At 33.1% G+C, this 288,358-nt stretch overlaps 19 protein-coding genes, 5 long non-coding RNA genes, 1 other non-coding gene and 3 pseudogenes across 41 annotated transcripts in view; 15 read left to right on the top strand and 13 right to left on the bottom strand.

Moving 5' to 3' along the window:
- Positions 1-3,571: 3,571 nt before the first annotated feature.
- Positions 3,572-5,450, bottom strand: LOC146930045 (glucan endo-1,3-beta-glucosidase 14-like). The gene is made up of 3 exons (XM_085701709.1): positions 5,309-5,450; positions 4,191-5,218; positions 3,572-3,918 (listed from the first exon to the last, which is right to left on the bottom strand). Exons 1-3 carry the CDS (start codon positions 5,361-5,363, stop codon positions 3,847-3,849), a joined length of 1,155 nt encoding a protein of 384 aa, XP_085557835.1. The 5' UTR covers positions 5,364-5,450; the 3' UTR covers positions 3,572-3,846.
- A 12,079-nt stretch (positions 5,451-17,529) lies between these two features.
- On the top strand, positions 17,530-19,765 carry NF-YB11 (nuclear factor Y, subunit B11). Its single transcript, XM_085701701.1, has 3 exons — positions 17,530-17,840; positions 18,409-18,527; positions 19,228-19,765. Exons 1-3 carry the CDS (start codon positions 17,683-17,685, stop codon positions 19,353-19,355), a joined length of 405 nt encoding a protein of 134 aa, XP_085557827.1. The 5' UTR covers positions 17,530-17,682; the 3' UTR covers positions 19,356-19,765.
- A 1,936-nt stretch (positions 19,766-21,701) lies between these two features.
- Positions 21,702-28,392, bottom strand: LOC146930043 (heterogeneous nuclear ribonucleoprotein Q-like). 3 transcript variants are annotated; one of them, XM_085701699.1, is made up of 9 exons: positions 28,233-28,392; positions 27,112-28,089; positions 26,905-27,021; positions 26,582-26,722; positions 24,149-24,322; positions 23,249-23,456; positions 22,990-23,162; positions 22,284-22,369; positions 21,702-22,111 (listed from the first exon to the last, which is right to left on the bottom strand). In XM_085701699.1, exons 2-9 carry the CDS (start codon positions 27,523-27,525, stop codon positions 21,919-21,921), a joined length of 1,506 nt encoding a protein of 501 aa, XP_085557825.1. In that variant the 5' UTR covers positions 27,526-28,089; positions 28,233-28,392; the 3' UTR covers positions 21,702-21,918. The 3 variants fall into 3 exon arrangements, with proteins under 3 accessions (XP_085557825.1, XP_085557826.1, XP_085557824.1); XM_085701700.1 differs by having other exon boundaries at positions 27,112-27,559; XM_085701698.1 differs by having other exon boundaries at positions 27,112-27,534.
- A 17,520-nt stretch (positions 28,393-45,912) lies between these two features.
- On the top strand, positions 45,913-47,065 carry LOC146930042 (agamous-like MADS-box protein AGL29). 2 transcript variants are annotated; one of them, XM_085708273.1, is made up of 3 exons: positions 45,913-46,436; positions 46,557-46,646; positions 46,835-47,065. In XM_085708273.1, the coding sequence occupies exons 1-3, from the start codon at positions 45,929-45,931 to the stop codon at positions 46,909-46,911; spliced, it is 675 nt and encodes a 224-aa protein (XP_085564399.1). In that variant the 5' UTR covers positions 45,913-45,928; the 3' UTR covers positions 46,912-47,065. The 2 variants fall into 2 exon arrangements, with proteins under 2 accessions (XP_085564399.1, XP_085564398.1); XM_085708272.1 differs by having other exon boundaries at positions 46,799-47,065.
- A 5,144-nt stretch (positions 47,066-52,209) lies between these two features.
- LOC146930041 (uncharacterized) lies at positions 52,210-53,808 on the top strand. Its single transcript, XM_085707459.1, has one exon. It carries the CDS (start codon positions 52,210-52,212, stop codon positions 53,806-53,808), a length of 1,599 nt encoding a protein of 532 aa, XP_085563585.1.
- Positions 53,809-59,110: 5,302 nt separating this feature from the next.
- On the bottom strand, positions 59,111-70,707 carry LOC146930038 (sec23/sec24 transport family protein). Of its 2 annotated transcripts, none has more exons than XM_085701707.1 (14): positions 70,266-70,707; positions 70,104-70,172; positions 68,474-68,527; positions 68,223-68,389; positions 67,919-68,105; positions 67,659-67,804; positions 67,430-67,584; positions 66,494-66,575; positions 66,292-66,407; positions 65,301-65,399; positions 60,926-61,052; positions 60,385-60,662; positions 59,778-59,992; positions 59,111-59,674 (listed from the first exon to the last, which is right to left on the bottom strand). In XM_085701707.1, exons 1-14 carry the CDS (start codon positions 70,594-70,596, stop codon positions 59,463-59,465), a joined length of 2,238 nt encoding a protein of 745 aa, XP_085557833.1. In that variant the 5' UTR covers positions 70,597-70,707; the 3' UTR covers positions 59,111-59,462. The 2 variants fall into 2 exon arrangements, with proteins under 2 accessions (XP_085557833.1, XP_085557834.1); XM_085701708.1 differs by having other exon boundaries at positions 65,301-65,396.
- LOC146930040 (uncharacterized) lies at positions 62,144-63,064 on the bottom strand (annotated as a pseudogene).
- Positions 63,349-64,361, bottom strand: LOC146930039 (uncharacterized; annotated as a pseudogene).
- A 2,802-nt stretch (positions 70,708-73,509) lies between the features above and the next one.
- Positions 73,510-78,603, top strand: LOC146930037 (copper ion binding protein). The gene is made up of 4 exons (XM_085701706.1): positions 73,510-73,608; positions 74,088-74,223; positions 75,427-75,465; positions 78,134-78,603. Exons 2-4 carry the CDS (start codon positions 74,116-74,118, stop codon positions 78,347-78,349), a joined length of 363 nt encoding a protein of 120 aa, XP_085557832.1. The 5' UTR covers positions 73,510-73,608; positions 74,088-74,115; the 3' UTR covers positions 78,350-78,603.
- A 1,979-nt stretch (positions 78,604-80,582) lies between these two features.
- Positions 80,583-80,653, bottom strand: TRNAG-GCC (transfer RNA glycine (anticodon GCC)). Its single transcript has one exon. It is a non-coding gene; the product is annotated as a tRNA-Gly (tRNA).
- A 14,648-nt stretch (positions 80,654-95,301) lies between these two features.
- Positions 95,302-97,198, top strand: LOC146930035 (uncharacterized). The gene is made up of 2 exons (XR_015008308.1): positions 95,302-96,252; positions 96,724-97,198. It is a non-coding gene; the product is annotated as an uncharacterized LOC146930035 (long non-coding RNA).
- Positions 97,199-102,734: 5,536 nt separating this feature from the next.
- LOC146930034 (uncharacterized) lies at positions 102,735-104,110 on the bottom strand. The gene is made up of 3 exons (XM_085708270.1): positions 103,861-104,110; positions 103,650-103,739; positions 102,735-103,354 (listed from the first exon to the last, which is right to left on the bottom strand). Exons 1-3 carry the CDS (start codon positions 104,033-104,035, stop codon positions 103,230-103,232), a joined length of 390 nt encoding a protein of 129 aa, XP_085564396.1. The 5' UTR covers positions 104,036-104,110; the 3' UTR covers positions 102,735-103,229.
- Positions 104,111-126,033: 21,923 nt separating this feature from the next.
- LOC146930033 (uncharacterized) lies at positions 126,034-132,347 on the bottom strand. 5 transcript variants are annotated; one of them, XR_015006263.1, is made up of 8 exons: positions 131,873-132,347; positions 130,276-130,553; positions 130,004-130,160; positions 129,336-129,544; positions 128,691-128,949; positions 128,209-128,301; positions 127,802-127,924; positions 126,034-126,781 (listed from the first exon to the last, which is right to left on the bottom strand). It is a non-coding gene; the product is annotated as an uncharacterized LOC146930033 (long non-coding RNA). The 5 variants fall into 5 exon arrangements; XR_015006261.1 differs by having other exon boundaries at positions 128,897-128,949; XR_015006259.1 differs by having other exon boundaries at positions 128,209-128,949.
- A 495-nt stretch (positions 132,348-132,842) lies between these two features.
- On the bottom strand, positions 132,843-137,708 carry LOC146930032 (rho GTPase-activating protein 1-like). Its single transcript, XM_085701693.1, has 5 exons — positions 135,821-137,708; positions 134,852-134,972; positions 134,402-134,521; positions 133,957-134,187; positions 132,843-133,534 (listed from the first exon to the last, which is right to left on the bottom strand). Exons 1-5 carry the CDS (start codon positions 136,222-136,224, stop codon positions 133,313-133,315), a joined length of 1,098 nt encoding a protein of 365 aa, XP_085557819.1. The 5' UTR covers positions 136,225-137,708; the 3' UTR covers positions 132,843-133,312.
- A 509-nt stretch (positions 137,709-138,217) lies between these two features.
- LOC146930031 (Late embryogenesis abundant (LEA) hydroxyproline-rich glycoprotein family) lies at positions 138,218-143,141 on the bottom strand. 4 transcript variants are annotated; one of them, XM_085701697.1, is made up of 2 exons: positions 142,256-142,956; positions 138,218-138,413 (listed from the first exon to the last, which is right to left on the bottom strand). In XM_085701697.1, exons 1-2 carry the CDS (start codon positions 142,809-142,811, stop codon positions 138,313-138,315), a joined length of 657 nt encoding a protein of 218 aa, XP_085557823.1. In that variant the 5' UTR covers positions 142,812-142,956; the 3' UTR covers positions 138,218-138,312. The 4 variants fall into 4 exon arrangements, with proteins under 4 accessions (XP_085557823.1, XP_085557822.1, XP_085557821.1 ...); XM_085701696.1 differs by lacking the exon at positions 138,218-138,413 and adding an exon at positions 138,789-139,055 and having other exon boundaries at positions 142,256-143,141; XM_085701695.1 differs by lacking the exon at positions 138,218-138,413 and adding an exon at positions 141,118-141,739 and having other exon boundaries at positions 142,256-143,141.
- Positions 143,142-150,962: 7,821 nt separating this feature from the next.
- LOC146930030 (mitochondrial inner membrane protease ATP23-like) lies at positions 150,963-154,507 on the top strand. Its single transcript, XM_085701691.1, has 5 exons — positions 150,963-151,305; positions 151,401-151,522; positions 152,423-152,560; positions 152,661-152,744; positions 153,964-154,507. Exons 1-5 carry the CDS (start codon positions 151,212-151,214, stop codon positions 154,096-154,098), a joined length of 573 nt encoding a protein of 190 aa, XP_085557817.1. The 5' UTR covers positions 150,963-151,211; the 3' UTR covers positions 154,099-154,507.
- A 2,165-nt stretch (positions 154,508-156,672) lies between these two features.
- On the top strand, positions 156,673-161,663 carry LOC146930029 (mitochondrial inner membrane protease ATP23-like). 3 transcript variants are annotated; one of them, XM_085701690.1, is made up of 7 exons: positions 156,673-156,940; positions 157,041-157,100; positions 157,187-157,308; positions 158,792-158,929; positions 159,029-159,112; positions 160,519-160,663; positions 161,148-161,663. In XM_085701690.1, exons 1-6 carry the CDS (start codon positions 156,841-156,843, stop codon positions 160,651-160,653), a joined length of 639 nt encoding a protein of 212 aa, XP_085557816.1. In that variant the 5' UTR covers positions 156,673-156,840; the 3' UTR covers positions 160,654-160,663; positions 161,148-161,663. The 3 variants fall into 3 exon arrangements, 2 of the variants coding, with proteins under 2 accessions (XP_085557816.1, XP_085557815.1); XR_015006258.1 differs by lacking the exon at positions 161,148-161,663 and having other exon boundaries at positions 159,029-160,242; positions 160,295-160,881; XM_085701689.1 differs by lacking the exon at positions 161,148-161,663 and having other exon boundaries at positions 160,519-160,912.
- A 3,590-nt stretch (positions 161,664-165,253) lies between these two features.
- On the top strand, positions 165,254-166,051 carry LOC146930028 (germin-like protein 9-3). Its single transcript, XM_085708269.1, has one exon. The coding sequence runs from the start codon at positions 165,269-165,271 to the stop codon at positions 165,890-165,892; it is 624 nt and encodes a 207-aa protein (XP_085564395.1). The 5' UTR covers positions 165,254-165,268; the 3' UTR covers positions 165,893-166,051.
- A 4,226-nt stretch (positions 166,052-170,277) lies between these two features.
- On the bottom strand, positions 170,278-171,504 carry LOC146930027 (uncharacterized). Its single transcript, XM_085707457.1, has one exon. The coding sequence runs from the start codon at positions 171,502-171,504 to the stop codon at positions 170,278-170,280; it is 1,227 nt and encodes a 408-aa protein (XP_085563583.1).
- Positions 171,505-179,823: 8,319 nt separating this feature from the next.
- Positions 179,824-181,030, top strand: LOC146930026 (germin-like protein 9-3). Its single transcript, XM_085708268.1, has one exon. It carries the CDS (start codon positions 180,186-180,188, stop codon positions 180,807-180,809), a length of 624 nt encoding a protein of 207 aa, XP_085564394.1. The 5' UTR covers positions 179,824-180,185; the 3' UTR covers positions 180,810-181,030.
- Positions 181,031-181,640: 610 nt separating this feature from the next.
- On the top strand, positions 181,641-184,210 carry LOC146930025 (uncharacterized). The gene is made up of 3 exons (XM_085707456.1): positions 181,641-181,727; positions 183,242-183,685; positions 183,734-184,210. Exons 1-3 carry the CDS (start codon positions 181,641-181,643, stop codon positions 184,208-184,210), a joined length of 1,008 nt encoding a protein of 335 aa, XP_085563582.1.
- Positions 184,211-204,379: 20,169 nt separating this feature from the next.
- LOC146930024 (Pollen Ole e 1 allergen and extensin family protein) lies at positions 204,380-205,960 on the top strand. The gene is made up of 2 exons (XM_085701688.1): positions 204,380-204,589; positions 205,372-205,960. Exons 1-2 carry the CDS (start codon positions 204,460-204,462, stop codon positions 205,752-205,754), a joined length of 513 nt encoding a protein of 170 aa, XP_085557814.1. The 5' UTR covers positions 204,380-204,459; the 3' UTR covers positions 205,755-205,960.
- Positions 205,961-219,118: 13,158 nt separating this feature from the next.
- Positions 219,119-222,673, bottom strand: LOC146930023 (uncharacterized). The gene is made up of 4 exons (XM_085707455.1): positions 222,575-222,673; positions 221,790-222,053; positions 220,977-221,308; positions 219,119-220,682 (listed from the first exon to the last, which is right to left on the bottom strand). The coding sequence occupies exons 1-4, from the start codon at positions 222,671-222,673 to the stop codon at positions 219,119-219,121; spliced, it is 2,259 nt and encodes a 752-aa protein (XP_085563581.1).
- A 29,048-nt stretch (positions 222,674-251,721) lies between these two features.
- On the top strand, positions 251,722-252,580 carry LOC146930022 (uncharacterized; annotated as a pseudogene). The gene is made up of 3 exons (XR_015007985.1): positions 251,722-251,800; positions 252,185-252,360; positions 252,399-252,580. The product of XR_015007985.1 is annotated as an uncharacterized LOC146930022 (transcript).
- Positions 252,581-268,666: 16,086 nt separating this feature from the next.
- LOC146930021 (uncharacterized) lies at positions 268,667-271,926 on the top strand. The gene is made up of 6 exons (XR_015006257.1): positions 268,667-269,404; positions 269,870-269,974; positions 270,119-270,190; positions 271,182-271,321; positions 271,445-271,532; positions 271,793-271,926. It is a non-coding gene; the product is annotated as an uncharacterized LOC146930021 (long non-coding RNA).
- LOC146930020 (uncharacterized) lies at positions 270,716-273,498 on the bottom strand. Of its 3 annotated transcripts, none has more exons than XR_015006256.1 (6): positions 273,030-273,498; positions 272,151-272,299; positions 271,844-272,062; positions 271,648-271,741; positions 271,404-271,502; positions 270,716-271,299 (listed from the first exon to the last, which is right to left on the bottom strand). XR_015006256.1 is itself a non-coding variant. In XM_085701687.1 (6 exons), the coding sequence occupies exons 1-6, from the start codon at positions 273,034-273,036 to the stop codon at positions 271,257-271,259; spliced, it is 537 nt and encodes a 178-aa protein (XP_085557813.1). In that variant the 5' UTR covers positions 273,037-273,498; the 3' UTR covers positions 270,716-271,256. The 3 variants fall into 3 exon arrangements, 2 of the variants coding, with proteins under 2 accessions (XP_085557813.1, XP_085557812.1); XM_085701687.1 differs by having other exon boundaries at positions 271,844-271,988; XM_085701686.1 differs by having other exon boundaries at positions 271,844-271,988; positions 272,151-272,288.
- Positions 273,499-285,364: 11,866 nt separating this feature from the next.
- LOC146930019 (uncharacterized) lies at positions 285,365-286,403 on the top strand. Its single transcript, XR_015008307.1, has 3 exons — positions 285,365-285,487; positions 285,888-285,943; positions 286,068-286,403. It is a non-coding gene; the product is annotated as an uncharacterized LOC146930019 (long non-coding RNA).
- A 349-nt stretch (positions 286,404-286,752) lies between these two features.
- LOC146930018 (uncharacterized) overlaps positions 286,753-288,358 on the top strand; it is a 2,201-nt gene continuing 595 nt past the window's right edge. Inside the window, exons 1-2 of the long non-coding RNA XR_015008306.1 lie at positions 286,753-287,181; positions 288,327-288,358. The exon at positions 288,327-288,358 is cut by the window's right edge and continues 90 nt beyond it. This is a non-coding gene — a long non-coding RNA (uncharacterized LOC146930018). The remainder of the gene's footprint in view (positions 287,182-288,326) is intronic.

Raw genomic sequence — 288,358 nt, 5'->3', positions numbered from 1 at the left:
AAGGTTAAATGGTTCTGATTTAACATTGCACATGAATATAACTATGAAGATCTAAAATACAATTGATTTTTTATTTTAGAAAAATGTCATATCAGTTTAAATTTCTAGCATCTGAGATAAGATCTACAAACATGGACAAACCTTGTGGGGTTTGAATTTCTAGCATGAGGTTCTAAGACAGTTATTTTCTTTCACATATTAATCTGATGCAACCATTTGGACTTTTGTATAGCTGAAGACAAGAACAATTTTATTCCAAGGAAGATTCAAATGCATGATTGCAAGTGGGAGATACGTGGAAGATGGAGACCTATTACCATATCATCTATGTAAAAAGTTTTATATGCTCAACTAAATCACGATCGACCATGTATGTAATTTTTGAAATGGTTATGATTAGTGTTGTTAATTCAGACGAAATTCAAACGGATACTTTGATGTGTAGCAAAAATAATATTAATTAAACTAAAGTGATCAAACAAACAAAAACAATAAAACAAGATAAAAGAAAAGAAGAAGAAGAACACGATGATGTTTGTTCATGTAGTTCAGTCTAAATTTGACCTATGTTTGGAGGAGAGAAATCTCTCCAATTCACTATCAAAGAGTTATTAACAAAGAATATAAGGGTTACAAGAAATTAGTCACTTTTTTTTTAATTCTATGTTATGTATAAACTCTTTTTTATTGCCGATATATTCTTTTGTTCCAGACTTGGTATATTCTTTAGTCAATTGAATATGTTGAATTGTTGTTCATATTGAAATGAATCAAAATTAATAAGGAGTTGGTCAATGATGCTCGAACATGTACTTTTTTTGAGCATTTCCATCTTCCTGAAGATTTACTTGCCTCCAATTACCCTTGATTTTTGAGGTACTCCTACAAGTAATACCATAATTTCTTCAACCCATGGAGTGCGCCTCTCCATCCTCTTGAAGAATTCCTTGCTCTACGTTAGAGCATGACACACACAAGGTCTCCATAGTCGTGTCGTTCAAGTGCCACCATCGATTGTTTCCTCATAGTCGTACTAGTGGAAGACTTCACCTAAAATTGAGTTTTATCCACCTCTACTTCCAAATGCACACATCAATTATGTCTTTCACGTTGTAACCTCCACCTATAAGGTTGGTCATAAGTGTTCTTATATACGCCTTTCCAAACTGACATTGAGTATTCTTAACACCGCCTATCCAGACTGATGTTTACTGTTTAACTTCTCTCTAGACAAACACTCCTTCTACATGAACGTCAACTTGCAAATGTAGTTGTTTCCAGGGTGATATACTCGACCTTCTTCATGCTTCTAACATGACACGTCTAGAATACCTGTATGCTCAAAGTCCTCTAAGGCAATCTCAAATTGTGCGGAATCATCGTTGTCCCCTATCTCAAGATGATCCTTCTTGAAGTGACCGGTCTTGTTATACTTGAAGTATTTGTACTTCGATTTTTCATCATCCTTTGAGTTTCCCCGATTTTCCTCTACTCCCACCTCTTTCTCTTGAGAGATTCAATCATTCACTACTATCATCAAACTTCCATTCCTTGGACTTTCTTAACTCCTTGGTTCTCAACGTTATTTGAATTTTCTCTAAGGAAACAATGCTTTCTTCACCATAAAACTTGGTATATATATCCTTGAAGTGTTTAAAAGATATAGGTAATGCACACAGTAAGAGTAGAGTTTTGTCTCGATCCTCAAATTTCACTTCAATGTTCACTAAATCATGAAGGATTTTGTTTAACTTTGTCAATTGTTTCGTGAAAGACTTTGAGTCCACTATCCTAAATGAGCATGTATTGTTTAAGGAATTAACTATGAACGAACGACTTGTTCATATACAATGAATCCTACCTTGACCACATTGTCGTCGCGGTTGTCTCCTTCAATACTTATCTAAAAACTTTATCCATGAGGCACAAGACAATGCCATTCATTTCCTTGTCCACCATCTCGGTCGTGTCTTCTTGTGACATGGATGCTAACTCAGCTTCACCCTTTAGTTCCTCAGCGCACTTTTGTTGAATGAAGGCCACTTGTATCTTCACCTTTCACAACCTAAAATCTTTGTCTCCGCTGAATTTCTTGATATCATACTTGGTACCCATGGTTCTCGCTTAATGATTTGTTTCGATTATCCCATGGTGGAAGTCAATTGTTGTGAATTTGAATAAAACTCACAACAATACTTTGATGTGTATAGCAATATTAATAGCAACCAAATCAAAGTGATCAAACAATCACAAACAATAAAACAAGATGAAGGATAAGAAGAAAAAAAGATGTTTATTTCATTCGGTTCGGCCCAAATTTGACCTACGTCTAGAGGAGAGAGAGATCTCTCTAATTCTATCAAAGAGTTATTTATAAAGAGATACAAGAGTTACAAGAAATTAGCCTTAAACAAGTTCTTAAAGAACAAACCATATTTTTTTATCATTTTTCCCTAATCTCTTCTTGGGCAAATGATTTATGTATCTGAGGTGTTTCGATTGTTTCTCAACCCTAAAGTATACCCCAAAAGTAGTGTGATTAGAATAAACATTTTTTTTTAGGGAAAGAATAAACATTTATAATTATTTGATGATTATTATCGGTCGACAATGGGAAAAAAAAAAAAAAAAAACCTTACACCCGAAATGTATATAAACAAAATTCTTCTAATAATTAATAAATTAACTAATTTTGTGGGGTGGTTAGTTTGATCCTAATCAAAAGTGGCACAAGAGTCTACTTAGTGCACGCATGAATTGGACAGAGTTTGACAGGTTCTGCTTTAATTGATGTATTTGCACAACAATTCCAAAATATATGATTCCAAAATTTTCCAATTAAATCATTTCAAACTGTTCAAGATTGTAACGTAGTAGAAGAAATATAAAGCCAAGAATAAAATGGCGTGGATCCGGGTCCCATAAGCAGTTTAGATGGTAAAATAGTTGAAGGGACATTCGATATGCAATAATGTTCGAACCAGTAATTTGTTAATTTTCAACACCTAATGTAGATGAGTTATTTCGTACTAAACTCTTTAGAAGAAGAAAAATGGTGTCGTAGACCTAGTGGCAGAGGCGGATCCACCATAAAGCATGGTGTGGCTATAGCCACACCAGTTTTTAGAAAATAGAAATTTCTTCTTTAACTATGGAATTTTTGGTCGCTAACGTATGAAAATCGGTCGTTAATACGTTTAGCGACCAAATTAGTGGCAGCTAAATTGGTCGCTAAAGAATAAAATACTATAAATCAGGTGCTAATATGTTCAGCGACTAAATAATGACCAATATTTCAGTCGTTAAAGCATAAATCAGTCGTTATTTTGATCGCTGTTTGTTTAGCCATATTAAAAATGTATTCCTAGATACCTCCTGTCCGATGGCATAAAAGAAGCCTTCCCTTTATACCTGTGATTATACTTTCTTACATAGCATATAATTTCTAATTTTCTAGTTATGGTAGAATAGAATGGATCCAAGACCCTAAAAAAGATTGGATCCATAATTATAATGTTTGAGGGTAGGGTTAATTACCATGTGACCTGAGAGTCTAAGACTTAAAATATATAAATAAATTCTACAACTCCAAGCTCATATATATAGTCATTTTCAGTCCACTATAGATTCAGCATTCACATGATCCATGTGGTATTCTCAGAAATACTTAATAGTAAAACAAAAAAAAAAAAAATCTAATCACCTTGCCCAAAAAATTGCAAGGAAATTACAAAAACAATATTCAGGAACCATTTGAATATTCCCTCACCTTGAATAACTCTCTATTGGAAAATAGAATAATGTATAGGATTTCCTATACTTCCTTTGAGCCCTCCCTTGTACTGCTCATGATTCTAAAAGCTCTAAACCGAAGATCAACCATGTAACCATACATGCAAGAACATTGAAAGACAAAATCTGCATAAGAAGAGAGATTGAAGTATTAGATAATAGATACATTAAATTAAAAACTACTACAAAAATTGGAATACCAATAATCTAATAGCCAAGCATAAATAAAAAATAATAATTCATATACACAGTTAATGAAACTTTTTTACACCTGCATCAAATCACATCTCGGAGATGTTTTAAGAATAACATAACAATGTGACATCATTCGTTTAAAAAATGTGCACACCGTCGCTACATAAAAATTAATCTGAAAAGGTAAATAGAATTTTGCTTACATTAGATTTGGATGGCACAACCATTTGTGGTAGATAACCCTGTAATCCAATGTTATAAACTGGTCTACCATCAGGATAATAAAGTCCATAGTTTCTTTCTGAAGCAGGACCAGGTTTTAAATCTTCATTAAAAAGTGCAAAAACATATACATCAATTGGAACCAATGGATTTCCAGGAGTTCCATGTCTTTCCTCAATTCTTCTAAGCAAATTTCCATTGTACAATTTTGCATTTTGTGGTGTAGCACCAATTTCATCGGCGTCGCCATTTGAAGGCCAACCTGTCTCAGAAACCTTAACTTCAACATTGGTATACCCTATCACTTTGATTGCAGCATAAACAGCATCAATTTGAGCATACAACATGTTATCATAATGTAAATTTGTGTTTGGATCAACCAAACCTTCATTTGGTTGAAATAATGCATAGTTTAAAGATACCTCATTAGGGTTATCTTTATATGCAAAAAAAGGGTAAGCATTAATATGAAAAGATGATTTGATTTCATCAAGAAATTCAACAATTGGTTGAATATATTGAATCAAATCTGACCTAAAAGAACCGGACGAAGGAGGGTAAGAATTATCCAAAATGTTAAAAGAATGAGCTGTTGTAACAGTAATTACTTGGTCTAATCCAAGCTTAACAAGAGAATTATGAACATTTTGCATTGAAGGTAGAAGATTCAAAATTAATTGAGTATCATTGCTATTGAATACTTCATTTCCAACAGTTATGCAATTTATTTTGGTTTGTGAAAGGTAAGGTAGAACATGATGTTGAATCCAATTTTGAGCTTTAGAAGGGTTTGTCATATTTTGTAGATGTTCATTTCCAATTCCTATAACAAATTCAACATTTGATTTGGAGAAAGCAAGTAGAACATTTGGATCAGCATCATAGAGTTTGATTCTTGTCACATTCATTGATCTTATAAGAACTGCAACTCTTGAATGAGATGGTAGATTGGTTGCTATTTGTCCATAGTTTATTCCAAAACTTAGGCCATTGATTTGCATAAATGAATCTGAAATCATATATTTAGAAATATTAGAATAGACAAAAAAAATATCATAATACAAAATGCTTAGTAGAGAGAAGATAAATGTTAAGGAACCTGATATGGTGAGAAGAAAGAAAAGAAGTGATTTGAAGAAGGAAAAGGTTGTCATTATTATTGAATCTGATCTTTGATTATAATAGGAAACAATATCTAGGCACAGAAAGTGAGGTGATGCAAAGTTGGATTAATAATGTGTGAGTGTGGTATCATGGACTTTGATGTATTTATATTAAATATACTTTAATGAGGAGGAAGAGGAGGGGCAGACCAACCATGTTTTCAAGACTAGAGTTTGACAATTTGCTCGATGATTTTGATTACAAATTTGTTGTAGTACTTTTTTATAACATAATAATACAACTCAAAATTTCAGAAAAGAAAAAAAAAAATGCCGACTTCTTATAAAACCATGTTACCCAAACCAAACTAGTTTGGATTTGATTCTGAACACTCTACAGTGATCTATATTGTGTGGGGGATATATTTTCCTATAAATTGTGATGTAGAAAGGGTACACTTAAAGAATTATACTCCATCAGTCCTTATATCTAAGTACCCATTTGACTTTATTTTTGTCCTTAAATGTAAACCTCTTTTCAAATTACTAGATGCATTTATTATTTTTTTTCCTAAACATACCCCTAATTAATATTACTTACTTGTCTTAATATGAAAAGTCAAATGTAATACACATACAAACAAATGACAATTTAGTAATATTAACACACAAAATAGGCACATTAATTGCACTAATAACTTTTCTTAAAAAATATGAAAAATACAAAAGGTGCTTAGATATAGGGACGGAGGGAGTATATTTTATGAATATCATTTTAAGTAAAATTGTCATTGGATTCTTAAATGTGACCAGATGTACGATATAATCTTTAAATATATTAAATTCCTAAAAAAAACATCCTTGGGTTTTTTGTTTTTCTTTTCCAAGTGAATGTGGTCCTCAAATTTGTATTTTGTTAATTAGTTTGGTTTTCAAAAACTACCCACTTTATTTTTCACGTCATTTATCTTTGAAGTCATTTTAACTTTGGCAATTTATATTTCGTAGTTGTTTATCTTTCGTTCTTCTTTAACTTAAAGTCTTGTTACTTTCAATTTCTTTAAATTCAATTGTCTTTTGCATTACAAACCTCTAATTTCATAGCAACATCAATCGTAAATCATTTCCAGTCAATTTTGACCATTAAATTTGAACTTTTTTTTTGAGATAAGGCAAGAGTGAAGATAACATCAAGGAGAACTAATTTGCAAGGTACTATTAGAGACATTTTCCCAAAACAACTCTAAAACTTGTGACTCTAGCTATTAACTTGTTAGAACTCCTGCAATCGCATTAATTAAACATTTATCTGTGTTTTGAATTTTGTTGATTTTCATTATATCAAATATATTCGTAAGCAGATTGGCACACACGGTGGGACAAGTTTAGAGAAACTTGTGTAATTTTAAATTATTTTTGAGAGTTATCATAAGTTTGAATGTCTTAAAAAAATGGAAGAAATCTTTCAATTGAACCTTCTAATAATTTCGGAACTATTAATAGCATGTCTAATTGCAATGCGCTGGAACTTCCAGCACCATGACTAGTATGTAAGCGATAATAGTTGTTGACGATCTAAATGTGACAATGTTGATACTCGTGGCGTTGGTTGTTTCATTACCACCTTTGTCTGACATATTGGATTCTTTCAACATTGACGAGAGCTCTGTTGTCAAAGCGGAAATGCAGCGCGGCGCGGCCAACCCAAAAATTGACGCGGCGCGGGATGCGGGAGCGTAGCGGGCGCTATTTCGGTGACGCGGACACAAATATATTTAATATTAAAATACTATATTGTTAAAAAAAATACTAAAATACCTTAAACATTACTCAAAATTCATGAAGTATTCCTAATTTGAAATAAAGGTCACAAGTCTTAAGCACCACATAAAACATACTTGCAAAAAATACTATAAAATTGAAGGAAACCAACACTTTAAGGCTCTAAAGCTTAAAGTAACAAAAGTGAAAAACAATAACAATTAACAAGTTCATCCTCCCAATTAACAAATTAACAATTAACAACTAACAAATTAACAAATTCTGAAATCAAGAGATGAATAGAGGAGAACAAATATGGGTTCTGCGATCAAATGATGATGAGATGAGAAGGGGAGAGATGGGTTCTGCGATCAAGAGATGATGAGATGAGAAGAGGAGATGGATTTTGTTTGTACGATGAAGTTGTTTTGTTTGCGGCTGTGTATATGGTTCTGATGGAGAAGAGTAATAATTAGGGTTTGAAAATTGCAAAAATGACTCTTAAAATGGTTTTAAGTGAAAAGTACTCCGCGTTGACCTTCTTTGGCCCGCATCGCGCCCGCTTTATACCCGCAATCGCGCCTGCTTCAGCCGCTTTCTCCAAATGCTCCGCGTTGGAGCGCTGCGTCGCGTTTTGCTTTTTATGGCCGCGATCGGCCGCTATTGACAACAGAGGTCGAGAGGCGGTTTCATACCGCTGTAGTTCCTGACCGACAACAATTAGGCTATGACACGGGAGATGGTGTGACACGAACATAACTGTCCTTATTCATGTCCAATAGTCGCCAACCGAATGTTAGGCCTACCCTTGGAATGCCGCCAAGTTTTCTTAACTCGTCAACCAGCATGCCATACGGCCAAAATCCATTTGGCACGAGTTACTTGGTCGCGGAATTTCAAAATGTACGACAAAATTTGGCGTAGATTCCTTTAGGATTGATACAAGATTCATTGGAGTGTGTTTGACGACAAGTGAAAGATAGCAACCATGAAATGGTGAACATGTTCACCCAACATATGGGGGAAGTTATCACATTGTTGAATGTGTTGTCCCAAAACCAACACAATGATGTCAAATTGCACCATGGCGAGAATGTTTATCACATGTCGCCTTTACGAATTGGAATGTGAATATATTGCATAGAAGCATACTGGATTTCCAACCCAATCAAAAAATAAAATGTTGCCTCGAAATATTGTAGTCAACCAAGTTGGCCACAATGTTAACCAAGTTGTAGAACACGCCCTAAATAGGTGTTGCTTCTATGCAAGGTACGCTAACCAGCCATTTTTCACATCCTCGGTTGAAAGGATCCTATAGATCAAATCTTACAAATATCATCCATTAAATTAAATACAAACTGATAGGACAAACCGCAAGTGCACGGTTCTACCGATGTAGTAATAAAAAGAGTATCGTTCCGACAAGGAGTTATGAATTCAATTAACTTTTAATAATGATCAGATTGAAAGTTTATAAGGTAGAAAATTGTATTTTTGTTTAATTAAAAGAAAATAACAATAATAAAATAAAAGAGCATTGGGATTATTGGTTCATCATAACAACGAATCCTTCACAAACAAACCCTTAAACTTATAACTTTACGTTAGTCCTAATTTCTAAAAACAAGTTTCTCTTTAGCGTATCAAAGCTTCTCTCGAAGTCAGTGAGTGTGTTCCTCCAACAACCACACCTATTCTCATGGGTGATTGCCTTTGGAACCCTTGAAGCTCTAAACTTTATATGTCTCAAGGTTTGCTAGACTATTCTCATGTTTCGCAATCCTTGTCTAAATTCACTTGTTCCAATATCAAAGCTCCGCGTTCGCTTTATGAATTGATATTTGAGATGATGAATTAACAATTATCAAACCCTCCGCGTTCGCTTCCACAGTTTGATAATGGTTAATTCATGTTAAAACGGTGAATTTAGATTAGAAATTAGGGTTACATAGAATTAGGGTTACATATGAATCTCAAGACAAGAAGAATCTACTCACTAACGTTCATTGTAGACATAGAGAAGAAGAAGAAGAAAAAGAAAAAGAAGAACATAAAATAAAATAACAATAAAGTAAAGGTGAACTTTTATTCCAAGAACAAAAGATAAATGTTAATGATAGATGGCTACTCTATTTATAGTCTTATTGTCGACTTAAAACCTAAGCAACTATACAGTAGAATGTTTCACAAGAAACCATGGGCTTTTTGGTCAAAACATGTAGCTTATTCTTGAAGCAAAAGCAGCAAAAGTGGCTTTGGAGGGTGGCACGGCCGTGCCAACTATTGGCACTGCCCGTGCCAAGTTTCTGACTTTGGGGGATTATATTTTTGTCTTCAATCTTCGTATTTTTCACCCGAATTAGCTCCTAATCCTCTTTCTTTTGCTCCAAGACTCAATCTATCAAATATTCATTCCTGAAATATAATAATATGTAATTGAAGTAAAATAGCTCAAAAAGGAAATAATATTAAAATAAAATAAACTTAAATCTAATTAAAACGACACTAAATATTATACTAAAACTAACTAATTATTGACTCATCACAAACTTGTAATAACCCTTTCACAAGTAAACCATAGATCAAAGATCACTTTTTATCCAAAAATTCATGATTCTTGCCCTTAAATATGTCATTTTAGCTGGAGAAGAAGAACCTTTAGGCAAGGTGGTGAATCAACATGAAGAATGTTTTGACAATCATCAACACCCACAAGATATTCATCCTCTGAAGTCTTTATGAAATTTCAACTTCCTTAGTGCAAGGCTTAGGAAATAAAGAATTCTGACGGCTTACATATTATCAGGGACGGATGCATGTTGGAGCTATATGGGACTATAGCTCCACATGCTTTTCCCTATTTTTTTAATTTTAATAGATAAAACACATATAGCACACACACACGGTAGTAACTGCAAGTGTGGAACGTGTTTTTTTAGCTATGAAAGTTGTGAAGAGTAACCTATGTAATAAAATGGGTAATCAGTGGCTAAGAGATGTTCTATTAACAATTAACAATGATGTCATTTTATCTCATTTTGAACAAATGGATAGGAGATGATTTTCGTTGTAATGTATTGTATCAAACAATAAGGTAATAATATTTGTCGATTAAAAAAAATAGTTTGTATTACTCCCTCCGTCCCAGATTAACTGAGCCAAAAGCTCATTTCACATGTATTAAGAAAAATGTATAAATGAAGGAGTATTTGTGTATTTTCCACTATCATAAATGTAAAGTGGAATATATTGAATTAGAATAATGAAAGTAGTATTAATTAGAGTTATAAAGGGAAAAAAGTAATTAATATTGTATTGAAAAATGAAATGGCTCAGTTATTTTGGGATACTTTTTTTTGCAAATGGTTCAATTATTATGGGACGGAGGGAGTATTATTTATTTGAAATTTTAGCTCCACATGTACCTAAAGTCTGGATCCGTCCCTGCATATTATGTGACGCCTATGTAAATTGTGAACATGCAAAGTCGAAATTAGATCAGTTAGCGCAGAAGAACGCAACATTAAAGGAGAAGCAGTACACGACCATTTGTAAATAATAATCTCCTCAACTACAGCCAGTGGCGGATCTTGAGTAAATATTTTGGGGGTGCCAAACAACCATGAAATATATGTAAATCAGTTTCAAGAAGTAGGAAAAATAATAATCTGCCATAGTGGTTTAAATTGTTTGAAAGCACCAAGTGGGTGCAGGTTCGAATCCCTGCTAGCATATTTTTTTGAATAGAAAACGTAAATACGAGAGAAAAATGTAAATCGAATAGCGCTAGCATATTTTTTTGAATAGAAAACGTAAATACGAGAGAAAAATGTAAAAAAAGGTGGCGTGAGTGTCGAACTCGCGACCACTGGGGGGACTGTAAGGCTAGCTTACCGCTGCAACAACTGAAAACATGCTGAAATAATATGCCTAATATGGTATATATTGAAAACCCAGGGGATGCCATGGCACCCATGGGTCTCAACTAAGATCCGCCACTGACTACAGCATACAACTTACCATGAGAAATAAGAAACATAGGAAAAACAAACTCTAGCAAAGTGTCAACTTTTACCGATTTTCTTGAAAGAAGAGAAAGCAATGATGATTCAAATGCTTGAGCTTAAGGTTGAATTAAAAAATTTCATGTGTCAGTACTTGAATTCTAGATTTGAGTTTTAACATTGAATACATATTATATTAATATTGCTTTTTGAGTTACACCATTTCAAATAGATATAGAAGGATAAATAAAAGGATGCTACTCGTAAATTAAAATAAGCCTTAAATATGACATTGGTCCTTGCACTTTCTTCAGTTTTTGGTATTGGTCCCTGCAGTTTTTTTTGTTTGGTTTTCGTCCTTACACTTTGTGAAAAAATTGCCATTGATCCCTCAGTTAAGCTGCTGTTAAAAAAAAAGGAAAACTAACGGAGTGCCACGTGGCCCACTAAAATCATGCCACGTGGCACACTAAAAGACAAAAATTTAAATTAAAAAAATCAAATAAACAATTGGTTTTTATTTAGTTTTATTCTTATTTAATTATAAATTAATTTGACAGCTCAAGTTGAGGGAACGTGCAAAGAAGCGGTTTTGCAGTATCACATAAAGGTCAAGTTGTTGTACATATGAGATTTTGCATAAACGCAACTCAGTGATCGATTTGCAGAAATGAAGCTACGTAAAACGCAGCTCAAATCGAACCGGAACGACAACGGAAAAGCAAACAGATGGAGGATAACGAACAAAAACACGGAATTGAAATAGCCCAACAAGGACAACAGAAACTAGAACAGAAACGCCAAATCGAATTCATGATACAGGTCGGAAAAGCTACTGAAAATCAAACAGAAACAATTTGGGTTTTTGGGTTGAATCCCTAAATTCCATTTACTCCCCTCCCCTTTCTAAAAGTTCAATCGCCATTCCTTTTCACTTCTTCGTGTCTTCTTTTTTTTTTTTTGTTATTTTAAATTTCTAATTAAATTAAATAAGAATAAAACTAAATAAAAACCAATTGTTTTATTTGATTTTTTTAATTTTAATTTTTGTCTTTTAGTGTGCCACGTGGCATGATTTTAGTGGGCCACGTGGCACTCCGTTAGTTTTCCTTTTTTTTTAACAGCAGCTTAACTGAGGGATCAATGGCAATTTTTTCACAAAGTGTAAGGACCAAAACCAAACAAAAAAAACTGCAGGGACCAAATACCAAAAACTGAAGAAAGTGCAAGGACCAATGTCATATTTAAGCCTTAAAATAATTTATATTTAACACTAAGAAAAACATATTATACCACGTGATTTTGTATTCGTAAAATAAATTATTTTTTCGTCTATGTATCCCATTTCATGCATCAGCAATATAATATATTTATAAAGAGAAAGTTTTTAATCTCCTAAGAAAATAGAAAGTTTTCAATATTATATGTCTATTTTTATGTTTTGCTTATTTAACTTTTTTAATCTATCACAAATATTGTTCATTCCAATTTTTTATTGGATTTAATTGATATATACAATCAATATAAAAAAGTTTTACACACACATTCAATATTTATTACGTTACTGATGATAAATTTGGCAAGTGCACCAAACTGTAAGAAGTAATAAAGTACTAAGTTATCATCTCCACATGAAATATCATCAATGAAGTCATTTTCAAATCATAAATCCCCTATTCAAACTAAGAAAGCAATAAAAGGGTTTAAAGATTTGCACTTTTGAATTGTGTGCTCAGTGTGAGTAGTAGTAGTTCGCAGAAAAGTAAAGAATTGTTTTAGAGGTTAGAAGGCAATTAGGATTCTTCAAATCCCCTCTGTCTTTCTTGTCGGATTAATGCAACATTAAATACCAATTATGATTAAGTGCTTGATAAAAAATGTGTCGATCATAAAATTGTGATTGATCTATAGATTCACTTATTTGTAATTGTGCTTAACTAGAGTGGTACTGAGTAAATTTTCTAATGACAAATCATAAATCTAACATCATATTTATAAATTCTAATTTGTCAGATTAAGATAAAAATGCAATCCTCAATTATAGTTCTTATTCGCATTAAAACAAGGTAAGTCAGCCTTTACAAAAACCTAGAGATCACAAAGGATGGCCATAGGTGCTTATTTCTATCTAAGATCTGCAATAGATACAATTATGGCTTATTTGTGCCTAGAGGTCCAGAAACATTACAACGATCAGAACAATTGAAAATTAAATAAGTATTTGAATCATAACTGAGTAAAAAAATTGCATTAATTAATTTCAACAAATAAATAAAGGTTCATCTTATAACTCTAATCAGATGGAGATTAGTTGCTCATGGCAACAAAAAACATAAACAAGAAAGGAATACAAAACATAATCTCAAGGGAGATGATTGGGAAAAAGCCTTAGTTGCCCTCGTCTTGATTATTGTCTTAATCCTTTCCTTCACCTTTCACTATCTGGTCTCTGAATGAATAAAGGGTTTGCATTGATCTTCTATATATAGACAAGTTAAGAACCATTTTGTTGGGCTATTTCAACTGATTTTGGCTTGAAAAACAAGTCAGAATGCAGTTTTTCCCAAAACCATGTGCCTATGCGCAAAGGGGCGCCTGTCGGGGTGCATTGGGGGACATAAACAAAATGTCTCCTTGGTACTTCCATGCTCATGGGGCAACAACTTGGCAAGAAAATGTCATTTTTCTTCATTTTATGAGGATCTTTTTCAATGTTGTCATCTTGGGACTTGAGATGTTATTTTCGCACATTGTATTGCCATCAAAAACCTTCTTGAACTTCTTTGATCGTCATTCTCTTGTCTCCATAACTCCATGTGATGTTTTGGTTTGCCGATTGATATGATTTGACTTAAAACACCTATAGAATTGCCGATTTTGGGAATAAAGAGGATTACATGAACTCAAATAAAAACGATACAAAATGTCTCTTAAACCATAAGCAAATCCTATAAAACATCTCTAAAATGATCTCAAACTCTACTAAAACTACTCAAAAAACATAATTTAAATATCATCAAATATCTTGTCATCAACCACTATGTTATGCTATTTACTAAATTATCCATGTAGGAAGACATGATTAAGTGATGTCTGTCAAACCTCTTTAGACTACCGTTGTATATCAATTAACTTCTGTTTGATTAAAATCGGTTTCATGTCCCACATGTTTTATATAATTTTGTTATTAGTAGAATAATCATATAATTAGTACAATAGAAGTCTATTTTTAAATTTAATTTAATTCATCTAGTTCATGTAATTTTTATGATTATACTCTTCATACAATTGCTGCATATTAATCAATTGCATATGTATCATCATAAAATAGTTTTATTTTAACCTAATAAAAAAAGTGATCATATACTATAGTTTCACTTTAGTGGTCATACGATATTTATGAATTGCATGTTATCATACAAATTCAATACAATTTAGTTCATAAAATATTCATTTTTCTAACAATTATGTGATCATATAATTTATTTCATGTGACTTGATCACAAAAATCATTATAAGACGATAAAAATTGTTACAAATTTTTGTTATTGTTAATACTGAATTTAAATATTTTTCTCACTAAATAGTTATAAGTTGTTATAAATTAGTTTCTAAGTACTTATTTAAAAATAGTTCAAGGAGTTTTGAAATATATTTATCTAAAGGGAACATATCAAAATTTTTAAGATATGTCTGAGTGAATAAAATTTAAAATTTAAGGTTAATTGCTAAGCAATATGAGATTGTATATATTATTCAAATCTTGCACTTTGTCATGAACAACAATATATTATATTTTCTCTAAAAAAAATCAAAATAATGTATTATAGTCTTGTTTTAATTAGTATGATAAAGTTATTAGTTTATATATCCACTTCATGCCTAAGGAAATTCAGTTCATGATTGTGATAAACTACACAAATAGAAACTGGTTTCCACTATCTTGCATGATCAAAACTGCAAAATATTATGAATAATATGAAAATAAAACTTCAAAAGAACTTATAGATACCTTGCCTCTCATTTTGGAGAACCAGCACTTATCAAAAAAGTAAAATATGAAAAGGAAACACAATATTAGCCAACATTAGATTGAGAAAATGGCAGCATGAGCGAAAATGTTTGGATCATTTGTTTTTTTTGAAGGATCTTGTATTATTATTATTATTATTATTATTATTATTATTATTATTATTATTATTATTATTATTATTATTATTATTGATATTACAATTTCTTGTCTAGATGTGCCAATCTTAGAATCTTTCTTTATTTCAACATGCAATAAGAATAAAAGGAAAAGACCATTATTATTTTTCATATCAAATATCACAATGAGACTATTATTGCAGATGTGATTTAAAATATTTTTTATTATACACTGTAGTCTTCAATATGAGTAAATTGCATATCAATAAAGAACACTTGAAATGAAGAAAAGAAAATTACTTAATTTTCATTGAGAAAGAAAGTAGAAATAATTACAATGATTTATAGAGATGTGATTAGGTTAGAATCCTAACTAACATCAAATTCATAGGATACATAATAGAGAAAGAGAAAAAAAAACCAAATAAATAACTCGACTATAGCTATCTATCTCTAAAAAAAATATTAGAACATTCTGATATAACATCAAAATGTGTTTACAAACTGTGTAACTTTCTCAAAATATTACTCATCTTCTTTTTTCTCTATTATTGCTTGAGTATGGCATGTTCTCGTGATTTCTACATCATCCTTGTCCCGAATGGAAACTAACAAAAGCAAATTTGGACCCACTCAACAACACAATTTTCACGTACATCACCTAATACTAGCAAATGTCTTCTTTTACCTAGCATCAATTCACGCACTTGTGTTGTATTACATCTAAATTAGTGTCATAACACTTATATCTTATGATAAATTCTATGATGGAACAAATAAGCCTCAGAAATACGCACTCAAACTTTTGTATCAAGATTGATGCTTATCCAATTAATATGGCATCGATATGGAAATTTTTTAAAATTATACAGTCGTCGATACTTTAATAAAAAATTTGCATTGAAATTGGTCTTGTCAATTTTCCTAATTTGAATTGGTCTTGTTCTATGTGGATGTTTTTAATGTTCAATGTCAATTCAAACTGGTTTTATTCAATATTCGTTGCTGATTTTGGCTGATTGTGTTTGTGCTTGTGGTTTTATCAATTTCCTAATCCCAATTTGGTTTTTCCATTCATTTATTTTTTTAGGTTTTAACAATTTCTTGGTGGAAAAAATATAATTTTTCCTGATGGTTATCCAGTTTTCTAATGTTCAATGTCAATTCTTCGTTGTAGTTTTCGAATTTATGGAGTTAATTGGTTATTAAAGCCAGTATTATTTAATTTAAGTTTAATTTTAACTCAATATTTGTTATAGTGTATTGATTGTTTTTATTGGATGTAAGAGGGATGATCTTAGTGATTGATCTCGTCTTAGAGATCAACTACTTGAAACTACTATGTAAATTTTATCACCAAAAGCTTTGTTTTATGAATGACATTTAGATATTGGATATTTTTTATATGGGTTTGAAAGCCTTCATGTGTAGAGGTTGATTGAATGACATGACTTTTGGTAATTTGAAAAGTTGATTTAGATAGACTTATGTAATGTAAGATGATTGAAAAAGATGTTAGAGAGACTTTTCTATGAATTTGTGTATCTCCTTAATTATTAAGTGAATATGTGAATTTGTAGAAAAATTGGTTGGATTAGATGCGAGCTTGTGACATAAGTATGATATCTATCTATTTCTTTTAAGGCTTAACTTTCCTATAGAACATACTGAGTTATACAGTCACTTTATGCAAAACAAGTCACTCTTTAAAAGTTCTCTTTATGTTTGATGAAAATACAAATGATGAGAATGTATTGATCAACGATCTTCAGATGTGTGTCAAAAAAAACTCTTCGGATGTTGGTCCTAACGACGATGAATATCCCAAAGAGGTTGAGTTTAAGAAGGACGCTTTGAAGACTGCTCAAGAAGCAATTTCTATGCAGAGAAAGTTAAGATGTGTTTTTGTCTCGTACTTTTTTTTTGTACTGTTGACAAATATCTATCTCCTATTTTTCATATTTCATACACGAGTCAAATAAAATAGAGTAAAAGTTGGTGAAAAAATAAAGAATTGTTTTTGAAAAAAAATGAGGAGAATTTAAAAAATAAAAAGGTTTTGTTTGTTTAGTGGAATAAAAAGAGAAAACTTAGCTCTAATATAGTTATCTCCTCTTGCGCAATTTGGTTAAGCTGAAAGAGCTCGTGTCATCTCATCTAAACGCTTTTGTGCAGTTGATGTAATATTTTTTTTTTTTTTGAATAAAACGACTATAATTAGTTGATGTAATTGGATGATGAGTAACCAAATTTCATGATTATCTAGGTTTATTCACATTCTTTTTTGTATTTTTTTTTTCAAGAGAGGTGGGAAATTTTCAAGAAGCTAAGTGGTGATATGGCGGGAAACTAAACCCATTAGCGACAATACAAATAAAACCCTAATTCCAATCCCAATTCAAACCCTAATTTCCTCTTATCCCGATTAGAAATCGAAGAAGAGAAAATCGACAATGGCTGAGGCGGAGGAGCTTCCCAAAACTATCGTACGCCGTGTGGTGAAGGAGAAGCTTTCCACTTGCTCCGACGACGGCGACATTGCCGTTCACAAAGACGCTCTTCTTGCATTCTCCGAAAGTGCCAGAATCTTCATCCACTACCTTTCTGCTACGTAAGTGCTTTTACCTTCTCTCTAAACCCTAATTTGCGCATAAATAAATATAAAAAAACCCTAATTTGATAAATTTGATGTCTGAAATCCCCTTTTTCTTTAAGTAGGGTTTAGATTTTGGAGGTAATTGAGGAAATTTTTTAATGGGTTTTGGTGATTGATTCATGGGTGATTCTAAAAATTGAAAATTTGGTCGTAAGGAAGGAGGAAAATTGGGGTTTGTATTTTGGAGAAAATTGGGAGTATTTTGCAATGGTTATTAGGATTGATTCATGGGTGATTTTAAAAATGGGTACTTTGTGAGAAAGGAGATAAAAAGTAGGGTTTATATTTTTGTGGCAATTGGTGAAATTTTGTTTTGGGTTTTTTTAGCTATTGATTCTTGGGTGATTTTAAAAATGGGAACTTTGTTTGTAAGAAAGGAGATAAAAATTAGGGTTTATATTTTGGAGGAAATTGGGGAATTTTGCAATGGGTTTTGACTATTGATTTGTGGGTGATTATAAAAATGGGAACTTTTTTGAGGTAGAAGAAGCTGAAGAGTGATTGGTGTTGTTTGTATTTGCAGGGCTAATGATATATGTAGGGAGTCAAAGAGGCAGATTATCAATGCTGAAGATGTGTTCAAAGCTCTTGAAGAAACAGAGTTTACTGAGTTTGTTGGGCCTCTAAAAGATTCTCTTGAAGGTCACTTTCCCTTACCTTTGATATGACTTTACTGAGTTTTTTTTCAGACTAGCTGTGATTTATTTTTACCTTTTGTTAGTTTAATTTTGTTAGCTGGAGAGTGAAGTGAAGCTTTGGTGTTTTAAGACTTAGCATCACGGCAAATGTTGTCATTTATATATCTGTTATGGTTTTCTTCTTTTCATTGGATAGAAGTTCAAAAAATGGTTTACAAAATTGTAAAATTTATAATTAGGAGTAATCCCCATTTAGTTAAAAAGGGTTGGTTATCATTCTTGGTGAAAATTAGGAGGAAGAGAAATGTCCATGAACTATGACTCTAAAATGTCTTCCATAGTTAAAAGCCTAAAAGTGAGTTATTCTATGCTCTGTTGTGTACATTGTGAACCAACTTTAAGCATGATGGAAGATATGATCTTGCTTGGTGTTCACAGTTCACTGTTATGCTACATAAACAAGTGTGGTCACTGGTCAGCTAGTGAGTAATATTTGGTTGGTGCTACAAAGAGGAATGAAACTATTTGTGGGAGTATGTTTTTTGAATTACACATGAAACTACTTTGTAATAATTTCTTTGAAATTTTTATTCATTTTATGATTTCATTCAGATTAAGAAAAGAGATATGTGTAGTTGTTTGGATTTGACCAATATCTGCCCTAACTTGGCCGACCTTAACACTTTTTTTTTTTGACCTATCAGAGTTTAGGAAGAAGAATGCTGGGAAGAAAGCGGCAGTGCCAAAAGGAAAGGGAGATGAGAAGGGAAAGAAAAGAAAGGCGGAAGGCGAGCCGTCTGACAAAGGCGATGGTGGTGATGATGACCAATGAAATGGGTGAGGGCAATTGCATTAATCATGAGTCACAACTGAGCCAAGACATAAAACTTTAGGTTATTTGGATGTTATACATGATTCCTTGTCACTTGGATGCCTTCGTACTAGTTAACTATGTATTGATGTCACAAATATAGCTTTCAGCCAAGTATTGTATGTAAAACGCTAGCCTCCACTAACCCTGATGGAAGGAAGCTTTTAGGAAAGAATATGAAGGGTTGAACATGAGCAGTTCTTTGTGAATTCGGTTATGAATGTCTGGATTGCATGCCTCAATGCTGCAACAAATTTGAACTACTTGAGTTTATGTAGTAAATGTGGTTAAGATTAGTTCATTGATAGTCCAATTCCCTGCAGTCAAATGATGTTATGATATTTTGTTATATGTAATAAGTTCCTTTATCATGTAGTCTATGTATATTATGTTTGGATGAGGAACTTTTCAGAAAAATTGATAATAAAATCAGTTCTCATTCAAAAAATGTTAGTTTTTCTTTTTCCCATTAAGAGCGAAGTCTCATTTTCATACCTCTAAAAAACAATGAAATCTATATTAGTTTTTGAGAAGGAAAAAAAACTAAATTTTAAGTCACAAATAAATCAGGAGTCAGGACACATTAGTCTTCTATCAAGGACTTACATGCAAGTTTAAGGACGTGATGACTTGACATTGACGTCGTTTAGTATGAGACAGCATGGCATTAAGGCAAAGTAAAAGGACTTTTTTGGCTCCCGCAGATCCATGTTCAACAACAAATTTGCAGTGATCGACACTTTTATGAACATCAATCCTTTTAAAAACATAATGCAATGGACATATTTTGCTGTCACTGTGTCTGTATGCTACTCTTGTTTGATTATGAATTTGTTTTGGTACCGTTGTGTATCATTTATCACAATACAAACAATTTATACATAATGGTTCTGATTTCTTAATTTCATCTTTACTTACATTTCATTCAACTTCGTTTTCAAAATAACCAAATACATCTTGAGTTTATCAATTTTAACTTCCACATCTCGACATTTGAATTTTCATAATTTCCCTCTTTATCTCAATCTTCACTTTCATATCTCTCTCCAACCGACTAGCTAGAGAATTCTGCAAAATCAGCTCTTGGAGCTTATGATTCTATAATTTCATCCTCCTACATGAAGAAGTTACTATAAGGCAATGTTCTTCTGCACCAATAAGCATCCATATTTAGTCTCTATATTACGAGAACAATATCGGTTTGTGACAATTATAAAAACTCAGTTTGGTCCCTCGCAGCCCACTTTTAGTAAAAAAAATAGACGAATTTGAATGAACATCACTGTTAAGAACATCAATCAATACGAAAAATCACTTGAAATGACGAGCACAAATTAAAAAAGGGTTTATTGGAATTATTGTGGCTTTACGACATTTATATGATTTTATCACACACTTACAATTGATGACAACAATATTCAATCTTAAAAGCTCACATCATATTTCAAATATGATAGAAAATTGTGATTGAGTATTATCCATCATGTACGAACGTACCATGTAAATTTGATTTTTTTAACGGACGAGAAGGGACGGGAAGGAACAAAATGGAAGTTGTATTCGGAATCAAAATATTTTGCAGAAACTAAATTGTCCATATATATTTGTTATAGGAAACAATTTATCCATCACGTTCTTGATTGAAACATGTGGTCAAGGTAATGATATGTGTAATGCCATATCAGGATTATCACGATTCAAAAATGCAAAAAAAAAAAAAATAATAATAATTGTTGAAAGCTTGTTGATAGAAGGAATAACGTCCTTTTTTAATTATTACCAAGTCCTTTTTTTTTTTTGTTAGGGATTAAAACTTGTGCTGTTTGGAGTAGAATGAAACAAGTTGGTTGAACTCTAAAAAAAATGATATTATTCTACTCTATTCCAGCCTACACGACCAATCCAAACATCCTAGAAGAGAATGCTCTTAACAATAATAGTTGCTTGAATCCATCTAAACTCTTAAGGATTTAAAATTAAGTAACCATGCTTAACTTAGGATTTGGCAAGCCTAAAGTCGGTTTAATATCTAATCTAAATTCAGATACACTAGGCATCAAAGAATTTTTCTATTGTTGATTTCAACTCTAGAGTCAGTCAACTACTATATTCTCAAAATGCCGATATGTTTATTTTTTCTAGTCATGCAGGGTTGCACACAAGATTAATCTCCAGTAGCTCTTGGACCAATAATATGAAAAATTACCCCAATAAATTCAGTGAATGTACACAACTCATTTTTCTATGGCAGCGAGTAGGCACGATAGACCCAAAAATCTTAAAGGTATAGGTACGAACTACTTGAGGTTTCATAAACAGATACAAAAATGTCTCAATTATATGCAATTCTGCGACTGGGATAAGTCATACATTAAAACACCCCCAAATCATGAATGTAAGCAAGACTGAAACTATGGATCAATAAATATTTAATGAAAAACAATAGAGTATTACATTTCGATAAAATAATCTAGCTCGCAAAGGCATTAATAAAATTGATATTTCCCAATACATTAAATATCATCTAATATGGGCGGTATCTGCGCCCTTGGCCACTATCATTGTTGTGCCTTCCTTTACTTGAACTGCCTGTACTCCTGTTGCCACTACCACTCCCACCACCACCGCCGCCACTCCTGCCACCTCTTTGATGTGAATGTGGGGTGTGCGGGGTGTGTGGGGTGTGTGGGGCGTGTGGCTGCAATCCTGGTTGTTGCCTGCAAAAGAAAACATATTCTCAGGCTCTGGATTCAAGCAACTAGGTAGAGATCTGTTCTTTTTCTTACAAAGCATCATTTCAACAAAATATCTGTCAATATGCTACATGTCATGAAATGACATGCAATATAAGTTCATAAATATAGAGTAACGATTCACAGTTCTACTTACAAGACATATCCGATGCGTCCATCAGCCAGAAGCATCGGCATCATGGCCATTCCACCAGGAGTTTGACCCGGTCCATACATCAAAGGCTGAGTAAAAGATACAACTCCAGTCATCAGAATCTCAGATTAATATTTTTTGAACGTGGGGATAAATCAATGGCATTTATTACATCGATCAACTTCTATGTAAAAATACTCGGGAGCATGATACTGACAAGTCTGATGTACATGACTACTAATGAAATTTGAAATATTTAAATGTACTCCCTCTGATCTTGTTTATAAGAGACATTGAGTATTTTTGGTTCTTCATATAATAAACAAAGTAATATTTTAAGTTTCCTTCAATACCTCTATTTTACTTGTAAGTTCAATTTGCACAAAATTCTCATTTTCCCCATGCAAGTGGAGACATTAATAAATGACAAGGGTATTTTTGGAAAATAAACTAGCATTATTCATCAACTAGTTTAAAGGAATTTCTGTGGTCTGTCTGATTTTGTCATATTTCTCTTACAAAAAGGACCGGCGGGAGTGTCAAATATGTAAAAGAGGTATGCATGCAATAAGGCTATAATGTCACTATTTGCTAGAATGGTAATGTTATGCCAACAGTAACACAATGAAAACAGCGTAAGAGTAGCTTTGTATCTCAACAATTAAAAAATATCTAATGATTCTAATCAAAACAGAAAAGCAAAGATCACCTGAGCAAGACCAGGAGCACCATATCCTGCACCAAGTGCACCATATGGATTCCCAACCAAACCATAACCAACAGGTGGCGGATAACTTGGAAGCAATCCTTGCGTCTGTGTATTTGATACTACGGCCTTCTGATCAGCCTGTGGCTTTGCTAAAGAACACTCTAAATTTTGACCTGAAAACTTATAACAAACCTAATCAATTTTTGCAACAGTTACATAACTTTTGAAAATGTGAATACATAAAAAATTCAAATGTTACCATCTAATTCATATCTTTCGGTGTTTTTTAGTGCTTTCATAGCATTTGATCTCTCTGCAAAATGTACGAAGCCGATTCTGTTCTTTTCCTGACCAGACTTTGGTGGCGGTAGAACCACCTTTGTGATCTTCCCATGGTGTTCAAAAAGCTTCTTCAACTGCTCTTGAGTCACATTCTTGGGAAGGTTTTTCACATATACTGCCTTCACCTGTTCATGCATGTTTAAGAATTCAATATCTTCAATGCGTACAAAGCAATGCATCTAGGATAGAAACGGTTAGAATACTAATTCAAAAGCCAGCAACAGCAATCTAGTATCTAGATTCCATAGTAATCTAGTTCATAGCTGTCAATTAGTTCTATTCTCTATTTAATCCTTGATACTTAAGATGGCTTTTGTCTAAGCAAAACACAATTTCTTCCGGGGCACAAATTTCTCTATCGTACACACACAGCCTATCTGACAACCCAAGCCTTTCCAATTTTTCAGGACTATTGTTATAAATAATGCTTTAATAACTTGAAACCTAGAAAGCAGCACCTTGCATTTTGCAAGTTACAGATCTTGACATTGATGTACATTAAAGGATGATTTCATACCTCCATCATAGTTGCAGATGTCTTATTTTATAAAAATTATTAGGAAAATGCTAACAAGTGCCCTAAGGGCATTGTTTAAGCATCAAAAAGAAGCAACTTTTGCATTGGAAATTGTACGGTTATGACTTTAACAAGTGTTTGACTTGTATTTTCAAGACATAATTTCTTTTTGTGGATTCCTTAAACAATGCCCTTAGGGCACTTGTTAGCAAGACCCAAATTATTATTGTACTAACCATTAACCATAAATATCAATACTATCAACAGAGCTTAAAATAAGGAACACATGTGAATTGAAACCTGGGATGAAGCAGAGGAATCAGAATTTTTAGGGTCAGCCCAGCTCACTGTTGGTGAATTGTCACCAAGCTTAAATGACGGGCTCATCATCTTTTGCCTTGAATATTCAGCACACTGATTATTATGATAGTCGATAAAAGCAAAGCCACGGTTATTGCTAATGTTCTTCATATCCTGAGTCAGGGAATAGAAAAAAGTAGAGTTAAATCAGAAAGTGATAGAGCAGAGCCAATAACACAGAAGAAATCAATAGAAACTAGAGAATAATTGTGAATAATATTAAGTAGATGGAATAAAGAAAAGAGTTAAAGTTCCAGAGCAAAGCTCCTCAGCAAAGTCTCTTGCTGCCGGCCCTAAAAGGCTACTACAAATAATCTAATTGCTTACCTAGAACTCCCTCTACGCACTTACTTATATAGAATACTACCAAGGAGATATTATCAAATAATATCTTTACTAAGATTTATTTAGAGAATATATTCTCTTACTCTCTCTATCCTATCAGAAACTCCAGATCCTGACATTGAGTACTTGGAGGTGTGCATGATGCCAATGCAATTCCATAATGATAGTTCCAAGCGATTTTTTAACGATGATTCAGGCATGACCATGAAATTTTACCATGTACCCATACATTTATACTTCCACCCCTACATTTTACACAAACTTCCTATTATACCCTCCTATATAAACATAACAGCAAGCAGATTAATCATTTTTTTCTTTTAAAGCTTGAAACAAGCTTTCCCGTTTTGCACTCAACCGTTGAGTTTTCCGGTGTGTCTTTTGTTGCTGGAAAATGCAAACAATCGTTACCGGTTAAGTTGTGTTCGGAAACTCTCAAGCATGGTTTCCGATTCACCTTTTCGTTCGGAAAATTCATATCCTTCTTTCGTGTTAATTATGTTTGTTCGAAAACTCATGCTGAGCTTTTCAGATTCGATCTGTTGCTTAGAAATTTCAGATTGGTGGGTTCAGAGATCTCTATTTCGATCTGATACATAGAAATCTCTGACTCGATTTTCCGGTTTCAATTTGTTGTTCATCGAAAAAATTATAATATTTAATTTCGATCTGTTGCTTAAAAAAACTATAATTTGTTTTTTATTTTGGCATCTGTCCTCCATGATGCGACCCAGGGCCGGCCCTAGGCATAAGCCGGGGGTGCGACGGCCTAGGGCCCTTGCCGGTAGGGGGCCCTAATTTTTTTTTACAAAAGGGGGTGTATATAGAAATAATTGGTTTTTGGGGGTTGTGTATAGCAAAGATTACTGAAAGGCCCAAACATATTGAAAAGCTGTACTGAAGCCTGATAATATTTATGGCCCTTTTGTCTCAATTTTCTATATATACCCCTTTATATACAAAGATTTCTATATACACCCTCCCTATAAAAATTTTAGTTTTTATTAATAATGTGCCAAAAAAATTATTATCGAATAAATTTGTGATATTTTTTTGGGCCCTTTATTTCTAATAATGTGCCTCACTAATATTAAATATATTTATCATATTTATTATCCAAGAAATTGGGAATTTTATAACAAAGCAAATTATATTTTAGTTGAAAATAAGCCTACTAGAGAAATTAATCTTAATGTTGTCTTTCAAAGTCCCAAAAAATTAAATCATATCATTGTGTTAAATCATGTGAGACGAATTTAGGATCATGTGGCCCACTCATTTTTTTTTGTTTTTTTGTTCTTTTTTGGTAGTAAAAAGCGGGGAAAAAACAAAAAGAAGACCTGATAAAATCAGAACAATGAGTTAAAAAAAATTATGATGTATTATGTAAGGGGCCCTTTTTCATATTATGCCTAAGGCCTATAAAACTCTAGGAACGGCCCTGATGCGACCAATTACTTTTTAATCAGACTCTCATCTCATCTAATTGCCATTTAAACTCGCCATACGTTTTATAACTTTTTATGTTAGCATCTCAATCTGTTACTGGAATATGTTGCAATTCTAGAAATGTGCTATTTGAGCTTTTCGTACGTAGATGTTCACACACCGAAAACAATATCAAGAGTTTTCCAGTTTTATTCTAGGGAGAAATAAACATGAGTTTTGTTAAAAATAATGCGAAAAGGAACTGTTTTTTGGAGTATTCCGAAAAGAAAAAAAAAGTGATGCAGGGGTGAACTCTGAAGTCTGAACTCACAAAAGATGAAAGTGAGGGTGAAAATTAAGGTTTAAAAAATTAAATGATAAAAGGGTAAAAATTGGAACTTTTTGTAATTTGTAAGTTCCAATTATTCATTATTCGGAAGTAATTATGAGTAATCATGAGATTATTTGTTAAAATTTCCCCAAATTGTAAGGGTGAAGGTAAATATGTAGGGGTATAGGTTAAAATTTCCCCATAACAAATAATCCCTAAAAACTTTCAATTAAAAATGGAAAAGGAATGCACGAAAAGTTAATGCACACCTTGACTAGTTCAACAGCAGTAACTCCAGGTCCAATGTCAGTCACAACCTTCTTCAGGTCTTTTTCGCCCCAGCTTCTAGGAATATTACCAATAAAAAGACGATTCTTTGCTTGAGATGTAGAACATTTTATTTTCCTACCCTGAGACAATTGATCATTGACACAGTCAGGCATTGAACACATCATACTAAATTGTATTAAAAATAACTGTTTGCATTACAAATATAAAATTTCTGTAATATTAGAGTTTCACATAAGCTAAGTAGCTAACAACTTTAAAGGAGAAGGATCTGTGGTACCAGCTAATGAAGATATCATATTACCTTAAACTCGGTATTATTCAGCTCCTCAATGGCTTTAGAAGCCAGTTCTACATTTCTATAAGTAACAAAAGCAAAGCCCTTATTCTCAGAAGCATCTTTTCCTTTCATTATTCGAACCTGTTCTCATCAATCAATTTTCAAGTCAATGAATGACATTGTATATTGTATATAAGTATACACAGAACAAAAACAATGGCACATACATACCTGTACAACTTCCCCAATTCGCTCACAAAATTCTTTCAAATCATCACTTTTGGCATCAAGAGGAATGCCACCAACATAGACTTCAGACTTGTGAGGAGGAAGAGAAAGAAGTTCAGCATGCTTTTTCTTCTCATCATCATCAAGGTTTTGCATGGCATCATCTTCTTCCACTTCTTCGACCTCTTCTTCCTCCTCCTCCTCTTCTTCTTCCTCTTCCTCGTCTGGGTCCTCCTCCTCTTCTTCTTCCACCTCCTCTTCTATTTCTTCCACTTCCTCCTCTTCTTCTACTTCTTCATACTCAACCTCTTCTTCCATTTCTTCCTCAGGATCATTTTCCTCTTCAAGGTCAACCTTCTCATCAGATTCAACTGGCTTTTCAGGCTCAGTCTCAGACTTTGCCTTTCCCCTTGGCATCTTAAGAAACTAATTAAACAAACTTGTGAGGCAACTGTGAAGAAGGCACAGAGGCCAGAAAAAATCTTGGGGTGAAGTTTACACATATCGAAAGGACGAAACAAAAAGAACGGCGGCCAAAAATGGTGTCGTTGCATCGATTGAATCTCAATGGAACTATGCAACGAGATGAGTTGCCGCATTACGATACTAAAGGGTCAAATGATAACAAAACTAGCAGCATTGAAAGGCACAAGTCCAACAAAAAAACAAGCAAAACGATACGAAACGAAACAATGAAGATGGTCAAAGTGAGATTTCAAGTATTCAAGAGGCATTTTAGTGAGCACAAGCTCTTATACATAACATAAAGTCAAATGGGTGGCAATGAAATTGTAGAAATTGTAGAATTGCAGAAGCATGAAATGCAAAAATGAATTTTTTTTTTCTTCATTGAAATGCAAAAGGTGAACAAACAAAGTTACAATACAAGTTTAAGCTAAGAATTAGGTATTAAAGGAATGAAGAAGAAAAGGGATCGTGGGAAATCTCATTCAGAAAAAGTACCAATCTTTGCACCCTTTCCTGCCACATAAATTTACAAATATGCATTGAGATAGTGTTCATTATACACTTCTACTATCTACTAACATAGTTTTTTCATGCAATTACATCAAATTAAGAGCTAAATTCATTCAATTATGCATAATTAGAGAGAGAAAGAGTACCTTTGGATGAAGGATTGAAGCTACGGAATGCAAAATTGAGCGAAAATGAAGCAGAATAACGAAATCAATGGGAACCTTAAATTTGATTTGGTAATTGGATTTGGATAAAAAGAAGCAAATTGAATCTTATGAACCCTAAATTTGTGTATCGCTGATTCTTGCAAAAGGAAATTTTGGATGCAGCTGTAAATTGGAGTTTTCGGGGTACACGATGAAATTACGATATGAGACGACCCCTGTCTTTGTTTTCCATGAAATTGAAAGACGTTAATGAGGGCTGTTTTTTTTTTTTTTTTTTTTACAAATGAGGGCTGTTTTTGTAAATAACAGATTTGGATATATTTTTTTTGGTCAAAAATTGACCCTAAATCACCCCTCTTTGATGGATGAAGGAGAAGAAACTAGAGTTTCTGTGACGGCTCACAAGAGAGAAAGGAAAAAGTGAGAGAATCTCAAGTTAGGCAATTTAGATTTGGATATATTTAAAACAAGAAATTTAATGTGTGCGGCGTTATTTTGTTCGTCGTTTGTTTGCAAATTCACCATATACGTTGTAGCAATGTTGAACATGTTGTTCTATCTGATTTACTCAATTAATTTGAATGAATAAATATCATTTTACTCTTGTAAAAAAAAAAAGACCTCAATGAGTATTCCTAATAAGTACTCCCATTGTGGAGTAAAATAAAAGTTACCTATCGGAAAGAGGTTCTACATTAAGCACTTTTTTTTTTTTGGACTCACATACTTTTTTTATTAGAATATTAAAATGTAATGATGCAGAGATATTGATAGATGATGAATGAGTATCGTTTAAGAAATTTGTATGATATTTTGGGTTGGAGAGATTGCCTGCTTATTAGGTATTACTATTAAAAAATCATAAATGAGTGATGTGGACATGTGAGCTCCATTTAAGTACCAAAAAATGGATGTCTCTATTGCAGATGCCCAAAATATGCTCTCTTTCTTCAGCAACTAACATACCGTACAATTAAAAGAGGAAAGAAAATAGATAAAAGTTGATTTCACCATCTCAAATTGATGATACTCTTGCTCGTTTCAATTTCTTTTTATTACGGACTCATTGAGTCCTTAATATGTACTTTTATTAATTCAAAAATTATAAATAAATTTTGTGTACGTGTGAGACCCATTTACGGACCGTTTTTAGTTTACTATCATGAAAAAAAATACTTACTCTTACATTTTATTATATATTATTCTTTTTTATCACTTATCAGTATTTTTTTAAGCCAGAATAAAATTAAATGAATCAGTTACTCCCTCAGCACAAGGTGTGCATGGAATCATAAACAAGAAAAGTCATAAAAAAAAAAAAAAAAAACATAAAATCAATCCAACCACCCGAAAAAGCTGACAACCAATTGTGGAAGATCCAATTACCAGCAAAGGAAGTGCGCCTCATGCTCAAGAGGGACACCACACTTGTTCATACATGAACAATGCATTACTTGGATTGAGCGAAATACCAACCATTGAATGTGCACAATTGTTAGGATAGTGATTCTGAATTGATTAAATGTGGATCTGGAAATTTGCCATCTTACTTTGAATAAGCATTTCATTCATATTCTGTTTTGATTCATGGCTATTCATAAACTTTGATTTATGACTTTTCATTTTCATGAATCTTGTGAACTTTCATGATTTAACTTAAAGTGTTTGATTGATCACAAACCTTAGGATAGTGATGCATAATGGAAAAAATTTAGGTTTATACCTTGAATCTACTTTTTTTAGGACTTATATTTGAGGACCAACAAAGTTCTAAGTTTGGGACAGTTCATAAGTGCCAAAATTACATTAATTTACATATATATTTTAGGGTACTTAATAACTTATTTTGCAAGAAACTATATTAAAGACCACAATTCAAGTAAATATTATATAGCTAGTCAACATTGAATTGCCATTACTTTTACATCGCTTCCAACACATTTTGCAGAAAATTGAAGTAAATAGTAATAAAAGGTTGGAGCAAAAGATGAAGAAAGATACTTCCAGTAAATCGTCCAGCGAGCACATCCATTCGTCCAATGATTCAAGTGAGGAGCTAATGTTCAGAAATAGGCGAAAATAACCCAACAAAGTAATGGCTTGCTTGGGGAGTAATGGTGGTTTTGCAAAACTCATTGGTGAAGTAATGTTCGCTCTCCCAGAGAACGCCTCATTCACCTGACAAAATTTCACTTTTTGCAAAATCTATAAATAGATAGATTCATCCTAATTTGAGGGTGTTGTATCCTTATTTATTAATTTTGTTAAATCTGCAGCAACTTAACCTAATTTTTTTCGCTCATTTGCAAATTAGGTTTGCAATTATTTAACCTAACAAATTCCATCTAAAAAAATGCAAAAAGTTTTTCATTTCTCTCTCTAATAACCGTGAATATTTTTCAAAGCAAAAATTTACTCCCTCCGTTTCAAAATGAGTGTCGTTTTAGCCAAAAAAAATTGTTTCAAAATGAATGTCACTTTCAGTTTCCAATGCAATAATAATTTTTTCTTTTCAATTTTACCCTTCAATTAATACTATGTTACACTACTTCCAAAGTATTATTTTTTCTTTAATGAAAAACAAATCAATAGTTGATTGGGATAATTTGGTAAAATTGTTATGACATTTGACTACTTTATTTCATTCCTTAATTTGTGTGCAATTGGCTAAAGCGACACTCATTTTGAAACGGAAGGAGTAATAGATATCTTAATCCTTATCCTTATTATTTATTAATTTTATTAGGTCTGCAACAACTTAACCTATTGTTTCTGTAGATTTTTTTTTTGACAAGTTGTTGTGCACTTATTTAATACGTTTACAAACAGAATACCCTAATTTTCATGCAAACTCGGCTACCCTAAATATTTCTCTCTCTAATAACCGTGAATATTTTTCAAAGCAAAAAATTTAATAGATATCTTAATCCTTATCCTTGTTATTTATTAATTTTATTAGGTCTGCAACAACTTAACCTATTGTTTTTGTAGATTTTTTTTGACAAGTTGTGATACACTTATTTAATACGATTATAAACAGAATACCCTAATTTTCATGCAAACTCGGCTACCCTAAATAATTTGTTAGGAACCATGAACTGCATTAATTTTTGATGTTTAACTATAAAAGTAATAAATAAAATTGACACGTGCAACAATATAATTTTGTATTCTTTTTATCTTTTTTCTTTATAATTTTTTTATTATCATTTAATTGTAATATTGTATCTCTAATCCTTATTTATTAATTTTGGACTCTTTCTAGTCTCACCCCATATAATTCTAGTTACACCCAAATTTATTTAAAATTTTACAATAATACCAAAATTGCCCTCTTCATGTAAATTTCTAAAAATCGTTCTTTCATTGTCATTCTGAACCCTCACCCCTTTTTCACCCACAAACCACCATGGATATGCAATCAATACCTACTAAAATCGTCAATTGAATCAACATCTATTTCATTGATACGTACTCGATTTATACAGGTGAGTGAATTTCATAAATTTCTTCAAGTTTCTATTTAGGGTTTGCTCTATGATTTATTCGATGTTGTTAATTTTACCATGGATGTTTATAGTTGTTAATTTCATGTGTCTGTCGATTTGTTTATAGTTGATTTGTTGGAATCGATTTAAGTTTAACGTAGTTTAAGTTTACATATGTCTGGCGTGAATTTAGTTTACGTACATATTCTAAAAAAGCAATAACATACAAATAAACTCAATTTACATGAACTGTGTAAACTCAGTTTACATTAACTACGTAAACTTAGTTTACATAAACTGTGTAAACTCAGTTTACTTTAGTTTACTTAACTTCTGTAAACTCAGTTTACATAGTGTATGTAAACTCAGTTTACTTAACTCATGTAAACTAAGTTTACATAAACTATGTAAACTGAATTTACTTTTACATAAACTATGTCTTCTCCATTACTAATCCTTCACCTTTAGTGAAAATTGCAGGACTAAATTGACTGATTCAAAACTCAGTCTCATTCACTTCTGTAATTTTCTCAAATTATTCTAAAAGTTTGTTAGTTCCAAAGATTTAGTTTTGAATGATTCAATTCAGATACTGGTACGTAAAATGAATTCACGTATTAAAATGATGTGTAGGATACGTGAAATGAATTCACGCTAACCACCAACCAGAAAACACCAATCCCAATTGCAAACAACAACAAAAAATCATAGCATTGTAAAAAATCATAGCATTCTTATTCAAATAGAACATAGAATCAACACAGTCCAACTAAGAAAATGATAAATCACTGAAAATAAAGCAACGGATATGCCAATCGCCGAAAGAGATGAAGAATTGAAAACTTACCAAACCTAATGGAGAAGACACGCGATTGGCGCAATTGGATACTGTGCGATTGGCAGGAAGGAGATGAAGGCGCAATTGGCTTCTTTCTGGGTTTGAGGGATACGTGAACTTAGAATACGCGATTGGCTTTTTCTGGGTTTGAGGGGGATACGTGAACTTAGAACACGTAACTGTGTTTTGTGGGTTTTGAATTGAATTGAAATTTTTATTTTAATTAAAGGGTATATTAGTAATTTTGGGGTGCAACTTGGATTATTTGGGGTGTGGGTAGTATCTGTCTTAATTTTGTTAAGTTTGCAGCAACTTAACCTAATTTTTTCCTGCTCATTTGCAAATTAGGTTTGCTATTATTTAACCTAACAAATTTCATCTAAAAAAATGCAAAAAGTTTTTCATTTCTCTCTAATAACCGTGAATATTTTTCAAAGCAAAAATTTAATAGATATCTTAATCCTTATCCTTATTATTTATTAATTTTATTAGGTCTGCAACAACTTAACCTATTGTTTCTGTAGATTTTTTTTGACAAGTTGTTGGACACTTATTTAATACGTTTACAAACAGAATACCCTAATTTTCATGCAAACTCAACTACCCTAAATAATTTGTTAGGAACCATGAACTGCATTAATTTTTGATGTTTAACTATAAATGTAATAAATGAAATTGACCCGTGCAACAATATAATTTTGTATTCTTTTTATCTTTATTCTTTATAATTTTTTTTATTATCATTTAATTGTAATATTGTATCTCTAATCCTTATTTATTAATTTTGTTAAGTCTGCAGCAACTTAACCTAATTTTTTTCCGCTCATTTGAAAATTAGGTTTGCAATTATTTAACCTAACAAATTCCATCTAAACCTTATTTATTAATTTTGTTAAGTCTGCAGCAACTTAACCTAATTTTTTTCCGCTCATTTGAAAATTAGGTTTGCAATTATTTAACCTAACAAATTCCATCTAAAAAATGCAAAAAGTTTTTCATTTCTCTCTCTAATAACCGTGAATATTTTTCAAAGCAAAAATTTAATAGATATCTTAATCCTTATCCTTATTATTTATTAATTTTATTAGGTCTGCAACAACTTAACCTATTGTTTCTGTAGATTTTTTTTTTGACAAGTTGTTGTACACTTATTTAATACGTTTACAAACAGAATACCCTAATTTTCATGCAAAGTCGGCTAACCTAAATAATTTGTTAGGAACCATGATGTTTTATATATTTTGAGAGAGAGAGAGAGAGAATCGGAAAGGGGAATAATGCTTTTACGAGGTGGAAATATTGGAGGCACTTAGATCAAATAGTTGATGCAATATCTTGGAAAAATTGGAACCTAATGTGAATGCTTGGTCTCGCTAGCTGGTTATATATATATATATATATATATATATATATATATATATATATATATGGGGTTTACTAGGATACACCCACTAGTTTTTATTAAGGTGTGTTTTAGCAAAAATATAACTAAAAAGTTGTTAAATACACTTTAAGGTGAGTGTTGCTAAAACACACATTCTTAAAAAATAAGTGGGTGTATGTTAGCAACTCCTATAGGCATTTGCTAGAATACACCCACTCATTTTTTAGAAGGTGTGTTATAGCAAGTGAATAACTACAAAGTGGTTAAATACACCCTAAGGTGTAGCTTTGCTAAAACACTCTCACATAAAAACTAGTGGGTGTGTTCTAGCAAACCCCTATATATATATATATATATATATATATATATATATATATATATATATATATATATGGGATTTGCTAGAACACACCCACTAGTTTTTATGTGGGAGTGTTTTAGCAAAGCTACACCTTAGGGTGTATTTAACCACTTTTTAGTTATTCACTTGCTAAAATACTCCTTCTAAAAAGTAAGTCGGTGTATCCTAGCAAACCCCTATAGGATTTGCTAGAACACACCCACTTGTTTTTGTTAGAAGGTGTGTTATAGCAACATACACCTTAAGGTGTATTTATTAACTTTTTAGTTATAACTTGCTAAAACACTCCCACATAAAAACCAGTGGGTGTGTTCTAGCAAACCCCTTTTACCCTATATATATATATATATATATATATATATATATATATATATATATATATATATATATATATATATATCCAATTTTGTAATATCGATGTCTATAATTTCTATACATAATACATTTCTGACGTGCAATCTGAAATTGATCTTTTTACTTAGGGTGTGCTAGACATACTCTTCCTTTATAAGGGACCTACGCAAGGGTACGGGTAGATTCTAGTTGGGAGACATCGATTCAGGTTTACAATCACACACTATTATAATGTAATGTCATTGTATCGATTCAGGTTAAATGAGTGAGACATCAGAAATTTGAGGATGGAATGGATCTATCATTATTTATGAGACATCAATCATTGTTGAAGATATAATTGAGATAGAAGGAGAATATAATCGATAAAGGAAAGACATTAGAGGATTAACCAATGAAGCTCAATAATATCAACCTTTTTAATATGTCACTGAAACAAACCAACCATTTATTTATAAAACCCTAACTTTTAACAATAAAATTATGTGAATGGTTCAATTACCAAATCTATGTGGATCAATAATTATAAATATTGTGGTATTACTCAATTCATTTATCAGCCTTGCACCAAGCAAAAGTCTCCTTCAACTTTGCTAAAAGAGTTTTATCCTTGTTGCTTTTCAGCCTCCAGAGTTCCAAGCTAGCCTTTTCCACCCAAAGACTCTGAACCTCGTCAGTCATCGATGCTTATATTGGGATCAAGGCGCAAAGGAGGGTCACAACCTTCAAAAAGGAGAGGAACTCTTCAACAAGGACACTCTTTCTCCCTCACAAGCCTATTTCAGTTAGGTAGCACCAATAAGACGGTAGACAAGAGCCTTCATTTCCTCATCCTCATATGATTTCTCCCCTTCCTTGTGATTTTACTAATTGTGATATCTTTTTCTTATGACAAAAGATGGTGAAGAATTGGATGCCTTTTTTGTTGATTAAGGATTAGGTCTTATTTTGTTCCTTTGACAATACACCAAATGACGTTGTTCATCATTACATGTCTGATCTATTATGTTTATTTTAGGTTTTAAGTTGATCCCTTATGTTTTAAAAGTTTCAAGTTGGTTCAAAACGTTACTCACATTGAAATAAGTTAGTCCATTTTGTAACTTGCCGTTTAAAGATTCGGGTTGACAATATGGATGATGAAATTTAACTTATTTAGAAAATCATTTTAAAACTTTTTTTTAAAATTTTTTTATTTTATTAAACTCAATATCATGTCGCGGAAGGGGCTAACTTATTCCAACGTGAGTAGCGTTCTGTACCAACTTGAAATCTTTAAAATGTAAGGGATCAACTTGAAACTTTTAAAACATAAAAGACTAACTTAAAACCTAAAATAAACATAAGGGGTCAAACATGCAATTAAACCGTTAAATAATTTTTGTTTTGTACCATGCACTTTTGTATTGATTAATATTATTTCGTAATATTCTAAATTATTAATGAAGTTACAGCTCCTAGTTGGATCCATTGAACTATTTTTGTTTCAACTAAAATTTCATCCATGCACAAATTTATGGGGAGTTTTAATTAATTTCACAAATTTACATATGAAATAAATTGATGTGGAGTCTTAGTAACTCATTTGATGCGTATGATTTAGACCAGAATAAAAAATGATATCTTAAATTCAATAAGTTTGTCATCATAAAAATGAGAGATCGTTGAGGAAAATAATAGAATCTCCTTTAGATGTTTTAAAGATAATAAAATTAATTGAGATAATATCATATATGATTCTCATGTCATGTGTTTTATTTTCTAAACAAGTTACCTTGAGTGTTCTTAAGAACGTGGTATTACAAATGTGCTTATTAAAATTATTCAAAGAAACAAGAAATCAGTTCAAAATAACTTCAATTTCTAACTTGAGAATCAAACACAAGTCTCATGTTTAAAAGTTAGAGTTCAAAAGGTCATGCATAACAATGTTTTGTATCTTAGGTTGATGGATGTAGTGGTTAAGAGAATTGGTTTTTCCCTCCAAAAAGATTTAGTGGTGCAGCTTGTTGTCTGATTACCTTTCATTCTCGTTTGTGTGTCTTACCTTGTCATAGTTAAAAACAAAAATGTTACATATTTTCATTCAAAAATAAATGTTACATATTTAAACATAACCCGTGCGTACACAGGTAGAGGTCTAGTATGAATTAAATCTAAAAGTTGATAAAAAAAAAATAAACAAGAAAAATCTAGACACATTAGGTAAAAACTTATTTATATATTTGCTATATATTCTGAATTTAAAGGCAATGGATTATATTAGGTAAAAAGTTGTCCCGTGAGCTTAGCTAAGCTGGTAAGGACAATGCATAATATATTCAAGGTCTGGAGTTCGAACCCCGGACACCACCAAAAAAATATTAGGTAAAAAGTTATTTATATATTTTGTATATATTCTTAATTTAAAGTCAATGGATTATATAATAGTTAATAAAATATAAATGTATATATTCTTAATTTAAAGTCAATGGATTATATAATAGTTAATAAAATATAAATGTGTGATTTTACAAAAATAATAATCTATTTGTATTTTATAATTTTTTTTTACCTTAAAGACAATTTTATTAACGAAAATCTGGTAATATATCGAATGTCAATACTGCAGAAATACAAGACGGACTTTCTTTGATCCACATGCAATATAAATTCTTAAGAGCATATTGATAATTGTTATTGGATCAAAGGGGGAAATTTTATGCTTTCCAGCTCCTTCACTCGTCCCTGAAAATGTGTTGGTCTGAAGGTTGGTATATATGATAGGTATATTTAATCAACCACGTTTTTTGTTTCAAGTTTTTTTTTTTTTGACAAAGTTTCTAGATTTCTGGAAATAAAATAATAGAAGTACACATGTCTATGTTTGTTATAAGTTTACTAAATTTTATTTCAAGGTACAAAATGTTTGTAGGAATAGAAAAATTTCCCTAAAGAAAATGGTGGGAATAGAGTTCCGATCCTATGAAGATGAGAATAAATTAATGTGTAACTACCTTTTTTTTTTTTTTTGACAAAGAGAAGCTTATTGCATTTCATTCATAATAATAGTAGAGATACAAGATGGAATCCTAATATGAATATGGAAACTAGCATGACGCAAAGCCACTCTAGCAAAGCTATGAGCGACTTCGTTGGCTTGTCTCCGAATGAACCTAACATCAGAGGTTACTAAATCAGAAGCTAACAGACGTCTACAATCATTAATAACTGCGCTAAAATTAGAGACGCCACTTTTACTACCATAAAGACTGTCTACCACAGTTTTGGAGTGAAGCTCAAAGTCCACAATACCTAGTTGCAGATCGCGAACCCAGTACATTGCTGATAATAAACCCAAAGCCTCACCCAAATCCACATCAAGGAGCGGAGTCATCCATTCAGTCTTGGCTAAAACAAAGCGACCTTCTTCATCACGAATGCATACACCAATACCGACCCGATTCCGAGCTTGAGAGAAGGACGCATCAACATTACACGTAAACCTGCCGGGACTTGGTTTGATCCACTTCAAAACATTCGGGGTGTCAGGATTCTGAGGGATAGGATATCGGATATTCTGAGCATTCCTCCAGCTAGTAAGAAGAGAACCTGCACGAGCACAAATAGCTTGAGCTGTTTCAATAATGTTGTTCCACACCTTATTGTTTCGATGCTTCCAAATACTCCAAAGGGTCACACTGAAAATTTGCTTTTGCTGCTGATCCAAATGTTGTAGGATAGCAAACACATTAGTTGGAAAGCTGACATTAATATCAAAAACAGCCATCAGAGGGCTCCATAAGCCAATACGTTGCCAACAAAGCATACTTTTACTGCACATAAAGAACAAATGAGTGCTATCCTCTCCAAAATCATCACACACTGCACACCTATCAGTACACTGAACACCTTTAGATTGCAAACGGATTCTCGTGGGCAAGCAATTACGGCAAGCTCGCCAAAGGAAATTCTTAACTTTCGGGGGCAATTTTAAACTCCAGATACAATTCCAGCTACCCGACACACGGTGTTGAACAACTGCCACATCATGATTCAGAATGTCCTTATAAGCACTTCTAATTGAATAAGTACCATCCCTTTCAAACTTCCAAACAGGCACATCGTGAGTAACCGAAGGAAGCAACGGAGTGTTAAAAATATTTCTAGCAGTAACAGTGTCAAAAAAAGTATTAATGAGCTCCATATTCCACTGTTTCATGGGTGTAATCAACAAGTCAGAGACAGTGATGGAAGGCCACTCCAAGTGATGATGAGTTGATGGTAAAATTCGTGCAACATTACTGATCCAAGGGTGATCCCAAACTGGTATGTGTTCACCTGTACCTATACTCCACTGAAAACCATGCCGAATCACATCTTTAGCACTCCAAATACTACGCCAAACATAACTAGGATTATGGCCTATGCTAGCTCCAAAATAGTCACATCGAGGAAAATATTTAGCTTTGAGTAAACGAGTGATTAGAGACTGCGGAGAAGAAACCAACTTCCACGCTTGTTTACCAATCATAGCCATATTAAAAGCCTTAAGGTCCTTAACTCCCATCCCTCCAAACACCTTTGGAACTGAAAGTCGCTCCCAAGATAGCCAGTGCAATCCTCGAGAGTTTGCTGAATTATGACCCCACCAGAAGGAATTTAACATTTTTTCTATCTCATTTATGAGGGATCCCGGAATAAGGAAGATACTCATCACATAGGAAGGAATAGATTGCAAAACAGACTTAATGAGAACCTCCCTTCCAGCCTGCGAGAGACATCTACTACTCCAGGAGTTTATTTTATTCCAGATGCGATCCTTAATAAATTTAAAAGTTGCATGTTTGCTACGGCCAATTATAGAAGGTATTCCAAGATATTTACCTGTACCCAGCACTTGACGAACACCGAGAGTAGTAGCAATGAGATTCTTTAAATCATCTGGAGTATTGCAACTACAAAATAATTCGGACTTCTGGAGATTAATGGCTTGCCCCGAAGCTTCTTCATAAGTAGTCAAATATTTTTCATACAAACAGCCTCTCTTTCACAAGCTCTAAAGAAAAGAAAACAATCGTCTGCAAAGAGAAGATGAGAAATAACTGGTGCATTTGTGCATATCGAAGTACCTCTAATATTATTGCAACGTTCAGCTTCACGAATAAGGGAGGAGAGTCCTTCCGCACAAATGATGAATAAATAAGGTGAGAGGGGATCCCCCTGACGGAGGCCGTGTCCTGGCACAATAGGACCCACTGATGCTCCATTAACCAATACCGAGTAATCAACCGTCTCAACACAAAGCATAATTCAACTAACCCATCGAGATGAAAAACCCATTTGAATCATAATTTCTCGTAGGTAATCCCAATCTAATCTATCATATGCTTTACTAATGTCCAACTTAAGTGCAACATCTCCACTCTTTCCTTTTGCCTTAGCCTTCATAAAGTGAACAATTTCAATAGCCACCATTGCATTGTCTAAGATAGATCGACCTGGGACAAAAGCTGACTGATTAATAGAGATACATTTATCGAGTACCTGTTTGAGCCTGTTAGCAAGCACCTTGGCTACTATTTTATACACAACATTACAGAGAGAAATAGGCCGCCAATCCTTCATTGAAGTCTGAGAATCACCTTTTGGAATAAGAGTAATATTAGTAACTACCTTTTATAATCCTTATTTTTAATGTTCATACGAATATTATAATTTTAACCAAACATTGTTTTTCTAGATACCTTAAAATAAAATTCACATCTTCATATTTCAAAAAAAAAGGTATTCTTAAAAATAAATTTGGTAAACTTGAAACAAACACAACCTAAATTTCCATAAAAAATCAAATTAACAAAAATTGTAAGAATATATCTCATAATGCACGCTACTCCACATGTTCTTTCATGTCACAAAGATGCAATTTTCATGTGTTTATTCTCAAACCTACTGGTATTGAGTTATGACAAATGGTTAACTATCGGATTCTCTAACTAAAGAAGATACCGATCTTCCTTTCGAAGAGCTTCTGGAAGGAAAAACCATGGTTGATTGGATCAGGGGTGGCCCTGAGCATGGGTTGATGGGACGGTAGTCTAGGGCATCATACTTTTAGTGGTACCATATATATATATATATATATATATATATATATATATATATATATATATATATATATATATATATATATATATGTGTGTGTGTGTGTGTGTATTAAAGAGAATTTTATATTATTTAAATTTAAATTATGTAAAATATTTGCCAACAATTGGGGCACTAAAATTAGAATAATGCTATGAAGTATGAAAAATTTAAGAGTCAAATTTTTAGGTCTTATATATTAACACTCTAAACTCATATTATTTTACTCGAGTTTATGTGTATCCTTTCTTTCTAATTCTCAATCTCTAATCTCTCCATCTCAATTTTTTAACACAAAAACACAAGTCATTGACATTCGACAACAACCAAAATCATAAGTGTCGATGTCGTATAGATATAATATAGTCTCTTAAAAGTAGGTACCAAATGATCCATTTATTTATTTAATAGTCATACAATTTTTTTTATATAAATATAATAGTAAAAAATCAAACTATTTATTGGAGGAGGAGGAGGAGGAGGAAGAAGTCTATTAATAGTGGTTAATGAATATAAACATTGAATTGTGATCAATGTGTGCTATTGTGTAAAACATGCTCTCTTTAGTCAATAAATTCTCAAGTGTCAAGTGTAGACTTTGGAGCAGGAATCTTAGTTTAGAGTCAGTTGGTTCACATTTCAAAGATCCATATTCTTGTTCATTCACACAGTGTCAAATGAAAATATTGTGCAATAATCTTTCTGGTTCATTTCTTTTATCCTTGTGTATTTTTTGTTAATTTTTTTTTATAAGGGACCGTCTCATGATTTTCCCAAGGCATCTAAATTTAAAGGACCGACTGTGGATGGGATTAGTCTTCTACTCTTCTTGTTTATGTTTTCCCCTTAAAAAATACGTAGACCCAATCCAACTTGCTAACCCGACCGGTTCTCTGGGGTTACTAGTTTTGCCCAATTCAATATGGTTCACATTAGTTTAATTACATGTATTCTCTCAATGATAGCTCGAACCGGTCATACCATCGGTTCCGAGTCTAACATGGTAGACGAACCAATTCGATTAAGTTTTTAAAACACTAATTGAAAGTGGTACAAACTCTTGTTAGATTTTTGTTTTTTTCTTCAAATGTGATAGTTATTATCTGACAAAGAGAATATGTAGAAATGTATTAGTAAAGGTATAGGTTTATGTAATTGAATCACATGCTTTTTTATCTTACATTTAGGCTGAGTTTTATGCTCAAGACTGAATTAAACTGCACCACGACACCCGTAGATTGAATCCAATTTATTATATTTATTTGAATAAAATTATATGTGGCATATTCACCCAAAAAAAAATATGTGGTGTAAAGCGAATCTAAATTAATTTAAGAGTTTTTAATTGATAAATAAACAAAAGATGCAGATAATTATTTTTAAAAACTATTTATGAGGGTATTTGAATTTTTTTCTTATAAGATGATGGCTAAATTTGACAATTGCACCAAACCATTTTCAAGTAATAAAATAGTAAGTAAAATCATCTTTACATGATTGTTGTTTCGACGAGGCAACTATCTAAACCTTTTAAAAGTGATAAATAAAATAAGTAAAATGTGGGGAATTTTTTAGTTTGATTTGATTGTTCAAAGCAGTTGGATTGATTGCAGAAAAGTAAATATTTGATTCAAAGTTTTAGCTATGATTAGGATTCTTCAAATCTCATTTATCTCTTTGTTGGGATTAATCCAAAAAATTATCAATTATTAAACAAGGGTTCTGATTCAAGTGGTTAGTTTGGTGGGTTCTAGCGTCCCTCCATATGTCATGTTGCTCCTCAATGATCCTAAAGGTCATACGTGCAATAAAAAGTAAAGGGTCGTCACTCCTCTATGATACCGTACATTGTCGGATAGTTATTAAGGCGAAGACTTACACCCCCATAGGTAAATGAAACATAAGTATAATAGATATTTCTGAACTCTCATCTAGAGGTACCAGTTTTACCTATTAATCTTAGAATTTCACCACATACCATTGATTGACCCTAATGGATTGAATAGATAGGCCAAACTCTATCTTACTAGAGGAAAAAAGGATAAAGCTCATATGCAACGATTATGATGTAAGCCAGTTAATACCAATTGCGCCTCTCTTAAGATCATTCACACTTACTAGGTATGTCACACTCCCCAGGGTAATGAAAGCATTAATAGGCGATGCATACAAAAATTAAATAGATCTCAAATCATAACTATATAAAAGGCTTTTCCTTAAAAAAAAAAACTAAATAAAAGATTTGTATTAATAAAATCCAACAAATAGATAGAGGTTAATCTTATAGCCTTAATCAATAGGTGTTTAGTTATTCATGGCAACACAAGACATACAAAAGAAATAAAACATATTTTAAGAACACAAGTTGAGGAGAGAGACTTCTCTTGATGCTCTTAGCACTTTCCTTCTTCTTGAACCGCCAAGTTATTAATGAGAATTTTTGAATGAAAAATCTTGTATTTATTGCCATATTTCCAGCTGGGTTTGGATTGAGAAATGGACATTTCCTCAAACTCACAGATAAAATACATCAAAAATCAATATTTTCCCAGAACAACACGTGTTGTGCGTGGAGTGATGCATGAGGCACGTAGCAGCACACAGAAAGCAGATTGCTCTCTATCCCAATTGCCAGGATTTGTGAGGCACATGTGAGGTGTGTGGCCTCAACCTCTAGTGTTGATTTCACCTTTTTCTTCATTTTTTTTAGTATTTTCTTTCTTCACTTAAGTCTTGGGACATGAGACAAAATTTCACCAACTTGTAATGTCTTCATAGGTTTCTTGAACTTCATTCCAGTTCTTTCAAAACCTCCATGAGGTGTTTTGTTTTGCTAAATTACATGATTTTTTCACTACAAGACTCAAAACACCTAGAAAATTGTTTTGTTTAGGGAAAAAATAAAATGACATGACTTGATTTGAAAACATTACAAAATATCCCTTAAACCTTGATCAACTTCTCTAAAACTATTATTTATTAACTCAATTAACTACTAAAAAGACTGAAAAACATGCTGAAAATAACGTAAGATAACCTGTCATCATAAGACTAAAATCATACCACTAAACTAGCACATATATGTCAGGAAACATCAATTAAAATTACATTCAAAATTGAAAGTGGCACTCTTGTTGACATAATTATTATTTTTACAAGAGTAAATTACACTTTCCCCTAAAAGAAGCTTGAATTACACTCCCCTCCCCTCTTAAGTTAAAATATACACTCCCTCCCCCCCCCCCCCCCCCCCCCCCCCCCCACCCCAATAATTATTTGAGTAAATTACACTCCTCTTCCTTCAAAGATGCTTGAATTACACTCCCTTCCTCTTCTATGTTAAAATATACACTTCCCTCCCCTCTTATTCAAAATATATTTGAAAACATTTCACTCCTCTCCCTTAAGAGAAGCTTGAATTACATTCCCCTCATCTCTTATGTTAAAATCTACACTTTACACCCTCAACAATTTTTTTTAATTTCTAATAATCTAGAAAAAAAATAATCTAACCCACATCGAATAAAATACTATTGTGGGTATATTTTAGTTTAATCAAAATTTAAATACATATTTTTCGCAATTTTTTATTCACAATTTCATTAACATATAGTTTTAAACCCTATTATAAAATATGAAACAACAAAAAATAAAATTAAAATATGTGAAAATTTACTAAAGACAATAAAGTATAGTTATTAAAATTTAATTTTATACTCTAAATTATAAAATTTATAGCAAAATATTTAAATTTAATTATCATTGACATTTAAACAATAAAGTATAGTTATTTAAAATTTAATTTTATACTCTAAATTATAAAATTTATAGCAAAATATTTAAATTTAATTATCATTGACATTTAAATTATGAAGAAACAAATTTATTTTTCTTAAATGGTGGTTGAAAATTAGTATATATCATAAAAATATTTATTTATGTTAAAGTAGATTAATGTGTAGTGCATATTTAATTATTAAGGGATGGAGTTGTAATTCAAGCATCTTATAAGGGATGGGAGTATAAATTTTACGTTTCGATGGAGTGTAAATGTGTAATTCAAGTTTCTCTTAGAGGAGGAGAGTGTAATTTACTTTTTTTTTTTTACAAATGTGACAATTATTATGTGATCAAGTCCAATTTTAATATTTTTATTAATTTAAAAAAATAATGTGTGGTTTCTTAAAAAATAAATAAAGTAATGTGTCGTGTCAAATTAAGATACTTAATTTAGCATTTATGTAAAGTATCCAATCCAATTTAATTTAATAGCATTTAATTGATAAAGAAATAAAAGTAGAGAAAAACCATTTTTATTTACTATAAGGAAAATGATAATAAGTAATTATTTTTAAAAGTATAATATATTCTATTTGTATTTGTGTATTAATTCAATTTTTTAAATAAGAGTTGAAAATTTGTTCTTTTTTTTTTTGCACAAAATTTCAATTTTTTTATTTAATACAACACAAAATTTCAATTTTTATTTAACAAATGTCCTAAGATAAAATTTTTTTTTAAAAAAAACTAGGAAATGGAAAATTTCATTAATAAAAGTGACACTAGCAACTATATTACAACTGTCCTAGGTGGGATTAAAGCTCTATCCCTTGATGTTACATAATCAAGATCTAACTACCAAAACAACCTTTAATATATTATAATTGAAGGAAAAATCTTTGTAAAATATGTATATCGGTTAGACAAATTGAGTCCATTTAAATTCACATAAAAATAATCAAAGATTAAATATATTTTTCATCCCTACAAAATTATCAACTGGAGAGACTATTCTCTCGAGTCAGGTTGATGCGTAATTAGTTACTAAATTACAAACTTTTATATTTTGTCCCCATAAAAAAGTAACACTTTGTTGTCCCTATATTCAAATATGAAAAATTAACATGGAAAATATATTGAAGTTGATTTAATATGATAAAGTGACATGAACTAAAATAATAAATGTCTTAGGTACCAAATTCAATAAAACAATGGGTATGAGCTGTCCACGACTATCAAATTCAACAACCCCCGTATTTTATTTGTATATATAACACATAAATCAAGACTTAAAACATCTCATAACTTTTTATTGTCTTTATTGTCTTACTATTATCTTGAGTAAGAATGGCGCCGAAGAGGCCATCAAGAGGAAAACAAAAAGTAAAGTTGAAAAAAATTGAGAGTAAGAATGATCTCTTTGTTGCATTTACAACGAGAAAGTCTGGAATTTACAACAAGGCCTCTGAGTTAACAACACTTTCAGGGGCCTCTGTTGATATTCTCATGCTTTCTCCAACGGGGAAACCATTTTGTTATGGAGAACCATCTTCTGAATCTATAAGAAAAACTAGTTTGAATGATGAAAATCCTTCAACAGAAGAGGAAATGATGAAACTGGAGATTATACAGCAAAATGAAAAAAATGATGATTTTTTGGATAAAAAGCATGCTGCGGAAGCACAACGTAAAAATTTGAAGATGTTGGAAAGTTCTGGATATTGGTCGATACAAGAGGAAGATGTTAAAAGCTACCAATATGATCAAGTGAAAGAAATTGACAAATCCTTAGTTGTTGTCGCAAATAAATTGATAAATAATCTCTTGAAAAATGAAGGAGAGCTTAACCCTCGTGGTAAGTGTACATCTTCTGACTAACTATGTGTTATATTTGATCTATTAATGACGTCAAATGATTTTATGTCATCCTTTTTGTCTAATTATTTTAAGTGAATCTGGTTATAATTTTTTGTAGTAATTTCTACCATTGAGGAACTGAATGGAGTCAAAACAAATCCTCCTTATGTCATTGAGGACATCAACAAAGATCATGAAGTTGGTGCAAGTAAGAATTCTCATTCCTGTTTTATTTTTTATTTTTTTTGCTTGACATTTACTAGGCATGCAAACATTTACTTTTAATATTTCATGTGACAAATCTAGCATATGTTATGTATTGTCGTTCCTTTCATGGATTCAATCTTTTTTATCCAAAAGGTAAAGGTATGGTGGCTAATCCTTCTCATGATATAGAAACACAAGGAGTCAACCTTATTGGTGCAAGCGGAGGATATGGAAGTGGTGTTGATCATGCTTCTCCAGATATATGATCAGATAAACATGGACTGGTCTCAACTATAGCTTCAACTATTTTATCATTTGGATGGTTCCTGGTTTATATTTACTTGTATTGTGTCTCAACTGTGTTATTGGTTTTTCCTTATTATTTTTGTGTGGTCTTTTTCTTTGTGTGGTTGTATTGTGTTTGAATTACAGTTTATTATGATGTATTTTTTTAAAATTTTGATAATGATTCTATTTGGTTGGAATACTGTTGTACTTTTTAAATATAAATTTTGTTAGTCATTATAAAAATATGATCGACTTACAATTTAATAATAATAATAATAATAATAATAATAATAATAATAATAATAATAATAATAATTATTATTATTATTATTATTATTATTATTATTATTATTATTATAACCGATGGTTGTTGACTCCAGGAGACTGTGTTAAACTCCTACAAGACAACAAATCTTAGTTCAAATCTCATTTGAAGAGATATCCGTATTTAGTGTCAGCTATGCTTAAAGAGTTATTTAAATCATTTTTTTCAATAAAAAGAATTATTTAAATCATGAAAATGATAAATTAAAACAGCTACGCTTAAAGAGTTATTTAAATCATTTTTTTCAAGAAAAATAATTATTTAAATCATGAAAATGATAAATTAAAATCATGAATATTTTCAATAATGGAGAAAACATAAACTTAATTTATTTAGCATATAAAATTGTTTATAATAAATAAATATGTATATAAGGTAATTTAAAACTTTGTTATTAATAATGTTCTAAATAATATTTAGCATATAAAATTGTTTATTAATAAATAAATATGTATATATGGTAATTTAAAACTTTGTTATTAATAACGTTCTAAATAATATTTGTAAACGTTCAAACTTTGTTATTAATAACTTCTTAAATAATTATTCTTGTTTTTTTCTAATGAATTATTATTAATTTTTGTTCTTATCTAATAAATATAATTAGGTCTTATTTTAATCCATTGGCAATGAAACAATTGAAGTTGTTGATCATTGTTGTTTTTAGGATCAAGTAATTTTTTTTTTCTGTTTTGAATCTCATACTTGTATATTGATTGATACTATTTTGAAATATTTAAAGGCTTAATTACGCAAATCGGCCTTGCAAATAGGAGTCATTTGGGTTTTCGTCCCTGTAATTACTAATCCTTTCAAACACATGTAATTACTAATCATTTTTAACTTCGTCACTAAGGTAATTTTCTTGTTGTTGTGATATGTATTTGTTGACGTGTCCATTGTGACTAGGATAGAATGATGCTGAATCATTAAAAACTAAACTAAATGGATGCATATGCCGTTATTTCTTCCAGGCAAAAAAGGGGGAAAATTACCTATCTTCTTCCATTAACAAGAAGATAGTGTCTTCCTCTCCACCATCATTTCTCCACCTCCAACTTTGGCCAAAATGATGGCGACAAGGACAAAGAAACCTCGCTAACACCTTATGAGATCTTATAAGTCCCTCAAACAACAACCAATGTCAAACATAGAACTTCCCCTCTCCCTTTTTTGCAATAAACCGAATCCGTTAGTGACATTATTAGCAAAATTCAAAGTTTCTGTAACCAAACCAACACACTAATTTCCAATGATGCATCATCACAAATGGAGCCAAATCTTGTTTCATGAGATGCACATCAAATTTCTGAATCGGAAGGAAAATTCCATCGCGAAAATTGGTTCAAAATCGTCGAAATTCGGCGGTGGTGGCGATGGTTGTGGGATTGAACTTGACATGATCTACAAAAGTTTAAATCAACTAAAAAATAAAACGAATCTAACGCAGTCTATTTGTAGTTGAAATAGTAATAGTAATTAATACAACAATGGAAACGCAATCTAGTAAAAATAGATATTGTCAAACATGGTGACTTGTTTGGCTTAAAGTGAATAGTAGAGTGGTGGAATGGGAAAACTAGCATGGTAGGGTGGTGGCCATGCAACTAATCTAATAAATCTTTGTTGACAGCTCGAATAAAAACACACATTCTTCAGCTTCCATCCTTTTTGGCTACTAAAATTGCAGAAACAACACAAGAGCTAACATTTTCCTATATTAGTCCTTTCTAAAACAATTCTTCAACCTGGTGCGTGATTTCAGCATGCTCTTGTGGACTCATTCTATAAGCTGGTATGTTAGGAATGACAGCTTCGGGAATAAAGTCAATAGCATGTTGAATGTCTCGCATCGGAGACAATCCTTGACAAACGTCTTCTGGTACAACATCTAGGAATTCACAGAGCATTTGTTCAATTTCTAATGGAAGGATAATATCTGCATTTTCTTCGAACATTATAATAAAGCCAATGGTATGGACTTGATCCACAACTTCTTTGAACTGAGTCTTACTGATTAAAGACACTAATGGATTAGACTCGTTTTTGTTTTTATCTCGTTGGTAATGGTGTTAACTTGATTTTTACTCCATCTTTGACAAAGGAGTAGGTGTTGGCATAACAATCATGATGGGCACGACGATCATATTGCCAGGGTCTTTCAAGGAGAAGAAGACATACATCCATTGGAACGACATCACACCAAACTTGATCTTGATACTTGTCATACCCCAATTTTTGACCTAAGACCCCCTTTTTTTTCTTTTTCTTTTGGCCCGGAATATTATTTTGCCTTTTTAGGAAAAATTTTGGCAGAGGTATTTTAATCCAGAGTTCTCTGATCCAAAATTTATCAATAATGTTTTTCTACTGTTTTTTCTTTAAAATACCTCGTTTTTTTCATTCAAGGACAAATTTCAAAATCACAAAAATAGATAATTTGTTTAATTTTTTTTTATCGTTATTAATTTCCCCCCAAAAAAGAGGAAAATAAAAGAAACATAAAATGAGATTTGCTTTATCAAGATCTAGAGCATACACCAGAACATTCTCTAGAACATTCTCCAGAACATTCTAGTCATACTACAAATGAAATAAAGTGACATCATCAAAGTGACATCATCAAGTGACATCACTATGATGACATCACATGACAACTTGCTCCCAATAACTCAAAAACTTAATCTCTAAGCTTCCATTTTAGCTTGATCCCCAAGTGTCTTAACATCTATAAATAAAGAGAGTTTTGGAGAGAAAAAGGAGGAGGAAGCTTTGAGATAGAGAACAAAAAATAGCAACACACCACTACACATTTTTTAGTCTTAGCATGTTCCTTTTCTTCACCATCAACAACAAAACCACCATTAAAACAAAAAAAAAAAAACACCACTATACCACCCATATTACCCTCCACCACATAATCCTCAACATCAGCATCGTCCTCAAGCTCAACAAGCACCTCGCCCTCCTAGAAACCAATTCCCTCCTATACCTATGTTGTATAAGGATTTGTTACCCTCCCTACTTGCAAGAAATTTGGTGCAACTCAAGGCACCCCCTCAGGTGCAAAATCCTTTACCTCACTGGTACCGTGCCGACCGCACCTGTGATTTCCATCAAGGGGCCCTGGGACACGACATTGAACAGTGTTATTGTCTTAAGGATGAGGTTCAGAAGTTAATCTAGAGCAAGGATTTATCCTTCACAGACTTAGGGCCAAATGTGCAAGTCAACCCGCTACCGGATCATAATATCTAGTGTTTGTGACACATGGGATGACCAGCTGCAATCGGGTCGTCATTGATATTTTTCTTCCGCTACTCAATTGTTCAAGAAATGTGTTTGTTGTTTTATGCTTTTCTCAAAAATAAATAAATCCTTTCGTCCCGCCCAAAGCGAAAGTGAACTTATGTAGGGCTTTTTTTTTTTGTTTTAAGTACTTTCCATCATTAATGAAAAGATCATTTTGATCCCTCACGGGTACGTAGGCAAGGGACACGCGTCCTTCCAAATCAATAAAAATGTAGATAAATTAGGTCTCTATTTTCTTTTATCATTGCAAATTCCATTTTTTAAAGCAAGCAAGTTTATAGCACAAAAGTTAAATAAAATCAAGAGGTTCTCGTAGAGTACTACGAATATTTAGGGTGCTTAATACCTTCCCTAAATATAACCAACCCTTAATCCCTAAAAAATGTGGTATTTGAACCTTTTTCCACTTTCTCTTGAAAAGAATTAAATGTTCAGTCGTGAAACCAAAAGTGGGTCAAACGCCAATCAAATGGCCTTTTGACCGTCCGAAAAATGACGCGACAAAAATGGCGACTCTGCTGGGGACGTAAAAGTAAGAGGGTTGAGCCAAACTTGGCATTATTCAAAATTTGTGTATAAACTTGCTAAAAAAAATTAATTAATGAAAGATGGAAATTACGTGTATGTTTGTTCTCATTTTTTCTTTCTCATTTCTTTTAACGTGAGTGGTGAGATAAGTCCTAACCCGGGCTTGAGAGAAATATAAGATAGGAGTGGTAAACTCATAGTGTCATATCGAGGGTATACTCGTGTCTTGACACATGTGAGATAACCACACTTAGCGGAGGAGCTTGAAGTAATATATGTCGGCGTGTGTTTTCACGTTTAGACTTTATTACTCTTAAGTTTCTGTTGAACGCTAAGGACCTTTAGTAACCCTTAACCCATCTTGGATTTTTTAGGACGTAGTGCGGTGGCTAACCGGGTGTTTTCTCGGAATTAGTCGACACGCGATACTACACTCAAACGAGACTTTCCTACGAACGTTGTTGGACCGGGTGTTTTCTCGGTATCCGATGAAATTCGGAGGGGGTTGGACTTTGGGAACTTGGTAGAACCCTGATTACAAAGTGCAATGAAACCATAGTCCTTACCAAATGGCGTTGTTACCCTTGACTCCATCATTATGGACTTAACCTCACCATGTTTTCACCATTTTTGTTGCATAATCATGCATACATGCATTCATTCATAAAAACTTTTCTCATCAAAAACATCGAAGGACTTAGATAAGTTTTTGTAAACATCAGAGATATTCCACCTTGAAAAGAGGAACACCAAGAAATACAAACTTTAAAAATCTTAACTAAGCTTTTGGCTTTTGTTAAGAACTTCTTCCTTGGTTTTGTTCTTACCTTTTGAAAACAGAACCGATTGCAATATCTTTACAAATTTTCGAATGGAATCATGTTCATCTGCGATGTTTACAATTCACCTTGACTAATCATTCGATAAAAAAAAAAATTGTACATTTTTTGCATAAACATATCGTGCATCATCTTGCATTTCATAATTTCCAACCTCGAGTCTCACTGAATTTTCTTTTCCATAAAAAGGTTAAACCGTCTCAACTGTGGCCCGACGCACTCGCTACCGGTCAACTATTGTATACGGCACTCAAGCAAACTTCAAGAGAAAAATGGAACGTATCGAGCAAGATAATGCGACACTTCGTGATGAGGTGGCAGCCCTGAACACCAAATTGGATGAGTTGGCAGACATGAAGGCGAAGATGGAGGAATTAACCGTTCTGGTAAAGGTGTTGGCAGTTGCACAGACTCCACCACCTCCTCCTCCTCCTGTCAGAGTTCACGCCGAAGCTACTACCTCTGCTACTCCTGAATGGACTTTCTGTGCCGACACTCCAACATATTCTGCTCCGCAACGTTCCACACCATGGTTTCAGCCCATGACTGCGGGCGAGATACTCCGCCCCATTGCCTGTGAAGCACAAATGCCTCCTTTGCAACATACAAATCATGTTCCTCAGCAAGTCCCGATGTTTCCTCCAGCTGTTGCGACCTACTCAGCACCTGCTGTTCATGCTACACCACAAGAAGAAGAGCCCATCTTCCATTCTGGGAGTGTGGGGGCGCCTGACAGAGTCGACGATCTACAAGAAAAATATGAAGAGATGCATCGGGAAATGAGAGCCCTAAAAGGAAAAGAAGCTTACGGGAAATCTGCTTACGACCTCTGTTTGGTACCGGATGTTCGGATACCCCATAAATTCAAGGTACCTGATTTTGAAAAGTATAAGGGAGACTCCTGCCCTAAGGACCACCTGAGGATGTATGTAAGGAAAATGTCTGCTTATAATAAAGATGATAAGGTCCTCATCTACTTTTTTCAAGAAAGCCTGGCTAACCCCGCTTCAAAATGGTACATGAACCTGGACAAAACAAGCATCCAAAGTTTCCAGGATTTATGTGACGCCTTTGTGCAACAATATGACTACAATGTAGATCTGGCTCCAGATCGAGGTGACCTTCAGGCTCTAACTCAAGGGGACAGAGAAGCGTTTAAAGGGTATGCTCATCGATGGAGGAATTTTGCTGCCCAGGTTAGCCCACGGGTGGAAGAAAATGAGATGACCAAGTTGTTCTTGAGAACTCTCAATCCATTCTACTACGAAAAGATGGTAGGGTGTGCATCCAGGAGCTTCACGGAGATGGCCTGCGTGGGTGTAAGTGTAGAGGAAGGTGTCCGAGAAGGACGAATAGTGAAAGACGGTGCATCTATTAGTGGTGCGAAGAAATATGGTAACAATTTTCCAAGGAGGAATGAACAGGAAGTCGGTATGGTGACCAACGAGAGAACCCAGCAACACTATCCGGCATATCAACATGTTGCTGCCATCACACCCACCACCAATGCAAATCAACAACAAAATCATCAACCACAAAGACCACATAATCCTCGACCATATTATCCACCACTATACCAGCCAAATTATCGACCACATAACCCTCAACCATTTTACCAACAACCATATCACCCTCCACCACCTCAACAACAACATCGTCCTCAAGCTCAACAAGAACCTCGCCCTCCTAGAAACCAATTCCCTCCTATACCTATGTTGTATAAGGATTTGTTACCCTCCCTACTTGCAAGAAATTTGGTGCAACTCAAGGCACCCCCTCAGGTGCAAAATCCTTTACCTCACTGGTACCGTGCCGACCGCACCTGTGATTTCCATCAAGGGGCCCCAGGACACGACATTGAACAGTGTTAGTGTCTTAATGATGAGGTTCAGAAGTTAATCCAGAGCAAGGATTTATCCTTCACAGACTTAGGGCCAAATGTGCAAGTCAACCCGCTACCGGATCATAATATCTAGTGTTTGTGACACATGGGATGACCAGCTGCAATCGGGTCGTCATTGATATTTTTCTTCCGCTACTCAATTGTTCAAGAAATGTGTTTGTTGTTTTATGCTTTTCTCAAAAATAAATAAATCCTTTCGTCCCGCCCAAAGCGAAAGTGAACTTATGTAGGGCTTTTTTTTTTGTTTTAAGTACTTTCCATCATTAATGAAAAGATCATTTTAATCCCAACTTTGTTTTTATTTTGTATTGTTTCTGGAAAAATGGTAATAAAAAAAAACCCAAAAAAATCATCTTTAATCGTTCTCAAGTATCTGCATAATCATAATTTACAAAATCAACAATCAAAGCATGCATTAATAAACCCATTGAACACTTTAACCATGTACTCTCTTTCAACTTTGAGTTTCCTTGTATCCGAGACCAAAGAAAAGGAGGATGAGAGTTTCCCAATAAGATATACTGCCTACTGGGGCATCTTGGCCGTCGAAGCTGGAAATATCAAGAAAGATTGTCCAGAGGAGGATTTTCATGTACAAAAACTGGCACGAGATGCTACCATCTGCCTTGCATGGGTATTGTACTTCAGTACACACTTCAACAGGGGCAATCCTCTTCCATCCCTCAGTATACAATATAAAGGCAATACTTCTCGTGGAAATCAAAGTCCCGTCAACGGGAGTTCCAATAAAGGTTAAACTGGATGGAATTTAAAAGTGTTACCGCCGCATGTCGTGGACGGTTATATCAAAACGATAAAGCAAGTATGCGACAAAGAAGGCTTGTCCTCGCGAATGTCAAGAAAATGTCTTTGTGCGCAAAAAATATATATTACCCGATTCCAGGGGCAAATGGATGCCAAATTACAATGAATGGTAACAAGCTTGCATGTCCTGTGAACACTGATGCAGTCAAGAAATACTTTGTTAAAAAAAATAAAAGCTCGATGAGTCATAAAAGCGACTTAGGCAAAAATAAGCGTCTCGATGGATTGAAAACATGAAAGGGCGGTCCATGCAAAAGTTAGAGACATGAACAAAAAACGATTATCCTGATAGGTTGAAACCCGCAAGGGCGATCTATGCAAAAGTTAAGGATCAAGACAAAGTAACTGCATCGGGTCAGACATGACTCACTTGGGGCATACCTGCTATCAAAAAAACCTCCAATTTGAAGCATGGGGCATACTGGCTATCAAAGAACCTCCGATATGAAGCATCTGCAAATCAATGATTCGGAACAGTGGAATTCAAAATTGTCAGGGAGAATAGTGGTTACTGTGTTCAATGTACCTTTCCCTTTATAATTACCATTTTCCAAACTTTTTAAAATCTGTGGAGCCACGCCTTCGGCAGGTTACTATTCCATTACATCTAATCTGAGCTTGTGCCCATTTATTTGAAATTCTCATTTATTCTGCTCGCAAAATTTTCTTCCATTTTTGATGATTATACTTAAAGCATTTGCATATTTATCTTGAAATTTTTTTTTTATGTCTTTTGGAATGCATAAACAACAGGTACATTTTTCTTTGAGCTTATGAGTGGATGAATGATACATCAACGTTCGTCCCAATGACGGTTGAACCTATGCAAGATAAATAGACCAGGGGCATTACATTTCGAGTGGGCCAAATGGAAGAATGCACTTTATGCTAGCTTGATTACCCTCCACCACATAATCCTCAATATCAGCATCGTCCTCAAGCTCAACAAGCACCTCGCCCTCCTAGAAACCAATTCCCTCCTATACATATGTTGTATAAGGATTTGTTACCCTCCCTACTTGCAAGAAATTTGGTGCAACTCAAGGCACCCCCTCAGGTGCAAAATCCTTTACCTCACTGGTACCATGCCGACCGCACCTGTGATTTCCATCAAGGGGCCCTGGGACACGACATTGAACAGTGTTATTGTCTTAATGATGAGGTTCAGAAGTTAATCCAGAGCAAGGATTTATCCTTCACAGACTTAGGGCCAAATGTGCAAGTCAACCCGCTACCGGATCATAATATCTAGTGTTTGTGACACATGGGATGACCAGCTGCAATCGGGTCGTCATTGATATTTTTCTTCCGCTACTCAATTGTTCAAGAAATGTGTTTGTTGTTTTATGCTTTTCTCAAAAATAAATAAATCCTTTCGTCCCGCCCAAAGCGAAAGTGAACTTATGTAGGGCTTTTTTTTTGTTTTAAGTACTTTCCATCATTAATGAAAAGATCATTTTGATCCCTCATGGGTACATAGGAAAGGGACACGCGTCCTTCCAAATCAATAAAAATGTAGATAAATTAGGTCTCTATTTTCTTTTATCATTGCAAATTCCATTTTTTAAAAGCAAGCAAGTTTATAGCACAAAAGTTAAATAAAATCAAGAGGTTCTTGTAGAGTACTACGAATATTTAGGGTGCTTAACACCTTCCCTAAATATAACCAACCCCCGAACCCTTAATCCCTAAAAAATGTGGTATTTGAACCTTTTTCCACTTTCTCTTGAAAAGAATTAAATGTTCAGTCGTGAAACCAAAAGTGGGTCAAATGCCAATCAAATGGCCTTTTGACCGTCCGAAAAATGACGCGACAATACTTCTGACAAATGGAAAAGTTCACAAGGCATCACTTTGTAACCTTCACTTCGGCATCACTTTGTAACCTTCACTTCACTACCTTTGTTGAGCCATTCTAGTTTGTAAGGATGAGGATGACTTTGTGTAGGCATTTTTAACTTCTCTACCATGTAGTTTGACACCACTTTTTCACAACTACCACTATCTATTATAACGTCACAAACTTTTCCAGTAGTGGTGCAACAAGTATGGAAAATGTTTTCCTCAACCAATGCTCTTCTTGGGCTGACATCGTGTGTAGGCTTTGTCTGATCACCAAAGACTCGCCATGATCATCATAAATTGGCTTTAACTCTTATTCTTTTTCAGGTTCAACTCGGTTTGTTCCCTCGTCAACTTCTTCATAAGCTTCTCCTTTGATGATGGTGATGGTTCTTCGTGTTGGACAATTTGAAGCTATATGTCCAAGACATTGACATTTGAAACACTTGGTAGATTTAGTGTTATTTTTTGTGGTGGGTTTATTAGGCATGTGATTTAATATTATTGTCAACGTTATGAGAACCTACATGATTATCTGCATAGGAAAAGATCGATGAGAGATTAAAAATAAATAAGTAGAACTTATTTATTATTCGATGGTGCGCAGAGAATGCATTACCACAAACTATGGAGAAATGTGGTATATTGTAAGTTATAGTGCGTTTAGGTGAAAATACAATACACCATAAGCTAAGGTTCATACAAGTAAATCTATAAATAAAACCTTTGTGCTTAATCAAAGAACATAATTCACTTTAGAAAACCCGAGCCTCTCTATAGGTTCAGAACCTCTCTCTCAAAAGTATATGTTTTATAACATCTAACACCTTCACTGAAGGAATCTATTCGTGTAGACCGAGTAGAGGTGTTAGCATTTGTGCAACGTTTCTGATCATTCTTATTTCAATTCTCTTCAAAGCTTCAAGAAATAAACACATGAATTCCTTCAAAAATGTTTTGATTTGTGATTAATGATTTAACTGAGATTCGTTGTTGAATTATTCCACTAAGAAGATTACATTTTGAAAAACCGCTCATAAATCCTCGTCCCTAAACACGCTACTGATGTGAACAAAAGTTAAATTTTTTTATCATAGATTTAAGTCAACACCAAGACAAAAGATTCATACTCAATAACTTTATTTTCATTTTATTCCTATTGGTTGAAAATCACATGATTTTTTTTTTCAAGTAGCTTAGCGGGTAGAGAAATTCATCTTAAAGGTGAATGAGTAGGATATCTGGGGTTCGAACCTCCGCCCTTGCATATATTATGCATCATCCCTCATCAAATGAGCTAAACTCGCTTGAACGAAAATCACATGATTTATTGATATGCAAGTAGACAAATGCATGCCAATCAAACTATAAAAATTGATAAAAATTCATTCACGCTTCACCATACCGTTTAACAAAAAAAAAAAAAAAAAACTTAATAAATTGATGAGCATGTGCTAAACCATCATTTGTCAAAGCACAACTAAAAAATGGGAAACACCATATGCAGTACGACACACACCTTAAGAGATTATTCTTGTGTGTCATTTATTATCTAAAAGTGTTTAAACAGAAAATATTCATATGAACCAACTTGTTCTGAATTGTCGTTAAAAAAGGAAATAATTCATCACTTCTACCATCCATCAGAACCTTGTAAACAACTTTGAGAGTGTAATCACCACCACGACCATGATTCCAAGACCAAACATCAACCGCCTTATTTTTCAAAAACTATCCAACAAAATAATGCACTGTTTGTTCTGGTAAGCCTCGTTTCTTTCTATTTCAATTATTAAAATCAAATCTTGCTATATTTCAATAATTAAAATAATGAGTAAGACCAATGCCCAGACATTCCTTTACCTATGTGATTTGCGAGATAATTAAAATAATGCATATGTTTGCTCTTCTCTTGTTAATCTTGCAAGAATTGGCGTAAGACCAATGCCCAGACATTCCTTTACCTATGTGATTTGCGATTCTAAGTGAGGTACAAAGAGTGGAGTAGAGATCTTGCGTGCATCTATACTAGTTATTTATTTACAAAACTATAGTAATGAATACTTCCTTTTATTTTGGGAAGGAAGTGGAGAGGATGGCAACCCACAAAGAGGGCAGATGGTTTATTTATAAAACAATAGTTTGGCTTCTATCATTGCAATTAGGGTTCCCATGATCTGCTTCACACAAGCCTTCCAAATAATTAAATATCATTGTACGAGAATGGAAAATCTATGTTTAAAGTTGTTTTGGTCGTAGAACTATGATTAGTTGCTTGAATGTTTTACAATTTTTTGTCTATGTTCGTGCAAGTTATTGGATAAGGGCTAATAATCTAATTGATTAGTGTGACTTGGTTTATTAGTCAAGTCCTTCTAATCGTTTAAATCAACAAACAGAATATGTTATTATGCTATGCAGAAAGAACAATCATGAGTCGAATAAGTTGCATTCAAAGACAAGTGGCTGCTATCAACTCTAAGAGAAGACATGTAAAACCAAATTTGTAGAAGCATGTATGTCCAAACCATCTCTGCACTTTATCATCATAATTTCAACAAAGTAGATTTCCCAATATTATTTTCCCACTAATTGACATAGGATTAACAGCAGTCATCAAAATCTGGAAGTTTATAGACAAATAAAGAGTAATCAGTGTCAACATAGATTAATAGCAGCGATATCTCCATACATACAGAAGAAAGGGTTTAACAAAAAGAAAAATATAAAAAAAAAAAAAAATATCATAATGTACATTGACTAGCACTTCAAAAGGGGGTCACAAATGACTAAAAAAAGTACAACAAAGGGGAGGGGGACAAACCAGCATGACTCGAATGTGCATTCTTTACTAAATTAAATCCTTCCTCTCACAAAATGGAAGCTCCCTTAATGTACGTATTATTTCCTATTTTCCTGTATCTGTAAATTGACATTGCACCCCAAAAGGGATCTCTATTTTATGAATTCTAAAACTTTCACAGTTATATCTTCAAGGAAGGAAACAAAACCCATCACACTTGTAAGACCGCTTCCATCAACGTCCTGCTCTTCAATCAGAAAGTTCTCGAAAATTGAGGCATCATCCTGCCCTCCTTGAATAAAAATGAGTTTAGGAGTGATGCATCTCTCTTTCTTCAATTTGTTGATTGTAGTCCTTAACAAACCTGACAAGGAATTTTGCATATAATTTAGACATATCACGTTATATTTTTGCTGACTAATCCAGTGCAGACTACAGAGGAAGGAAAAAAATTGGAGAAGGCTTACAATCGTGGGGTGGCGGAAAAGGAAGTGTTGGGTCCGCAGTTGAAGAATAAAACACAATCAGAATTGTGAATGCATCCAGGAAAAATATTGGACTGCCACTGGTAAGCAATGCAGCACGACTCAAGGAATGGCGAGGATATGCTTGTTTGTCTGGAGTGGCATATGATGTCAATACTGGATACACAGCACGATGAAGGGAACTCGGTTCCAACGCACTACAACATAAAAAATGAATTACTTGATCAATTCTTGAATACAGAAATACAAAACAACAAACCAATGCTTCTGAAGCTTTGCATTTTATTATTTAGTTACCCGGTTAATTTCAGCTTACTTTTGCACACTTGATTCTTGTAAAAGATATAATCTTCATTCGTCTTAAATTCCGACTAAGGGAAACAAATTTAAAATGTACTACAAACAGGAAAATTATGTTCGAAGGCCACCTTTATTTCTAAATTAAATGTGGACATGTAAACAAAATCCTTTGTGTGTTTCTTAGACATGCATTCATTCAGTTTTATGTTTCGTATATTTCCTTCCACCAGTTTTTATGACATGATCATGCAAACTAAATTGCTCAAATAAATAGGAGAGCATAAATTACCTAAACAGACATTGAAGATAGATGCGATAATCAGGATGAACACCTTCTTCGTGAAAGCGAAGAAGAGGGTTTCGAAGGAGAGCAAAGATTAGGCGCGGTAGGGGCTGCAGTTGAGGACATTGAGAGAAGGCAACATCAATCTGAGATCTTATTGAATTTCCATTGCTATACTGAACAAGTTTATAAGCATCATTGTACTGAGCTACAAGGATCACTAGCCATTCTTGAAGCAAAAGTCTACCCTCTCGAACTCCTTCCTCCAAAGAGGCAAGTATAACCTGCAAAAAACAGTACAAGTAAATACATCAGAAAATTAAGTTGAAAACAACAGAAACCGCATTATTACTTTTTCTTTAAGAAATTACAAGACAAGAAGAGAATGCTGTCATTGTGGCAATTCTATAATAGTAACAATAGCTGACAGATTTAAAAAGTAAGAAAGCACAACACATGTAACACATCAGAATTAAATTCGAACAGTAGAGCGGAAAACTAACATCAATCCAAGGGACATACAATTTAGGTTGATTATATAATTCACCTTGTGCACGAGCAAAGATAGAACAACTTCCGGATCACAGCTGTCGTAAAGTTCGTTGATGTTCTGAGCAACGCCAAACTGCACTGTTCGGATCCTTAGCCGCCGCTGAAGGGAATGATGCTTGGTTCTGTAACAAAAAGCAGCACAACAAACTAAGCCCAAAAAGCCTTTAATCCATCATTAAGTAAACTTTGGATCATTGAAGAAAATGATAAATTTAAACATATAATCAGTAAACATAAGACTCGGAATATGACCAAACACATAACAGCAATGAATAGGAATCGACATTCCAAAAGCATTTTTCACAGACCACAATCAATCTAGAAAGTAAAGATTAACAACACAATTAACAATTAGATTTATAGTTACATATTGTGCTCAAGATAACTGTTACAATTCAATGTATCATAAACAGCTATAATTAAAGATACACTATAGAGCAAACCCAACAAAAAGACCAGCAGGCGGAATGAAAGAAACAAAGTTCATATACTGAATACAGATGCAACTATTCTAAAATTATTCATCAGACAATATGTACCAAATTTCACAATGAAGAGAAAACCAAACTAACATTCCTTAGGAATGTGCCGAAATATTCATAAGAACTAGTTTCAAAATGTTCAAAGGGAAGAGCTTTTGATTCAAAAAATGTTAAGCTCTTGTTTGTTGTGTTCGCTGAATGAGTCATAGTTCACAGTTTAGTGGAGATTAAACAAAACCTGGAAACACAAAACAAGGTTACGTGGCTAGTTGCCAGAATCGAGATCTTGCATCAGATCGAAATGGGATAGCAATTAGCAAGATTGCAACCAAGATCGAAGGATTCTACCCGATTAATTTTGTAGGATCGAAAGGAGAAAGATCGTAAAACATAAAATCGCAACTAAGATCAAAGGATCCTACCAAAACAAAAATAATACTAAAGTATGTGATAGGAACCCGAATTAAAGAGAAACAAAAGGAATAGTATTATTGATTGAAAAGAAAATATTACAGAAGATTATCCCTCTGTAATCCCAGAGCAAAAGCTCCTCAGAGAAGAGACATTTCTCTCTCTGCCCAAAACCAATAAGATTCCTAATTGAATTATTTTTGAATTTTCCTACTGTTGTGGCCAAATGGCCTTATTTATACAAACTAAGGGCATAAACTGCCTGTAACCGCTCCTAATCAATACAAATTACTGCATAAACTGCCTAACTGCTCCTAATCAACACAAATACTGCATATTATACAAAATGCTAACTGCTCCTAAATAACTATATATTAAAATAACTGACTGCATCAGCAGTTACCCTATCAATACCACCGGATACCTAACATTACCGACCGCTAGAAAAACAGCCTTGTCCTCAAGGCCGAGTTAAAGAAACTAACTTGAATTTTTTTGCCCCCAGGATCCCATTGTTGGAACCTTGACAAGCCCCCTTCAAACAACCAAGCCACATACAAAGTTTTATATTTGCAACTCCTTTCTTTCAAATTCAGAGGGAATGGCTCCAGCGGAGGTTGTGGGTAAACCCGACCCTCTTGCTCTCTTTTTCTAACTGTCATGTAGATTTTCTTCTTGCTTTCGTTTCTTCATCTGTCCCTTTTTCGTTCAATGCTCTTCCCCCAATTCTATTATCCTTGCGACTCTTCTTTGGTTGAATGTTCTCCATTTTAGCATTAACAACCTTTTCCGATGAAGGTGAAATTTCATTGACGTACCTTCCTTCTCCATCGTTGATGGTCTTCTCTAATACTGGTTCATCGTGTTTTTCTGTCATCTTCCACAGTTTTGGTTCTGATTCTTGATCATGATTTTGCACCATTTGTTTATCTGTTGAGTGCTCCATCTGTGCTCCAAATTCTCTAATCATGGCCATAGAAAATGACTTCCAGTCAGCATCTGGGTTCTCTTGGCACCAAGAATAAAACCACAACAACGCTTCTTCATCCTCCATACTCGTGAAAGCCCACTGCAACTTATCACATGAGTGAATTTCACTATCTGCAAAGAACATTTCAGCCCTTGTGATCCATCCAGCAGGATCTGTCCCAGTAAATTGTGATAGTTTATACTTCAAAGTCCATATTCCATCCATCTCCGATAAAACTGGTTTCCTTCTCGTATCCGGTAGGTCGGACCAATTGATAGGAACCCGAATTACAGAGAAACAAAAGGAATAGTATTATTGATTGAAAAGAAAATATTATAGAAGATTATCCTTCTGTAATCCCAGAGCAAAAGCTCCTCAGAGAAGAGACATTTCTCTCTTTGCCCAAAACCAATAAGATTCCTAATTGAATTATTTTTGAATTTTCCTACTGTTGTGGCCAAATGGCCTTATTTATACAAACTAAGGGCATAAACTGCCTGTAACCGCTCCTAATCAATACAAATTACTGCATAAACTGCCTAACTGCTCCTAATCAACACAAATACTGCATATTATACAAAATGCTAACTGCTCCTAAATAACTATATATTAAAATAACTGACTGCATCAGCAGTTACCCTATCAATACCACCGGATACCTAACATTACCGACCGCTAGAAAAACAGCCTTGTCCTCAAGGCCGAGTTAAAGAAACTAACTTGAATTTTTTTGCCCCCAGGATCCCATTGTTGGAACCTTGACAAGCCCCCTTCAAACAACCAAGCCACATACAAAGTTTTATATTTGCAACTCCTTTCTTTCAAATTCAGAGGGAATGGCTCCAGCGGAGGTTGTGGGTAAACCCGACCCTCTTGCTCTCTTTTTCTAACTGTCATGTAGATTTTCTTCTTACTTTCGTTTCTTCATCTGTCCCTTTTTCGTTCAATGCTCTTCCCCCAATTCTATTATCCTTGCGACTCTTCTTTGTTTGAATGTTCTCCATTTTAGCATTAACAACCTTTTCCGATGAAGGTGAAATTTCATTGACGTACCTTCCTTCTCCATCGTTGATGGTCTTCTCTAATACTGGTTCATCGTGTTTTTCTGTCATCTTCCACAGTTTTGGTTCTGATTCTTGATCATGATTTTGCACCATTTGTTTATCTGTTGAGTGCTCCATCTGTGCTCCAAATTCTCTAATCATGGCCATAGAAAATGACTTCCAGTCAGCATCTGGGTTCTCTTGGCACCAAGAATAAAACCACAACAACGCTTCTTCATCCTCCATACTCGTGAAAGCCCACTGCAACTTATCACATGAGTGAATTTCATTATCTGCAAAGAACATTTCAGCCCTTGTGATCCATCCAGCAGGATCTGTCCCAGTAAATTGTGATAGTTTATACTTCAAAGTCCATATTCCATCCATCTCCGATAAAACTGGTTTCCTTCTCGTATCCGGTAGGTCGGACCAATTGATAGGAACCCGAATTAAAGAGAAACAAAAGGAATAGTATTATTGATTGAAAAGAAAATATTATAGAAGATTATCCCTCTGTAATCCCAGAGCAAAAGCTCCTCAGAGAAGAGACATTTCTCTCTTTGCCCAAAACCAATAAGATTCCTAATTGAATTATTTTTGAATTTTCCTACTGTTGTGGCCAAATGGCCTTATTTATACAAACTAAGGGCATAAACTGCCTGTAACCGCTCCTAATCAATACAAATTACTGCATAAACTGCCTAACTGCTCCTAATCAACACAAATACTGCATATTATACAAAATGCTAACTGCTCCTAAATAACTATATATTAAAATAACTGACTGCATCAGCAGTTACCCTATCAATACCACCGGATACCTAACAGTATGTATTATATATAAACTACTCAGTTTCAAATCTTAAACAAACATAAAACAACCAAGTCTCAAATCTTACACATAAAAGACTCAGTCTCAACCTTAAACATAAATGACTAAGTCTCAAATCTTACACCTAAAACAACCTAGTCACGAAGCTTAAACATAAACGACTCAAAGCCTGGATCATGAGAATCCTATGGAATTGCACGATTTCACGTCGATTTCACGTTTACATGCGATTTCACAGTGATTTGACTCAACTCAGGATTCTATTCACGATACGAATCGGTAGGGGTGAGTGAAATCGCAAAATCGTGGGTTATCAGGATTCTGACATTAATGAGTAAGACATCCCATCTTCAACTAACAGAAAATAAAATTCCTATTGGACCTTTGAACATGTAATAAGATAATATATAAGTTGAACAAACGAAACCATGGTCAAGGAACAAGCAACAAACTTCAGAAGAGACATAGTTTATGCCCAGTGATAAAGAGAAATAGGTGGTAGTGTAGTAGTTTAGAAAAAGTAATTAATATATTTAAATGAACGAACTTGACCATGAAATAAAATAGCAATATGCCTACCATACATGATATAAGAAACATCCATACAAGAGAGAGTGTGTGTGTGTATATACCTGCTTGTAGAGACCCCTCCTGAATTGGAAAGCTCCTGAGGAGGAACTACAACTGAGTACTGAAATGCAATCTGGAGTGTAGGAACATCTGATTTACTTCTATAAAAAAAAAAAAAAAAAAAAAAACGACAGCAAAACATTATCTGAATAGGAACCATATCTTGTGGTGGAAATTATATTAAATGATAGTAGATAAGATATGATATTGAAGATCAAAATACAATCACTACTTTTAGGTTAAAAAATTCTCTTGCAGTCAATTCACAAGTCAACAAGAGTATTATATTTATTTAACCCAGCAGTCCACCACGATTCCAGGAAAACAAAATATGGATGCCCAATCTTTTGTCACTCTAGGGTTTCGCTCACAGGGGGGAATCTAAAGACAAGCATCTCATGAACAGTTTTGTCACATTTTGATTTATGATGTAAGCATTTGGAAATTCAAGTTCAGTAGTTCAACACAGTAAATATTAACAACATTGATTTATTTGAGCAATTTTTCAACAGGTATACTCTTAAAACTAAGTCACGGACATTGAAAATCACATTATTCATTATCAAGCAAAGGCAGCGTGTGTGTGTGTGTGTGTGTGTGTGTGTGAAAGTAAGATTATTTCAACTGCTTAGATCAGATTGTCTTAGCTTTCGAAAATCATTGCCACTCTAGAATTCAGCAGAAGAAAAACTAAGACCCAAAAGAACAAAGAGAGTTAAAGCTTGGATGCACAAACTATAAAAGGGCCGTGTTTACATCATGTGAAACCACACACTAAACAATCGATAGAAAAACTAATGAATGTGGAGTTTAGCTATTTGGATTGCCTTGCAATAAAAATATAAAGTCTGAATAACACAAAAGTACAAGGCTTAACATGACATTTCCAGCTTCTGAATGCACCCCATATAAACAGTCACAAATTAACAATGTATATGAATTCAAGTCATAATGTTGAAAGCATGATAGTAACTAACAAGTAATGATTAATACCTTGAAAATCCAACGTTGTTCTCAAACACAAAGTCATAAGCATATGTAGCATAAGAATCACAGCATATGACGTGTTGAACATTTTCATACTGTGGATCTGGAAAGAAGTGACCATACTGCAATACACTACTAAGTTATTCTATAGATTATATGAAGATGCAAAAATTGAGAATTACAGATCCATCCCATTCAATGCACTTACCGAATTTCCAGGCTTAAATTCAGTTGAGGTTCTTAATCGCAGGACACAACTAAAAGCATATGGCCTACTCAGCATTCGATACCTGCAAAGAGAAAGACATCACAGTATAGTCACCCGCAATGATATTTGTGAATTTGTTTAAATTACATATCATCGATATTTGCAACATGTTAGAACTGGTATCTAATCTTGAATAATTTAAAGATAAAAACAGAATTTTGAAGTTAGAAAACTTCTGCCACAGCGTTTCAACAGAAGTTCATTTATTTATGACAACACACATTCCATAATACAGCATAGGAAGTTTCAAGAGACAAGGATGAGAAAATGTTAGGTTTTCCCTTCCAAATTTTGAGAGCTTGGAACTCTCCCAATTCCTTAACCAAAAACTGACTAAACTATTTGCCCCTTAACCTCCCTATTTATTACAAACTTACAGATGCAAAACTACAACTTACAAATATATAAATGTAACTTACATTACAATAACTGCACAAAAACTATCCGAAGGGTCCGGTTCAGACCTGTTTAGGTCTATTAGTAAAATATTTCTTAATTAGTAGTCTAAGTGTCTAACACAAGACTTCTGATTTCAAAAACATTTAAGTTTATTTAATTATCAAATGTGAGTCCACATTTAAGGTAAGTGATTGATAAAAAGCGTAAGTGGTCAATTTAATTGGACTTGATTGCTTTAAAATGTGTATATATACGATAATAAGCATTCAATTTCATAAGGATGGTACAAAAATATCCAATGGGATTTAAGAGAAAATGGTATAATACCGCCTCAAGCTGAGATTGTATCGAAGACATGGATACACATCCAATCAGCAAGTATTGGATAAATGTCTCCCATTGATACATATCAAACAATTAAAATGGTTTTGCCGGTAAAACATGTCTACACATGTTAAGTTATCAGATGAGACTTACATGTCCTGAGGCAAAGTTGAATCCTCGGTGCTTGTATAAAAAAATAAGGAGCCCCCACTTTCAATACTCAGAAATTTTAGGGATGCCAAATCAGTGTACTCATTTGTTACGGCAAATATGTCAACACATACACCTGCTTGAACAGCAACAGCAGCCTGTGAAACACATGTCAGTTCTTTAACTTCAAGGAAATGGGAAATAGCAGTATTAATAACAGTAAGTTAAATACCAGATCTTTATAAAATGGTGTCTGCTCCGGGAGTAAAGCACGATCTGCATCCTCCCTTTTGCTGGCATATTGCTCACCATATCGTCTTGTGTCCAATTGTCCAGCTCCATAATCAGGAGGACCAGACAAGAATGCAAAGACTCTAGCTGCAGTATTCAATAGAAATAATGGCTAGTTGAAACTTTGAGGCAAGATTAAACATTAAAGAAGTATGTTAACAAAAATCATATATGGTAAGATTTGTGGATAATCATACAAACCTAATGCAAAAGTGCTCCCATATTCAGATCCAAGATAACTACAGAGAGATTCCATTGCCGCCCCAAAACCGCGCCCACCTAGCAGAACACCATCCATTCCTTGACCTGCTCCCGGAGTTCTCTCCCATGAAGTTGTTGGTCTAAGTGTTTCGAGTGCAGATGCAATACGGTCCTTACAAGTGTCCACCTTCAATAAAAAATTACGGATTCAGATTTGACAATTTTTCCAGATATTGCAATCCCTGTGCTTTAACATCAGAATGTGTGCCCCAAAATCTAAAAAAATTGTACAGCATTAACATACGGGAGCCAGAAACTGTAACAAAGGCATGACATCTTCAAGCTCAGTTGATAAGGTTCCCTCTGGAGGGATGAAAACATTTTTCACAACAGGTATTGGACCTTGAACATCATACAGTCCTAGTTTATGGCTGAATGTAGCAAGCCCAAAAAGTGAACCAGGAGCAAGAGCTGTGAAAAAAAAATAACAAAAAATATGAGCAGTGATATACCTTATGCAGGAAAGAAAAATATATAGTTTGATCAACATAATACCTTCCAAAGCTGCCAGCAATGCACTTTTAGTGAGTTCCAGAAACTCCTCGGAAGCTGCAGTTAAACGTGAGAGTTTTCTTTAAGTTAGTCACCAAACAACAATCACAAAATGATGTCCAGCATATTTAGGAACTGAATGAATCAAGACTACTAAGACGACAAGTAGATGCAAAATTGAAAATACAATGCTTGAAACGAATAAAAGTTGCAGTAAATTTGGGGCAATTTTCTTCACCTTGAAGATTGCATCTTTTATACAGTTTCAATAAGACCAAGAATAGGTGAAGGGGGGATATGGATGGCAAAATAGATCAATATTTTGGCTACTTTTGCTATCACGACCTCTATCTACTTTTGCTATCAATAGTAATTATGGCTTGTACAGTTGACAAGGCATGTCACATAATCTGATAAACATTGCCTAGGCTTTCTTTGTCTTTTATCATTCACATTGAGCCATTAAACGTCATTTGGTTTGAACCCATAATCTGACGTCCAGTACCATATTGTAAAGCATGGAAAAAATAATATTATAAGTTCTGAATCAAACAACAAATGTGTCATTTAATCATTAAGATTCATTTGTTACGCACCACACAAATTCAAATCACCATAAGCAACATTTACATTACTAACTTAAGTGCAAGTGAAATATCACACTGATCTCATACACACAACTAAATCGTCATTAAAATTTACAGGCCCATTAGGACTAGCATCTAGCACATGTGAACTTCTAAGCTCAATTATTTGACTCATACCCTATAAAAAAGACCTTATAAATTATAATGTTAAATATTGAAATCAGTATTTGAGAGCAGTGTTGTCAATCGTGGGTCGCCGAACACAACGGTTTGTCTAGACCCAACCTAGGAATTGTTAGCGCATGGAGGAATCGAACCTGAGACCTTGATAGGAACACGGTTTGAGGTCCGAATCCTACACCACCAAACCAACCCTAGGGGGTTCTACTGCCACTATTTGACAGCACCGATTAAGGTGAGTAAAAACTTGATTTCAAACCAAACAATTAGGCTCAAGTGGTTAATGAGCTCCTCCACCAAATGACAAATCGTTCGGGAGAACCCGATTTTGATTCCTGGGTGGAACAATTCTTGGCGAGACTATACTTACCTCACGACCGAACTCCAGATTACCAGGGACCCTTTTCCCTATGAACCGAAGTGTTGACACAGAAAAATCGAATTCAACTTATATTAATAGTTATTATCATTCGAAAGGCATGATTCATTACAATATCATCTCATTTCATTGTAAGTATCAGTAAACCAACATAACAAGCGGAAAACCTCACTAAACCATCCAATTATCAGATTCAAATACCATCAACCACAATTAGCACCTGAACATGCAATAATATGAACCAACAAAACAAGTGCAAAACTATGGAGCATGGTTGGACACAAGCACCGTGCACGACACATATACTGACACATTGCACTAATAATAATTTGAGAAAATGACGTAATTCAATATAATCACATGCGTCACGTCTTCGATCATAAGTGCCGGTGCTACAGAGATGCAAAACCTCACTAAATCATCCTATTATCATCACAATGATCACATGCATAAGGACTAAAATGATACAAAAACCAATTAATCTTACATGATAAGTCAACCGCAGCAACATAAACAGGACAAGCTTGCAATGCAGCATCACCAGACGACTCTTCTTCTACAAAAAATCAAAATCCAAAACAATCAAATTCAAAAACCCTAACCAAAACCAAAATCAAAACCCCAAAAATCGCAACCCTTAACCCTTTACCCTGCGGCAATTCAAGATCTACAAACGAAGACATCATTTCAGCACAAGATTGCGGACGAGAATACCGCTCAATAGCTTCAGAAGAAAGACCGTTGAGATTCCCGCAGAGAGAACAACCCCACGACCATTGTTCGAGTTCACAGTAGGTGTTGAAGTACGCCCAGCAATTCTCGCACCGGGGTAAAAGCTCGCCGCTGGATCCGTATGCCGGTGATTGGTTGTTTTCGTCGACGGCGGCGAAGGGGGCGACGGTTACTCCCCATAATAGGCCGGAAACTTCGCGTGCGTCGGTGTCCGATGGGAAGCGGGAGACTGTGGCTCTCACCGCCATGGTTTTTGGTCTGATCGGTGGTGAACGTTACACACACTGGAGTTAGTTGTGTGTGTGTAAAGCGAGTTAGACTCAGCTTGTTCCAGGTGCTTGACTCACTCAATTTTGTGTACTTCGGAAATGTGGACTCCGGTTATTTTGTTTTAAGGAAGTTAAAAAGAGAAATTTTAAATTAAAAATGTCACTTTTCATACTTTTAACATGACCCTTTGTTTTATTTTTTTACATATTTTGTATTCGTTTTTTCTTGAGCAAATTTTGTATTCATTTTTTAGTTTAAAAAATATGAATATGAAGACAAAATTCATTCGAGTTAAGGTTAATTTTTTTTAAAGAGACAAAATTGTAAATAATTATTGAAACTCAAGCACATAAATGAAGAGATTGTTTATGATTGAATCTGTTATAGTGTTTGGCCTATCAATTTCAGTATTTTTATACACTATCTTTAAAAAAATAATTAGTTGGTTGGTCCAAATAATTATGTATATTTTTAAAATAGCTAATTGATATCCTCCAAAAAATTAATAATTAATTGATAAGTATTTTATGTGTGTGAATGAAAAGAATGAATTTTAAAAAAAAAAAACTAAAAACATGAGAGGGAGAGCTAAAGAGAGTGTCAACCCTAGTTACGGTTTAGGGTGGTCACGTGGCCGGTCATCGGTGATGAGGAACACTAGGGGGAAAGGATTTCTCTGGTGAGCGAAACATTATGGGGGAAGGGGATTCAAAGTCTGTGGTGAGACAAAGACGTTAGAAAGCAACTCAACTGTCCTCGTGAGCTTAGCTCAGTTGGTATGGACAATGCATAAAATATGCAAGGTCTGGGGTTCAAACCTCAGCCACCACCAAAAAAAAAAAGAAGCAACTCAACTGGTGTTTCGAGGACATGACAAAGTGGATGGACGCAGATACGACAACATGGATAGGTGTCACAGGGTCAAGGTCAAAGATATTGTTTTAGTCAAGAATTCAGAATCGAATGAAACATGTACAGTTCTGACATTTTATTTCACCAACATACCAGAGAATATCATACATGAGGATTTACGTTAAGGTTTTCTAACAATCGGTGTTCTTTTTAATGTGTTCCTTTCGAAAAGGAGGAACGAATTGGGTAAGCGCTTTGGCTTCGTTCGATTTCAGCATGTTCAAGATAAGGCGAAAGTTATGAAAGCACATAATAAGGTTCGGTTTTGAAGTTACATTGTTGGGGCTAATGTAGCCCGGTTTTAGAGGAATGGTGGTTCTGCAAAGGATACAATTGCGTCATGTTTTGGTTAAAAACATGGTGCAGAGAACATTACAAACAATACAAGATCAAACTTTAGAGGCAATGTAGTGACATGACGCTCTTTTGTTGATACAATTGTAGGGGTAGAAGGTTAACGAATTTGGCGGCTCAAAGTTTCTGCAAGATACAATATTCTATATGGCTTTGTTCACACAACGCTCCTCCAACAAATGTCCTTCGGCACTACTGCAACATGGCAGCTACACCAGGATGCACCGTTGCTCATGTCTTACGGAAGATCATTTACATTGCTTACGTGATTGCCTCATTCTAAGGAACTTTGGCTTCGCTTAAGAATGGGAGGACATATGATTTTTTTCTCCCTAGATGCCATGGTTTGGGTCTAACAGATGGCTTATGGTACTCTGACGTTCTTATTGCTTGTAGGTTTATGGCATGCCTGGTGTTGGAGAAATAATAGTATTTTTGAAGATCACATCCTTGGCAGATTCAAGAAGTGTTGACAAAGACTCGGACGTTGCATGACAAGTTCATTACTTTTTGCCAACCTATGGGCTCTAACACATCTATGGATCAAATTTTATTGCATTGGAAACCACCTCCTGACGGTCTCATCAAAATAAATGTGGATGACAACTTTCTTTAACACAGAGTGTCCAAGAGCCGGTGGAGTTGTTTGTGGCCATGATGGTAGCTGGATAACAAGGTTCACTTACTTTGAAAATGGTGGCGATGCACTCTTGGCGGAACTTCGTGGTATTCAACTTGGGATTGCAACTTGTTATGATCTCGAATTTACAAACATCATTTGTGAAAGTGATTGTTTAAAAACGGTAAAACTTATTCGTAATTTGGAAAATGTAAGTTTGCATGTGTATGCCTCTATGTTACTATCTCGGATACCTTGCATCCTGAGACTATAAATTTAGTTCACATTCTATGAGAGCATAATAAATCTAGTTTTTTTTTTTGTTGCTTTGTTACATTGTACACCACAAAAAAAAACTTATTCTTTTGACACTTATTTCATCTCTCCTCTAAACGATCTTTTGTTAGCAACGCGAAAAAGAAAGATAAAATACTAGATATGTCAAATAATTAAAAAGGAACATAATAATATTTTTGTTTTGTAAAAAAAAAAAACTTGTTGTTAAAAGAATTGACAAATTTATTGAAAAAAAGAAATAGACAAATTTAGTTTTTTTTTTTTTTGAAGGATGAATAGACAAATTTAGGGGGGTGTATTGAATTGAGAATTCAAGGGATTTTAAAAGACTTTTTTATAATTAAAAAGTCTAGTGGTATTCAATCAAGACTTTTATAAAATGTAAACAAATCTTGTGGTATTCAATCAAGACAATCATGACTTTTTTTTTAAGGCAACAAAATCCGTTGGTATTCAATTGAGATTTCTCATGACTTATAAATTGTCTATTGGTATTCAAAAGTCTATAGATTTTGAAGGATTCTTGGATGGAATAGATTTTGTGAGACTTTTTAGTTAAAAATATAAATACTACTCCCTTAGTGAAAGCACAGATAGTTTTTTTTTTTTTTGAAGGATGAATAGACAAATTTAGTGAAAGCACAGTTTAGCTATACCCTTTAATTAGTAATCATTTATTCGGAAACGGTGCCGTATTTAAACAACCCCGTGAAGTGAAGGGTTTAGAATAAAAGAACAATTCATCTTCTTCAGCCACACTTCCTTTCTATCGAACCTTCACTCTCACCTCTCCTCTCAACACAATCTGGTAATTTCTCTTTTTCTCTAATGCTGCGATCAGATTTCGAATCAATTCATAACAACTTTCTAAAATTTACACAATGCTTATTTATAGTTTTTATTTCACAATAAACATCCAATTTCACTTTCATTTCATTTTTTTTTTATAGTTTTTTTAATTAATTTAGCCCCTAAAACTTGATGAGATCTAGTTTGTAAAATATGTGTGAATTTTTGGTGGCTGGATTCCTTGTTAAGTATTCAAGTGTTAAAGGGGGATGCACTGTCAGTGTAAAACTAATTTACACTGACATAATAGACTACTTCGCCACTTTATTCAATCAATTTTGAAGTACATTAACAAAAGGGGGAGGATATGGTAAATTAGTAGGCTGTTATTTGATGTCAGTGTAAAACTGGTTTACACTGCCGTACTGTATATGTTCTTTAAAGAGAGACGAAATTTACTGTTTATTATTATTTTATAATTTATTTATTTATTTACAGAAGAGAAGAAAGTAAAAAACTGACAGCAATGGCAACACGGGTGGCAGCAAGATTTGCATCTAGAAGGCTATTTAGCAGTGGCTCTGGGAAAGTTCTTGGTGAGGAGGAAAAAGCTGCGGAAAATGCTTACTTCAAGGTAACCTCAAAACATGCTTTAGTTTATTCTTGCTTCGTTCTGTTTAGTTTTTTATTTTCGTAATTGCTATCGGTTGAAGGTTTTGTCCTGACACCTCTAATCAAAGGCATGTCCAGTGTTCAACATGTGTCGGTGTCTGATTACATTCAATTAACTAATTTTCTCGAATTATTATTAATGTTGTGTCCGGTATCTGTGTCTATGTCAATGATTCACAAGTGTGTGTTATACTTGAGGTGTTTTATTTGTAATTGGGGACATACATACATACCATTGCATGTTCCGGATTCTCTGTCATTCTAATGGTTAAAAAAGTGCATATGGAGTATGAACTGAGCTGTATGTATGATCTCTGGTATGATAATGCAGTCAGAGCGTAATTTTCCAAATCCTTCTAAAACATGTTTAAAATCTTTGTTGAAAATCGATACCATTGCTTGTGCAAATATTGCAAATAACAATATTTTTTAAAAAGGAAATGTCATGGTCAGTTATTTTAGCATATACCACTCTGCATCCTCTGTGCATGTTGAGGAGAAATTAAAATCATACTTCCTTTTTGATGCAGTTTTTTTTTTTTTTTTTTTTGACGAATCTTTTTGATGCAGTTAAATTTTTGATTTATTTCAAATGATTTCATTTTGGATATGGCTAACATACTGGAATAGGGTAAAAAGTGTTGCTGTCTTCATTGCAGTCCGCCCCTAATTTCTTAATTGTGGCCTTTGAGTTGCCTTCATTGTGTTGGGTTTGAAGGGGTGGATTTAGTCCCACATTACTTATAGATATGGCCTGTGTAGTGTTTATAAAGAATGGGCAACCCTCACCTTACAAGCCGGTTTTGTAGGGATGTGTTAGGTCCAACCAAAAATTCTAAGAAATAGCTTTAGCCAAAGTATTTGGGTCATAAGTCTTGCCATGGGTTCTTCTAATTTCTAACAACAGGAAACAATTATTTGTTCACTCTCATGTCTGTTAGTTTGTTAGTTCACGGCCTGCCTAGAAAGTAGATTGCTGCTCAACAAAATAACGTACATGCTTGTATAAATACGAAGGTTAAAAGTATTGATCAATATCTTTTGCTAATTAACTCAATCGTTGTAGAGAAATATTTTAGCTTAATTTTGTAGAGTTTGTCTACATCAGTTAAGGTCTGTGCTTGCTGGTTCCATCTGTGGTGCTTACTTATTTTCTATTTTGCAGAAAGCTGAGCAAGAGAAGTTGGAGAAGCTTGCTCGCAAGGTATGCCCTCAAATTTCATCTCTTATTCTTTTAATCTTTTTCAATTGCACTGCGGTATATGATGAACTTGAAAGTACTTAACCTTTGCGTCGTCATGTATTAACCCAATGTTATCCTACACATAGTTTTCTGATGGAGAAATTTTTATCAGTTTTTGTGGGTGGAAAAATGATGAATCGGGAGCATTATCTGCTTTGTTTGTTCGTATGTTTTTAATCCTAAATAGCGGCGCGTAGCACCAAACCCCAAAAATGCTATAGCGGTATAAAGGATTGTGGGATGATTGTTTTTGTGAAGACTAAAAAACAACGTACACAGTAAGCATAAATTCCAACAAGATACATAAATACTCAAAAGTGGAAAAACAGATAAAATTAAAGGGACAGTCATAATAATTATAATCAAATTTGTCATTTCCCATCAAATAAGTACTAAATGTAATCAAAATGATATAGTATTCAGAATGACAAAATCAAGTCCTAAAAGTAAACAAAATGACAAATCATTAAAATCAAGTTCTAAAAGTAATCAAAATCATGCTTCCGCATGCGGCTGCCTCATCTTCAATTCTAAGTTCCACCACATGCATCAATATTATCTTGTTCATCACTTGGATTCAAACTTCTGTTCTTCCACCTCCAACTCCTCATCTCCATTTGGCACAGCTGTAGTGACTCTAGATTGCTATAGCGAATATCAGGATGACCGCAATTTGCAGCCGTGACAACTGCCACTGCTGAAGGTGGCTCGCAGGGAGATGGTGCCGCGCCAAACCCTACCACTGCCCTCCTATTCCACTCTAGCGCGCTATAGCGGTGCTATTGACTACATTGGTGTGTTCACATGATATAGGAATTACTCATTTACCCATTTAAATCCCAAAAATAAAATACTAAAGGCAGACACTTTATGGCTAACTAGCGCAAACTTGTAACTTGAACTATAATGTAGAAAAAGATAAGTACCACCCGTTTATTAGGAAATTGAAATTGTGCATATAGTAAATTCACATTAATTGTGATCTCTTAGTGTTAGGAATGAAGTTTGTACACAGTTAACGGATGCCCTCAGCTGCAGTCTGATGATATAATAAGCAGATTTACCATTAATCGTTTCATTTTTACATGGAGGACCATTTCCCAAAAGATAGAGTGATAATATGAATGTTTGTTGACTATGAAGCCCACATACTTATACTTAATATGATACAAGATAGATATGGGATGAAGATATGAAGTAACATAGAGCCATGGGTACATTGTTACAAAAAAAATGATGATTGACATCGATATATCCGATTAAGACATACCTTATCCATAAATGATGATTATAATTTACAAAAAAAAAAAAAAAAACTTGTGATCATGCTGAACACGTATTTTTCCCCTGTACATATTAAACTATATTATTTCCCTATAAAGATATCATGCAAATTATGTATTTGCCCGAACCACTAACAAAATCAACATGTATTCGAATTCCTCTCACAATATGATGATGAACTTGGTCATACAAGAAGCTTGAAGACATGCTTTGTATACTAAATTTATCGAATCGTATTCCAAACATATGGGTCAATGATTTCCTTAAAAAAACTAGAGGATACTCTTTTGATATAAATCTTGGTGTATGATATGTATATGTAAATCGGATATGGGTCTAACACTAATACTCTAGCAATTTTGAAGTATCTTGAATTCATATTTTGTTGACTACTTGACTATCCTGAAGCATTTTCATTTTAGATGTTTATATACTGTCTGTATATTCAGAAGCACATGCTTACCACGGTTCAAACACGTTCTGCTATGGTTATGGAACTTGATTATATTATGCCCATGCCGAAATTTGCTTTTGTCATGTGTGGAGATTGCATAACTTCGTGGATAATTTAGATTGTTGTACTTATGAGATCCTTTCTCAATAACCATGTTATTGTAACTAGATGATGCTTGGTTTGCATGAAGTGATCAATGAAATGTATTTAAGTAAGGTGACACAAGGTGAAAAGAGATATTTTTTAGCAATTGGTGCTGATAAAATATAAACTTGAAAAAATGGCAATTGACAAAACATTAAAGTTGTATTATTATTTTTCCCAATCATGATTATCGTCAACTCACATAACATAACCAGTCTCCTTTGACTGTTGGAACTTGCAGTTTCACTTCCCTTTTCTTTGCCACCTTTGGGGTTATATACCTTTTAAGGTTATAATAAAATGAAAGTCGTTTGCATTTTAACTAAAGGACCAAATAATTAGCAATTTTATTTCTCTATATTCTGCCACTTCCTATTTCTACTAAATGAAATACTTATAGGTTTTTTCTATTGAGAGTTACTTGTATGAGACTCCGTTTCTCTAACTTATGTCAATAAACTGTTTTGAGTTCTGATTTATATCCCGATACTTTCTTTTTGTCACATAACTTTTTCATCTATCTTTTTTTCTTTTTCTCTGTTTTCCACCACACCACTTGTCACATTTCACGCTCTCACTCCCATTTCTCTTCTCTTTCTTTTATTTTTTTTTTGGTACAAATTTCTCTTCTCTTTCTATCTCCTGCAACTATCACACTTTTATTTTCCACTGTTATTTCTTGTAGTATGCATTGTCTGTTGATGTCATGCCTTGAACTTAATGTTAAGCATTTATGTTCTAATGTAGGGTCCTCAACCAGAAGCAACACCAGCTGCAGGTTCAGGTGGTTCAGTAACCGATGCCAAACCAAGTGGCTCTGGACATTCTGATACATCAGGTCCCAAAGTTTCAAGTGACAAATACCGGAATTATGGAGTCGTAGCTGGCACTATAACAATTTTTGCGGCCTTAGGTTGGTACCTTAAAGGCACTGCAAAGAAGCCAGAAGTGCAGGAGGATTGAAGATTTCAGTTGTGGTGCTTGTTTTTTTTAATATCGTTTTGGGTTGCAGCAGCTGCACAAAAATAAATAACTACACACCACTCTGCTTTATTCCATCATACTGTTAGCATGGATTATTCCCTTTTTGTTTACAATGTTTTACATGTGACCCCGTATATTCATAATGTCACTTAACATGACGAGCCTCAAAATTATGTTATCATCTGGTATTCATTGGCAATGGTTATATATGATGAGAGAATTTGAGATTGGTATATGTTGCTTGAGCTGGCATTGAGTAAGAACTGTGAAGGATACTCAATTATAAGGAAAATCACATTGAGTGGCATTTCAACAGAAGTTAGGTAAAGTCAATGCAATATTTGTGAAAGTTTTTTTCTACTCAATTATTTGAAAGGTTATTCATAATTTAAAAACTCTGCTCTCTTATGCTTTTTCAATTATTTTTGTTACAACAGCTTGTGGAGAAGTCATTTTAAATAACTAAAATGAGTTGTATATTTATTTTTGGCTATGCTGGTTGTGTTGCTTAAACAAGTTGAAGGAAAATTCATGTATTTTGATATGGGTGGTTGCTGTAAAATAATGCAACTGAAGTGGTTGTATAAAAGTTTCCAGAAGGTATTAAACACATTGGTTTGATACATGTTCCCATTTCTCGTGGGTTGTCTTCTTTCCTTTATTCCGAAATGTGTGTGATGGTAAGCATTTGAACTTAAAAACATAGGGTTTTCAAATCGTCTATTTAATATGGTCATTGAATCTGACTTTTTTGTATACATACAGTGAGGGGTTTAGTTGGAATTGGTATACATGTATGGGTGAGAGTGCTAAAATAAAGATTATATTCACTTATGCAACAAGTTCATCTGCAATTCTTAATTTCTGTTAAAATAATTTTTCACATTTCGTTCCTCAAGAAAACACTGGTATGTCACCTAAATCGTTTCAAAGAGTAGAGCTTCAACTGATGCGGTTGAGAGTGACATCATCTTGATTGGTTTCATCTCAATCAATTTAATCTCCTCCTTCTGATCAAATTGCTGAAGATATTTCATTTTTTCATCTTTTGGGGAGGCTAAATGTCACCTTATTCATTTGCTTGATGATCATCACAGGTAGGAGGAGATTAAATTGATGGTTAAACAATGAGGGTAAGGAAATTAAACTCATGGTTCATAAGTTTCACTAAATGATAAATTATTCAGGACAATTTGAGTTCGATTTTTGAGTAAAACAATTTTTGTTCAAACTTTAGTTAACCAAACTTAAGATTACCAGGATTAGGGATGAGACCAGACCGGCCTACATGAGCCTATATGAGTCAAAGGGTTAATAAAAATCATATGGTTAATGTACATGTAAATGTATCATATAGGCAAAAGCAATCTTAAAGGAAGAGTTTTCACGTGGTCCAACTCGAGAGGATTGTGAGACATGATTTATAAAAATATTCTCAAATAAAAATATTCTCAAATATATAATCCATTTTGAAATTTTGTTCAAGTATAGAAAGATAGAACAAATGTCTCGTAAGCTTAGCTCAGTTGAGGAGTCAGAGTTTGAATACTAAGGAGTTAGAGTTTGAATACTCACATCCCACTTGTTCAAGAGATGAATTTTTAACCATTAAAAAAAAAAGATAGAGCAATAATTTTTCAAATCTTTTTTTCACCAAAATATAGTTTTTAAAAAGTAACAAAAGTTGAAATTGGAGATTGATGGTCCATTAGTTATAGATCAAGTTTTTGAGATTTTATAAAATGATCATAATCAATTTTGTGTTTGTTTACCGTGATAAAATCTTTTTTTTTATAAATATTTAATTTATTTGAATACAAATATATAAGATATTTTTTGGTACAAAATTTGTTCAATTTTAAGTTTATCTTCTCTCATATTCTAAACAATTTCTCATTTTAAACTGTTTTTAAATTCTATTTTTTTTAAATTAACAAAAAAAAAAAATGAATGCAATAATACTCTTATAAGTGATTATTTAAATTTTTTATTTCAAAAACCTTATAACTCATCTCAAGTGTTGAAAACTAAAACCCTGTATCTTGAAGTGATCAGTAAATCAATGTTTTTTTTTGTTGTTAAAATTATGATATCATCCTGAAAAATGTGAAATATCCTAATTTCATCCAATAATAACGCAGAACGCGTAGAGCAAATAACAGAAATTTGAAAGAAAAAACGAGAAAAAGATAAAACGAGAAAAAGACAATATTGCACCAGCCGGGAATCGAACCCGGGTCTGTACCGTGGCAGGGTACTATTCTACCACTAGACCACTGGTGCTTCTTGTTTTTAATCATTACATTATTTATACTGATTCATTCACGAGTTTAATTTCTTCTGTTCCTATATTTCTTTCTACACCATCATCACAATCTTGTTCTTCCATCGTAACCTTCTTCTTTCTCTGAATTACTTTCTCCACCCCCATCAAAATCTTCTTCATCTCCAAGAAAATCTTGTTCCTCTACATCATGCTGAATAAAATGCAAGGTAAGTCTTCCATCTTCTCTATGAGCATGAAGAAAATCTTGTATTGGTATTTGTTTAAGAATAAACCTTCCATTTTCCCTATAAGATTTAAACCTAACACAAGGCTTTCCACTTCTCCCTATACATGAGATTGGTGGAGGGTACTCATTAAACCCTTTTGTTCTTCCACTCTTCCATAACCACTTTCCTTCTAAGCCCAAATTCTTTTCGTTGCGACCTTCTTCTTCTTCGCCTTCGAATTCTTCGACTTCATCTGAAGAACTTTCAAAACCAAGCCTCTCTTTGCAAATATTCAATCTCTTTAAACTCAAAGGTAACTTTGTTTTGTTAGATAATGAATTCTCACTCCCAAGAGATTTATTATTGGGAATAGGGTTTGCATGGTTTATCAATTCTGGGAATGATGATGATGAAGATGATTTTGGTGATGGTAATGGAGATGATTTAGGTGAAACGGTCTCGTTGAAATAAAGTTCTCCAAAAAGCTCAGTGAAAGAAGATGAATGTTGTATGGGTTTGATTTGGTTCTTCCATGATTCAAGAGATTGATCAAGAAGTGTAGTTGGGTTATCTGCATGCAATGGAGGATTTTCAAATATTTTTTGAAGGCTGCATGTTGACATGATCGATGGCTAATATGTTGGCTTCGATGATCGATAGTCCTAGGTTTTGATTTTTTGTTTTGATCTAGGGTTGATGTTTTTTCCTTTTAAGGTTAGAGAGAAAGAAAAACAAAACATATATATTAAAGAGGGTTAGAAAAGATAAACAACAACATGAGTTTTTTGGTTGTTGAATTGGGAGAAAAGTGAGGAAAGGTACACGAAAATAGCATGAGTTGAAGAAAGATTTGGAGGAATATGCCATTATGTAGGAGGCTGTTATTTTTTGGTACCTATCCGATTATATACGACGATGGATAGGCGGTTTGATAAGCCATTTATTGGGTGGCCGTAGCTCAAAAACAAACTAGTGAGGTGGATGAATATATATAACATAACTGTGATATATCTTCTAGAAATTCTTACATAATAATCACAAACACAAATAAAAAGTGGTTAGGCACATACATATGAATCAAAAAATCTAAAAGAAAAAATAATTGAATGATTTGAATAAAAGCATGTTTGTTACGTATTAAAATAAAAGTGACTTTGACATAAAATACTTAAAAGATTATTTTTTGGAAATTTTATGAAAAATCAGAATCTATTTTGCGCTTGTTGTTTACTATAATAAAAATTACATTTTTTTAAATAAATAATTTAGTTTGTTTGGATACAACTATGTAAAAGAGATTTTTTTTTTACAAAATTAGTTCAATCTTTTGAACCATATATATTTCTCCCTCCTCTTAAAAAAAATCTATTTTTTGAGAAGCTACTTTTAACAGTTTTTCATTTGAAGCTGTTTTTAATTTTTTTTTTGATTCTGATTTTTTGAAATATCCGTAACAAACGGATGCATAAAAGTTATTTTTTTTCCTTAAAAAAAACTATAAAAAACGGGTCCTAAATTCTTTCTCATTTATTTTTCTCTATTTATGTGAGTGTGCCCAAACATATTTCATTTATATTTGTGTTCAAGTAAGACTAGCTCAACATCTTTACACCTTGTGTAGATATATACTAGGATTAGGATTCTCTCTCCATTTCTTTTAGGGTCCATTTGGTTCGAGAGTTTTGGAGGGGAGGGGAGGAAATTTTTTTAATTTGACGTGTTTGATTTAATTTTTAGAAGGGGATGAGAGGGAAAAGGAGGGGAGCAAAATCCGTTCAAGACCCACTTTTTGCTTCTCTCCAAATTGGAGTTTTTCGAAGGGGAGGAGAGATTATCTTTTTCAAATTTTATTGCTGAGCCAAAATTATTCTTAGATTAATTTAAAATATCAATATTATGCAACAAAAAAATCAATATTATCCTTGTAACAACATTTATTGTTATTATTATGTTATATTATCCTTGTAACAACTTTTATCATTAGGTTATCCAACACTCTTATTTGTTACCCGTAAAAACCACTCTTCCAATCCTATTGCTACTTTGTTGCCGCCAACCGCTGCTTCAGACATCCTCTAACGTGAACTATGAGTAATCCATTATTCCATCGTCTACTTGTTGTTGTTTTCGATTACATCGTTATTGTTTCATTAATTTATTATCCTTATATAATTAAGTTTAAGGGTAAAACAGTAAATTAATCTTAAAATCCCTCCCCCCCTTGTGAATCAAACACATTTTTAATTAAAATCTATCCCCTCCTCTCCCCTCTCTTCTTTTGAACCAAACATATATTTAATTAAAATATCCCCCTCCTCTCCTCTCCCCTCCCTTTCCCTCCCCTCCATTAAAATCTCTTCCCTCCCCTCCCTTCCGTTGAACCAAACGGACCCTTAAGTGAATTGGAATTACTCTTAAAAAATCTATTAGGTCATGTTTTTTGTAACAACCTGTTTTTCGCTAGATTTATTTTATTTATTATGCGTGTTTATATGTGTTTATATGTGATTATTGTCTCTGTGTGTATTTTATTTGGGATTAGTGGATTTTTGGCCTAGAAGGGTATTTTAGTTATTTTAGACTTATGGGTATTTTGGTCATTTAGTGAACAAGAGTAAATTAGTCATTTTTATTAAGAAGGTTATTATTGGTGTTTTGGTGAGAATAATTATTTTTACTAAGTTACTAGTGAATTGATGTAATTATTTAGAAACTGTAATTATTTGTTATTTTGACGGGTTAAGTGAGTAATAAATTTGGGATTTCTGCTCTCCACCCAGCACATTTTGCTCGCACCCTGCAGCCATGCCAAAAATACCCTTACGCAAGTTAACTAACGCAAGTGTAAAATTATGCGTTACTTAACTAACGCAGCGTGACTTAAGTCGCGTATGTGCAAAAACCTTTTTTTACACTTGCGTGAGTTAACTCACGCACCCCGCGTGAGTTAACTCACGCTGCACAATAAGCTTAGAAACTTTTTTCTATCAACAATATTCATATATGCAGTAAGCCATGCTTAACTCATCAAACTCATTTCTAAGTAACAACACATTAATAATGCTTTTCTCCACCATATACGTGTACTTTCATACATGTAGTTAACTACACTGAAATTGTTTTGTCTCCACATGGTTCATTATTGTTTGAGTTTGAAATAGCAACCACTATAAATTTCGACACCTAAGCTAATTTGCATGTGAGACTATTAAGAAAGTCCTTTCCTTTTTGTTCTTTACATATGTCCTTTATGGCAGACAAGTGAAAACATGCAAATAAATAAGTTAACTAGGGTAATGGTCCAAGAAATTGAACTAGCGTGAGTTAACTCACGCAGTGTGCGTGAGTTAACTTGTGCGGCGTCACTTAACTTGCGCAGCGTGAGTTAACATACGCTGCGTTACTTAACATGCGCAAGGGCAATTTTGGCATGGCTGCAGGGCGCGAGCAAAATGTGCTGGGTGGAGAGCAGAAATCTAAATTTGGAGAAATAGTTGGTAAGAATGTTGAGCCCATTAAGACAATTAGAAACCTAGTCCAATTATGAGGTGTCTATATAAACATAACTCTTGTGAGAAATTAGGTTAAGCCTTCTTTATTTCACAATAACACAAGAGGTAGATAGAGAAGGTAGATCAAAAGGAAAGAAGAGGAGTTAGAGAAAGAGAGCTTGTGGGGTTGAAGCGCTAGGAGCTAAAGTGAAGCCTAAGCTAGGATTTGTGAAGCTAGAGGTAAGGGGGGTGGTTTCCTTTCATCAATTAAGTCATACTCTTCCATTTTCAATTATGGGTTTAAGTGCTTTTGTGTTAATTGTGACTTTTGGTAATTTTTTATGATGAATTTCGTGCTCCTAATTCATGTGAATTTGGGGGTATGATAAACTTCATGAAATTGTTGTGTTATGTGCTTAAACTTCATAGTTGTTGTTGATAAGTTGTCTTGATTATTTTTGATTAATTGAGTATAAATCATGAATTGATGAGTGATTGTTATTGAAACATGTTTGAGTTCACTTCATAAATGTTTATGCATGTTTGTGTATTGATGGGGTTTGAATTGATGTGGTTGTTTATGAAGTTTGAATGAAAAATGAGAAAATTGTGGTTTTTGGTGAAAAATGAACTAGGTTATGAAAAATGAGGTGAATTGATTCCATGTTTGTTGTTTTTTTGATTGCCTTTTGATGTATATAAACTAATGAACAAGTTTTGGGGACAGATTTAGGTCAAAGGGGATAAAAAACGGGAATTTTGGGTGAAAATTGAGGAGTTCCCGAGAGGGAACAACTAAGAACAGGGTTGCTATTCTGGTGTAACTCACTAGGCGAGTTGTAACTCGTTGTGGCGAGTTGCCCAGTACAGAACCCCATGTTTTGGGTGTTCCGGGCACTCGGGGATCGATCCGGAATGTTCTAAACTGATTCTTTTGATGTATTTAACTGTTGTCAAGCTTTCTAAATATTTGGAAACATCAAATGAATTAGATTGAACCTGGTTTTGTGAAACAAATCAAACTTTTTGAAAATTGCTCAAGAACGTATAATTTTCCGAAACTCATTTTTCAAAGGAAAATGGTAGGGTTAGGGTTGTTTACTGTAACCATGATTTATAAAAATGTTTTGAATGATATCCATGAGCTTTAACATGGTTTTGCTTTGAAAAATGGAATTCTTTTGAAAAGTGACAAAATGGGACGAACTTTGTGAAATTTCAGACTTAATTGGAATTGGCCTATGATACGTACATGTATATTCTATTGCACTCATATGTGAATTGTGTATATACTTTGTTGAAGTGATTGAACTTGGTTACTTTGGTTTTGGAGAATTAATTGGAAAATGCTAGTTTTTCATAAACATAGACAAACTTTGTCGGATTAATGTTTTGTAATCGGATAACTTGTGAGTAGCTTTAAATTCATGTTTATAAAGTAGAATAAGGAAGAATCAATGACGATTGCGAGTTTGAGATGATGAATAACATGGTGTGCTTAGTTATCCGTCTTTGTTGTGAAATATGAACTTAAAACGATAATGTTTCCTTAAGGTGAAAGATGTTGTTTTAAAAGATGATTCTTTTAGTGATTTTGATTTGATAATATAATGATGACTCTTGTTTGAATTATGCTTGTTGATTGTGTGGATTGTAAAACTTGATAATGCATATGGTGTTGAATTATGAAGAATGTAATTGGAGGTGTACTTTTACATTGTTTGGTGATTATATAGTTGGTGATAGGCGCATTGTCGAGTCTTACTTGAATTCCATGCATCATGGTCATATTGAGTCATATGAGAAATGTAAAAGGAGGTGTACTTTTACATAGGTGAAGTAAGTAGGAGGAGGAGCACTCTTACATGGGTGTGGGTTCAAAGGGTAAAATTATCTCCGGAATCCAATGGTACCACATGCTTCTAGATGAGTCTAGAATATTGCACACATTTGTTACTTCGTGAGTCGAGTCATAATTGGATACGTGAATCGGTGTTTATGTGTGTAACGCCCGTTTCGATTATTTAATTATTTTAATGAGTTTTAGAATAAATTTATATGATTAGTGTGATTTATAAGATTTATGTGATTTATATGATTTTAGAGAAATTTATGAGACGTTGTGACTTATTTTATTGTTTAATAAAATAAGATTCGAAAATAAAATAAATATTAAGTTGTGGGTTTATTTTGTGTAGAAATATATTTGTTATTTTGTGTAGAAATATATTTGTTATTTTGTGTGGAAATATATATGTTATTTGGTTTATAAATATATTTAGTGGAGAAATATAATTATTAGAATAAGTAGATTTGGGGGCTGAAATAGAAAGAAGAGAGTTATTGGGCCTAATTAGATTTAAGAAGAGAAATTAGTATTATAAATAGAGAAGATATTAGGTTGAAAGACCAACATATGCAAAAAAACAAGGATTTGGAGAAAACAAGGTTTAGAGAGAAGAGAAGAGAAGAGAAGACAAAGAGAAGAGAGAAGGGCTGCCAATCGATAATTCTAAGGTAAGGGTGAGACTAACTTTCAGTAATATTAAGTCTGTAATTCTGATAATTAGATTTAACATGTTGTAGGTTGAGTTTATCAGAATTTGAGAATTAGGGTTTTGAGAGAGATTTGATGATTATATGATGACAACTTGTTGAATTGATGTAGAAATTGTGTACATACCTTAGATAATCCATAAGATGATTATTGGAAGTAGTTTTGAGGTTAGAACCATGAGATTAGGTGAAACTTGGAGAAAATCTGCATTCTGCCCGAATTTTGATATTAAAACTAGTATTGATCGGTGCCGAATTGATCTTAGGTTTAAACACGAAAGTCGTAGGTATGGATGTTAGATTTCTAATGCCGTTGGTCTCAGGTCAAAACGATTTATAGAACTTGAGTTATGGTCAAATTACTGCACGTAGGTCACAGTGAATTTTTATGGACTTTCAGCACAACTTTTCCGAATTTAAAATGAAAACTGGTATTGATCAGTACAAAATTGGTCTTAGGTGTAAACATGAAAGTTTTAGATAATTTTGTTAGCTTTCCAGTGGCTTTGGTTTGATGTGAATATGATTTTTAGTTTTTGAGTTTTGATGAAAATACTCCAAGGAGGTCTTAGCGAAATTGTACGGTGACAACATTCTCTGTTTCATGTTTTTGCGTTTTGTTCATATGTTTCTGTTTTGAATTGATCTTTGTTGTAAACATGAAAGTTGATGATAATTGTGATAGCTTTCCAATAGCCTTGGTTTGACATGAAAATATGTAGTGCATGATTATTTATGTTCTTACAAAGATGCATGATGAATTGTTGATACTTAAATACGATGATATATGATGAGTTAATTGTGTGTTGTCATGTTGCTGTTAATATTATCAATGTGATATTGTTATATGAGTATTAATGTGAATTATATATGATGTTTTAAGATGCTAAGATGTTAAGATGTTAAGACGTTAAGATGATATGAAGTTGTTAAGTCGTCGAGCCGTTATGAAGTCGTCAAGTTGTTAAGATGTCATAGATGGTCATGAAGTTTCTAAGACGTAAGATGTTGAGTCCATGCATACTCATTTAAAGATGAGGGCTCATGCCCTGGAGCTTTTGCTCAACCACGACGATGGAGCTTTTGCTCAACCACGACGATGAGGGCTTATGCCCTAGGAGTATATTTATGCTCAACCACGACGATGAGGGCTTATGCCATAGAATGGTACCACATGCATTTGCATTTGTCAAGATGATTTGAGAAGTTGAAGTTGCATAGTCGAGTCAAAGTTGTTATGATGTTAAGATGTCAAGTTGTCGAGTTGTTAAGATGTTAAGATGTCAAGTTATCGAGTTGTTAAGATGTTAAGATGTCAAGTTGATGAGTTATTAATGAAGTGCTTTATGAATGATTATGATGCTTAAGATGATGAATGGTTATGATGTTTATGATGATTGATTATGAAGTTGCTTATGAAGATTGATTATGAAGTTGTTTATGATAAGATGCTATGTGATTTATGATATGATGCTATGTGATTTATGATAAGATGCTACATGTTTACTAATGATGATATGTGATGATGTTTGTGATATTTATGATGATATATATGATGTTATGATTAAGGTGATATATGATGTTATGATTAAGATGATATATGATGTTTATGATTATTTATTATGATAATATAAGATGAAGTTTATGACTAATGTAGGAAGATTAATGATACTAGTTGATGAAGTTTAAGTTGTTAAATGTGATTGATGAATTATATGCTTAATATTGTTGTTTGGTGAAATCTCACCCCTTTGCTTGAAAATGTTGCTCTTCGTATGAGTAATTTGCAGGTAACCAAGATTAGTTGCGGTCGTGAGTGGACTCCTCACAAGTGTGTGTCTTAGGTGCTCTGATACGTAACGAGATGGGATTATGTCTTTACTTTCTGTTCCTTACGTATTACTTTATGAATCTTTCAAGAATTGATGTTGAACTAAGTTTTATGGGATTTTATATTGAGGCCCTTGTGCCAAAGATTATTTAAGTTGTTGAAATTATTCCGCTGCGAAGTTTAAAATAAATGATATTGGATTTTGAAGGATAAATATTTATTTATTTAGTTTATGTTTTTAGAAAAAGAATGTGACATTCCGTTTAAGTTGAAATACTCTGATTTTTATTATGAAATTTTTATGTTGGGAAAACGGGGTGTTACAATGTGCATTGGTGAATGTTTGGTGATTGTTGTGAATACTTGAAAAAGGTGAAATATGCCTTGTTTGATTGTGCTTGTATACTTAATGGTTTATGATGATGTTGAGTTTATTAATTATGTGAAATTAAATTATGTTATTTACTTTCATCTGATTATGCTTTAATTATGAATTGTGAGCTAACCCCCAGAGGTTGTTTGGTTGACAATCTGCCTTATTCTTATGAATGGGTAGACATCATGCATGAGTAGTTTTGCTTTGCTTGGTGAGTTGATGAAGGTTAGCTTTGGAGATACCTCGTCTTTTGCTTTTGGAGTTTTTAGAGCCGGACTTTGATTAGGGGTGTCGATCTTTTATTTGCATGTTATGACTTGTTGAGACATTTATCACTTAGTATGTTGAGATGAGATTTTATATTTGGTGTTGTATTGAGATTTATATGAAATGGCTACTTGGAGATTTTATTAGTTGTTTGTTGAGATGTAATGATAATATATTCCGCTGTGATGTTGTGAGAAAAATTATTTATGCATTTTCGGAACTTATAGAAGAAGTAACATCTAGATCCTTTGTATAATTGTATTATTTGTGTAATTTAACGCTTTAAGGGTTTAGGGTGTTACATTTTTCTAGATTACCCTCAAAGAATTATGAGTAGTTTATCTAACATATGGTGGTGTTTAATTTTTATGTACCCGATAATGATAAAAAATAATATAATAATTATTTTTTAGATTCGTGTATATCACTTCCATAATGTTAGCTCATTGGATGTGAAAAGATTGCGTATTCAGCTGAGTTTTATATACTTCCTCATCCATAGGATCAATAAGTTTGTTTCATTCACTTTTGTGTGTTAGTTTCTTTTTGATATTATTCACAAGAGTTGTTGAACAAATCAATTTGTTTATGCAATTTTAGCAAAAATCAATTATCAACTCTTTATATAAATAGATGACTCTACTCATTTAAAAAACACACCAAATAGTTCTATTGAGTTATCGATAAGTCTTATTTCTCTCTTCTCTCTCTTCCTACTTGATTCATTTATGAGCCACATCTCCTTTTTCTTTTCTATCTCTTCGAAATTAAGAGTGTGATTACGAACATGTCTCTTTTGAGGTGTAATGTCCCATCAGAATCATGAAAGGTCTTAAAAGCACTGTCCCTTCTTTAATATATGTCTATTTGAAATAAAGAGTATTTTTGAGATCATAATCCCTTTTAAGATATAATGTCACTTCAAAATTAATAATGATAGTATACATCCTTTCTATATTTTCTGCCTATGGAGAAGTTAGAGGGTTAGAATGGTTGTATCACCATATTTGAATAGTTGTAGTACCAAATCAGTATTTTGGAGAAGTTAGACGTTAGAATGGTGGTAACAACATAAATGAGTTGCCGCAATACCATAATAGAGTGGTCACGGTACCATTGTAAAGTGGTTTCAGTATTAAATTTGAGTGCCCATAATAATCATATAGTGATATGAGCTGCTTTATCCTAGAGGCGGCGCGGTTCATAGGATTTCTTGAACAACTTTGGACAATGTTGCAAAACGTCTTAAAGAGAATGAGAAAACGTTGGATAAATACCTCTAAAACGCCTTAAAACATACTATGCCTTTAAAACGCCTCAAAACATACTATGTCTTTTAAAACGTTGGATACATACCATATTATGTCCTGAGCCAATATTGTATCACCATACTAATAACTTTGGACAGTACCGCAAAATGTCGATATTTTTTTCGGTAATATCTTCGGTGGTGTTCTAGGTACTATGTTCAAGGTATTTTCGAATTACAAAACCAACAATAACTTTAGTGACATATTTTTTTTTCTTTTCAAAATAGACTTTGAAATCCAAATACAACAACTTGGAATTCCAAATACCCAACAATTTAAAGACGTTTCCTTCTATCATGTCTACCGAAAAAAATATTGGTTCAGGTTCCATTGTTCCTAAATACAACAAAGACAAAAGCTATAAAACACATCTTTTGATTGAACATGATGAAGTGTTTGTTAATTCAAACTAAAACTGTAAGAAATTCACACACGGAGCTTTGAATCCATTTGAAATTTGTATTCAAAAATATCAGAACCACATTGTGAATAAGAACTATAACTGACACGAGAATGGGAACCAAAAAAGGTCTTATAGTGGAAATCGTCAGCCACCCGACATTGGTTCAAAATTTATTTAACACAACTGTAAGAAACCAAGTCATACGTCCCATACGTATATGATTAGGTCAAGTGCTGCTCCACAACCTAACTTGACCGAAGATAAATTCGTTGATATGATAAGTAAAAAAAAACCTAGTTGGTGGATCAAGTGGATGATGGATTAAGACTAGCGCCTCACACGATATCTACTATGTTTGTGTTATGTTCAAAACATATGTTACTGCTGAAAAAAAGTGGTTAGAATATTCTTACACCACTAAAGTTCTTGGCATTAGAGACATTGAGTTGTAATTCACATTCGAAAAGGAAATTATTCTCTCAAACGGGACGCATGCTCCAAAGGTAAGAAAAACAAAATTAGGAAAGGAAATTAGTAATGTTTCATCAACCATTAAAATAAAGTTAAAAAAATGAATAATCTAAAATGGTACTTCGTCGTAGCCTTTGCCTTTGTTTTAACCCCACTTACGTCAAGAGGATGCTTAAAATTCAATCAACCATGAAATATACTTGGAAGTTGTTGCAAGCCGTGTCTTCATATGGATATACTACTGCAAAATGATTGAATTTAATCATGTTTAGCATTTTCACTCTTCCACGGAACTAGCAGGATTTAAAATGTGTCATACTTTGAATTCTTGCAAACTTTACTGCATTGAAAAGACAGTGCTCCAACTAACTTGTCTACGTCGTAGGGCTCTTGTGCAATTTTACAAGTAGATTGAGTGAGAAGTATTGACATACAATTAAAAGAGTCATGAAATACCTTAAAAAAACTAGAACTTTAGGATTACATTATCAGAAGTATCCTATTGTACTTGAAGGGTACATTGATACAAATAGGAACATCTTATCAGATGATTCCTATGCCACAAGTGGCTACACATTGAGCAACTAGAGGATCTATTTGTTGGAAAACAAAGAAATAAACCATATTGACTAATTCCACTATAGAATCTGAGATGATAGTACTAGAGAAAACTAGTGAAGAAGCAAGTTGATAAGATGCTTGGTAACTGAGTCCTCTTGTGGTAAAAAAACCGTTGCGAGCTATGTTAATCCATTGTGATAATACCGTGACTATTGCAAAATTGAGAATCGTTGCTACAATGGTAAAAGACGACAGTTAAGGCACAAAAAAAGAACAATTAGAGAGATAGATACTCTCTAATGGAGCGGTTAAAGTAGATCATGTACGTACTGATGAAAACTTAGTTGATCCTTTGACACAAGGATTAACTAGAAAGAAAGTCCTAAACACATCCAATAAGATATAACTAGTTCCTATAGATCACGAGTGATGGTAACACGACCTTAATGACTTGATTTATATGACATGCTATGATAAAACTAGAGAAGCATGATTCCTACCACCATAAGAGAATGAGTACTCTTGATAGAATCACCTATACAAATGTGGAACTGAGACCGGTTCCTATGGGGTTATAAGACAGAATACCAGAGCGTTTGTCAAAACTAGGATAAACGTGGTCCATAAAAAACAAGAGCCTTTAGGATACACCTTAGGACAAAGTTGTGTGCAGATTCTATGTTTGTGGTTGAGTTCAAGACTATGAGCCACTCTTGTTAATTAGAATTTTACTCGCTATGCAAAGGTTCAAGTTGTTGGTGACACCTTGTTTAATAGCAATCTTATAGACATGTTTGACGTTATTTCTGAGCCCATTTTTTAAATTCAAGTGGGGGATAGTTGGAACATTGATGTGAAGTTGAATGAAATTAGATGGTTGAAAGATTAAACACTAAGTCATGAGACTTTAAGTTAGAGTTGCTTGAATTGAAAAAATTGAGTGTGGAGGTCCCACAGAAAATTGAACACACATTAGTAGTGTTTATATTGTGGTATTTAATTTTTAAGTATCCGACAATCATAAAAAAAGTAATAGTAATTTTTTTTAGATTTGTGCATGTCACTTTCCATAATTTTAGCTCATATTTGTTGTGACAAGATTGAGAATCCAATTGAGTTTTCTATCTTTACTCCATTCTTATACAATTAATTTGTTTTCTCGAGTTTTGTGGGTTAGTTAATCTTTTATCTTACCCGCAAGAGTTGTTGAACTGATCAAATTACTCCCGTAACTTTAGCTAAATTTAGTTATGAAATCTCTATATAAATAGAGGACTCTACTCAGTTCAAAAACACACCAAAAAGTTCTATTGAGTTATCAAGAACTCTTTCTCTCTTCTCCCTCTTTGTGCTTAATGCATTTCCGAGCCAAGAATTCATTGGTGACAATTTTTTTTCCTTTCAAAATAGACTTTAAAAATCCAAAATATCATCTTGGAAATCCAAAAATCCGACAACCACATAAGTAAATTTGAAAATGAAGTAAAAGTTCTCTTTGGTTGTTGAATAAATTATCTACAATTCTTTAAAGATAATACATACCTCACCTTTTTTTTTTTAAATGAATTAAAACCAAAGCATTGATTTTTTCGTTCAATGTGTTAGATAATATTTAAGCATATTTGTTCAACGTGTTAGATAATAAGTTATTATGCTCATGTTGTTGGGTCTTTTTGTTTTCTAAGTTAGTAGAGTCTTTTTTAGGTTTTATTATATAATATCTTTTAACTTTTCGAAAATTTATGCTATTGATGAAACCCTATCCTCCTTTGTTACTATCTCTTTCTCTAATTCTCTATATTGGTCACAATGAACCCCAGAGATTGGTTCAATCCTCAAACTACTAGTCACTTCTATTATTGAGTTTTCAAAATATTTTTATTGGTAATGTTGTGTGATTGATTTTATTTTTTGTTCGGTGATATCATGATTTATTATTAAGTGATTTTGTGAAGATTTTGAATTTGCGGTCCCTTTGATGATTGGTTGATTTCTCTCATTTTATGAAAATCAGTATGGCTGTGATCTTTCAGTGCAACGGGTCTTTTGTTGTGGTTTTCCTCACAATGTGTTTTGGTTCTATGTTGTAGTCAATTTCCCGACTGATTCTTCTTTTAACTCTATGTTGGTATGTTGGTTAATCTTTTTGTTTGTCTTATTCTCTTTGGTTGTTACTCATTCTTTGATTGTTCTTTTCTGTATCGGTTCGAATCTTAGATTGTTGGATTTGGTTTGGTTTGATTCATCTTTTTCTTTGTTTCTTCTTCAATTTGATTGATTCTTCTATTTGGTTCCCCTCTTCCTATTTGTTTATCCTGTTTGATTGACCCTTTTTCTATTAATTCTTATGTTTGATTGATCCTTTCCATGTTCATTCGTCTATTTGATTTCTTCTTTATCTGTTGGTTATTCAGTTTGGTTGCTTCTCCCCATCGGTTCTTCTGTTTGGTTTGGTTTGATTTAGTTCTTCTGTTCGGATGGTTTATCTCCTTGAATCCATCTTTATGTGATGGTTACACACTTTGATTACTCTTATTTGCTATTAGTTGGTTTGATTTTTTTTCCAGGGTTATTTTTGTTGATGGAACAAGAATTTAGTCGAGGTTCGACTGAATATTCTCAGTTGTGAATCCATTTGTTTTAAACAATTTACAATAAGGAAATAACGTTTTCGTTAAACTGTGGGTTCCGTGTTAGGTACAATTGTTATTGCATTTTTTGAGCTACACTAAGAAATGTATAAATTCAAGATAAAGGTAGAAAGGTAAAGGGATAAAAAAAAATGAAAAATAAGTTTGTTTGATTGATCACATGTGTTAGTTACAATATATGAGCTACTCTCTCCGTCCCATTTTAACTGAGCCGCTTGTTCATTTCACACGTATTAAGAAAAAGTGTATAAGTGAAAAAGAGAGAAAAATAGTTTTGAGTGTCTTATCAAGTATTGGTGCATTCTTTCTTATCATAAATGCAAAATAAAATATATTGAATTTGGAGTGATGAAAGTTGTATTAATTAAAGTTATAATTGGAAAAAAAAAAGTAATTATTGTTCTATTGAAAAGTGAAATGGGTCAATTTTTTTGGAACAATATTTTTTTGCAAATGACTCGGTTATTATGGGACGGAGGGGATAAATATTATGATAAAACTATTTCCTATTATCCAAAAAATGTGGCTTACAATATTAAACATCCGCTTTGCTAATTTCACAAATAGTGCATGAGTTTCCCTTACTGATGGGATTGTAGTGCCCCATGTTTGACGACATGTGTCCTCCTTCACGACATGATCCATTGACACAATCCTTGGTGCATACTTCCACAATGATTATGATGCCTCTTCTCTCATCCATCTTTACATATAATGACACTATAATCATGGAACACGAGTTTCATGTGTCATTATCTAGCCCCACTTTATCTCGACTAAGTATGAGTTCATTACGATCCACATACTTAGTTAATGGGCTCGAGAAAGAATCAATTTCCTACGCTAGGCTACTTCCACATAGCCTAATCTTCCCTCAACTAGGGGTTTCATCACCTAAAGTTTAATCGCCTATGTGCCAAGGTCAGCTATCAAGATAGTTATTTTTTATGTGTAAAGAAATTCACCAATGCATTGTATTATCACGTGACCTTTGAGAAGTGAGATGATGAGATACACGTATTAGAGTTTTGTGTGAACCACGTCATCATTGCACAATAATAAACTAGCCGTTATCACCTTTTATTCAGTTTGTAGTAGGTTAGAAATCATCAATTCCTTATGATTTTTACTTAATCCAATAGTAACCTTGATTTCTTAATTCATTAAGTGATTCATCTTCCTAATCATTAAGCCATAACTCCCTTTAAGTAGCCTCAACCGATAATTTACCCCTTATTATGTTCTCCCCTTCTTGAGTTTCTTTTGATTCAATTCTTAGAAAAATTGCCCAAATCATGAATCGTGTCTTGTGACGATTCCCAAAATCACGAACACAACTATGGTGATTATTGAGAGTTCTTACTCTGAATCACCATCCTCTTCAAGCCCAATTCAATGAACCCTTGTTTGATTACTCTACCACCCTATTTCCTTTCCAAGATCGCTTCTTCTTAAATTATTCTTCCTTTGTGGTAAGTGCCATAATCAGATTCTTGGAAATTTTTCTATGTTGAGTGGAGACCTAACTTATACTGATTTTTTGTAGACTATTTTCCTACAAAACCCCTCGATTCTAGAACCTATCCGATTCCAATGTCATCTTATATTCTTAGGTTGTTTCTGATGAAGAACTTAGGAATGAGAATTGATCAGGCCAACCTACATGGGCATATGGCCGAGCCTACAATAGGTCAAGCCATATTTTTTTTAGATAGTTAAGGCTAAGACTTTTTTAAAAGTCTATTTAGCTAAATAGGCGAGGCCACATGCAATAAAAAAAGCCTCTTATACCTATTAGACCAACCTACTTAAGTAATATGTATTACTAATATTATTAGATTATAATTATTTTATACCCCAATTCTATTTAAATAAGTATTTGTTTTTATTATATTTGTATACGTATTATACTATTTTTTTTTTGTTTATTTTGCAATAAATAGGTAAGATCAATAGAAATGGAGTAAATGGAGTGAAATGGTGAAGAATTAGTTGGAAACAACACATTTGATGAAGACTTGATTGTCAACTTTGTCAAGGATGTATTTATGTTAGTGGAGAGCCTTGTCGATGCAAAGGAATTGGATATTCAAAGATTAACAACCCAAATACGTTGCCAATAACTCAAGAGAAGATGAAAATCACATAAGAGCACAAGACATCAAGCATTTCGGGCGTTCATAGCACCATATTACAACCGTAATGTCCATTATGATGAGATTTGGGAATTTATGCTTTATGGTTTCCAATAGTTTCTTGTCATAATCAACACTTATATATTTGTGGAATCTAAAATGCACAAAATTATGACCTTAGTGGCTGTATATTGAGTTGTAATCTAAGCTTTTATCATCATCCATTACACATGGAAACTCTTGTATCTTATTTTTTCAAATTTCAATAGAATTTAGTTTCCTTACTTATTTTATTTTATTTTTGCCTACTAAGAAATCTTGTGAGTAGACTTCTTTAATCTCGAGATTATGGGACGAAGTTGCAATGATAGACTTTCCATAATCCAAAATCTTTCTCGCTGTTATGTTTTTTAGATTTTTTAATTCCATCTTATTCCTTTTATAATGAGTATGGTTAATTGAAGTTAGCTAATCAAGATTGCAATTGATAATAAAATCAAAAGATCAAACAGTTATATGGTTGTAATAATAATAATAATAATAATAATAATAATAATAATAATAATAATAATAATAATAATAATAATAATAATAATCTATACTATATATAAGAAAATAACATCTTTTGGCCCTTTTGAGTTGACATTTTCTTTTTTCGAAATTACGCTCAATTTTCAATATAATAACACATATAACAAATATATAAGAGTAAATTTAAATATTAAAAAAATACCAAACTGTTCACGAAAACATCATGAAAAATAACTAAGAATTAAGTTCACCCACTAACCGTGTTTTCTATTACAATATAATAATTCTTTAAAAAAAAAAGTGTTCTCTGTATAATAATTCTTTCAACAAAAAAAAATACTTGAGAATTTACAACAATATGATCAAGAATTAAGCTTACCCACTAACATCACGAAACATTCTATCTATATATCTATACTATATATATATAAAGAAAACACCCATTTCAGCTCTTATGGGTTGGTTTTTTCTCTTTCCAAAGATGCCCTCAATTTTGAATACAAATAACACATGTAATAAATATATAAATATAAATTTAAATATTAAAAAAATGTAACAAACACGATATGAATATATATATATATATATATATATATATATATATATATATATATATATATGTGTGTGTGTGTGTGTGTGTGTGTGTGTGTGTGTGTGTGTGTGTGTGATTTTTTTCCTTCATCATTTAAAAAGTGTAACACACTATATGAGCATATTTATACTTACTTTTTCATTATCTCAATTATACGCTTAAACAATTTTTTCAATTATAAAGATCGTAGTTGGTGTCCTTAAAAAAGGAATTTAAATTATAATTTTTTTTTATATTGTTGGTGTCATTGAAATAAATAATCATGATTATTGTTTCAACTAAAAGACAAATTACAAAAGAAATAAAACAAACCTTATAAACTTAGAGTGAGGAAAAAGACTTCACCCTTGAAGTTTATTGTAAATTATGACATAAATTTTGTTAAGTCTCTTCCGAAATGGTTGTTTCTTGTACATGAAAGTTATTTCTTGTGTTTTAAGTGTTCTTGCTATACCCACATCTTGTTTTGTTGTGAAAATTCTCTATGAGAAAAGCACAAAGTTGCATCCTTTGAGTAAGTGTGTAGGTAGGTATTTTAAGGATCACACTCTAACTTTAATGGTAAATTGACCCTTAAAAGTCTTCAGAGTAAAAGTAGTATAAGTTTTTGTGGGGAGAAAAGACTTGAAAAATAAAAGGTGTCCAAGTGCCCAAAACTGGTTGGTCACCAAGACATTAAAATGATCAAAATGCCTAAAATTAGGTTTATTATCAAGAGGGTCGGAAGCAAATATATTTACAAGGGGACATTATTGACTCTGGGGGGCAGGAGTAGGCCTCACTAACTTCCCACGTGAAGGTGGCGTTTCTCTGACAATCAAAAATAGTTTCTGTAATTCCTTCTTAAAATGTCAAATGATCCAATGATCATATAATTCCTATCTCTCTTATATGAAATGAAGAAATGACTTTTCTCGGTTGGTTTAGTGTTAAGGTTAGAACATGTTCCTCATAATATCTCTTACACAAGAGCAAGAAAAGGGATGGATTACACACACACACACACACACACACACACACACACACACACACACACACTTGAGACTTGTTGTTGGGTTGAATAGGTTCATAAGAAATACTTGAAGTTGTGATTAGTGTACACTTGAAATAAAAGCTTGGAGGGGACAAAGTGTTTAATTGTGCTGTCATATGTTAATCTTGTTTATGCTGCCATGTTTATGCCTTTTGCTTGAGGACAAGCTAAGACTCACGTGCGGGGGATTTTGATGAGTCAATAATTAATGATTTTAATATATTATTTGAATCTATTTTATTTAGATTTTATTTGTTTTTATTTCCTTTTTAGAACTATTTTACTTCAATTGCAAGTTATTTAATTTCAGGAACAAATATTCTAAAGATTGAGTCTTGGAGCAAAAGAAAGGAGATTTGGAGTTTATTCAGGCCAAAAATATGAAGATCTTATACAAAAATATCTTGTGCAAAAAGTTTTAAGATCCTTCGCCAAGAATAAAAGCATGGCGCCCCCATATTTCTGACCTAAAGCCCATGGTTTCTTGTGCAACACTTTAGTGATTTATTTCTTAGGACTTAAGTCAATGTTAGGCTATAAATAGAGCAGCCATCAAACTTGTATAATCATCTTTTGTTCTCTGAAATAATAAGTGACAATTGTTTCTTTGAATAAAAGTTTACCTTTATTTTATTTTATTTTATCTACAATGAACATAAGTGAGTAGACTCTTCTTGTCTTGGGATTGTTGGATGAGTCTAATGACCTAATCCTAATCAAACCAAGCCTCGAACCCTAATTTTATGTAAATATATTTTCTAATCTAATTTCACCGTTTTTATAATGAATTAACAAGTATCAAACTCATAATGCGACAGCGGAGGGTTAGTACCTGTTAATTCATCATCACAAATATCAAAGAGAAGCATCAAAAGAAGAAGTTTTGATATTGGAACAAGTGAAATTAGACAAGGATTGCGAAACATGAGAATAGTCTAGCAAACCTTGAGAAAATAAAGTTTCGATCTTCAAGGATTTCAATAGCAATCAACCATGAGAATAGGCGTGATTGCTAGAGAAACACACTCACTGAAAGCGAAAAGAGATGTAATAGGCTAAAGAGAAACTTGTCTTTAGAAAGTAGGTCCAACATAAAGTTCTAGGTTTAGGGTTTGGTTTGTGAAGGATTTGTCACCATGACGAACCAATAATCCCAAGACACCTTTTTATTATTATTGTTATTTTCTTTTTAAATCAAAATCCAAAATTTTTAACTCAAACTCTTTTCTAATCATTGTCTTGTACCAGTATATGATTTTCCTATTGTATGTATTTTTATACACTTCAGTGGTACTTTTACACACAGAACAACTTATGTATGTACACGCTAGTGATGCTTTTCAGATGTATAAGACGAGTAATCCTTTATTTTGTTCAGAATTTTTTTTAGGCTTTTATATGTGTTTAGTCCCTGCAAATAGGGGTCATTTAAAATTTGGTCCTTGAATTCATTAATCCTGGCATTTTGCCACTGCGAAATTTAATCATTTAAGAATTGGTCCTTCAACCTAGTTAATAAGTGCCATGTCACTGACTAGCTGACGTGTCACCAAAATGCCCTTGCGACTTTAAGACAAACAGGAGATTACCAATTTGCCCTCAAGTTCATCTTCCTCACCAAACTCATCTTCTCCACCCTCTTATTCAGAAACAACATGGTTTTTGCAGAGAACCCAGTAAACGAACCCAGTAAACAACATCCTAGAAGCAAAACGAACTCAGGGGTATTTTTGTCTTTTCTCAATGGTCTGAGAAGAGGAGGGGTAAATTAGTGACGTGGCCGTGATTAAGTGGGGAGAGGGACAAAATTTTAAATGATTAAATTTTGCAGTGGCAAAATGCTAGGATTAACGATTTCAGGGACCAAATTTTAAATGACCCCTATTTACAAGGACTAAACCATACAAAAGCCTTTTTTTTTTTAATATTGTAATTTTAATGTATCAAATACTAAGCTTAACGCGCATGCTAAATATTCTAGATAAATTTAATATGGGTGTTGCATTTGGGGTGGGCACAACACACACACACAAATATAGAGATGGAGGGGAATACCTCTTCGATTCATGGTGAATCACGCATGTGAGAAAGGGCTTTGTCGAGATTATCGTTTCAGTACCTGATCCTATGAATATGTTTCAAAACAGGCAACAGTCCATGATGGGAGATAGATAGTGGGAAGAGAGAAACTTTTGTGTGTTGAATAGTGGTGGTGAATTTGGAATAAAACCTAACCCAATTATTTACGGCTTAAGGCATGCGTAGCTGACAAAGTTTTATCCCAACTTTATTAGAACTTTTAACCGGTCCCAAATATTATAAACTACCTCGCCACTCGAAAACTACTACGCATATGATAATACATCCTTCCCAATATATATGTCATTCCAACGCTCTAACAATATAGTCTTTTGTAAACATCATCTCAACAAGTACATTTCCTAAAAAAAAAATTAAAAATTTGATGACTCTCAAGGTCCGTTTAGTTTTCTTTATAAGATAATTTATATTTGATTCGACTCAAATCTCAAAAACTATCGAAATGTACAAGATCAGGCAAAACACAAAATCATGGTATGAGACATCCCATAAAGCTCAAGTCATATAACATATTCATCTATATTTTCATACTTAACAAACATTCACACACACATACTCAATCCACAGAGTACAAACATCACTTGAATTAAATTAAAATAGCAAACACCCTATCCTAGGATGTTATATGTTACGGGTCTTACAATTTATAACTAATATTTTTTATTATTTTGAATTAAGCTCCAAATAACAATTTCATGATTTTAGGAACAATTCAAAGTTGCACATGAATTTACATTAGCATAAGAATGATGTTTTTACGTTCAAAAGAAGAAAAAAAAATGTTTTTTTTTTTTTGTCACAAGGAAGAAAAGGAAAAAGGAAATGGAAAACAAAAATAAAAAATAAAAAAGAAACTACGTTATAATAAAAGATATTCCTACAACATCCTCTAACACTAGGGTAGAGAGACAAGGCAGTTCTCATACACTATCACAAGATCTCTCATGTGGTGATCTCCTAACTTGATAAAAATATCCTCACAATAGTTTCCTTCTATGAGAACGTGGTGAAAAGAGATATCTCAATCCTTTACCGAATAACATCGAATTACCACCAAGAGGTTAACATAATGATAAAACTTCGGTGTTTCCTATGAAAACGATATGACTGGTATAATCACGAATGCAAATAACTTTCTTGAAGCATGATTCCCAACATCAAGTAATTGATGTTAAGAGCGCTTGGAAAAATGTTTGTTTTCTTACTTGAAAAAATCAAATAGTTTAAAAGATTTATAAATAAATAAATACATACATATCACAATTATTATTTTTTAAAATGTAATGGTTTATATGTGATTTGTGAAAATTTAATTTCAAAATTTACAAGCTCACAATTGTTATACTATTTTGATACTTTCTTATTCGGATCGCTCTTTATATTTGTTGTCTTGAAGAAGTGCAAGTCCTTTCCAACAACCGTTAGTTTATTATTATTATTATTATTATTATTATTATTATTATTATTATTATTATTATTATTATTATTATTATTATTATTATTATTATTATCTGCTAGAGTCCAACAACTGGCAGTTTATTGTTATTATTGTTTGTTGTTGTTGTTGTAAGTCCATCATATTTTTTAATGGCTAACAAAAATTTATATTAAAAAAGAACAATTGTACTCAAACCCCAATACAACCAATATCAAAAGACTATAAAAAAACATAATATTAGACTAAAACTCAGACACAATACAATCTTATTGAGAAAAGACCACACAAAAAAAAAAGATAAACCGAAGATATTTGAGACACAATACAAGAAGAAAAAAAAACCTAGAACCATCCAAATGAAAAATATTTGAAGACTATAAAAGACTATAAAAAAACATAATATTAGACTAAAACTCAGACACAATACAATCTTATTGAGAAAAGACCACAAAAAAAAAAAAAGATAAACCGAAGATATTTGAGACACAATACAAGAAGAAAAAAAAACCTAGAACCATCCAAATGAAAAATATTTGAAGCCATGGCCACACTAAATGAGATTCCCGATGAGACCAACACTGTTTTATCTGATCATAAATACGAAAGATTCATATACCATGTTATATATCTGGAGAAACATGATCATCACCACTTCCATACTCTATTGTGCTTGTACCAACAGGGTCGACTTCTTGTGTTTTGTTTGCAGCTATATCATGAGAAGCAATAGCAACCTTACCTTTACCTTTTGGATCAAAATGGTTTAATCCATGAAAGGAAAAAAGACATAACATATGTTAGGTTCATAGCATGAAATATTAAAAATAAACGTTTGTATGCCTATTAATGGGAATTAATATGAAAAACAAGTATAATATTTCTCATAAGTGTAACTTAAAATGGTAAAAGTTGTCTCGAGGGATAATTGATGTGCTGAGGCACGAGTAAACAACAATATCTCTCGTCTAAACATTTAATGTGTGAGTTTCTCTGCTAGAATATTTGTAAAAAAAATGAAAAGCATGACTGAGAATTCTTACTTGAACCAACTTCACGACCTTGCTTGTTGTCCTCAAGGACATAAGGAGGATTTGTTTTGACCCCATTCAGTTCCTCAATAGATGAAATTGCTACAAAAAATTATAACCATGTTCACTTAAATTAATTAGAAAAAAATCCATGACATTAAATCATTTGACATCATTAATTAATCAAATCAAACATATAGTTAGTAAGAAGATGTACACATACCAGCAGGGGAAATCTCTCCTCCATTTTTCAAGATATTATCTACCAATTTATTTACGACACCAACTAAAGATGTGTCAATTTCTTTTAGTTGATCATATTGGTAGCTTTCAATATCTTCCTCAATTTTTTTCAAATCTAATTTTTGTTTTCCTCTTGATGACCTCTTCGGCGACATTCTTACTCAGGATAATAGTAAGAAAATAATGAGAATAAAAAGTTATGAGATGTTTTTTAGAGGAACTTATGAGATGTTTTAAGTCTTGATTTATGTGTTATATATACAAATAAAATATGGGGGTTGTTGATTTTGATAGTGGTTGACAGCTCATACCCTATTGTTTTATTGAGTGTGGCACCTAAGACATTTATTATTTTAATTCATGCCACTTTTTCATATTAAATTCACTTAAATATATTTTTCATGTCACTTTTCCTTATTTGATTATTGGGACGAAAAAATGCAACTTTTTTTTTATGTGGACAACATATAAAAGTTTGCAAATTTTTTTTTTGAAGGAAAAAGTTTGTAATTTAGCCACTCATTATGCTATTCATATTTTACAAAAAATTTCCTTCTATTATAATTTATTAAATGGTATTTCTAATATATCAGCTCAAAGGTTAGATCTTGATTTTAACATCAAGGGATAAAGTTTCAATCTCACATGAGACAGTTGTGATATTGTCAATTGGTGTCACTATTATTAATGAAATTTCGACTTTCCTAATTTTTACTTTTACTTAAAAAAAAAGTTGTAATATTTATTTTCTCTAACAAATTCCTTGTTAGCATCTTCCTTATAATAAATAAAAATGTTAAAAAAAAGTTGTAATATTTATTTTCTCTAACAAATTCCTTGTTAGCATCTTCCTTATAATAAATAATTTTTTTTTCTCTACATTTATTTATTTATCAAGGAAATGTTATTAAATAAAATTGTTTTCTTTATAATAAATTGACTATATTAATTTGACACCATTCATTATATTATCAAAAATAATAAATTTGGATTTTATCACATAATAACTGTCACATTTGCAAAAACAATTATGTCAAAAAGAGTGTCATTTTCAACTTTCAATATAGTTTTAATTGATTTTTTCCGTCGCAGAGGTGCTAGTTAATTAGTAAGATTTTTTTTCTTATAAGGACAAAGTTCAAATCCCCGCTACAAAAGAATAATTAGTCTTATCTTTTATTTATTTATCAATTAAGAGCTCTTAAATTAATTTAGATTCGCTACACATTATTTTATTCAAATAAATATAAAAAATTGAATATAATCCCATACATTTATACTTTTATTGATACATTTCTAAATATTCTCTCGGTCACGTAATAACTATCACATTTGTAAAAAAATAATAATTAATATTCTTAACAAGTGTGTCACTTTCAATTAACTATTAGTGGTATTGTGTGATGGGAGACTTTACCCTCATAGACCGTTTTGGACTTCCTAATTTTAGTTTTTTTAGGTCACCGGCCTTTTTATTTTTGTTTTTTGGCCTTCATTTAGGGATTTGGTTTAGCCCCCACACACACACACTTTTGTGCGTATATTTCCCTTTTTAATAATATTTTATAAGCAGATGCATATGATTGGCGTTTCTTAGGGGTGCAGACCTATTTGGGATACCTAGTTTTCTCTTGATGTGTTTCTTTACTCTTGATTCATCGAAAGAAAAAAGTGCCACTTTCAATTTTCAACATAATAATTAATTTTCCTTAATTATACCTTACAATTAATAATATGTGCATCAGTTCCAATCTATCATTTTCACTTTGAATTATGATAATAAAAATACATTGATGGTTAAAAATATAATTTAGTAGACCTTCAACAATCGATCCAAAGGAACTTGATTCATTTTGAAGAATTATGGACAATGCATCAATCATTCAATTTCATTGATGGTGCCAATTAAGGAGTTTTATTTTCTTTCTTAAGTTAGAAAAAACTTTCCTTTCTTAGCTAAAAGTCGTTGTGTACATCAATGATGATTCTTTGAGTCAAATGTTTGGTATAGAGGACCTCACTCTTGAGGCTTGTACAATAGCAATGACTACCACAGAGTTGACCTTTATCTATATGTAAAAGCTTGCTTTTATCAAGGTCCAAAGCTTTTAATCTCTTTGCATAGAGTCTAGCACAAGTCCAGAGCTTTGATTGATAGTGTAGATTATTGACCTTATCTATAACTATTAATAAAGGCAAAACATCATTTTGGTGTAGCCTATTTTTTTGCCTACTTTACCCTTACAATTTGATTGTTTTTCCTATAACACCCTTCACGGTTAATTAGCAGGTTGGTTAGACGGTTTACAATTAACTTTTACCATCTCATCTAATTTTGGTGAACATATGATTCACAAAGACCAAAATCATGAGAAAAGAGACAGAGAGAGGAATAAAGGAGTTTGGAAATCTTACTCATTCTTCATTTGATTTTGATAAATTCATTCACACAAATATATACGAAGAAATTTTTATTCCAATTTGTAAAGTTATTTTCAAGCCTAATCAACATGAAGTGTATATTGCATCCACGACCAAGCTTTTGTTGGTGTTGACGACTGGTCGCTTCTTTCTTTGCAACCTATCTTTTGTTCTTATCCTTGATACACAAAAACAACAACGACAATACTTCCAAAATATTTTGTGACAAGAGAAATACTTTCAAATCAGTTATTTTATTCTTGGTTTATTTGTATTTAATGTATTCTTTTATACGTAGCAATGAAATGTTGAAATATAGGCACACATAGGACAGTGGCCGCAACAAGTTTTTCCTATCTCTTCTTGCTTTATAATTTTCATTATTGGTTTTCCCTACCAATTTTATCATTCCATTCTTATCATTGACAAGTGAATGAGTGATCATTATTACACTTGGTTTTGAATAGACGGAGAAAAGGTGAAGAAATGGGAAAAGAGTGGGGTATCAAATCCGCATTTTTTCATCGGCCAGTTTAATTTTGTGATAGGGAATTGGGGACATTTCAATGGCGCTCAAGAAGTTAGGGGGTCTAAGTTTTTAACCGGGGAGTGGTGGTGGCCGTGCTTTGTCAACGTAGAGACGATAAATCTTTCCAATTCTTTCTTCTCTCTTTCATGAAAGGTATAAACTGCTATTCTCACAATATGTAAATCTTTTTGTTTAGGTTACATTTTTTACATGTTTATATTTGTTTTATTATGTCGGTGGTAGCAGACAAACCATTCTTGATGAGGTCATGGGTATTGGGATCATATGGGGCAGTGAAGATTTTATTGTGTCGGCCTTCATAATGTAGCGAATGTAATTTTCATTTGGTGAATTGCAATGCTAATTTATGTAAATAAAAGACATGAATATTGAAGTTCTCAAAAGCTTTTACTATTTGCTAAACTAATTTCACATAAAAAAATATCACAAAATTGACCTTTTTCTTTAAAAAAATTTGTGCTTTTGTTTAGATTGCACTAAAGTTGGTTCCAAATAACAAGCATAAGGTGGATTACAAAAATGTAAAAATTGAGAGAGAGAGAGAGAGAGAGAGAGAGAGAGAGAGAGAGAGAGAGAGAGAGAGAGAGAGAGAGAGAGTGTGTGTGTGTGTGTGAAAATGGATAAGATAAAGGGGTCAAAGAAAGCAGGTAGGTCGTCGGTAGCCTATGATTGTGTAAAAATGGATAAGATAAAGGGGTCAAAGAAAGTAATCGTGAATAGAGAGAATGAAAAGAGAGAGTTCCCATAATAGGGAACTCGAGACACGATTATGGAACACATTGTTGGTGCAGCAAAATGTGCCTCATCCATGTTTTGATCAGTTTTACTTTTTTAATTGAGAACTTTTCTTTTAATAGTTCCTTTATTCTTTATGGGTGTTGATTATGTTATGATGTTTGCTTTCTTCATGCATGTGTTGTTTAATCTAAATGTTTCTTCAATTTGCATTGTTCTCGATTCATCGAAAAATATAAGATCCAATTAATGGTTTCTTTATTTAAACCTCATATTGTTTTTCTCAAACTTCGCTTTCTCTTTTATTGTTTTAGTAGCCGTGAGTGTATGACACAAATAGTCATTTTCTCTATGCTTTTTGTGAAGAACCTTAAGAAGATGAAGGAGTTGAATGGCAATGCTTAAGAATGCGAATAACATTTTGCCTACCAAATATCTTATGACACAAAAAGTTGTACAAAACATTAAAAGTTTGTTATGTCTTGAGGACAAGTAACGATGTAAAAAAAAGGTTATCAACAAAGAAGGAGAGGCCTGTGTCGCATGAAGAAGGGAGAGAAGCTCGAATCACGTTATATATAAGGCTACATTATCACTAGATCAAAGTGTATTACGAAACATATAAATTAAAACCTTTTTGACTTTCTCCTTTTCCTGTAGAGCAGTGCATTATTTTGTTTTCCTTAAAGTACAATTATTACATGCATCTCAATTTGTGTGGCGACCTAACCTTTCATTTACTATAGCTCTACAAACATTGAAGGAATATCTCTTCTATCTTATGTGCTTCCAAGTCCAGATCAAATTTCTTGAGATGTTACCTGCCAAGTCATAAATGAGTTGCATACACTCACATTGTGAGTATGGTCATTTTGTTTCCAATTCGCTTTGGTATGTGGAACGGTTTGGACCCATGATACACAAACCTCCATTGCATGGCCACTTAACGCTTCTAATATATGTAAACGTCAACACAATGAAAAAAATCGAATAAACCGGTACGATAGTAATATAAATTATATTTGTGTTTACGTACTTTTTATTAATTTATACAAAGAATCATTGTAAAATATATAGATACTTTAGCGCAGTAGAAAAAGCGGACAGACGGGCACGTGAGTGCCCGTCTAGACGCTAGTATATGTAATGCTAAACTAAAGAGAAAAAGAAGGAAAGGGATGGAAATTAATAAAACAAAACTATGAACAATTGTGACAGCATGAATGTTAGCAAATAGCAATACGTGCATCGAGCAATTAAAACAATCCATTTAATTAGTTGAATTTGGATTCAACCCACTATCAACATGGCTTCCCTCATTTTTGGTAAAAACAAAAACGTATAAGCTAGAGATAGATAGTAACCAAACCAAGTCACTGCAAGCTGAGTTGAAAAATCCTCTCACATACTAATACAATGTTTAACTCTTTTTTCTCTAAATTCTTTTCTTAATCAAATTATCATCCTAACCTCAATCTGTTACACTGTAACAACCATACTAAAATTATCTAAAATATTTACCATGTGCGTTAAAATTACGATAATAAAAAAAAATCGACCAAATGAATATAAACATCATTGCAAGTTCGTACATCTGCTAACTTGATACATATCTGAAAACCATAAGAAACAATCTGTACTAGTACGACACGTGCATGTGATTATAAATCATTCCGCCTTCTGCATTGTCTTCCCTTGCCGCGAACAACTTGCTGATCTGGAAAAAAAATAAAAAATAAAAGGGATTGGGGTGAGACTGAATGTCTCAGTGAGTTCTACCTATCCTAGGTTGCAGTCAATCTCAGGGAACCTATGATTTCTATATGTCTCTACATATACCTGATTCTAGGATTTATTGGTCTATTTTGCATAACTGAGCGATCGGGGGAAAAACTAGGATCCCTATCTGTATACTATCATAATTTCTATCATAAACATATTCATATCATATTCAAAATTAAGTTAGATGTTAGCGTTGAACATGAAATTATTATCTAAGTTCGTTTTACGGAATGGATCTGAGTTGAGTAACCGCGAATACATTCACTCTGATAACCGGCTAAATTCACTATCCGAGGGCTAGAACCAGACTCCTCTTGTCGTCATGTTTTAGCCGTGATTCTCAAACTCCCGTTAGTAGTGGAATTACTCCCCTTTGGAAGTAGAGATTAGATTCCCTGTTAGTAATGGACACCGTAATAAGATAAGAGGACTCTGGTGTTAGCCTCAGATAGGAATTTCACCGGTTATGTCATAGGAATGTATATGGGGTTATTCCACTCGGATCCATTCCGTAAAATGAACTCATATAATAATTTCTTGTTCAACGCTAACAATCTAACTTAATTGTGAATATGATATGAATATGTTTATGATAAAAATTATAATAGTATACAGATAACGATCCTATATTTTCCCCCGATCGCTCAATTATGAAGAATAGCCTAGTAAATCCTGGGATCAGGTATATGTAGAGACATATGGCGATCATAGGTTCCCTGAGATTGCCTACAGCCTAGGATAGGTGGAACTCATTGAGACATCATGTCTCACCCCTGTCCCTTTTATTATTTTTCAGATAACCAGGATGTTCGTGGCAAGGGAAGACAATGCAGGAGGCTGAATAATTTATAATCACATGCATGTGTCGTACTACTACAAATTGTTTCTTATGGTTTTCAGATATGTATCAGATATATGTATTTGACAGATGTATCAAGTTAGCAGATGTACGAACGCAATGATGTTTATATTGATTTATCGAAGAAAAAAATTTATATTGTAATTTTAATGTATCCAATACAAAAATGTAGTGTTACAATTTGGTATCAGAGTAGGTCGATTCAAATCGTGCCTTGGATCATTAGAATTCAATAAAATATAGTGGGACCATTGGGTTCCAGATGTTTATTTTAAATGTCAGATCTAGTTGAGTCTGATCAACTCGATCTAGTATATGACAATTACAACAAATATCTGGGAGCTGAATAGGACCTTGTAGGAATGAAGCGTAAGAAGAAGGAAAGTTAATTTTATAACGAATTTTGGTAATGAAGCATTCAACGTCAAAATGTGACTGGTGATTTGTGAATCAGGAAATGAAGGTATTATGCGGTGTAAGAATCTAGAATGATGAACAATTAGTAGTGGAAAAATGTTTTGTGGAATAAAGTACGTTTCAGATGTATTTTATAGACAAGAAACTGCAGAGAAGTCAAGTTAATGAGAGTTGTACACGAAGGAAATTGAATCAAACCCCCTGCATCATCATGAGTTAGTAAGTTGTTTTCAAACAAAGAAATACGCGTTTAGCAGTCACTGGATCGAGACCCGGTAATGGCCAGAAACAAGATGTAACTTTTGACCGAAATGGAAAATAAAGATTTAATAATGAATTACTGAGATTCAGTGAACTAATGGATGGAAGATGTTAAGTTTCTTCAACATGAGGTGTTAACACATGAATATAATCGGTTGATGTGTTAAGGATTAGTTTGGATTGACAATTATTTGAAGTTTTGTTATATGGAGAATCTCCTCTAGTGAAAGAGTTAAGGACGAAGTAAAGTATTAAAAAGTCAAATATTTTCATTTGATGATTTTTCTCACGCATTTGTTTTGAAAACCATAAGTGTCAGATTTGGGAATTAGAAGTGAAAATGTTATGCTACTGTGGAAAAAGGAAATGGTTTAATATACAAAAGGGAAATGTTAAAGAGAGAAAAACAAACTCAACCTCTCTTCTTCTCCCTTTGTTGGTCAAAATCCCTCCCCCATTTTCATAGTTCAGTTTTCCTTCCATCTTCCCTAATTGACGACTTATTTGTAGTAAATCGCTATAATAGTTCAATTGGATGATTGATAGAAAAATAATTCTCCCTTTTTCCTCTCCCTATTGTCAACTGAACCCTTTTCATCTCCCATAACCCAACCCCGCTTTCTTCCATTTTCACCAAATCATAGCCTTGCATGTATTTTTTTTTCTTTTGCTAAGATATTTTAGTTGAGATAAGGAGAAGCTCACGTAAGAAAGAAGCTAATTCCTTCCTTTTTCATTAACCCTAGACTCTTTTCAACCCCCATATTTTAATTTATCAATTAGTGTTGATTAAATTTGCTGCATGTGTGTGTTCTTACCCAAGGAGTGCTCAGTTGAAAGTATAAGGACTGGGCTTAAGCATGAAATAGAGATTTAGAGAAAAGTTGGTAAAATTGGAGGTTGCTCCAAGAAGGTTTTGTGGAATTCAAGTGAAGGGATTGAGGTAGAAGGATCGATGAAGGAAAAGAGGCTTTAAAAGAGACATAGAGAATTTTAGATTTGGTGTCAAAAGGACTTCACTACATGAGGTGAATTCCCTATTAAGCTTGAATATGAAAATATAGAGTTGAATTTGATTGTGGTGATAACTGGATGAAATAGTTGTCCGAGCACCTTAAATGGACCGTTGTTGTGGCACTTTGGAATGGTTTTGTTGTCGAAATTGAGTGTCATTGTTTGATGGGTTATGGCTGAATTTTATGAAATGTTAGTTGAAATTTGTATAAACCTACTCTCAGTAAAACTGTCATAAATACTTGTGCTGACATCATTTTTGCTTGTTAAACGCTAACATTCTAACTTAATTACGAATATGTTATGAATATGTTTATGATAGAAATTATGATCGTACACATATAGTGATCCTAGTTTTTCCCCCGAGTGCTCAGTTATGCAGAATATACCAGTAAATCCTGGAATCATGTATATGTAGAGACATATGGCGATCATAGGTTCCTTGAGATTACCTATAGCCTAGGATAGGTGGAACTGACTGAGATATCCTGTCTCACGCCAATCCCTTTTTTTTTTCATTAGATCAGCAGGTAGTTCGCGGCAAGGGAAGACAATGCAGGAGGCCGAATGACTTATAATCACATGCACGTGTCGTACTAGTACAAATTGTTTCTTATGGTTTTCAGATATGTATCAAATATATGTATTAGACAGATGTATCATATTAGCAGATGTACGAACTTGCCATGATGTTTATATTCATTTGGTCGAAAATTTGTTTTTATTGTAATTAATGTATCCAGTACTAAGTTTAACGCATATGCTAAATATTCTAGATAAATTTAGTATGGGTGTTACATACACAAACTTTTATGCTCTTTTCTCAACTCCCACCTTTTGAAATCCTCACACACCAACACACATAACTCGCGCAAAACCTTTCAATATTGCTCGCAAAATGAAATTTTGCCTTGAACAAAGTAAAGAAACCTCACACCACATATAAATGTGAAGCTCACGATATACTTTACCATGGATTAGATCCAAAGTCTTGGAGTGGGTGTAAGTGAAGCATACATAAATCATAGTGAGTGAAATCGTACTAGCAACGAATTTGGGAAATAAATTTAGCAGAGCAAAGATCGACGCTTGTGGATTGAGAGTTTTTATAGGAAGTAAAGCATTAAGGTAAGGGATCTTATCTTGAGCATGATTTAGGTCAAAATAATAGGTTATGATGTTGAATTTGATATGCTTCTGTATTTGATTACAATGGATGAGTGAAGAGATTAATTATATTCTCTAATTTTCGTATTTAATATATATAAGAATTGTTTTTAGTAATTTTGTCAAAATATTTGATGTTATGAGTTGATATTTATATGTATGATTGATTTTTATGTATGATGTTATGAATTTTGGTAATTTTGTCAAAATATTTCAATGTATGATTGTTTTTAGTAATTTTGTCAGAATATTTGATATTTATATGTATGATTGATAATCTGTGAAATGGTGAATTTCTTGATTTATATATATGATTGTTTATATGTGAAATTTGGGATTTGATTGATTTAAAGTGATTCTTCTTTGATTTTTCATTTAGATGTCTTATGAAATTTTGCTAACTACGAAGTTTTAGTGATTTTGTGAATAGGTCATGTGGTTTGAGGGTATAAAATGTCAAAAAAATAAAAAAAGAGTGAGTGCATATGGCATGAGGTGCTAAATGGGGAGACTTATTTTTATGTGTCAAATGGGAGGAATCAATGGATTATTAAGTGCCAAATGGAAGGAATAAATGGATTATTAACTGCAAAATGGGACGATACAATGAATTAATAAGTGCCAAATGGGGCGATTAATATCAACTGCCAAATGAGACAATTAAAATTGTTATGCCAATTGGGACGATATCTGGATCATGGTCTACTTGCATTTCATGCACCTGCATTAACATTGAGTCTCGTGTCTTGAGTCTTGTGTTTGTTTTTATAATACATTTTAGAGTGAATAATATCCTAAATAAAAAATAAATGGTTTATCATGATTCTTTGATAGTGGCTGTATATTCTTGTTCGATGTTATAAGTTATCATTGATTTTATTTTGTGGTTGTTGAAGACTAACCCTTGCAACCAACATTTTAGGTACCAAAGAAGAAATGATATGCGCTTGATGTTTTGTTTGTAGAAGTTGGGTTTTTAGCTTGATTGTAATTTTTAATATTTTGAAGGTTGTTTATTTTAAGAATTTTAATGAAACTATTTTATGAATTTTTGTCTAAGTTTCAGTTAGAAACTTATTATTAATGACTACGGTCAAACAAAAAAAAAGTCCTATTTTTCTAAAAAGATATAAATAAATATATTGCCTTGGATTAAAATCCAAAGCATTACAAGATTCGTTCTTGATCCTTAAAAGAGTATTTGGCTGATAGGTTTAAAGTGACAAAAGCATATCTATGAATTAAAGAAGTGTACATGTTTTTGAATAATGTAAAAAGGGAAAAAGATAAAGATATAGAAAAAAAAAGACACAAGTGTGCTAAAAGGTAAAATCTATTAATCCAAGTGAGTTTCATAGTTCATTATTTTAACGTTTCCGATAAGATACCATAGATATGCTCATTTAAAACATATATCTCTAATAAAATTCACATTTCCAAACTTTTCCAAAATTGTCAAACTTTGAAAATGATCAAATCGCAAATATGTTTACATATATAAGTTCACAAGGATGGTCAAAGACACATTAACAAAGTGTGTAATGCGGCAACATGAGACAAAAGGTACCCGTTTTGTACTTTGGGGTGGCCACGACACACACACACACACACACACACACACACAGATATATATATATATATATATATATATATATATATATATATATATATATATATATATATATATATATATATATATAGAGAGAGAGAGAGAGAGAGAGAGAGAGAGAGAGAGATGGAGGGGAGTACCTCTTCGATGCATGGTGAATCACGCATGTGAGAAAGAGCTTTGTCGAGAATATCGTTTCGGTACCTGATCCTATGAGTATGTTTCAAAACAAGCGTCAGTCCATGATGGGAGATAGATAGTGGGAAGAGAGAAATTTTTGTGTGTTGAATAGTGGTAGTGGATTTGGAGTAAAACCAAACCCAATTATTTACGGCTTGAGCCATGCGTAGCTAACAAAGTTTTATCCCGACTTTATTAGAACTTTTAGCCGATCCCAAATATTATAAAGCTATCTCGCCTCTCAAAAAATACTACGCATATGATAATACATCCTTCCCAATATATATGTCATTCCAACGCTCTAACAACATAGTCTTTTGTAAACATCATCTCAACAAGTACATTTCCTAAAAAAAGTAAAAAAAACTGACGACTCTCAAGGTCCATTTAGTTTTCTTTACAATATAATTTATATTTGATTCCATTCAAATCTCAAAAACTATCGAAATGTATAAGATCAGAAAAAACACAAAATCATGGCATGAGACTTGCCATAAAGCTCAAGTGAGATAACATATTCATCTATATTTTCATACTTAACAAACATTCACACACACATACTCAATCCAAAGAGTACAAACATCAGTTGAATTAAATTTAAATAGCAAACACCATCTCCTAGGTTGTTATATGTTATTAGTAACTAATATTTCTTATTATTTTGAATTAAGTTCAAAATACCAATTTCATGATTTTAGGGACAATTCAAAGTTACACATGAATTTACATTAGCATGAGAATGATGTTTTTACGTTCAAGAGAAGACAAAAAAATATTTTCTTTTTGTCACATGAGAGAAAAAGAAAAGAAAATGGAAAGCAAAAATAAAAAATAAAAAAGAAACTAGGTTATAATAAAAGATATTCCTACAACATCCTCTAACACTGGTGTAGAGAGACAGACAGATCTCATGCACTATCACAAGATCTCTCATGTGGTTATCTCCTAACAGGGCCGTCTTAACAAATTTGTTGGCCCTGTTTAAATTTTTAAGGATTCACAAAAAATTTAAATTTTGGGCCCCAAAAACCTAAATAAGACACTAAAAAGAAAATTATTAACAAAAATCACCATATGGGGAAAATTATTAACAAAATCACCATATGGGAGTTGAACCCACAACCACATGCACAACCGAAAGCAAGCGTGCCACTGAAGCTCTGGGTCTTGTTTGAAATTTTATTCGCATTAACTATATATAAATACTAATTAAGTGCCTAACATATAAAAAAAAATATGTTTCGGGCCCCAAAAAAATCGAGGCCCGGTGGCATAGCCCAGCCTCGACGGACTATGGGCCGGCCCTGTCTCCTAACTTGATAAAAACATCCGCACAATAGTATCCTTCTCTGAGAACATGGTGAAAAGAGATATCTCAATCCTTTACCGAATAACACCGAATTATCTCTAAGAGGTTAACATAATGATAAAACATTTGTGTTTCCTACGCAAAAGATATGGCTGGTATAATAACTATTGAAAATAAGTTTCTTGAAGCATGATTCCCAACAAGGAGTAATTCATGTTAAGAGCGCTTGGAAAAATATGTTTGTTTTCTTACTTAAAAAAGCAAATATTTTAAAAGATTTATAAATAAATAAATACATACATATCACAATTATATTTTGTAAAAATGTAAAGGTTTATATTTGATTTGTGAAAATTTAATTTCAAAATTTACAAGCTCATAATTTTTATACTATTTTGATACTTTCTCATTCGGATCACTCTTTATATTTGTTGTCTTGAAGGAGTGCAAGTCCTTTTGTTATAGTCCAACAACCGTCAGTTTATTATTACTAGACCTTGCACTCGTGCTGCCGCACGGGTCATATTGATGGCAAACAAAATATTCAATTATATTGTTAATTCATAATCTATTTGTGCAAATACAATGTTAAAAATAATAATACAACTTTAAAAAAGGGAACAAATCATGCTGGTACATTACGAAAAATATCCTTGTAAACAACATTGTATTTAGGATGATTTGAATGATTCAAAAATTCGCGGCAATCTATAATATGAGAACCATCTCCACCATATACTAACAAATACAGGTGTTTCATTTGTTGAAACTGACATTAAATATATCGTAGTTTGTCCACAAAGATTAGTTTTCAATAGTTGTTCGAAACGAATATCTTAACCATTTTGGATACTCGGCGCTACATAGGGAAACATAGAATTATGATTTGAATAATAAATAACTTGAGATCAGTTATGAATTGACTATGGGTAGACGTCGAAAAATTTCCTTTCCAGGAGAAAAAAGGCAAAGTTTATTTGAATGCATTTTGTGCCTTGTAACTGCAATCTTGGTTTAACAGTCACCACAATTTAAGATATTAGATGCACTGATGGATAAGATAACATGATTTCTTAGATTATCTTGCAGTGAATAATTGCATCAGTTCTTGCTTCTTGAAAAATTAGAATATTAGCTATACGTAACAGATATGAAGTTAAGATTGATGGTAATAATGTCATAAGCAATGAGATTATAATAAGGTATGTTGTTCATAGAAGGTTGCTCGGAATGATAACATAATAGAGATCAGTCAGCAATTTACTATACTAAGATGTCAAATAGCGTCCTGTTCAGCATTAAGTGACAAAGTTTAGCAGAAAATATTATGTGTACTGTAACTACTATGGTTTAACAGTCACCAAACTTTAAAACATAAGCTGAACTGATCGCATGCATTTTGTAGATACAATGAGTTGCAGTGTAAGGTTTTAATCTAATGATTTTTTTCAATCGTATAATAGAGTATGTTGCAGAGAAAATATATTGTCAGTTATCGCTTCACAGAGATTTAGTAAATTAGTTATACTTAACGGATATGAAGTGGTGATACCAGTGTAACTAAATGTGGACCTTTCAATACTCGTGCTCTTTTTCTCTTCAGATTCAAGTAACTATAACTGTGTGCACCTTCATTAGAACCTACAAATTAAAAAAAAAAGTTTAGAACATCAAAAGGTAAGAATAAAAAAAAAAGTTCAGAACAATCAAAAGGTTTATGTCATTAGATAACAAAATTATAAATGTTCAATTCAGTAGTGTTAGAAGTAATGAAAAAATAAACAAACTAACCTAACAGGATAAACTCCATTCTTTCTACTGGACATGCCAACAGACATGGGTAAATGGAGTATATGAATTAAGTAATAGTAGTTTTAGCACGTTCTATTATAATCACAATGAAACAACTTTTTTATAAGCACAATGAAACAATTGTTCCCCATCTGCAAAATGTGTAGACAAAATTTTATCAAATAAACAATAAAAGATTAACAATCACAACATTCTTATGTCTAGTCCATCTCAAGGAAGTTTGAAAATTGAAAAAACCAAAGAAGACACAATCAAAATAGATAGTTAACTGAATCAGATGCTACAGGAAATTTATTTGCAAAAGAATGAACACCGGATATCACACAACCATGATTAGAGAAACAGATTAGAGAGAACATACATACCTTCTATTAGTTTCTTTCCTACGGACAACATAATTCAAAGTTATTTAATTCCTCAATGATTCAGTTACTCTCAATTTCACAGCAAATCATACCATAAAAGATAAAGAATCACAGACAAAACAATAGTTGTAACAAATAAAAGCTAAAAAAAAAAACTTAAATATAGATGATAGCATCAGAAGAGGCATTGGTCTGTTTTCATAACCGCAACCACCACCTGAATTCTTCAACCTGCAGTGGGAAGGGTGAATTTCGTGTTTGTGATTGTGATTTCTGGTGATGCAATTTCACAAAGGTGGGGTCGAAAATTAGGGTTTTCCAACACTTACTTACATACCTGAATCGAAGAAAAGATCTTATAGGAAGAAACGAAAGTACATCAAGGATGAGATCGCTAGAGAGGATCGAGGGGACTGCCGGCGATGGAGTCATTGTCATGGCGGTGATGGTAATGACGTGATGAAAGTTGACCGCGACGATGATTTGTTAACGATGACGACGGTGACGATTGGTTAGTGATGATTGTTTGGTTACTGCACTGATGGTGTGGATAATGAATGATGATAGTGAACAGAGAAGTGAGAGAGAGGGAGATGGAACAATGAAAAAAAAATAGTGTATTGAAGTTGAAAAAAAAAAAGATGACACAGATAAAGTAAAAGAGATGGTTTATTTCGATTTTCATATATAAGCATCAGATTGACTATATCATTAGTTGTCGACATGTTTGAACAATAAACAAATTTTTGAAAAAAGTTACTGTATGAAGGGAAAAAATGGTTGAAAATCACAAACTTTTGGGTTTAGATTGCGAAGGAGAAAAAAGGGTTCAAAACCGTTTGGAAAGAAAGGAAAAAGAATTAATTGGTTTTTAGAAAAGGGAGTTTAATGTTGGATATCATGTAGTGAAGCCAAATGATATCACAAAAACAGTAAGTGGCTTGGTGGTCAAAATGCTTTGAAGTAACCAATATGTCATGGGTTTGAATCTTGGAGAGAATTTTTTTCATAAATATTTTTCAAAACCCTCAAAAAAGGCAGGAGGACACAAAGGTAATTGTGATATATAAATTAGGTTTAGGGTTTTCATATTAGGCATGCATTGTGAACCTTCGTATTACAGTTAAAACTCTATAAATTAATAATGTCAGGACCGGAGAAATTTATCAGGACCGGAGAAATTTATTAATTTAGAGAGTTATTAATTTATCGATAAATTAATAATTATTAATTTAAAGAGTTTTTAAGTAATTATACTGTACATGCCAAACAAAAAGGCAAATTAGTCTATGTCTCTTAGAATTACTACATACCAAACAAAAAGGAAAATTAGTCTATGTCTCTTAGAATTACGTTGCAGCGAACCTTGGGACTCAACGTAAATTAGTAACTACTGTGTTCATATGCATTGGAAATCAATAATGACTTTTAAAGTACAATAAATGTAAACAAGAGGAACAAATATGTTCAATGAATTCTTAATATATATTTTTTCAATTTCTATGAATTATTAATTTATGATTTTCTTGGGACCGAAAATTATAAAGGGATCTTTCGAAAAATTATTATCTTATTATTTTATCGAGTTTTTCAATTTTTTACATTGGCCCAAGTCGGGACCGGACAAATTTATTATTTTAGAGAGTTTATTAATTTACCGAGTATTAAATTAAAGAGTTTCTACTGTATATATTAAGATTATTATTATTATTATTATTATTATTATTATTATTATTATTATTATTATTATTATTATTATTATTATTATTATATGCTAGAGTCCAAATGAAAAATAAAGAAAAATATTTGAAACCATGTCCACACTGAAATGAGATGTCCGATGAGACCAACATAGTTTTATCTGATCATAAATAAGAAAGGTTCATCTACCCTGTTATATATCTGGAGAAGCATGATCATCACCCCTTCCATACTTTATTTTGCTTGTACCAACAAGGTCGACTTCTTGTGTTTTGTTTATAGCTATATCATGAGAAGCAATAGCAACCTTACCATTATCTTTTGGATCAAAATGGTTTAATCCATGAAAGGAAAAAAAATACATAACATATGTTAGGTTCATAGCATGAAATATTAAAATTAACGCTTGTATGCCTATTAATGGGAATTAATTAGAAAAACAAGTACAATTTTTCCCATAAGTGTAACTTAAAATGGTAAAAGTTGTCTCGAGAGATATTTGATGTGCTGAGGCACGAGTTGACAACAATATCTCTCGTCTAAACATTTAATGTGTGATTTTCGCCGCTAGAATATTTCAAAAAAAAAAATGAAAAGCAGGAATGATAATTCTTACTTGAACCAACTTCACGACCTTGCTTGTTATCCTCAAGGACATAAGGAGGATTTGTTTTGACCCCATTCAGTTCCTCAATGGATGAAATTGCTACAATAAATTATAACCAAGCTCACTTAAATTAATTAGAAAAAAATCCATGAAATTAAATCATTTGACATCATTAATTAATCAAATCAAACATATACTTAGTAAGAAGATGTACGCATACCAGCAGGGTTAATCTCTCCTCCATTTTTCAAGATATTATCTACCAATTTATTTACGACGCCAACTAAAGATGTGTCAATTTCTTTTAGTTGATCATATTGGTAGCTTTTAATATCTTCCTCAATTTTTTTCAAATCTAATTTTTATTTTCCTCTTGATGACCTCTTCGGCGCCATTCTTACTCAGGATAATAGTAAGAAAATAAAGAGAATAAAAAGTTATGATGTGTTTTTTTAGAGGAAGTTATGTGATGTTTTAAGTCTTGATTTATGTGTTATATATACAAATAAAATATGGGGTTGTTGATTTTGATAATGGTTGATAGCTCATACCCTATTGTTTTATAGAGTGTGGCACCTAAGACATATATTATTTTAATTCAAGTCATTTTTTCATATTAAATTCACTTAAATATACTTTTCATGTCACTTTTCCTTATTTGATTATTGAGACCAAAAAATGCAACTTTTTTTATGGGGATAAAATATGAAAGTTTGTAATTTAGCCACTCATTATGGTTTTACCCGACTCAATAAAACAGTCAATGCAGTTGATAATTTTGTAGGGATGAAAAAATATAGTTAGCCATTGATTATTTTTAAATGAATTTAAATGGACTCAATTTGTCTAACTAGTATTCATATTTTACATAGATTTTTCCTTCTATTATAATTTATTAAATGGTCGTTCGAATATATCAGCTCAAAGGATAGATCTTGATTTTGTAACATCAAAGGGATAGAGTTTCAATCTCATATGAGACAGTTGTAATATTGTCAATTAGTGTCACTATTATTATTGAAATTTTGTCTTTCCTAATTTTTACTTTTACTTACAAAAAACAGCTGTAATATTTATTTTTTCTAACAAATTCCTTGTTAGCATCTTACTTTTTATAAATAATTTTTTTTTTGCTCTACATTTATTTATTTATCAAGGAAATGTTATTAAATAAAATTGTTTTCTTTACAATAAATTGAGTATATTAATTTGACACCATTCATATATTATCAAAAATAATAAAAATAGTAAATTTGGATTTGATCACATAATAACTGTCACATGCATTTGCAAAAACAATTATGTCAAAAAAGAGTGTCATTTTCAACTTTCAATATAGTTTTAATTGATTTTTTCCGTCGTAGAGGTGCTAGTTTATTAGTAAGATTTTTGTCTTATAAGGACAAAGTTCAAATCCCCGCTTAAAAAAGAATAATTAGTTTTATCTTTTATTTATTTATAAATTAAGAGCTCTTAAATTAATTTAGATTCGTTACACATTAGGGATGACAAAACGGGTTGGACCCGTCGGATCGGTCCGTTTATCCCGCCTATTTTAACGGAGTAGGTTGAGATTTTGAACCCGCCATTCGTAGGGTGCCCGCCCTGCATAACCTGCTAAAAAACGGGACGATGTCGGGTCGGGGCGGGTTGGCCCGGCGGACTTAAGCAAAAAAATTAAAGACTGCTTATTGTTATTGCTTAATATTTACTTTTTTTTTTTGGTGTGGATTTAGACATTGAATCCAAGTTTTGTTTTTGGATTTGAGTATTTTCTTATGGTTTTCTTGTTGGTTTAATTTTTGTTGGTGGAGATTTAAACATAGAAGCCAAGTTTTATTTGAGTTGTTGGATTTGAGACTATTTCATTAAGGTTTTATGATTTTTTTTTTTTTGCTTTAATGGATCATGGATGTTTGAAGTTTAGTTTTATATATTTATTTTTTTGAATGGTCTTTAATTTTATGTTTTTTTTTGTAGTGAATTTTATGTTATTTTTACACGTTTTTGTGAATTTATCAATTATTTTAAAAATAAAAGAAAGTTGACAGGGCACCCCGCCTATCCGCCATAATATGGGGCGGGGTGAGATTTTTTTTTGCCGTAAAACAGCAAAAAAAATTATAGCTTTCTTTAAGTCAAATCCTAATATTTTTTTATTATTTCATTTGCCGTACAAGCCATTGTATTATTACCTAATTAAAGAAATAAAAATCAATAAAAACAAAGAGTAACATAATAGTCTTATGAACTTGGTGTCACCGTCAATCAATTCATATATTATATCCTCCTGCATTTAGCGTAATAAAGTTTTGCGCCAATTGACAAATCAATTTCATTTCAAGCTCATGCAAAATAAATTCTCATTAAAACCGAATGGTTCTCATAATTATGTGATATCTTGCCACCATTATTGCATTTCTTATAGCTTTCTTTCCACATGCTAAGGGAGCTCTTAGTCTCATCAGATCTTATGATGATAGTGTGAGAATTGTTGTATTTTAATTGTTTTAGTGATTTAATAAGATGGAATGTGAATATGTGTATTCATACTTGAATCCTAAAAATTATGCTTGAGTTCATATGTTCTTTATGTTGAATGTATATCTTAACTTCCAGTGACTTTTTGGTCGCCTGCATCCTTGTGGCGTAGACGTGCAGGTTGAGGAAGCTTGATCGGCGTGAGTTCCCGAGGACGGCGTGATACCTATCCTCCTTCTTTGCTTATGCTTTTGGAGTCTTAGTAGTCATGCTCTGAATAAGTGTCGGGGATTTATTTTACTTGTTGGATTTTATGTTTTAAAGAACCATGGAGTTCTTATGAGGATGTATATGAGATTTTGAGAATCATGACTTTATGTTGTTTTATGTTGAGATTCCGCTGCAACTGTTTATGAATTATAATAGTTTTTGATTGTTTTGGATTAATGGTGAAGTAGCATCTTGAACCTTGTGATTATTTGTTGACTTTATTATTAAATATCGTATGTGGTGTTTGAGGGTGTTACACATGTGAATGCGTTCCGGCCCCTTTTTCTCCATTTTTCCATCCTTTTGGTGTTTGCTTTCATATAAGATGTCTTGGGACCTGGAAATATAATTCTTCCCTATGTAAAGTCTTTTGATGCTCTTGAATCTTCATTCTTGATATTCCCAATGTCTTCACAAATCTTCGGATGGTCTTGCTTTGCAGATTTGCATGATTTCAAAAAGCAGGTGCGGGGCGGGTGTAAGCATCCCCCACCCCCCCCCCCCACCCCCCCCCCCCGGTACTAAAAATCCAAATTTCAACCACACCTGCACCCAGTTAAATCGGCTTTTCTCTGTTAAATTCGGGACAGGGGCGGCTGGGTTTGGCGGGGGCGGATTTTGTTGTCATGTATACACCCACAACTTTCAACAATTAATGCTTAAGTTGATACAACCTTTATTAACTATTACATGCCAAAAAAACCGTTTTTATGGTTCATTTAATATCTAATGAATATGATCTATATAGACCAAAACATCAGTTATTGAATGAACATTAAAAATGGTTTTTTTATAGGTCAGATAGATCAATTATTGAACGAACATAAGCCATTAGAGGAGTTTTTTATAAGTAATTTTTTGTTTATAATATAATGACTGGACGAAATGCTTCTGTAAATGTATGAACCACATTAAAAATACTTGAATCAAAACATTTAAGCCATTAGGGAAGGGAACGAGGAGGAAGAAAAATCAACTAGGCGAAATGGGATAAAGTGTGTATGCCTTTAGAAGAGGGAGGTTTAGGTATAAAAAAATTTGAGGGTTTTCAACAATGCCCTCCTAGGTAAATGGGAGTGGAAAATTAAGAATGAGAGATTTGGTCTTTGCCAGGGCCGGTCCTTTAAATTTAGATGCCTTGAGCGAATCATGAGACGGTTCGTTATAAACAAAAAATTAACAAAAAATACACAAGGATAAAAGAAATGAACCGGAAAGATTATTGCACATTTTCATTTGATAGTGTGAAAGAACACGAGTATGGATCTTTGAAATGTGAACCAACTGACTCTAAACTAGGATTCCTGCTCCAAAGTCTACACTCGACACTTGAGAATTTATTAACTAAAGAGAACATGTTTTACACAATAGCACACATTGATCACAATTCAATGTTTATATTCATAAACCACTATAAAGAGACTTCTTCTTCTTCTTCTTCTTCTTCCTCCTCCAAGAAATCGTTTGATTTTTTACTATTATATTTATATAAAAAAAATTGTATGACTATTAAATAAATAAATGGATCATTTGGTACCTACTCTTAAGAGACTATATTATATCTATACGACACCAACACTTATGATTTTGAATGTTGTCGAATGTCAATGACTTGTGTTAAAAAAAATTGAGATGGAGAGATTAGAGATTCAAAATTAGATAAACTCGGGTAAAATAATATGAGTTTAGAGTGTTAATATATAAGACCTAAAAATCACACTCTTATATTTTTCATACTTCATATCATTATTCTAATTTTAGTGCCCCAATTGTTGGCAAATATTTTACATAATTTAAATAATATAAAATTCTCTTTAACACACACACACACACACACACACACATATATGGTGCCCCTGAAAGTATGGTGCCCTGGGCTACCGCCCCATCTCTGGTCATTGCTATAGATATAACACAAGAGATGGGGTGATCAACAAAGGGGGTGGAGGTAGTTCTATTTGGTGGAACGATGTGTAATGTAGATGTAGGCGTTCGAGAGACAAGTATTTATTCAGTAAAAGATGTGTATAAGAATCTGATGACAGGATTAATTGTCTCGTCAAATCCATCATTGGCAAGGGCTTGGCATAAATCTATTCCGTCAAAAGTGGCATGCTTAGCTTGGAGACTATTTCAGAATAGAATTCCTACAAAAGATAACCTCTTTAGGAGAGGCATCATTGGTCATGGTTCCCTTAAGTGCGTGGGATATTGCGGTGTAGAAGAATCAGTTTCTCATCTTTTTTGCGAGTGCCCAGTAATTTTGCAGGTATTTGTTATGTTGTCTGTAAGTGGTTAGGGGTTTCCACGGCATTTCAAAAAGAAAGCTTACTACATTTAGATCAATTTGAAGGTCTGGCCGACAGCGGTAGAGTTTTGTATAACAGAGTCGGTGTGATTTGGTTCGCATGCATTTGGAGCATTTGGAAGTGAAGGAATGAAAAGATGTTCCAAAACAAAGATATTTGCTTGGATAACATGGTTGAGCTTGTGAAAACGAAGAGGCTTGAAGGAAACCTGAAATCACTCACTTATTTTCCCTACGTTAATTTTTTTCAATTTGGGAATAAGAACAAACTAGACGATCCACCCGTGCTGCCGCACGGGTCATATTGACGGCAAATAGAACATTCAAATAAATAGAAAATAATGTGCTTTTGGTGCAAATACAAAGTTAATAGTAAACATACAATAAAAAAAGGAGTTCATGTTGGTACATTGCGGAAAATTTCCTTGTATACAACATTCGAAGTGCTATCCATTCTAACACCATTCTCATCGGTGATTAGAATCTTCAGACCACTCCTTGAGGTGCATTTAATATGATAGTTGTGCTGGTGCATTTTTTTATGCTTGAGAGTGCCATAAAATGAGTAGTTGTGCTGGTGCATTTTTTTACGCTTTCCCTGAACATTCTTGATCTAATTGATGCATTTGAACATTACCATTTTAAATGTGCCTATGTAAAACGAATTCTTCACACCTTTATGATAAGCTTGATGATTATAATCTTGGTAACAGATTTGAACTATACGGTAACACAGTGAAAATATGTTTCTAAATAGCGGTGATTTTACACTTAATAATAACACAGTCGGAAAATTGAGGAACTTAATGTTGATCTGCAAGTGAAGAATAACAACACATTTAACATATGGTTCTAAAAAATGGTGATTTTACAGTGAAGAACAAAACAATAAAAATCTCGTCCTAAATAGCTGTGATTCTGAATAGCGGTGACTATACATCGAACAATGACACACCGTAAAAATGTCGTTCTAAATAGAGGTGATTCTAGATTGAATAATAGCACAGTAAAAAGCAGCTTCGTAATCGCAGTGTTTCTACAATTGATCATAACCTGTACAATTTGTAAAATCATCTATTAGTGAGTATATCATATTATAATTACGGTTGAAATCAACACTGTCACATTTTGAAGTCACTTTAAATCAACAATTATAAAATGATTTTACGCTACATTGTATATAGTTCAAAATAGAGCAGCATATTTTCATAATAAGAAAATGAAGCGAATTCAGAAACTCCATATCCTTCTTGTCAATTTCTCATGCAGTATAACAAAAATGTCCTAGAACTATAAAGCCTATGGAAGAAAGGAGGGAAGTCTCAGAGTCTACAATAATTTGTCAATTCCTTTTGTATCTATGAAAGTCTAATGTTAATCTGATAAATTGTCCTAGAACTATAAAGCCTATGGAAGAAGCAGATCTAAGCATCAATCTGATAGTGAATTGTTCTGATTTTCATAGTGAATGATCTGATATCATAATAGAAGCAGATCTAAGCATCAATTGGATACATAAAAACTCAACTTCATATGGACAAAATAATGTTACAGACCTTGTGTCATGGTTTGCTATTGTTCAATACAATTGGATATAATTGGATATATGAGTAAAAGTTCTTTCTAGTCCTAGATAGTAGCAGAAAGAAATCATTGATTGTTAGTAAACTCAAGTATTTCAGAAAAATCCTAAACAGAAAACATAGCCAGCCCAAAAAACAACAAAACATACACAAAATTGACAAAACATTGTGTTAGACTAACTTTGCGGATGATTCTATATAACCTACATAATTTCAATTTTAAATACCTAAGATTTATAGAAATATAATCAAGTAACAATCACATTCACGAACGTATAATGTCAATGAAGAGAAGGAAAGTAATGTATCAGGACCTTGCCATTCTCCTTTCAGGTTTAACCTCATTTAATCACATAATCAAGGAAAATAGTCAGCAAACAACCCAAACCAGGGGCTTAAATTCTCGCAAATGAAACTCCGTAAAAAAAGAAACTAAGCTCAAATTACCAAACTAAAACACGGTTTCACAAACATAAATAAATGTTCACACCTGCAACAAAGTAAGTTGTGCAGAAAGTGTAGTGGTTTCAGTCTGCAGAGTTTGAACCTTGTGTTCTAGCTCCGAAATGTATCGCATCTTGCTCCTAATGGCACAACAAAATCTTGGTCTCCGCTGTCATAATAATTTAACACATGATTAGCTTCTTAGTAATCAGAGGATTTCAAGAGAAATGATCAATAGAGATTTGGAAGCCTGATAGTGCGTAAAACTTGTAAGAAGTCGTTTTGATAAAAGATGTAAAATGAATAATAAAGTTTAGTATCTATAGGGACAAATCACCTAATTAATTTATAACTAACTTATTGATATTAACATAATTAGCATTCTGTAACATAGCTTACTATCAAAATGTAAAATTAAATAGCCAATTGGTCTCTTTTGTTGAAATTAATTACCCGAAAACCCATACTGGAATATGATTTTGAACAATCCATCTGAGAATTGGAAGCATATTAATGTTAGGATATGTATCACTGTAATTTAAAACACTGCAATAAAAAAAAGTGCAGATCAGACATCAGATCACTAATGAAATTAAGAAAAAAAAGACATATATATTATGATTATAGCAGTCAAGTTGAGTTGTCCTAATCAAAATACCAACATAACAAAACACATCATAAAGCATGTTAGCTTTCCAAACATGACATTGTCCCAATCAAAATACCAACATAACAGAATAAACATAAAAGACATAAAAATTATGAACAAAATGAGTTGTACACTCTTTGCAATTTGCACGCATGGGAAGAGAAAAAAAAAATAGAGAAAGAAAAGTTAACAATAAAGAACAAAAGTAATAAGTGGTTAATGAGATAAGAGTCTAATTGAGGTGGTTAAAGAGAGAAGAGTCCAATGAGTGAGAGAAAATATGTACGATGAAGAAAGGATGAACAGTTTGAGATCATCAATGTCTGTGATCAATTTCGACGTCGTTGATTAGGAGGATGAGCAAGTTGAGATCCAATTGTTATAGGGAAGTCACTTCTGATTGCTTTAGGGTTGAATCCATGTTCAACCATGAATAAAATAGAGAGTTGAGAGTGATGAAAGAATGTGAGGAAGAGCTTTTTCTGATTTTACCTCATCGCTTCCTTTCAAATTAAGCTCCTTTTCATCACACACCAAACTAAAATCTGCCACAATTTCACCAGCAAAATATGAACTTAGTGATGATTCAAGTTCTGCCTCATATAAGTATTTAGTAAACAACTGCCTGCCAGTAATAAGCATGGATATAACTAAAAACAAAAACAATTATCCTGACTGATGAAGATTTTCTTTTATATTTTGAGTAATCTATGCCAAGTGGACCTTTATTGACTATAGGTTTTAGGGCTCAACTTGAAGCAACCTGAATAAGTTTATTTTAGAAACAAAAAAGAATAAATTGCAAAAATGTAGTGCACTGTAAAATGCAGTGAGCCTTGAATTGGCGAAAGTTACAAACATGTATTTTTAGTCATTTTAGGATAAAGGAGGAAAATGCTATAGTGCAACAAATTAAGCAACCATTGTTCACCTTAGGCCTCTCCATCCTATAACATAATCACCAAGCCTTTCTTGATTGCTGCATTCCCTTCTGCATCTTCTACAACAAAAGTGCATGGCAATATCAACTTTATCCACTTCATGCCAGCGTGAGTCTCCAACACGAACCATCACAAATCTAGTTTAGAGCAATGTCGTCGTCAGACATCGATGATTCGGTGCAATAGAAACTCTTGTGCCCTTACAAATTTGGAAAAAAATAGATGTTACGAGTGGAAAATGAAGAAAACGTAAACAGTAGCCACCATTGGTGAAAACATATAAAGAAAACAAAAATGCAACCTACGAATTTAATTGGAGTAGAAAATGAGGTGGAAAATGATGAGACTCAAAATTAAATTCAATTCATAGAAAGGATGTGAAAGAGGTCATCACCATCGCGAAAACCTCACCTTATTTTATTCTATGACTCTAAAAACTTAAACATCAAATAAGAACTTTTTCAGCATAAATTATTGTTAAATTAACAACACATGAAATATTGTTGGAGCCTTACAAATACAGGAACAACAGAATAAATAAAACATAAAGGAAAAAGGATAGAAGTGCAATAAATCAGAGATTATGTAGATTCAGCCTAAAATTATGAAAGGTTGGAGGGCATAACATATCAAATAACAACATATTAAACAGAAAAACCTCTCAAACTCTGTTGTAAGAGCTTTACTGACACTAATATGCTCCAATTGTTATGTTGCAAAAATTGAGGGAGATATGAAGGAATTAGTGAAAGAATGAGCAACATCCTGGAATTAGTCAGAGAATGAGCAACATGAGGAATTACCTCCAATCCAAGCTGCGAATCAAGAATAATGAAACAACGCAACAATTAAAATTTCAATCAAATTTTCATGATATATTAATTTTTTCAAAAACTCAAAAGCAATAAATAATAAAAAATTGATTCATACCATTTTACCAAAGAGAAAACGTATCGGGTTGGAGTTGCGGTCAAGGATTGAAATAGGGTTAACAGACTTGATGAATCTCCTTCATCCATAGCAATTTTTTGAAATTTTGGGCCAGGATATTGACAGATTTGGTCTTCTCTCATCCTGGGGTGGCAATGATCTTCAGAGGAAGGTGGATTGAAGTGGAGGCAAAGGGGGTGAAAGTAATGGCAGGTTGGTTTCAAAATGTACAAACAACATACGGCGCAATCCCATCCCCTCATCGATACACTCTTTCACTTCAGAAAACAACACCAAAACAAACAATCAAAATATGAAATCAACATTTATATCAGATAACTTTCCAATGTCAAAACCAAAGAAAAATTAACAATTGAATTCGAATCGTCGCCAAAATGCAGATCTAAGCATCACCTCAACGTTTGAAAATCGAATCGTCGCCGAAATGCTATATCGAGGCATGGAAGAAATGAAGTGTTTAATATTTATGAAAAAGGCATGACAGTCAAGTCTAATAGTTATATATGTTTTCCCTTTTAATAATTTCAAAGAAATGTGTTTTGCATTGATTTAGAATTTAGACACTTAAATAGAGACTTGCAGTTTAGATATTCTACATGATTATGTTATAAAATGCAGAAAATTTTCAGCATAGTGTAGGTATGTATAAGAATCAAACAAAAATCAAATGAAATCCATGATAAGCTGAGTTGTGGATTGAAAAGTTAAATTTATTCATGAACTTCTGTTAGCTTCCATCAGAAGAAAAAAATGCACCTTTTGCAAAAGCTCCATCAGAAGAAATTTCAGCAAATCAATACTTAAATGTCTAAAATTAATTTTGAATAAATTGATTTCGGCCAAAAAAGAGTTAAATGTAAAGAGTATGTTTGAATATATTCATGTAATAGTGGCTTGAACAAATTCGAGGCTAAAAATCAATTGTAGAAGCAAAACTCAAAATTATAGCTTCATGTTAGAATCAATTCTATTGTTAAAAAAAGTTAGAATATATTCCAGATGCAAAATCGATTCTACTTGTCGAAATCAATATCAATTTTGCTTTCTCCAAATGTAGAACCAAACATATACTTAATATCGTTTTCTTATCCATATCCAGTAATAATGATCATAAAACTGACCTCATATTATTAAACAAATGACACATTTTTCAGCACCCTAAAGTATTATATAAAATTAAAGGAACAAACTTTATAAAACAACATTGTTGGATAAACACATTCCAGAAACCAGACGATACAAAAAATTAAAAAGAAAACTACCTGAAGTTAAAAAACAGTCCAAAGGCAAAAAGTGGCCAGAAGTAAAAAGGAGGGGGCCAATGAAAAGAAGAGAAAAAAAAGAGTGAAATGAACTAAATTATCTTCAAGAAATGAGAGATGCACAATATATACAATTCCAATCAATTATAGTTAGACAAAAGTAGGTTAAACCGAAAGGGACCAATTGGGGTTTCAATGTTCATATCAGTGTTCTTGAATAACAAAGATTAATTGCATAAGAGTGAAGACAGAGCATAAATCAAAAATCAAACAGACATAACAGTGAGAGTGAGAGAGAGAGAGAGAGAGCTAACCGAGTTTGGTAGATCGAAGAAAGAGATCGGAGATCGTGACTCATGAGGGAGGCTTTAGTGGAGAAAGAGAGAAGAAGCAGCCATGAACATGGGTCTCCAACGATGGTGAGGTGCAAGGTGAGTTGGGGTTTGAAATCAATTGCAGAGAGGGTTGGAATTTGGTGTTGAATGAAATGGAAGGGTGAGGAAATGGCCAAAGCTGGTGCTGCCACAGGTGATGGTGGTGATACGATGGAGTTACACTATGGTTCTAGCGGCGGGAGTGAACGATGGCAATTGGGAGAGAAAGGGGGGTAGATGACGAACCGTAGGTAGAGAGAGAGGAGGGTTAGGTCAGTCATGGTTCCCAATGAATGCTTGCTATACCCAGTATTGAAAATAGATGACATTAAACTGTTGGCATTTACAATTTACAATGAGATAGAATGATTTTGAAATTTGAAGCATGATTTAGCGCGCTAGCTTACAGTAAGGTGAATTTGAAATTCAAATATGCCATTAAATGTGGTTAATGCTCAATTTTCCCGCTAGGGTTTTGCAATAGTTGTGTGCATTGTAGTTTAGGATTAGATAATAAGGATTAGGGTTTCTAATTTTATTCCCCCAATTCTCTTTTAATTTCAATAATAATTTGTTATTTAATTTTTTGATAATTGTAATATAATTTATAATTAAAATGACATGAAAATGACGTGTTAAATGATAAGTCATGTAAGCAAAGCCACCAAAGCTACATGCCATTAATGAGCATGCCACATCATTCTGAGGGGGAAGGGGGCCAAAAAATTTGTTGACTTTTTAAATAGGGGATCAAAAAACATGTTTTAGAAAAAGGGGTATAAAAAATTAACAATTTCGAAAATAGAGGGATCAAAATTGCATTTAAGCCATATTTTACTTGCATTCCTAGTGTACCTATTTCCCTTGACAAATAAGTATAATATATATAGATATCTTACCAAGCTCTCTCTTCTAAGTTTCTTAATTAGTGGTTTTCCTTTCTCTTGATATATTCAAAGATATTATTAGGTTCATTACAGTACATTCCTTGGTAACTCAATCTAGCTATAGTAGTACCAAAAATCTATTTGGTTATCAGTACACTCAATAGTCTGAATTTATTTTCTACAGCATAAACCTCATAACATTGCTACTTATACACATATACAACACCTTCAATACTCTGAATTTATTTCTTTACAATGCTAGTGTTGATCATACTTCCAATTCTTAAAATCAGACAAGTCAAACAAACGAAAGAGACAATAAAACTGAACCACCTCAAACTCTTGTCCTTGCAACTTGCAAATTAAAGACAAGTCAAACAAACATATAATGCCATAAATGCCAGAAAAGAATCAATTTACATTCAAGCACAATGATGTTTTTTTTTCTTCATTTCCAGGCTTCTTATCGACTCTGATCTTGAATCGATGCAGCTCAAATTGCTTCATTGCTTAGCATTTCATTTTCTGTTGCAACATCTTGCTGGAAGGAGTTAAAATGACCATGTTCCTCATTCTCATCAAAAGGCTCTATATAAAATTCAGGTGATGATTCTACCTCAGAATCATTCCTTTCCTTCAGTCTCCTTGATACAAGTGTCTTCAAAAAGTTCATCACTTGAACTGCATACATGAATGCAGTCAAAGGGTCTGCCATCTGCAATCAGCTTTACTCATCAGATAGAGAAGTTGGAAGCTTTACTACTCTAATGAAAGAAAGAACAAAAAACAACAATAAAGACTTCAATAGTGTTGAAAACAGCGTCACAAACACGACCATTTTCAAATGAAATATTGCAGAAAATATGTAGCACCGACATGTTGAACACTGACACATTAGTTTACATTTAATTACTTCTATTTTCTCAAAATCGCTACTAGTGTCAACGTGTCAATGTCTTTGCTAGTGCTTTATATACTTCCTAAAAGAAATAGATTTCAATTTGTTTTCCAAATGTAATATAATAAATTAGTGAAGGTCAAAATACAACAAGAGTACAAGACTAGTATAGTATAACAATGTGTGTGTATTCCTCCTCCTAGCAATTCCTAAAGAATAAAAAACTTATTGAAACTAACCCGAGTCATGTTTGGTGCAAAAACCATGGCAATGTTGCGTGCATTCATCTTATTCAGATGTTCTTCTTGTACAACATCAGCCATCAGATTGATAGTCCAGTTCAAAAGTGAAGCTTCAGTATGAGGTAACTGACTCGTCAGTTCGGCACAATCCTCTTCTGTTTGACATGTCATTACCTGCTCTGGAGATAAAGAATCCAGAACACCTCTTGGTAGCTCCCTAAACCAAGCCTTCAAGAATAAACGAAAACCAAATTAAATTATCAAAATTTGCATCAAGTACAGATATTAAAACTAATATTACACAATAGATGTGATAAAATAGATACGCAATAGAAAAGTGCATAGACAAACACGAATAAAATGATAATGCAATAGCACAAGTAGTATTTCACAACATGATGTTACCATGTATCATATCTTCTTCATTGTAATATTGTAATACCTTAATCAATCCTGCCAAACAATGTACATCAATGTCTTCTGGGACCACTCCTTTATTTAATTGATCCCTAAGATATTCCTCTTGTCTATTGTCTGCATTAATTCTGAAAATTCCCTCTGCCTGCATATTGTTTAAGTCAACTGTAAAATATTTAACCAAGCCGAAACATATAAATAGTCATTTGTAAAATGAATTTTTGACCAATTGCATATAGAGTGGTGAATTATGATGCAGGTTTTTGTTGGCTATGTAGCTCTGACACTTCATATTAAAGGCGTGTCTTGTGTTCGACACATCACCGACACATGTAGACATTCAATCACTTCCATTTTCTTAAACTATTATTGGTGTCTACATGTCAATGTGAGTGTTGTGTCGGTGTCTATGTCTTCATAGCTAGTTGCTTGTGACAAGTAAAAGAGAAGTTAATAAAGATTGTAGGGAATGAACCTGTAATCCTCCTTGAGCATACAAGTGTTCTTGCATTAGTAGTAAAATTGTTGGTACAATATTCCCTCTTGTGTCATATGATAATTTCATGGATTCCGTTGAAACTCCAAAAACAGTTGCACTACACATGTGAAAAACAAAAACAAAAGAATTCACCGAAAATCAGACATTCCATTAGTTGACATTAGTAACAACAAATATTGTACAAAGCTCTCAGAGCTTTGGAATTTCAATTTCCAAACTCTAAAAAGAGAAAATCAGCAAGCAATCCATCATGAAAATAGCCTAATGAGGGCCAAATGTTTATCTTGCAAAAATTATGGAACCATGGAGATTAAAATAACTACAAATTATTAGAAACTCCATGAACTTTCCAACCCAACAATTAATCCAATAATTGGTATCCATAGATAAGACCACACACGCGCGCACACAAACAGTCAAATCCTTAAGTACCAATGTGAATCTCTATGAACAAAATAAAATAACTAAAACAGTAATCACTATAGAAGAAAATTTACAAGCTTTATCCATAGAAAGTTACTTTTTTGTTTTTGTCTTAACTCTCCAGTTTCAAGAGGAAATGGTTTATGTAAATCCGAAGTTCAGTATGGAGGTTTCCAACCAAAATTCAAACTCGGTTACTCTAATCAATTCTACTTTCACTGAAACTCGTTAACCATTTGAGCTCAACAACTTGATTCAAAAAGAGTTACTACCTATGACTTATGACACAAAATACGAATGATTGAAAATTAAAAAAAAGATAAATTTGCTCTATAGTGGAGGATGTGTTCGGTGTCCGACAACGACACGACACCGATAAGACATCAACACATGTCATTTTCTCAAATAATTACCGGTGTCAGTGTCGTGTCTGGTGTCAATGCATGTGTCAGTGCTTAACAGTAGATTTGGCAACAAGTAATAGACAAGAACATGATAAGAAGAATGTAGCAACGAACCTACCTAGCACTGGGAGGTGTAGTGGGGACTTGAGGTACAAACTCAAGAGGCAAACCCAAGAAGCCATTAAACCTATCAAATGTGACATGTGCAAGATGGCGCACGTTAGTAGGATGACCAATTTCCATGGCAGGACCAGTGGAGCAAGAAACTATGGATTTCCTGAAAAGGGTCACAAGAATGGCCAAAAGGGATAGCTCTTGCTCTGTTTTTTCCCTCTTTGTTACAATGATCTCCTCTGCCTCACTGTCTGTGACAGTAGAAAAACTATTGTTCACTGCTACTGATAAAGAAGAAAAAGAAGAAGATGAAGAAGAGGGTGGTGAATGTGACGGTTGTTGTTGTTGTTCTTGGTCGGTAGTGTGAATGTGAATGGGATCAGAAGAAGAGTGTAGCACTTGAGCCATGGCTGAAGAAGAAGAAGAAGAAGAAGAAGAAGAAGGGGTTTTCTTGTTCTTGGAATATAAAGAAATGTTTATTGATGGTTTAAGAAAATAAGAAGAAGAAAAAAAAAAGTGATGATTTTGTTGAGGAAATGGTCAATTTTTATTATTGTTTTTGCGGGGAAAGTGGAGTTGGAGGGAAATGGTCAATATTGATTTTTTTGGTGAGCAGAATTGGAGGTTGATGTTGAATGTAAGAAACTGTATTTTAATTGAATGTTACGATTGGTTGAGAGAAATGATCCAAGTAATTTGGTTCAAGTGTTAGTGAATTTCATTGAAGATGAATTGTTTAGAAGAATTGAGTTTGATTTTAAGTTGAAACGTTTTTTGGTTTAATTTTTACTTACATTCCAGTCGAATTTCGGATTACCAAGACTTTTTTTTTTTTTTGAAAAAATTGGAGGGTTAACAAAAATATTGATTTATCACAATCCTAAACAAATTTAGACTTAAATGAAGTTTTTGTCCCCAATTTTGGTCCCTCGTTTAAATTTTTTGACTATCCAGTTTGAAGATGTGACAATAAATTATTCACTATATCTACTTGTATTATTTTAATCGATCTTCTTTCGATTATACATGCTTGATCACAACCCAATTTGACACCTTATTTTTTTAAGACTCTTAGCAATTAGGTTGTTCTTTTAATGTCATGTCATCTACTATATTCTAACCTCATCAAATTAGATGTCAAAATCGTATATTGGTCAAAATTTCTCAACGCAATTAGAAATAAGAAACCAAAATTGCAGTTTTGACAAAGTAAAGCCTAACGTTTAATATTAATTTTCTTTTTCAAAGTCTCTTGAACCATCTCTTTTATTTTATAAATTTGACTCCAAGATGGGATCGTTAAATATTCATTTTCCAGCTTGAGGATGAATATTTTTTGTATCAGTTAGTTTGGAGAGTTGGTTTTTTGTTTTGTGTTAGTTGTTCAAATAGCTTAACTTTTAGGATGACTTTTTGGTAAAGAGAAGTAAGTACATTAACCAAGTTGAATCATATGAATGAATAGCCTTGTGAATAAAAATCTAAATCTACGGTGTACTTTCTGTATTAAGGAAGAAGGTTAATTCCTTTTCATTGAACAAAAAGACTGTGTATTCCAATTAAATAATGGAATCAAGTATTCCAATTAAATCCCAATCATGCTGCATGGTTTTAAGATTTGAATAATTTCTTAGTTCCAGGTAGTTTTGATTGGATTTAATTAGTATTCTGAAAATATCCTTATTATTAAGCTTATTGGTCATGTTATCCTTAAAACTATACAAGAATATCCAAGTTCAGGTTCTACAATATGCTATAACATAAGACAGAACTTAAGCATAACTGACAGAAATGATAACCTTGCAAGCTCTATAGGAATTTTATCACATTTGTTGATAGGCAAGTCCAAAGGAAGGACCATCATAAAGCTTCTTTATGTGTACATCTTGTTTCAACAAAACTTAAGCATTTAGTCTTGTAAGTCAGCCACATATTTAGGGGTTGTGAACTGTCATAAAGTATTCACTATATCTTGAATCAGGCTTAAAAGGGCTTAAGCCTCATATCAAACTACATGAAAGTTGCCCCTTTTTCATGGGGATTTACCCAGAAACAAGATCGGACATTATTCCAATTCGTCTTCATTTTCGTGACACTATTCCTCAAGCAAGGCAGCCGATATGAATAATCGAACCGTGGGGCTAGGAAGTTTGAAAGTTAATGTTGAAACTATTACTCGTGGGGCTAGGAAGTAAGCCCCACAACACAAAGCAGCGAAGAACAAATAGAATTTGCTACAGAAGCCGGCTAATGGAGGTATTCCTACGTATGAGAACATAGTAATGCAGAAGGTTATAGCCGAAATAGGATTCAGTCTGCCTCTCTTCAGAAAGGAGGTCGAGTTGGGCTTCTTTAACCGTAGGGAGTTCTTCTGCTGATGAAGTCAGGGAGCTTGGCCAGTCTCTCTTTATATGAATTGTAATGCTTCTATTTCATACTCAGATTTTAGTCTGTTTGCTCAGCCCATCCTCCTACTACTCGAGGTGAGGTCGTGTATCACATGAGGAGAACTATTCTGATAGTTTCTACCCATGCAGTTTTGAACATAGAACAATAGTGATCGATGGCAAAACAACTAATGGAGGCTAAGGACTTCCCTGACATAAAAGGTTGAAATTGTCAAAGAAAAATGGTTAGATTACTCATTATTCAGTAAACAAACACTACCTTCAGCACATCACATCGCCAGCAGAGGTCTCTAATATTCTAACACGAAACATTTTTAACAAATAATCTCATGATTACTCATAATTAGCTTTCAATCTTCTGCTGCTACTCATAAATCATAGTGATGATCATACATGTAAACATATTATCTAATAAAAAAATATCAGATAAGATCAATCTCCAATCAAGTATCTTAACTCAACCTCAATGCTTGTAAAGTCGTCGACAAAACTTCCCTTACAGCTCTATACTAGGGGATGTTGTAACACCATTCAACCCAAAAGCATTACAAACAGAAAAACACAGTCAAATTTGGTTCATTTACAAACTTTTGAAATAAAGAAGTCATTTAATCAATTACAAAAATAAATAACAATCAACGAGTTAGAATCTAGACTTAAAATGTCACATAATCTCATAGTCGATCCTAAAATATATCAGATTTAAATTGAAGTCAATCAATCAATCACAGCGACATAACATACAAATAACAAAATATAAAATGCTAACGCAATATGTTCTTCACTCTTCAGCTTCTGCTTCAGTTTCATCTTCACCTTCCAACTCATCATCTGCTCGCATAAACGATGTGCAAGCAGCCACATGAGAAACAAATGAAGATGAGTTATTATACTCAGAGATAAAATGAGTGAAATATGAAAATTCAAATGCACAATCTTCAACACAACAAATACGGATCAACATAACATTTAATTACGCATGACAATGCAACTATGCAACACTAATCATCTACGTCAACAATGTGATCCACCTAATTCGTGGTTAATATGGGTAGAGAAGCCATCTGTTATCCCATGAATTAAAGAGTTTGATCAAGGTGACTCGGTATCAAGCCGAAACACCTCAAAGGTATGCTACAAATGTCGCTCCAAGACCACGTTAATCTTCTTCGATTCAATCACAGTACAACCTCCAATGTATATCCTACTTAGAAATACACATGCAAAAAATATTCATCATCATAACTGTCCACTCTATCTAGTATACATTGCACATAACCCTGACTTCTTATATCCCATTAGTAACAATGTAATTACATCAACATAATAATATGTCATTCTTTTTTGTGACAGAAACAGTAATATTTCATCATCATCAACTTAACATTATAATTCTTTTTCAATTTATGCAAAATAATCAAACAAATTATGGAATAGAGAAGTAAGCTCATTAGCTCATAACTATTAATTAACCATTAATTACTTGTATAATCACAATTTTGTATTCTCAACTACTACTCAAATTATTTTTTACTCAACCTACAATTCAAACTTGAGAAGCACAAAACATCATAAACAAGGAAACTTTCAATAATTTTTTGTTTAATTCTCAATTCAGAGCTGAAAATAAAACAAAATCAAAACGTGACGTTGAAGCCACAATGGCCAATGAGAATGCATCTTTCTCACAATAGCTTAAATGGCTTCACTGAGATCTACTCATCTTTGTCAAACAAATATGGAGCCATTGAAGCTATTGTGAGAAAGATCAAGCGCTCGAAGACCTGAACTGTTGCAAAAGGATTCATGGATTCTTACATTAAAATCCTTGTTTGAAAGAGATAGAAAATATAAAAAAAGTGATGTGACCATCAATTTCTGTTAAGTTAGTAGAGGTGGAATCTATTGCTTAAGTAGTCCAAATAGATAGTATTTTTAAAAGAAGTTGGAATATGCTCTTGTAGTTTGTTGAAATGAAAAGAAAATTCGAACTAAGATTCAGAAGAGGCCCCTTCAAAGTTTTTTAGAAAATTGTATGAAACATTTAGGATGACCATATAATAAAAACTCCAAATCCAGATTGGTATTGATCCTGGATCTGGTTTGATTGTTACTCTGTCTAGGAATTGCAATGAGGATTTTTATTTCAAAAATTCGGGGAATTCTCTCAAACTGCATGAATACAACCAAAGACATTACAAACTCAGAAGAGATTGAAGTCTCATTGAGGGGCTTTGACCTATTAAAAGATGGAAAAGAAGCAGTGAAGTTGTTGAATGACAAGTCTAGATTAGTAACAAGTTGAGTAAGATCAAACATTGAGCTGATTGCATACTGGTTGCTTGCTGTATAATGTTTTCTGCCTATTGCCTGCTTCCATACTGATTTTTGCTGTTTTTCAGTTTATGTTAAGCTGTATTTTCTGATATACAGTGTATCAGACCAAATTTTTAATGTAGGTAGACTGTCATTTTCTTAGACGGGTGAGTGTTGGTGTGTGATAATTTGATTGCGTGTGTATGTAATTTACTAATTTTGGCTTGTTTTATGTTGCCTTGAGCACCACACATCATCTGCAGTGGTCGCTAATATTCTACCATGAAACATTTTTAACAATCCTATGCTGCTACCCGTAAATCACAGCAATGATTATAAACATAAAGATATTTTCTAATGAAAAATATCAGATTAGATCGATTACCAAGCTAGTATCTTAACTCGACCTCAAAACTCGTAACGTCGTTGAGTGCCCGTCTAACAACACCTTCTCAATTATTTCTTCCTTACTACTACATACTATGAACTGTTGTTATCACACCATCTACCCCGAAAGCATTTACAACAGTAAAATGAAAAACACAGTCAAATTTGGTTCATTTTCAAACTTTAAAAATAAAGAAGCCACTTAATCAAGTATATAATAAATAAATAACAATTAACAAGTTAGAATCTAAACTTCAATGTCACAAAATGTCGAAGTTGATCCTAAAACATCTCAAATTAAATTACTGAAGTCAATCAAACAGCAACATAACAAGATAACAAAATATATATATTGCGAACGCATCATTCTGGTTGCTCCTCAGCTTCCGCTTCAACTTCATCTTCACCTGCCAACTCATCATCTACTCGCATAAACAATATGCGAGCAGCCACATGAGAAACAAATGAATGTGAGTTATCATACTCATAGCCATAAAATGAGCAGAGTACGATAATTCGAATGCACAATCTTCAACACACAAATACTTATCAACATAACTTTTAATCATGCATGACAATGCAACTATGCAACACTAATCATCTACTTCAACAATGTGATCCAACTAAGTCGTGATTAATACGGGTAGAGAAGTCATCTGTTATCGCATGAATCGAAGAGTTTCCTCAAGGTCACTCAATATCCAGCCGAAACGCCTCAAAGGTACGCTACATTTAGATAAGATCATCCTACAAATGTCAAGGCCGCATCAATCTTCTTCGATTCAATCGCGGTACAACCTCCAATATACATCCTATGTATAAATACACATGTAAAAAATATTCATCATCATGACCGTCGACTCTATCTAGTATACATTGCACATATCCTTGACTAAGAACATCCCATTAGTAACAACTAATTACATTAACATAATAATATTTCATTCTTTTTTGTGATAGAAACAATAATATTTCATCATCATCAACTTGACATTATAATTCTTCTTCAATTTATGCGAAATAATCAAACAAATTATGGAATAGAGAAGTAAGCTCATTAGCTCATAACTATTAATTACTTGTATTAATCACAATTCTTGTATTCTCAGCTACTACTCAAATTATTTTTGACTCAACCTACAATTCAAACTTGAGAAGCACAAAACATTAAAAACAAGGTAACTTTCAATTATTCTATGCTGAAAATAAAACAAAATCAAAACGTGATGTTAGGTGCAATTCCAATTTCCCAAACCTAACAAATCACACCGCTTTTTCCAAAGCTTAATTTGTTAAATAATGAAATGTCACGCAATCTATTCACCGACCTGAGCCAAAGAGTTCAAGTTGTGCAGTATTCTCCTGATCAATAACATCAAGAAAAACAGGATCAACAGTAATATGACTATTAACTCTCACTTTAAACTTATGGTCCCACCACAAAACTCTAGCGGTGCCAGCAATATCAACCGCCGCATCAAGAACCATCTCACGTTTCGCCACGTCAGACATTACTCGGCTCGCGTGTTTCGCGAGCCGAAGAGCTTTAAGCCGGGCCGGAAGTCTCAGTAACTGACATGACCTCGGTGGCTGAGACCCGGCTTGGACAGGAGCTGAACCGAGGAGAGAACCTTCGTAGAAAATTGACATGGTTGTTGAAGAGTAGTTGATTGGGGCTATGTTTGGATTGGTGACATGAACGGTTAGAAGAACTTCTGCGTCTACAACGGGGAGGCTTGGTTTTAAGGAAGTGAAGTTGATGGAGATGAGGTGGAATGTTGGGTCTTTTGGTTTTGCTGAGAGAATTGATGTTGCTGCTAGTGCTGTTGTTGCTCCTATTATTGCTGATGTCCAGCTCCATTGTGATCTCTTTTTCTCTTCCATGAAAAGATTAGTTTTGTTGTTGATATTGCTCTGATGTTTTTTTTTTTTTTTTGTGTTAACCCTCCGGTTCTGAGGAGGTGAGATGTATCTGAAGTGCTAGGAAGCCGTGAGTTTGGTGTTTGGTGTAGAATTGAGTATGAGATTGTGATGGATGTGGATATGAATTATGTGTGATAGTGTTGTTGTTGTTATATGGTTATTATTGTTGTCATTGCACCGACTATGAGAGGCAAAGGGAATGATTGTATTGGAAAAGGAGGAAGAAAAGAATGGACGGAGAAAGGATGAAATTAAGGATAATGCGTTTGAGGTGTTTTTCAAGAATAACACGTGCAGTTCGTGGTCAATGTTCAGTTGATATAGTGGAAACTTTTGGACTTTCTTCCTTCTTTTAATTCCATTTATTTAATTTCTTTTATGAAAAGATTAATTTTTCATCAACCGTTAAGTAGAGCTTATCTCAATTTTAGGGATATTGCATCCAGCCATTAGATTACTTTTTTTTAGGGAAGCCATCAGACTACTTAGCTTGATAAAAAAAAAAATTTTACTTTATTGACAAATCACAACCTTAGAAATAGATATAATTAATGATAGGGAAATGATAGATTAACAACCCAAATAGTTGTCCACACCGTATTTTTATATGGTAAAGTGTGCAAATTGATTTTTTTAATCATTTTAATTTTCTTGGGATCCGTGCAAGCCTGGATTGCTCAATGTGGGAGACATACGGTGTGGGAATGGTTGTAGGCTTTTAGATGTCAATATAACACTACTCTTAATGATATGAGGTGCGATAAGGAATATGACATATCTAATACTACCTCCGTCCCTAATTATAAGACCCTTTTGAGAATTTTTTTTGTCCCTTTTTATAAGACCCCTTTGCTATTTTCAACTACATTAATTATTTCTTTACACACATGCCCCTATTTATTATACATCTTTTTCTTCAATCAGTCATAAATAACATGTTGAAAACATAAACCAACCCTCTCTCTTAAAGGATAAAATTGTAAAAACAATAGTAATTACAAACATATTTAATACAAATATTCACTATCTTAATTCCCGTTATTTTTTCAAAAGGGCCCTATAATTAGGGACGGAGGTAGTAGCAATCTGTCTAAATGTGAAGTGGAAGATACCGTCTTAAAATGATATTTGTAATACCTCTAGAGGTATTGCAATGAGAATTCTGCTCTTTACCCAAACGGTTCTGCTCATTCCCGAAGTAAAAGTCCAAAATGCCCCTACGCAACTTAAGTTGTGCTAGTGTATTATGAGTTTATGTTAAGTTGTGGTGATACACTAGCGCAACTTAACATGAGCTCAGAATACACTATCGCAACTTAACATGTGCTAGTGTATTTTTGTTTAGAATACACTAGCGCAACTTAACTTGAGCTCAGAATACACTAGCGCAACTTAACTTGAGCTCAGAATACACTAGCGCAACTTAAGTTGCGCAGCTCAACTTAACATGCGCTAGTGTATTTCTGTTTTATTGCTCATAATACACTGGCGCAACTTAAGTTGCCTAGGGGCATTTTGGACTTTTACTTTGGGAATGAGCAGAACCGTTTGGGTAAAGAGCATAATTCTTGCAATGATTAAAATTTTATACCTTACCTTTACCCAAAAAAGTGAGATGAACGGGATTTGAGATTGCTTTTTGTGTTTGAGCTTATGTTTGGCCTATTGTATTCGGACCAGAATGTTGTTTGAGCCTAATGTGCAATTGAAAGGAACATGTTAAAAAGAATGTTGTTTGGCCTCTGTTTGGCCTCTTTTTCAATTGAAAGGCTCAAACAGAATGTTAGAAATTAGTAGATTATTTGAGATAGAAACACAATATTAATTGAAATTGAAAGCCTCTGTTTCTTTTTAACATGTATTAGTAGATTAATATGTTGTTTGGCCTATAGGTGTATATTAATTTAATAAATGCAATTGATTTTGGAATAAATTATAGAAAAGTTTCTTGATAGTATGTATGATAGATTAGCAGTGGACACCTGTCTTTGAAAATTCTCCGTATACAATAATTTTAAGAGCTTATTTGATAATAAAAAAAAAAAAAAACGCTAGTTAAATTGAGATTAGACTATTTTGTGACATTTACAATTTTACCCATGATATATGTTTAAGAGTATAAGTGTCTATGCAACGTAAAAAAAAATAACTTCAAAATACATGGTGCATGAATAAATAGTAAATAACAATTTTTATAGTAAATAGAATATCATCATTGTTTGCTCAAAAAAAAAAAAGAAGAATGTCATCATTGTTACATCTAATACCGGGTCGATAATTTCAATACAAATTTAATATGATAATTTATTTAGTGGATCCATAAGTTTAAGACAAACGGAAATATTATCTAATGATATATATATTTTTTGAATAAATTATCTAATGATATATTAGAGTTTAAATGTGATTCAATCATAGCCACCAATATTGTATTCTTATTAAAGTACAATGAGAGTATAAGACACCAATATTGTATTAGTTTTATTGAAAAAGATAGGAAAATTGACAAAGGGTATAATTGATAAATCGTACCCTTAAAATACCAAAAAGACAGTTAAATAGGAACGGAAAATTCACCCTAAAAAGGCACCTAAAAAGAAACAGAGGGAGTATAAGCTATTCACAACTTATACATGTTAACCGTATTAATGTTAATTACCTATCCACTATTATTTTTTAAATTAATCCGCTTTTTTAACATATTAATCATGTTACACCGGTGCATGACCCATTCTGATCTTGCACCGTAGACGGCACCCCATAAGTATATGCTTACTTGGAATAAAATTGCAATCTTGCATGTTTAGATTAAAAAATAAAAATAAATCCAGGCTTCCTCATAATGCTATGAAACTTTGCAAGTCCCTTCTATGTATTTTCATGTCTACAAAAAAAAATATATGGGCGAAAATAGGAATAATCTCAAATTGCAAGGATAGAATATGTGTTTTTTTTTTTTTTTACATGGTCATTTTTCAAACTTCGCGTATATTACAAGGTTAATTTGAACAACTGACCCTTAACTTTAAATTTAAAAAATAATAATTTTGAATATTATATAAATCACATGCAATTGATCTTCGCTCAAGTTCATGAACTAAATATGATTTTGGAGTAATGTATTTCAAGCACAAACTACATTCTTCATGTATTAAATATAATTTGTTTAGTCATGGATTTCAATCACAAACAACAACATCAACCACGTACATGAACCACCAATATATCTTTCAAAGATTATATGTTTTCTTCATTCTTCATGTATTAGAAAAGACTTTCGAGTCATGCATGTCTTATGAGATTAAATATTATATATGTAAGAAATACAAATAGATTCTCAATCTTTACCCTTATTACATTTATGTATTATTTTTCTACTTTCTGTTTAATAACTGAATTATTTTATGGCACGCCTTGTGCTTCAACAATTACGTGGTTCTTGGTAATATAATTCATTTTTGATTCTTCAAAAAAAAATAACTGAATTATTTTTTTTTTAAAATAAGCACATAAGATTTAGTAACATTGTATTATTTTATGAAAAAATTATAAATTAAATCATTTACCAATTCGGAATTAGACGGAGAACTTTAACAAAGTTGATTATTTATTTTTGTTTTTTGAGGTAAAAGTTGATTATTTATTTGTTCTCATATTTTTTTTTATTTATTCTTATGTATATTTTTTTTTCTTGTTTTTCCACAAATGTGTAAGGTAAAAGAAACTTTTTTGAACAAACAAGCACAAAAATATGTTACCCTCAAATTATTTGGCATATAATATAAAAAATAATTAGTTCATATCTAAATATTTATAATATATGTATGTATTATTAAAAATAAATTAAAAAAAAAATCACACCCTTGGGCCTTGGGCGGTCGCCAATCTCGACCATGCTCAAGGCAACCACCAACTATTCTTATGAATATTTTACTTTTTTTATGAATATTTTACTTAAAAAACCAACATAATTTAAAATAAAATAAGACACCAAATTACTCACATTCCTAAGAAAACATAAGTAAATTGAAATTCATCATAGAGTTAATATAGAACATGTATTTTTATGTGGATATCCCCATAGACCCATAGAGATGTCAGGGATGGGATAAGAGAAAATCTCTTCGCGATGGAGATCCAAGATGAAAGATATTGATAGGACACCACACACCCATGAAGAAGAAGTGTCAGCAAAAGTTAGTGTCAGTTATGCTAACAACTAGAAAGTTATTATGTTATTTTTCTGAAGTGGAAATTAGTGTCGGATATGCTAGCAGTTAGGAAGTTGTTATTTTATTTTCTTTTAAGTGTGTTTTATGGTTCAGTTATGTAATGTTATAAGTTTGTAAAATAACTATTTGTTATAGCAAAGAGATTCTTGTCTCTTTGATGAACATTGCTCTCAATTGTCGCTTGTAACTCCTCTTTGCAAGTCAGTAATAAATTGTGTTTTATTTTCTAAATTACTCTCTTTGGATTATTGCTTAAACACAAATTCCTTGTTGGTATTCTCAATAATGCAACTTTGGACATCAAAAGTAACAGTAAACTCATTGTAATAATATTGGCTAATGCTTAGACGATTGTGTTTAAGCCCTTCAACAAGCATAACATCTTTAATAGTAGTTGTTGAGGATTTTCCACAACTCATTTACCCAAAATTTTACCTGGATTGTTGTCACTGAAGGGACAAACCCACGTTCTTTTCTTTTGAAGTTAATGAACATGGATGAGTCTCCAGTCATGTACATTGAACAACCACTATCTACAACATTTTAGGTAAAATTTAGGTCCCCAACATATGTGGGGTACTTGGGATTAGTGAAACAAGTAGATTGTTTAGGCACCCACAAGTCTTTTGGAACCAAAACTTTCATAGTATTGCAATGAGGTGTAGTGTGCTCAACTTCTCCACAATAGAGACACCAAACTTAGTGTCCATGGCCTTTGATATTTTGATTTTTCTTTTGAAACTTCCTTTTGAAAGATCTTTTGGGTGTAAATAAACACTTTTTGACCTTTTAGCAAAAGTCATAGAAACACTTGAGGCTTGATCTATTTTACTTTTTAAGAGAAACAATCTCTTCATGTAACTTAGGACAAGCTTCACATTTACCAATATCCTTAGGTTTAGGAGTCTTGGGTAAATCAACTTTAGGTGACTTGTTAGGAGTAATTGTAATGTGTTCGTTAACTAGAGATGCATGCTCTTTTTTTTGCAATTTTCAAAATCCTTCTTTACTTTTAAAATTTCAGCAACTTGATTTTTCATTGCTTGACGTCCTCAGTACCGTCACAGAGTTTCCAAAGGGTCCCACATTGTCTTAGAGGTATTACAATGTGAGACCGAGTGATACTCGTTTACGCCAAGTGCGGAAGTGAGTATATTCCTCGCTCTGAAATCGTATTGGACCTTTTTCTTATCATCATCGGCCCAGTCGGCCTTATGCTTGTTTTGCATGACACTATTAACATCAACTTACGGTTCAAATTGCCCTGTTGACAACGACATCCCACCATACTAGCTTCTCGCGCATCCTCTAACATTTCAGATTATATAATCTGAAAGGTATAGAAATATGTTAAAAACACCCTCCATTATCCTAATTTTTTTGGACTTCATAATTTGAAGAAGGTGTGGAGGGTGGAAAAAAAAACTCTACAACATAATTGACACCTCTAATCTCTAGTCAAAAACCTGTTGGACATATAATGTAGTTTATCCATTAAAGAGAGTCATTTGACTATGGTATTCAAGTCTCTTACCACTCAAACCAACCATAAAATTAAAGAGAAATGATATTTATACAACCATTTTATAACAACTTTTGTGACAACTTTCTCTTTCATACTCGCATTATATTTTTACTATCTCTATTGCTTTAGTTTTTGTGTCAATATACACAATTTTCTTTGTAAAAATATGGTTGTCCATTAGGTTGTCAAACAAATTGATGTTCAAATAACACAACTCAAAATTAAATGTCATGTTTGTCAAATCTCGGTTGTACTGAAATACAATAATTTTGAGTGTTATTAAAAAAGATAATTAATTTTTAATCAATATCTATATTATACTACTAAAACAGAGAATACATAATATTTTTGTGTAGATTATTTTCAACATACCTAAACTATCTTCAAACAATTTTACTTTTAAACTCATCAATTATGATTTGGTTGTTTTTTGAGAGAATTATGACTTGGTTGTTATAAGCATGTCTATGTTAATTCCTAAATTCAAATAGGAGCTGTTATGGAATGAATCTCGTGACTAAAGGTTTATTATCATCAACTAATATCACGAACAATAATATAAGGAACTAACTTTTGGTCGGACTTTTTCCTGGATAAATTTACCATTAACGATTCAATTATTTTTCAGTTTTAAATTTAAATCTACACGATAAGTTAATAAACTAACAAACCAACTGTCCTTGTGAACTTAGCTCAGTTGGTAAAGACAATGTATAATGCATAATTGCATAATATATATGTAAGGTCCGGAGTTCAAACCCCGGCCACCACAAACAAAAAAAACTAACAAACCAACTACAATTTTTAACCATTATTTTTAACCATTTTTTCTAAACCAATTTTTTCTGAGCAGTATAAATATTAAATGGAAATAAATAAGTTAGACTAAAATTGATATGATACAAATAAAAAATGTGAATTAACATACACGGTAATATGTTTGTATTAAAATTGATATGATACAAATAAAATTGATATGTTTTCAGCGCTGCATTGTCGAGTGGGTTCACTTCCATTTATGTATTTGGGTCTTCTGATTGGTGGAGATGCTAGAGGACTCGAGTTTTGGGAACCAGTGGTTGATCGGATTGTTAACAGACTATCGGGTTGGAAAAGCAAATTTTTATCATTAGGGGGTCGTCTGATTCTTCTGAAGTTTGTCTTCTTTTCTCTTCCGGTTTACTTCCTTTCCTTCTTCAAGGTTCCCGCAAGTATAATTTTTTCTATCAAATCTTTATTTAAAGGAAAATGTTAACTTGTGTCCTCAAGGAACAAGTTAATGATTCAAATATAGAAAAAACTTATTGGAATGTGTGCATTGCATTTAATATTTAACTTTTTAATCATTTAAATGCACAAAATTTTAGAGAAAGTTTCTTCTTTTAGGTTTCTTAACATGTGCCCTAAGGGCACAAGTTAACATTACCCTTATTTAAAAAGATTGTATTATTTTTTCTTTTTTTGGTGTGTGTGTGTGTGTGTGTGTGTGTGGGGGGGGGGGGGGGGGGGGGGGGGGGGGGGAGTTGGGATTCGGTGTGCTTATCAAAGGAGGATGGAGGGTTAGGTGTGCGGAAGTTACGTGAATTTAATATATCATTGTTAGAGAAATGGTGATGGAGGATGTTAGTCGATATGGAAGGGTTAGGGTATCGAGTCTTGAAAGCTCGGTATGGAGAGGAGGAAGGCCGATTGAAGGAAGGGGGAAGGATTGTTCTGTGTGGTGGTGGATGATGTAGGGTATCCGTGGTGGTGTTGGTTTATCCTTTGTCGCTCCAACTGGGAGTAGGAATCACTTTCTTCAGTTCGGCCAGATGGCTGGATTACCAAGTTCCTCTGACACATTCTTTCAGATAATCTGGTTGGCTTGTGTCTGGATTATTTGAAAGGAAAGGAAGAACCGTGTATTTCATCAGATGGTTGTAGCTCCTTAAAATTTAGCATAGAAGGTTAAATTATTATCTTTCCAATGGTTAAAGACAAATATGCTTAGTTTTGGTTTTAGTTATCATGACTGGTGACAACACCCTTTGTCTTGTATGAGTGTCGGGCTATAATCTTCTTGTTTTTCTGTTTCCTTACTTCGGTGCTTGTTATTTATGCATTAGTGACTAGAATTTGTATTCTTTTTTGGTGATTCTCTTTTGCACTTATTGTGCGAGATGAATCACTGGTTGTAATATAAATTTTATCTTGGCTTGTTAAAAAAAATGTTTGTATTACCTCTAGTTCTAATGTATATTAATATATAAAATATTTTTTTTAACCTTGATATATAAAATAATTTTTTTGAAGGATATAAAATAAATTTTTGAAAGGTGATGTATAAAATAAATATTACGTTTTTACAAAAATATCATATGGTGCCTTTCGTGCTAAAAAAATCGGCATCTCTAACAAATTTTCCAAAATTTCATTTTAGTTTTTGTTAAATTCAAATTTATTTAATTAGGCTTAAACAAAATTATTCAACCTTGCTACTACTGGAGTAAAAAATCATGCTTAGAATTTACCTGTAACAGCAATCCCCATTTGTATCTGTTTCAAAACTTCAACTGAACCGAACCCTTACATCTCTGTAGCTGCTGAAGTGTAACCCTGAATCATATGGATGAGTTTGATTCTTCTTCTTCATCCTCCACCAAATCTGAGAAGAAAGCTCTCAACGAATGTGAAAGCATGATTCAGAAGGGTCTCAAAAGTATTGCAATTCGATCAATCAATCATTCCCCTCTCTATTGTTAAGCTTTTCTCTCTAATTTTAAATCTCATTTATTTTATTTGTTTTTATATCAGCTCCAACGGCGAGATTCTTAAGAGAACATTTGGAGAAAGCTGGGTGTCCTGTTCAAGACAATTTCTTCAAAGCTATTAATTGTGATCAAAATCATGCTGGCGGTTATGTTCCCGGTGAAGGGGTACGTTTGGATTGACTTATTTGAGTTTATATACTGACATAAATACTTGTGGATGTGGTACTGTTTGAGAGAATTTATGAAAACAATGTATGACATGTGTATAAACTGTGTTTTAAGTTTATTTTCGTAAGTTCTCTAGGATAGCTTATAAAAGAATTTATAGTGTATACGAAAACAATTTGATTTGAATTTTTTGTTATAGAAATAACTTATATAAACAAGCTTAATTAAGAGGTTATCGTTACAAACGAGGAAGGAAATTGATTGTCTAACGCAGTGTTGTCAAATATTGGGCATGGCAGATATTGGTGGCGGTTTTTGGGCTCAATTTCAGCCGATATGGCCACATTTTCCGCCATAGTCCGATATGACAGTGCCACAAGGTGGTTGGTATGGCGGGGTTTTGATTCTCCACAATGGACCACCATAATCTGATATGATGGCGTACAGCCAATATGGCGGGATTTTGGCTCTCCGCCATGGACCACCATAATCTGATACGATGGCGCCACACAGTCAATATGGCGGGATTTTGGCTCTCCGCCATGGACCACCATCTGCCATCGACGACACTGGTCTAACCAAGGATTTCTGACTTTAGTCTATTTAGGAGAGAGAATAGTGATTAAAATAAGATTGTCTGAATGAGAGAATATTGTGTGTTAAGAGAAAGATAAAGAGAAAGTCACCAAGTTAGAAAATTGAGAAGTAGACAATCACTCCTTTTGGAGAGGAGGGTGTGTTGTTCCTTACGATGGTGTACTTATTAGTGATGAAAATAATCTTAGTTGTTGTTGTCTTGTTTAGTGGTCGAATAGTGTTGTGTCAATGCTTCATATGATTGTTTCCTATAAGGTTTTCAATTTACTAATAGTATTATTCTACGTTTCTTGAACATAGATAGTTGTGTGCGCAAATCAGATAGAAATGCAAGACCAGGTTGACCGGGTGATAGTGCACGAGCTAATTCATGTATTTGATGACTGCCGAGCTGCAAACTTGGATTGGACTGATTGTGCTCACCATGCTTGTAGTGAGGTTTGTTTTTAACAGCACCCTTTTATTCATACAGATTTTGATGTAGTCTTATGCATTAGTTTCCTTCAATCATTTTTTTATTGATGATTATATGAAACAGATAAGAGCTGGTCATCTAAGTGGTGATTGTCATTACAAACGGGAACTTCTACGAGGACATTTGAAAATACGAGGGCAAGAACAAGTATGCTATCTCTTTCCTTTCTTCATTTATACTTAACATTTACTTTGGTGGAATATTTCGTAGATAATGTGCAGCAATTTTACTGAAAGTACTGTAGTTGAGTTAGTTTGCAGCAAAGGCTTTAGTATTGAATTTTTCAAAGTATTTTAGTTGAGATATGCTATGATAATTTGAACATTAAGCACCGGGCAACTTTTTTTCTCCTATACCATTGATAAAAGAAGAATTTTATGAAGATGATGAGAAGATAATTATAGGGTTAGATAGGGTTCCTATCACACACTTTGTATGTGTAATTAGCCCATATATCAATGTCCCTAAAAAACCTCATCTTCAAGCTGCCCACTGTGTTCTGCTCTACTAGAATAGAGTGAGTATTCGCACACTCTATTTAAGAATGACAAATTGAGTCTGAAGCTTAGGCTGATGCAGAATATGCAAATTATTTAGGCTTTATTTGGAAGTGGAATGAATGATAGCCCCTAACTTTACACAGAGTTTTTTATCTATAAAATTAAAACCCTTCTATATGGAGGAACTCAAGATTAGAAGAGTATTCGAGAGGTGGTTTTAGAGGGATTTGGCAAATTATTCAAATCATATTTCTCTTTTATAAGACTCTCAAAAGAAACAAATATAAATCATATACATTCTTCTTTCCCTCTCCCCTTTATTTTCTTTTCATCTCCCAAACAAGGTGAGAAACATCCCTCCCTTTCTCTTTTCCTCTCCTACCCTCAAAGCCATTCTCCCCTTCTGCAAAATCAGAAATCAGACCCAATGCTCAAGGCATGTGTGAGTTATTATGGCTAAAAATCATCTAAGGTGATTGGAAAGTCAAATAAGATATTCTGTTCGTGCCACGGATTCACGGTGTCCTATATTTCTGAGTTTACAGATGTGCGTGTCGTGCCTAGTGTCTGTGCTTTATAAATTTAGAGTTTAGACTTATTTAATCATGTTCTCTTTTGACTACCTTTTGATACTTCCGACCAGTTAGGCGATGATAATGTCCAGACAGGGATAATGATTTTATGTCTCCTTTTGTCCTTCTATAATGGTTATAATTTGCTGACTCTGTCTATTATTCTCAATGAAGTAGAATTCCTATAGATTATTTCCAGATTTCATTGTTTCACATCAAACAATTTTCTGTTTTAAAATTTATGGAGTTTACACTAACTAGTTCAATACTGAGTTAATTTAATCCACCTTGAAGGAATGCATCAAAAGGAGAGTTTTAACATCATTGGCTGCAAATCCGTTTTGTTCTGGTTCAACTGCCAGGGATGCCATGGAAGCTGTATGGGAAACTTGTTATAACGATACAGCACCTTTTGATAGAGCTCCTTAAAAACTGTGGTATGTTACTGGCTTATTGTATAGCAACCATTGTTTCCATTCTTTGGCTTGATACCATTTAAGGTGATCATAAATGTAATTCAAATCGTAGAAAACAAGGATTTATTTATTTTTAGCTGAGATTTTTTTTTTATCTTTTACAAGTTGTAACTTCATATGGATGCTTATTTTCTTGTAATTTTTTTTTGAAGAAGCTAAATTAGCCCACCCAAATTACAAGCTTATTTTCTTGTGATTATTTTTTGGCGTGCCATAAATGGATGTTAAATGAACACTTGTGTTGTTCACTGAATTCAAAATTGCTACGTTGTTTCTGGAGTATTGTATAGCAGCCATTGGTTCCATTATTTGGCTAGCAGCCATTGTTGTTGGTGTAGTTATAGTTATTGCACTGGTTCAAATAGCTTGTCTAGATAGTGTCTTCTACACTTCATTTACTGTCTTAACAATCTTGACACAAATATTTGCATGATAGTATCTGTGAATTTTTTTGATCTAATGACAGACAATTCTCCGCACAGTGAGAGATATGACAAGGTCTCCCACTGTAACATCCAACTTGTTTTTGTAGTGAAATCATGATGGATGCACGTAAGAATTGATGTTACAGTTTTGAAGCATTGATGGAACTTGATTGGAAATTAATTTGAAATAAGAGAAATGAAAGTATACTATCAACCAATCATCACCTTGGAAAAGTTTCTCGTGTGGTTTAGGGTGTATGGATACTTGAAAATCGCATAAAAACATTGGCGACCAAAAATATTTCCACCTTGAAATAGAATCTTAGAGGCTTTCACGTTTTTATGACAAATACAATGATTTGATCGGTCAAATTTGATTATAACAAGAAAAAGCATATATAAGTTGAATTTTAAGAGATGGATATTTTTTTCTTTCTTTTGATGATATTGGGCACCATCTCAATCGTAAGGATAAGTAAGTTTTGAGGAGTTATATCAGTTAGAATTTTTAATCATTTTCAAAAGTTGATTCACCATAGACCATATAAGACGCATCATTGTCAACAAAAGTAGCCCTACGCTCGACTACAATTACAAACATATGTTGGTATCTCTGCCGGTTGGTTCCATTTGTTAACTAACATCAGCGATTCAGTTAAGCGATTGAGTTATGTGCGATTCAGTTAAGCGATTGAGTTATGTGTTTGAGGAAGTGTTTTTTGATGGAACTTGCAAGACTTTGCCACTATGATACCACCTGATATCAACTTTCAGCACCTAATAACTTGAATTTACACCTTCAAGATGCATGGACTTGGAAGCATACCAAGATAGATGCATAGACTTGCTCAAGTTGATACTATTGACTTCTTCAACAAAATAGAAATTTTACCTGTAACATGAATTGACTATGATGCCTTAAAGTACCAACAAAACTCAAACACTTTCTTTGACTTTGTTTTCACAATGTTTTTCTTATTAATGTTCTTCGACATCATTGCAACATGATAGTTTCTCCAAGCTTAACCTGTCACTCTTTACCTATAAATGATGTTTTTCCTGTGTAATTTTGTCTGGGTTGTACCTGAGTTACACCCTCCAATCTCTGTAATTTTGTTTTTATTTGGGTGTTTTAAATTAGATGTTTGTAACAAATCCATCCTTTAAGTTATTTTTGTAACATATCAGTCATTTAAGTTTCAAAACGTGTTCACAGTAGCCCCTTCTGTTAAACAATTAAGTGTGTGAGTTGACATGAAGGGGTTTGAAACTCTGCGTTTTATGGACCTTATGTGTCAAACTTCATCTTCCTCATCGTTTCAAACCTTTTTCCCCCAAATTTCAAAACCCTAAGTGATTGTTCCTAGTTATGCCATAGAGGGTAAGCAACAAAAAACTAAGAATCGATTCATGTGGACATCTAATCATTGACCAAATTCTGAATAAGATATCATGTAACATATGCAACATGTATCCTTTTAAAAAAAAACATATGCAACATATATCATGTTATATATGCACGAACAAACACATATATACAGTTAGAGCACAACAATATATCATGACAATTGAAAAATAAAAATGGAGTTAGCGTCTGTTTGGTATTTCAAAAAATTTACGGTGCTGCCGCACGTTGAAAAAAAAGCTAGTAATTGGAGCTTTAGGAAATTACGGTGAGAAAGGTCTTAAACGTGAGGTAGCGGTGAGCTACCGGGTTACCCAACACCCACTTAGAGTTTTGAAATTTAGGGTAAAATGGTTTGAAAGGACGAGGAAGATGAAGTTTAACACATAAGGTCCATAAAACAGAGTTTTAAACCCCTTCATGCCAATTCACACACTTAACTGCCAACTCGTCAATTTTTTCATGCCTGTTTAACAGAAGGGCTACTATGAACACGTTTTTAAACTTAAAGTACTGATATGTTATAAAAATAACTTAAAGAACGAATACGTTACAAATGTCAAACTTAAAGTACCAAAACCGTAATTTAGCATTTTATTTAATATATTTTTTCTTTTGTCTAAAAAAAAGTTTAATTAATATTCTAAAATAAAGTAAATAGTATAAAATAAATATTCTAAACTAAAAAAAAAAATAAATTCTAAACCTAAAATGTGAGAAAGCATCCTTGAAAATACAGAGAAAGCATCCTCTGTATAAACCGTTGAACACAAAAAAAACCAGCCCATTTGTTTGAAAACTTCAACAACTGAACCAAACCATATTCCAGTGTATCTGTAGCTGGTGAAGTGTAACACTGAATCAGATGGATGTGTTTAATTCTTCTTCTTCTTCTTCTTCATCCGCCAATGGCGAGAATCCTCTCAAGGAGGAATGCGAACGCACGATTAAGAAGACTTTCAATAGTATTTTCATTCTTCATATCCCTTACTATCACATTTTATGTGGTTTTGGTGCTTTCTCTCTAATTCTAAATCTTATTAATTTTATTATTTGCTGTATCAGCTTTCAAGGGTGACAAAGCTATCAATGAATGCGAACGCATGATTCAGAAGGGTCTCAAAAGTATTTCAATTCATTCATTCCCCTTTTTGTCATTAAGGTTTTCTCTCTAATTGTAAATCTCATCTATTTTATTGTTTTCATATCAGCTCCAACGGCGAGATTCTTAAGGGAACATTTGGCCAAAGCTGGGTGTCCTGTCCAAGACAATTTCTTCAAAGCTATTAATTGCGAAGTATCGATTGCCGGAGGTTTCGTTCCTGGTGAAGGGGTACGTTTGGATTGCCTTATTTGAGCTTGTCTACTGACGTAAATACTTGTGAGACTGTTTGAAAGAACTTAGATGTAATTGAATTATTTGAGCTTGTCTAAGGGCAACCCGGTGCACTGAAGCTCCCGCATATGCAGGGTCCGGGAAGGGGTCCCACCATTTGGTGTTTTGTACGTAGCCTACCCTGTTTTTACACAAGAGGCTGTTTCCAGGACTAGAACCCGCGACCTTACGGTCACATGACAACAACTTTACCAGTTGAGCTTGTCTACTGACGTAAATACTTGTGAGACTGTTTGAGAGAACTTATGTAACTACTTATTGCATATCAGTCCACAAACTGTGTTTTATGTTTATTTTCCTATGTTCTCTAGGATACTGTATGAAAATAGTCTATAGCTTATATGAAAACAATTTGATTTGATTTTTTCTTTTGTTATAGAAATAACCTATACAAACAAGCTTTATTAAGCTTATAAGCTATGAAGTGCTCACACGAACATGGCATTGACACGTCGACACCAATTATAATTTGATAAAATGAATTATTTCAACGTAATCACATGTGCCACTGCTAGTGTCATGTTGATGTTGGACACTGAACACACCTTTGATAAGAGGTGTCGGTGTTACAAAGCTTATAAGTGCTTAATTAAGCTGTTTGTCGTCTAAACATGATTATCATTACTAAAGAGAAGGGGAATTGATTGTCTAACTTAAGGTCAAGATTTTGTGACCTAAGTCTATTTAGGAGAGAGAATAGTGATTAAAATAAGTTTGAATTAGAGAAAATTGTGTGTTAAGAGGGATAAAGAGAAAGTCACCAAAGTTAGACAATTGAAAAGTAGCCAATCACTCCTTAGGCTTTGTTTGGGAGTTTGGAAGGGAAGGGGAGGGATTTGGTTGGAGGGATGAGATTAGAGTAAAAAATAGCGAAATCTTTCAAATTTTTTAAGAGTGTGTTTTTCTAGTGAATGATAAAAGAATACTTATGATTAATGTACTTTTAATCTTGCGAGTATTATAACAATATATATTGGATTTGGAAAATTTACTCAAACCCCCCCAAAACCCTCCTCCAATACAGTTTTTTAGTTCCCCTAAATTAGGGGAATTCTGTATTATGAAGAAAATTAAGCCCCTCAAAGCCCTCCCCTCCCAAAGCTCTCCATTCTTTCCACTTATTTCTTCCTTTTTTTTCAAGCCCTCCCTTCCCCTCCCCTCCCCTCCCCTCCAAACTCCCAAACAGAGCCTTAGAGAGGAGGGTGTGTCGTTCCTTACAATGGTGTACTTATTACTAGTGACAAGTTTAAGCTGGCTTAAAAAGCTGATATAACACACACACACACACTTGATGAAAATAATCTCAGTTGTTGCCGTCTTGTTTAGTAGTCGAATAGTGTTGTATTCAATGCTTCATATGATTATTTCCTTTAAGGTTTTCAATTTACTAATAGTATTATTCTACTTTTCTTGGACATAGATAGTTGTGTGTGCAAATAAGATACAATTACAAGACCAGGTTAACCAGGTGATAGTTCATGAGCTAATTCATGCATTTGATGACTGCCGAGCTGCAAACTTGGATTGGACTAATTGTGCTCACCATGCTTGTAGTGAGGTTCCTTTTTCTCGGTGCCCTTTTAATCACAGATTTTGATGTAGTTTTATGCATTACTTTCCTTCAATAATTTTGTTTATTGATTATTATATGAAACAGATAAGAGCTGGTCATCTAAGTGGTGATTGTCATTACAAACGGGAACTTCTACGAGGACATTTGAATCTACGAGGGCAAGAACAAGTACGCCATTTCTTTCCTTTCTTCATTTATACTTAACATTTACTTTCATTGAATATTTCGGAGATAATGTGCAGCAACTTTACTGAAAGTACTATAGTTGAGTTTGTTTGCAACAAAGGTTTTAGTATTGAATTTTTCAGAGTATTTTAGTTGAGATATGCTATTATTATTTGAACATTAAGCACCAGTCAACTTATCATTGATAAAAGAAGAATTTAATGAAGATGAAGAGAAGATAATCATAGGGCTAGATGGATAAAGGTTCCTATCACACAGTTTTTGTGTAATTAGCCCATTTATTAATGTTCCTAGAGAACCTCATCTTCAAGCTGCCTACTGAACTCTGCTCTACTAGAGTAGTAGAGTGAGTATTCGCACACTCTATGTAACAATAACAAATTGAGCCTAGAAGTTTATGCTGATTCAGAATATGCAAATTATTTAGGCTTTATTGGAAGTTAAGAGGGAAAGGAAGGAGAGGATTTTGGGGGAAAGGATGATAGCCCGCAACTTTACTCGGGTTTTTTTCTCTCTATAAAATTAAAACCCTCCTATATGGGGGAACTCAAGACGAGTATTCCATGGATGGTTTTAGAGGAATTTTGCAAATTATCCAAGTCATATTTCTCTTTTATAAGACTCTAAAAAAAACAAGTATAAATCATAAGCATTCTTCTCTCCCTCCCCTGTAATTTTTTTCTTCTCGCAAATAAGGTGAGAAACTCCCCTCCCTTTCCCTTTTCCTCCCCTACCCTCAAAGCCATCCCCCCTTCTCCTCCTAACTCCCAACAAGGCCTTAGCTGTCAAAAGACCCAGTTCCTGGTATTGCACCATTCCAGGCAGTAATCTGGTTACTTGGAAGAGCAAAAAACAAAAAATGGCGGCTCATTCTTCTGCAGAATCAGAAATCAAACCCAATGCTCAAGGCATGTGAGAGTTGTTATTATGTCTAACAATCATCTTAGATGGTTGGAAAGTCAAATAAGATATTTTGTTCATGTCGCAGACTCACGGTTGGACTTTACCGATGTGCGTGTCGTGCCTAGTGTCTGTGCTATATAAATTTAAAGTTTAGACTACATTAATCATGTTCCTTTTACCCTACTTTGTGATACTTCAGACTAGTTTAGGTTCCTTTTACCCTCCTTTTACCCTACTTTGTGATACTTCAGACTAGTTTAGGCGATAATAATGTCGAGACAGGGATAATGATTTTGCGTCTCCTTTTGTCCTTCTATCATGGTTATAATTTTCTGTGCTCTGTCTATGATTCTCAATGAAGTGGAATTCCCATAGATTATTTCCAAATTTCACTGTTTCACATCAAGCAATTTTGTCCGTTTTAAGTTTTTTATGGAGCTTACACTAACTAGATCAATACTGAGTAAATTTAATTCACCTTGAAGGAATGCATCAAAAGGAGAGTTTTGCAATCAGTGTCTTCAAATCCATCTTGTTCTGCTTCAACTGCCAAGGATGCTATGGAAGCTGTATGGGATACTTGTTATAATGATACAAGGCCTTTTGATAGAGCTCCTTAAAGACTGTGTGGTATGTTACTGGCTTATGGTATAGCAACCATTGTTTCCATTCCTTAGGTGAGATTTCTTTATCTTTTACAAGCTGTAACTTCTTCATACAGAAGCCTATTTTCTTGTTATTGTTTTTTGGCTTGCCATAAATGGATGTTAAATGAACACTCGTGTTGTTCACGGAATCCAAAATTGCTCGGTTGTTGCTGGAGTATCATATAGCAGCCATTGGTTCCATTTTTTTTGGCTAGCAGCCATTGTTGTTGGTTTAGTTATAGTTATTACACTGGTTCAAATAGTGTCTTCCTTACTTCATTTACTGTCTTAAAAACCTTGACAAAAAAATATTTGCATAATTGCATCAGAAATTTACTGTATACAGACAAGATCAACTGATAAGTTAACTTACATTTCAATTTTTTTTCCTTGTTTTCCATACTTTAACCTACATTTCATCTACACTCCTAATTCAGACAAGTGATCAATGTATGTGCTATTTTTAGGTAAAAAGATGGCACCCTTTCTATTGGTGAAATAACATTGAAGGTGCCCAAACAGTAACCATATTCAAGCCAACTTTATTCTCTAGGATCGAAAGAGGACAAAACCAATAATATCTCCTTCAAAGATATATGAGAACAGTGTGGTGGAAAACATTATAATTTGCCTGCCAATTGGGTTCTCACCGCAAAGAAACCTACTATAGCAAATTGATTTTGAGACACAATAATTACTTTATTTTGTTTTACGATGCAACATTGATTGGTCACCATCTCAATCGTGAGAACAAGTTTTGAGGAGTCATATAAGTTGTTGCTAGAGTTTTAAATCATTTCCAAACATTGGTTCGGTGTACACAATATTATATAAGACACTTCACGGCCGTGAAGACCGTAGACCATACACGACACTTCACCGTCAGCATGTAGTCCTACATTCAACGACAGTTAAAAACATTATAATTTGCAAATTGGGTTCTTACAGCAAAGAAACGTAATATAGCAAATTGATTTTGAGACAATAATTACTTTATTTTGTCTTGCGATGCAACATTGTTTGGGCACCATCTCAATCGTGAGAACAAGTAAGTTTTGAGGAGTCATATAAGTTGTTGTAAGAGTTTTAAATCGTTTTCAAACATTGGTTCAGTGTAGACCATATAAGACACTTCCTTGTCGGGAAGATTGTAGACCATACACGACACTTCACCGTCGGCAAGTACCCTTACATTCAACGACAGTTTAAAACATACGTTGAATGTGCATGAAATAGCCATGGACCCAAATTTAAGAAAACTAAAGCCACGGCTCTGTCAATATGAGCAAGATATGCCAAAACAATATTTTTTACAGGACACACACTACCAACAAAAGAAAATCCCATCACCTCAATTAAAAAATTATTTGACCTCTTAATCTTGATAAAATATGCTAAGGACCCCTAAAAAAAAATGTGCTAGGTGATACAAATGTATGTCTGCGCCAAATATATGTCATCGGTTCAACACTCATATTTTATTTTCAAAAAAGAAAAAACACTAATATTTTGGTGAAATTTGTAATAATATTATTAAATCATGGAATACAACAAATTGAGATGCCGATTTTAATGAGATCAACATCAATTTTCCTTAACTTTTTTTTTGAGTAAAAGTTTAGTTGAGTTGGACTACGAGGGTTTATTAGAGTCAAGATAGACTTCAAGACTCAACGAATGTAGAGTATTTACGAATCATCAGTTAAAAAGGCCAACACACTATCGGCAGAAGTTGAACTCAACTCCGTGCGGAATATGAGTCAACTTTTTATCAACTTTGTCAACCTTCATTTACACATGTTTTACTTTACTTGAGTAAAATAAAACAACTTCACTATAATAACATATGTATTTTGAAATGTATCCAAAATTGAATTAAAATCGTTGTTGAACTTTTATTTTCTTTTTCTTGGTGAGATTTTTCACTTTTCTTATATATTAAAAGTTTAAATAAAGTCGCCAAGATTTCCCAACGATCGTACTACACTATTTGCTATCAGTATATTCTACGTTGGTTTTAGGTTTCTATGTTGAAAATTTGGATTGTTAGTCAAAATGATAAAGATGAATGAGCTGGTTTTGGCTTTCTGTTTCCTTAATTTTGCATGTTAGCCAAAATGATATAAGGGATGTGCTTTGTAAACGTCTCATCCAGCTGGATCAAACTTTGATTGGGAAAAAGATAACAAATTCTGACTATTGTAACTAATTTTTTTTTGAGGGAGCACATTTTATTAATTATCAATAGTATATATATATATATATATATATATATATATATATATATATATATATATATATATATATATAAAGTAAGGTTTTTTTTATGCCACGTGTCACTTCCACATTCATTCTCAATATTTTTATTATTTTTTCTATTTTTAAAAATCAATATTTTATTTAACATAAACATCTCAACAAACTTTTGATCTTATGCACTCAGTATTTTATTTTTTATTTTTATTGAATTTCTAATATTTTATGTAGCAGAAATATCTCAACAAACTACACATCAATCAATCAATCATCAATAGTATCAATAGTATATATATAAAGTAAGGTTTTTTATGCCACGTGTCACTTCCACATTCATTTTCAATATCTTTATTATTTTTTCTATTTTTAAAAACCAATATTTTATTGGGTTAATTAAGTAAATGGTCCCTGTAAATATTCAGAATTTTATTTTTAGTCCCTATAAAATAAAATCTTTTTAGTCCTTATAACATTTTTCATCAGCATTTTTAGTCCCTATAAAATTTTTCCATTAGCATTTTTAGTCCTTAAAAAGAATTTTCATCAACATTTTTGGTCCCTAAAATGCTTAAGAAAAATGTCACAGGGACTAAAAAGTGTGATTTTATTTTATAGGGACTAAAAACAAAACTGTGAATATTTACAGGGATTAAAAACTTAATTAACCCTATTTTATTTAACATAAATATCTCAACAACATTTTGATCTTATCTTTTTGTCAAAAAAAAAAACATTTTGATCTTATCCACTCAATATTTTCTTTAAATTTTTATTGAATTTCTAACATTTTATGTAGCATAAATATCTCAACAAACTACACATAATACTTTCAACAAAGTTTACATATACGATCTTATTTTATGATTAAAAGACTCCCATTTGTTTATTTGTTTTTAGGAAAAGAAGCTTCAATTAGTTATTACTAATTTTTTAGCACTATATCATTCAATTAGTTTTTATGTTTGAGGAAAAAAAGGTTCGATTAGTTTTTTTTTTTATAAAAAAAAGGTTCGATTAGTTTTTTTTTTAAGGGAAGGGGAAAAAATTGATTTTAGCAGCATATTCTAATGCAAATGTTAACTATAAATAAATAAATTTTCGTTAATCACATATTTACATATTTTGAGCACAAGCAGAAACCCCAAACCTTCTTTTCATCTGACATTTTTCCTTCTTCAGGTTTGCCAAAGACCTATTTTATTATTTCTCATACATATACTTTGATTTTTTTTGAGAGGACATATACTTTGATATATATATATATATATATATATATATATATATATATATATATCAACCACTTTCTTCCCTTTCAATCGATTTTTCTCTCTCATACACATGGGCCACGAAACAAACTCATGACCACATGTTTAAAGGGACCCAAAACTCTTACCACTTGGACTAATTCATTATTGATTTTGTTACACTTTTTATTCTTGCATTGGACATTCATCTCATCATTTATATTTATTTTTATGATATTATTATAATTGTAAATTTAAATAAATTCAATCTAATATACTGACACGTATATTCGTGCACACAAACTTATAAAACTTATTTAATATCTAACCCGGGCAACGCCGGGTCTCTAAACTAGTTTAAACTAGTTTCAATAATATTTGGAACATTTTGTCAATTTTTTTTTTGGGACATGTATAAATTCCGTTCTCACTTTGGGCGTAAGGTCCCGTATGGCAATCTTTTTTAACCCATATGAGGATCTTTGTTAATGCAGTCAAACGGCATGCAAAATAATCCTCCTTTACACATAGTATAAATTTTGAATCAAATATATTAAATTTGGTTGACTAATTTTGCTTGTATTTAAACCAAATATTTGTCAAGAAGTTTAAAGAAGAAATTTTTTTCTTAAAAATTGTACATTAAACCCATTGAAACTTTAAAAAGTAATTTTGTTGCATAAAACTTATAAATGATTTTCATTTTTAAATCTTAACAAGAACCTTTTTTATTATTTTATTATTTTTTATTTTATAACCACGAATAAGTTCAAGAACTAGACAACAAAATGTTTTCCCAAGGCTAATTTCTATTGCTAAATGCCACAATTAAACAGCTGCAAACTAGTACAAACCAATTAGGATGTCTTGTAAAATGTCCATTGGTGGTGTCGTCCATCCAGAAGGCCTGCCTTTAGATCATAGAATAGAAGAACAAAATCCTTTTTCCCCTCACAATTTCTAAGCATATAACCAAACCCTCCCTATATATATATCCTCACACATAACATTCTTCAAATCTCATCCAACAACATCTTCAAAGTTCTTTAACATTATAATTATAATCGTTATAATCATAATAAAAAAACATGTCTTCCTCTACCTTGAAAGTTGTTCTCTCACTCATCATTTCCACCTTTACCCTCGTGACGATCACTAGGGCTGGTGACCCGGACATACTAACCGACTTCATAAGCCCAACAACCGGCCCAGTCGATGCAAACTACTTCACCTTCTCGGGCTTTCGTGTCCTTGTTCAACCACCAAGCCCAAGCCCACAACCTTTCAAAGCAATAAAAGCAAGCATGGCAGAATTTCCATCATTGAATGGACAAAGTGTGTCCTATGCTGCCCTTCAATTCCAACCTAACAGCATCAATCCACCACACACACACCCACGTTCAGCTGAACTACTCTTTGTTGTTCAAGGTTCACTTCAAGTTGGGTTTGTTGACACAACTAGTAAACTCTTCACACAAAATCTTTCAGTTGGTGATATGTTTATATTCCCAAAAGGTCTTGTTCATTTTCAACATAATGCTGATCAAAAGGTTCCTGCTCTTGCTATATCAGCTTTTGGTAGTGCTAATGCTGGAACTATTTCACTCCCTGGTACATTGTTTAATACTTCTATTGATGATAATGTCTTGGCTTTGGCTTTCAAGACTGATGTTACCACCATTCAAAATTTGAAGAAAGGTTTTACTTCCTAGAAAGGTTTGGTGATGGATGAATTTATTTTTTTCTTATGTTAAATTTTTTTCTTCTTTGTTTTATTGTTCAATAAGTGCTTTTATGAATAAGTCTGAAATGGACATTGTTTGATTGTATTAATAATGATATGAAATAAAATCATCAATGGAGTTGGTGCTTTCTTCATCCTAATTGATTATGTTTGCTCATAGCAGCATTATTCTTGAAATACAAGAAAATCTACTTCTCTCTTTGTTTCAAAATAAGTGTCATCTGTACTATTTTTCTTTGTCTCAAAATATGTCTATTTTATAATATCAATACTACATTTATTATTATTTTCCACTAACATAACCCTATTTATTACATTTCAATCATCTACAACTATTCCACTAATTATAATCAAATAAGGGTGTTTTAGTAAATGATATATATTTTATCATTAAAATCAACAATATTAATCATTTCCTTAATACTTATGTAAAACTTAATGGGACACCTAAAATAGGACGGAGCGAGTAACAAATTTAAATTTAACTAGATTGATGACCCGTGCGCCGCACGGGTCTTATGAGCCGAAATATAGTTGTTAATCTCAATATGAAAAGAATACCGAAACACAATAAAAGGACATTTAATAAATAACTCAATCGATAGTAATGTATAGTTAATTAAAATGCAACACCATTACATAAATTATTGCACCTTCTCCTAAATGTGGATTTTTTATACTACACGTCCTAGAATTCTACGGTCTTTGAAAATTTGTGTTTCTGTTCTGAATATTTGATTTCTCTCTCACTGTGGAAAATGTATAAACACTTGGTAATTGAATAAGAAACCTCTGTAGATGTGCAAATGAATGGTTTACATGAAAAGCACTTTCACATTTTGTAATGTATGTCAGTGAAACATATGAATTTACTCATATGAGACGCTGAAAAACAAATTAAAATGATCTTCATATTTTGCTTGTTGATAAATTATTAATAATATTCATATAAACTTATATGACCATGCCATCTTTTGTCCATAAAGACTTTTCATAAATTTGCACCATCCACTACCTAAGAAGAATAACGTGTGTTATTTGTTAACTACAAAGCCTTTCATTAAATATGCACCATATCCAACCTAAGAAGATGAGCACATGAGTTTTTTACATGAAGAAAGAAAGAGAATTACTCACAGTTTGTGATGTCTGTCAGTGGCCCACATGTCTTATATCTTTCCATCCCTTGCTCATTGATTCCTACCTTTACACCAATTTTTTTTCTTGGAGACCTCTTGATCAGATAACGACTCTCCATGTTTTAGATATTAAGCAAAATAAGCACAATGAAAGGACAAAAATACAAAAGATGAAAGGGCCCTTAGTAAAATACAAAAGCGAGCTGAGGATGGTGAGTTGAAGTCACAAACAATTAGAGTCAGCTATATTTTTCTCAATTGTTTATTAACTTGAAATTTTTTCTCATATCATCAAGAATGAAATGCCATTATCTTCTATCTCAAGTTCTCAATATTTACATCATGAAGCTAATATGTTAAAGAAAGCAAAAGGGGCAAGCATAGAAATCACGGTGAATAATTATTCTGAATTTTTTGTGAAGCAAGTAAATAGCAAAACTCCACCAGAAAGTTGTGATGAATATTCAACAACGTGCATTCTCCCTCGGGTTTATTTTAGGTAAAGTAGTCAATTGAATGATACAAATAGGGCTGGAACTAATCTACTTGAAAAAAGATGCTAAAAAACTTGCAATTATTTCATTGAAAACCAATACTTGAGGCTTGGACAAATGTTATTACATCAAACAATAATTAAACTACTGAAGATAGAAGGCAGAGTCCTTGTAACATCAGATAGACTTATCAAACTCAAAACTAAAAATAACAACATATACAAATTCTCAGCTTTTAATGTCATCCAATAAAAAAATCCAATGAGGCCACCAAGGTCTAGTTGTATATAACAGTCACATAAACGATATCGTTCTTCCCAGCCATAGGAGCACCAAGCGTGATTCGCACACCTTCACACAGCCTGGGAGCCTCCACAAACCTCTTCCACTATCCACCAATCTTGCAGTGTTCATAAGGAGCAGTTTCAAAAATTAAAGTACAGTCCCAGCAGTTGCCGCATTCGTTCACCATTTTCACAGAGGTAGATGCTGTATCAAACATTTGCGCAACATTTCCTTCATAATTCAGCATCTGCGCCATTCAATACAGAAATAATTAAGCGCAACACAATGCAAAACTGACAAATAAAAAATAAAGGAATTAAAATCATACCAAAAGCCCTTTGGTCACTTCATATTCAGTCAGCCTTTTCGGAAAATCAATAACCATGTCATTGATATTGTGACGATAGGAGATAAGAGAAGTACTCGGCAGGAGATGATCATTGACATAGGCTGAAAATTACAACGTGAAAAGTATAAGATCAGTTCAATCAGAATTACCTGTGAGGCAGTGATATGACATAAGAGTTTCAATGTTTCTTCCAGCAGCCATGTTGAATGTTAAAGATGAAAAGAAGATGCAAGGTTGTAGTTCCGTCTAAAAATATGCTGGGATTTATAGAATAAAAGTGTGTGTGAAGAGCTACCATTGTATGCATTGGAAACGCACATAAAGAATTAAAAGCTGATGAATTCCAACTTAAGTATACCAAAAGTCTGATAATATGGAACGGTTGTCATATTCACTGAATAGTGCACTTAATGTTGCATGAGAATAGGTAGGGACATAACAATAGCCAGGTTAATAGCAAATTTCGGAATGCACAAACATGGGAATGAGGCAGAATCCCTTACTTGTTTTGAATTTCAAATAGCACATCTGATGGGGGGAAAACTTTATTAGGGTTTACATCTTAGCAATTAATGATAGCTAATTAGAGGGAAAAATATAGGGTTAACAATAGCATCACGTAATAAGCTTTACAAGTAAGGGATTAGCTACTTACTTAAAAAAAACTAATTAGCTACAACTCCCCCAAATTACATCGCTCAATAAATTTGTATCAGATACATATAATATAAAAGTAATGTTTGTCTAACAGGTGTAATATTGCACATGTTTTTTTTGAACAAGCCAAAATGAAATATATTAAAAAACAACGGTTATTCCTCCTGCACAAGGTGTGCAAAGAAAGAAAAACCCTTAAGAGTTACAAAGTCACTGATGTCAGAAAAAAGTCGACATCATCAAAGAAGCAGCAAAATAAAATTATATGTGGACACCCATACAAAGAAGCGTGTGTTTCCACCAATCATAATAACTATAATTAAACGACACATGATGCAATTTCAACCATAAAAATGAGCGAAGCTTCACCTTGTCAATGAGAACATTAGGATCAGAAGCCATATTTTTGAAGATACGGTGATTCCTCTCCTTCCAAAGAACCCAAACACAAGCGAGCCAAAATAATAACTAAAAGTAGTAACTTTTTATTGAAAACAACAATTATTAATTAAAAAGTTACTTCCTCTGTCTCAAAATAATTATCTCTTTATCATTTTTTTCCATTATTATACTCTTATTTATTGAATTTCATTCAACTTAACTACTCCACTAACTAAAATTAACAAGGGTATTTTAGTAAATGACATTAATTTTACCATCGAAATCAACACAATTATTTAGAGACGGAGGAAACATATATTTAATATAAAATGTACAAGTTCCAATACAAACTTATCATTTTAAACTTCTTACCATGTACAAATTTGTACATGATAGAAAAACCCTAAAAATAATTATTGACGTAAAAGTTTAAATGATCTAGGTTATCTTTTGCAAAACAAAATTCATATATCATTAAGAAGCATAAAAATTACTCTCCATTCCTTTTTAAGTGTCGTTTGACTACGGATTTAGCCAGTGGCGGAGCCAAGAAAATTATGGAGCCCGGGCAAAAAATTTATCGTAAATTCACATGTGACATAATATATAAACAGTCATAAATCGAAATAAAAGAGGCGAGTTAAGAACGTTAAAATATGGCTTTACACAGAAAAAATTATAAATTTTCGACAAACGACAAATTAATTATGAATTTTTTTTGATAAGCAGGGAGAGAGACAGACATCAGGAGACAACACCGACATCCCAACTAGATTGGCACCCCGGGAAGCATCCGTCCTATGCCTGTCAAACTCTAAAATTCAATAAAAAAGGGGGAGAAAGTCTGTACAAAGAGAGAGGGGGGACTAGGCCAAAACCCTCAAAAAAGAAAAGCAAACAATGAAAAATAAATAAATGACTAAGGAAATCTATAATTGGGATAGAAAACCAAATAGAACCTTGAATCCCATGACCCATATTCGCCAATTTGTCCGCACAACTGTTACCTTCACGATACCAATACTACGGACATTCCAATATAACAAAATCATTTGGAAGATGGAGGAGGACCACCCTTTGCACGGGTTTGATAGGGCGTGCCAATGACTTGCTTTTTAAGCTTTTGCTTCTGCGACTTTGTAAGAACTTGGGTGAAGCCTTCCTCAGCCATTCGTTGATCATACTCACGGATTCTGGCCCATAAATCAAGACCATTCTGTATGTTCCTGCTAACATGTTGCTGTATGGGTGGGACCTGAAACACTAAATTTACCTCTACGTCATCTGTCACATTGTTTGCTGCGTGTTGGTGTTGTAAGGCATCATGGTCTACATCTGTAGCAGTGGAGTCTTGCTCATTTCCCCGAGCACCTATGTTCTCCCCAGCATCTATCTCCTCCAACACGTGTAAAGAAGTGCTAGGCAGTCGGTCGGTGCGAGTTGTAGTAGCTTCTGTCTGATCCTCAAATGTGAAAGTAACTTCAAACTCTTTATTGACATAATTCTGAGGTGCTGCCATTTGAGTTGTCTCATTCGGTATGGCTTTGTCTGTATCCTTATCCGTCGTTACATCTGCTATATCCCCCTCATTTGTAAATTCCGTGGCTGCCAACTCTTGAGGGACTGTGCTTGTAGCCTGCTGCTGTGTGGGAACCGTAATATCCTTGTCCAACAATACCCTCCCGGGAATAGAAACATCATGTTGTTCGTCCACAGATGCAAATGACTTTGAAGATCCAATTCCCTCCGGATTATCCTTAGACTTCCACGTTTGTTTTGATCTTTGCGAATGAACCGGTTGCTTCCCGTTATCAATGGTTTTCTTTCCAACGTCTATAGGCTGCTCATGCGTTTCCGCTCTTAGAGGGTGTAGGCGACGGCATGAATTAATGTTGTGACCAATACTATGGCAGTGTGCGCAGAAGTCTGGGAGACCCTCATATTCGATAGAAATAGGGAAAGCAAAACCCTTACGTTCAACCATCACCTCGTAAAAGATTTTCTTTGAAAGGTCCAAATCAACGAGTATTCGTGCATAGTGTCCATAAAGTCTGTTCCGTGTGACGTTATCAATCATTAACGGTGTCCCAACCGCGCCCACAATTTCATACAGAGTTCTCTCCATCCAATACTCTTGCGGGAGTTCCCACAGCCGAATCCATACTTGCGTGTGAGTTTGTCTTTGAGTGTGTAGGTTGAAGTCCTTGGTCCATTCGAAAAATCTGAGTAGCCCCGGTTTCAAGTTTACAGTGCCAGCTGCCCAAATCGTACGCATATCTTCTTGCGATGCAAAAAAGAACTCGTAGAAACCTCGGCCAAGGGAAAAACTCAAAAACTCAAAACTCAAAAAATACATCTATAAAAAAATAAAACTCATTATGAATTTTTAAAGTGTCAAAAACTCAAAAAATAAAACTACGGAAATCTCGACCTATAAATCGAATTTTGAGTTCATTATTTGCAAAGACATCTATAAAAATACATAAAAAGGATCTGTAAAGTTTCATAGCATTTCAAAGTTGTTTAAATTTATTTTGATTTTTCAATGAAAACGTGCAAAATTGAAATTTTGTTCCGCGTAAACGTATACTCACAAGTCAAATTTAGTTCCCTAATTTTGTAGGCATGACTAGAACATGATAAGAACATTCACAATGAAATTTTGTAGTTTTTAAACGAGATACAAATTAATTATGAATTGTTTAAGAAATTCATAATTATGAGGGAATAAAAATTCATAATTAATTTATCACTGGTCGAAGAAATTTAATTTTTTTTGTGTAAAGCTATATTTTAACGTGCTAAACATGTATGAAAAATATGGTGAAAAAATTCAACATGTAGGTCACATTTTTAGACTACGCGTATATTATAGGGTGGTCAAAAATAAGAAGAAATTCAAGTTACAATGCTAGAATATATGTTTTGTATTTTACAGGGTCATTTTCAGACATAATGTATATTACAGGGTCAATTTGAACAATTAACCCGTTAAAATAAGAGAGATGAACCCGTAAATAGTGTGCTAAATAAAATTAGGAGGTAAATATCTTTTCCGAGCCTATTTGCGTGTGAGAATTTTCACATTTTGCCCAAATTTTTCTTTTTGTAAGTGTGTTAATGGGCTTTTGGGTTGGGTCTAATGCGCAAAAATTATCGATCGAGCCCGGGCGACCGCCCGAGGTCGCCGGGCGGTGAAACCGCCCCTGAATTTAGCATTCCTATTTAATTGTCGTTTTGGTATTTTAAGGGTACAATTTTTCAATTATATATATCCTTTCTCAATTACTATTATCTTTTTCAATAAAAATAATTATTGCCATGTATTTGGAAAACTAAAGTTTGTTTTTTTCAAAAAAAGTTTGTTTATTTTTTAAACGTTATGTATTTGAAAAACTAAAGTTTGTCTTTTTAAGCAATTTTTTAGACAAAGTTTGTTTTTTTCAACATTCAAATCTATGTCACATAGTGTGAATCTAGTATTGGTTGAAACCATAGTTGAAACCTTAATTTTGATTAAAGGAGTTGAAAGAAAGTTAAAATTTTATTAACTTTTGATTAATGTGAAGTTGGGATAATTTTTATTTTGCTTTACAATTATTAAAAAAATATGTGTAGGATAATTGTTTGTTATGAGAGAGTGAGAAAGTGTTAGTAAAAAAAAATGTTGGAGAAAGAGAGAGTAACTAAAAATTGTTTGCTATGAGAGAAAAATAACACATTAAATTTATTGGAAAGAGAAATTTTGTGCAAAAAAATAGAAATTAATTTATTGGTGGATTAAATGAGGGTATAATAGAAAGGAAAAAAAAGGTACAAAAATCCACTTCCTTGATTCAGTGTTACTATTCTAAAACGACACTTAGAAAAGAACGGAGGGAGTACTTCTTAAACACTTATTAAAAACAGTTAATCTTTACGCATGCTAATTTTTTATTTTTTAAACACGAAAAGATAATATTTTATTCAAAATAGATGAAAATAAGTACAAATGGTACTGCACTACCAAAATAAAACTAAGCACAAGTAGTACTCATCCATCCCAAAAATCCAAGTCTAGAAATCGCATTACAAAATCACCACCGGTTTTGCGTGCAATATAGCGGCAAAGCATGTCATTCATAATACAAACACGGAGGTCCTAAATTTCTACCCAAAAACCAAACCCAAGACATTCTTTTAATCTCTTCTATAACCTTGGACGAACAAGATATTTTTCCGGAAAAAAAGTTCTATCATTCCTAGCTTTCCAAATTTTCCAAAGCACGGTATGCCTAACCAACACAATACCCTTCAACCCTTTACCTCTCGCCCAGAATATCTCCAATAATGTTGATATGTTCCCGAGAAGCACTATCTCCATCCCTAACCATTTAAAAATCTCATACCAAATACCACTTGCAAAGCTACACGTAAATAAACGATCTTCCGATTCTATTCCCTCATCACACCAAACACAACCCACCTCCCTTATTTCACCTATCACCCTTCTTTTAAGAAATTTATTCCGGTGGGTAGACGTTTATAATCAACTGCGAAGAGAAAACAACCACTTTTAAAGGAGCATAACTCTCCCACACTTTTGATAATGATTCGGCTTTTATAGCCTCACAAAAAGAGGGGAAAATACTATTACAAATGTAGGTAAATGGTACTCACCAAGAATTTGCCTTGTGGATCTATCTTGCAACACCACTCCGTGAGAAAATCTAACCGAGTAAGCCAACTCCCAAAACACCTTATAGAGTTCCTCCTCCAAAGCAAAGAATGACCTTCTCCATTTTAACCTCCTACACTACATACCATCATCCCAAATCCCCATTTTGTTCCAACATTTTAAGCCTGTTAATGACATATCCAATAATTTTAAATTTATGACAAATTTTATAGAGATGATTTATACGATATAAATCAATTTCTAATTTCTACCATAAAAAATAGTATATAAATCAATTGTTTACATCAACCACTCGAAACAAAAGAATTTTAAAAGGAAAAAAAAACTAGATGGATCAAAACTATATTAAGCCTATATAATACTTTATCTTTGAAGTGGAACAACGAAAAACTAGAGAGTTTTATTCCTCAAAGAGGCTTAAGGCAAGGGGATCCTATGTCTCCTTATCTTTTTGTCCTTTGCATGGAAAAACTTTCTATGTTAATTCAGAAGAAGGTTCAATCTAATGAATTTCATCCGATCAAAATCTCCAATAATGGTCCAGCTATTTCACATTTATTTTTTGCAGATGATTGTCTTTTGTTTACTCAAGCTAAATCCTCTCAAGCTAGAAGAATGAAAAAGGTCTTAGAGAGTTTTTGTCATGCTTCTGGTTGAAAGTTAATATTCAAAAATCTAGATTCATGTCTTCTGCTAATATCTCTAGAAACAAAGTGAATAAATTTTCTTCTATCGTTCATTTTACTCATCATACGCAATTAGGCAAGTACCTTGGTTTCCCTATGTTAGCTGGTAGGATTAAAAATGCTGACTTTGCTTATATCATGGATCGAGTCAATGGCAGATTGGATGGTTGGAAGCCAAAACTACTTGGCCGAGCAGGGAGGGTGACGTTGGCCCAATCTGTGGTCTCTGCTCTTCCTACCTACTCTATGCAAAATTTATGGATTCTTGAAGTGGTGTGTAACCAAATAGATGCTTCTATCAGATAGAAGGAAGCATAGTCATTGGGTGAACTGGAAGATGATTACACAACCTAAGTCTAGAAGGGGTCTTGGAATTCGGACAACTCGTGCTTCAAATATATCTATTCTGGGCAAACATGTTTGGGATTTGCTCCATAATCCGGATAAGCTTTGGGTCAACCTTCTTTCTTCTAAATATCTTCATGGTATCTCTATTTTAGAGGCAACAGATTATTAGGGTTCTTCTTGTGTTTGGAAGGCTATTACCAAGACAGTTGAAGTTTTGAAATCCGGCTTCAAGACTAGAATTGGAAGAGGAGAGGTTTCTCTTTGCTATGACAAATGGTTGGAGGATGATTATCTTTGTAATCTTGTCCCTTATGTCCACATTAGTGAAACTAATTTGAGACTGAGGGACATTTACCATCTCGGCCGCTGTAATTTCTCTCATCTCACAACTCATATACCTCTTAATATTCAACTCCAAATTCAAAGTATCTTCATCAATGAGTCTTCCCAAGACATCAAGATTTGGACTTATTCCCCATCAGGTATGTACTCAATTAAAAGTGATTATCAGTGGTTGACTTTAAACTCTCTTTCTTTTGCAGGTCAAACACCGTAGGAAACATGGCAATGGATTTGGAAGCTCAACCTCCCAGAGAATCTGAAACATTTTATTTGGTTGGCTATGCATGGTAACCTTCCAACGAATGCATTTCGGACTAGTAAACATTTAACCTATGATTCATCATGCAAGATATGTGGAGTTAATATTGAGTCACTTCTTCACACCTATAGAGATTGCCCTCTCTCATTGGCGATCTGGGATGCCTTGTTGTTCAACAAAGATTCAAATTTCAATTCTCAAGATTTCAATTGGTGGTTCAAACATTATGCCCTTGCTCCTAATGGTAATATCTTCATTATTACATGTTGGGTCTTATGGAAGGCACGAAATCATAAGGTTTTTAATGGAAATGATTGGGTAAATTGGGTTTGTCTTAGCCATATTTATTCTCTTCATTCAGATGTGGTGGTGCACCTTTCTAATGATGCAACTCAGAAGCCCATTAGACAGGTTAAATGGATTCCTCCTTTGGATAATATTATCAAAGTTAATATTGACGGTAGTTCTCTTTCTAATCCAGGGAGATCAGGTTTTGGAGGTCTTATTAGAAACAATAATGGTGATTGGTTGTTGGGTTTTTCTGGATTTTGTGGTATTACTTCTTGCTTGGCGGCCGAATTGTATGCCATTTTTCATGGCCTTCGTATTGCGTATGATGCGGGACATAGGAGCATTATTCTTGAATCATATTCTAGGATGGCTCTTGATTTAATCGTGTCGGATGTCGAATCTCATCATCCTCATGCTCCTTTGATTAGTCAGATTGTCCAACTGCAACATCGAGATTGGATTGTTCATTTTCATCATACCCTTCGTCAAGGTAACAAGTGTGCGGATTAGCTTCCTAAGCATGATGCTTCTTCTTCGGATGCTCTAAAGTCTTGGATTTATTGCCCTCCTCAACTGCATCGTTCCCTTCTGGATGATGCTCTTGGAGTTGCTCACTTGAGATTGTAGTTTGGTTTTGTTTTTATCATTTCCTCTTGATAAAAAAAAATATCATATCATCGCATATAATTATATATAATAGAATATAATATTTAACATTTAGAAATGTTAGTTTCCTTAAAAAAAAAAAGAAATGTTAGTTAAAGAATACATTTAAGAAATGTTATAATTTAAAAAATATTGTATTAAACTTTATATTATTTATATAAACTTTGATTTATATGTACTGATATAGTGTAACATAGTTTTGCATGTAATCACCACAATTACTATATTTTAGATGTGATTGGATCAATATGTGCAACTTTTATATACTTATAACACATTCCAATTAAATTCTTGAGTTAAGACATATTTCCTCTAATGTAAGGTTCTGTCTGATCTCTGGAAAAAATAAAAGCAAAATTTGTTCTTAAGAAAAAAAATTGGAAAAATTAACCACTACCGGAACTACCGCAAAAAAATATTATTTTCAAAACAACAAATGGACAATTTAATCCCATATAGTAACTAAAAAGATACAATTCGGTTCGCAGAACATAAAAGTATTAAGTATATGTGAGGCTTTGTGGGTGATCAAGAAAGAGTGTCACTAGGAAGTGGACCGGTCACTTCATTGATATTTGGGAGGACAACTGACTTTTTTTTTAGAATGACTACAAGATATGGACTCAAAAACCTATCCAATCTGATTTATCCTAAGTCTCTCAACTCAACTAATTCTTCCGAACTCAGGTGGTTTGAAATATGCAACTTATAAATGATTTTTTTTTTTTTACCTTTTGAGGCAATGCAAATATCACAGTTACCTCTTCTTTTTTTGCTCAGATGGATAAGCTAACTTGGTGTCCCCACAATAGGGTATTTTTTCAATAAAAAGTGCTTACCACTCTATCAAGCAATTGAAAAATTCTAATAATCCACAAGTATCTATGCATAATAATCCATCTCCTTTCTGGTCGAAATTGTGGATCATTAATACAGTCCCTAAGCATGTTCACTTGGCTTGGAGGATTCTTAATGATAGTCTCTTGGTTAAAGAGAAACTTATTCAAAAACGTGTGTTGTCCGACCCTCTCTGTCCCCGTGGCAAAGTGGAAGAGGAAAATTTAGATCACATTTTCATGAATCGCTTGCATGTTAAACAAGTTTGGTTGATGTCTCCTCTGGTAATTCGGTTTGAGGGCATTTCGATTTCTTTCATTGATTGGTTGGGAAATACTATCTCTAAATCCCCCTTTGATGTTACAATATATGTCTTATCTCTTTGTTATGGACTTTCGTAACAAATTGTGTTTTGAAGATAGAAATCTTGAAGGGCTGAATATTATCCAAAAAGCTTGGAATATCATTAAAGATTACAAAGGACTTGTGAATACTCATGTTGATCTGGAGCCAACTATCTCTATATCTTCCCCCTCTAGTTGAAGTCCTCCTCCCACATCTTCTTCTAAGTTTGCTTTAGTGTCAATCAATTATGTTTGGATTAAAGAAATTTCTCTTTGTATTGTTTTTGCTGCCACAATCGATTTGGTTCGTGTTTAAATGAAATAGTTTCTGTCAAAAATTATAAAAGGTCTAGTAATATTCTCTTCAGTAAATTGTTTGTTCTTGTTCCTTTTTTTTTTGACGTTAAAGACAATTTCATTAACGATAGTCTGACAATAAATCAAATGCCAAGACTGTAGAAATACAAGGCGGAGTTTCTTCAAACCATATGCAATCTAAATTCTTCAAGGCGGAGTTTTTGTTCCTTTTCTTCAATATTAGGTTTAGTTGCAACTATGAACTAAGTAACATGTATTTTGTTTTTGTCAATTTTCGGTACCAATTTGTGAATAAGTTACGAATCTTTCTTAGAACTATCAAGTATTGTTGATAAGGGTTAAATGTACTTTTGAATATATTATTGAAGTCTTTGGTTGAATGTTAAAGAAGAAAAAGAACAAAAATTTATGGTTTATTAAAGAAGGAAGGGAGGTAATTTTGCACCCCCTCTCATTTAGATGAATTCTTGTTTACAAGTCTGTAGTTTTTATTTTTATTTTTGAGATTCCAACCTTTTAGTGGATAGTGGAGTATGTGTTAGTTAATGGACACCCGACTGAAGAATTCATAATAGAGAGAGGTCTTCGGCAGGGAAATCCTCTTTCTCCGTTCCTGTTTTTCATTGCGGCAAAAAGTTTAAATGTTATGAAGAATTCTTTTGTTAGTGTTGGTTTTTTACAAGCAATTGTGTTAGTACGACCGTTCGCAAATCTTGGTGACTTTATTTATATTTTTAATAATATAATAATATAAGAAAAGGAAAAAATCTCCCCAACAAAAGAAAAGAAAAATTCAACAACAATTTTAACTCAACACTTTTTTTTTTGGGTACATTTCAATATACTTAATTATTATAATTAATATAGTGAAGTTGTTTTTTTATTCAAGTAAAGGAAAATTTGTGTAAATGAAGGTTGACTAAGTTGATAAAAAGTTGACTCATATTTCGCATGAACTTAGGCTCGACTTCTATGACTAGCGTGATGACCTCTTTTAGAAATGATATAAAAATACTCTATGTTCGTTGAGTCTTGAAGTCTATATTGATTTTGGTAAATCCTCGTAGTCCAACTCAGTTAAACTTTTACTCATAAAAAAAGAAGTGAAGTAAAATTGGTGTTGTTCTCATTAAAATATATTATTACGAATTTTACTAAAATATGAGTGTTGAACTTGAACTGTTGATAAAAGATCTCTTGTTATCACGTAATAGCTATATTGTTAATCATGTTAGGAGACAAGCAAATAAGGTTGCTCATATATTAGTTCGAGCTTCCTTATCTCATCCTAACCCCTTTATTTTTAATGATGTACCCTCTGACTTGTACTCCTTGATTATCAATGAAATGACATAAGCTTGTTTTTGTTCAAAAAAAATAAATAATAGCCCCTCTCTCTACACAGTCACCCATATCTGGCGCAGACATAAATTTGTATCCCTTAGCACATTTTATTATTTAAACTAGTTTCAATAAATATTTGGAACATTTCGTAATTTTTTTTTGAGAGCATGTATAAATTCCTTTCTCACTTTGGGCGATTTTTTTTTTTTAACCCATATGAGGATCCTTGTTAATGCAGTCAAACAGCTTGCAAAATAATCCTCTTCAAGATTGTATTCGTTGAGACAAAAAATTATCTTCACGGCATGCAAAATTGTTAACTACTTCTTAATGAAATATAAGCAAAAATAACAGTTGAAAAGTTGATATATGTGAACTAAATTCTTAACCATACATTAATTTATTGACATTTCAACTATCGGTTTTGCTTATATTTCATTACGAAGTGAGTATTTATTAAGAAGTTTAACCACTTAGAACACTTGTTTAACATTTATTTTATTTTATTTTATAATTATGAATAAGTTCAAGAACTAGACAACAAAATGTTTTCCCAAGGCTAATTTCTATTGCTAAATGCCACAATTAAACAGCTGCAAACTAGTACAAACCAATTAGGATGTCTTGTAAAATGTCCATTGGTGGTGTCGTCCATCCATAAGGCCTGCCTTTAGATCATAGAATACAAGAACAAAATCCTTTTTCCCCTCACAATTTCTAAGCATATAACCAAACCCTCCCTATATATATCCTCACACATAACATTCTTCAAATCTCATCCAACAACATCTTCAAAGTTCTTTAACATTATAATTATAATCGTTATAATCATAATAAAAAAACATGTCTTCCTCTACCTTGAAAGTTGTTCTCTCACTCATCATTTCCACTTTTACCCTTGTGACGATAACTAGGGCCGGTGACCCAGACATACTAACCGACTTCATAAGCCCAACAACTGGCCCAGTCGATGCAAACTACTTCACCTTCTCGGGCTTTCGTGTCCTTGTTCAACCACCAAGCCCAAACCCACCACCTTTCAAAGCAATAAAAGCAAGCATGGCAGAATTTCCATCATTGAATGGACAAAGTGTGTCCTATGCTGCTCTTCAGTTCCAACCTAATAGCATCAATCCACCACATACACACCCACGTTCAGCTGAACTACTCTTTGTTGTTCAAGGTTCACTTCAAGTTGGGTTTGTTGACACAACTAGTAAACTCTTCACACAAAATCTTTCAGTTGGTGATATGTTTATATTCCCAAAAGGTCTTGTTCATTTTCAACATAATGCTGATCAAAAGGTTCCTGCTCTTGCTATATCAGCTTTTGGTAGTGCCAATGCTGGAACTATTTCACTCCCTGGTACATTGTTTAATACCTCTATTGATGATAATGTCTTGGCTTTGGCTTTCAAGACTGATGTTACCACCATTCAAAATTTGAAGAAAGGTTTTACTTCCTAGTAAGGTTTGGTGATGGGTGAATTTGTGTTTTTCTTATGTTACATTTTTTCTTCTTTTGTTTTATTGTTCAATAAGTGCTTTTATGAATAAGTGATCTGAAATGGACATTGTTTGATTGTGTTTGTTGTATTAATAATGATGTGAAATAAAATCATCAAAGGAGTTGGTGCTTGATTTATCTTATTTGATTTTGTTTGCTCATAGCTTCATTATTCTTGAAATACAAGAAAATCTACTAACAAATTTAATTAGCTAAGTACAACTAGTACTCATCCATCCCGAAAATCCAAGTCTAGAAATCCCATTACAACAATCACCACCCGTTTTACATACAATATAGCGGCAAAGCATGTCATTCATAATACAAACCTCGGACGGACAAAATGTTTTTTCCAGAAAAAAAGTCTATCATTCCCAGCTTTCCAAATTTGCCAAAGCAATGTATGCCTATCCAACACAACACCCTTCGACCCTTTACCTCTCGCCTTCAATGACCAAAATATCTCCAATGATGTTGATATGTTCCCGGGAAGCACTATCTCCATCCCTAACCATTTAAGAATCTCATACCAAATACCACTTGCAAAAGCAGACATTGTAAATAAACGATATTCCGATTCTATTCCCTCATCACACCAAACAAAATCCGCCTCCCTTATTTCATGTATCACCCTTCTTTGAAGAAATTTATTCTAGTGCGTAGATGTTTATAATCAATTGCGATGAGAAAACAACCACGTTTAAAGGAGCATAACTCTCCCACATTTTTGATAGTAATTCGGCTTTTATAGGTTCACATTCACAAGAAGAGGGGAAAATACTATTACAAAGATGCAAGTAAATGGTACTCAACGAAAACTTGCCTTGTGGATCTATCTTGCAACACCACTCATCGGCTCCATGAGAAAGTCTAACCGAGTAAACCAACTCCCAAAACACCTTATAGAGTTCCTCCTCCAAAGCAAAGAATGACCTTCTCCATTGTAACCTCCAACACCACATACCATCCTACCAAATCCCCATTTTGTTTCGACATTTTACGCATGTTAATGACATATCCAATCATTTTAAATTTATGACAAATTTTATAGTGATGATTTATACAATATATAAATCAATTTTTACATTAACCACTCGAAACAAAAGAATCTGAAAAACTAGAAAAAAAAACTTGGTGGATCAAAAATATATTAAGCCTAAATAACACTATATATCTCTCCTTAAAAAAAACACTATATCATATCAGCGCATATAATTATGTATAATAGAATATAATATAATATTGAACATTTAGAAATGTTAGTTAAAGAATACATTTAAGAAATATTATAATTTAAAGAATATAGTATTAAACTTTATATTATTTTTATAAACTTTAATTTATATGTACTGATCTAGTGTAACATAGTTTTGCATGTAATCACCACAATTACTGTATTTTAAATGTGATTTGATCAATATGCACAACTTTTATATACTTAGTAATCACCACAATTACTGTATTTTAAAATTTGATCAATATGGCCGGGGTTCGAACCTCGACCATCAAAAAAAAAAAAAAATTATAACACATTCCAATTAAACTCTAAAGTTAAGACACATTGAACCCTCTAATGTAAGGTTCAGTCTGATCTCTCAAAAAAATTAAAGCAAAATTTGTTCTTAGACAACTCAATTCAGGAATTGGAATTGGAATAGAGAGAATACGCTCTCTGCTAGGGTTGGCCCAGCATGAGTAGCGTCACTGCTGCCATTGTTCAATTCACATTTCTCTTTTCTTTTTTTGTATTGTTCACTTCACAAACATGTTTCACTTTATCACTTTTTCCATCAAAACCAATTGATCAATTGGTGTTGTTACGTGTTTCACGTTTTGAGCTTGCGTGATTGTTAGAAACAATTCATGTTGACGCCGATCAGCTAGGATTGTTGCGGCTTATCTTTCCTCGCCATGTTTGATTGGCAGACAGAGTTTGCGATTCCAGTCTCCTATATAACATCTGCGCTGACACGGTCTCCCTCATCTATAGTGGTCGTTTCTTCCAGGTCTCTCGCAAATGCAACACATGCTCTTCCTGCACCGGCTGCCACTCCGAAACCGTCATTTGCACAGGACCTCCGAGACCCTTAGGTACAATTTTCTTACCCATTTCCAGAACCATCAATTCGTGGGAAAACAATATCTATCAAGATTACGAATGATGCTTATTTCCGAGGGTTAGAAGCATGTAAAATTAACCTTTAGGGTAGGCTAGTTTTGAACAAGGGCGGCAAACCATATTCTTCCAATGATATGTTTGTGAAGCTACATAAATTATGGAAAATTAGGGCAATGGTGTATGCTTTCACTAGGCCGGGGATTTTATAAATTTTCATTTGCTTCTCATGATGATTTGCGCAAGTCTGAGTAGGACATTATGCCAGTGTATTAGTGGATTTTGGATCTTTCCAAGCACATTTTCTATGAAGTTTTGGTTGAATGGGAGGGTTTCTCTTTCCCAGTAGCAATTGAATATGAGGGGCTGCCAGAGTTTTGCACCCATTGTAAGAGCATTGAACATAATGTAACATCTTGTCGATGGTTACATCTGAGAAAAGTGGACAAAGGTGATCATCCGGTTGACAAGGGTAAGAAACCAGTTAACTTGCGGAGACAGAAGCACATGTGGAAACCACGGGATAATCTAGGAGGTATTGGTTCCTTTAAGGCTTTTGAAGTTGCGGCATCCAACCACCAAAAAGATGCACACACATGGACCCTTCAGGCTGCACCCTCCTCTACATATGCGGCCTCAGACTCCTTCAACTTTGATGTAAAACATGTGATCGAGCACATTCCTCATGGTGCTTTGTCGACTAGTTCGGTGTTGGAACAGGTTCCTCAAGTAGCGCACCTTAACGTGCATTAAGATGTAGTGGAACAGTCAAATTCAGAATCACGGGAGGTGGTGGTGGTTCCCTGGGTTCCCGATGCGACTGTTTCGTTCTCATCGTCAGTTGCTCATGTAGATGTGCATGATTTTTCTGTTGACTTGATTTCCTCCGGTTCTGCTAAGGAGGAGTCACCGATTAAGCAATTTGTAGCACATTATGACGTGCAATCTAGCCTCCCAGTCTCTCCACTTGGAGTTGGTCCACATGTAGAGACGTATTTGTTATCTGATTACGAGAGCTCAGATTATAATGACTCACTGTCTATTGTGACACAGGCCGTGGGTCCAGATGAAGATGGTAACATGGTTTTAGTTGTGCATGAGAACACACACAACAGTCCGAGAATACAACACGACATGGAATTATGGTGTCGTACTCGTGAATATGATGCAAAAGCAGTCGAGATGCCATTCGCACTGGTTTTGTTTAAGAAGCAGAAACTTAAGAAACAACTTCAGGAAAGATAATTGGTTTCTTTAACCCCTTATGCCCGTAAAAAAAAATATTATTTTCAAAACAATAAATGGACAATTTGACCCCTTGTAGCAACTAAAAAGATACAATTCGGTTCGCGCAACATAAAAGTAATTGTGGATGATCAAGAAAGACTGTCAGTATTGAGTGAGTACAAGCCACTTCATTTTGGGGGGATAATTGGTTTTCTTTGTAAAATGACTATAAGATATGGACTCAAAAACCTATCCAATCTAATTTATCACATGTCTCTTAACTAACTCTTCCGAACTCAGGTGGTTGGAATGTGCAACTTATAAAAGAAGTTTTTTTTAACCTTTGGAGGCAATAAAAATATAATAGTTATCTCTTCCTTTTTCTGCTGATGAATAAGTTAACTGGGGTCCCCACAAAAAAAGTATTTTTTTGGGTGAAAAATGCTTATCGCTTTATCAAGCAACGAGAAGATTATGATAATCCACAAGTATCTATGCATAATAATCCATATCGAAATGAAGAGGACAAAAAAATGTTTATTGGCAGTTTGGCACTATTGTTGCAAGAGTAGGGTCTCTCTCTCACTCCCTCACTCTCTATCTACATTCTCATAATTGAGCTATTAATTTTCATGATAATGATTTTAACTTTTTTCATTCTTTCGCGCTTTCAGTAAATTGATGTGGTTATGGAAATTTTAACTAATCCCCATTGTGTGTTGATACAGCTCCATCTTCAAACAAAATCAATTCTTACCAATTCCAACACATAAATGCTTTTGAGCTTTTGCCCTTCAGTTGTCTATTTCAACACGCTGCATTTAATCTTAGGAGTTAAAGCCAATGAAACAGTTGAATAAGAGAGAAAAGAGAAAAAAGAGATATATGATGAAAATTGTGTGTTTGAATAGCACAACGTTATATTTATTCGAGTATACAGGAGTTAAGTAGTTTAGAGACTAAACTATAATATATTTATAGAATGAATATTCTACATAATATTCTATCCTAAGTAATTTAGATAGTAAGCTAAAGGTAAAATTATACAAGAGGTCCTTTAAGTTTTTTTGTACCGATGAGGTCCGTTAAGTTATTTAACCGTAACAATTTGAGGGATTTCAGATCTTGAAAATGTAAGTTATTCGAGGCTTAAAAGTTACAGCTAAATAACTTAATGGACCAAAGTGTTACAAAAAATACTTAAAGGACTAACTTGTTACAATTAAATAACTTAAAAGGACATAAGTGGTAGGAAAAAAACTTAAAAACCAACTTGTTACAATTAATTAACTTAAAGGACCTACATTGTAATTTAGCCCAAGCTAAAATATATTTACAATGTAAATATTATTATTTACTATTTATTTAAATATCAACACTTCGCCTTAAGTTGTAGCATATAAGTCAAATGTGCTAAACTTGCAACATATAACTTATTTTAGGACCTCGCAGAGATTTGTAAAAACATATGCCAACTGACCATTTGAATTGACAAAGCTTGTGACAATGTCCCCTGATTCAATCTTCTCTCTGACGAAGTCACAATCTATTTCAAAATGTTTGGTCCTCGCATGGAACATTGGATTTGAGGCGATATGCAACGCAGTTTGATTATCACATATAAGCGTCATTGGTCGTGCTTCTTCGAATTGAAGTTCCTTGAGTAACTACTTAAACCAAATGAGTTCACATGTTACTAGTGCCATGACCCTTTATTCCGCCTCAATGCTTGATCTTGCAATTACATTTTCTTTCTTACTCTTCCAGGATATCAGGTTTCCTCCAACAAGTACACAATACCCAGAAGTGGATCATCTATCAATGGGTAAACTTGCCCAGTCAACATCTGAGTAATCAACTAGATGAGTATGTCCTTTATCCTCATATATGAGACCTTTTCATGGAGCACCTTTGATGTATTTAAGAATTTGAATTAAAGCATTCATGTGTTCTTGGCAAGGATAATTTAAGAATTGGCTTACCACACTAACTGCAACGGAAATGGTTGGATAAGTGACTGTGAGATAATTCAATTTTTCACCCAATCTCCTATATCTTCTTGAATCTGATAGAGGCTCCCCCTGATTAGGTAGAAGTTTGACATTTGGAGCCAAAGGTGTATCAAGTGGCTTGGCATTCAATAGACATGTTTCTTCAAGAATATCCATAACATATTTCGTTTTTGAACTTACAATATCATCTGTGGATTAGGCTACCTCAATACCCAAAAAGTAACAGAATTTACCAAGGTCCTTAGTCTGAAACTCATTAGAAAGATGTTGTTTTAACTTGAGTATTCCCTGTTGATCACTACCGGTTATGACAATATCATCTAAATAAACAATAAGATAAATGCACCCTTGGGATGAGTGACGATAAAAAAGCAGAATGATCGGCTTGACTACGAATCATATCAAACTGTTGCACACTGTGCTGAATCTGCCAAACCAAACTCGAGGAGATAGTTTAAGACCATAAAGGGATCTATGCAACCGACAAACCATGATAGATGACTCCCCCTGAGCAACAAACCCAAGTGGTTGCTCCATACATACTTCTTCTTTAAGATCACCATGCAAAAAAGCATTTTTAATGTCAAGTTGATGGAGGGGCCAATGACGAATAGCTGCAATAAAAAGAAAGAGTCTAACAGAAGCCATTTTGGTGACAGGTGAGAATGTGTCGCTATAATCTAACTTAAAAATCTGAGTATATCCCTTGGCCACCAATTGACAACCTATTATCGACTTTCCAGGAAGTAAATAATCCAGTTCCCAAGTGTCTGCTTTGGAGAGCACACATCTCCTTAATCATTGCTTGCCTCCAGGGTGAGATAAGATAATATAGAAACAGAAGACAAAGAGGACAAACAAGTATAATGCAAAGGGGAAAGACAATAATAGCACAGGCTAATGTAATGAGGAGATTGATTTCGAGTAGGACATGGTTGGGTCTTACACAACCCCACAAAATCAGCTTTTGAGGTGAGGATTGCACCCACTTATAAACACATGTTCAGACCATATTATATCCGATGTGGGACTATTTAACACGCCGAGGCCTAAAAATCTGGAGCATGGATATAAATGGTGGATGGTCAATCGCCAAAAAAGTCGTCGGAGATGGTAATTGTGGCGACAACAATTGGTTGAAAAGTGAAGAATCTAGATGCCGAAAAGTGTCACGGCAATGTAGGAGGGCCAAACTGAAGTTGAAACATGGTTTGCCAAAAAATTTTCTCAACGGAGGACAGTGGGTCCACTGGGTAAGCACGATGTAGAGGTTGTCTCTCAATAGGCTCTAGGTACAATGTTGAATAAGAGAGAAAATATTGAATAAGAGAGAAAATAGAGACATATGTGTTTGAATAGCACAACAGAAGATTTATTATATAGGAGTTAAGTAACTTAGAGACTAAGCTATGATATATTTACAAAATAAATATTCTATCCTAAATAACTTAGACAATAAGCTAAAATATATTTACAGCGTAACATAATTATTTACTATTTATTTAAATATCAACGCAAACCATGCTCACAATCTTTATCATTTGGTTTCTACTCCAAGGACAATGTTAACTTTACTAATTATTAACTCACAATAATATATACGATATTCGCTCATGATTTGTTACAATAACGATAATTGATTTATTTACAGTTAATATTAACTTTACTTTTTAAAGTGAATTGATGGAGCTTTGTCTTAAGATTATTATCACTATTATTATTTATAATGGTGCCTATATTATCTGGACAATCTCTGTTATCGGTGTTGGGGTATGCCTCTACGCCGAATGCATACGGACATGACCTACAACTCAGGGTTCTTTAATTTTCGTATCTAATTATGTCAGTTCCTGTCCTTGACCAGACCAAATAGTAGTAGTAGTAATTGAAAAGAAAGTGAAAAATCTTTCTGGACTTCAATGTTCTAAACGTTTGCCACCAATTGATATAGATATTTTCCACTACGGATGTTTCCTGGAAAGAAGAAATTTCCCCCACCATAATGATATATGAGATTAATGTAGCAGCAAGAATCCTAATTTCCTTTTTGTCGTGACATTTTTTTATTATCAAAATTTATTTGTATTTATTGATGGGAATTTTTTTATTAATTCAATTGTGACTAATGTGTATACGGCTAAACTTTTACTACTCTCTCCGTCCTATATTAGATGATCTAGTTGAGAATGTGCATCATTGACCTGACATACTTTGACTATGTTTTTTTATTAATATATAAAGATAAAGATGAGGCCTAAATTACACTCTCTTGTTTAGGGGGTATTTACCCTTTTAAGATATCAACCAATCAAAATGCAATATACAAATGTAACATTAAATGTCAAATAAATGAGTCAATTTTTCTATAAAAAAAAATCAATTTTAATAAGGTAACATTTAATTTTTATTTAATTATATTTAGGTATACAATCTTAATTAATTTACACTATAGGGCTTGTAACAATTAAAATTTCACATCAAATTCAACCCATCATATACGTTCATAAATTTTGTTCCATTCCAAAACCTAGACGCACATAACCTGCAATTTCTTCTTCATTCTTCTTCCCATCTTGATTGTTCAATTCTCTCGTTCCAGAATTGCCGCCGTTTCCAATTATCTTGAGAATCGTTGCCGTCCGTTTGATTCCAGACATCATGAGATTGCCGTTGTTTCCAAAAGTTATATCCACGAATTGCTCACGAATTAACACTCACCTTATGAAATTCATGTTTGTATTAGCATTATTTATTATTTATTTATTTCACTCTGTCTTCTCTCCCATAGCGTTAACCGACCTCACACCATGTTCACAATCTCAACAAATGTTCATTTCGGCAACACAAAATTCACCAGGAACAAAAACAACATAACAACACAATATAATGATTTGAATAAAACAAATTCCAAAAGTAAATTTAATAATCAATATTGTACCAAGAATAAAATTAATAAGCAACACATTGAAGATCCATTTATCTTAATTAATTAAACGCAAAATTTGTGTGATAAAATACAATTTTATATAATTTCAAACAACTCAATCAAACTCAAAACCCAAATAAAAATGGAAGCATAATGGGAATTCATGCCAAAATTGAAAGTCACCACTGTCGCATTATAAGTGTGAAACGGTTGCAATCAAGTCACGATAGTAGTGAGAAAGAAATGAAAATGAAAAATCAAGTCACGATACCTGATGTGATTATGGAAACAACACCAATTCTCACAATGTCTGGAATCAAAAGGACTTCAACGATTCTCGCTATAATTGGAAACGGCGGCAATTCTGGAACGAGAGAATTGAACAATCAAGATGGGAAGAAGAATGAAGAAGAAATTGCACGTTATGTGTGTTATAGGTTTTGGAATGGAACAAAATTTATGACCGTATATGGGGTGTGTTTGGTAAAAATAAGCTATAAGCTAGCTGAAAGCTAAAATGCTAGCTTATAGCTGATGTCTTATAATTGATAGCTTAAAGCTGAAAAGTTGGTTTATTAAAATTGAAGTGTTTGGTAAAATTAGCTGTTGAAGTGGCTAATAAGTATAAAATGACATAAAAGGACATGCTTATTTATATATATATATATATATATATAGAGAGAGAGAGAGAGAGAGAGAGAGAGAGAGAGAGAGAGAGAGAGAGAGAGATTTTTTCTAATGTATTTATTTTTTAATATTTTAATTTATGGTTAACTATATTTTGGATCCATATAAATATTCAAACTTTTGGTTTTAGTCTCCAATAAAATTTCACCGACAATTTTGATATCTGTTTTTTTTTTGTACAAAAGAGGGTAAAAGTTCATTGATCTCTACTTTTATAAATCCCAAAAATAAGTGTAAGGTGGAAAAAAATGTAAGCAAGAATATATAAAATTTTACAACGCACCGTAGGCTAGTTATAGTTAAATATAAAACATATATATATATATATATATATATATATATATATATATATATATATATATATATATATAAAGCGTTCCTTAAAAAATAAAATAAAGCATGACATTTTTTTTTCAAAGGAGAAAACGTGGCAGTTGTTTTATTAAAAAATAAACTATGAACTTGGCCGTTATTTTTTAAGCCATGAACATGTTGTTTTATTAAAAAATAATTAAATTAAATTAATAGGGTTAAAATTGGAAGAAAATATAAAAAACTACCGCTATAAACTCAAAAGCTACTTGAGCTTCTCAAAAAACGCTATAAGCTAGTGGAAAAAGCTTTTTACCAAACACATCTTATTATATTAAAACAAGCTTATAAGCTAGTCCAACAAGCTATAAGCCAGCTTATTCGTGTTACCAAACACAGCCATGATGGGTTGAATTTGATGTGAAATTTTAATTGTTACAAGCCCTTTAGTGTAAATTAATTAAGATTGTATACCTAAATATAATTAAATAAAAATTAAAAGTTACCTTATTAAAATTGATTTTTTATAGAAAAATTGACTCATTTATTTGACATTTAATGTTACATTTGTATATTACATTTTGATTGGTTGATATCTTGAAAGGGTAAATACCCCTTAAACAAGAGAGGGTAATGTAGAAAAAACCAAAGATAAATAATATCAAATAAGATGTTGGATTCGTCTTGATGAATATTTTCCACATATTAAATTTTCATAATTTTTTATAATAGATAATTAAAGATATTAAAGATAATAAATATGCATTGATATGTGTGACAGAATCAACTATGTCACTTAATATAAGACGGAGGGAGTACTAATTAATCTAGCATCTCAAGTGCTTCCATCACTCAACCGTTTCCACTCTTTTCGAATTACTCTTTTTGAATTATTGTGGAGGATTGAAAAAAGTGGAGATCCTTTTAGATCTTTAGTTGTTAGGTCAATTTTTTTTTTTTAATAAACTAAATTAGCTCACGTAAATTGGCACCGAAGAGAATCGAACCTGAGACTTTGAGGAGGAGCACACTCTCAGGTCCCAATCCTTATGATCCAATGTTCATTATCCTGCAAGAACTTTATATGGGAACTAGTGACGGACCAAAATTTTTTAATAGTAGGGGCACCATATATAAAATTGTCCTCTGATTTTTTATATTATGCAAATTTTGAATGATTTTCACATAAAAAATATATTTCTCTATATAAATAATTAAACAATCATTTAACTAGTCATCTCCCACTCGATTTTGCATCCAATTCTTAATAATATTCATATTATCAAGAAAGGATTTAAGATATATGATGATAAGTGTGGGTCAAAAGAGAAATAATTTGTGATAAGTGTAGGTCATGTAGTAAAAATGTCAACTATTGATACATTATATTACTAAAAAAAATGTTTCTAAAAATTTTGTGTAGGCACAAGCCCACACACATAACAACATGCATCCGTCCCTGATGTGAACGGAGTTCTTAGAACGCCATTCCTTGAATTCCCTATAACCTTTTGACTACTAGAAACAACGGTTGGAATCGATACCAAAACTAGAGCAGTTGCTTGATCTCACACACGTACAATAAAAGCACACTCTATCGCATGAAGTGACAGAGAAAACCATCCATGGAGCTTCTTCCAAACACCGCAAACGTCGTAGTTTATCCAGACACGATGACCGCCATCACAAAAACAAAAAATAAAGAAAAAGGAGGAGCACTGAAAGCCAAGATATCTTTGTGATCTCGAATATTGTTGTATTCTTAAGGTTAGATTCGAACCAAGGACCTCTGGTAAAATTGGAAGAAATATCTTACCATCTCATTCAAGTATTATTGGGCACCAAATGTTGTGTTTGATAGTGTTAAAGATAAAATAATTATTAATTGTGTAAAAAAGATACAATACACCAAATGGTGGGACCCCTTCCCAGACCCTGCATATGTGGGAGCTTCAGTGCACCGGGTTTCCTTTTTAATTGTGTCAAAAAGATAGTGTTAAATATAAAAAATAATTAATTATTTTTATTTTATTTAATATTATTAGTGTTGTATTTTAATTCAAGTTACTTGCAAAATAAAAGTAATTAAATTAGTTTTTTAGTTTGTTAGCTACTTTGTTGGAATTAGTTAGTTTTGATTGATTACTTCTATTGCAAGTAAGTCACATAAGTATAAACATGTAATCTCCTTGTAAAAAAAAAAAAAAAACATGTAATCTCAGATTTTTACAACTAATGAGAATAGAGTTTACAATCACATTTATCTCTCTTTCTTCTCTCTCAATTTTCTCACAATATTAATTGTTTGTGAGCAAACAATACATGTTGCACTAACAATTATTCATAAATCATTTGTAAATTTAATTTAAAATTTATCAAAAAAAAAAAAGAAGACTAGAATAGTATTTTTTATTTTTTTTTAAATATCGAATAGTATTTTTTTATGTTACTATGTTATAGGTACAAGTTTCTATCATTGTTTAAGTGACCAATCTTTATCGGAAACTTGTGAGACACATGGCCAACCTCATATTAAGAGACCTAAAGTAAAATTTTTAATGTGACCTTTAAAAATATATATTTTTTAACATAATATTTATATAAAGTCAATTTTGTGGAGATCAAAATTTGAATTCATGACCAAGAGTAATGGAGGCATTTTTAATAATCAGTTAAGCTAAGCAAATATCTCTAATTTATCTATCATATAATATACTTATAACCAAATTAATTTTTTAGAAGCTTTTTTTTTCACCCAAAATTTTGGGGTGGCACTTTGGTGACATTAATGTCACCGTGCCATTGCATCTGGGCCACACATTGTCATTGCCATTGCATCTGGGCCACACAACACATCTAATGTCATCCAATGTGTGGCCCAGATTTAATGTCACCGTGACATTAATGTCACACAAGTATTTCCCAAAATTTTGAGACCTAAAGCCCTTGCTTGAGTTGCTTGGCCCTTAAGCCGGCCCTAGTGAGACAAACAAAGGAGATTCTCTCTTTGCAACCAAATTTTATCCATACAAAACACAAGAATCAAATTCGTGGGCATTTATCTACAGGGTCCAAATCTCATACAACTTAGAGCAATCTCTTTTTGATATATGATAAAACTTTCATTTTTATGAAACAACCATGAAAAAAGGATTTAATATTTTTTTTGTTTTATTTATACATATGAGATTGGAGGAGATAATAGAGAAAGTAGTTAAACTAACTTTAAAATTTAAAAACCACGTGTAAAGTGAAATAATTTGTTTCTAAAAGATGATGTCGCGAATGAAAAGGAGATTAGGAACGTTTAATAATTGTGCATTGATGTTCATTCATTAATCTCATTTGTTAGGTTGGGGGAAAAAATTCATACCAACGGTGCCAACCGATGACAAACATTTTCAGCATTGAAGTCCAGAAAGATTTTTAGCTTTCGTTTGAATCATCTGGTCTGGTCATGGACAACATCTGACACTAATTAAATAAGAAAATTAAAGAACCGTAAGTTGTAGGTCATGCCCATATTGTATTGCATTAGGAGTTGGCATTTGCCGCAGTTGGGATAGGGACATACCCAAGAATATTGACAAAGATAGCCCACGTAAGTGCACAAAGGTTTGTGTGGCTCACAAACCTTTGTGAACCAATACAAAGAGTGGTAGGTCATGTCCTTAAGTGCAAGAAAGTCATACCTGTATCGCTATGAGTATTATTGGCCGAGCATAACGGCTGACTGCTTCCGGTTTGCAAAGGGGTGCAAGGCATGTCAGCTACATGAACCAATACAAAGAGTGGTAGGTCATGCCCCTAAGTGCAAGAAGGTCATACCCGTATCGCTATGGGTATTATTGGCCGAGCATAACGGCTGACTGCTTCCGGTTTGCAAATGGGGGCAAGGCATTTCAGCGACATGAACCAATACAAAGAGTGCTATCTGAGCTCCGACCTGAAGGTGAGAAAAACACAAGAAGGGGGGGGGGGGGGTTGAATTGTGTTAGATTTTTCTTCGTTTCTCCTAAACTGAAGCACACTGATCAGAAGCAAAATGAGACAGCTTCTGAAGTGATATTCGGGATCTAAATGTAGCGGATAAAAACAGAGAGAGAAGAAGAAAGACACAAAACAATTATACTGGTTCCTTCCACAATCTGGAAGTAGTCCAGTCCCCCTTGCACTTCCAAGGAGAGTTCACTAAAATGTAATATCTGATTACAATTGCTCAAGCACACCGCAAGAGACTTCCTTTGCTCAAGCACACTTTGCAAGAGTCTTCCTATGCTCAAGAACACAATCAAGAGACTTCTATGCTCAAGCACAACTGCAAGAGACTTCTAATCAAACAAGATTACAAAGAAAAATGTTTGAGGTTGAACACTTGATATACAATCAGAGGTGCTCACAATACAAATCAGATACAGACTCTTAAGACTTTAAAATTTTTAAGATATAAACTTGAGAAACAGAAATTCTAAGTGAACTTTGGATGTAGAATGATTTCAACAGAGTTTTGACGCTTTCAAATTGTTGTAGAGTCTTTGTTCATTCTTCAAGTATTCACTCCTATTTATAGAGGTGTGAAATGAACGTTGTAAGTGCCATCACATCCAAAAAGAGTCGTTGTTGAAGCTTGATCTTTCACCACTGATTCTTTGCCTGATTTAGTGATTATCCTATGAAGAATCAATTTCAAATCCATTCCAGTAGAGAGGGAACATTTTTGTAGGCTTGGTTGTATATTCAGAGCTTATATCTTGTCTTGTAGTGGAGACACAAAACAGAGTAGTGGAGGAGGTGGTTGTACAGTTCGTACATAGTACAATGTCAACACTCTTGTTCCTTTTGCAAGCGAATGCCTTCAAATACTTTTGAAATGACCGTTGCAAAGTTCCACTAGTCTTCTGCCATCTTTAGACGAGTTTTAATCCATGAAACAACTCTTGAATCCTTGAATTCCGCAAATTCAGTTGATCTTCAGCTTCTGGTGAAAATAGCTTCTGATAAGGCAGCTTCTGATGAGGCAGCTTCTGATGACGTGGCACTTCAGGACCTCTAGTCTTCAGAAGCACTAGTCTTCAGGAGCTTCTAGTCTTCAGGAGCACTTTGCCTTCAGGAGCTTCTAAGCTTCAATCTAGTTGATTCCTCTTTGGGCTTTGGCATCAAATTTCTTTAGGTAGAGCTTGTTATTCAGAATGTAACATGTACATCCAAATTGATGAAAGTAAGAGATATTGGGTTTTCTTCCTCCAAAGAGTTCATATGCTGTTTTCTCCAAAATAGGTCTGATATAGATCCTGTTCTGGACATAACATGCTGTATTCACTGCTTCTGCCCAAAAATGTTTTGCTAGATTGTTTTCATGAATCATGGTTCTAGCCATTTCTTGTAAAGTTTTATTTTTTCTCTCTACAACCCCATTTTGTTGTGGAGTTCTAGTAGAAGAGAATTCATGGACAATTCCATGTTTTTCACAAAAAGCTTCAAATGGCTCATTTTCAAATTCTCCACCATGATCACTTCTAACTTTCAAAATTTTCATTTCTTTTTCAGACTGTATTTGAGTGCAGAAGTTACTGAATACATCACAAGCAACATCTTTACTTTTCAGGAATTTTACCCAAGTCCATCTGCTGTAATCATCAACAATGACTAATCCATATTTACTTCCATATAAGGATGCAGTACTGACTGGTCCAAATAAATCAATATGAAGTAGTTCTAAGGGTCTGGAGGTTGAAACATTGTCTTTAGTTTTAAAAGATGATTTCACAATTTTTCCTTTCTGGCATGCACCACAGAGTTCATCTGAATGATAATCTATATCAGGAAGGCCTTTGACAAGTTGTAACTTACTAAGCTTAGAGATTAATCTTCTGTTAGCATGTCCCAACCTTCTGTGCCACATCCATTTCTTATCATTCATTGACAGTAGGCAAATGACCTTCTGGTCAACCAGTTCAGAAAAGTTGATTTTATGGACATTTTCCACTCTCTTTCCCTTGAACACAATGGATTTGTCTTCCTTATTGATTACAGTACAGTTGGCTTTTTCAAATAACACATCATAACCATTGTCACAGAATTGACTGATGCTCAATAGGTTATGTTCAAGCCCATCTACCAACCATACATTATTAATTGAGGTAGAGGAATTACCAATAGTTCCTGTACCAATGATCTTGCCAGATTGGTTGCCTTCAACTTCACATTTCCTCCTTCTTTCATTGTTAGGTTGAGGAACATGGACTTCTCTCCTGTCATGTGTCTTGAGCAACCGCTGTGTATATACCATGATTTCTGCTTTGGCACTGCTCTTAGACATATCTGCATTTTTCACAAGTTTAGATTTAGGTACCCATTGTGTTATGGGTCCTGGAAGGTTAGTACTGGAAGTTTTACTCTTCACTTCTTGTACTTTAGGATGTGATTTAGGTTACTTCTGATTAACCATCACCTTAGGTTTAACACCTTTTGATTTTGGTATTTCAGAAGCAGAAACTGTTATGTTCTTCTGAACACCAGACTTCAGGATTTTAGATTCTGGTTTCATCAGACTCTGAGGGACAGATTCTGATCTTTTCAGAATCCTAATCTTTGAGGTTTTGGGTTCAGAGTTAGTCACAACCTTATACTTAAGATTCTTTGGCTTTGATGCAATCTTAGCCTTAGAGCCAGGAGCTTCAGGTTCTGACTGAACCACAGTTTCACCTTTTACACCTTCAGGTACAAAAACTGTTTTCAGTCCTTCCTTGATGCATTCACAACATGATTTAAGATTGGTTTTATTAGTTTTCATTTCTGAAAAACCAATTCCTCTGCCATTGTTCTTGTAAATGCTATAAATCATAGAAGCAACTCTGCTTCTGTCAATGCCAGACATGATAAAATCTTCAAGCGCAATCTCATGGTTGCTTAAAGGTTTTCCATTACACTTTTCTTGTAGCTTCTGACACAAGAACCTGAGCTTATCTTCATAAGTTTTACAAATGAAGTCAAAGCCTCTAAGTCCTTCTTCAGAAGCCTTCAGATCCAATAGAGTTGATTCTTGTTGTTTCATTAAATCAACATATTTTTCTTTTAAATCCTTCAACTCATTGGTTCTTACTTCAAAATATGTAAGGAGTTTTTTAAGAGACTCAATCAACTCTTCTTTGGGAATTTTAGAATATACCTCATTTTCTTCTTCTGAGCCTGATTCTAATCCAGCTTCTGAGGTTGCTGTAGCTACTAACCCAACAACTTTCTTTGCACATTCATCAGCTTCCTCTTTATCAGATCCAAATTCACTTTCCAAATCATCCCAGGTGGCCATTAAACTCTGTTTAATCTGCTTCTTGAATTTGTTTGGTTTGAAAGTTGACTTCTTTGACTTGTCCTTTGACTTCTCTTTCTGAAGATCAGGGCAATCATCAATGAAATTTCCAGGCTTTTTGCAGTTGAAGCAACCCTTCTGATATTCTTTCTTTGAGCTTCTTGAGTTACTCCTTCTGGTCAGAAACTTTCTATTCTTCTTAGCCAGATACTGCACTCTGTTGGAGAGCATAGCCATCTCAGCAGCATCTTCTTCAGAATCTGGACCAGATGGTTCTTCTTCTTCAGATTCAACTACTTTGAGAGCTTTTGATGACTTGCCTTTGGATGGAAGAGCTATTGATTTACTCTTCTTAGTAGACTCATGTTCATTAAGACTTAACTCATGAACTTTGAGAGAACTAACAAGATCTTCAACACTTAAAGTGTTTAAATCTTTAGCTTCCTCAATGGCAGTCACCTTTGGTCTCCATCTAGCTTGAAAACTTCTAAGTATCATGCTCACATGATCAGAAGCAACATAACTCTTCTTCAGTATTTGTAGTCCAGAGACTAGGGTTTGAAACCTTGAGTACATCTCCTCAATAGTCTCATCATCCTTCATCTTGAACAACTCATACTGATGAACCAGCATAAGAGCCTTTGCTTCTCTGACTTTCTTACTGCCTTCATAATTAGCACAAAGAGAAGCAAACATTGCTTTAGCAATTGACTTGTCACTCACCTTTATATATTCTGCTTTAGGAATAGCAGTGACAAGTGCTCCTCTGATAATATGATGCTTCTTGTAGGTCATATTCTGAGCATGAGTATGTTTCTTTCTATCAACAACAACTCCTTCTTCATCAAGAACCAAGTCATCAACACCTTCTTCAAGTATGTCCCATAGTTCTTCATCTAAAATCATGACATAGCTGTAGAAGTTGGTTTTCCACCAAGAAAATTCTTCAGGGTCTTCATTGAACTTAGGAATCTTTCCTACACTGGATTTCTTGTTGTCACCATAATCATAAGAAACAGCAATATGATCATGACCAGATCCAGAACCAGAAATAGATGATTCACCAGACATGTTTTTCTCAGATCTTGGACTGTTACACTGTTAGGTGTTATCAACAGAACCAAGGCTCTAGATACCAATTGAAGGTGAGAAAAACACAAGAAGGGGGGGTTGAATTGTGTTAGATTTTTTTTCGTTTCTCCTAAACTGAAGCACACTGATCAGAAGCAAAATGAGACAACTTCTGAAGTGATATTCAGGATCTAAATGCAGCGGATAAAAACAGAGAGAGAAGAAGAAAGACACAAAGCAATTATACTGGTTCCTTCCACAATCTGGAAGTAGTCTAGTCCCCCTTGCACTTCCAAGGAGAGTTCACTAAAATGTAATATCTGAATTGCTCAAGCACACAGCAAAAGACTTCCTTTGCTGAAGCACACTTTGCAAGAGTCTTCCTATGCTCAAGAACACAATCAAGAGACTTCTATGCTTAAGCATAACTGCAAGAGACTTCTAATCAAACAAGATTACAAAGAAAAATGTTTGAGGTTGAACACTTGATATACAATCAGAGGTGCTCACAATACAAATCAGATACAAACTCTTAAGACTTTAGAATTTCTAAGATATGAACTTGAGAAACAGAAATTCTAAGTGAACTTTGGATGTAGAATGATTTCAACAGAGTTTTGACGCTTTCAAATTGTTGTAGAGTCTTTGTTCATTCTTCAAGTATTCACTCATATTTATAGAGGTGTGAAATGAACTTTGTAAGTGCCAGCACATCCAAAAAGAGTCGTTGTTGAAGCTTGATCTTTCACCACTGATTTTTTGCCTGATTTAGTGATTGTCCTATGTAGAATCAATTTCAAATCCATTCCAGTAGAGAGGGAACATTTCTGTAGGCTTGGTTGTATATTCAGAGCTGTTATCTTGTCTTGTAGTGGAGACACAAAACAGAGTAGTGGAGGAGGTGGTTGTACAGTTCGTACATAGTACAATGTCAACGCTCTTGTTCCTTTTGCAAGCGAATGCCTTCAAATACTTTTGAAATGACCGTTGCAAAGTTCCACTAGTCTTCTGCCATCTTTAGACGAGTTTTAATCCATGAAACAACTCTTGAATCCTTGAATTCCGCAAATTCAGTTGATCTTCAGCTTCTGGTGAAAATAGCTTCTGATAAGGCAGCTTCTGATGAGGCAGCTTCTGATGATGTGGCACTTCAGGACCTCTAGTCTTCAGGAGCACTAGTCTTCAGGAGCTTCTAGTCTTCAGGAGCACTTTGCCTTCAGGAGCTTCTAAGCTTCAATCTAGTTGATTCCTTTGCTCTTTATTTGCTCATTCAAAACCTTTGTATGATGTAAATTTTTAACTATGGTCCTGTATACTTGAACAAATATTAGCTAGTCCAATTGATAATTTTTTTTAATACCTTGTTATCATCAAAACTCTCTAAGGTTTATTGTTAAAAACATTTTGTTCCAACACGATCGACATCTGATCAAGCCCGGGCCTTTTAGAGTATAGGCAATGGATATGATCGGTAAGATGCATAATCAAGAAGAATCCAACAGAATTAACTTACTCTCGATGAATGCCTGCACGCAATATTGTTAATGGAACTCGATTCCCTGGTTGAAGATCGACTGATGGCGTTAGGAAAGATTGAGAAATCCAAACAAAAAATGGCCAAAGCTTACAAAAAAAAAGAGACAAATTTAAGAAGGTTGTCGAAGGGGATTAGTCAAATTGGAACAAAAGATCCTAAGTATGGAAAATGGTCGCCAAATTGGGATGGACCTTTCGTTATTAGCAAACTATATGATGAATGGGTGTATCGGTTGACGAATATGGAAGGAGAAGATATATTGGGGGTACAAATGGAAGGTATTTAAAGAAATATTATCATGTTGAGCGTGGTTTTGTTATTAACGTCACATCATGTTATTTCTCAAGGATCAACAGATGATACAACACATGACATCATTTGTTTACACCTAAAAATAATTATCATGTTAGCAGAACTTAGCAAATAGACGATTAAACGATCAGGCGAGGTGGCCCCTCAGCCGAGTGAAGAGAGATAATTCTTTCTCAAGGCCACTAACGCAAAATGTGAGTTGACAAAGGCTTAAATCCGAGTCACATTGCATAGTAACACTGAACAATGACGCATTACCCACAATCTTTGCTCTCAACGCCAATAACTTTTTTGAAGAATCAGGGAAGAGACACAATCTAAAGTGGAGTTGCGCATAAAGGGACTTCGTCAACGGATAATAATGAGGAGAAGTTGAAGTCAGGTGTGGGGCTCCACGATCCCACTGCCAAGAGAGTTATCGTGCAAGATTCGCAAAAACTAGCCTTATAGGTGTGACACACTGTATGCAACATTATTTGGCTAATAGAAAATAATGACACTATAAATATTATATTCATACATTGTAATTAACATATCCAATCAATCAAACAAGTTTATTTTAGCAAATTTATCCCATTTTTCAGCTTTTATTTATGCATTTCTTAGTATAACTCAAAACCAAAAAACAATTGCACATAGCGCTCTATTAGAGTAGTTAGGGGACACACAATTGAGGGATATAGTTTCTCAGTTATAGCGCTCTACTAAAACGGTTTACTTTCTTTATATATAGTATAGATAAAGGTTATCATTAACAAAATCAAACCCTTTCCTTCTTTTTTCTAACGAGTATATATAGGTTAGGGTTTCACTTATTGATAATATAGCCATCAAGTAGCTACGAATTAGTTTATGACTTTAATAAATTTTTCAACTTGCATAAATATGCAGTACATGAATTTTTCAACTTGCATAAGTATGGTGTACATGGTGGGCCTGAAATAGCAATTTATTTCAACCAAGTTTAAGGTCCTACAACATTTAGCTTGACTCTTCACTATACACTGTGTTTGGTATAAGTGAAAAAGGAAAGAGAGAAATTGAATAGAGAGAAGTTGAAGAGAGAAGGCACACTTCTCTCGATTGGTTTAGCAGAGAAATAGAAGAGAGTGATAACTTTTGGGTGGGACCCACTAAAATCTCAATCTTACCACTTATGCGAAGAAAGTGGAGGGATACAGTGCAACTTGAGTTATTTTCCAGTTTTGCCCCTGTCATCAACAACAACTGTGTATGCTCTCAAAGGTGTATGCCTTGGCCACTCATGTGTAAGCTTGTCGACATAATGGTTGAATTACAAATGGCTACCGATGTTGTTATTATGTTCAATGAATTTGATGCAGCAGTTTTTGTATCGTTTACTCATGAGTTTGTCTATTGTTTATGATGGGTCTTGGCCTAAATTAGTTTATGAATGCAGCGGTTGAAGTAATAATTACCAAGCTGGGAAAGCAAGAATAGAGGGGGTAGTGAATGGTGGAGTATTTTATTATATTTGATTTTTAATTGAATATTTAAGTGATTAACTAATTAAAATTAAAATATATTAATTAATCTGTTAAAATAAAAATTAAATTTATTATTCCTTAAAAAAATTAATTACATTAATCAATTTGTTACCATACTATAAAAGATAAATAATTCAATTACTAAAAATAATAAATTTATTATAACAACCTAATAAATTTATGTTGATAGAAATGTTATTTAATATAGGGACAATATTGTACTTTTACAAAAAAGCTACACTTCTCTCTTCTCTATTTCTTATCTCTTTCTTTTCTATCAAACAACCCATTAAATCTACTATATTTCTCACCTTTCTCTCTCTTCACAAACTCTCTCTTACCTATTTCTCTCTTCACAATTTCTCTTCTAAACCAAACACACCCTATATGATGAACACCCACCGTGAAACATGATCTATTTCTGGAAAGTTTCATTAAGAGTAATAATGCCTTAAAAAAATTAACATTTAATCAAATCTACTAATTTTGTGTATTTTGTAAAAAGTGTAAAATATTCTATCAAAATTTTCTATGAATCAAGCATAGTTTCGCACTATTTGTGTCTTTCCATTATGTAAAATGATGTTTTATTCCCACAGTTTGAATTTCGAATAGTTATACGATTTGCACTTTGATGTTTCACATGTGAGAAAATCATGAGTCAAACAAATATCACATTGATATATTTTTTTTTTTACCAAAGTAAAGCTAACTATTATCATTAACCAACCAATGTTCAATATAAGAAGGATAAGAATAAAAATACGGTGACTAACCTAAGACCAGGCCGACCTAACTAAAGTATGAGCAACCATGTTTGTTTGTCTCATAACAAACTTCACCTCGAAGTTGGAATGTAAAGATACATGATAAATAATATTATAAACAATAACATAGAATTCTGAATCACCATGGCATAGAGACAATATAGCTTGCACTAGAGCAGCAAAGTCAGACTTGAAAATAACTCGGTCCCATCTGTTCATATTAGCAAATTAGTGAATGGCATCGAGTAAGGCTACTGCCTCCCCCTCCAAAACTGTCATATTTGTCCGCTGTCATTTCGTTTGAGCCCGAATAAAAAATGCCCCTGGAGTCTCTAGCACAACACGCAAATGATGTAAGATGGTTACGGTCATGGAACACAACATCTACATTGCACTTCAACCACGTCTCGCTCGATTTCTCCCAAATTGAACTGTTACCTTGCACTCTATTCATCCCGTGTTGCATAACCTGTGGTGAAGGAGGGGGGAAAACGAAAGGCGTTTTCTGAAAGGCGTTTTCTGGTCCCCTATTCGCCGAGGGGTGCTTGTGGGGGGTGTGCCACGACGAAACAAGGGAATGCGTTTATGAACCTCTTGCCATTGTTGCCATGCATCTAGTGTTGTCCTTCCAATGCTTGTTGAAGTATGATGAGCGTCATTCCAAATGACATCATTACGTGCAGGCCAAATTTGCCAAAGGAGTAAAGGATTTATTATTCAAATCTAACATGCATTCATTCATTAAGATAATTAATGAATATTTTCAATTCAAAAAATTGATTAATTATCTTAGGGAATATTTATCATAAATATTTATCACCGCTAAATATAAAAATAAAAATGAGGGAAAAACTTTTAAAACTTTTTTTTTTTGAAGGAGAAAAAAAAAACTTTTAAAACTTGTATACCAAATCAGAGAGGGAGTAGTATTTGTTTTTTGGGATTCATATCGACATGATACATTCAAATTTTCTACCAATAAAACAATGGTTAATTATGTTTTTGGTCCCTACTAAATTGCGACCTTGTAAGTTTAGTCCTTACTTAATTTTAATAGCATTTTTAATCCCTACAAAAAATTTCTGCACTCAATATTAGTCCTTACTCAATTCAAATTTGTATAATTTATGCTTAAACTCTTAAGTTTTTCAACAATTTTTTACAGGCGTGTTAAGAACATTATTAAAAGGTCATCCGAAAAAAATATCGCAAAAATTTGATTTCTACGTCCATATTTTTGTTACTTATATCTTAAACTTTTGTCGTTTCAAAAAATTCATATTTAATTTATTTCATGTTAAAAAATTATAGATTTTAGTAAATGAACCTTTCATAGTGTTCTAAACTTGTATAAAAAGAATCGTTAAAAAATTTAAGAGTTTAAGGATAATTAAACAAAATTTATTTTAGCAGGGACTAAAATTATAAGTAATTTTTTTTTTGTAGGGACTAAAAATGCTATTAAAATTAAGTAAGGACTAAATTTACAAGGTCGCAATTTTGTAGGGACCAAAAACATAATTAACCCATAAAACAATGGTTTAAATTTTCCAAACATATCAACTATAAATGTCTGCAGAAGTACTATTACACCTATCCAAACAGTTAATGCAGACCCTCATACTATGCATGATAGTAGAAATCTATACTGAGGGTATCTTTATTGCAATCAGCTAATACCAACAACTAATTTATCCATAAGGGTCCCTATATTTAATATACTCACATTCACTCTATTGCTGCCTCTATATTATAAGCTTCACACTTATCACCTTCCTCTTCAATTTCATTGTTTTGTTCATCAGCTTTTTCCTGTTTCATTGCTCATGGCATATGTTCATGTTATCACAGCTCTTCTCTTTGCATTAGTTCTAGTTAGAATTGACCTATCAGCATGTGAAATTGTTCAGGGTAAAGTGTCATGTGTTGACTGCACTCATAGCTACGATTTATCTGGTATGTGCTAACTCACTATGCCATAATTTGCCTTTGAGTTTAATTAAATGTTCATTACTTTGTTTCTATAGTTTTACTCAGCTTAAATAGTAGACATATGTATTATGGATTTGACTATGAGAATAATAAAATACATTAACACGTTTATGATTAGTTATACATGTGAAATCAATAGTTTATTTATTAATAGGGCCGACCGAAAGAGACATCTGGTATAAAACCCTAGCTTTAATCTCCAAACAAAGCTCTAGTATTTTTTAATGTCCCTAATTATGGGAGCAATTTTACCTTTTAAAGAAACATACATGATTTTAGAACATCCAAACAACACAAAAACTATTGTTTTGTTAAGAAATACACATTTGGAAAACACGTAAGCTGTGTTTTTTCCCATATGGGTACATCCGAACTCTTCTGAGTGACAAAGTTCCTCCCGTGATTTTTTGTAAAGGCCTTGTTGATAATACCTTGGAGATTTCACTTATGGAGCTTTTTTTCCCAACCAACATGTGTCTAGAAGTATACTTTTGAAAAGAAACAAAAAAAAAAAAAAAAACGTCTCAAAGTATACTCCGGGACACATGTAATTTTTTAGAAAGAGTGTGGGAAAAAAGAAGCTCGCTTGCCTTAAGGTTCCAAGAATGTTGGGCCGGCCTTATGTATCAAATGGTCAATGTTACTCATTTTACACTTCAAAATAAGTTCTTAACTTTAGAAGAATTAGATCCATATATTATATGCATCTTGTACCATGACTCTCATTGTTCTTCAATGATTTTCAGATATTAAGGTCACAGTGAAATGTGAAGGTGTTAAAAACCTAGCTATGACAACTACAGAAGAAGATGGCTCCTTCAAGGTTAACCTTCCCTCAGACGACACAAAAACTTCCATGAACTGTTTGGCAAAACTTCTTGGTGGACCAATTCAGCTTTATGCCAAAAAGCAAAACCAAGTTTCACAAGTTATTAAAGGGAAAGAAGAAAATAGCTACACAATCTCAACTCCTCTTAGTTTCTTGACATCATGCCCCCAAAACACAAATTGTAAGGCTGCAAAACCTATTGGTTCATCCAAAACTATTGATCTTCCTTTGCCTCCAGAATGGGGTTTGGCACCTAGTAGCTATTATGTACCTTTTGTTCCTATCATTGGAATACCTTAATTAATCATGTGTGTTCAAGTGGTATATAATCACTTGAGTAATAAAAATTATAGGGAACAATAGACTTTTATATAGTCTTGTTTGTTAAGTATAATTATAATATGAATCTTATATGTAGCTGTGGACAAATGCAACATATATGTAATGATGTATCATATTGTGTGCCTATGAACTAATGTTAGTATATATATTCATCTGTTTTCTAAGCTTCAAAGCAGATATATGTTGTATGGGTGAGGAATATACAAGTTAAATTAATTTGAACACATTTATCTTATGGTTGATTTTTTTTTTTAAAGAGTTTTTTTAAGCAAAATTTAGAGCATAAAAACATCACATGACAGTAATGAACCCCAAATATGTTGGCACCCCAAAACCACCACCCACATTTGAAGAAGAGCAATATCAATATTATAATGAAAAACAATAAATCTAAAAAAAAAGATATTTAATTTTTTAAAATAAACCAATTACAAAAATTATGTCAAATAATATAGTTAAAACTTAAGTGTCTAGCATTCCTCCACTCTGATTTGTTAACTTCTATTGCAATGCTATACCGTAACGGGTCCAAAAATTTTAATAAGTAGAGTCAAGGATTTTATAATGAAAATTCACATTAAGAATAAACGTTGTTATTTTTATCAATGTAATAACTACAACATTTCTTATACAAAGTTAATTCCTTTAGTTTTTTAACCAAATGCTCTTAGGATACATATTTGCATTCTCATTAAATTTAGAGTTTGTTGTAGTATTATTAACAGGAAAATGATAACATGTGCCCCAAGGACATATGATAAGAAATTTAAAATAGAAACAATTGTCTCAAAAGTTGTGCATTCAACTTTATTCAACTTTTAAAAGTCAAAATTTTGTTGTTTTCTATGTAAAGTTTCTAATTTTGAATTCCTGTGCCCTAAGGGCACAAGATAACAAGACCCTTATTAATAAACTATGTGGAAACAATAATATCACAGAAGTGTAGTTATATTTGTTATAGTGTTATGAATGAATTATGTGGGGACAATAATACCATATAAATGTAATTATATTGCATAAATATGTAAATGTTGATTAAAAATAGGGAAATGTTAACTTGTGCCCTTAGGGCACAAGTTTAGAAACGAATTTTTTTTTTGGAAATTGTGCATTCAATATATTAAAAGTTTGGAATTTTGTCTTTTCAATGCAAAAGTTACTTTTTAATTCCATTTTTAGTTTCTTAACTTGTGCCCTTAGGGCACAAGTTAACATGACCCTTAAAAATATAATCGACAAGTGGGGGCAGCTGGCCCCACTGCCTCAATGGTGAATATGTCCCTGACCGTAAGATATTGCTAATTTATTGAACTGTTTTGTATTAATGTTTCTCTCAGTGTCCTTTCTCATAAATTCAAACTTTGTGCATGTAAAATTGGGTCTATCTTATAATTTTTTGTGCCATTGGCGAACCAATAAAATGGTACCCGTGTAACTATTTAAATATCATTCTTCTTCAATTAAGGTTCTTTAAAATAAAATTATTTCAATAGGAATCAAAACGATACTATTTAATCTATTTTGTGGCATAATAGTTCACAAATAAAATTTGGAAAATGTTAATTAGTGCTTTAGGAGAAAACATCTTTGAAAAATCTAATACTCCCTCTAATCAGAATAGTTGATCTATTTGTAAACAAAAAATTGATTCAACTGTTAACGCTTCTCTAATGTCTTTTAATTCTTCAAATAAAACTTCACCATCAACATGATAATAATCACAATGATTTAGATAAGTTTCAAGAAATTGAATTGTGATGTGATTTCAAGTCATTATCATTGAATGATACATGTCGACCTTTAATATTGTATATAAAAAAAATCTTCATATGTACTATATATATTGCTCAAATCACTTAGTAAGAGAATCAAGTGTTCAATTTACAATATATACAAAATGACAAAGTCTATAAGACTCCTCACTAGACTCCAGATTCAGTTGTATGCATTTAGATGAACATTCACCTTTTTTTTTCTTCTTACAAAATTGACATTTTTGAACAAACACACATTCTATCTCCATTTCATCCACAATTCTTTTAACACTAACAATTTTGGTGTTCCTAGAAAAATGAGACCCTGGACGATCGTCCACCCTGTCTATGCTCAGGACCAACCCTAATGTATAATAGAGTTTTATCTTGATTAGAGGATGTTACAATTAATGATGGAAAACAAAGATGACGTAAATGATTTGTTAAACAAAATCCAGATACCAGCAAATAGAGAAAAATGGTAAAATTGGTTACACAAACCATGTATGTCCCCCTAACAACTTGATTAGTCTTATAGTGGATTCAAAGACTCTAAGCCGTGAAGATATCTTCGGGTATTTCGGGTCAAAAACCATAGCTAGGCTTGGTTGTGCACTATCATAAATCTTTTGTGATTGCTAATGTATGTATACCTAAATGCCAAGTATTAATGTTTGTGACCTTATCAGAACACCTCCAAAGACCCCGTTAGAGTGGGTTAGAAAAAAGAAGAAAAGAAAAGAGAGAAAAATGGAAAATTCATGAGAGGCACATGGTCATTGATTATATGTGAAAAAGTTCAACGACAATATACAACAGCAAAAACATTAACTATCCTCAGACCATCTTTCAACGGCAAGTATAGTACAGGTACGCATTAACTATCACATTCACCAGAAGAATTTGCATTTCACAATTTAAATTTTAGAGAAATTTATTATATTATTTTCTGCTAATGTGCTTTTATCTTTACAATCAAAAAATTTAATGAGATATTTTATTTCCACATTTAAATTGTTTAGACAAATTTTGTTGTTCTTTTTTCTTTATTGTTTTTTGTTTCAAATTTTTATTTTTCTACAAATTATTTTACACAATATCTTGTTTAAATTTGGATCCGGAAAAAAAAACATTCCAAAACGTTATTTTTTCAGACATCAATTAAATTATTTTTTTATTAATTATTTTATTATATATTATCATATGTTTGTATCTATCAATATTAGTTTAAATGTTATTTTATTTTATTTTATTTATAAGATGACTAAATGCTATTAACCTAAACAAATTTTTTTTGACAAGTTAAAAAAAAAACTCATTTTAGTTCCTGAGAAAAATTATAAGACCTAATTTAGTCTCTAAAAAATATATAATTCACTTTTATTTCCTCAGAAATATAAACAGAGACAACTTAGTCTCCACTTTCTTTACTTTTTTTTTATTGATGAAAGAAAGATAAATAAAGGAAGGAAAATAAGATACTAGCAATTTTTTTTGAAAGTTACTAGAAATTATTTAGTAGTATAGTATAAGAGAAAATTAAATAAAATCAAGATAGGAAAGAAATGTATATTTATAAAATGGAAGAAATATATTTAAACAAAAATTTGATATGATAAATTTGCGGCAGCATGTGGATCCTTTTCTAAGTTGGCATTTCAAGTAGGGCAAATATTGCAAATATTAATTTTCTATGCTTACGTCTGAAAATAAGGAAGAGAAGTTGTGTTTCAAAGATATAGACTATTTGTTTTTGAGACTTGAAGTCAGTGAGGAATCAGATTGAATTCAACGCTTGGTTAAACCAGTTGAATTGTCTACTGCTTGACCATTAGTTTCACTCTTTAGAGGAATAAAAAATGTTAACAAGTGATATCTCATATGGTCTCAAATGGATTTCCCACTAGGAAACCACTTACCACAAATCCCACATACTTTGTTGTTGTTCTTCACCATAGTAGCAGAAAACCGTATAATGCACATAGTTTAAACTCTACGCTTGTCGGCAACTATGGAGAAGAACAACAACAAAGTATGTAGGATTTGTGGTATGTGGGTCTAGGGATGTAAATGGATATCCATGGATGTGGATAGCATGTGAATATCCATGTCCGCTCCGTTGGATAAATATGAAATTTGTACCCTATCTGTATCCGTGTAGCGGGTAATTCGCGGATTTTGAGGTATCCGCAGGTTTATACAGATATCCATGGATAACATTTATAAATAAAAAAAATAAAAAAATTGTTTATTTTTTTAGCTAAAATTTAGAGACAAAGGTCCATCACATGCATTTTATTTTTAGCAAAATATAACATTCATACATTGCAATAACAACAAAGATTTGACTCAACAAAAACATAAATAAAGTCCTTTACATTTAATAAAAATAAAGTTCTTTGATTTAACAAAAGCATAAGTAAAACTCATCATATTCAACAAAAACAAAGCCTCTTCCTTCAACAATCCCGACAACTTTCACTTTCTTTTAAATGAGCGTAATAACTAACAACACTCACAATACCGAGGGTTTTTGCTTAGGAAGTTGAAAGGTATTAATGTTATTTATGTAATTTACTCGATTTAATAGCGGGTATGAATATCTGCAGGTGCGGAAACCATTAAATCCACATCCGTATCCATTAATTAGCGGGTGTAGTTAAAATATCCGTTTATTTTATCCATGGATATCCATTAAGGTATCCGCTCTTTGTCTGTGGCGGATTTTATACGCGGATATCCACGGGTGCAAATTTTTTTGTCATCCCTATGTGGGTCTCTGGTGGTAAAGCCCATATAGGCTACATGAATCTCTCTTGCTCAAAATGTTGATTCCTCCAAAATTTTAAACTAACAATAAAACACTAAATTTATATGCAGCAGACAATAAAAAAAGTTGTGCCATAACAAACAAGTCCAACATGTGGAAAATATACTCCTTAAACTGCTAAGACGGATGACCAAACAGAGGCCAAAGACAAAATAAAAGACTAAAGAAAACCAACAATATCAATTCAACCTTAAACTGCTAAGACGGATGACCAAACAGAGGCCAAAGACAAAATAAAAGACTAAAGAAAACCAACAATATCAATCCAAAAGACGGATGAAAGCAATGGATTTGACTCACTTGCTATAAAAAATGGAATTTCTTACTCATAAAGCTTAACTGGTCTAGCAACATTTAACCTAATTTTAACCTAATCTCTTTTGACGGCAATGAATGATGGCTGTTGGATGGATTAAAACTTAATCTCAGCCCTTGATCTCAAACCTAAGATTTCCCTCCTTAAACTCTTTTACAATCTCTAATGACTTATTTACCCCTAAATTAATTTTTTAATTATCTTGAAATATTGAATTCGAATTTCCCAATATAATTCCTCTTTAATGAATATCAATGTGTAATTAATTGGTATAAATTTTCATAGTCAACTATTATTTGAAATAATCTATTTTTTTTCACACCGAATAGATGACTAAAAAATCAAATTTTTATTCTTGCCTATCAAATATTGCCTTTATAATATTGTCTTTCTAATATTTGAAACAATCGAATTTTTTTCGGGATGAATAGATGATTAAAAATTCTAAATTTTATTCTTGCCTATCTAATATTGCCTTTTATATACACAAAATCTAACATTTTTTTTCACAACCATTGCCTAACTATTATTTCTTTTTGTTATATTCCGTTGAAATAGACCTGAAATATAAACAAGGTTTATTCACTCTACTTGTTCATTCAAAAGCATCGCCATTCAGATAACGGATTATTGCGATGTGATTCTTGAAACTTGATTAAAAAAATTTATGACATAAATCAACACAATTTTTAGTTAGAATCCCTATTTATATTACAACATAATATTTTCATTGTCCTTCAAAAACGAAAGAAAATCTTTGTTCTCAATATTGCAGTACATTATTATACAACCAAAAGTTACAAACTTCGACTAAATGCTCACATCTCTTCTTATAAAAGCTTGATCCCTTTAGCTAACCCCAACCATAATTTTTTCCACACCTTGATTCTTTGTCTCCAAATAGTCAATGGATCATTCTTCAGCTTCTACTACCGCACTCACTCTTAAATTTAGAAACAAAGATTATGTCCCTTCAATAGTTTATCTCAACAGGCTTTTATGCAAATTTGGGCCCTTAATTGAATCAATGACTGAACTCTTAAACAAGACTAACAGTGTCAGAATAGTTTTCCAGAAATGCTGTGATGCAGAAACTGCGTTTACTCATGTCGGAAAATATCGTTTTAGATCTTCACTACAAAGCTTTCGTCTCAAGGTTTTGCCTCATAAACCAAAGAAAGTTATTGGAAAGAGAGGCAGAAAAAGCATGAAATATTCAAGTTATGTACATGATGTTTCTACAATTTGATTCATTGGGTTTAATGTTATTTCAGGTCATACACAGTGGAATTTTAATTCAGTTGCGTTAGTTTATCGTTTATCCATAAATTTTGACCCATTTATGTTATTGTGGCTGTGTATCAACACTTTCATGTGTTGTGTTTCATGGACAATATAGTATTGTAAGAAAACTGTTATGTTGAGTTTCCACAAACAAGAAAAACGAGCATTCCAAATAAAAAACAAGCAAAATGATAATAAGATTGTGAAGTATTCATCAATTCTTTTTTTGATTCAATAATTCCCTACAATCACCCTTCATAACAACATTTGACTTTTTTCATTCAAAAGCATCGTCATTCAGATAACGGATTATTGCGTGGTTAATGTTTTTGATTGCCAATGAATGTTGTTGATTCCAAACCATAATTTGTACCCTAAATTGCGCCATTCGGATAACGGACAACATTAATGCGCTAGCAAGTAAATGTGATTCTTGAAACTTTATTAAAAACATTTATAACATAAATCAGCATAATTTTTAGTTAGAATCCCTATTTATATTACGACATAATATTTTCGTTGTCATTCAAAAACAAAAGGAAATATTTCTTCTCAATATCGCAGCATATTATTATAAAACCAAGGATTATTTCTTCGACTAAATAGGGATTCGAATTTCCCAATATAATTCCTCTTTTAATGACTATCAATATGTAATTCATTGGTGTAAATTTTCATTTACTTTTAAAAGTTGACTATGTATAAAATGAATTATAAAATATTTTCAAAAATAATTCGTTGATTGCCTTTCTAATATTTGAAATAATCGAATTTTTTTTCACAATACTGCATTTCTAATTAAATAACAAACAACAAATTAATGTGCTAGCAAGTATAATGTGATTCTTGAAACTTGATTAAAATTTTTTATAGCATAAATCAACACAATTTTTAGTTAGAATCCCTATTTATATTACAACATAATATTTTCGTTGTCATTCAAAAACGAAAGAAAATATTTCTTCTCAATATCGCAACACATTATTATTTTGGTGTCTATCAATTGTCTCCTATTTTTTCACGTGGACAGTTGTACGTCGCAATCTCAAGGGGTACTTTGAGAGACAGCTTACAGATTTTGATAAATGATCAAGAGAGGGATGATATCGATGTTACGTCAAATGTGGTCTATAGGAAAGATTTCAGTAACGTGTAGTGTTTTGTTTTGTAGGATTGTTTTTAAGACATAATGTTACTATTTATATATTGCCAAAGCTCCAGTTTTTGTTTTGTTTACTACATTATGCCATTAAAATATTATGTTATGTTACAGTACCAAGAACGATGTCATGGAAATATTATGTTATGGTACAGTACCAATGTCTATGCTTCTTAATATTTTGACATTCATCTAAACTATTTTGTTATCTATTACCGTCAAATATTGCATTCGATATGACCCGTGCGTTAGCACGGGTCGTTGGTCTAGTTAATTGTTGAACCATAAGACTTTGAACCGTAGCGCTAATATAATAATATACTAATTTTATTTGCAGAAATATTTTAATATTACTAAACCATAAATGAATTATCATCTTAGTAAATATATAATTGAAATATTTTAATATATTTCTATTTTACACCATTTTTTTATTATACACCATTTTTCTATATCACTAACTTTTATAAAAACAAATAATTTTTTTTGGTCAAGTCAAAACAAATAATTTAAATGTCCACTAAAATGTTCTTTTTATTTAAAGTTTGTACACTAACATTTTTCTGTCTATATTCTTTTTATTAATTATATATTATAGCTTATCTAAACTGATTAATTTATACAATCTCTTTCCTTTCAATTTTTTTAGGCAAAATTACACAATTTATCCCTTAACTTTAATTTAGGGAACACTTTCATCCTTTATCTTTTTTTTATCCCGATTTAGTCTTTTATGTTATAAAATGTCAACATAGTTATCCTTTTTCATGAAAAAATTAATCAACAACTCCAAGAAAATTCTTCAAACTCATAAACAAACCCAAATCTTCATCATACAAACCTAAAAAATCATATTTCATTAAAAAAATGTCATAAAAAAATGATAAGTTATTGTCATTTATAACATAAAGGACTAAATCGGGACCAAAAAAAAGATAAAGGACGAAAGTGTTACCTAAAATTAAGCTAAGGGACAAATTGTGTAATTTGACCAATTTTTTTTAACCAAATCTTCATCATACAAACCTAAAAAATCATATTTCATTGAAAAAATGTCATAAAAAATGATAAGATATTGTCATTTATAACATAAAGGACTAAATCGGGACCAAAAAAAAGATAAAGGACGAAAGTGTTACCTAAAATTAAGCTAAGGGACAAATTGTGTAATTTGACCAATTTTTTTAATATAGTCTCTATCTATCTCTATATCTATCTATCTATCCATCTCTCTCTCTCTCTCTCTCTCTCTCTCTCTAAACTTGAGATAGACTCCCTTTTCATTCCCTTAAAAACCCTATCCGTCTCCTAATTTTCTTGGTTGCAACCACAACATCATTTGGCCTCCAATGGCTAATTCAACTCCACCAATCTTTTCCTCCCATCATAGATATTCATTTCATCCGTTTAGTTTTTAAAAACTACAACGTTGACGTCAAGTTTCTATGCCAAAAGCTCCTTTTCCATTCAGCTTTGACATTATCCATGGAGTTTAGCACCAGATCTGGAACCTTCATTGAGCAAGCTTTATTTTGGACCTATATGTTTCATGCTTTGGGAACCTAACCATGTGACTTTTTCATCTTGTTTCACAATCTATATATTATATTTTTTTTTGTATTTTAAATGTATAATGTGGATCTGTTTCTAGATCCATTATCTTATCTATTTTTTCTGTTTGTATTTTATTTGATTTGGATCTACTTATTGTCGATCTAGTTCATGTTTTGGCTTATTTCCCTCATATTCTACTACTTTCTTCATAGAACTAGATGTGACATTATAGTTGAAGATTTTTTATGTACTTGTATTTTTATGAATTTAGTTTAGATCTGTTTATCTTTTTTCATTAGATCTGTTTGTTCTTTTTATTAGATCTACTTGAATATCATTATGAAGATATGTTTTAAATTGGATCACCTTTTTTTATTTGAATTGTTTGTTTTTTTATGAAGATAATTTTTTTTTGGATTATTTTGGGTTTGTTTTTCCTTTTTGAATTTCTACTTCTATTTTTTATTTTGAAATATACACTGTGAATTTCAAATTGGTCATAATTACTTTTTTAAATTATGCGAATTGGTTTGCTATATATTTCAAAAAATACACAATAGTTTATAATTACTTTTTAAATTTCACAAATTAGTCCTTATTTGTTTTAACAAATTTGTAAGTTAGTCACTATCAATTTCAAATTGGTTTCGATTTATTTATTTTTCAAATTTGCTCCTATTTTTTTTTATTTGAAATTGGTCCTGAACTATTTGGACTTTTATATTTTACCCAAATTTTATAATTAGTATTTTATTATCACTTGTCGCTATATATTTATACGTTTATCTCAAATTTTGGATATGTTTTTTAAGCATGTTTATGTTCTATACCTATTCCTCACACACACATGTGCGCCCACACACACATATACGGAATATTCAATTATATGGAACTTCTATCATATCAATTTAATTTATTTATTTACAAAATGATATTAAGTTTTCTTATTATTCTTATAACCAATCAAAATATATTCTACCATATACCCGATGACTGAATGAGAAAAAAATTAAATTCATATTACATAAAAGTTGTAATGATAATTATCTAATCACTATATCAAAGAATTTCCATGTAGTCAAATATTCCACATATTAAATAAATGTTTTTAAAGTAGGGTTACATATGTTTCTTGACTAGGTCTTCTTTATGAATATCAATATCTTGACTCTAACTAGTGAATATTTAGACAAAATAAATATGATATGAAAAATTAGATTTTCTACTTAATAGAATGAATCGGGTAGACATACATTGGATAATTTTATGTGAGATATATGCATAGTTTAACTATTTTCATGTTTGTGTTCTGTATATGTCAATTTAGGGACGCAATGAAATTGATGATGAGGGTAATGATGAAAGTGATGGTGGTGATAATTAAGATCCTAAGCATGATGATTATACAATCAAACATAACTCTAAAAAAATAAAGTAATTTATCTATCATTTTGTATATTTTCATCTGCATGCTTAAATTTTTCTCACTACACTATCTTTTTAAAATTTTATTAATCTTATTACCTATATGTGTTCAGATTTTAAGTCCATCACGATTCCCTAAAACATTGGTAGCTATGTACATTGACATTTGAGAAGTTAAAGAATGGCTTCAAAGCGATGCAATTAGGATTGGAAAGGTACGTAGTAAATTTTAAAGTGACAATTTCCTGATTCTTGTTTGTCTTATTCTTACAAAAACGGAATCCTCTTTGTTCAACTTTCAAACGCTTTTGGTGTTATAATAATTGACAGCGGAATAGCATATATATGCACGTGTGTGGGGGCGCGCTCACACACACACACCTATATATATATATATATATATATATATATATATATATATATATATATATATATATATATAGAGGATGTTTATTATGAGAATGACTATCTTATATGAGAATGGTGAGAATAATTATCAACCATTTGATTAAAAGTTAATGGCTGAGATTTAAATGGTCAATTAATATACCATGTGCACTCTATTTTCTCTCACGCGGGCCTCTTATTGCTATTGTTATTGTTCTTCTTCTTCCGGATGGCAAACGAAACCCTTTTCACCCAAAGCAAACCCTTCTTCTTCCTTGACCAAATGTTGGGCAAAGTAAATTTAACAAAATCAAAATTCATTCAATCAAATAAACAATACACAAAAACCAACATTTGTTGGCAGTAGCTATTGGAAACAGAGGAACCATCTTGCTCACCGTTAACTACAATTCTTTCAACCTCATACCCACTTCTGCAACCCATATTTTTAATGGGTATTATGTAATTGAATCATCAATTCTAGTTTAGAATGATCACTTTGTCATTAAAGAAATAAAATTTACAGGTCTCGTCTTTTAATTTACCCAGATGGAAAGATGGAAATAAATATAAAATCCAATCACAACTAGTATCAAGTCCACTAATTTGATATTGAAAGGTTAGGTTGGGTTAATTTTAAATTTCAAAGATTAGAATGGTTTGGTCTCCAGATCATAAAAAATGGCGTGATGTTGTTCTTTGGAAAGGAAGAGGAAACGAGTGAAGGTTGGGATAAGGGAAAACAACTACGCGTGAGCTCTTGTATTTAATTTTAAATCTCAGCCATTAACTTTTAATCAAATGGTTGATAATTATTCTCACCATTCTGATATAAGATAGTCATTCTCATAATAAACATCCTCTATATATATATATATATATATATATATATATATATATATATATATATATATATATATATATATATATATATGAGATAGGATCTATTGACACCAGGTGTCAACGGATTCGTTGACACCAAATCTTAAACGTTCATTTCTCTTAATCTAAAGGTCAATAATTATTCATCAAAATCTTAATGTGGGCATTCAGTATTTCATATCTCTTTTTCCTAAAAATTCTCTTGTTTCCTAAACGAGATTTGTCTTCTTCACAATGATACATCTTGTACCAAGCACCACATATTATCTTACAAAAGAATTGGTTCATGGTTGTTGAATTGTTTTATGTTGATCCTTCACATGAATCAAACATTAGTTAGCATGTAATTCTTTTTTACATAAACATTGAATATGAGTTTGACACATCATGTGCCACAATTTAGTAACCTAACTATTTTAATGATAATTTTTTTAGTTCTAGAAACTAAAATTTCAAGAATCATGAAATTTCTACCTCCAACAATGGCAATAATGATAGAAACATCATTGATGATAAATGGAAGAAACGGAAAAAGAAAGAAAAAAGAGGATAGCACAAATACAAAATGAGGTGATTAGACATCGAATTTCGTTACAAGGTTGCAATCCACCATCTCAAAATTGCAATAAGGGGATCACGTATGATTTTTAGTTTGTTGTTCTTGATGAATACAGTAAGATCACGATGTGAATTGCAACAAGGAGATAAGATGCATATGATTTTTTTTTTTTAATATGTATGTTCTTGATAAAATGTACAATGAGTAATTCTTGAGAAAGATGACCATCGGGGAGAAGAGAGGAAAACGGTAGATTTAATTTGGAATATTTCCAAAAAGAAATTAGGAATATTTATGGCGTGGAAATCTCCAAAAGATATGGTAACATGATAATTTTAATTGAACAAATATAAACCTTTAGATCAAACGAAATCAATGGTTAATATTTGGTGTCAACGAATCCGTTGACACCTGGTGTCAACGGATCCTGACTCTCTCTCTCTCTCTCTCTCTCTCTCTCTCTATATATATATATATATATATATATATATATATATATATATATATAATTATGAAACTGTAAAAAGTGAAGAAATGATTCTTATTACTTGAGAATGAAGTGTCTACAATCATATATATACAAGAGGAAACTGTACTATTAATCTCTAACTGCACTATCACTAGTTACTTGTACTACAAGTAATCTATGTTTCACTCTTCTTTGATGAATTAAGCTCATGGTGTAATAGCTCCCCACAAGTTGGAGGTTGGTATATGCTGACCATCCCCAACTTGGATAACAAACTGTTGAAAGGTTGAGGAAGCAGAGATTTTGTGATGAAATCTGCTACTTGTTCCTTTCAAGAAAGTGGCAAAAGCTTCAGGATCCTTTCCTGCACCTTTTCTCTAACAATGTGACAATCTATCTCCAAGTGTTTGGTTCTTTCATGAAACACAGGGTTAGCTGCTATGTGAATGGCACTTAAATTGTCACAATAAATCACTGGAGTTTTACTGCATTGAACTTGTAGATCTTTCATCAAATACAACAACCATTGCATTTCACATGAAGTTGATGCAAGTGCCCTATACTCTGCCTCTGAAGATGATCTAGAAACAATAATTTGTTTCTTAGTTCTCCAAGAAATTAATGATTTTCCTATGAAGAAACATTGTGCTGAGATGTATCTTCTTGTATCTTTGCAGCCTGCCCAGTCTGCATCTGAAAACCCTTAAATGTGAGGATCTGAATCTCTGGGAAAGAAGATACCAGAACCTGGACATCCCTTAAGATATCTGAGAACTCTTATACCAACATTATAGTGAATTTGAGAAGGGTTAGAGAGAAATTGGCTGAGTTGTTGTGTAATGTAGGTTATGTCAGGTCTTGTTGTGTTCAAGTAAAGCAGTCTTCCTACAAGTCTTCTATGTGAAGGTATATCTTTGAAAGGAGGACTTGAATCATGGTGTAATCTGATGGTGGGATCTGATGGTGTGGTAACAGGCTTGGCACCCAGAAGACCTGAATTATCTAACAAGTCAAGACAATATTTTCTCTGACAAAGTGAAATGCCTTTGGAAGAATGAGCAACCTCAAGTCCCAAAAAGTATTTGAGCTGACCTAAATCCTTTATTTTGAACTGATTATGGAGTATTGTTTTAATAGTATTGAACTCAGTGATGGAGTTTCCAGCAATAATTACATCATCAACATATACTAAAATGACAGTATGATCAGTTTTCTTAGTGAACAGAAAATGGTCAGAAGCATCTTGAACATAATGTTGTTGCAAAAGAATGGATGTCAATTTCTCATACCATTTTCTGCTTGCCTGCTTGAGGCCATATAAAGATTTATGGAGTTTAGAAACTTGATTGGGATGAGATTGAGGAACACCTGAAGGGATGATCATGTAAACATCTTCTTGAAGGTCACCATGCAAGAAAGCATTGTTGACATCAAGTTGGTGAAGGTGCCAGTTGTTCATAGAGGCCAGAGAAATTACAACTTTGATAGTGGTGAGTTTAGCAACTGGAGAATATGTGTCAAAATAGTCAAGTCCCTCAATCTGAGTGTACCCTTTTGCCACCAATCTAGCTTTATATCTCTCCACAGATCCATCAGCATGATGCTTGATTTTGTATATCCATCTGCAGCCAATTGGCTTGACCTGATCAGGAAGGTCAACAATTTCCCTTGTACCAGTTTTCTCAAGTGCAATCAATTCATCTTGCATAGCTTGCTTCCAACATTCATTTTTTCTTGCTTCAACATAAGTTTTGGGCTCAACATAATGTAAAATAGACAAAGCAAAGGAAGAATGTGAGTGAGACAAATTATTGTAAGACATGTAATTAGAAATGGGGTAATTATGAGAAGGATGATGAGAAACATTACAAACAAAGTCCTGAAGGTAAGTAGGTGTTTGTTTATTTCTGGAAGAAGTTCTAATGGGAATAATGGATGGTGGAGGAGTAGGAGGAAGAGTAGGAGATGGAGGGGGGGATATCATCAATGAAAGGTGAACTGACAATTGGTGGTTCACTTTCAGATGAAGGAGATGATGGAAAATATGTCCAAGATGAGATGGAAGATGGTTGAGATGGAGTATAAGGCAAAATATGTTCATGGAAAGTGACATTTCGAGATATAAAGATAGTGTGGTCATGAAGGTCAAGTAAAACAAAACCTTTATATCCTGACTTGTATCCCAAGAAAAGAGATTTTCTGGCTTTAGGGTGAAGTTTGGTTCTGTGTGCTTGTAAAGTGGAAGCAAAACAAAGGCAACGAAATACCTTAAAGACATTTGGGTCAGGAATAGAGTTGTAAAGCAATTGATATGGTGATTGATTTTTGAGTAGAGGGGTGGTGACTCTATTAATGAGAAAAACAACATGTAAAACTGCATAAGACCAATAAGATTTGGGTAGTTTGGATTGAAAAAGTAAGGCTCTTCCAAAATTGAGGATATGTTGGTGTTTTCTATCCACTCTCCCATTTTGTTGTGGGGTTTCAACACAATATTTTTGGTGTAATATGCCTTTAGAAGCATAAAATGCAGGAAGAATAAATTCTGGTCTATATCTAACCTGACAACTTTAGGTGTAGTGTGATATTGATTTTCAATCATGGTGATAAAGGTTTGAACATGTGATGATACTTCTGCTTTAGACTTAAGTAAAACAATCCAAACATATCTACTATGATCATCAACAATAGAAATAAAGTATTTATGATTATGAACAGATGGAGTTGAAAGAGGACCCCAAATATCCATATGCAACAATTCAAAATTAGCAGAATCATGAGATAAACTAGAAGAAAAAGGTAATTTCTTGTGTTTTGCATAGTGACAAACATCACAAACTTCTTTATTATCAATATTGATATCAGGATACAAGGAGTGCATTTGGTACAATCTCTAATGAGACAAATGTCCTAGTTTAAAATGCCACAAGGCAGATAAAGGAATAGAAGAACTAGAGTAACATACAAGAAACTTTATTAATGGATTTATTACAATGGGAAAGCTTAGACTGAAAAGCACTAGAAGGAAAACAAGCATCAGTGAACTTCAATCTGTAAAGACCATCGTGAATTTCACCCAAACCAATCATCCTCTTGGAGGTCAAGTCCTGTATAAGACACTGATTATCTTGAAAATTGACAAAACATGATATGAATCACAAAGTTTAGAAACTGAAACGAGGTTAACTTTTAATTGTGGTGAATACAAAACATGAGAAATATAAGGTTGTGGTGAAAAATTTATGGTACCAGCTTGATTGACAATAACAGATTGACCATTTGGAAGGTTAACATTTGTGGGAGAAATAGAGTAAATATCACTAAAATATTGCAGGGAGAAACATATATGCTCATTGGAACCAGAATCAATTAACCAAATAGGAAATTGAACATTCAAAGAGTTGGAGGAAACCATATTTATATCCTGCAGAATTAGGTTGCTGAGAAATGACACGGTTGGAACTAGCTGAGGGAGAAGCTGAAGGAGACAAACTGGAATGTTGAAGCAAGGAAACAAGATGAAGATATTTCTCTTGAGTAATACTGGCATTGGGAACTGATGAAGAAGCCTCAGCAACATTATTCATAGCCTTATCTTCAGGAGCTTTATGAGAAGAAGCATTAACAGAAGACCTGGGCTTCATAAAAGGAGGAAATATTGTTCTAGTAAACGAAAAAACGAAGTAGATTGGACTTAATAATTCAAAATTAGTCAAACAGTTTAGAAAATAGAAGGGATGCATATACAAAGACATAAAACAACTATATAATTGTTCTAGTAAACGAAAAAACGAAGTAGATTGGACTTAATAATTCAAAATTAGTCAAACAGTTTAGAAAATAGAAGAGATGCATATACAAAGACATAAATTTCAAGTCTATTTCATATAAAATAATATGTGGGGTGTGTGAAACAAAACATTTCTCAAACTAACACACCATAAACTTTATCTACAAAACCAAGAGTTCCAAACAGCTCTACAAATATCTCGTGCTGAGCAGCAAAACTAAAAAGCCTAAAAACTTCATTTTCATCAAAAGAAGGAGCCAATCTATAAATAGGCAGGAGTAGAAAACCCAGAATCGCCACTGAATTTTGAGTGTTTTGACTTATTTAAGCTTTCACATCCAGAGCTAGCTTCATTGCTTCTTCTCTTACATGAGGTCTAATATCTGGTGAGATCTTCCTCAGTTCTTTGAGCAGAAGAATGTCGCCATCATCAATAATTACAAGATTGTCTCCCATCCTATGCTCCATTTGAATAATAGGGTTCTGTATAATTTCCAGGAAAACTTTTGTTGGATCTGGTACTGCTTTAAGACGAACAAGGATGTCATCGTCAACCGACTCAAGTTCAACATTTTGCTCACTTGAGGGACTTTATTGACTACCTGCATAAGACGTAACTGAATAATTAGCTAGCATATATTTAAGCTTCCTCGATATTTATTGAAGGATAGATAAATCAAGATGACAATATAAATTTATGTGATGTTATATAAAATGAAAGAGTGAAAAACCTCTCTTAGATCGATATACTGATCTTTCTTTTGCATTACCATAACAATGTAAATAAACCATAGTCATTGGAAAAAAAAGAATTTGTTGTGATTAAGAGCTTCTGTAAAATGTTCAAGAAAGCGAAAATATAATCCAAATTAGTAATGGCATTGTCTGATATTGAAAACTTGGGAAGATTTCAAATTGACTAAGACATACAACATGATCATGATTAAAGTTGTTTTATAAAAAATAGGTAGATCGGCTATTTAAAAATATCAACAACATTACAAGAAGCAGTTGAAATGAAATTATTTCAAAAACTAAATGAAAAAGAACATTTACCCAATTTTGCGGCTTCATCAATCGGTTCTATTAAAGCATCATGTTGTTTCTCTCTTAACTCAAAATCCTCCACACATCCTTCAAGTTGCTTCTCTCTTGACTCGACCTCTTTCCTTCATCCTTCAAACTGTTTCTCTTCTGATTTGGAATCCTCCATTCATCTTACAAAATGCTTGAGCTGCTGCATTTGAGCTTTGTATTCCCCCTTTATGATTCAAATGCCTTTTTTCGGCCTTCAAACTCTTTCACTTGGTCTTCGAATTGCTTGTTTTTTAATTTGTGCTCCTTTACTTTTTAACTTTGATTCAAGAGAGGAGGCATTCAAGGGCCTAGTAAGGGAGCTCGAATAAAAAAAGAATCAATTTGAAGTCCAAGTGAAGGAGTTTGAAGGCCGAGAAAAGGCATTTGAATCAGAAAGGGGGAATACAACGCTCAAATGCATCAGCTCAACCATTTTGTAAGACGAATGGAGGATTCCAAATCAGAAGAGAAACAGTTTGAAGGACGAGGGAAAGCGGTCGAGTCAAGAGAGAAGCAGGTTGAAGGATGCACGAAGGATTTTGAGTTAAGAGAGAAACAACATGATGCTTTAATAGAACCGTTTGATGAAGCAGCATAATTGGGTAAATGTTCTTTTTCATCTAGTTTTTGAAACAATTTCATTTCAATTGTTTCTTGTAAATGGTGTTGATATTTTAAATTACCCAATATACCTATACTTTATAAAAACATCTTTAATCATGTTCATGTTGTAGGTCTTAGTCAATTTTAACTCTTCACTAGTTTTCAATATCATACAATGTTATTACTAATGTGGATTATATTTTCACTTTCTTGAATTTTTTCGGAAGCTCTTAATCACAAAAAATAATTTCGTTTTTGCCATTACTATGGTTTATTTACATTGTTGTGGTAATGCAAAAGAAAGATCCATATATCGATCTAAGAGAGGTTTTTCACTCTTTCATTTTATATAACATCTCACAAATTTATATTGTCATCTTGATTTATCTATCCTTCAATAAATACTGGGGAAGCTTAAATATATGCTAGCTAACTATTCAGCTACATCTTACGTTGGTAATCAATCAAGTCCCTCAAGTGAGCAAAATGATGAACTTGAGTCGGTTGCCAATGACACTCATGTTCGTCTTAAAGCAATATCAAATCCAGCAAAAGTTGTGCTAGATATTATATATAATCCCATTATTAAAATGAAGCATAAGATGGGAGACAATGTTGTAATTATTGATGATGGCGAAATTCTTCTGCTCAAAGAACTGAAAAAATCTCACCAGATATTAGACGTAGTGTAAGAGAAGAAGGAATGAAGCTAGCTCTGGATTTGAAAGCGTACACAAGCCAAAACACTGAAAACTCTACGATGATTCTAGGTTTTATACTCTTTCTGTCTATTTATGGACTGACTCTTTCTTTCATTGAAGATGAAGTTTCTCAGCTTTTTGGTTTTGCTGCTCAGCACAAGATAACTGTAGAGCTCTTTGGAACTCTTGGTTTTGCAGATAAAACTTCAAGTATGTTAGTTTGAGAAATATTTTGTTTTAGACGCCCCGCATACTTTTTATATGAAATAGACCTCAAATTTGTGTCTTTTTATATGTATCTCTTCTATTTTCTATACGGTTTAAATAATTTTGAACAGTTCAGTCCAATCTACTTTGGTTTTTTTTTCGTTTACCAGAACTTATTATATAGCTGTTTTGGTCAGTTTGATGATGTGACATTTTCTAACACTTGCAGATATTATTGAGAATCTTATCAAGAGACAACGATGCGATGAAGCTGTTAGATTCAGTCGTGCATATAACTTGAGTGACAATAATCAAGTAGTTGGTCTCATTGAGGAACATGTGCAGAACCTAAAACTAATTTCTGAGAGCAATTGCAAGGAAACTAACAACATTGAAATGAAGTTTTTTTTTCTTATTCAATATCTATTTTTTGAAACATTCCATCTTCAAAGCCCTTCATGAATCATGATAGTTATAACTACTTTGATCAAGAAGTTGCTAGTCTCATGGTTTTTATGCAAAGCATTAAAGATAACAACCTAGAATTCAAGGATCTAATGAACAAGATTCAGGATCATATTCTTGAGATTGAGGATCGTATTTTTGAGCTAAGGATCTAATGAACCGGTGAGTGTGATCCTCCAGTACAGGGTTAGCGAAAACCTGCTAACATGTTCTCTTGTTATCGACTAATGTCTAACCGTTTGTTTTTAATTTCTCAAAGGCTTAAATTTAATATGAAGAACCGTTTTTATATAAAAACTAGTTATTTACGGTACATTCCACACTTTTGTTCACAAAGTTTCTGTAATTAGCTTCATATGCTTGATGTAGAAGTTCCCTGAGAGTTATCTCTCATTTGTTTGCGTAGTATTTTTGAGTTATTATTTAGCTCAATGTTAATTTTATTTGATGAAGTAAATTTTGATGCTGGAGATTCTATTGTTATAGCAAAATCATTTTCTCACATGCATTATTTGGCAAACTCGGCAGAGGAAGTTCAAATTGCATAAAGAAAAAGGGTGATTTTGCTTAAGAAATTATCCCATAACTGAGTCAGATATTAAAGAAACCGTCAAGAGGCTTGTGAGTTGTGACTGAACAAAGAAGACTCCTCTGGAAGTATTTGATGCTTTTTTCCATTACATTAGTCAATAATTTTCTTTCATAACTTAGTTGTGCTTCGGTAGTCCTTTGGCTGTAGCATTTGTATGCTAAAGACATAACACCATATATAAGAACATGGTGAAGCTTTACAAACAGAGGTGGCTGCTTGATTCTTTTTTCAATGATGCCATTACTCACCTATTTGGCATTCATATGATTCTCTGAGTTGATTTTGATTAATACTACCTCCGTCCCTAATTATAAGGCCCTTTTGAAAAAATAACGGAAATTAAGAAAATTAAAAGTGGTAATAAATTTGTTTGTAATTTATATTGTTTTTACAAATTTGTCCTTTAAGAGAGAGGGTTAGTGTATGTTTTCAATGTAGTATTTAATGTTGATTGAAGAAAAAGATATAAAATAAATAGGGGTATTTTGGTAAAAAAAATTAATTAATGTACTTGGAAATAGCAAAGGAGTCTTATAAAAAGAGACAAAAATTTCTCAAAAGGGTCCTATAATTAAGGATGGAGGTCGAACATAGTTTCCAGTGATTTATAAACATTATGATTGAGGATAATGTTTTCCTGGGAAAGTTCACAAGTATCGTAGATTTTTGATTAATTTGATAATTGGTAGCAGTATTATATATATATATATATATATATATATATATATATATATATATATATATATATATATATATATATATATATATATATATATATATATATATATATATGCGCTATAGTGTTGCATATGGTTGGTTTTGAAGAAGTTATGTCATGACATATCATGCTCTTGTGACATAATGTATTGTTGATTTGGTTGTTCCATTTTAACCCTCTCTTCCCTTTCATTTTGAATTACATGATATTTGACATGATCATAAATTATCTTCAGCTTGGTATCATAATCTCTCTCTAAAATAGCTGAAGAGAAAACAACTTATTTATTTTAAGAAGTTATTCTCAGCTTATTTTCATAACTTATAAGCATTTGATTAAGTTGTTTATTTATTCAAATAGAGAATTAGAGCTCGTTTGGCCCGTCTTTTTTTTTTCCGACTGTTGATCTAATTTTTTTTTAAGAGGAAATCATGTTCATCTAATTATGTTTACTTATCTTTCTTTTTTATTTTTATTTTAAATTGGAAAATGGGAAATTAGTATTAATAATGGTGACACCAAATATTGTTTTTCAATTGTTCAATTGTTCAGGTAGAATTAGCTATATTCTATCAAAATTCAATATATTTTCAGGAACTCTGTAAAATATCTTGACCAACATTTATGTGGTGATATATGATTAAAGAAATGTATAATTTATTAATATATTTTTATAGTACATACAAATTAAATTATTTTTTAATGTCTCATTCATTTAAAATAATTTTCAATGAAAATAAAAAAATTATAATAACCAAACATAACCTAGCTTAAAAGTATTTTTGAAGTTAAAAAAATAGCTATTACCAAACAATTTAATTTTTTTTTGTTTTTTACAAAACTCTTATTTTTTTAACTTTTACTTTACAAGAGCTTTTAAGCATAAAAAATAGTTGGGCCAAATACACACTTAGTTCTAATTGTAACACCCCGTTTTCCCAACATAAAAATTTCATATTAAATCAGAGTATTTAATTCATAAACGGAATGTCACATGCTACTTGAAAGTCATAAAATAGATATTAATAAATATCATTCCAGGTTCAACATCATAAAAGTCTGAAAATACGCAGCGGAAATAGTTCAACATGAATAAAGTCTTGGCACGCAGGCCTTATCAGAAAATCTCATAATTCGATTCAATACTTATTCATAAAAAGTTCGTAAAAGACACGTAAGGAATAGATATGAAAGCAAGCCCCATCCCGTTACGTATCAGAGCACCTAGACACAAGTGAGGAGTCCGCTCACGAACACTTCTAGTCTTTATTATTACCTGCAAGTTACCCATACGAAGGGCAACATTTTCAAGCAGAAGGGGTGAGATTTCACAGTCAATAAATTAAGCATATAATTCATCAACAAATATAAAACATCGTGAATAAACAAACATCATCGTCAGAGCATCATAAACATTATTAACATATCAATTAGCATCATAAACATCGTCAATAAATTAAGCATATAAAACATTATTAACATATCAAACATTTATCAATTAGCATCATATCAAATCATAAACAAACATCATCGTCAGAGCATCATAAACGTCAATAAAAATAATCATTTATCATCTTATAATCAACATAAGACATCATGTTCAACTTAGCACTTGACTCGACAACACGACTCATCTTGACAATGCAACTCTTAACAACTTAACAACTTAAACCATCGTGAAACTTCTTGATATGCAAATGCATGTGGTACCATTCAGCAACATATATGAGCGTAATTAGGCTCTTCAACAAGTGAGCATAAAGCTGCCGGGCCTACAGCCCCCAACGTAGTTTGAGCTTAAAGCTGCCGGGCCTAAAGCCCCCAACGTAGTTTGAGCATAAAGCTGTCGGGCCTACAGCCCCCATCTTTAATGAGTATGCAATGGACTCAATCTTCCTACAACTTAGACAACAACGTGAACATCTTATACAACTCCATAATCATGGACAACTTCTTAAATTCTTGCAACTTAGACCGACTCATGCAACTTCAAGACATTAACAGTCAACAACAGCAACCAACAACAATTACAGCATGTAACAGTGCTTAAATAACATATCAACATTAAAGGGAATGAATCAATATCAACTTATCACCATAAAGCATCATAAATAATACTTATACATCATCACTACTAATCTCAGTCACTTAAACAGACTTCTGGAACTTCTAAAAGTATCCTAAACAACCCTCATTCTTACTTCTAAGATCAACTCATGACTACACGTGCGAAAGGATCGCATCGGAACAATTTTGGGCAACTAACAGCCTAACTCGCAGTGGCGAGTAACTTTGCTCGCAATGGCGAGCAAAACGTGCTCCCTGGAACTCCTAGAGACCTTGCTCGCAACGGCGAACGACTTTGCTCGCAATGGCGAGCGATGGTTCCTAGCTCGCAGTTGCGAGTATTACTGCTCGCAGTTGCGAGCGATGAATGTCAGTACGGCCAGAAACCTAAAAATCACAACTTTTCACCTATCTTCATGATTCTTTCATCCAAATAGCATCTAATTATCACCCTAGGTAATATCTAAGGTCTGTACACTAATTTTGCATCAATCTAACATCTTTTCATGGTTCAATCTTCAAAATCGGTCTTAAACCTAATTCCCAATTCTCACCAAAACTCAACCTAATCATGCTAAATCCACTTCTAAGAATCATACCCTTAATGATATTGAAAGTTAGTCTCACCCTTACCCGGTTATTGCAGAAAATCGCAGCCCTCCCCTTGTTCTCCTCTTGTTCTGACTTTTCTCCCTTTTTATCCAAAAACGTACGTACTGTGTTTCTAACTTATGTCTGCCCTATTTATCTTTCCACATTACTCTACTCACCTCTAAACTTACTCATCTCACCTCACAGCCCAACTTCTAATATTTTTATTTTATTTTCATATCTTATTTTATTAAATAATAAAATAAGTCTCAATACCTCATAACATCTCTAAAAATCATAACATCGCATATATCACATAATTTTCAGGTAAATCATATATCTCTCATAAAATCACGTAAACCTCATAAATCACTTAAATCATAACTCATATAAATATATATAAATATATTTCTAAATAATTAAATAATTTTCGACGGGCGTTACACTAATGGCTTCTATTTATGACTATTACTGCGCGGCCCCATTATTGATCGTTCATACAATCCCTGAATTTTCAATGTAGTCTATTTATGAAATGTCAATGATAGAAACACATTGTTGTAGAAGGAAGAGGGAGGAGAGAGTGTGAGATGATGGTGTGAGAAATGATGAAGGTTGGAAAGATATTTATATAGGAAATTTGTGAGGAATGAGTGCATAGATTGTAACGACTCTTAATGCTGAGTCAAAAAACGTGTTTAAAGGGGTTTTACCAGCCATTAAAGCTGGTAAAAACCTTTGAAAAACATGTTTCACGAGTCACATAACACCGTCCAAAACTCTGATTTGTTTCGGATTATATAATCCGAAAACTACCGAAGCTTTTCGGATTATATAATCCGAATTAATGCTTCAATACTGGGTGAAAATGAGAGAAACTTCGTACTTTGTGTAGGGTGAGGGATGTTTCGGATTAAAGGAAAAATGGAGAAATCCTTCAAATTTTTTGAAGGAGTAACTATTTAGAAAATGATAAATATATTAATGTTTATGAATTAATATATTTTTAATTTTAAGAGTATTATAACAACGTTGATTAAATTTGAAAAGTTCGCGTAAACCCTCTTAAACCTCCTCCAATACAATTTTTTAGTCCAAAATGAGGAGAATTTTGTATTACCAAGAAAAATGAACCCAACAATGCCTCATCTCCCAATGTTTTGTTCTTCCATTTATTCCTTCCTATTTTCCATAGCCCTCCCCTCCCTTCGAAACTCGCAAACAAAGCCCTAGGATATTCCTAGGAATATTCTTTTGCAGCCCAATGTTTATAGGATGAAAGGAAAATTAGAAACTGGAAATGAAGAATGTTGTCCAGCATGGGAGCATGGGTCGGGTTCAAATTGTAGAATCCGTAATCGTTGGAATACTTGTTTATAGCTTCCATACTTTTGTATGGCCTGTTTCCTTACCAAAGCACCTTGATCAATGCATCTACAATTTTGTTTGGTCGTATGAAATCCATGTTAGAAAGGTAGTAAGTACAGTTTCTTGGAAACAGGTTTGCTCTCCTTTGGCTAAAGTTGCAATGCTCAAACATTGCTGCGATATGATGTCCTCTAATAGGCCATGAGCTAACATACTTTGAGATAGATTTATCAGAGGCAAATTATTTAATCTGTTACCATTTGTCTTCCTCAATTTAGCTTGCATTCAATAGAAATTTTCCTATTGTGTTGAATGAGACAACTTTGATGATCGGTAATGGTTCTTCGATAAATTTATGGAATAGTAAATGGCTTAGCATCCCAATTTCGGGCTTATTTGACCTTAAGGCTGAAATCAACTAAATCACTCCTGCCGATTTTCCTTGTCTTGATCAATTGGTCTGGCAGAAATTTCGTAACAATCAAGTCAAGACTATAATTTTGTCATCCTTTGCTCATGCTTGCAACGCCGTTGCGGAGGCATGACAATAAAAGCTTGAAAGTAAAATCAAGGTACGGGTAACTGATTTAATTCAGGACAAAACATCACAATAAAAGCTTGAAAAGTAAAATATGGTGTTTGGTTACAACAACAAAGAACTCAAAGGCACAAATAACATTGTATTATTATATTAATATATATGATAAAACCTCAAATTTCACTCGCAACGGTATAATGAGGGAAGATATCCTCTTGCAGCAGTTACCTTGATACTTTAGAAGCCCTAATGCTGCAGAACTTAAATGTACCCGCCATGGTTTTAAATTTCAGTTGCGATCGTGGATGCGGTCGTTGTTGTGAGGCACATTGAGGTCTTTGGTAATAAGAATAATTTTACGTTTACTCACTGTAGAATTGTTTCAGTTTGCTAAATATATTCGTTGAGGTGTTTACCATACATAGTTGTGAGAAACTTAAAAGATGAAAATTTTCTTTCAATCTCAAGTAAATAAGGGCTTAGGGAATCTGAAATTTTTATTGTTCTAGGAAGATCTTGACGAACAGGGTGTATGCATATTGATGCGGCTGTTATAATGACTGTTGTTTTTGGATTTCCAAACTGTTGTATTTGGATTTCCAAATTCTATTATCTACCGAAGTTGTTACTAGGTTGAGTCACGACCAGGTCGCTCTCTTTAAGACGTTTCGTGGGACTATCCAAAGTTGTGCAAGGTAGACTATCAACCACGCCGCCTCCAGGATAAAACAAGCCCAGCTACAACTGTGCGGTTAACTACTGCACCGTAGAAAACCGTTCGAGAATTACACCTTCAAATATGGTACTAAGACAACTCTTTAATACTGAAACCACTTTAATATGGTATTATTATCATTCTATTATGGTGCTGAGACCACTCAAATATGGTGTTACCACCATTCTAACTTTAATTTCTCCAAAACATCAATATGATACTATTACCACTCAAATATGGTGTTACCACCATTTCTCCTCAAATAGAAAAATATTGTTATAATATTTATATACCGTTAAGATCATTCTTGATTCCGACGGGACATTGTTATTCCAAATAGGGACTATGATCTTAAAAGTACACTTTATTCCGAAGGGACGTATATTACCGAAGGGACTATGTTTTTAAGACCATTCTTAATTCCAAAGGGACATTAAACCGAAAAAGGGACTATGGTCTTAATAACACTCTTAATTCCGAAGGGACAGAAAGGAGTAGAAAAAGGAGAAGAACTTGTTAAACAAGTCGAAGGAGGGAGAAGAGAGGAAAGATTCGTCAACACAAGTCAAGAAAGGGAGAAGAGAGAAAGAGTTGCCGACAACTCAATGAAACTCTTTGGTGTGTGGAATGCATTGTGTGAGCTCTCTATTTATAGAAAAAATTCACAACTAATAAGTGAGAAACTTTGGGAACAAGTAATACATTACTTTGTCATTAAGTAATTCACATATTAGATCTAGTACAAAAATATCTCAATTGAGTACCAAAATATATTATATTTAGTACAAACATATATTATATTATGTACCAAAATATATTTCAGATCAAACACTAAAATATATTAGATTGCCTACCAAAATATTTCAGATTGTATTCCAAAATATTCTAGATTGCGTTCCAAAATATTTTAGCAAAACTTGAGGACTAAGAAAGCACTTTCTAATAATGATTAAATTAATTATTTAATTTATCATTTCCAAATCATAAAATATATATCAATATATATTTTTTCTCTAGTGCTTATGTACCCCCATTAATTAGAGGTACACCCCCACTATATAAACACTACTAATGTGTGTGTTCCATCCGATGTGGGACTTCCACTTTTTTCAATTCACACAACACTAGTTCTACCCAACATGGGAATTTGTGTTTAGTCTTTTTACTCAATTTCCACACATGTTCCAACAATCCCCCACTTGAATTTAAAAAATGGTTTCAGAAATAACGTCAAAAACGTCTCCATAAGATTTGCTAGTAAACAAAGGTGTCGCCTACAACTTGAACCTCTGCATAGCGAGTAAAATTCTGATTAACAAGAGTTGCTTACAACATTGAACTCTATCTCAGACATAGAACCCACACACAAACCTTTTCATAAGGTGTATTCTAAAAGCCCGTGTGTTAATGGCCTTGCACGTGTATCCCGCTTTAACGAACGCTCTAGGTATTCTGCCCCGAATTCCATAGGAACCGGCCCTTAGTTCCACATTCATATAGGTGAGTCTATCAAGAGTACTCCTGTAGCTATGTACTCCACTCCAAATAGAGTATAGATCTCATTAAGGGTTACTATTATCTCATCCTTCTATCGCTGCAGGAATCATGCTTTCTTACTTTTATCATAGCATGTTCTATCACTTGTGACTTGTTATTACCCATTGAACCTATTTCTTGGGATCTCCAGTCATGTAGGTCGGGTTACCATCACTTGTGACCTTTGGGCATTAGTCTCATCCTATTGGATGTGTTTAGGACTTTCTTTTTAGTAATTCCTTTCGTCAAAGGATTGACTAATTCTTTATCAGTACATACATCATCTACTTTAACCGTTCCTTTTGAGAGTAGCTAGCTCTCTAATACTTTATGTGTTCGTGACTTAATAATCGTCTCTTACCATTGTGGTAACGATTCTCAATTTTGTAATAGCTGCAGACTATCACAATAAATTAACACTTCTGGAAACGATTTTATCCACTAAGGGTTCTTAGCTAGCAAGTATCTTATCAACTTGCTTCTTCACTAGTTTTCTCTAGTGTTCTCATCCCGGATACATTCCATATTGGACTGAGTCCATATCATTTGTTTTAACAATCAACTCCTCCAGTGAAGCTCATTATGCAAACATTGGTCGCTAAACACTCATCTGAAAGATGTTCTATCTTGTACCATTTAAGTACAATAGGTTACTCCTAGTTAAGTAATCCTTGAGTCATAGTCTTCTTATGGCACCTCATGACTCTTTCTATAGCATGGCAATGCTTGTAACGCCCACTTTTTCATAATTATTATTTGATTGAATTTATTGCATTTTATTAGAATATTATATGGATTATTATTATGTATTTATATTGGTGAAATATATGTTAATAGTTAATAATATAATATAGTATTTTCTTAAGTGGGGGGAGAAATATTATTATTGCTGGAAATAATTAAATTATTAGGGGAGAGAGTAGGATTGTGGTGAGAAGAGCAATTAGAGAAAGAATAAAACCTGTAAGTAAGAAAGAAAAACATAACACTAAGGACGAAGAACGCGGCTGTTGGATTTCAGAGAAGAACAAATTAAGGTAAGGGTGGGACTAACTCTCATTATTAACAAGTTTTGATTCATAGGAAGTGGTCATATGTTGTAGGTTTAAGAAATTGGGATTAGGTCAAGAATCATTAAAATCGGAAGATTTAGGTGAATTGTTATGTAATTTGATGTAAACAGATGTTAATCAATCATAGAGAACGTTCAGACGTTAATTCTGGATGATTTAGAGACTTGGGTAGTGAAATTTTGGGTGCTGGGTGAAAGAGAGAGAGCTGCGACAGAACCCTGTTCTGTCATCGCTCGCAGCTGCGAGGGATCCTACTCGCAACTGCGAGTAACCCCTTAGCTCGCAACTGCGAGCAATGTTATACGCAACTGCGAGCTTCCCCGTTGAGCTCGCCATTGCGAGTTGTTTAGCTCGCCACTGCGAGTTAGTGCAGTACAGACCTGCTGTTTCGCAAATTATTGCAGTTTTGACTTGTTTCCTTTGATGGAATAGGTTCTGATGTATAAATGAAATGTGTTGTTGATTTAATTGTTATTCCAGTAGATGCTGTTTGATATGATGATATCCTTGTGAATATTGGTTAATGAATTTGACATTAAAAAAAAATGAAGTAGTTGCATTTAGAGTTGTGTTGTTGCATAGTCGGCGATGGGGGCTTAATGCCTGACAGGTTCTTATGACCTTAGCGATGGGGGCTTAATGCCCGACAGGTCCAAATATGACCTTAGCGATGGGGGCTTAATGCCCTGGTGGTACCACATGCATGTTGAAGTTGTCTAAGTTGTTGTTGAAGTTGTTGTTGCATTGTAGAGTCATCATAACTTATAATAAATGATGAATGTTGTGATGATGTTGCTGTCTTGCCGTTGTTGTTGCTGTCCTAACATTAATAAATGATATAAATGATGAGTTATAAGAATGAATATGTTGCTTTTAGTAACTATGAAGTTGTTGACTACTTAGCTTTGTTAAATGATGTTGAAAATGATGATGTTAATGTTAGATATATGTTGTTGGTTATCTTTTTAAGAATTATTATTTGTTAATTAATGAATGTGAAATCTCACCCCTTCTGCTTGAAAATATTGCCCTTCGTATGGGTAACTTGCAGGTAACCAGGACTAGCTGTGTTCGTGAGTAGACTCCTCACATCGTGTCTAGGATGCTCTGATACGTAAAGGGATGGGGATTGTCTGATGTTTGTTTTTCCTTGTTACGTATTTTATTTTAATAATGTTGAACCAAAGTTTATGAGATTTCCTAATAAGGTCTGCGTGCCAAGACTTTTATGATGTTGAAACATTTCCGCTGCGTAGTTTCAGATTTTATGATGTTAAATTTGAAGGATAATTATTATTATCTGTTTTTGTGACTTTTCAAGAAATATGTGACATTCTGTTTATGAATTAATTACTCTGATTTAAATGAAATTTTTAAGTTGGGAAAACGGGGTGTTACAATTGGTATCAGAGCAGGTCGGTCCGTCCGGCCAAGTAGTGAGTCGAGTTGTGTCATTTTATCAATTGGAATACCATTATTATGTTATTCTAAATGTTGTGTGTTGTGCAGTGAAGAAGAGTATACCTGGAGGCTGCAAACCTTATCTGTTACAAGAGGACTAGAATGACTGGAAGAAATGATGCTGCGATTGCTGCTGCTTTGGAAGCTGTGGGACAACATCCAAATGCTGGTGCTAGTGTTAATGCTGATGTGAGAATGTTGGAGACCTTTCTGAGGAATCATCCTCCTACTTTCAAAGGAAGGTACGACCCTGATGGAGCACAGACGTGGCTCAAAGAGGTTGAAAGAATTTTCAGAGTTATGCAATGTACTGATGATCAGAAGGTGCGTTTTGGTACGCACATGCTGGCCGAGGAAGCTGATGACTGGTGGGTGAGCATTCAACCTATCCTAGAGCAGAATGATGCGGTTATTACTTGGGCTGTGTTTAGGGAAGAGTTCCTAAACAGATATTTTCCTGAAGATGTTCGCGGAAGGAAAGAGATCGAGTTCCTTGAGTTGAAGCAAGGAAACATGTCGGTGACAGAGTATGCAGTGAAGTTTGTGGAGCTGGCTGATAACATGCTGTCATTACGTAATTTTTAGGACTTATTGTGACATTTTGTTAGAGTTTTCATGCAATTTATACTGTTCTGGAAGTGCAAAAAGCTTAAATATTGAAGTCTGTTCGAAGGAAATCGCGCCACGCCAATTTCAAGCCGTGCTGCGATTTTTGAAGCAAAATTACATCCTCACTGTTTGAGGGAAATCACGGCACGCCTATATACATGGCGCGGCGCGATTTTGACGGGTCAGGCCCATGACTTCTATAAATACTGCACTCAGCCAGAAGAAAAGGAGTTACGATTTTGGAGAGCAAAGTGCGATTTTGAGACATCGGAGACGGCTAGAAGGGCGATTTCTTCATCCTTTTACCAATTCATGTATGTTTTAATTATTTCATTGATTATGCTATTTGTAAACTCGATTATGAGTAGCTAAATCTCTTAGAGATTAGATCCGAGATGAATCTTTGTAACCCTAATTGACACATGTTGCTGTGAAACTCTATTTGTTTATGAATTCAATTCTAGTTTATTCAATTCAATTGTTCTTAATGCTTTTTATATCTTGATCACATATAACTTGATTTCGTGAGAACGAATGACCACTGACCATGGCTTTCGACTTAGACCTAATTGAATTGTTCTAATAAACAGGGTTAGTCTAGGAATAGATAATCGTTTGTTAGTGATAATAGGTTAACGTTCGGTAAAACCTTCAAGAATTATTAGACCACCTAAGGAATTAGGGGCTGTAGTTTAAGAAGAGGGTCCTAACTCAAGGGATTGATTAGGGCTATTTTGTTAATCATCATAAATTAGAAAAGGATTCATAACAAATAGGTGCAGTAGACCAATTAGGGGAACTTAGAGGATTCGACGGATCTGATCTCATCTTTCTCTCCATATTTTCTTAATCAAATCTACTTTCTTTTATTTGATTTCATAAAATCAAACCAAATCTTCTGCCTAGTGGCAAACTAAAAATAAACTTTACACATCCTAATTATATAACGAAATTGAATTATTGAAGTTAAAAACAGTCCTCGTGGGATCGATATTTTTACTACTTCGATAGTATTTGGTGCACTTGCCAAACGTCTATCATTGGCTCAGTTCTATCCACACTATATCGGAGACAATGCTGAGTTTTCTAAGTGTATCAAGTTTGAGAATGGTTTGCGTGCTGATATTAAGCGAGCCATTGGTTACCAACAAATCCGTGACTTTTCTGCTTTGGTGAGCAGATGTAGAATCTATGAAGATGATTCAAAGGCTCATTATAAGATTATGACTGAGAGGAGGGGTAAGCAGCAACAGAATCATGGGAAGCCTTATAGTGCTCCAGCTGATAAGGGCAAGAAAAGGGTGAATGATGAGGGGAGACCTAAGAAGAATGAGACTTCTGCTGGAATTGTTTGTTTCAAATGTGGAGAAAAAGGTCACAAAAGTAATGCTTGTGGTGCTAATGAGGAAAAAGGGTGCTTCCGTTGTGGCGTCAAGGGGCATACGGTTTCAGAATGCAAGCACGACGACATTATTTGTTTCAATTGTGGTGGAAAGGGGCACATTTCTGCTCAGTGTACTGAACCAAAGAAGGCCCCGGCCAAGGGTAAAGTGTTTGCTTTAGCTGGTACTCAGACAGCTAGTGAGGACCGTTTGATCAGAGGTACTTGTTTCATTAATAATATTCCTTTAATTGCTATCATAGATACTGGTGCCACGCATTGTTTTATTGCTACTGATTGTGCTTCGAGGTTGAGTCTTGATGTGTCACCAATGAATGGAGAGATGGTTGTCGAAACCCCATCTAATGGTTCGGTAACTACCTCTCGAGTATGTTTGAGTTGTCCTTTGTCTATGTTTGGTAGAGATTTTGCTATGGATCTAATTTGTTTGCCATTGAGGGGGATGGATGTAATTCTTGGTATGAATTGGTTAGAGTACAATTACGCTCACATAAATTGTTTCAACAAGACGGTGCGGTTTTCTTCTCCAGAAGAGGAAGCGGAGACCGAATTTATAACTACTAAGCAGTTGAAGCAGCTGACGCTTGATGGAAGTCAATTGTTTTCTTTGATGGAGTCCTTGTCCAATGAGAACCAGGCGAAGATTGATAAGTTGCAAGTTGTGTGTGAATTTCCAGAAGTATTTCCTGATGAAATTCCTGACGTGCCGCCAGAGAGAGAAGTTGAATCTACTATTGATCTTGTTCCAGGAACGAAGCCTGTGTCTATGACGCCTTATCGTATGTCAGCTTCAGAGTTAGTAGAATTAAAGAAGCAGTTAGAAGAATTGTTAGACAAGAAGTTTATAAGACCAAGTGTATCACCTCGGGGAGCACCAGTGTTGCTAGTAAAGAAGAAGGATGGAAGTATGAGATTGTGCATTGACTATCGTCAGTTGAACAAAGTAACGATAAAGAATAGATACCCCCTCCCTAGAATTGATGATTTGATGGATCAGCTAGTGGGGGCACGTGTATTTAGCAAAATTGACTTGAGGTCAGGTTATCATCAGATTAAAGTGAAGGATGAAGATATTCAGAAGACGGCCTTTAGGACGCGTTACGGGCATTATGAATATTCTGTAATGCCGTTCGGAGTATCTAACGCACCAGGTGTGTTTATGGAGTACATGAATCACATTTTTCATGACTATTTGGATCGTTTCGTGGTTGTATTCATAGATGATATTTTGATATATTCGAAGTTTGAGGAAGAGCATGCTGAACATTTGAAGATCGTCCTACAAGTATTGAAAGAAAAGAAGTTATATGCCAAGTTATCTAAATGTGAATTCTGGTTGAAAGAAGTAAGTTTTCTTGGCCATATTATCTCTAGTAGTGGTATTGCAGTAGATCCATCCAAAGTTGATGCGGTATCAAGATGGGAGACTCCAAAATCAGTTACCGAAGTTAGAAGCTTTTTGGGGCTAGCAGGTTATTACCGAAGATTTATAGAAGGATTTTCTAAGTTAGCACTTCCGTTAACGCAGTTGACGTGTAAAGGCAAAACCTTTGTGTGGGATGTTCAGTGTGAGAACAGTTTTAATGAGTTAAAGAAACGTTTGACGACGGCTCCAGTTTTAATTTTGCCAAAACCTGATGAACCTTTTGTGGTGTATTGTGATGCGTCCAAGTTGGGCTTAGGTGGTGTGCTTATGCAAGATGGCAAGGTAGTGGCTTATGCTTCGAGACAGTTGAGGATACATGAAAAGAACTATCCTACACATGATTTAGAGTTGGCTGCTGTGGTTTTTGTGTTGAAAATTTGGAGACACTATTTGTACGGTTCCAGATTTGAGGTGTTTAGTGATCATAAGAGTCTGAAATATTTATTTGATCAAAAGGAGTTGAACATGAGGCAGAGGAGATGGCTCAAGTTACTAAAAGACTATGATTTTGGGTTGAATTATCATCCTGGAAAAGCTAATGTTGTTGCAGATGCGTTGAGTAGGAAGACTTTACACTTGTCGGCGATGATGGTTAAAGAGATGGAATTGCTTGAACAGTTCAGAGACATGAGTTTGTTTTGTGAAGTGTCGCCAAAGAGTGTGAAATTGGGGATGTTGAAGATCAACAATGAATTTCTGGATAGTATCAGAGAGGCGCAGAAAGTAGATGTGAAGTTGGTAGATTTAATGGTTGCAAACGATCCCGCTGTAGACAGTGACTTTAAGGTTGATGAGCAAGGAGTGTTGAGGTTTTGAGGAAGAATTTGTATTCCTGATAATGATGAGATGAAGAAGATGATCCTTGAAGAAGGCCATAGAAGCAGTTTGAGTATTCATCCAGGAGCTGCTAAAATGTATCAAGATTTGAAGAGAATGTTTTGGTGGTCCGGTTTGAAGCGCGACGTGGCACAATTTGTGGATGCATGTTTGACTTGTCAGAAGTCGAAAGTTGAGCATCAGAAACCTGCTGGATTATTGACACCGCTAGAGATTCCGGAATGGAAATGGGATAGTGTATCCATGGATTTTGTGACGAGTTTGCCGAATACCAACAAAGGGAATGATGCAATTTGGGTGATCGTAGATAGATTGATGAAGTCGGCTCATTTCATTCCAATTAATATTACTTTTCCTGTGTCCCAGTTAGCAGAGATTTATATTAGAGATGTTGTGAAGCTACATGGTGTCCCATCGAGCATTGTGTCGGATAGAGATCCGAGGTTTACGTCAAGGTTCTGGAAGAGTTTGCATGAGGCTTTGGGTACTAATTTGAAGTTGAGTTCAGCGTACCACCCGCAGACAGATGGACAGTCGGAAAGGACAATTCAGTCGCTAGAAGATTTATTGAGGGTTTGTGTGCTTGAGCAAGGTGGAACTTGGGATAGTTATCTACCTCTGATAGAGTTCACTTACAACAACAGTCACCATGCTAGTATTGGAATGGCACCTTTCGAGGCTTTGTATGGCCGGAGGTGTAGGACTCCGTTGTGTTGGTTTGAAACAGGTGAGAGTGTGGTTTTGGGACTAGAAATTGTCCAACAGACTACCGAGAAGGTAAAGTTAATTAGAGAAAAGATGAAAGAGTCACAGGATAGGCAGAAAAGTTATCATGATAAACGCAGAAAGGATCTTGAGTTCCAAGAAGGAGACCATGTGTTTTTGAGAGTCACTCCGGTGACGGGTGTTGGACGTGCATTGAAGTCAAAGAAGTTGACTCCGAGATTTATTGGTCTGTATCAGATTTCAGAAAGGATTGGAACGGTTGCTTATAGGGTGGGTTTGCCACCACATCTTTCGAACTTGCATGATGTGTTCCATGTATTGCAACTTCGAAAGTATGTGCCGGATCCATCCCATATGATTCCAAGAGATGATGTGCAAGTAAGGGACAACCTTACCATCGAGACCTTACCAGTAAGGATAGAGGATCGTGAAGTGAAGAGGCTGAGAGGCAAGGAAATATCTCTTGTGAAAGTAGTTTGGGAAGGAGCAGCTGGTGAAAGTTTGACGTGGGAATTGGAGAGTAAGATGCGAGAATCTTACCCAGAGTTGTTTGAACAAGGTACATTTACGAGGACGTAAATATTCTAAGTGGGGGAGAGTTGTAACGCCCACTTTTTCATAATTATTATTTGATTGAATTTATTGCATTTTATTAGAATATTATATGGATTATTATTATGTATTTATATTGGTGAAATATATGTTAATAGTTAATAATATAATATAGTATTTTCTTAAGTGGGGGGGAGAAATATTATTATTGGTGGAAATAATTAAATTATTAGGGGAGAGAGTAGGATTGTGGTGAGAAGAGCAATTAGAGAAAGAATAAAACCTGTAAGTAAGAAAGAAAAACATAACACGTACAATTGGAGAAAAGAGGAGAGAAAGAAGAGAAGTTAGAGAGAACCCTAAGGACGAAGAACGCGGCTGTTGGATTTCAGAGAAGAACAAATTAAGGTAAGGGTGGGACTAACTCTCATTATTAACAAGTTTTGATTCATAGGAAGTGGTCATATGTTGTAGGTTTAAGAAATTGGGATTAGGTCAAGAATCATTAAAATCGGAAGATTTAGGTGAATTGTTATGTAAATTGATGTAAACAGATGTTAATCAATCATAGAGAACGTTCAGACGTCGATTCTGGATGATTTAGAGACTTCGGTAGTGAAATTTTGGGTGCTGGGTGAAAGAGAGAGAGCTGCGACAGAACCCTCTGTCATCGCTCGCAGCTGCGAGTGATCCTACTCGCAACTGCGAGTAACCCCTTAGCTCGCAACTGCGAGCAATGTTATACGCAACTGTGAGCTTCCCCGTTGAGCTCGCCATTGCGAGTTGTTTAGCTCGCCACTGCGAGTTAGTGCAGTGCAGACTTGCTGTTTCGCAAATTATTGCAGTTTTGACTTATTTCCTTTGATGGAATAGGTTCTGATGTATAAATAAAATGTGTTGTTGATTTAATTGTTGTTCCAGTAGATGTTGTTTGATATGATGATATCCTTGTGAATATTGGTTAATGAATTTGACATTAAAAAAATGAAGTAGTTGCATTTAGAGTTGTGTTGTTGCATAGTCGGTGATGGGGGCTTAATGCCTGACAGGTTCTTATGACCTTAGCGATGGGGGCTTAATGCCCGATAGGTCCAAATATGACCTTAGCGATGGGGGTTTAATGCCCTGGTGGTACCACATGCATGTTGAAGTTGTCTAAGTTGTTGTTGAAGTTGTTGTTGCATTGTAGAGTCATCATAACTTATAATAAATGATGAATGTTGTGATGATGTTGCTGTCTTGCCGTTGTTGTTGTTGTCCTAACATTAATAAATGATATAAATGATGAGTTATAAGAATGAATATGTTGCTTTTAGTAACTATGAAGTTGTTGACTACTTAGCTTTGTTAAATGATGTTGAAAATGATGATGTTAATGTTAGATATATGTTGTTGGTTATCTTTTTATGAATTACTATTTGTTAATTAATGAATGTGAAATCTCACCCCTTCTGCTTGAAAATGTTGCCCTTCGTATGGGTAACTTGCAGGTAACCAGGACTAGCTGTGTTCGTGAGTAGACTCCTCACATCGTGTCTAGGATGCTCTGATATGTAACGGGATGGGTATTGTTTGATGTTTGTTTTTCCTTGTTACGTATTTTATTTTAATAATGTTGAACCAAAGTTTATGAGATTTCCTAATAAGGCCTGCGTGCCAAGACTTTTATGATGTTGAAACATTTCCGCTGCGTAGTTTCAGATTTTATGATGTTAAATTTGAAGGATAATTATTATTATCTGTTTTTGTGACTTTTCAAGAAATATGTGACATTCCATTTATGAATTAATTACTCTGATTTAAATGAAATTTTTAAGTTGGGAAAACGGGGTGTTACAATGCTTCTCATCCGTCTACTAGTAAACTTGCACAACAATTTCACGACATCGGCAATGTCGGGTCTAATACATTCAGTGGCATACCTAACTACTGCCAATGATGCTCACATATTCTGTTTGTCTAACTCCATCTCAAGTGTTCTTACACTTGGATCATAATATATGATTGCAAGTTTACGTTGAAATAATTATATTTCCTTAAGATCTTCTCAACTTGTGAGATTTATCAAAATAGTTCTCTTTTCTGATCTAGTAATCTTGAAACCAAGAATTACTTCAACTTTGTCTAGGTCTTTCTTATCAATGTTGTTGATAAACAATGATTTCACATAATTCATAACATGAATCTTTAAATCAAATATGAGCAAGTCGTCTTTATAGAGACATATGATCGTGCAAATATTATTTGTCACTTTCATTCATTTTATACTCATTCGATAGCATTAGAATGTCAAATTTTTCATGTCATTCCTTTAGAGTTTATTTTAGACCTCACAAAGAATTATCAAACTTACATACTTTGTTTTCTTGTCCATGATTCGCAAAACTTTCAAGTTGTTCCATATAGATTTCTTCTTTCAGTTCACCATAAAAAATGCAACTTTCACATCAATTTGGAGTACTATCGAGTTATGAACGGCGGCTAAAGGGACTAGTACTCTTATGAATACGATTTTCGTGACTGGTGAATGAATGTCGAAGAAGTCTATATTTTTCTCTTTGTCTAAAACCTTTGACTACAAGGAGAGCCTTGTATTCATCAACCGTACCATTAGGTTTTAGTTCCTTCTTCCAAAATCCAAATACAACCGATTGGTTTTGCAACTATGAGACAAGTCAACCAAGTGTCATGTTTTGTTAGACTCTAGAAAATCCATTTCATTGTTTATTGCTTCTTGCCATAATTCAGCATCCATTGAGGATATAGCTTCTTTAAGGCTTAATGGATCTTCTTCCAATGTATAAACCAAGTTCATATTCTTTAGTTATTCTAGCTTTCTTCCCTCCTCGAGGTTCTATAACATCTAGTATGATGTTTTCATAACTATTTCCGATTACATGAATGTGATCAGATATAGTGCCCCCCACTAGTTCTTAATATACAAGGGGAATTTAGTTTACCCCCACTAATGTCGTGCTCCCACTAGCCCCCACTAGTGCCCCCACTGTTCTTTAGTTAAAGGGGTAAATATTTACATAGAAATCAACATATTTTAACATTCAGGTCATAAAACCTATATGTTTCGATGTTTATAATATACCCAATGAATACACTTTCATAGGCTCTACTAGTGAGTTCAACTCTCTTGGAGTCCATAATCTAAATATAATCCAGACAATCTCAAGTTAAAAAATAAGATAAGTTGGATTGTCTTTTCTTCAAAAATTTCTTAATTAGAATTTTTGTTCTTAGACTTGGGTACTCTATAAATTTCAATTTTTTTTGTTATAAAAATTGAACATTCAAGCATATCGATTTTATTTTCCAAAATTCACAGTCATCAATAAATATGATAAAAACATCATTTTATCATTTCTAATTTATGTGTCATCAAATTTACACATATCATAATTTATTATGTTTAGAGATTCATATTCTCTAAATAATGATTTATATGAACTCTTGGTTCATATATCTTGACTGCAATAAATAAAATTGTCTAATAATATAACGTTGGAATTAAGTCCAATTTACTCAAGTTTAAAATTAAACACTTGTTCGTGATCAATTTTGATATGTCAAATATTAAAATTTTAATTTTGAACATATCATCAAAGCACAGTCTTTTTTCCACAAGAATGCATTTTACACAAGTCTCTCTTTTAAGTCTGAATCAATTCAGTCTTATTCAATAGAAATCTGAAATTCAGATTCTTTCTTATTTTGAAGCATACAAATCGTCCAAACCTTAGCACTAGCATAGAGGAAAAAAGGAAATTCTAAATTCATGCAGGTTAATATGCTAACTTATGCATATCTAATATGCCATAAAACCTTCCAATTTAGAAATATCACGTAAGGGACATTAAGTTTTATAAAAAATAAAACTTTATCATTTTCCATTCTTTGTTACTATTTTGTAAGAAATGGAACTAAATTATTTTATCTTGTTACTGTTTTGTAACAAAAATTACGCGACGCTCGTATTATGAGCTCCAAACGTTTTTCTCATGTTTTGTAACAATCAAAACTTGTTTGGTTCTGTAACTAATAATTTGTTTTGTAACACATTATTGTTTTCATCAAATAAATTTTTAGTGTTGTTGATTGAAACATCAATCACTTCATCGTTTCAGTTGAAAGATGTAAATCTATAGCTTGATTTATCCTTAATGTATTTAGGGACAACTTAACCTCAATAAGTAACTTCTTCAGTAGACATAGCAGATCGAAACGTCTTAAAATTGTTGTTTTTGGATTTCCAAACTGTTGTATTTGGATTTCCAAATTCTATTATCTACCGAAGTTGTTACTAGGTTGAGTCACGACCAGGTCGCTCTCTTTAAGATGTTTGTGGCACTACCCAAAGTTGTGCAAGGTAGACTATCAACCACGCCGCCTCCAGGATAAAACAAGCCCAGCTACAACTGTGCGGTTAACTATTGCATCGTAGAAAACTGTTCGAGAATTACACCTTCAAATATGGTACTAAGACCACTCTTTAATACTGAAACCACTTTAATATGGTATTATTATCATTCTATTATGGTGCTGAGACCACTCAAATATGGTGTTACCACCATTCTAACTTTAATTTCTCCAAAACATCAATATGGTACTATTACCACTCAAATATGGTGTTACCACCATTTCTCCTCAAATAGAAAAATATTGTTATAATATTTATATACCGTTAAGATCATTCTTGATTCCGACGGGACATTGTTATTCCAAATAGAGACTATGATCTTAAAAGTACTCTTTATTCCGAAGGGTCGTATATTACCGAAGGGACTATGTTTTTAAGACCATTCTTAATTCCAAAGGGACATTAAACCGAAAAAGGGACTATGGTCTTAATAACACTCTTAATTCCGAAGGGACAGAAAGGAGTAGAAAAAGGAGAAGGACTTGTTAAACAAGTGGAAGGAGGGAGAAGAGAGGAAAAACTTGTCAACACAAGTCAAGAAAGGGAGAAGAGAGAAAGAGTTCCCGACAACTCAATGAAACTCTTTGGTGTGTGGAATACACTGTGTGAGCTCTCTATTTATAGAAAAAATTCACAGCTAATAAGTGAGAAACTTTGGGAACAAGTAATACATTACTTTGTCATTAAGTAATTCACATATTAGATCTAGTACAAAAATATCTCAATTGAGTACCAAAATATAATATATTTAGTACAAAAATATATTATATTATGCACCAAAATATATTTCAGATCAAGCACTAAAATATATTAGATTGCCTACCAAAATATTTCAGATTGTATTCCAAAATATTCTAGATTGCGTTCCAAAATATTTTAGCAAAACTTGGGGACTAAGAAATCACTTTCTAATAATGATTAAATTAATTATTTAATTTATCATTTCCAAATCATAAAATATATATCAATATATATTTTTTCTCTAGTGCTTATGTACCCCCATTAATTAGAGGTACACCCCCACTATATAAACACTACTAATGTGTGTGTTCCATCCGATGTGGGACTTCCACTTTTTTCAATTCACACAACACTAGTTATACCCAACATGGGAATTTGTGTTTAGTCTTTTTACTCAATTTTCACACATGTTCCAACAATGACTAAAATAGTCTGATGCAGTTGCTGATGGAGTTATGATGCATTTTAATTTGTACACGTGAATGCTTGCAACGCCGTTGCGGAGGTCTCGGCAACAAGAATATTGCAGCCACAATTGCAGTATGATTTTGTTTACTGAAGGTATTTAGACGCTGTTATGGGAAGGATGTCATTTCCGGTTTTATGGAGGAAGTGGATTAAAGAGTGTGTCAGTACGGGTACAACAGCTGTGTTAGTCAATGGCATCCCCACATATGAGTTCCCGTTGGAGAGGGGCCTTCGTCAAAGGGATCCTCTTTCCCCTTTTCTCTTTTTTATTGGCGGTCGAGGGGTTAAATATTATGATGACAGCTATGGTCGAAGCCAATATTTTCATTGGTTATAGTGTTGGGTCGACAAACTCTGTAGCGGTATCCCATCTTTAGTTTGCTGATGACACCTAAATTTTGGGTGTTAAGAGTTAGGCTAACGTTCATGCTTTGCCGGGTGTTTAAGTTCTATTTGAGGCGATGTTCGGTTTGAAAGTGAATTATAACAAATATATGTTGGTGGGAGTTAACATACCTGATTCCTGATTGTGTGAGGCGACGTCTGTTTTGAGTTGCAAAGTGGGCAAGGTGCCTTCTTTGTATTTGGGTCTCCCTATTGGTGGCGATCCTAGGCAGTTGGTTTTTAGGATCCTGTTATGCATAGCATCAAGTCTAGACTGTTGGGTTGGAAAAGCTGGTTTCTATCTTTTCGGTAGCCGTCTGATTCTTCTTAAGTTTGTTCTGACTTCTCTGGCTATCTATTCTCTTTCCTTCTTCAAAGCTTTGTCCGGTATAATATCTTCCATTATATCTATTTTTTTATATGAAAAAAATTGGGGGGGGGGGGGGGGGGGGAGTGAGGATCATAGGAAAATCTCTTGGATAAATTGGTCTACTGTTTGTTTACGAAAGGAGTATGAGGGGTTGGGGTTAGGTAGTTGAGGGAGTTCAATTATGCATTGTTAGGAAAATGGTGTTGGCGGATGTTAGTGGAGAGAGATGGATTTTGGTATAGGGTCTTGGTGGCTCATTATGGTGAGGAGGCAAGGAGGTTGGAGTTTAAGGGCCGAAGTGTTTTTTCTTGGTGGAGGGAGGTAGCTAAAATCCATGATGGTGAGGGTGTTGATGGCGGAGGGTGGTTTGAGGAGTGTGTGTTGCACAGGGTGGGAGACGGAGTTCATACTTTTTTCTGGTATGGTCGGTGGTTAGGAGGTGTGCTTTTTTGCGTGCGGTTTATGCGCCTTTTTGAGTTAGCTGAGAATAAATCGTGCACGATGGCTCACATGTGTGCTATTGGCTGGGGGATGGGGGCGCGACCTGGAGATGGAGGAGGCAGTTGTGGGTGTGGGAGGAGGACATGTTGGGGGAGTGTGTGACGTCACTTTCTAGTGTTTCTTTGCAGTCTAATGTTATATATATGTGGAAGTGGATCGATGCTCGACTTTATAGGGGGTTATTCAGTTCGTGGTGTATATCAGTTCTTAACCTCTTAGGAATCTACTCATGTCGAAACTGCGGCGGACCTAATTTGGCACAATCAGGCGTCTTTGAAGGTCTCAATTTTTTGCTTGGAGACTTATGTGCGACAGGCTTCCCTCTAAATTAAATTAGTTAAATCGCGGGATTGTTACCTCATAAGCTAGTTTTTGTACGGTGCATTGTGGACATGCGAAATCAGTTCAATATTTATTTCTGTCATGTAGCACGTATGGTTACCTGTGGAAGTCAATGCGGTCTTGGCTTGGTATCTCAGGAGCGGATCCCCAGAGTATTACAGATCACTTCATACAGTTTATTTACTCTTCCAGTGGGTTGAAAGCTAGGCGCTTCTTTCTTCAGCTCGTTTGGCTTCTTTGTATGTGGATAGTTTGGAATGAACGCAATGGTAGATTATTTAGAATATAGAAAATACAATACCCCAGTTATTAAATAAAGTAAAATATCATTCGTTATGGTGGCTTAAAGCTAATAAGGCCAATTTTGTTTATGGCTCTTAGAGGTGGTGGTCCAACCCGTTCATGTGCTTGGGTATTGGCTAACGTTTTTGTGTATTTTTGGATGAAAATTGCTCTTCTCCCATCAAGAATTGCTCATCCCCATACAAACAGACTAAAATACCCCCAGCGTGACTTAAGTCACGGTAAAATCAGTGTGAGTTAAGACACGCAGATTACAGGTCAACGTGACTTAAGTCACGTTGGCTTGATAACTTGCGTGAGTTAACTCACGTTGAAAGTATCGAGCGTGACTTAATTCACACGGGGGTACTTTCGTTCATTTAGTTGGGCATGAGTGTTTTTTTTATGGGAGAAGAGCAATTTTCTTTTTGATAGCTTGTAGTTATTAGTGGTTTTCTTCGTACACTTTGTGCTAAGAAGACCAACCTGTCAATGTTAATATAATTCATTTTTTTTTGTTAAAAATAAATATCTATAAAAAATTATCCTTTTTTAAAAAAATATCTATAAAAATATCTATTTGATATGATTAGATTATTTTTTGAGAGGAATTTAACATGATTTGATTGAATGTAATGAAAATATTTGTTTACGCATTTGTATGGGAGGAAATTTTTCGTAAACAATAAATGGACGATATTTTTTTATTAAAAAATATACATTACCAATGAATAGGGGTGAGAATTGACTAAACTAAACTTTGCCATATTTAAATATGATTTGTAACTTGTCATAGATTATTTTTCGATCTAAGTCATGCCTTTTGGAAATTTGATATGACTTGTAAGCCGATTTAAAAACATATTTCAATAAACATATTTAAATAATTAATTATATCTATATTTTAGAGATTGTTTTTTGTCAAATAGCCTAGTGATTAAAAATTCACCATCTAAGATGAATAAGTGGGATGTCCGAAGTTCAAACATACGCCCTTGCATATATTATGCAATATACTAATTAAGCTAACGATACTATATTTTAGACAATTTAACTATATGACATCAAATTTCACTTCTAGTTTATAAAACATTTAAATATACAAAACTTAATACAAACAAATGAAATTCTTTAAAAAAAAATGAAATGAAATTACCGATCCAATAAGGTGGTGCCTGGAGGTGGAGGAGGCGTCTTCTTGCCTGGGAGGAGGAGAGAGTTACGGAGTGTGTGGCTATGTTGCATAATATTGTTTTGCAAGATCATGTTCATGACAGGTGGCGATGGCTTCTTGACCCTATTGATGGCTACTATGTTAAAAGGAACTTACCATTTCCTCACGACGGTAGAAGATCCTCCTGATCGAGGTCTGTTTGACGATGTGTGGCATAGGCAGGTACCGCTTAAGGTCTCTTTGTTTGCTAGGAGACTTCTTCGTGATCGACTTCCCACAAGAGATAATTTGGTGCGTCGATGAGTCCTTCATCCTGTTGGCAATGTTTGCGTAGGGGGTTGCGGGTCTCTGGAGACTATAAATCACTTGTTCCTTGGCTGCGACACATTTTGCAGCGTCTGGTTTTTGGTTTTCCAGTGACTCGGAATCTCTTGCGTCATTCCATTTGAGGCTCGGAACCATCTTCTTCAGTTTTGCCATCTTGCAGGGTTACCGCGTTCATCTCATTCTTTCTTAAGGATAATCTGGCTAGCTTGTGTTTGGGTTATCTGGAAGGAGTGGAACAACAGAGTTTTTAATCGCAAATTCTTGGATTCACAAACTATTGCATACAAGGTTAAAAGGCAATCTTACCTTTGGCTAAAATCTAAAATGCAATCTTTTGTTTTCAGCGTTCATGACTGGTGGTGACATCTTTTACCATGCATGGATGTTTTGATGTAATGTTGTTATTATTACTGTTTTCTTCCTTGCGCTATTCCATTTAATGGCACCGGTGACTTGACTTTGTAAGTATTTTAGGTGTTTCTCTTTGCACGTCTTGTACGAGATGAAACACCTTTATTAATGTTATATCTCATTTTGTCTTGTTAAAAAAAAAAGTTCTTACTCTCTCTATTACATTGATTTTTTTTTTTTATCCAAAAAATGGTTTAGGGCCTCCTTTTATCATGTTTTATAAACTTAATTAAATTAAGTTATTTGGTTGAGTGGACCCATTAGCTCATACAAACAAGAGAGCCTCTCAACAACGTTATTCTCATTTCTCACTTCACTCCACCTGCCGCTAGCTTCTCAAATCTAACAAAACATTCCCAGGTAACTCTCTCTCTCTCTCAAATCGAACAAAACATTCCTAGGTATCTTGAGTCAAAGGAGGAGGCATATGCACGTGTTATCACATACAAAGATTCTACAATTCGTCATGGATGATGATTTATGAGGGTGTTAAATGGTTTGATTGGTCTCTTTTCTTATTAATTTTGAGATATTATTATTTTATTATTCAGTCCAATTTGCTTAGTTTTAGTTAATTTGATCCGACTTGATGGCATAATAACTCATTAGGTTTGATTTGATGAAGTGAAATTTTGTTGTACCTTGCAGATTTTTGTTCAGAAACTTATCCAACCTCCAATCTCTTGCATTCAAGAAAATGGACTCCATTGAAATCAAGGTTCTTTTTTCATCTTATGCTAATTCTATTTTATGAATCATTCCATGTTCATGCACCTTCTGCATGTTGGTTATAAATTAATGTGTTGAATGTGAAATATTAATCAGGACCATCATCCAGATGTTCGATGTGCAAATGAAGTAATAGGATTCTCTCTCTCTCTCTCTATTGATCTATGAAAAATGTTATCTCAATTTTGTTGGTTCCAGATTTTCTTTCTTGTATTTTAACTTTTCTACCTCCTTTAGCAATAACAAATATGATATTCTTATGTGATGAGAAAAGACAAATTTTCAAACTTAAAGCTTATTATAACTCTCATATTTCAAGGGTGCATAGAGAAACCATAAGTTTTTTATATGATATTTGCAGGATAATCAAAATGACTAAACTGAATATGAGACTGTCATTTCAGTTTTTACTATGCTTTTCTCTATCTTTTTTCTTAATTATTTGATATAGTGTGTTACTGGAGGTAGGCAACATTAAGTTACTAAATTTCAAATTTTTGGTTTTGTTATTATTTGTTGCACGATTTCTTTATTAATGATACAAACTGATTTTGAAGGAAGAGCATTCAGAAAGCCAAGTGACGGAGTTTGAAGGACAAGTGGAGGAGCTTGAATCAAAATTTAAGCAACATGAAGAACGGGTGAAGGAGTTCCATACAAAGGAGGAGGAACTTAACGGCAAAGTGAAACAACTCGAATCAAAAGTGGCGGAATTTGAAGGCCGAGTAAGAGAGCTTGAATCATAAAAGGCAGAATTAATGACCGACTGAGGGAGTTTTAAGTGCAACTAAAGGAGCTAATGTCAAAAGAGAATCAATTTGAAGGAAGAGAAGTGAAGCTTCTTGAGTCAATGTCGGATGAATTTGATGGAGCCGAAGGAGAATGAGTTCAGAGAGAATCGTTATGAAGCATTACTAAAATCATTTGAAGAGGAAATTAAATCAGGTAAATGATCTTCATCATCTGGTTTATTAATACAATTTCATTTCAACTTTGTCTTTGCTGTTTTGTGTGTTATTACAAATGTCATGATCTCAACCAGGTTGCAACACTTTTCGTCATTGTTACTGCACAAATGGCGCTTGACATTGCAGTTTGAAAAAAACAAATAGAAAGGAGAACTAAGAGAAGTCACATACCTTAGTTCGGAATTTTTCTAATTTTACGGATGGAATATTGTAAACCATTTGGATTAATTTGATTTAATGGTTGAGATTTGGTGCAAGTCTTTTGACTTACATGTCAACAAATCCTAACTCATACATCTATATATATTTCTATAGTCACCTTTATTTACCGATGTTTGTATAAATATGGCAGCTTAGATGTATGTTAACTAATTATGCAGTTACATCTTACACAGGTAATCAATCAAGTCCCTCCAGTGAGAAACATTAGTACTCTTCAAGCTTTTTGGTTTTGCTGCTCAGCACGAGATAGTCGTAGAGCAGTTTGCAACTCTTGGTTTTGCAGATAAAGCTTCTGGTATGTTAGTTTGAGAAATGTTTTGTTTCAAACACTCCGCGTATTACTTTTTTCTTCTCACTTCATATTTGAAGCGTATGTTACATCAAATGTGTTAATATATAAATACAACTATACTAAATTAAGATATTTGTTGTTGGTAGGAAATTGATCTGATATATAATTGGCTTCATGCACTAGATGTGAAGGTTTCATATGTACTAGCCTGGGGATATTTGACCTTTGAGATACTCATGTCAAATAAAGCATGTGAGAAAATGATTTTGCTATAACAATAGAATCTCCAAGCATCAAAATTTCCTACATCAAATAAAACTAAGATTGAGCTAAATAATAATTCAAAAATACTACGCAAAGAAAATAAAACACATCAAACCATTTAAAAAATAGAACAGTGTACAGACAAAGACTAAAGAGAGAGATACAAATTTGAAGTCTATTTCATTTTCCAAGTCACCAAAGATTTCTTTTTTCTCTAAACAAAGGAGAGATAAATCTTGGGGAACTTCTGCAACAAGCATATGAAGCTAGTTACAGAAACTTTGCAAACAAAAGTGTGGAATATATTGTAAATACCTAGTTTTCTTCATATCAAATTTAAGTCATTGAGAAATTAAAAATAAACAATTAGACATTAGTCAATAACAAGAGAACATGTTAGCAGGTTTTCCCTACCATGTACTGGAAGATCACACTCACCAGTTCGTAAGATCCTTATCTCTAAAATACGATCCTCGATCTCAAGAATACGATCCTCAATCTTTTTCATTAGATTCTTGAATTCTAGGTTGTTATCTTTAATTCTTTGCATAATAACCATGAGACTAGCAACTTCTTGATCTCTAGCCTTTTCCTAAGTTCACAATCAAAGTATTTATAACTATCATGATTCATGGAGGGGTTTGAAGATGAAATGTTTCATAAAATATAAATTGAATAAGAGAAAAAAAAAAACTTCATTTCAATGCAGTTAGTTTCCTTGCAACTGCTCTCAGAAATTAGTTTTAGGTTCTGCACAATTTTTTCAAAGAGACCAACTACTTGATTATTGTCACTGAAGTTATATGCACGACTGAATATTACGGCTTCATCATATTGCTCTATTGATGAGATTCTCAACAACATCTGCAAGGTGTTAGACAATTTCACTTCATCAAACTGACAAACAACTATATAACTGTTCTAGCAAATGAAAAAATACGAAGTAGATTGGATTTAATAATTCAAAATTAGTCCAACCGTTTAGAAAATGGAAGAGATGCATATAAAAAGACATAAATTTGAAGTCTATTTCATATAAAATAATACGCGGTACGTTTGAAAAAAAAAACATTTCTCAAACTACCTAAAGATTTACCTGCAAAACCAAGAGTTCCATACAGCTCTACAGTAATCTTGTGTTGAGCAGCAAAACCAAAAAGCTTAAATACTTCATCTTCATTGAAAGAAGGAGCCAATCCATAAATAGACAGAAGGAGTAGAAAACCCAGAACCGCCTGAATTTTCAGTGTTTTGACTTATGTAAGCTTTCACATCCAGAGCTAGCTTTATTGCTTCTTCTCTTACATGAGGTCTAATATCTGGTGAGATTTTCCTCAGTTCTTTAAGCAGAAGAATGTCGCCATCATTAATAATTACAACATTGTCTCCCATCATATGTTCCATTTGAATAATGGGGTTCTGGATAATTTCTAGGACATATTTTGCTAGATCTTGCATTGCTTTAAGACGAACAAGAGTGTCATCATCAACCAACTCAAGTTCAACATTTTTCTCACTTGAGAGACTTGATTGATTACATGAGTCGGTTTCCAAGGAAACTCTTGTTCGTCTTAAAGCAGTACCAGATCTAGCAAAAGTTGTCCTGGAAATTATACAGAACCCCATTATTCAAATCGAGAAAAGACAATGCTGTAATTATTGATGATGGCGACATTCTTCTGCTCAAAGAACTGAGGAAAATCTCACCAGATAATAGACCTAGTGTAAGAGAAGAAGCAATTAAGTTAGCTCTCGATGAGAAATCGTACATAAGTCAAAACACTAAAAATTATGCGGCGATTCTAGGTTTTCTACTTTTCCTTTCTATTTATGGACTGACTCCTTCTTTCAAGGAAGATGGCATTTTTCATCTTTTTCGTTTTGCTGCTCAGCACATGATAACTGTAGAGCTGTTTGGATTTCTTGGTTTTGCAGTTAAAACTTCTGGTATGTTAGTTTGAGAAATGTTTTGTTTCACACGCCTCACATATAGACTTCAAATTTATGTCTTTTTTATGTATATCTTCTATTTTCTAAACGGTTTAAATGATTTTGAACAATTCAGTCCAATCTAATTCGTCTTTTTTTTTTTGTTTACTATAACTTATTATATAGTTGTTTTGGTCAGTTTGATGATGTGAAATTTTCTAACACTTGCAGATTTTGTTGAGAATCTTATCAAGAGACAACAATACGATGAAGCTGTTAGATTCGGTCGTGCATATAACTTCAATGACAATAATCAAGTAGTTGGTCTCTTTGAAGAACACGTGCAGAACCTAAAATTAATTTCTGAGACCAATTGCAAGGAAACTAACTGCATTGAACTGGTGAGTGTGATCCTCCGATACATGGTAGCGAAAACCTGCTAACATGTTCTCTTGTTATTGACTAATGTCTAGCTGTTTATTTTTAATTTCTCATAGGCTTAAATTGGAAATGAAGAAACGTTTTCATATTAAAAACTAGTTATTTACGGTACATTCCACACTTTTGTTCGCAAACTTTCTGTAATTAGCTTCATATGCTTGATGCAGAAGTTCCCTTAGAGTTATCTCTCATTTGTTAGCGTAGTACTTTTGAGTTATTATTTAGCTCAATGTTAATTTTATTTGTTTAGGTAAATTTTGATGCTGAAGATTCTATTGTTATAGCAAAATTATTTTCTCACATGCATTATTTGGCAAACTTGGCGGAGGAAGTTCAAATTGCATAAAGGAGAAGGGTGATTTTGCTGATGAAAATTATGCCATAACTGAGTCATATATTGAAGAAACCTTCAAGAGACTTGTGAGTGTGACTGAACAAAGAAGACTCCTCTGGAAGTATTTGATGCTTTGTCCATTACATTAGTCAATAATTTTCTGTCATAACTTAGTTGTGTTTCGGTGGTCCTTTGGTTGTAGCATAACACCATGTATAAGAACATGAAGCTTTACAAAGAGAGGTGGATGCTTGATTCTTTTTTCAATGATGCCATTACTCACCTATTTGGCATTCATATGATTCTCTGAGAGATTATCTTGATTGATACATAGTTTCTAGTGATTTATAAACATTATGATTGAGGATATTGTTTTCCTGGGAAAATTCACTAGATTTATGATTAATTTGATAATTGATAGCAGTATTGTATATATGCTATAGTGTCGTATATAGTTGGTTTTGAAGTTGTGTCATGACATATCATGCTCTTGTGACATAATGTATTGTTGATTTGGTTGTTCCATTTTAACCTTCTCTTCCCTTTCATTTTGAATTACATGATATTTGACATGATCATAAATTATCTTCAGCTTATTATCATAATCTCTCTAAAATAGTTGAACAGAAAACAAGTTATTTTAAGAATTTATTCTCAACTTTTTTTTTTTTTTCATAACTTATAAGCATTTGATAAGTTATTTATTTATTCAAATAGAGAGTTAGAGCTCGTTTGGCCTGTCTTTTATTTTTTCGATTGTTCATCTAATTATGTTTACTTATCTTTCTCTTTTATTTTTATTTTAAATTGGAAAATTGGAAATTATTATTAATAATGGTGACACCAAATACCGTTTTCAACAGTTCAAGTAGAATTTGCTATATTCTATCAAAATTCACCAAGTTTTCAGAACCCTATAAAATATCTTGACCAATATTTATGAGGTGATATATGATTAAAGAAATGTATAACTTATTAATATATTTTTATAGTACATACTAATTAAATTATTTTTTAATGTCTCATTCATTTAAAACAATTTACAATGAAAATAAAAAAAATTATAATAACCAAACATAATCTAGCTTAAAAGTATTTTTAATTTTTTTTGAAAGATAGCTATTAGCAAACTATTTAGCTATTACCAAACGCATACTTAGTTCTAATGGCTTCTACTTATCATTATTACCTTTTCCACCTTATATGTTTCTCACGCACCCTATTTTTTTTCTTCTAAAAATACCCCTGGTTCGGATTATATAATCCAAACTAGATTGCTAGGAATTTTCGGATTATATAATTAGAAATTGTCTATGCCCAAAATTTTAAATAGACTTTGGTTTATTTATATTATTTTGATGCCAAAATCATAAAATAAATGCAAGTATAAACAAATTTAAAAGAACAAAATACAAAAATCTCATTTTATTAGTATATCAATACATTTACAATAAAATAAAATTAAGTTTAATCTTAAAGCTTTTTAATCTTATTATATAAAATATTCAAACCTAATGCTAGTCTATTTAAAACCTTAAGTTAAACCAGTTTTGCAAGTTGATGGAGAGGAAAGCATGTGGGAGGGGGAGGGGGCTCGGATAAGGTTTGTTTCCTTTCCAGGGTGAAAGAGACCTTGATGCATGGTCAACCTTGAACCCAGACAGAACAATTTGACACCCAAACAAACCGTGCTTCTTTGCAGCGCGGCGCCATCCTCATTGACCTATACAATCCTTGAATTTCCAAAGTAGCCTCTTTTTATGAAATACCAATGAAGGAAACACATTGTTGTAAAAGGAAGAGGAGGAGAGAGTGTGAGATGATGGTGTGAGAAATGGTGAAGGTTGGAAGAATATTTATAGGGAAAATTTGTGAGGAATGAGTGCATAGATTGTAGTAACTCTCAATGCTAAGTCAAAAAAAGTGTTCAAAGGGTTTTACCAGCCATTAAAGCTAGTAAAAACCTTTTCTTCAAAAAAAAGCTAGTAAAAACCTTTGAAAAATGTGTTTCATGCGTTACATAACACCGTCCAAAACACTTACTTGTTTCGGATATTCCTAGGAATATTCATTTGTAACCTATTGTTCATCAAACATCAATGGCGGAATCAAGTACAAATCAAGTTGCTGCCATCCAAGTAGATTCTTGAAAATCGTATGCGGTCAAGCCCAGAACTATGGTTCTTGACAAAGAGGATCTGGTGGTTCAAGTTTAAAGTCATGTGGACTTCATAGCTTTAACAAGACATGGTGTTGATATTACAAGTTATATGCTTATTTAAGAGTTGGATGGTTATTTGGGAATGTTGAATGGTCCAACCTATGAAGATATGGTTAAAGATTTCTGGGTAAGAGCAGAGGTCTACGACAGAGAAGCTGCTAAAATGGAGGAACATGAGAAGATAGCCGGTGATGAGAGTCTGAAGGGAAGACAAGGGCTGAAATGGGTTTAGAAGAATTCAAGAGGACAGAGATTAGGTCTGCTTTAATGGGAATTCCAGTCACCATTACAGAAGAAATTATCTCTAAAGCTACAAGATGTTCCAATGAAGGGAAGTTTCAATGGAATCTAAGCAAGACAAGTTCATGGGTAAAGACAACCAAGGAATCATTTCACACTGGGAGACCTACCAACAAGTTATGTGATATGCAGAAGGAACACAAAGTCCTTCAAAAGCTAGTTCTGGACTATTTTCTTTGAAGGGGAGGTGGCACTGACACAATGTCAGTGGACCACAGTGTATTCTTATACTTCTTAATCAACTTTGAAAAAGTCAATCTTCCAAGGTGCATGTTCAATCATATGTGTTGGGCACTCAAATAAAGTCAAGGTAAAAAGGAAAAAAGGCAAGTTCCCTATGGAAGACTTCTATCAGAAATATTCTATCAGAGTGGACTACTCAACATTCTAAAGTCCAATGGCGTAGTGTCTGATAAGGATCTTAGAACCTGCACAGGTAAGATCATCAATGGAAGAACACTTCAATACATGCACATTGTAAGCAAAGCTACTGTATTGGAGTCTGACTTAAAAGAGTCTGATGTGTTATCAGATCTCATGGTGGATTTTCCCCCTATATCCAAAAAGGACAACCCAGAGGTTTTGGCTGCCTATGTAGTTTCGCATTTTGAAGACAGTGGTGACATCATCAACTATAATGCAATTCAACCTACTATAGGTGGTGCTGCTCTGAAAGTTTCAAGCAAGAGGATATCAAAGAAGAAGAAATTTGATGATGAGGAAGAGGCTGAAGTAAAGCCTAAGAAACAAAAGAAGGCCCCCAAGGTTAAAGTGTCTGAATCAAATCTTCCAGACATTCAAGAAGAAGTGGCTGAACAAGGACCAATTGAGGTTCTCAACAAGAGAAACAGAGGAGGATCTTCAGAAGTTGGCTCTAAATCAAAGCCAAAATTTCAAAAGAAGGCCAAAAAGCATGTAAGGAAGACCATACAATCAAAATACACAGAGGAAGAAGATCCACAAGTTGAAGAAGCTTTTACTCTATTTAATTACAAGGATGGTTAAAAGAAAGCAAATTGTAGCTGAGACATCTTCAGAACCTCAGATAGATAATCAATAAGTTACTGCTGAGAGTCTATAAGTTCAGGAGAGCCATCAGGCTCAAGAAGCTTTCATCATTGAACAGGCTAAGAGTGTAGCCAGAGAATTTGGAACTTCTGTTGCTCACCTTGTGGAGAAGAAGACTGCTGAAGATGCACAAAAGGTTCTGGAGTACACTGAAGCTATTCAAAGCTCAGGTGCTGTAGAGGTCAGTGAGATGCTGAAGTCAACAATGCAAGTGAAGAGGGAACAAGGAAGTTCAAAAGTTGTTGCTTCAGAAGCTGTGACTGCAGAAGGTAATGTCTCTAACACAACTCTCTCAGATGCAATAGATCTTGACCCACCTTCACCCACTCACACTACCAATCTAGATGTCATACCCTTAAGTAGAGTCTACAAAAATCTAGAAAAACCTTTACCCTCATCATCATCCACCAAACCTCAACCAAAAGCTGACAGTTTCAAAGACAAAGAGTCTGATGCTTTCTTTGTTAAGCCTATTCAATCCCTGCATCCTGATGGAGATACTGTTGTATGTCCTCCATACTGATATATAGACTCTAGAATAGAGATTATGGGTAAAGAGAAAGAAAGAGTTTTCTCTAGATTAGCAAAGACTCAAGCTTATCAGTCAACTTTCCCTTCACATTCTTCAACTAGTGATTCACCTGTTCTTGACAAACTCTCTGAACATTTAGATGGTGAATTACCTGATTATGAACCTAACTCAGAAATAGCCTATGGGACAGCACATGATTTAGTTGTTTTAGAAAACTAACATCAACATGAAACCCTACAAATGGCCTCTGAAATCTGTACTACATTGATTGTTCATCCTAATTTCAAGGCATACTCTCCCCTCCAATCTTTTCTTGAAACCTCCTCAACTGACCAATCAGTTTCTGATGCTAGTATCACAGTATCAGAAGATCAAACCTATGTTGTTCAACCTATCAATGTTGCACAACCTACGAATACTTTACAAACTACTATTGATACCTTGCTCAACAAACCAATTGTGCTTAAACTTGTGATTCAACCTGTTTTCAAAGCAATCTTTGATATATCTAACATGGACATATCAGACTCTGATGAAGAGGAAGAACATGTCTTTCATGTTAATAGTAATTTAGGTTCTGCATCCACTTTAGAACCTGAACTAGACATACCTTCATCCTCCTCATCTCAACCAAATAATGACTCACCCTAAACTTCTACACCTCAAACCATAAATGTTTCACCACCTCCTACCCTTTTACTTGATTCCATTGTATTGAAAGAGGTTTGTGAGAACATTTATGAGGATCTGAGCAATCTTGTCAAGTTAAGAAATGATCCAGTTTACACTGAGAATTATGAAGACAAGTGGATTTCTCTCAGAAAATTAGTTGAGAGAATCTTTTATGACCTACAAAGATTATCTGTTGAAGTTCAAAATCAATCTTTCAACAACTAGTTTAAAGAAGTCATCAGGAGTATGGAAGTTATGGAATTCAGAAGGAACAAATTGTATATCTTAGACTCTACATTCTTGCTAGATCTTTCCTCACTTATCACTTCATCTATTAAAGAGGATCTGGATACTTCCTGGATAACTCAAGTGTTTATCAAGCCTCAAAAGCCAGTTATCAAGGATTTAAGGATGTAAGATCCTGAAGAGGATAAGAGAGTTCAGAAACTTTAGAAATAATTATATTGCTTGAACAGAAGTTGATTACTGAAGCCTTGAAGAGACAAATGGCTGAAATGAAAGAAGAGCATAAAGCACGTGAGGAAGCTCAAGCTAGAAGATCAGAAGCTTTGGAAGAAACTGTGAAGAAACAGTCAGAAGATCTCAAAGCAATGATGATTGATATGATGGCTATGATGAAGAAACAACAACAACCCTAGATGTACATCTTAATATTTTCTGTTTTGTTGTTTGTGTTTCTTATGATTGCCTCTATTGCTTGTGTTTCCAGTACTTCATGTTTTATGCTCTGATATTATTATGGTTGTTATGCACTATTTTAACATGTTTATTAATCATTATTTCAACCATGTTCTGTTTTGAAACTTAGGAATAATCCATGTTTTTCTTACTTCTCTTTTTGGTTCTTATTTTATAGTTTTTGTTGATGACAAATGGGGGGTAGATATAGTACATTTAGGCTTTGAGCCCACTAAATTAACTTAAAATTAATTTGGGAGAACCTGCTTCTCATATCTTAGTCTTCGATTTCATGTGAGATTATTTCTGAGTGACGCTTTTAAGATTAAAATGAATTTAATTAACCTGGACAGAACTCAGGGGGAGCTTACAAACCTCACCTTAAGAACTATCAGACTCAGGGGGAGCTTACAAACCTCAGACTCTAATGTCAACTTGTTAATTAGATTACAACAATTGACCATTAATACTAAGTGTTTGTCATCATCAAAAATGGTGAGATTGTTGGAACAAAATGTGTTTAACATTACCACCTTAAGTTTTGATGATAACAAGGAATTAAAATGTCAATTGGATATGCTAATATTTGTTCAAGTGTGCAAGACCATAGACTAAAAAATTTATAAGTCTTAATTTCTAGTATTGGTTCTAAAAGAACAAATGAGAGCAATAGAATTTACAAAGGAAACTTATGTTGCAAGACAGAGTTTGAAGACTAAGAGATTCCGAAGACCATCAGAAGCTGACTGCTAGAAGTTGACGTCATCAGAGAGTCTGAAGATCATTAGAAGCTAAAGTTCATCAGAGTCTGAAGACTGAAAACAACAGTTAGTTAGAGTTTATTATTCTGAAGAGACATCATTGTAGAAGGAATAGAAGCCTAGAGCAACGACTATTTAAGAGGAATTAGAAGGCATTGGATGCTTATCCATTGAAGAGCGCAGAAAAAGGACATAGTATAATTGTACAACCATTACTCTACTCTTCATGTCTGCAATAGTGCAAGATAATAGTTGTGTCTACGCTGGTTATTCTCTATACAAGGAATGCATTTGAAATTGTTTCCTCCTAGGACAATAACCATATCAAGCAACATATCATTGATGATGATCAAGCTTCAACAACGACTCTTTTGAAGTGCTAGCAATCAACAACGTCTCTTTCACACCTCTATATAAAGGAGTGAAGACTTGAAGATTGTAAGAGACTCACAACAATTTTGCTAGTGCCAAAACTCTGTTGAAATTGTTTTTACATCAAATTTCACTTAGAATTTCTTAACAACTTTCATATCTTAGAAATTCTAGTCTTAATAGTCTTTATCTGATTTGTATCTGTGAACATCACTAATTGTATATCAAGTGTTGAAACCTCAAACAATTTTTTGTATGATACTGTTTGATTAGAAGTCTCTTGCTTTTGTGCTTGAACATAGGAAGTCTCTTGCGTGTGTGCTTGAGTATAGGAAACCTCTTGCTTTTGTGCTTGAGTAGTTTGAAGTCTCTTGCTTTTGTGCTTGAGCAATTGTAATCAGATATTGATTTTAGTGAACTCTCCTTGGAAGTGCAAGGGGGACAAGACTACTTCCGGATTGTGGAAGGAACCTGTATAATTGCTTTATGTCTTTCTCTTCTCTCTCTCTCTCTCTCTCTCTCTCTCTCTCTCTCTACATTATCCGCTGCACAAGACTCTGAACTCTGTTCCAGACTCTGAACTCTATCAGACTCTGAACATTGGACTTAGTTTTAAATATAAGAAAAAGCTAACACAATTCAACCCCCCTTCTTGTGTTTTTCTCACCTTCAAATTTTCTATGCTTAAATCTGAAAATAAGAAAGAGAAGTTGTGTTTCAAAGATATAGACTATTTGTTTTTGAGATTTGAAGTTAGTGAGGAATTAGATTGAATTGAACGCTTGGTTAAATAAGTTAAATTGTCTACTGCTTGACCGTTAGTTTCACTCTTTGGAGGAATAAAAAAAATGTTAACAAGCGAGATCTCACGTGGTCTCTAATGAATTTCCCACTAGGAAACCATTTACCACTAATCCCACATACTTTGTTGTTGTTCTTCATAGTAGCAGAAAACCGTATATAATGCACATAGTTTAAACTTTACGCTTGTAAGCAACTATGGAAAAGAACAACAACAAAATATGTAGGATTTATGGTATGTGGGTCTCAGGTGGTAAAGCTAATATAGGCTACGAGAAAAATATACTCCTTAAACTGCTAAGACGGATGACCAAACGGAGGTCAAAGAGAAAATAAAAGACTATTGAACCATTAGACTTTGAACTATAGTGCTAATATAATATATGTAATTTTAAGTTAATATTTTAATGTATTAATTTTATTTGTAGAAATATTTTAATATTATTAAGCCATAAATGAATTATCATCTTAGTAAATATATAATTGAATTATTTTAATATATATATTTCTATTTTACACCATCTTTTTATTTTTTTCATGAATTCTAACATGTCATTACGATCCACTAACTTTTATAAAAACAAATAATTTTTTTTTGGTCAACTCAAAACAAATAATGTTAATGTCCACTAAAATGTTCCTATTATTTAAAGTTTGTACACTAATATTTTTTCTGTCTATATTCTTTTTATTAATTATATATTATAGCTTATCTATTTATACAATCTCTTTTCTTTCAATTTTTTTTAGACAAAATTACACAATTTGTCCTTGAACTTTATTTTAAGGAACACTTTCATCATTTATCTTTTTATATTTCGATTTAGTCCTTTATGTTATAAAATGTCAACATAGTTATCATTTTTCATGAAAAAATTAATGAAGAACTCGAAAAAAATTAATCAAACTCATAAACAAACCCAAATCTTCATCACACAAACCTAGAAAATCATATTTCATTGAAAATATGTCATAAAAAACGATAAGATATTATCATTTATAACATAAAGGACTAAATCGGAAAAAAAAATAAAGGACGAAAGTGTTACCTAAAATTAAGCTAAGGGACGAATTGTGTAATTTTACAATTTTTTTAATACTCTCTCTCTCTCTCTCTCTCTCTCTCTCTCTCTCTCTATTTAATCTTGAGATAGACTCTCTTCCCATTCCCTAAAAACCCTAGCCGCCTCCTAAATTTCTTGGTTGCAATCACAACATCATCTGGCCTCCAATGGCTACTTCAACTCCACCAATCTTTTCCTCTCATCATAGATATTCATTTCATCCGTTTAATTTTTTAAAACTACAAGGTTGACGTCAAGTTCCTATGCAAAAAGCTCCTTTTCCATTCAGCTTTAACATTATCCATGGAGTTTAGCACCAGATCTGGAACCATCATTGAGTAAGCTTTATTTTGGACCTATATGTTTCATGCTTTGGGAACCTAACCATGAGTCTTTTTCTTTTTTCTTAATCTCTTCCATACATATGCAAATAAAAAGTCAGAGTTTTCATTTGATTTCTCAACATTTCATCTTGTTTCACAATCTATATATTATTTTTTGTGAATTTTTAATGTATAATGTGGATCTGTTTCTAGATCCAATATCTTATCTATTTTTTCTGTTTGTATTCTATTTGATTTGGGTCTATTTCTTGTCGATCTAGTTCATGTTTTGGCTTATTTCCCTCACATTCTACTATTTTCTTCATAGAACAAGATGTGACATTGTAGTTGAAGATTTTTTATCTACTTGTATTTTTATGAATTTAGTTTAGATCTGTTTATCTTTTTTCATTAGATCTGTTTGTTCTTTTATTAGATCTACTTGATGAAGATCTGTTTTAAATTGGGTCACCTTTTTTTATTTGAATTGCTTGTTTTTTTTATGAAGAACATATTATTTTTTTTTAGGATTATTTTGGGTTTGTTTTTCCTTTTTGAATTTCTACCTCTATTTTTTATTTTGAAACTAGTAACAAACCCGTGCTGACGCACGGGTACAGTAAACGTTTGTTGTTTGTAAAAGATCATTAAAGTTTAATAAGAGTTTTGATATAATTGAATTATATGTCAATTTAAAGTAAATGTCGAATTATTTGTGTATTATATGTTTGATGGTGTGATAAAGTAAAATTGCATTGATTAAGTAATTTAAACATTTTTGAATTAGTAGAAGACACTTAATATTAATTAAAATGTAGAAAATACAATTGAGATGCAATGCTAATGCATTGGTACAATTTTTGGAATATACTAATAGAAAATAACCCACGTAGTCATACTTTATATGAAATACATGACAAACATAAAAATTATTGATAGAAAATTTAAATCGCATCTTGGTCGAAATTCATTGATTCGGGAGAAGTTATCTCACTTTTGTCCAATTTGTGTAGTTAATTTGCGATCATTATTGACAATGATGTTGAAATTTTGGTTTTCTCCATTATCTCCATATAATATGAGGTTGTCACATATGTTATGCTTTAGAAAATTTGCAAAGTCACACTTGTGATGACCATTATCCGTAATTAATTATAAATAACAAATAAATTAAATTTTGCAAAATGATCATTATGCACATGAAATTAAGGAGATCATGAATTTTAATAACGATGATTACAAAAATTTGCTAGACTTTCCCTAAAAATTTTTTTTGCTAGACATCGATTTTTATATATTGTTAGTAGAATTGTATCAGTGACGACTTCTCCCGTGTATAATAATAATTTTTAAAGTTAACAGTGACAACTTATTTCGTGTATAATAAATCTTTTAAAGTTAACACATGAAATTATGAAGATAATGGGTTTTAATAAGGAAGGTTATGAAATTTTGGTGGGCTTTGATTTTTATATATTGTTATTATTATCAGTAAAAGTAGATGTCAATAGATTTGTATCAGGGATGACTTCGCCCGTGTATAAAAGTAATTGTTGAATGGTAGAGATGGAAAATAAAATTGTAGTGAGAAATGTTAAAAATATCTAATTTAAAATTGAAAAGTAATAATTTGGTATTATTTACAAAAATGCATTATCAAAAAAAAAAAATATGGTATGCATTATCAGCACTCTAAAAATTATTGGAGTATAATCTGTACTAAAGAAAAGATTGGAGAATAATTTGGGATAAGATTTTGAAAGTACAGTAGTATATTTCAAGGAATGGCCTTTCTCAATTACTCACTATAATTCAATTACTCACGTGACACTTCTCCCTTTCTAGTTAATGCTTCTCTCAATTCTTTTCTCTTAAAACGTTCCTTCTTCCACCATTCTCTTCTCTTGCTGAAAAACCATCACTGATTCAATGATGCATGCGATTCTCCAACCTCTTTGTCGACAGTGATTCTCCGACTCAACTATATTGACGATTCATCGGCGATTCTTTGACCCATTTCATTGTGGGTGGTTTTCCCACTCAACTATGCAGGCTATTCTCCGGTGCATCTGGTACTTGACTCAATAACTTAATTTTAATTTGATACATCAATCGTTAGATCTTATGCATGTTATGGGTTTCCCTTGGGGAATTGCATCTCTGAAATTCTGTATTCACAAATGAACATTCACAATTGATATAGAAAAATAGCTTAATTCATACAGCAATGGAATCTGCTATATCAGAAACGTGAACAAAAATAACATTCCCTGAGGGTTCTGTCACTGTTATCTTCTTAAAACTTTACTTGGAAAGTCAAATTCGCAATCAGATTCAAAAGGAATATAATTTTCTTCCTTGGAAACCTTAAGTTGCGATGTCAAAGAAAACGCGAAGAAGATGAAGTAGAGAGTTTGCAATTGATACAGAAAAGTGGAGAGAGTTGTAAGAGCTAGGAAAGAATAATTTTGCGCGTAAGGAGAAAGAGGAATCATGAAGGTTCACAGTGAAGGCACATAGACGGTCAAAGTGGGAGGAAAAGCCAACATCTCTCATTATTTCTTCAGAAAAAATGTCATTTGAGTCAAAGCCAACATCTCTCATTATTTTACAAAGCCAACATTTAATCACAACCATCATATTTGATACTCCCTCCGTTTTAAAATGAGTGTCGCTTTAGCCAATTGCACACAGATTAAGGAATGAAATAAAGTAGTCAAATTTCATAGCAATTTTACCAAATTATCCTAATCAACTATTGGTTTGTTTTTCATTAAAGAAAAAATAATATTTTGGAAGTAGTGTAACATAGTATTAATTGAAGGGTACAATTGAAAATAACATATTATTGCATTGGAAACTGAAAGCGACATTCATTTTAAAACAATTTTTTTAGCTAAAACGACACTCATTTTGAAACGGAGGGAGTATAAAAGTCATTATTTCACTCTCTCATGTGTCCTCTCATTATTGTTACGGTAAAAGTTTAGTATTTACAAATTGTCGGATTATGTTTATAATAATGTATTTTCATGCTAATTGAAAGAATAAATTAATATATATTGGATGCGTTTGTTTCGGCTTTAGAAAAAATAGATATTGTGTTAAAAGAATATAGAGATTAACTTTTAGAGATTTAAAAAAAAATTGAAGTTGTTTTTGTTTGCCTACTACCCATAAAATTCTTTTTTTTTTTGTAAATGAGTTTTAACTTGTACATGTGTTACCTCATTGTTTTTTAAAAAAATAGATTTTGAGAAAAGATAATCCTAATAACTTTTCATTTTAAGGTCAAAATAGATTTTTTATTTATAAAATAATTTTTCTAAAAATCTTAAACAAACACTTAAAAATGAAAAAAGTGATTTTTTTTTAAAAAAAATCAGAAACAAACGGGGCCATCAAGTCTAAAAAAAATCAATATATATTAGATTTGGATTGAAATTGTTTTTTTCTATATGTAGTCATATGAGTAATGTTACGAATGATTATATATCTGCACAATGATAAAAGTTTGTATTATTTTTTTGGTAGATTAGTGTTATTGATGTATATAGTTTACTTATATACATATATGTATGAACTAATATGTGAGTTAACAAAGATATAAATTGTTTTAAATTGTAACTTATATATAACAATGTATTAAACAATTTAAAATAAAACAATTAATTTGGTTAAGTTAGTTTGGGAATCATTTAAGAAAAATTGATCGGTTATGTTAGTTTGGTTAAATTAATTTTTCAATATGTCTAACATTTTGTAAAATTTAAAGGATTGATGTGGACACATAGTAGCAATATTATACAAAAAATTGGGTAATGTAGATCGTATTTTAAACTTTATAGTGGTATTTTATACTACATAGCAGCACATTATCTTACTGCCAAATTTTGTTTTTTTGTTAAAGTAAGATTCTTTACTTGATTTGATGCATCAATATTATTTTTCAATTCAACTCAACTCAACTCAAAAGTATGTCACATGCATTGCTTTTGCAGAACAATGTTTTCTTCTCCATAACTCTTCCCATCATATATTTTACCGAATTACACAATTAATTTAAGTATATATCAATTTCCAATTTGCTTACTTTGGTATCAATTCCTAAATAAAAATATTTATATAAACCTGAGTCAATTTTTAGCAGGTAAAGTTATTTTTATTTTATAAGGTAAAGTTCTATATGTAAAATAACAATTACCAATATTTCTTGATACTTTAAGCTGAATCAGGAATCTATGTTGTAGTGCTTCATGTTGTCTTATAGTTGTAGTTTTGATTTTTTGCTTAAAGTGAATATGCATTTGTTGATTTGATACAGGAAGTAGGTTTATGCAATTTAATACATTAATGTCTAATGCATTATTTTGTCTTGGTCCTACAACAAACCATTTGAAGTACCGTATTCATGTGTGTTATGAAGAAGTGAGATTTGCTGAAAATAGTGAGTATCCATGAAAAAAGAATTTCAAAAAAAGCTTCAACATATTCATGATGCAAGTTTATTCCAGGTATGTAATTATGTATATTTATCTTGTAACTACTTTTAATGATAAAAAATAATAAATTGAAATATATCCTATTGTTCCTGTATATGATTTCTCAAATTGGCCTAGTAAATGTAGAATTTATGATGAATATCAAAATGTATGAAATGTGTGTTGTGGGTAATGCATGCAACACATCCTTAAGTAACCACTTAGAAAACTCTTCAATTTCTTTTCATTCCAAGAGTAGGACAGGTGGAGGATATCTGAACAGGTTTTGTGACCTCAAAAATCTTCTTAGTAATAGAATGCAAGTTTGAAAGTTGTGTATGATTTGTAACATTAGATTGAGAAGTGTTTGGCATTGTAACTTGTGTGGTAGGTTGTTGGTTCAGTGTGCGTTGTGTAATATCAGCAAAAGGTGTTGACATAGAATCATAGCTTGATGTCTGAACTCTTCTCTTAACATTTTTTTTCCTTTTGTTGTAGTTGGAAAGCAGTCTACATTTCTTTTTATTGGAAGATCGGGACAGGTGGATGAATTCAGACCAGGTTTGATGACCTCAGAATGCTTCTTAAGAAAGTTGGAGTCAGGTAAATAATGAAGTGGATCCCTATTAATTCGTTGAACCTGATTATGCAAGTTAAAAGAATGTTTATGATATGAAACATTGGGATCTGAGTTTCTAATGCTATTGTTATGATCCTCACATGCCTCAAAATTGTACTTGAATACAGGTTTAGAAAAGTGAATTCTTTTTGGATCAGGTTGTGTAGTTTCAGCAAACTTGTCAAGAAGATTGATGGCAGGTACATATTTTCATGAATTCTGATGACATTGTTCAGGAGTAGAATGCAAGTTTGAAAGCTTTGTATGATTGGTAGGGTTAGAGTGAGAAGTGGTAGGCATTGTAGCTTGTGTGGTAGGTTGTTTGTTCAGTGTGCATTGTGCATTGTGCATTGATAATACCATTTTCTGCCTTGCTTTTGCAGATTTAGTATCATTTGAACCACTACATTGATTCATGACCTGTTACAATGGCAGCATAAATTCAATATCTTTAATAGAGTGTTTCTTAATGACAGTTTGAAAATCGAATTGAATATAATCAATAGAATCATAGGATCTTTGACCTAATGTTGTGGAGTACAGATTATTGTATTGTGTTACAACAGTTTTTATATGAACCTTACAAACTGGTATATGATGGCTTAGTGTAATATAACATACAAAATATAGGGTATGATTATATTCTTGTTACTTAGCATGTTAAACAGCTTAGAGGTTATAAGTTGATAGTATGAATAAATGTAAGTATACCAGCTGAGGACGAATTTGTTAATACAATCGCATATATCCTTATAACAATAAGTATTTTCATTGCAATCCACCTAAAACACTGATAGAAGTTCAGGAAATAGTTTGAATCCATATAACATACCTAAATTTGAATGAAGTTCCTCAAAGAAGTTCCAAATATGAAGGAAGTGATGAAGCTTGAAAGTTCTTGATGGTATTGCATTTTCAAAAATGTAGTTGGCATTGCTACTCCATTCCAATGTAATTTTCCTACTTTGAGGAGTTATTCTCAAAGTTCATTATACTGATTATACTTAATTAAATATACATTTTACTGTGTTAATATAATGAGGTATTGAAAACAGCTTTGTCGTCAGTATCAATTATTATATTGCTTGTGACTGAGCTAATTAGAAATATAAAATGGATTAGCCTTAGAAGGAGTGATTTCTTCAAAAGTAGACTCATTTGATAGTTCAGCAAGAGTCTTGTTCCCAATAGGTTCCATTTGGCTAAGAGTTTGAACGTCGTCTGGCAGTACAAAGTTCTTGAGGTTGCTGATAGGAGTGATCTGGTTCAAGTGTTCAGGATCGTTCTCAGAAGTTGCAGAAAATTCAGGCTGAAACATGATATACAACAATGTAGGAAGTTGCAGAAAATTCCTAATATGATGTATTCTACAAATTGAATCAGATTTATTATAATATTCAACTATATACTTACCACAGAAACCGTAAGATCATCAGTATCATCTCTGTTATCAGGAACAATGTTCTCAAGATGGAGTGGAGCATCATCTCCAAGGTTGATGGGTACAGCAGGCTGCAAATATACAGAGTTGACATTAATAAGGTATGTATTTAGTTTCCAAATGAAATAATTATAGTGAGCCAATATAAGTCTTATATTAGTGATATTAGAGATGGATATTATAGATTATTATACTTAAAAATTATATGATATATACCTCAAATCTTTCATTGTAAAGTTGACTTGTAGTTTTTTCCCAGTCCCTTCTATAAGCTGACAAAAACCCATGTCTTGGACAACTCCAATGACATCTACATTGACATATTGAACTGATCAAGATTTTTTTTCCAAAACATAAACAGGTACTTACATGAAGAATGCAAAAGATATGACAAATTTTATAAACAACTCACGAACTAATAGATCAGCTTTCCACTTTCCAGTCAAGATTTCAGCAAAGGGTTTAAATTTCAAACCAGGAGATGGAATATTATGGACATCAACATCAACAACAGTAGTTCCTCCGGACCATCTCAGTTTGTATTTGTGCTCAGATGCCTTGAAAGGTAGGTCATTGTTAAGTACATTAAAGTTACTGATTGTGTAGGGATTATAACTTGTATATCATTCCCCTATGATAGAAATATAACATGTTACAGTGTTAGGAATGATATTTGATTAGACTATTACAGCTCATATTAAATAAAATAGGAAATCAACCTTAGAATCAACAATGAACATCTCTAAGTGCTCCTTCCCATCCTTAACAACTGACCACTTTTCTTTGATCTTAACAGCTAGTTTCCACAAGTCCTTGTTGTCTGTAATGTCTCCAATGAACTCAAGTGGTCTTTCCATCTTAAATGATCCTTTAAAACATGACATTGAGTCAGTGTGGATCTCCAAACAAACATAATTTAAAATAAAGAAGGAGCCATTATATAAAGATTGATACCATAAATAAATCCAGAAGTGAACAAATTTATAACCAAAAAAGGATGTAATACCAAAAAGATGGTTCATTTACCAAATAAAATGAAAGTAATCAACAAAAGGTAGGATGTACTACAAAGGAAAACGCAGTTTGGGAAGGATTTAGAAAAAGATGTTGTACAACAACATCTGATAAAATAGGATGTTAAATAAATGTGAACACATTAAAAACAACTCATTGCAATACAGAAATATTAACAATAAATCATAAAGAAAAAAGATACGCAATCAGTTTGAGTTCTATGTAAAACTCTGTGAGCTTGCCAAAAGCACTTTGGGAAAACTTTAGGAAAAGAAAATCTTGTACAACAACATTTTTTTAAAAATACATACAAAGATATGATATTTAAGTGCATATCAACAAACTTAATAAAGAACTATGAACAATAAATCATAAAAAAGCAAGTTAAACAATCAGTTTGAGTTATATTTTAAACTCTATGAGAATGAAAAACGCATTAAGGGAAAACTTAAGGAAAATAATTGTAAAACAACATTTCAATGAAAATACATACAAAGATATGATATTTAAGTGCATACGACGAGATCTATGGGCAATAAATCTGATTTGAGCAAAGTGTGTGAAAAAAAAGAGAGAGATTTTACCAGCCATGGAATATAGAGAGATTGAGTTCCTTGATAAGTTCGATGTTGGGATAAAGAGTATCTACCAGCCATGGAATGCAGAGAGATTGAGTTTCTTTCAAAATTTGATGTTGGGATAAAGTGATAGTGGTAGATAGATAGATATGATATGTTATAGTACAATGTTTTGGGAATAGTGATATTTGATGCTGACAAAAAGAAGATTTGAACCTAAACTTGAGTTTTTCTTTTCCCTCTCAACTTACACGGTTACCTATTTGTTAGAATGTAATGTGATTGCAGTTTTTTGTGTGCAATGTAACAGAACCAACCCCATCATTTAGTTAGATGACATCATGTTAGTTAATCATGGTGATTTGGTTGAATAAAGTAATTTATGGACAGATTTTACCCTTACTTTGGTGATTTGTCAATAAACCAGCATGGGGCAAAATGAGGTTTTCCACAACATCTTCTCTTCTTATATTAAGAGAGATATACGCTCCGTAAATTTCAAATTGGTCATAATTACTTTTTCAAATTATGCAAATTGGTTTCCTGTATATTTCAAAAAATACACAATAGTTTGAATTTACTCTTTAAATTTCACAAGTTAGTCCTTATTTATTTTAACAAATTTGTAAGTTAGTCCCTAAAAAAATTTCAAATTGGTTTCGATTTATTTATTTTTCAAACTGGCTCCTATTTTTTTATTTATTTGAAATTGGTCCCTCAACTATTTGAACTTTTATATTTTACCCAAATTTTATAATTAGTATTTTATTATCACTTGTCACTATATATTTATACTTTTATCTCAAACTTTTGGATATGTTTTTTAAGCATGTTTATGTCCTATACCTATTTCTCACACACACATGTGCCCCCACACACACATATATGGAATATTCAATTATATGGAGCTTCTATCATATCGATTTAATTTATTTATTTACAAAATGATATTACGTTTTCTTATTATTCTTTTTTTCTTCTTATTATTCTTATAACCAATCAAAATATATTCTACCATATACCCGATGACTGAATGGGAAAAAAATTAAATTCATATTACATAAAAGTTGTAATGATAATTACCTAATCACTATATCAAAGAATTTCCATGTAGTCAAATATTCCACATATTAAATAAATGTTTTTAAAGTGGGTTACATACGTTTCTTGAATAGGTGTTCTTTATGAATATCAATATCTTGACTCTAACTAATGAATATTTAGATAAAATAAATAGGCTTAATTAGTCGTTTGGTCCTATAACTTAATTGTTGTTTTCGATTTGGTCCCATAACTCTAAAAATTTTCCGTTTGGTCCCTCATGTACACCTCTGTTAATCAAATTGATCTCAGTTAGTTAACTTTAACTCCAAATGTATTAGGTGGATCAATATTGTAGGTGATCCACCATATACCCTATTAATTTTTTTATTTCCAGCCGTTTGATCTATTTTTCAAAAAGGGAATGGTTAGAATATAGAGATCTATTGTTTCCAACGGTGCACCACCAACATCAAATTATTCTTTTCTTTCATCTCTTCTCTCCTGTGAAGCCCCGATACTTCAAAATGGATGACGTACCGTATCCCTTGCGTATCCTGCACCGATACCTGCCCGATACTTCCCGATACGTATCCGGAGAGTATCCAAATATTAAATTTTATTTTTTAAAAAAATAATTATCCGATACTTCCCGATACATCCCGATACGCACAGATACTTGTGTTTTTTTATATTATTTTGATTTCTGTTTTTTTTTTCTAAAAATAAGAATAAAAACATTATATTACTATAATATATATACATTTCATTTATCTTTCTTTGGTGCCAGTACGACCCACCACCACACCACACCACACAAACAATTGCATCTTCCCCTTTCTAAAAAATTAGGGTTTCAACTTTTTCTTCCAAAGTGGTCGCCGTCCACTTTGGCCACCGTTGAACTGCTCGGCCATTTTCTTGTCAAGGAAAGAAGATGGATATAAGAAAGGACAATCAAGAATGTGGGACATTAGTAGAGATGCGCATGAACCGCTTGATGATGTTGGAATTAAGTTAGCAAAGTTGTCTTTGGATGAACCGGATTTGGAAGCTGATTTTTACCTTGATGATGGGAATGGAGGAGAGGAGATGTAAAAGTTAGTTACATGTTAGTGTTAACTCTTAGCACTCATGTGTTCTTTTTTGGATATAATGTTTCTTTTTTGGATCGATATAGTATAGCACTAACAATGTTCCTTTTGGATATAGTGTAGCATTGATGTATAACACTGATGATGCTCTTTTTGGTATATATTGCGTATGTAATTGACTAATGACCACTCTCTTAATCGTCAATATTATTTATATATATGTTAATGTGCTACGAGCCTGGTTTCTTGTGTTTGTTAATATATTTGTATATTAAAAAAATGGTTATAAATATATTGTACATTTAATTATATAATTTTTTTTATTAACGTATCCCAGCCGTATCGTATCTTGATTTTTGAAATTTTTCCGTATCGGCGTATCGGTGCAGTATCGTATCCGTATCGTATCTCGTATCTGGGCTTCACAGCTTCTCTCCCTCTGGCATTTCACCGATTTCAATTTCACAAACCCATTCCATCTTTTCTTTCATCCTCACACAAACCCATTTCACCAATTTCAACTCTTTCATTTTTTCTTCAATCATTAAAACTAGATTCAACCAAAAATGAAATTAATCATTTAAAAAAATTCAGATTCAACACAAAATCATCATTAAAACTCAGATTCATACTCCATTAAAATCCATTGTTTCTCATTTATTCTCCATTAAATCCAGATTCAACCCATGGTTATCATTAAAATCCATATTCATTCTCCATTAAAACCCAGAATCATTCATTCTCCAGATACAACCCTTTTCTGGTTTCTTCCTCTTCCGTTAACAAGGCCGATTCTTCTTCTTCCCTCCTTCAACCACTAGTGTGCGGCGTCCCCAACAACTCCGACGCCATGGGTCGTCGTTGCACCCTTCCACCATCAGTTCGGCACATGGAGAGCATCAGAGAAAAGAATGGAAAGGACAGAGAGTGGATCTTATGAGAGGGGAAAGAGAAGTCGCACAACATGGTGGGCGGTGGCTACCGGCAGCGGAGAACGGTTCAACGGTGGACGAAGGATCATAGTAGAAGAAGAACAACAACAACAATTCATGGTACGATGATGTTGAGAGGATTAAGGTGTGAAGTGATGGTTTTGTTGTCTGTTTGAGTTCAATTCTGTAGATCGAAGATCCAGTTTCAACTACAATCGGGTTTGGCAGACGAGAAATAGAAAAGGGAAGACAACATCAATTTGGGTTGTGTTGCTTTTAAACAGTGAAATTGAGAAAAATTGAAAAACTCAATTTGAATCAAGATTAACACACCCATTGTGGAAGATGAAGACATGGGAAAAATTGAAAAACTCAATTTCTGTTTTCTTTATTTTCTGGAATTTTTTTTATGAATGTTGATGAAGATGAAGAAGGAAGATTGTGTTTTTTTGGTTTCTGGAATTTTTTAGAGGGAGAAGAAGGAAGATGATGAAGACGTGAGGAGAGAGAAGATGGAAGATGATGAAAAGAAAAGAAAATTATGTGGTGATGGTGCACTATTAGATGCAATGGACTTGCAATCTAGTGGCTAAAATCACATCATACATATTATACATTAAAAAACTAACGGCGGGGACTAAATTCACTAACGGAGGTGTACATGAGGGACCAAACAGGAAAATTTTAGAGTTATGGGACCAAACGACTAATTAAGCCAAATAAATATGATATGGAAAATTAGATTTTCTACTTAATAGAATGAATCGGGTAGACATATATTGGATAATTTTATGTGAGATATGCATAGTTTAAGGGCCTGTTTGGTTTGGCTTCTGAGAAGCAATTCTAGCCCAAAATCAATTCTCTACAGTGCCAAAAGCAATTCTAGCCAAAAACAACGTGTTTGGTTCAGCTTTTCAGAATTGCTTTTGTCCTCCAAAAGCAATTCTCCATGAAGCTACAAATCCTAGCTTCTAGCTTTTCTAGAATCAATTCTCCTTGAACAACGTGTATAGGTTTGTATATTTTATTATTACAACACGTTATTTTACTTTATTGCCCTTTATCAATTCTCATTCTTTATCAATTCTCCTTTAGCTATGTCTATTTTAGTAATTATACATTCAAAAGCAATTCTACATAATTGCATCCAAACATAAATCATTTTGTTTAATCAATTCTACATAATTGTATCCAAACATAAATCAATTCTCTCAGAATCAATTCTGTCAGAATCAATTCTATCAGAATCAATTCTCTCAGAATCAATTATATTCAAAGCTGAACCAAACGGGCACTAACTATTTTCATGTTTGTGTTCTATATATGTCAATTTAGGGAGGCAATGAAATTGATGATGTGGGTCATGATGATAGTGATGGTGGTGATAATTAAGATACTAAGCATGATGATTATGCAATCAAACATAACTCTAAAAAATAAGGTAATTTATCTATCATTTTGTATATTTTCATCCGCATGCTTAAATATTTTCTCACTACAATATCTTTTTAAAATTTTATTAATCTTATTACCTATATGTGTTCAGATTTTAAGTCCATCACGATTCCCTAAAACATTGGTAGCTATGTACATTGGCATTTGGGATGTTAAAGAATGGCTTCAAAGCTATGCAATTAGGATTGGAAAGGTACGTAGTAAATTTTGAAGTGACAATTTTCTGATTCTTGTTTGTCTTATTCTTACAAAAACTGAATCCGCTTTTTTCAACTTTCAAACACTTTTGGTGTTACTATAATAATTGATTGATAGAGGAATATCACATATACGCGCGCGCACACAAACATATATATATATATATATATATATATATATATATATATATATATATATATATATATATAATTACCGATCAAATGAAAATGATATTTATACAATCATTTTATAAGAACTTTTAGAACAATTATCATTTATTATGTTCTTACTCTCTCTATTACATTGCTTTTTGTATCTAAAAAATGGTTGTTCGAAGTTTTTAGGGCCTCTATTACATTGATTTAAGTTATTTTTTTTGGGCCCATTCGCGCATACAAACAAGACAACCTCTCAACAACGTTATTTCTGCCTCTTCCTCTTTCTTTTGTTCTCTCGACCAACTCACTGTTTGTTTCAATCCTATTCTCATTTCTCACTTCTGACTTCACTCCACCGCTAGCTTCTCAAATCGAACAAAACATTCTCAAGTAACTCTCTCTCTCTCTCTCTCTCTCTCTCTCTCTCTCTCTCTCAAATCGAACTTGATCTGATATATAATTGGCTTCATGCACTAGATGTGAAGGTTCCATACGTACTAGCCCGGAGATACTCATGTCAAATAAAGCATGTAAAAAATGATTTTGCTATAACAATAAAATCTCTAGCATCAAAATTTACTACATAAAATAAAACTAATAATAACTCAAAAATACTATGCAAAGAAAATAAAACACATCAAACCATTTAAAAAATATAACAGTGTACATACAAAGACTAAAGAGAGGGATACAATTTGAAGTTTATTTCATTTTCCAAGTGACCAAAGATTTATGTTTTCTCTAAACAAATGAGAGTTAAATCTTGGGGAACTTCTGCATCAAGCATTTACAGAAACTTTGCGAATAAAAGTGTGGAATGTACTGTAAATAACTAGTTTTTATATGAAAAAGCTTCTTCATATCAAATTTATGCCTTTGAGAAATTAAAAATAAACATGTACTGGAGGATCACACTCACCGGTTCATTAGATCCTTAGCTCATAAATATGATCCTCAATCTCAAGAATACGATCCTCAATCTTGTTCATTAGATTCTTGAATTCTAGGTTGTTATCTTTAATGCTTTGCATAATAGCCATGAGACTAACAACTTCTTGATCTCTAGCCTTGTCCTGAGTTCACAATCAAAGTATTTATAACTATCATGATTCACGAAGGGGTTTGAATATGGAATGTTTCATAAAATAGAAATTGAATAACAAAGAAGAAAAACCTTCATTTCATTGCAGCTAGTTTCCTTGCAACTTCTCTCATAAATTAGTTTTAGTTTCTGCACATGTTCTTCAAAGAGACTAACAACTTGATTATTGTCAGTTTGTCACTGAAGTTATATGCACGAATGAATATTACAACTTCATAATATTGTTGTCTCTTGATGAGATTTTCAACAAAATTTGCATGCTGTTAGAAAATTTCACTTCATCAAACTGAAGAAAAACAACTATATAATTGTTGTAGTAAAGGAAAAAACGAAGTAGAATGGACTTAATAATTCAAAATTAGTCAAACCATTTAGAAAATAGAAGAAATGCATATACAAAGACATAAATTTGAAATCTATTTCATATAAAATAATATGTGGGGTGTCTGAAACAAATCATTTCTGAAACTAACATACCATAAACTTTATCTGCAAAACCAAGAGTTCCAAACAACTCTACAAATATCACGTGCTGAGCAGCAAAACCAAAAAGCATAAAAACTTCATTTTCATCAAAAGAAGGAGCCAATCCATAAATAGACATGAGCAGAATACCCAGAATCGCCACTGAATTTTCAGTGTTTTGACTTATTTAAGCTTTCACATCCAGAGCTAGCTTCATTGCTTCTTCTGTTACATGAGGTCTAATATCTGGTGAGATTTTCCTTAGTTCTTTGAGCAAAAGAATGTTGCAATCATCAATAATTACAACATTATCTCCCATCCTATGCTCCATTTGAATAATGGGATTCTGTATAATTTCTAGGACAACTTTTGCTGGATCTGGTACTGCTTTAAGATGAACAAGGATGTCATCGTCAACCGATTCAAGCTCAACATTTTGCTCACTTGAGGGACTTGATTGATTACCTGCGTAAGATGTATCTGAATAATTAGCTAGCATATATTTAAGCTTCCTCAATATTTATTGAAGGATAGATAAATCAAGATGATAATATAAATTCATGTGATGTTATATAAAATGAAAGAGTGACAAACCTCTCTTAAAAGAAAAGAGTTTGTTGTGATTAAGAGCTTTTGAAATTTTTTCAAGAAAGAGAAAATATAATCCAAATTAGTAATGGCATTGTCTGATATTGAAAACTGGAGAAGATTTCAAATTGACTAAGACATACAACATGATCATGATTAAAGATGTTTTTATAAAAAATAGGTAGATCGGGTATTTAAAAATATCAACAACATTACAAGAAGCAGTTTAAATGAAATTATTTCAAAAACTAAATGAAAAAGAACATTTACCCAATTATGCGGCTTCATTGATCGTGAATATTAAAGCATCATGTTGTTTCTCACTTAATTCAAAATCCTCCACGCATCCTTCAAGTTGCTTCTCTCTTGACTCAACCTCTTTCCTTCGTCCTTCAAACTGTTTCTCTTATGATTTGGAATCCTCCATTCGTCTTACAAAAAGCTTGAGCTGCTGCATTTGAGCTTTGTATTCCCCCCTTTCTGATTCAAATGCCTTTTTCGGCCTTTAAACTCCTTCACTTGGTCTTCGAATTGCTTCTTTTTTAATTTGTGCTCCCTTACTTTTAACTTTGATATAAGAGAGGAGGAATTCAAGGGCCAAGTAAGGGAGCTCGAATAAAAAAAGAAGCAATTTGAAGACCAAGTGAGGGAGTTTGTAGGTCGAGAAAAGGCATTTGAATCAGAAAGGGGGAATATAACACTCAAATGCAGCAGCTCAAGCATTTTGTAAGACGAACGGAGGATTCCAAATCAGAAGAAAAACAGTTTGAAGGACGACGGAAAGAGGTCGAGTCAAGAGAGAAGCAACTTGAAGGATGCACGGAGGATTTTGAGTTAAGAGAGAAACAACATGATGCTTTAATAGAACCATTTGATGAAGCAACATAATTGGGTAAATGTTCTTTTTCATTTAATTTTTGAAACAATTTCATTTCAATTGTTTCTTGTAATGGTGTTGATATTTTAAATTACCCAATCTACCTATACATTATAAAAACATCTTTAATCATGTTCATGTTGTAAGTCTTAGTCAATTTGAAATCTTCACTAGTTTTCAATATCATACAATGTTATTACTAATGTGGATTATATTTTCGCTTTCTTGAATTTTTTGGGAAGCTCTTAATCACAACAAATCATTTTGATTTTGCCATTACTATGGATTATTTACATTATTATGGTAATGCAAAAGAAAGATCAATATATCAATCTAAGCGAGGTTTTTCACTCTTTAATTTTATATAACTTCTCATAAATTTATATTGTTATCTTGATTTATCTATCCTTCAATAAATACTCGGGAAGCTTAAATATATGCTAGCTAACTATTCAACTACATCTTACGCTGGTAATCAATCAAGTCCCTCAAGTTAGCAAAATGATGAACTTGAGTCGGTTGCCAATGACACTCTTGTTCGTCATAAAGCAGTATCAGATCCAGCAAAAGTTGTCCTAGAAATTATACAGAACCCCATTATTCAAATGGAGCATAATATGGGAGACAATGTTGTAGTTATTGATGATGGCGACATTCTTCTGCTCAAAAAAACTGACAAAAATCTCACCAGATATTAGACCTAGTGTAAGAGAAGAAGGAATGAAGCTAGTTCTGGATTTGAAAGCATACATAAGGCAAAACATTGAAAATTCTGCGATGATTCTAGGTTTTCTATTCTTTCTGTGTATTTATGGACGGACTCCTTCTTTCAATGAAGATGAAGTTTTTCAGCTTTTTGGTTTTGCTGCTCAGCACAAGATAACAGTAGAGCTCTTTGGAACTCTTGGTTTTGCAGATAAAACTTCTAGTATGTTAGTTTGAGAATTGTTTTGTTTCAGATGCCCCGCATACTATTTTATATGAAATAGACCTCAAATTTATGTCTTTTTATTTGTATCTCTTCTATTTTCTAAACGGTTTAAATAATTTTGAACAATTCAGTCCAATCTACTCTTTTTTTCCGTTTACCAGAACTTATTATATAGCTGTTTTGGTCGGTTTGATGATGTGAAAATTTCTAGCACTTGCAGATTTTGTGGAGAATCTTATCAAGAGACAACAATGCGATGAAGTTGTTAGTTCAGTCGTGCATATAACTCGAGTGACAATAATCAAGTAGTTGGTCTCTTTGAGGAGCATGTGCAGCCTAAAACTAATTTAAGAGAGCAGTTGCAAGGAAACTAACAACATTGAAATGAAGTTTTTTTTTTTTACTTATTCAATTTCTATTTTTTGAAACATTCCATCTTCAAACACCTTCATGAATCATGATATTTATAGCTACTTTGATCAAGAAGCTGCTAGTCTCATGGTTGTTATGCAAAGCATTAAAGATAACATGCAACCTAGAATTCAATGATCTAATGAACAAGATTCAGAATCAAATTCTTGAGATTGAGGATCGTATTTTTGAGCTAAGGATTTAACGAATACGTGAGTGTGATCCTCCAGTACATGGTTAGCGAAAACCTGCTAACATGTTCTCTTGTTGTTGACTAATGTCTAACTGATTATTTTTAATTTCTCAATGGCTTAAATTTGATATGAAGGAGCTTTTTCATATAAAAACTAATTATTTACGGTACATTCCACACTTTTGTTCGCATAGTTTCCGTGATTACTTCATATGCTTGATGCAGAAGTTCCGAGAGAGTTATCTCTCATTTGTTTGCGTAATATTTTCGAGTTATTATTTAGCTCAATGTTAATTTTATTTGATGAAGTAAATTTTGATGTCGGAGATTATATTTTTATAGCAAAATCATTTTCACATGCTTTATTTGGCAAACTTGGCAGAAGAGGTTCAAATTGCATAAAGAAGAAGGGTGATTTTGCTGATGAAAATTATGCCATAACTGAGTCAAATATTGAAGAAACCTTCAATAGGCTTGAGACTGAACTCAAGAAGACTCTTCTGAAAGTATTTGATGCTTTGTCTGTTACATTAGTCAATAATTTTCTGTCATAACTTAGTTGTTTTTCGGTGGTCCTTTGGTTGTAGCGTTTGTATGCTAAGGACATAACACCATGTATTAGAACATGTTGAAGCTTTACAAAGAGAGGTGAATGCTTGATTCTTTTTTCAATGATGCCATTACTCACCTATTTGGCATTCATATAACTCTATGAGTTGATCTTGATTGATACATAGTTTCCAGTGATTTATAAACATTACGATTGAGGATAATGTTTTCCTGGGAAAGTTCAGAAGTATCGTAGATTTATGGTTAATTTGATAATTGATAGCAGTATTGTATATATGCTATAGTGTTGCATATAGTTGGTTTTGAAGTTGTGTCATGACATATCATGCTCTTGTGACATAATATATTGTTGATTTGGTTGTTCCATTTTAACCCTCTCTTCCCTTTCATTTTGAATTACATGATATTTGACATGATCATAAATTCTCTTCAGCTTGAACACTTTTCAATTTTAAAATTCAAAAAATATGGTATTTTTGAAAATTAAAACGATGTATGCGCAAATGCATCATTTTAAGAGTGTTCCGAGGGGGATTTTAATCTAGTTGTGCGAGTTGCTCACTCTCTTTCACCAAAAATAAATAGAGAGGTTTTTTTTTTATAGGTAAGCTTATATATTTCCAAAAAATTAGCAAAGGTGAATAAAGGGAGAGGGTCAGGGTGTCCCACAAACACTATCTGTAATGTATAGGCCATGATTAGCCATTTTGTTTGTATTGCGTTGCGATAAATGTGAGAAATTTTGAACAATCTAGAATATTTTCAAGCAGTTGAAGGAACAATTTAAAGTTTCTAATAAATAAATAGAATCGGGGGAGGTATATGTTAAGACCACAAATTGAAAGTTGGTTTCAGCTTTCATCACAAAAACCTCCAATTTAGGCCACATATTTTCGAGGATCATAAATTAACAGGCTATGGCGGATCTTGAGTTTTTTTTCGGGGTACCCTAAAAGTGGAGTCTGAGGCAATACATCAACCACAAGAGTTATTGCCACTCATAGTAATATAATAAGAAATTTTTACCTTTGTCGCATGTATACTAGTTTTTTCATTACTGAACCGTAAAGTGTTACGCGACATCCAAATAGCATGCAACGTATGAACAAATACTGACACAAGCATATCTTCAACCTACGAAGAGCACTACGATGGAACACAAACCAGAATGGTATGAATCGAAGTAATATCAGCCACAAAATTTAATCTATAACCGAGTCAAAGCCATAACTCAATAGAAAACGGGCATCAGAAGAAAATGTGGTCTGAACTCTCATCCACGCACATGCAAAAGAGAACATATAGAAACTATCAAGCATCCGCGACTGCGAAGATTTTCATTAATATATATTGATGGTGTAAAACTTTGTTTACTACTTATTACCCAAAAAAAAGACTTTGTTTACTAATGTGTTTAATCAAGTCACTCGATAGGATGCCACTTTATTCAATAAGTTATTAAAATATCTATTTAATTCCTTAAAAAAATATCTATTTAATTTCATTAGAGTTTTTTTCTAGAGGAATTTAACATGATTTGATTGAATGCACATTTTTAAAGAAGTCACGGTGCATGAAGTGAATGACTTTACGCAATAACAATGTTAGTTTACACATTTGTATGAGAGGAAAATTTTCGTAAACAATAAATGGACGATAGTTTTTTTTAAAAAAATATACATTACCAATGAATACGGTGAGAATAGACTAAACTAAACTAGATTTTTCCATATTTAAATCTGATTTGTAACTTGTCATAGATTATTTTTTCGATCTAAGTCAGGCCTTTCAAAAATTTGGTACGACTTGTAAGCCGATTTAAAAACCTCTTTCAATCAACATAGTTAAATAATTAATCATTTCTATATTCTTCTTCAAAAAAAAAATTAATCATTTCTATATTTTAGAGATTTTTTTTTTTTGTCAAATAGCCTAGTGACTAAAAATTAACCATTTAAAGAGAATGAGTGAGATGTGCGGGGTTTAAATTTCACTTCTAGTTTATAAAACATTTTTATATGCAAAACTTAATACAAACAAATGAAATTCTTTAAAAAAAATGAAAGAAATGAAATTACTGATCCAATAAAAATCTTATCTGTACAGTCATTTTATAAGAACGTTTAGAACAATTATCATATCCTTATTATATTCTTATTTTCTCTATTACATTGATTTTTGTATCTAAAAATATGGCTGTTCAAATATTTTTAAAGGCTCTTTTTATTATGTTTTATAAACTTAATTAAATAAAGTTATTTTGTACCAAAAAAAAATAAAGTTATTTGGTCAACAACGTTATTCTTCCTCTCTTGTCAAAAAAAAAAAACGTTATTCTTCCTCTCTCAACAACCCATTAGGTCAACACCGTTTGTACCATTCGTATTCTCATTTCTCACTTCACTCCACCGCCGCTAGCTTCTCAAATCGAACAAAAACTTCCCAGGTAACTCTCTCTCTCTCTCTCTCTCTCTCTCTCTCTCTCTCTCTCAAATCGAACAAAATCTTCCCATGTCTTTTTCATGCCATGTGAAAACGGCGGAAAAAAAAGAGCTTAATGTATTAGAACTAGTTGATGATTGATGATGATGATGATTAATCTAGATTATTCTAACTAGGTTCCTTTACTTTATGCATGATGCACTACTTGATTAATTTTTTTGGATATGCACGTCTTATCACATACAAAGATTCTACAATTAATCATGGATGATGATTTATGAGAGTGTTAAATGGTTTGAGATGTTCTCTTTTCTTATTATTCAGTCCAATTTGCTTAGTTTTAGTTAATTTTAACCGACTTGATGATGGCATAATAACTCATTAGGTTTTGTTGTACCTTGTAGATTTTGTTCAGAAACTTATCAAACCGCGAATCTCTTGCATTCAAGAAAACGACAAGGTTGGTTATAAATTAAGGTTCTTTTTTCATTTTATGCTAGTTCTATTTTATGAATCATTCCATGTTCATGCACCTGCTGCATGTTGGTTACAAATTAATGTGTTGAATGTGAAATATTTATCAGGACCATCATCCAGATGTTCGATATGCAAATGAAGTAATAGGATTCTCTCTCTATTGATCTATGAAAAAGGTCTGTTATCTCAATTTTGTTGGTTACTGATTTTCTTTTTCTATTGTAACTTTTCTACTTCCTTTAGCAATAACAAATATGATATTCTTATGTGAGGAGAAAAGAGAAATTTTCAAACTTAAATCTTGTTAGAACTCGTAAGTTTTTTTTATATGATACTTGTAGGATAATCAAAATGACTAAACTGAATATGAGACTGTCATTTCAGTGTTTACTATGCTTTTCTCTATCTTTTTTCTTAATTATTTGATATAGTGTGTTACTGAAGGCAGGCAACATTAAGTTACTAAATTTCAAAATTTTGGTTTTGTTATTATTTGTTGTGTAACAGCCCAGGTGGGTCCCGGCTAGGCACTGTACCCTCCGGCACTGTTACTCACAAGCTTAATCACTACCCCCCCCCTATAGTAGTGTTTTTGCCTCCCGTGGGAATCGAACCTAGTATCTGGGGACAAGTACTAGTTCAATGCAGCCCAGGTGGGAATGCATTGAACTAGTACTTATCCCTAGGTACTAGGTTCGATTCCCACGGGAGGCAAAAACACTACTATAGGGGGGGTAGTGATTAAGCTTGTGAGTAACAGTGCCGGGGGGTACAGTGCCTAACCGGGATCCACCTGGGCTGTTACATGTTGCACGATTTCTTTATTAATGATACAAACTGATTCAAAAAGCCAAGTGACGGAGTTTGAAGGACAAGTGGAGGAGCTTGAATCAAAATTTAAGCAACATGAAGAACGGATGAAGGAGTTCCATACAAAGGGGGAGGAATTTAACGACCAAGTGAGACAACTCGAGTCAAAAGAGGCTGAATTTGAAGGCCGAGTGAGAGAGCTTGAATCACAAAAGGCGGAATTAATGATCGAATGAGGGAGTTTGAAGTGCAACTAAAGGAGCTTATAATTTCAAAAGAGAATCAATTTGAAGGAGAAGTGAAGCTTCTTGAGTCAATGTCGGATGAATTTGATGGAGCCGAAGGAGAATGAGTTAAGAGAGAATCATTATGAAGCATTACTAAAATCATTTGAAGAGGAAATTAAATCAGGTAACTGATCATCATCTGGTTTATTAATACAATTTCATTTCAACTTTATCTTTTAATATCTTTAAATTGATCTTCCCAATTTAATAAAAATATATTTCATCATGTTAAAGCTGTATACCTGTAAACAAGTTGAAATTTTTTCACTAGTTTGATTCACACTCTATCAAACTAATTTTGATTATACCTTTTTTGTCTTTAAATGGTTTACGAAGCTATTAAATGCAAAATCTCTGTCGTTTTTTTCTTGTCGAATTGAGTTGGGATCCGTTATTCTTTAGACTTACACCAAATATGTGTCGTTGGATCTAATTAATGATAGAGACTAATATCGTTATTATTAGACTCATGTGACATGCCCTGTTAACTTTCACATCCTATTTCTCAATATCTGCACTACTAATTCCATTTAGAGGCGCATGCCGCCGTCTGAGAGTTTATTGCCGCCACTGGAAGAAATCATGTTAGTGCAAAGCAAGCCCCCTGTACAATTGTCAAATCTCTAAATTTATACGACATCAATTAGAGTCAAATTTCCTCTTAATTTTGATTGATAGTGTTTATTCTAAAAAATTTATATTAGACAAGTTAATATGAAATAAGTATTTCGGAGAAGAAATGGATAGAATCGAAGAAGGGAAAAGAAACTGAGTAGAAAATTGTAAAACACATCTTGTTTGGCGTTGTCACGAAACTTGCACAAAGACTTGGATCCCTCATTTTTTTATTTTGGGTTGTCACCTTGCAATTGACCATTGGTGTTTTGTGTGTTATTACAAGTGTCATGATCTCAACCAGGTTGCAAAACTTTTCATCGTTGTTATTGCATAAATGGCCCTTGACTCTGCAGTTTGGAAAAAACAAATAGAAAGGAGAACTAAGAGAAGTCACATACCTTAGTTCGGAATTTTTCTAATTTTACGGATGGAATATTGTAAACCATTGGATTAATTTGATTTAATGGTTGAGATTTGGTGTAAGTCTTTTGACTTACATGTCAACAAATCCTAACTCATACATCTATCTATCTATCTATATATATATATATCTATATATATATTTCTATAGTCACCTTGATTTACTGATGTTTATATAAATATGGGAGCTTAAATGTTTGTTAACTAATTATGTAGTTACATCTTACACAGGTAATCAATCAAGTCCCTCCAGTGAGAAACAT

The sequence above is a fragment of the Medicago sativa genome, chromosome 4 (genome assembly GCF_051527215.1).
Source record: "Medicago sativa cultivar Bolivia chromosome 4, Bolivia_mono, whole genome shotgun sequence".
NCBI lineage: Eukaryota > Viridiplantae > Streptophyta > Magnoliopsida > Fabales > Fabaceae > Medicago > Medicago sativa.
This window is presented reverse-complemented; position numbering and strand designations above follow the sequence as displayed.

Coding starts and splice junctions, on each gene's coding strand:
- LOC146930029 (XM_085701690.1), top strand. CDS start 156,841: ATGGATGTGTTTAATTCTTCTTCTTCTTCTTCTTCATCCGCCAATGGC. Junction 157,101..157,186: donor GATTCAGAAGGGTCTCAAAA/GTATTTCAATTC, acceptor TTTTCATATCAG/CTCCAACGGCGAGATTCTTA. Junction 159,113..160,518: donor ATCTACGAGGGCAAGAACAA/GTACGCCATTTC, acceptor TTCACCTTGAAG/GAATGCATCAAAAGGAGAGT.
- LOC146930045 (XM_085701709.1), bottom strand. CDS start 5,363: ATGACAACCTTTTCCTTCTTCAAATCACTTCTTTTCTTTCTTCTCACC. Junction 5,219..5,308: donor CTTTCTTCTCACCATATCAG/GTTCCTTAACAT, acceptor ATATGATTTCAG/ATTCATTTATGCAAATCAAT. Junction 3,919..4,190: donor TTGTGCCATCCAAATCTAAT/GTAAGCAAAATT, acceptor CTTCTTATGCAG/ATTTTGTCTTTCAATGTTCT.
- LOC146930023 (XM_085707455.1), bottom strand. CDS start 222,673: ATGGAGCATAGGATGGGAGACAATCTTGTAATTATTGATGATGGCGAC. Junction 222,054..222,574: donor CACCAGATATTAGACCTCAT/GTAAGAGAAGAA, acceptor CCTTTTATGAAG/CCCAGGTCTTCTGTTAATGC. Junction 220,683..220,976: donor ACTACACCTAAAGTTGTCAG/GTTAGATATAGA, acceptor AATGTCTTTAAG/GTATTTCGTTGCCTTTGTTT.
- LOC146930032 (XM_085701693.1), bottom strand. CDS start 136,224: ATGGCTCAAGTGCTACACTCTTCTTCTGATCCCATTCACATTCACACT. Junction 134,973..135,820: donor ACTACACCTCCCAGTGCTAG/GTAGGTTCGTTG, acceptor TCACATGTGTAG/TGCAACTGTTTTTGGAGTTT. Junction 133,535..133,956: donor TTGCACCAAACATGACTCGG/GTTAGTTTCAAT, acceptor AGCTGATTGCAG/ATGGCAGACCCTTTGACTGC.
- LOC146930031 (XM_085701697.1), bottom strand. CDS start 142,811: ATGGAAGAGAAAAAGAGATCACAATGGAGCTGGACATCAGCAATAATA. Junction 138,414..142,255: donor ACTTGAACTCTTTGGCTCAG/GTCGGTGAATAG, acceptor CTTTTATGTCAG/GGAAGTCCTTAGCCTCCATT.
- LOC146930025 (XM_085707456.1), top strand. CDS start 181,641: ATGCAAGTAAATGGTACTCAACGAAAACTTGCCTTGTGGATCTATCTT. Junction 181,728..183,241: donor CCATGAGAAAGTCTAACCGA/GTAAACCAACTC, acceptor CCAGTGTATTAG/TGGATTTTGGATCTTTCCAA. Junction 183,686..183,733: donor CTAGTTCGGTGTTGGAACAG/GTTCCTCAAGTA, acceptor GTAGTGGAACAG/TCAAATTCAGAATCACGGGA.
- LOC146930027 (XM_085707457.1), bottom strand. CDS start 171,504: ATGCGTACGATTTGGGCAGCTGGCACTGTAAACTTGAAACCGGGGCTA.
- LOC146930028 (XM_085708269.1), top strand. CDS start 165,269: ATGTCTTCCTCTACCTTGAAAGTTGTTCTCTCACTCATCATTTCCACC.
- LOC146930034 (XM_085708270.1), bottom strand. CDS start 104,035: ATGTCGCCGAAGAGGTCATCAAGAGGAAAACAAAAATTAGATTTGAAA. Junction 103,740..103,860: donor AGGAGAGATTTCCCCTGCTG/GTATGTGTACAT, acceptor AATTTTTTGTAG/CAATTTCATCTATTGAGGAA. Junction 103,355..103,649: donor AGGTCGTGAAGTTGGTTCAA/GTAAGAATTCTC, acceptor TTGATCCAAAAG/GTAAAGGTAAGGTTGCTATT.
- LOC146930026 (XM_085708268.1), top strand. CDS start 180,186: ATGTCTTCCTCTACCTTGAAAGTTGTTCTCTCACTCATCATTTCCACT.
- LOC146930038 (XM_085701707.1), bottom strand. CDS start 70,596: ATGGCGGTGAGAGCCACAGTCTCCCGCTTCCCATCGGACACCGACGCA. Junction 68,106..68,222: donor TGTTACAGTTTCTGGCTCCC/GTATGTTAATGC, acceptor TTTTTATTGAAG/GTGGACACTTGTAAGGACCG. Junction 59,675..59,777: donor TTTTCCGCCACCCCACGATT/GTAAGCCTTCTC, acceptor ATTCCTTGTCAG/GTTTGTTAAGGACTACAATC.
- LOC146930041 (XM_085707459.1), top strand. CDS start 52,210: ATGGAACGTATCGAGCAAGATAATGCGACACTTCGTGATGAGGTGGCA.
- LOC146930030 (XM_085701691.1), top strand. CDS start 151,212: ATGGATGAGTTTGATTCTTCTTCTTCATCCTCCACCAAATCTGAGAAG. Junction 151,523..152,422: donor GTTATGTTCCCGGTGAAGGG/GTACGTTTGGAT, acceptor TCTTGAACATAG/ATAGTTGTGTGCGCAAATCA. Junction 152,561..152,660: donor CTCACCATGCTTGTAGTGAG/GTTTGTTTTTAA, acceptor TATATGAAACAG/ATAAGAGCTGGTCATCTAAG.
- LOC146930024 (XM_085701688.1), top strand. CDS start 204,460: ATGGCATATGTTCATGTTATCACAGCTCTTCTCTTTGCATTAGTTCTA. Junction 204,590..205,371: donor TCATAGCTACGATTTATCTG/GTATGTGCTAAC, acceptor AATGATTTTCAG/ATATTAAGGTCACAGTGAAA.
- NF-YB11 (XM_085701701.1), top strand. CDS start 17,683: ATGGCTGAGGCGGAGGAGCTTCCCAAAACTATCGTACGCCGTGTGGTG. Junction 17,841..18,408: donor ATCCACTACCTTTCTGCTAC/GTAAGTGCTTTT, acceptor TTGTATTTGCAG/GGCTAATGATATATGTAGGG. Junction 18,528..19,227: donor TCTAAAAGATTCTCTTGAAG/GTCACTTTCCCT, acceptor TTGACCTATCAG/AGTTTAGGAAGAAGAATGCT.
- LOC146930037 (XM_085701706.1), top strand. CDS start 74,116: ATGGCAACACGGGTGGCAGCAAGATTTGCATCTAGAAGGCTATTTAGC. Junction 74,224..75,426: donor CGGAAAATGCTTACTTCAAG/GTAACCTCAAAA, acceptor TCTATTTTGCAG/AAAGCTGAGCAAGAGAAGTT. Junction 75,466..78,133: donor TGGAGAAGCTTGCTCGCAAG/GTATGCCCTCAA, acceptor GTTCTAATGTAG/GGTCCTCAACCAGAAGCAAC.
- LOC146930020 (XM_085701686.1), bottom strand. CDS start 273,101: ATGGCTGGTAGATACTCTTTATCCCAACATCGAACTTATCAAGGAACT. Junction 271,503..271,647: donor TTTACAATGAAAGATTTGAG/GTATATATCATA, acceptor GTATATTTGCAG/CCTGCTGTACCCATCAACCT. Junction 271,300..271,403: donor ATGATCTTACGGTTTCTGTG/GTAAGTATATAG, acceptor ATCATGTTTCAG/CCTGAATTTTCTGCAACTTC.
- LOC146930042 (XM_085708272.1), top strand. CDS start 45,929: ATGGCGCCGAAGAGGCCATCAAGAGGAAAACAAAAAGTAAAGTTGAAA. Junction 46,437..46,556: donor AGGAGAGCTTAACCCTCGTG/GTAAGTGTACAT, acceptor AATTTTTTGTAG/TAATTTCTACCATTGAGGAA. Junction 46,647..46,798: donor AGATCATGAAGTTGGTGCAA/GTAAGAATTCTC, acceptor TTTATCCAAAAG/GTAAAGGTATGGTGGCTAAT.
- LOC146930043 (XM_085701699.1), bottom strand. CDS start 27,525: ATGCCAAGGGGAAAGGCAAAGTCTGAGACTGAGCCTGAAAAGCCAGTT. Junction 27,022..27,111: donor GAATTGGGGAAGTTGTACAG/GTATGTATGTGC, acceptor TGATGAGAACAG/GTTCGAATAATGAAAGGAAA. Junction 23,163..23,248: donor CGAAAGATATGAATTAGATG/GTAACATTTGAA, acceptor ATAAGTTTTCAG/GTCAAAATTTAGAGTGTTCT.